At 36.8% G+C, this 288,358-nt stretch overlaps 4 protein-coding genes and 1 long non-coding RNA gene across 6 annotated transcripts in view; 1 reads left to right on the forward strand and 4 right to left on the reverse strand.

Annotated features, from left to right (window-relative positions):
- The first annotated feature begins 14,550 nt into the window (after nucleotides 1–14,550).
- Nucleotides 14,551–166,200, forward strand: LIN7A (lin-7 homolog A, crumbs cell polarity complex component). Of its 2 annotated transcripts, none has more exons than XM_033221158.1 (6): nucleotides 14,551–15,130; nucleotides 67,509–67,627; nucleotides 109,500–109,571; nucleotides 111,882–112,091; nucleotides 147,861–148,079; nucleotides 160,964–166,200. In XM_033221158.1, exons 1-5 carry the CDS (start codon nucleotides 15,049–15,051, stop codon nucleotides 148,077–148,079), a joined length of 702 nt encoding a protein of 233 aa, XP_033077049.1. In that variant the 5' UTR covers nucleotides 14,551–15,048; the 3' UTR covers nucleotides 160,964–166,200. The 2 variants fall into 2 exon arrangements, with proteins under 2 accessions (XP_033077049.1, XP_033077050.1); XM_033221159.1 differs by lacking the exon at nucleotides 14,551–15,130 and adding an exon at nucleotides 108,194–108,261 and having other exon boundaries at nucleotides 67,610–67,627.
- Nucleotides 166,201–183,967: 17,767 nt separating this feature from the next.
- On the reverse strand, nucleotides 183,968–197,633 carry LOC117091008. The gene is made up of 3 exons (XR_004440207.1): nucleotides 197,590–197,633; nucleotides 194,043–194,113; nucleotides 183,968–185,071 (listed from the first exon to the last, which is right to left on the reverse strand). It is a non-coding gene; the product is annotated as an uncharacterized LOC117091008 (long non-coding RNA).
- A 44,476-nt stretch (nucleotides 197,634–242,109) lies between these two features.
- MYF5 (myogenic factor 5) lies at nucleotides 242,110–244,875 on the reverse strand. The gene is made up of 3 exons (XM_033223521.1): nucleotides 244,216–244,875; nucleotides 243,346–243,421; nucleotides 242,110–242,932 (listed from the first exon to the last, which is right to left on the reverse strand). Exons 1-3 carry the CDS (start codon nucleotides 244,714–244,716, stop codon nucleotides 242,742–242,744), a joined length of 768 nt encoding a protein of 255 aa, XP_033079412.1. The 5' UTR covers nucleotides 244,717–244,875; the 3' UTR covers nucleotides 242,110–242,741.
- A 7,437-nt stretch (nucleotides 244,876–252,312) lies between these two features.
- Nucleotides 252,313–254,312, reverse strand: MYF6 (myogenic factor 6). The gene is made up of 3 exons (XM_033221160.1): nucleotides 253,578–254,312; nucleotides 253,189–253,279; nucleotides 252,313–252,954 (listed from the first exon to the last, which is right to left on the reverse strand). The coding sequence occupies exons 1-3, from the start codon at nucleotides 254,094–254,096 to the stop codon at nucleotides 252,836–252,838; spliced, it is 729 nt and encodes a 242-aa protein (XP_033077051.1). The 5' UTR covers nucleotides 254,097–254,312; the 3' UTR covers nucleotides 252,313–252,835.
- Nucleotides 254,313–281,772: 27,460 nt separating this feature from the next.
- PTPRQ (protein tyrosine phosphatase receptor type Q) overlaps nucleotides 281,773–288,358 on the reverse strand; it is a 218,733-nt gene continuing 212,147 nt past the window's right edge. Inside the window, exons 44-45 of the mRNA XM_033221161.1 lie at nucleotides 283,315–283,438; nucleotides 281,773–283,054 (exon numbers count right to left, since the gene is read on the reverse strand). Coding sequence (XP_033077052.1) covers nucleotides 283,017–283,054; nucleotides 283,315–283,438 — 162 coding nt within the window. The 3' untranslated portion in view covers nucleotides 281,773–283,016. The remainder of the gene's footprint in view (nucleotides 283,055–283,314; nucleotides 283,439–288,358) is intronic.

Genomic DNA, 288,358 nt, shown 5'->3' on the forward strand with positions numbered 1-288,358 from the left:
TCTCCATAGAACATAGAAGATAAAACATCTTGTACAAAGTGAGCAGTTAATGACTGTAGTTGAACTAATTTTCCATTGTAAAATGTATTTTAAATGAAAATTATTTGCTAGGCAGTATGGTTCTTTTACTCATTATTTTATTTATGTATTTATTTATTTTTTGAGACAGGATCTTGCTCTATTGCCCAGACTGGAGTATAGTGGTGTGATCATGGCTCACTGCAGTCTTGACCTCCTGGGGTTCAAGCGATCCTTCTGCCTCATACCCCACCTGAAGGTGCTGGGACTACAGGCCATACCACCATGCCGAGCTAATTTTTGTATTTTCTGTAGAGTCAGGGTTTCACCATGTTGTCCAGGCTAGTCTTGAACTCCTGGGCTCAAATGATCCACCTGCTTCGGTCTCCCAAAGTGCTGGGATTACAGGCGTGAGTCACTGTGCTGGCCTTCTAATTCTTTTATTCATAAATATTTATTAGGCATCAGTTAAATGCCAAGCAATGAATATGCAGTGGCAACCAAAACATTGTCCCTCTACTTGTGGAATTTACAATCTAGTGTAATAGCACAGTGTAATATAAAGGGTACTGGACTGGTTGAAACTTGGGTTCCAATCTGAGCCCTGTTCCTCACCAGCTAGGAATAGTGGGGCAGTTGATATAATTTCTCTGGGTCTCATCTCATTTTCCACTGTTGGTTAAATTTGATACGAGTATCAAATTCCATTATGACTCAAAAAATGTTTTCATATTTTATCTTGACTCTGGAGAAACATGTTCAGATGGATGCAACTCGTTCAATGATATATATGTCAATATCAGGACTGTCATTTTTGTTCTTTTGTTTTGAGTTGCTTTTTCTCTGTGTGCACCAAAGACAGAATCAGCATATGTGGGTGCATAGTAAGTAACATCAAATAGAAATGAAGTAAAAATCAGCTTCAAATATTTTAGTAGGCCTAGAATCACGTACTAAACATTAATCATAAAAAAAAAAATAGGGCCGGGCACGGTGGTTCACGCCTGTAATCCCAGCACTTTGGGAGGCCGAGGCAGGTGGATCAAGAGGTCAGGAGAGCGATACCATCCAGGCTAACATGGTGAAACCCCGTCTCTACTAAAAATACAAAAAATTAGCCAGGCGTGGTGGTGGGGGCCTGTAATCTCAGCTACTTGGGAGGCTGAGGCAGGAGAATGGCATGAATCCGGGAGGAGGACATTGCAGTGAGCCAAGATCACGTCACTGCACTCCAACCTGGGCAACAGAGCGAGACTCCGTCTCAAAAAATAGTAATATATATATATATATATATATATGATTAGCAGTGTACTGTTTTAGAAAAATGATGGCCATGTTGGAAAATCCTGACTAGGAAGTTACCCAGAGTCATGAGGGTTTCCTCCATCCATGGTTATTCAGTCAGGCAGTCATGATGGGAAAGATCATCTGCTCCAAATCAGTTCAGTGCTCTATGGAGAAATTGAAGCCACTAAGCAGTAGCCGAACTATAGAGTGTTACACTTTACTTTGAGGAATATTAAAATAAATAATTCACAAAGCTACTCGTAGAGTCCATATTTTGGCATTTAAGAGGATTGGGAGTGGAAGAACCTATATGGCCAAGGCAGTATCAATCAACTCAGGTGAAGCAGATCCTTCAAAAACTGATTAAACCTGGACCTCGATCCACTTTTTATTAACTCTATGCAATATATATATATACTTAAAAAAAGAAAAACAAAAAATACCTCTATGCAATATTTATTTCAATACTCTGTACTCTACTCAGACCTAGTTTGGTCTCAGTACATGGCTTTGCTTCTTATATCACTAAATCCAGTGGTCTTTGTTCAGGTTGGCTCTTATTCTCTCAGAAGCGCTTGTGACACACTGCCCATTTCTTTTGTATTCCCTTGCTGTATATGCTATCAATCTCTCTTAGTTTTCCTTCTACCTCTTGTTTCTCCCTTCCTGGATCCTTTTCCTTTATATGAACTTTAAATATAGGCTTTCCTAAGGGTTTAGTGTGAGACACTCCCCATTCAGTAGTCTTTCTTTGTGTGGTTTCCTCACATCTCAAAGGTGTCAAACTTTGGTGTCAAACTTCATAAGTTGAAAACTAACTTTTCTTCCCAATTTTTCCTTCAATATTTCCTACCACCATTTATCCACTCATTCATGTCAGAAGTCCAGGAGGCACTTTTCAAATATCTTGTCTCCTTTACCACTTGCATACAATCTTACCGAAGGCTGTGGGTGTTATCCCTCAAACATTTCTGGGATCCATCCACTTCATTGAGTTTCGATTCCATCTTTCTAGTCCAAACCACTGTACTTTCTTACCTGGATTGCTGAATAGCCTCTTTAATGGTCACTGCTAATTTATACCTACTCCCTGCACCCTGATCACTCTTCACATTGCATTCAGATATTAAAGAAAATACAAATCTCTTTATTTCACTTATTCTGCTGTTTAAGACTACTCCCATGACTTCCCATTTCTCTTGGGATGAAATCCAAAATCCCTCATGTGACTTTCAAGACCTGTTATTTTTACCTTAGCTTGACAGATTCCTTGGTTCTGTTTCCTTAAGCCACATTGACCTTTCTTTCTGCTTTTTGAAAGGGCCAAGTGCTTTTATGCCTAAGGTACCCCATAGGATACCTGATCTTGGAATGCTCTCTACAACCTTCACCTTTGGTTGGTTAACATCTAATACTCATTCTTCACATTATGCCATAAATGTTATTGCTCTGGAGATATCCTTTCTGAATCCCCAGATTGGTTTATGTACCAGTTATAGGCTTTCTCATTGCACGATGTACTTTCCTCAATCGCATTTATATTATTGAGGAATAATTCCTACAAATACCAATAATTCCAGTCAGGTATTCGTGGTTTTGAAAACTGCTCAATGTTTAGTGCTTAGCACAGTATGTGCCACTAAGTATCAACTAGACATGAAATTATAGAATAAATGAAGAATGTCTCTCTTTCTCCTGAAGCAAATGTCTTTCATAACCATTCCAAAATGTTTTCCTAAGCTTTAAAAAAGCACCAGTAAGATTTTTGGAGTCTTTAGAAGATGGTGCAGGAAGTAAGGAGCGTTGGAGGAAAGAAAGGAAGGAGCTCATGATGGTGGTCACTGTCCACCATGATTTCCTAAATATACAGCCCCACCCATTCTGCTCCTGGGAGGCCTCCACTTGTTTTCTCCAAAGACAATAAAAGCAAGCATTGTAGCTGCTACTGATTTATGTAAGGCATAATGTTTTCAGTTCGGTTATTGTTCCACATCCATCTTTTTTGTATTTTCTCTTTATTACATGATTATTTGTGGTGATGTATGCCAGCAACTTATTTGCAGAATGCACAACTGACTTCAGTATAGACGTTCAAGAATGAATATTTATGCATGCACATACATATACACACACATCCCTAAAGGAGAAAACCAAAAGAAATTAAAATTAAAATACTATCAGTCTTTGGAGACAGAAGTTTATTATAATGGTTCCTATATAACTACAAATTCGACAGTGATTGTAGTTGTAATAAAGATAAGGCCAGTAGAGAGCACTATATGCACTAGCTTTTAAAATAGTCTTTGCATTACTAACTACTAATAAAATTTAATGGAAGAATAGTATTTATTGTTTTTAGTTGTACTTAGCTTTTTAATTCAGTTGATGAACCAACATGTCATTTTATTTGAAAATGAAAGTACTTAAACATCTCTTTAATATGTTAATTAGCTAGACATAAGTCATTCCTTGATGCATATACTTAAACACATCATATTGTACGTGATAAATACATACAATTTTTATTATTATTATTTTTTTTTAGACGGAGTCTCACTCTGTCACCAGGCTGGAGTGCAGTGGCACGATCTCGGCTCGCTGCCATCTCCAACTCCCCTGTTCAAGCGATTCTCCTGCCTTGGCCTCCTGAGTAGCTGAGATTTCAGGTGTGCACCACCAGGCCCATCTAATTTTAAAATTTTTAGTAGAGACAGGGTTTCACCATGTTGGCTAGGATGGTCTGTATCTCCTACCTCATGATCCACCCGCCTCAGCCTCCCAAAATACTGGGATTACAGGCGTGAGCCACTGCAAAAAGTGGTACTTTTAGGCTTTTAATTTTTATCTTCCTTCGGATATATATACCATTTGTTTCTTAGTAGAAAATCATTGTCATCCTCTTTTGACTTACTGAATAGTCATCTGGATAGTGTACGATACCACATATTTCAAATGGAAAAACAGTCATCAGTCTACGGTGACTAGTTTTTTGCTTTTAATAATTTTAGGTTTTATGAATTCAATTAAATATGACATTTTTATAGATAACTGGTAACAAATGACATGATAGAAGGCACACAATGAAGCAGGAATAAATGCATCGCAGGTATTATAATCTGGAAGCGCAAAATTGAAAATGGCCACAGTAGCACTGGATTATTCAAAACGACAAGGCCATAACTGAGTAGAATTCATGTTTATAAGGATGCTATAAACAAGACTGATTTTCTTTCATAGCCCTGTTTGAGATAGCAAAAACCTAGAAACAACCTGAGAGTACACCTATGAGAGACTATTTTGATGAAATTTTATGAAGTAGTTAAGAAGAATTATGCAGATCTATATGTATTGATATGAAAATATCACTAAAATAAAATAAAGAGGCAAAATATAGTGTATAGAATTCTACTTAGAATTTTAAAAAGATATATGCACATATAACATACATTATATACATTTCATGTTATATATATGGCATTAAATATACCCCAGAAAAAATCCTTCTTAACATTGATGACTTGTGATTGAGTGGGTTTAAGCAATACTTTTTGAATTGTTTGACACGTGCATTGTCTTACGTTAAAAATTCCAAAACAAAAACTCTTGTTAGAGAAAGAATATATAAGATTTATAAAAGACTTAATAGTTTGTTTGCTTATCTTACCTTGATAAAGATGGCAGAGATTTGCTTGCTGTCTCCACTTTTTGGGGATTTCTTTGATTTGGGGTCTAGATAAAAATATTTATTCAGGTTGGTTTACCACAATTAACCTATGCAATATTCTGGGTGACAGGAGCCTTGAGATATTAATATAGAGTTAAAACCATCTTCAATTGCCTCATTTTCCCCCATTCTAGTTAAATCCTTAAGAGACTACAATAAAGTCACAACTGGATTTATTATGTGAGTATATGCTTTAAGCAAGAAGTAAAACTAAGAAACCTTTAAAAGAGGAAACTTCTCAGAGATACTGCATTTCAAGAAGTGGATCTGCCTTGTGTAATGGCATAGACTCGGGAATAGCATAAGGAGATTACAGGGTCAGAAGCGCCTACCTGAGGGGTAAGAGTGTAAGAGTTCCTCCAGGACCAGACAGGCCAGGAAAACACAGAAACTGAGAGTAAGGAACTGTTTTAGAGGAGCATCATTTGATCCTCCTAATTAGTTTTGAGAAAAGGGCACTTTATGTTTTAGGCTGGGCCCAGAAAGATGATATTTAAATATAAACTAACTAAAATTATAGCAATTTTTGCTTCAAATTAGAGCATTGGAGGATAAAAACTAGAGGGAGTTTGGAATTCTCTACTGAATGTGCTGTCCATGCTAATGGTGCATTTAGCTCTTAAACTTGCTAATTACTGACATGTATGTTTCCCAGCACACTTAGAGTAAATTCTATTACTAGCCCCAATTACTGTACAGTGTAAGAATGTGAAGAATTTGAAGACGGCCTGTTCATCTGTTTCTTCCTCATATCTTTAATTAATTCCATACTACCAAAATTAGGGATACATTTTGCTGGTGGGAGGAATAAGTCAAGCTATATTTAAAAGGATAGAAGTCAGATATTGAGGTGCTCCTCAAGAAAAAGCCATTCTAACCAGGTTTTAAATAAAGTTAGAGTCCCAAACAAACAAGTCCTAGCTATCATTAACGTCCTTTCCAAGTATCAGGTGACAGTGTTGTCCCTTCACCATGGTAAGACTCCTCAGCCACATTGAGACTCTATTATGCCCCTCCTCTTTCTTTAGTTTTCTATGAAATTCCTTAGATTTCTTTTAGTTTATAAAAATAAAAATAAATTAAAACAAACACAGAAATGAAAAAAAAAAAAAAAAAAAGAAGTTCCTGGTCTACTTAGCAATCCTCTGATTCAAAGTTGCAAAGAGTAACTCTCTCTGCTCAAAGGTAAAACATTCTCCTATCTACATGCAAGAAAGTAAATATTTCTAAGTTTCTTCTGGAAGTCAACATAAATTGCCTCCAGAAAGTCATCACAATACACACTTGCCTTTTTTATTTCTGTATCACTTTAACACATACAAATTTATAGTATCATTTATTATTATATATAATTTTGTAATTAATTTTATGCTTTTTTCCCCAATTATTTTTTAAGCTCCATAAAAATATGAATGTCTCCTACTTCTAACTTCATCCCTGGTCCTGTGTCCTAGTCAGTACACACACATCAAGTGCAGTGCAGATTTGATATTTTAAAAAATGTTCTATTAAGTACAATGTGACTTTTTCCCTGACCACTCAAAAGTAGCCTCTTTCCCTGTTGTATATTTCATCACAGCATCCTCTTTTATTTTCATCATATACTTTGTGGTATGCTGCTAAATGTTTAACAAGTGGCTTTCCAGAGGGACAAAAAAAAACTGGTACAGAGTATTTACCAATCCCAATGGTTTAAATACTGCCACGATGGTCAATCAAAAGATACCAATGTGACATAACTGAAAGTGATGTTGAGACAAAATGCACATTATTGGGTCTCACATACAGTGTGAATAGGCTTCAACACATCAGTGTTCGTCATAATCAATATCTAAGATTATCTGATTGATTGGCTAATTTGTATTTTGTCTGTCTCTCTTCATCAAAACTAAGTTCCAGGCACAGAATAGTGCCTAGCATATTGCAAGTGCTTAATTTGTTGGACAAAAGCCTAACTTTTTACTCAATGTTAAATATATTTAAAATGTTTAGATGACAATGGTAATAAAGATGTTTTTTAAATTGTTAAAGTTTGTGAGTTCTAATAGTTTAGAAATATCTCCTGAGCAAATGTGAGAAGAGACTGTTTTACTTTTAAAAATTAGTTTGTCTAATATTTCTTGTATTGTTAGACATTCCTGAGAGATGTAAATATGAGTTTGGGATGCATAAAGAAAAAGAAAAAACTAAGCTTTGAATTTAAATTTCATTATTAAAGGATCAGTCATAACTTCTAAATGTGAAAACAGAGAAGTGTTATTTCTTTTGGAGAAAATAAAAAATAATAATAATTATAATTTACTTTTTTTTTTGAGATAGTTTTGCTTTTTTTTGCCCAGACTGGAGTGCAATGGCGTGATCTCAGATCACCTCAACACCTGCCTGTTGGGTTCAAGCGATTCTGCCTCAGCCTCCCAAGTAACTGGGATTACAAGCATGCACCACCATGCCTGGCTAATTTTGTATTTTTAGTAGAGACGGGGTGTCTCCATGTTGGTCAGGCTCATCTCGAACTCCTGACCTCAGGTGATCCTCCCACTTTGGCCTCCCAAAGTGCTGGGGTTACAGGCGTGAGCCACCATGCCCACCCTTAGAATTTACTTTTAATATTTTAGTTTCATCCTAAAATTTTTTAACAACCAACTCTGAATTAGTAACTCTTCATTCTGATGTTAGCAATTTTTAATGCAGATGCTATGATGCAAATATTTTTCTTAGCATAGATTGCATTTGTACATTTCATTGTATGATTGGCACAAAGAAATTAATGAAAGGTTCATTGTATTTCTGTTCATTAATTATATTACCTTCCACCACCTAACGCTCAATAGCTCTCTTTAGGCTTTTTTTTTAATTATATTCCAAAATGAACTGCCGATTTTACCAAAATACACACTATGCCTGCTCCCTCATCCCTGGCTTTTCTCTCCCGCTCCCTATAAGGCCCTTCTCCCTATCCCTGTCTTTTGTAATTCTGACATTATTCTAGATCTAGTTTAGTCATCAATTTCTTCATTCTTTGCACAACACTTAGTCACTAATTGCTCTCTTTCTTGTTTGTTTATTGAACTTCCCTTCCTTATAGAATATAAAACAAGTGAGAACAGGAACTTTTTCTTGTTCACTGCAATACCCCAATGCCTAGTATAGTGCTTGGCATATAATCAGTATATTAAGTCTTTGTTGAATGAGCAGACAAATAAGTAGTTATCAAAACAAATATAAAGATAAAATAAAGATTAAAAAATGTAAGGTACTCTATGATGGTTTAAAAAAATAAATATTTAAATTTCAAAGTATTGGTTGGCACTTCGTCTTAATCTAGTGCTATGTTGACAAAGCTGTGTGAATTAAGAAAGATAACATGTTATCTTAAATCAGTCAAAAACAATTTCTAATACCCAGGCTGAAATAACTCCAGTTTGAAGGTGCTATTTTCTCATATGAAACTGTGCTCATTATACTTCATTTGTAATCTAACTAAACACATTTCCTTGGTATGCTAACACTCTATGCAAACCTTCTTTTGATTTTGTCATATAATTTTTAAAAATTCAATTAAGTGAAACCAACCTTAACATAGCTTTGAATGATTTTGCTAAGAACAGATTTTATATATCAAATAGGCAGTTGTTCTAATATTAACCTATATGTATACAGAATGGAACCAGTATCATAGTTCTGTTGTCCTTTGACCTAACTTCCCTTCATCCATTCCTCCCTTTGAGTATGTCTCAAGTCAACACACACACAAAATAAAAGAGAGAGAGAAAAGATGTGTGTGTGTATATATATAATATATCATATATGTATTAAATATATTTTACATGTATTATATTTATTAATATATTAAGATATATTTATAATATTATATATTTATGTATCTTAAAAGATACATATCTTGTCTTTGGTTCTGTTTGTATGACAGATTACATTTATTGATTTGCATATGTTAAACCACATGATTATCTCAATAGATGCAGAAAAGGCCTTTGACAAAATTCAACAGTGCTTCATGCTAAAAACACTCAATAAACTAGGCATTGATGGGACGTATCTCAAAATAATAAGAGCTATTTATGACAAATGCACAGCCAATATCATACTGAATGAGCAAAAAAATCATTCCCTTTGAAAACTGGCACAAGACAGGGATGCCCTCTCTCACCACTGCTATTCAACATAGTGTTGGAAGTTCTGGCCAGGGCAATCAGGCAGAAGAAAGAAATAAAGGGTATTTGATTAGGTAAAGAGGAAGTCAAATTGTCCCTGTTTGCAGATGACAGGATTGTATATTTAGAAAACCCCACTGTCTCAGACCCAAATCTCCTGAAGCTGATAAGCAACTTCAGCAAAGTGTCAGGATACAAAATCAATGAGGAAAGCATCACAACCATTTCTACACACCAAAAACAGACAGACAGTCAAATCATGAGTGAACTCCCATTCACAATTGCGTCAGAGAATAAAATACCTAGGAATCCAACTTACAAGGGATGTGAAGGACCTCTTCAAGGAGAACTACAAACCACTGCTCAGCAAAATAAAAGAGGACACAAACAAATGGAAGAACATTCCATGTTCATGGATAGGAAGAATCAATATTGTGAAAATGGCCATACTGCCCAAGGTAATCTATAGATTCAATGCCATCCCCATCAAGCTACCAATGACTTTCTTCACAGAATTGGAAAAAGCTACTTTAAAGTTCATATGGAACCAAAAAAGAGCCCGCATTGCCAAGACAATCCTAAGCCAAAAGAACAAAGCTAGAGATATCATGCTACCTCACTTCAAACTATACTACAAGGCTACAGTAACCAGAACAGCATGGTACTGGTACCAAAACAGAGATATAGACCTATAAAACAGAATAGAGGCCTCGGAAATAATACCACACATCTACAACCAACTGATCTTTGACAAATCTAACAAAAACAAGAAATGGGGAAAGGATTCCCTATTTAATAAATGGTGCTGGGAAAACTGGCTAGCCATATGTAGAAGGATGAAACTGGATCCCTTCTTTACACCTTATACAAAAATTAATTCAAGATGGATTAAAGACTTAAATGTTAGACCTAAAACCATAAAAATCCTAGAAGAAAACCTAGGCAATACCATTCAGGACATAGGCACGGGCAAGGACTTCTTGACTAAAACACCAAAAGCAATGGCAACAAAAGCCAAAATTGACAAATGGGATCTAATTAAACTAAGGAGCTTCTGCACAGCAAAAGAAACTACCATCAGAGTGAACAGGCCACTTACAGAATGGTAGAAAATCTTTGCAATCTACTCATCTGACAAAGGGCTAATATCCAGAATCTACAAATAACTTAAACAAATTTACAAGAAAAAAATCAAACAACCTCATCAAAAAGTGGGCAATGGATATGAACAGACACTTCTTGAAAGAAGACATTTATGCAGCCAACAGACACATGAAAAAATGCTCATCATCACTGGCCATCAGAGAAATGCAAATCAAAACCACAATGAGCTACCATCTCACACCAGTTAGAATGGCGATCATTAAAAAGTCAGAAACAACAGGTGCTGGAGAGGATGTGGAGAAATAGGAACACTTTTATACTGTTGGTGGCACTGTAAACTGGTTCAACCATTGTGGCAGACAGTGTGGTGACTCCTCAAGGATCTAGAACTAGAGATACCATTTGACCCAGGCAATGCATTACTGGACATATACCCAAGGATTATAAATCATACTGCTATAAAGACACATGCACACATGTTTATTGTGGAAGTATTCATGATAGCAAAGACTTGGAACCAACCCAAATGTCCATCAGTGATAGACTAGATTAAATAAATGTGGCACATATACACCAGGGAATACTATGCAGTCATACAAAAGGACGAGTTCATGTTCTTTGTGGGGACATGGATGAAGCTAGAAACCATTATTCTGAGCAAACTATCGCAAGGACGAAAAACCAAACACTGCATGTTCTCACTCAGGTGGAAACTGAACAATGAGAACACTTGCACACAGGGTAGGGAACATCACACACAGGGGACTGTTATGGGGTAGGGGGAGGTGGGAGGGATAGCATTAGGAGAAATACCTAATGTAAATGACAAGTTAATGGGTGAAGCACACTAACATGGAACATGTATACATATGTAACAAACCTGCACATTGTGCACATGTACCCTAGAACTTAAAGTATAATAATAATAAAAAAGATATATATCTTAATAGATATATATTTATATATCTCTTAAAAGATTTTATATATGTATATATACTTATCTGGAACTATGAAATAAAAGGCTGAAATAACTAAATCTTCAACAACATAGAATAAAGTGCGATGAGGCCGGGAGTGGTGGCTCACGCCTGTAATCCCAGCACTTTGGGAGGCTGAGGCATAGGGATCACTTGAGGTCAGGAGTTTGAGACCATCCTGACCAATATGGTGAAACCCTGGCTCCACAAAAAACACAAAAATTAGCCAGGCGTGGTGGTGGGCCCAACTATTCGTGAGGCTGAGTCAGGAGAATTGCTTGAACCCCAGGAGTGGAGATTACAGTGAGCAGAGATCACGCCACAGCCTGTGCGACAGAGTGAGACTCCATCTCAAAACAAAAAACAAAAAACAAAAAACAGAGTGTGATGTTTCTTAGTGGAAATCACAGGAGATCGTGAAGGTGAAGCCAGGTGCTACTATTCTTTTTTTTTTTTTTTTGAGACGGAGTTTCGCTCTGTCGCCCAGGCTGGAGTGCAGTGGCTGGATCTCAGCTCACTGCAAGCTCTGCCTCCCGGGTTCACGCCATTCTCCTGCCTCAGCCTCCCGAGTAGCTGGGACTACAGGCGCCTGCCACCTCACCCGGCTAGTTTTTTGTATTTTTTAGTAGAGACGGGGTTTCACCGTGTTAGCCAGGATGGTCTCGATCTCCTGACCTCGTGATCCGCCCGTCTCGGCCTCCCAAAGTGCTGGGATTACAGGCTTGAGCCACCGCGCCCGGCCAGGTGCTAGCTACTATTCTTAAGCAAGTTGTGTAACCTCTGTGAGCTTCAGTTTACTTATCTCCAAAATGGCATAAAAATACCTACTTTTCTGGGCTGGAAAGAAAGGGCAAGAGAGACCAACCCAGCACCAAGTCTGGCACATATAAGTGCTCACTAAGTATTTATTGAACTAGTTAACTCCATGAAAATATAGTTACCACTGAACTAAATTTCTACGTATCATTTAATGAAAGAGTGTAGTGATTTTGTAATCAAATAGCTAAGATAAAAGCATAATTAACAAATATTTTAACAATTTTCAGGTTAATACACACAGCAAAGCAACTGGCATTTGACTAAGTCAAGTATATCCCTGCATGCCTCAAAAAGAAATTCACAATTATTATTGGAGAGATATTATTTCTTCATAAAAACAAATTCTAATGGATAATGAATTATCATTAATTTTCTATACCTGTGCAGACATAAGCTAAAGGGAATGCACTTTCCACTACTAAAAATAATAACAGATGAATTTATGGTGATTTATGCTTCCTCTTAATTTCTCTTTTAATCTTGATTTAAAAACAGCAACAACAACCCTACAGAGTCAACACAGAGAAAGAATGACAGAGCAAATTTTCAAAGAGGAAGCTCAAGGCATAAGTCCAGAGATACGCTATGAAATGTTTGGTCCTGAGGATGCATCAGGAAACAAAAAGACAAAAAAACTCTACCTTCATTGATACCACAATCAGGGATTTGTGTTGGAATAGGTACAAGTTATGACTTTTGGGCTGATGAATCAAGCTGCTTAAATACATATTCCCTAATAAAGGATGTTGCAAAATAACTACATTAGAAGTCAAGGGATTTGTATGTTCTTTAATCCTCAGTTACTGAGTGAGGTTTAATAATTTTATGCAAAAGCTTAGAACACACTCTGGTATCATTGAGCTCATCTCAACTTCTTTCTGATGCTTAATTCAGGGCATGTGAATAATGGTAACAAACCAAAGTTGCTTTTTCAACCTCTGGCCTCCAAGAGCACCTCCTTTCAATAATGCTTAGAGTACTTTCTGCACAGAAGTTTATGGTTTGCTCACCGTCTCTCAAGCAAGACTGGGCAGAGAGTGGGCTGACTCATTAATCTTTGCATGGTTAGCACCTAGCACAGAGCTTACCACATGGCTCCAGGGGATGTATGCTTGTATGAATAAATTTGTATATTCTTTACTGTTTTCAAAGCACAATCACATGTATGAGTCCATTAGTCCCTCACAAATCTCAGTGAGATTGCAAGGTAGAATTTGTTTCCTCATATGACAGAATCTCTGTGAGGTTGAATGATATTTCCACTGTATGACAGAGGAGGAAACAGGATCAGTGAGAAATTGTGTGACTTCCGAAGAGCACATAACTGAGACTCAAATGTCAAGACCAGCATTCTTCCTTAAATACTAAATAAAAATAAGCATATCGAACTACTATTTTAGGTTTGTTTTTAGGGTCTGTTCAGTCTATATATGGTCAATTATCTTTGGCTTTCCCACATTGGTGAAATGTTGCTTTTTCAAATTCAATTGTAGACTATAAAATGAAAAAGACCTTCAGAAATCATATCAGTAATCAGAAGAAAATGGCATCAGTTATATGCAAATATTTTGCTATAAAACAGTATCTGCCTTTTAGAGTTTATTGCTAGCCCAAACAATTCAGCTCTGTCACAGGGAACAAGATGCAGGCAGCTTTGTCATTTCCAATCCTGCACCCACAGTCACCCCTATTCAGCTTATAGAAGGTTTCTTTATGTCAGGAAATGAATCCCTACTATGACAAGATAGTGAAAGTAGCCTTTTTATTGGGGCAAAGAGGTCACAGTCAGTATTTGAAGGCTCTTGTAATTTAATCCTGATCAACTGACTCTAAAGTCAAGCTTTTAATAACACCATCTCCCACTAGATTACAGGCTACAGGAAGTCAGAGACTAAATTGAACTCCTAAATCGAGGCGTGGCACAAGGCAATGTAACTCTTCTATCTCAATTCCTGGCATATTTGTTAATCAATCAATAAGTGGCATCTCTGATCCACTGGTTAGAAATCAATATGAAAAGTGCTAGGCACCTATTTTTCAAACTAAGTGATAGACAACCAAAATCAGTTTGGACATTAAGAGCAAAGTTTTTGTTGTTGGGTGGCTGGGCGGGAGTGGGACATGTTTACAAGATGTGGTATGTAAAAAATTCGGAGAAAATCTGAACACTCTACTTGTTTCTGAGCTACATTTACTGAATTGGTAATGTATTAACAGTGACTTGAAAAAGAAAAGAAAACTTAGGGATAGAAACTTACCTACATGTTTTTTATTTTGAAGCACTTTTAAGAGGTTTGCTATTTTTTATTCCCCAGGCAATATACTCAGATCCTAAATGAACATCTACTGATGGAACTCTGGCCTTTAGTCAGTTATCTTTATATGCCGTTATAGGTCAACATTCCGAAAAACTTCAACAGAAATTAACCGCAAATGTAATTACATCCCAAACATTTCTGACACTGAAGCATTTTCTCTCTAAAGGGGATGGGATTATTGGATTGGCAATTTCTCTTAATCTGAGAAAACTCATCTCCCACTCCCTCCCCCGTATCCCCTTTCCATCTCTCTTCCCCGACACACACGCACACGCATGTACACACGTATATTCTGACCATTTTATTAGAGTGGAAAGTTGAAAGAAAGCAGTCCGCCAGCTACACCCACCCAGTGCTCCTCGGGGTGGAATAGCAAAGTTCTAGGGCAGAGCCTTCCCTCCCAGAGCCCGGCGATGCAGTCGCTCTCGGATACCTGCTCAGCTCCGCACCGCAACTGAAAGATCTGCCGCCGCGGAACAGTTGCGTCTCCATCTGGCTACCAACCCACCCAAGCTTTCTTCTCCACCACCACCACCTTCCTTCTTCCCCCTCCTCCCCCTCCTTTCCGTCTTCCCTCTCCACCCCCGCCCCCAATCTCCTCCTTTTTTTCTCACTACGAGCGGTTGCTGATGCTGAAGCCGAGCGTCACTTCGGCTCCCACGGCAGACATGGCGACATTGACAGTGGTCCAGCCGCTCACCCTGGACAGAGGTAAGGGAGCGGCTAGCTAGCCAGGCCACCGCGTCCCCTCTCCCCTCCGCCCTTCCCCGCCTGCCAATTCCCACCGGGAAACGGGACGCGCTCGGGCCGGGGGAGAAGGGGAGCGAGGGCGAGCCAGGAAGACGTTCGCGCCTAGAGCAGGACACTTTCTTCCCTTTTCTCTCCCCGCTACATCCCCGCTGCCCCTTCCCACTGTACTCGCCCCGCCGAGGGGACGCCTCCTTCTGGCTCTAGGGTCCCCGCTGCCACTCCCAGTCCCTCGCCGGGTCGTCTCTGGGCCTCTGGCTTTGTTGGAGCTGCTGCTTGGGGACGGCTAGGCGCCAGGGGCTCGGGGTTGGAGAGGGGCAGAGAGCAAGCTCGCCCGGCCAGAGCCCAGAGGAGACCGGCGAGGGAGCCGCTTCTCAGCCTGCTCGGCGCGGGGGCCCGGGAGGAAGGAAGTTTGTCCAGGCGCCGGAGGGCGAGGGTCGGTCCAACTGCTGGAGTCCGGGGGGCCGCTCGGAGGGCGGGCTGGGCGCACCCCGGGGCGGCCGGGCGCACAGTGGCGGGGCTGCAGCAGACAGGGAGCTGCCCTCTGCCGAAAGGGCAAGGCAGAGCTTGGGGAGCCGAGCCCCAGCAGCCGAGCTCGGCTCTCCCCGGCTTCGCGTTCGAAAGCGGCGAGGGTCGCGTCTGCTCCCGCCGCCGCCAGCTCCCAGTCGGTAGCAACTCTCGGCTTCTCCCCCGCCAGCCTCTCTCGTCCTCTCCCAGCTCGGTGCCACCGCGGCGCCCGGGCTGCGGAAGGCGAGGGGACAAAGCGCAGGTCGGGTTAAAATTCAACTTCTGACCTGCGACCCAGTCAGTCCTGCTCTCTGACTGGAATGGGGAAAGTGTTCTCTTCCTCCCCAGGACGCCCCCACCAAGCTCAGGGATGGAGACCTCTGCTGCGATCAGGGCCTCGCTAGTGCACCCGTGCGGGGTTATACCTGTCCCTGAGTGTATGGGTTTCCTTCCTGGCTTCCAATGTCCAGTGATGAAGGCGCTCGAGTCCCACGGCTCTGCAGAGGAGGACACCCGCTAGTCCCTCTCCGCAGCCGCCGGATTTAGGACCCTGGGCGGCCATTTGGAAATGGTGTGCTCAGAAGAAAAATGATTTAGTCCGATGTACCTCTAAAAATTTTCTTTCTAGAGGATTAAACTGAACGGTGGGGCAAGGCAAAAGAGCATCCTGCTGGGAGTACAGTGACAAAGCCAGTGAACTCAGTTTGAGGTTTTTAATTTGAAGAGACTGTGGGTGACTTTAACGCAATCTGTCGGCGCCAGAACAGATGTATTGTGGTGCCCATAGCAACCTTTCTTAGGATAAGAGTTGAAAAATAAAATGTAATTGATTTTCTATTAGAAAATGTTGATTTGCAAGCTGGCAAAATTAATAACAGTAGTTAAAGACCTCAGAAATCCATTGTATAATCCATGATTTTACCCACAATATCATCATCTGCGCTAAGCAGGATAAATCCATTGCCGGTAAGAACTAAACAGATGGCAAGCTATCAGAAACTATGGGCTTCCCAAGTATTTATGTTTTAATGTGATGCGCTCTTATATTGTCCCATTACAAAATCACAGTCATTAAACATCCCAAATCAAGTGACTACATTAGGAGCAAAAACTCCAAGAAGATTGCATACTTGGGGCATTTTATATACTACCACTACTACTACTAATAAAAATACTTCAATGTTTGGTTTTTACCTTAGCCCTTAGATGCCTCAGTCAGTTGTTGAGAGGAGGTGCTAAATCGGACTAAGATTTATTCTTAAAGTTTGTTCTTGTTCACAACCAAACTCTGCTTGTCCTTCTGAGTGTGATTACGTCCATGGAGTAGCTCAGGAGGCAAACAGGGTTTGCCCTGTGGATAGGTCTGAAAAAATTCACCAGCAGCTCATGAAAAATCTATAACCAAGAGATGATGGTTATTGGCATCACCACTGAGCATAAAGCCAATATAAATATTGTTCTCTGTACCTTATTAAAATATGATTGATTACTTTCATTATTAAACTGATGAAAGAAAAGGTTCTAAAAGTTTCCCTGCAAAAAAGGTGCATTTTAAAAGAGGCAGCCCAGTATTACATATCTGGGTCCCAGTTGTAACTCTGATACTCACTCTGCATACATGAGCGTCTTTGGACATCAGATTCTCTCTGTGCCACATCAGGAGTTTGAATTAGATGATTCTAACACTGTGCAGCTTTAGCAGTCTGTAATTCAATTAATTAGAGTTAGGACTCAGTTTTTGGTCACCTACTGGGAGATTTTCCAGATCACCTCTCTCCCAGGCTGCTTTGGTACCCTTTGATGTGCTTTAAATTGACTTGCTGCTTTGGCCCCATTAAAGCATTTATCACACTCTGTTGCGTTTGTCTCCCTATTGGATGGAACTCCTTGAGGGAAGAGACCATTTCTAAATTCATCTTTGAATTCTCAGTGTCTGCCATAGTCCCTGACTCACAGTACAATAAAAAATTAATGTTTAGTTGGTGTAAGTAAACTCAGGATAGCAGTAACTTAAGCAATGTTAAAATATAGTGATTTGCTAGTGAACTGAGGTGCATTTCATAGATTCACAGTATTTTGGCCATGGAAAGGATGATAGTGATAACATAGGCCAGAGATTCTCAACCTAGCCTTCCCCTTATACACTTGATGGATTCCCATCAGTAACAGTAGCTCACCAAAACTGTGATATTTAACCAAGAGAAATTGTGGCAGGTGGGCAAAGGAGAAGAAGGGAAGAAGGTGATTGACAAAGCCTTCCAAGGGCATCCCAGCAAATCTGAATGTATAATCTATAATTTTAGAGCTGCTAGTTATGTTTTGGTATCTTCATTTTACAAATGAAAAAGCATGAAAAAGTGAAGATAAGAGATGTTTTCAAGGTTGCTCTATTTAGTGGAAATTTTATATTAAAATTGAATTACTTTTTGTTTGCTACCCTTTGACATCATACATGGATATAGTCTTCAGGGCAAACGTTTTAAGCAAACAAATCAAAGCTAGGGATCAAAATTAAGATTTACTGCTTTCCAAATTTGAAAGATACATCTGAAAGTAAGAAACTCAGAAGTCTACACCTAGCTTCTTGGGTCTGCTCTGGGAAGTAAGCTTTTTCAAGGTCCAGGCTGGGCCCCAAAAGGATGAACAAGGTGATTTCAGACTTTCATGGCTCTGTGCCTATCCAAAACTCTTTTTGATCTGCCATTAAGACCTGAGATCAACCCTGTAAAGGGCTCTGGGTGGCTATGGTCATTGTAAGTTCTTGTTGACTTTGGTCCTAGTCCTTGATATCCTCCACTTAATGAGTACTTATCATAAGCCAGAACCTATTATGGGATTGGTACACACTGGTGTGATAAAAAGATATAATTCTACTTTTCACTGTAATTAGAACCTACTAGAAGAGGGAGATTAAAATACACACAGAGGCAAATATTAATTCATTCAATATTCATTTATCACCTACTATATGCAAGATGCTAGACGACTACCAGAAACAAAAGTTTCTGCTTTTGTGGTCTTTACGAGTCTAATGGAAGAGATGGATGATAAGTAAGGGCTTAATTAATTAATTTAACAAATAAGTATTGTGCGCCAGACTTATGCCAAACATTGCTTTATACACTGTGCCAGTGCTACTGAACAAAATAAATAAAATCTAATGGCATTTGCATGCTAATGAGAGTCACACAATGAACACATACATATACAACGACAAGTGCCAAGGAGAAGAAATAAAACTGGGTAAATGAGAGTGCTGTAAATGGGGGCTGCTGTTTTAGATGTGTTAGTAAAGGAACACTCTCTTGAGTCAGTGACATTTGAGAAGGGCCCTGTAGAAAGTGAGGAGACAAAGTTGCAGATATCTGGAGAAATGTCCTCAGCAGGGGGAACTCCTGTGCATACTGGGAACATCCAGGAAGGTCAGTGTGAAAAAGTGAGAGAGGGAAGAATATAAAAAATGGGACGCGTGAAGTTGGTAGCTAGGGGTCAGTTGATGTAACTCATAACTAGAATTTCAGATTAGTGGAAAATTTGAAGTGCTCTGAAGAAAATAAACATGTGGCTGGAATAGAGAAAAATGGAGAAGGGCCTGTTTGGTTAGCATTGGTCGAGGAAGGCTCACTGAGAAAGCAAAATTTAAACTGTGTTTTGGTATATTAGATTAATAAGATCCTTAAGATTCTGGAGAGAGTGAAGAGTATACATAAAAGCAGGTCCACAGTCACAACTTGTCTGTCATTCAGTTTATACATTTATAACCAAGAAAATGATCAAAAATTGAAATTACTAAGAAATAATAACACATTAATTATGCATCCTGGGGTAGAAATTTAATTATATACGCCAAGAAAATCTATAGATCAGCTTTTTGCTTCTTTGTATTGCAAGACTAAAACATCATATATTATAATTAGATTTTCAGAAATATACTGAGCACTGTAATTTACATGTCACTATGCATAAATCTACATGTTGAATCCAAGTGGTCATAATAGGAGATATATTCATTTTCAGTCCAATATTTTATGTTAGACAGTGGTATATAGAAAGTAGTATATGCCATTTACCCTTGTAACAAAGAGAAGATACTGATAAAGAGATTAGGGTGGAATTCTTCTCTTCCAGACTTTAAAATGTTCATAGCAACTCTTCTCTACATCAGAGGTTAGTTTGCTCAGATTTTAATCTCTAAAACCAGGAATGACCTTCAGCTAAACTCAAGGGAACAAAGCGGAATGCAATCCTTGATACTTAACACGTGGATATTGAAGAACATAGAAATGCTTCAGAAATTAAAGACCGCATGGATTTAGGGACTTTCTAAAGTATGATAGCTCCCATTCTCCTTCACATTTCATCTCAAGGTCAGAGAAGAAAATACAAAATAACTCTTCAAATTCTACTTTTGCTTACTCTGTTCCCCTAATTTTAAGCCAAATGGCTCTTGAATACTCATGGCTTATGAAGGAATAATACAAAACCAACTCTTGGAGAAAAATGAATAATTAAAACATTTCTAATACTTTCCTTATGACATGATTAGTAGCTTCCAATCTGTATTTAAATGCTTACATAAGATACAAGGTTGGCACTACTATCATCTAACTTTTCTGTGCATTAAATTCATTTTGGACAAGTTGCAAAAATGTAAATGGAAATCTTTATTTCTTGGATTCTAAAATAAGTCATAATTTAAAATATTGATTAAACAAATCCTAGTGTGCTTTTCATTTAAAACAAATCAAACTTTTGTCCTTTAAAAAATCTGCTATAAAACCAAGAGCTTTTATTCTGTGGATTTCAACCTTATAGAAAACAAATATAAGAACAAAAATTGAATGCAAATAACTATCCCATGTGGTGCCATACTTGTCATAGAATTTGTGATACATTACAATTTTTCTCTTTTCCCTTTTCGCTTTTCAAGGCAGGCAGAGGTTATTACTTCATGTATCTTCCAATTCAAGCCCTGGGCAGCCTATAGCTTTTCTAATCAGTTTTATTCACCGGTTTTTATAAAATCTGTATTTGGCAGAAAAGTGCTTTTCCTTACATTCCAGAGGGATTTGCCCCTTCTCTTACTCCAAGTTTGTTTGTTTGTTTGTTTTTAATTTGACATGGAGAAAGACTAAGGAAGAAGGAAAATAAAAATTAGGTTAGTCTTTATGTCGTCTTCAAGATGTATGCCCTGGTGTTTCCATCAGGGGTGGAGAAGAGGAGAGCTGACTATATTTTATGTGTTTTGTCCTAAATCCTTCCCACAGCAGCAGCCACATGTGTTTTACTGTATGAAAAAGTAAGCGCTTCCTTGCTCTCTCATGTTTTCTCTGGGCTTCAGCAAATATATAAAAAAAATTTTTTGAACTGAACTTTTTTATTTCTTTGTAAATCAGTGAGTGTTTCCTTTCACACTATATAGTTACAAAACACCCCTGGAGTTTTGTCTTTTTTTTTTTCTTTGAAACAGAGCCTTGCTCTGTTGCCCAGGCTAGAGTGTGGTGGTGTGATCTTGGCTCACTGCAACCTCTGCCTTTTGGGTTTAAGCGATTCTCTGACCTCAGCCTCCTGAGTAGCTGAGACCACAGGCACACACCACCAGGCCCAGCTGATGTTTTTGTATTTTTCAATAGAGATGGGTTTTTGCCATGTTGGCCAGGCTGGTCTCGAACTCCTGACCTCAGGTGATCCACCTGCCTCAGCCTCCCAAAGTGCTGAAATTACAGGCAAGAGCCACTGCACCCAACCAGTTTTTTATTTGATAATTAAAAGTTACAAAGAGAATGACCCAAATCTCTAAAGCGTTTTGGTTACAAAAATAAAAAGAAATTTGGTGAATCTCTTCTAGTTTGGTGTGTCAGCCACGCGAGCCCTGAGATGTATTTGTTGTACTCCTGTCAGTTATGAAATTAATGCTCTTGCTTATGAGTGTTATATTTCAGGGATCACAACTAAGGCCTAGCTATTAAGTGGAGGAAAGAAAACATCTAGGGAGTACCAGCAAATAGGAAGGTGTCCTGGGTATTAGAGATGGTGTTATATGCACAATGCCAGTATCTCTTAGGGTTCTTTTCTTAAAGTCGTGACATTTGCCTGTGAGGATATACTTTCTGTCAGGTCAGAGACCATGTTGGGTTTCTTTATGTAGAACCCAGCACACTGTGTGGCACATACTTGGCACTCTCTTTGTATTTGTTGTTTGAATGAGTGAATGAATGAATAAAATTGGCCTAGCAAGACTTACTGTCATGGATTATTCTTAATGCAACAAAACAAAACAAAAGCCATCTAACCTAATGTAATGCAAAAGTAGTGGCTACCTTAGGATGTCACTTTGCCTCTCTGTGTGTATGTAGCTGGCTCCTACAAGTGTAGTGCTCTCCAGGGTCAAAAAAGAATGTGAGGTGTTGGTTTTGATAGTCATAGCCCTGATTCGATTGTCTGCATTCACTTTGCTGTTTTAACTTGTGAATTGAATCAGACAAGCTATCGTCCGAATACAACTGAAAAGGTTTTTTAAATGGGTGGAGTTGCTATAGAATTGCCCCCTTCCACACACATACGTATACGCTATGTTTTTAAATTTTTAACCATAAATACATGAATGACAGGACTATGTCCTAATCAACAAATTAAAATTGATTTAACTTGAACTCACTCTGCACTACCAAATGTGAACTTAACCTTAAAAATTATATTAATTTCATCCATACCTTACTTCTAGTTTATTCAGTTGAAATCTTTTTTTTTAAAGATTGAATTTTGCTAAGTAATATACTAACTGAATTCAAACACTTGTCCAATAAAAATAAATATGCCCAAAGACCACTTGAAAAAAATCATGAGGGATTGAAACTTATTTTGTAGTTATATTCAAGTATCTACCTCTCTTGGACAGAAAACTAGGGTATCTGATTTTCATTGATGGTAATTTTCCTTAGAAACAATATAACTAGTCCAAGTCTAACTGTTTGTGCAATTTTTGTTTACTTCCCCAGTGTGGCGATAGTTATATTTCAATATAACATCTTTTGTTTTTAAATTAACCAAAGGATTACCTTTAATAAAAAATGATAGAATAATGGGAGTCACACATGGCTATAAGATTTAAAATAGATGGAGGAAAATAGCATGAAATCACAGCTGGGCCTATTTAACAACAATGAAGAAAAAATGGGGAATATAGTTGAGGGACTGCTGAAAGTCATTTTTGAGGAAAAACAGAGAAGAGCAGTAATTGCTGATGGACACATAACCTGGCTTCCAAAAAAATGACAAAGGTGTTTTGGGAAACTATAGGGCAATCTATTTGTTGTTGCCTCCTGGCCCATATATGTATTTTAAAATATATATAAAATATATATATACATATTTTTTAAAAATAACGAGATATTGGCACTTAGAAAAGAAAGTGCTGATCCCAGAGGCTACACGGAAAATCACTAAGAGTAGACCTTGCCGAAGTTCAGACATATGCCATAGTCTGATTATATATTGATGACCACACAACTCTCAGATGCCTTGTGGAAAATGTGGAAATACATAAAGTAGATGATTGCACTGTTGGATTTCTAGTAGAAAACACTTCTCCTAGGAAGTTTGGTTCATGGTCTTGTTCAGCACTGTTACCAATATTTTGAATGAGCACCATAGAATATATTTTAATAAACTTTACAGGTGACTAAGCTAGGAGAAATAACACATAATTTGGCCAACCACACCAATATTCTAAAACTATTCCTAGCTTGAATGGCAGGTTACAATAAAAGAGAGAAAATTTAGAGGAAATGAATGTAGCCTTCATTTATTAGGTTGAATCAAATTAGAATGTTGATTGCATATTGATTGTACTAGTGTATGACTAGAATAATCTGGTTTAAGAGTAGTTTATTTGGAAAAGACTAAGGACTTTATTTATTAGGTTGGTGCAAAAGCAATTGAGGTTTTTGCCATTGAAGGTAATATCAAAGACTGCAATTACTTTTGCACCAACATAATAATGCACCATGAGCAGTGTGATTACATTATCAAAATATTATAAAAACTCCCTTGAAAATTAAATACAAAACTATTTAATATTAATAATGTAGAAAAACACTAATCACCATACCCTAGCAGGGATTATTTAAAAAATATTAGAATAACTGTATTGGTATATTAATCATGTTAATAATGTTTTAAAACATGATGAAAATTAAACTCAATACAATACAAAAATTAACTAAAGATGGATTAAAGACTTAAATGTAAGACCTAAAATCATTAAAAAATCCTAAAAGAAAACCTAGGCAATACCATTCAGAACATAGGCATGGGCAAAGACTTCATGACTAAAACACCAAAAGCAAACAGCAACAAAAGCCAAAATAGATAAATGGAATCTAATTAAACAAAAGAGCTTCTGCACAGCAAAAGAAACTACCATCACAGTGAACAAGCAACCTAGAGAATGGGAGAAAATTTTGGCAATCTACTCATCTGACAAAAGACTAATATCCAGAATCTACAAAGAAACAAATTTACAGGAAAAAAACAAACAACCACATCAAAAAATGGGCAAAGGATATGAACAGACATTCCTCAAAAGAAGACATTTCTGCAGCCAACAGACACATGAAAAAATGCTCGTCATCACTGGTCATCAGAGAAATGCAAATCAAAACCGCAATGAGATACCATCTCACTCCAGTTAGAATGGCAATCATTAAAAAGTCAGCAAACAACAGATGCTGCAGAGGATGTGGAGAAATAGGAACGCTTTTACACTGTTGGTGGGAGTGTAAACTAGCTCAACCATTGTGGAAGACAGTGTGGTGATCACAAGGATCTAGAACTAGAAATGCCATTTGACCCAGCGATACCATTACTGGGTATATACCCAGAGGATTATAAATCATGCTACTATAAAGACATATGCACATGTATGTTTATTGCAGCTCTATTCACAGTAGCAAAGACTTGGAAGCAACCCAAATATCCATCAATGATAGACTGGATTAAGAAAATGTGGCACAGGCCGGGCAGGGTGGCTCAAGCCTGTAATCCCAGCACTTTGGGAGGCCCAGACAGGCAGATCACGAGGTCAGGAGATCGAGACCATCCCGGCTAACATGGTGAAACCCCATCTCTACTAAGAAATACAAAAAACTAGCTGGGCGAGGTGGCGGGCCCCTGTAGTCCCAGCTACTCCGGAGGCTGAGGCAGAAGAATGGCCTAAACCCAGGAGGCGGAGCTTGCAGTGAGCCAAGATAGCACCACAGGGCCACTGCACTCCAGCCTGGGCAACAGAGTGAGACTCCGTCTCAAAATAAATAAATAAATAAATAAAAAGCAAAAAAGAAAATGTGGCACATATACACAGTGGAATACTATGCAGCCATAAAAAAGGATGGAGTTTATGTCGTTTGCAGGGACGTGGATGAAGCTGGAAAACGTCATTCTCAGCAAATTTATCACAAGGACAGAAAACCAAACGCCGCACACTCTCACTCATAGATGGTAATTGAACAATGAGAACACATGGACACAGGGTGTGGAACATCACACACCGGGGGCTGTCGGGGGGTGGGGGCTGGAGGCTGGGGGAGGGATAGCATTAGGAGAAATACCTAATGTAAATGATGAGTTGATGGGTGCAGCAAACCAGCATGGCACATTGTATACCTATGTAACAAACCTGCACATTGTGCACATTAACCCGAGAACTTAAAGTATAATTTAAAAAAAAATGATGAAAAACAAATTTGCAGTTAGCAGTGTCTCTCAACTGAGACACCATTGGTAGTTAAGGCGCTAAGTTTATTTGTCATATAAAAGGTTTAGTATCCCTAGTTCCCAGGAGCTAAATGCCAGCTTGAATCACACTGTGCTAACTGAAAATACCCAATGAATTTCCACATTCCTTTTTTAAAGGCAGTTCTATCTCGTGTAGCTGAGAACCATCAGTGTCCAAAAAAGTAGGATAGTTCAACATTAGAAAACAATTTACTGTGGCTGGGCGTGGCGGCTCATGCCTGTAATCCCAGCACTTTGGGAGGTCGAGACAGGGGGATCACGAGGTCAGAAGATCGAGACCACGGTGAAACCCTGTCTCTACTAAAAATACAAAAAATTGGCCGCGCGCGGTGGCAGGCGCCTCTAGTCCCAGCTACGCTGGAGGCTGAGGCAGGAGAATGGCGTGAACCCGGGAGGCGGAGCTTGCAGTGAGCAGAGATCATGCCACTGCACTCCAGCCTGGGCAACAGAGGGAGACTCTGTCTCAAAAAAACAAAAAGAAAAAAGAAAATCGTTTACCTAACTCTTTACACTAACAGATTAAAGGAGAAAAAAACATCATTTTAGTATATATTGATAAAGGCGTGTGATGAAAACATTAATATCTGATTAAAAAACAACTTTTAGTAATCTCTAAATAGAGGACTTCCTTAACTTGATAAAGACTAGGCATCAAATGCCGCCAATGTCAATTTTTTCTTTTTCTTTTTTTTGAGACGGAGTCTCGCTCTGTCGCCCAGGCTGGAGTGCAGTGATGCGATCTTGGTTCACTGCAAGCTCCGCCTCCCGGGTTCACCCATTCTACTGCCTCAGCCTCCCGAGTACTGGGACTACAGGCGCCCGCCACCACGCCCGGCGAATTTTTTTTGTATTTTTTTTAGTAGAGACGGGGTTTCACCGTGTTAGCCAGGATGCTCTGGATCTCCTGACCTCGTGATCCGCCTGTCTCGGCCTCCCAAAGTGCTGGGTTTCTCAAATATTATATTTAGAGGCGAAAGAGTGAACATTTCTGTTCATATCAGACACAGCACAAAAATGATTTAACCAATGTTATAAAACAATAAATAACAAAATATTAAATAGAAACTGTCAAAATAATCATTTCCAGATTGATTATCAACTACAAAGCTGTTAGATGATATTAGTGAATTTGCTAAGGTTATACAACCTTTCATATGCCCAAATCAATGGTCCTGTTTCTAAAGAATGTCCAAAAATAAATCAATCCCTTATATTCAAATAATAAGTTAAAAAATTGATGGAAAACTAACTTATAATGAAGGAATTTTAAAAATAGGAATGAAAATAGGAGCAGAACAGCTAAAATTATATTTTTGAATGCCTTCTGTATGTCATGTTTACTCTATATTTAGGGAGGGAGATACAGAAATAAACAAGTTAGATTCTCTGTTAGTGATGGTGCTTATGTTCTAGTTAAATCAACAGATAAAATATTTAAATAAGTAAACAAATAGTATGATTCCAGAGAGCAAAGTGCAGAGAAGAAAAGTAAACAGTGGAATAGGACTGAAAGCTACACCATGAGATTCTGGAAGGGCTCTCCAAGGAGGTGACGTTACAGGAGAAACAACCATGCAGCGATCTGGAAGAAGAACTCTTTGAGAAGAGGAAAGAGCTAGTGCAAAGATGATCATCTTGCAGGGTGCAAGCAACAGCAAGCAGTAACTAGAAGAAAGAAAAGAGGAGAATGGAACAGATGGATACAGGGTGGTAGTCAGGCAGTAATGCCTATGTTACAAGATTGTCATGAGGATTACATGAGATAATGGAAAGCAAAATACTGTGCAAACTGTAAAGTGACATTTTAATACTATTTTCTTAAAGTTTCTATTGCACTCAAAGTCATTTCTCGAGTATTATATTGTTTGGGAAGTCACATCGTTCTGTATTTAAAAACATACACTCCGGAACCCATCCTGCCTAGGTTTGAATCACAGCTTTTCTACTTAATAGCTCTCCAATGTCCCTCAAAGTTACTTGAATAAGTCTCAGTTTTCTTATCTGTAAAACGGAAAATAGTAATAACAGCACTGACCCCATAGAGTTGTTGGTTTTAAATGAGTTAATGTGTATAAAGCACATAGAACAGGTCTGATATATTGTAACTACCCAACAATGATAATTATTTATTTGCTGAGTCCTGGATATCATGTACTTCCACCCTCCTGCCAAGAGGCAAGGACAGAGAATGTTTGCTGCCTTCAGGCTATATGAAGAGGCAAGGGCTCAGTTTATTTTGGTATCTCCAGAGGCACGAAGCACTTGGAGATGCCTAGAGGTCCAAATAAAAATTGTCCTGTGTACTCACCTAATTTGCCATCCTGCTCTTTCCCCAAATCACACACTTCTTGATGCTTCAATTAACACTTTTTAAATAATTCTATTAGAACACTTACCACATGAGGTTGAAATTTTCTTCTATATGGCTGTCACTCTAAAAATATGTGTTTTAATATATATCTTTCTGTACTCATTGCCTATCACAGTGATTGAAAGATATCTGCTCAAACATTTGCTGGGTGAATTAGTGGTTTGTCTTCAAATATTGCATAGTTTTAGAGGGTAAAACTAGGTAAATGAGCGAAGGATATAAACTGACATTTTTTATTCAAGAAAAAATTTCCTACATTTATTCTCTTTAAAATTAGACTCAGGCAGTGCCTTCTGGGAATTAATGAACATCATTTTAGTGGAAATGGACAGGCAAAATAGAATGACAACTTGTAAAAGTTGTTACAGATGACCTTTGAGATTCAGTGATAGTTTAGGACAGGAATTAGAGTTTATGTAGATGTTCAGCTGTCTTATTTTATTTTTCTAATATAAGCTAATCATATACAGAAATCAAATGTGTACTAAATAATTGAATGGGGTAAATATAACCAAGAGTGACTTTTAACTTTTTTTTAGTTCTGTTTAATTGCAGTGCATCACATGATGCTGAGAGAGGCAAAAGTGGCTTTAGGGGTGTGAGCTTTGGATCCAGATGGCTAAGTCCCAGTCCTGTCTATCCCTGCTTCATCCTAGCCATATAACCTTGACCTATTACTGTCCTTTCTGTACTTTAGTTTTCCTCTGTAAAACTGAAAATAATTATAGTCTCTGCCATATAAGGTTACTGTAAATATCAAATGAGAAAACACATGCAAGTACTTAGAACACTTAGACCAGGTCCATAGTAAGTGCTCAATAATTATTTTATTCTCCATCTCTTCTCCCCAGGGGTGGATTTTACCCAATGCAATAAATGAAAAAATGCATGGGCTTCAGATTTAGACACATATGGATTTGAATTGCAGTTCTGCCACTTACCCTCTATGAAAACTTTGAATATTGCTACTCTACTGTACTTCTTTCATCCTTACTATAGGAATCATGACACCAAGTTTGCATGGTGACACATTCCTTTGATTATTCTTTCCTTTGCTTAGTCATTCAGTGTAAAGTAAATGATAGCCTAAAGAGTGCCCAGTACCAAGGCAAGGCTAGGGAAAGAGCTAATATTCTAGGGAAGAAAACAGTTATTATGCAGATAATTTAGGATAACATATTTTGAGTAGGATAACAACAGCTCATATACACTGAATTATTTACTACATGCCAGACATAGTGCTTAGCACTTTTCATGTTTCATTTTAATTAATCTTCACAACAAACTTATAAGGCAACAAGCCTCACAGCAAACTTTCATTTCAATTAATCTTCACAACAAACAAAATACAAAACATTATTTGTATTTTGAAGAATTGAGGCATAAAGAGGCTAAATAAAGAGGAATGGAGCTCAGCCTGGTTGATTCTTGAGAACTTAAGCTTAACTACTAGACTATACTATCAATAACAAGTGCATAGATCGGTAATAGTGTCTATAGCAAGCTCTGAGGAACATGAACTTGTAAGGAACAATTGAGACACAGGTGCTTGCAAAGACTTCAAAGAATAGACAGGTAGAAGGCACACCAGGAGAGTATGTTGTATGATAAAAAAAGGATGGAACTTTGTCCAATGCTTACAAAAGGAACTTACATACCAATTTGGTAAAGCAATTTAAGTAATATAGTTTTAAGGTCCAGCACAATTATTGAAAAATAGCAGATGTTAAATAAATGATTGTGCTTATTAATAGTGGTTATTAATTTCTTAGTACAAAAGGCAAAAATACCCATAGACAGTGTATTAGGCAGGGTTTTTCAGAGACACAGAGCCAGCAAGATATACAGCTATAAGTTTATGAGAAGAGGATCTATTAGAGGAATTGGCTCACACAATTATGGAGGCTGAGAAGACCCACATGCCCCTCAGAACTAGGAAAGCCAGCAGTGTAACTCAGTTTGAGACAGAAAGCCTGAGAACCCCAAGGGTTGCTGGTGTAAATCCCAGAGTCCAGAAACCAGAGAAACTGCAGTTCTGATGTCCAAGGACAAAAGAAGAAAGATTTTCTAGCTCTAGTAGAAAGAGTGCAAGTTCGCCTTTCTTCTGCCTTTTTGTTTTATCTGGGCTAGGGTGCCCGCCCACATTAGGTGAGGGTGGATCTTCTTTACTCAGTTCAGACTCAAATTCCAATCTCTTCCAGAAACAACCCCACAGACATAACAAGAAATAGTGATTTACCAACTACAATAGTGCCCCCCCCCATGCAAGGGGGTATGTGCCAAGACCCCCAGGGGCTGCCTGAAGCCAAGGTTAGTAGTGAACCCTCTGTATACTATGTTTTTCTTACACAGTAATGGGCAGGTAGTGTATACAGGACAAAGGGATGATTCATATCCCAGACAGAGACAGAAGGCAAGGGGTTTCATCGTGCTACTCAGAGCAAATCACAATTTAAAATAGATGAATCACTCATTTCTATAATTTTCCATTTAATATTTTTGGACAGAGATTGACTTCAGGTAACCTAAACCACAGAAATCGAAACTGGGGATAAGGGTGGATTACTGTATCTGGGTATCTTTTAATTCAGTCAAATTGACACTTAAAATTAACTATCTCAGATTACATTATAAGAAGGTAACAGAAATATTCTGATCCTTCTTCCCAAGCTGTGCTAGTGAACCAAGATATTATGACTGTGACATTCAGGTTACCTTTCAGTGACCTAAAATGCACAGGCAAAACTTCTTTATACGGACCTGCAATTTTAACAGGCTCACAAAAAGGAGTGAAAAGTGGTAATAGTACCCCAAGTCTTCTTTCCTGATAGTCTTTTGCCTCCAAGTGAGAGGAGAGAAAAGCATTTGTGAATGTAGCAGGCCCTGAATTTCAGTCATGAAGAGAGAATCGTGACATTTTTCCCTTTAATATTAGTTGTGAATGTCCTGAAAGACATAAACAGACTGTTCTTATCCATCATCATTAAAATACATGCCTTGAGGTTTTAATATGGATTTTAGTGGCCCAAATAATGCCATCTTTTTCTAGCACTCAATCTGATGGAAGAGATGTTCTACCTAAGTAGACTTACAGATAACAGATGCTTACTCCTGTAGGCCAAAACTTTTATTTTTAACCATTTTTAACCTAAACATACGATTTATTTCCTTTCCTGTTTCATTACAGTGTGTGTTTTCCAGCAAATGGGCTTTTTTGTAAAGGGTAGAAGATAAAACAAATAAGGCAGTTGAATTTAATGCACATTACTGAAGGAATGCTGAGATACTTATTTTGTGAACACAAAGGGAAAATTTGCATCCTTCCAGCTTCTCAGACCTATTTTACTTAGCTGAGTTTGACAGATACATGCCTCTGGATGAATGAGATACTCTGTGACCAGGCAGACATTAATTTCTTCTGATGTCACACATTTTTCAAATACTGCCAGTTTGGCATCCACATGGTAACTACCAATAGGAAAATGTTAAGATGGTTCTATGTTATAGGCCGAATGTTTCTATTCCCCCAAAATGCATATGTTGAAGCCCTAACCCCTAATGTGATGGTATTTGAGGTGGGCTTTTAGGAGGTAATTAAGTTTCCATGAAGTCAGAAGGGTGGGGCCCCCACGATGGGATTGTCAGCCTTCTAAGAAGAGAAAGAGACCAGAGCATGCTCCCTCCCGCCGTCTCCGACGCCTTCGTGCTCACTTGCTCTCCCCTCTGGCTCCTGACTTGTGAAGACAGATCCAGAAGGCTGCTGTTTGTAACCAGAAGAAGGCACTCATCAGGCAGAATCTGCTGGCACTCTGATCTTGGAAGTGCCAGCCTCCAAAACTATGAGAAATAAACATCAGTTGCTTAAGCCACTCAGTGTGTGGCATTTTGTTATAGCAGTTTGCCTTAGTCTATCTGGGCTGCTATAACAAAATACAAGTGACTAGGTCACTCATAAATACAAAATATAAGTGACTAGGTCACTTATAAAACAACAGACATATATTTCTTATGGTTCTGGAGTCTGGGAATTCTAAAATCAATGTACCAGCATATTTTATGCCTGTTTTTCCTGGTTCTTAGAGAACACCTTCTTGCTGTGTCCTCACATGGCAGAAGGGGCAAGGCAGCTCTCTGAGGCCTTATCGCCAGAGCCCTCTTGACCTAATTATATCTCAAAGTCCTTACCTTCTAATACCATCACACTGGTGATTAGGTCTCAGCAGAGGAATTCTGGAGGGACACATTCAGACCATACTACAGTTGGAGCTAAGAGAGTATAGCAATCATTACATGATCTTGGCCTCAGCAATCCTCTGTCCTAAGTAGCTGAACAGATTAGCCACAGGCCAGATAGATGTACATGGATATTAGAACTGGATATTATTATATTATTATATTACATATTACATATGGATATTATTACATATTACAACTTAATATTATCCATATTAAGGTGTCCCTGTTTTTTGCTTAGTTATATTTCTTTTTTCTTCTCTGCATTTAGAAATCTCCATCTTTCATGTACTGACAAGTTTTCAAAACTTCTTCTCTTGGATCACTCTCCATTATTTTCAGAGCTTTAAAGAATATAATTTAATTATGTATATTTTTAAAATTTCTCCTAAATATGTTTCAAGATGAGATTTTCTCATCTTTGTAAACTGTAAATTTTCCAAATGTGACAGAGTTCTAATCAATTGTCTTATATTCAAATAATACTTTAATGATCTAATGTTGATGTGAGCCTTTGCCTATTTTGCTCTGTCTTTATTTTATTGTTTGTAATGCTGGCCCTGGGGTTTAGAGTATATATCCTTAATTTAACACAGTCTTCCTTAAAATAATATACTTATAACTGAAAATATACTTCCCAGTGCTCCCTCCCATCTTTGGTGCTATTGTTGTATCTATAAACCCATAATTATTGCTACAAATTTTGCCTTAACCCAGAGGTCACAAACTACAGCCCTGATACCAAATCTATCTTGAGACTTAAAATTGGCTTTTACATATTTAGATAGTTGACAAACATGAAAGAAAAATATTTTGTGACACGTGGAAATCATATTAAATTCAAATTTCAGCATCCATAAGTGAAGCTGATTGGAGCACAGCCCTGCTCATTTACTCACAAATTGTCTACGGGCTGCTTTCCTGCTACAGCTGCAGAGTTGAGTAGTTGGGACAGAGACTGGTCTGTAAACTATTTACTATATGGGCCTAATACTTTTCAACCTCTGTTTATAAAGCATTGAAGAAAAATAAAAGGAGAAGTTGTATTTTATATTGACTTTCGACTTAACCATTTGAGGTGCTCCACTCTCAGCCTTAGGTCTTCACTGTGCACCTGCGTCACAGGGGGATTCTGTCTCTTTGCTCTCTGCCTTTCCCCCGGGGTAGACTGCAGTTGCTTGTGACTTGCTACTGAACAAGCTTGGTGGTGGAGATGAAGGTGTTTCTCTGTTGTCCTGGTCCAGCCTCAGTCTTAGGAAGTCCCTGTGTGTCTGGGTCTCAAGCATAGGGCTTTTTCAGGATCCTGCCTTTCTTTGGTCTGCCAGACTAAATTCAGCCTTCTATCTATGGAAAGTCTTGTGTGGGAGAGTTCCCTGCCCCTTTCCGGTGATAGGAAATCTATAACAATATACCGATACTATCATAGGATTTCAGGACTAGGACTGTTTCCTGCCCTCTCCTTCCCACCCCATTCCTGGGGTAGAAGGTTTTTTGCTTTTATCCTTCTCCCGGTTGTAATGGGTCTTCACCTTTTGTTTTCCACCCTGATCTGCTCTTTCTAGAAGCACCTGGTGGAAGGTTGTGGAAAAAAAATCTGTGAGTGCTTGCCACTCTCAAAGTTATATACTCATGCTTGCTCACAGTTGGCCCTCCACGAATTTGTTAAACATTTTAGCTGGATTTCTCTTACTTATTTGAAATAGCACTCAGTGTCTGTTCTTCCCACGCTCTGCCACAGGTCAGGGAGCCTGTGTTCACTTTCCAACTCCTCTTAGAGGGGTTTTCACCCTTTTACTACTACTGTTTTGCAACGTTAACTCATACAATATAAACCATAAGTTATTCTCACCTAGCAGAGTAAGAAACTGTGTTCCCAGATGGGAAGACAGACTTAGAAAGCACTTTTGCAGCGTGGTTAATTTTGGGTGCTTATTTGTACATCTCAGCAACAACCAGCATGCATTCCTTAACGATGGAAATATATTCTGAGAGGAAAGAAGTATTAGATGATTTTATTGTGGGAATGTTGTAGGGTGTACTTATAAAAACCTAGATAGTACAGCCTACTACACACCTAAGCCGTATGGTATATAGCCTATGCCCCGGGCTACAAACCCGTACAGGCTGTGACTGCACTGAATACTGTAGGCAGTTGTAACACAATGATAAGTGTTTGTGTATCTGAATATAGAAAAGGTACAGTGAAAATGCAGCATCATAATCTTATGGGATCATTATCATATATGCAGCTCCTCCTTGACTGAAATGTTTTTATGTAGTCCATGACTGTATTTGGTTATGCAAACTCTTTTTCTGTTGTTGCTCATATTTCAAATTAAAATCCAAGTTAGAGATGAATTTAAGTGAGTCTGTAATATGGTAGACTGAGCCAACACAGAAACAGAAGATTACAAATATCAAGACGTGCCAGATAAAATTTAACTATTAAAAAACTGTAGCTTAGATTGCAAATGAAGGAGTATAATCTCCAAGTGTCAGAAATTAAAGGGAAAGTGAAAGCTGGAATGGGAGAGGTGAGAGCTGACACTTTAGTAGAAGCAGAGGGAGGGAGATGGAAAGGGAGCAAGGGGTCCCAGACAGCCCCATGCCTGGGGGCAATACAGAACCGGAGGTGAGACGTTAGAGTTGCATTATGCCCATAAGCCAAACTGCATTACCTAGTTTGGGATCTGAATATATGCCACCTACTTGGTTCAGGAAACCACCTTTCATGGTGGCTCACGCCTGTAATCCCAGTACTTTGGGAGGCCAACATGGGTAGGATTGCTTGAGCTCAGGAGTTTGAGACCAGCCTCATCTCTACAAAAATAAACAAACAAACAAACCAACCAACCAACCAACCAGCCAGGCGTGGTGGTACATGCCTGTAGTCCCAGCTACTATGGAGGCTGAGGTGGGAGGATCACTTGAGTCTGGGAGATCAAGGCCGCAGTGAACCGTGATTGTGCCACTGCACTTCAGCGTAGATGACACAGGGAGATGATGTCTCAGAAAAAAAAGAAAAAGAAAAGAAAAAAATAAAAGAAAAAATGTACATAAAATGAGTTGCAGGCCAAGGCATACTGGAGATGGTAAAATGAAAGATAGCACTCTTAAACATTTATTTACACTGGTTTCTCATAGAAGAAACAGTCCCTGCCAAAAGTGTGCTCACAATTAAACATTAAAAACATGTGAGGAGGAGCCAGTATATGGGGTGAATCAGTGCACACAACAAACCGACACGTTAATGAGGCCTGTGTTTCAGGCAGAGGGAACAGAAATCGCCAGGGAAAAGGTTATGTTTGAAGAGTGGAGAGATCTTCATACAAAAGTCAGAAACTATAAAATAAGCATATTTATAATTATTAAAAATATGTATTATAGCCGGGAGCGGTGGCTCAAGCCTGTAATCCCAGCACTTTGGGAGGCCGAGACGGGCGGATCACGAGGTCAGGAGATGGAGACCATCCTGGCGAACACGGTGAAACCCCGTCTCTACTAAAAAATACGAAAAACTAGCCGGGCGAGGTGGCGGGCGCCTGTAGTCCCAGCTACTCGGGAGGCTGAGGCAGGAGAATGGCGTAAACCCGGGAGGCGGAGCTTGCAGTGAGCTGAGATCCAGCCACTGCACTCCAGCCTGGGCGACAGAGCCAGACTCCGTCTCAAAAAAAAAAAAATGTATTGTAAAAGAATAGAAACTATAAAGTAAGAATATAGCACTGAAATAATAATAGATAAATTTGAAAAACAGATTATTTTAAAATATAAGAATACTGAAGAAAGATACTTTTAACAATAAAATGGCATCAAATTTTATATTAAAGTTAAAAAACAAACATTTTTAAATTATAATACCATTTTTATGTACTCACAGAAAAAAATAGCACCATTTTCCTTTAAACTGACGCTATAGCCTTATGTCTGAAATGACTTTTGAACTTAAAAGGAAGCTATTGTGAGTTAGGTATTAAAACAGCCAGTTTATGTTTGCCTTTTATTTCCTGAGACATTAATCTGGTCATCCTTTGCATTCAAATCTTCAGTGGCTTCCCATTGTCTAATATTCTTAATATGGTTGGCCTGCTGGGTTTTGTGGAATTGGGTCCATGGTTTCTTTGCCAGTTTGCCCTCTCACCACTTTGTAAGTATTTTTTAATTTTTCCCATTTATAAGCATACCCTTCTCCTCTTGAATTTGCGTTGCCTTGCCCAGAAATGCTTTCTCCGCAGATAATAACTTACCCTGAGCTTCATTCAGTCTCTTGTTGCTCATATTTCACCTCCCCAGAAGTATTATCCACCATATCTAAATTGTCTTTTCCCTACTCCCATCATTCTTTATTCTCTATCCCAGCTTAATTTGTTTTTATAACATTTTTATTAACTGACCTTATGCCAATATTTATTTGTGTATAGCTTTTCTCCTCTACTTATGATGTCCCAAATGCTAGAACACAGCCTGGTACATTGTAGGTTTTTATCAAATATTTGTTGAATAAATAAGAATAACCTCAGAGTAGTGTTGTGTTGCTCTCTGTGGGAAAGCTCTTCCCTTCTTCTTCTTCTCTTTACCTGGCAAATGCCTACTTGTCTTTTTGGCACTCGGTTTCCAAATCCTCATGAAATCTTTTCCTATTCCTGCAACCTACGTTATTTCCTTCTGCTTTTACTTCCAAAGCACCTATATACCCTTTTGTAAATGCATTCACTTGTCACAACAAATTCTTACTGAGGGCCCAGTATATTTCAGCCTCTGTTTTAGGTTTGGGGTCTGCAGCAGTGAATACAACAAACACAATCTCAACTCTCAGGAAGCTTCTATTCTAGTGAGGTGGGGACAAGGGGCAAACAAGCAGGATAATTGGAGAAGCATGGCCCAGTCAGAGGAAACAGCAAGCGTAAATTCCCTGAGGCAGTAATGATCTAAAGTGTTGGAGGAACAGCAGTGAGCCCAGTAGAGCTGGAGCAGAGGAAACAAGGGAAAGGACAGCAAGAAATGAAGTCAAACAGAGAGAGAGAGAGAGAGAGAGAGAAAGAAAAAGAGAGAAAGCAGGGGGTGCATGAGGCTCAGGGTTACTATTTTAAAGACTTTGGCTTTTACTCTAAAATACTAAGCCACAGGAGGAATTTTGTGGATTACTGACATGATCCAACTTATGTTTGAATAAACTCACTCAGCTATGTTGATCATAGAAAATAAAGACTAGACAGATTAGTAAGAAAGTTATTTAAAGAATTCAGGTCAGAGGTGGTGGTGGTGGTTGGGATCAGGTTAGTAGCAGAAAAGATAATGAGAAGTGGTCAAATTCTGGATACCTTTGGAAGTCTTAGTAAACAGGTTTTCTTCCCCCTCAACTTTTATTTTAGAATCAGGGAGAACATGTGCAGGTTTGTTAGAAAGATATATTACATGATGCTGAGGTTTGGAATATGAATTAATCCATCACCCAGGCAGTGAGCACAGTACCCAATAGGTAGTCTTTCAATTCTTGCCCCTCTCTCTCCCTCTCCTCTCTTGTATTCCTCATTGTCTATTGTTCCCATCTTTGTGTCCATATGTACTCAATGTTTAGCTCTCACTTATAAGTGAGAACATGTGGTATTTGGTTTTCTGTTTCTGCATTAGTTTGCTTAGGATAATAGCTTTCAGCTGCATCCATCCAGTTGCTGCAAAGCACATGATTTTGTTCTTTTTTATGGCCGCATAGTGTTCCATAGTGTCTATGTATACTGTATTTTCTTTATCCAATCCACCATGGATGGGCAACTAGGTTGATTCCATGTATCTGCTATTGTGAATAGTGCTGTGATGAACATAAGAGTTCATGTGTCTTTCTGGTAGAACAAATTATTTTCTCTTGGATATATACCCAGTAATGGGATTTCTGTGTTGAATAGTAACTCAACTCTTAGTTCTTTGAGAAGTCTCCAAACTATCTCCAGAATGGCTGGACTCTTTTACATTTCCACCAACAGTGTATAAATGTTCTCTTTTCTCTGTAGCCTTGCCTTGCCAATATCGTTTTTTTTTTTTTTGTTTGTTTGTTTGTTTGTTTTTTGACTTTTTAACAAAAACCATTCTGACTGGTGTGAGATGGTATCTCATTGTGGTTTTGATTTGCATTTCTCTGATGATTAGTGATGATGAGCATTTTTTCATGTTCATTAGTTCCTTGTATGTCTTATTTTGAGAAGTGTCTGTTTATGTCCTTTACCCAGCTTTTAATGGGGTTGTTTTTTTGCTTGTTGATTTAAGTTCCTTGTAGATTCTGGATATTAGACCTTTGCCAGATATATAGTTTGTGAATATTTTCTCCCATTCTGTCAGTTGTCTGTTTATTCCCTTGATGGTTTCTCTTGCTGTGCAGAAGCTCTTGAGTTTAATTAAGTTCCACTTGTCAATTTTTATTTTTGTTGCAATAGGCTCAAGTGATCCTCCCACCTTAAGCCTCCTGACTAGCTAGGACCACAATCACTCACCACCACACCCAGTGAATTTTTTAAATATTTATTTTTTGTAGAGTCAGAGTCTCACTATGTTGCCTAGGCTGGTCTTAAGCTTCTGAGCTCAAGAGATCCTCATACCTCAGCCTCCCAATATGCTGAGATTACAGGCACGAGTCACTGCGCCTGACCATTAGAAACTATTAATAGAGGTTGCCCACCGTTCTGTGTGAAAAGTTAATTCACTGCCAAGTGATGGTACATATTTATTTGATACGAGTGTAGGCAGTTTTAGTACAATGGATGCTAAGCTTAACATCTGGGCAGCTACCAATATGAAGAAAGTCATGAAAGATAACATGAAACATGTAGGTTGCAGATTAATAAGCTTCCTTTGAAGGGAGTGTTTGATTGAGAGTGTTTGAAAATTCTGAGGAAGGAAGTGAACTAATCTGAGTGGTATATTTATTAACTAATGTGAAAATTGGTTGCAAGATTGAATGTATGGGGAAGATTCATGCTTTATAAACATTACTCTGAGAGATTTTATTGGATGGTCCTTGAACAAAAGTTTCATGGTAAAATAAGTTAGAAAATAATGGGTTTCCCAAACACTGGATTAAACATACTTGAAGGTGTTTCTTTACAGTAGGCTACAATATGCTTTGTGAATCTCCAAGTGTAATATGCAGACTATGAAACTCTGTTCATAGAACCCGATCATTCTTTGGAAGAGTTTGAGGATATTGGATTCTATTATTATAGTAATCTGGATGATCTGACCTTAACTTGAGGAGGAGTAATGGGAATGAAAGGAAGAAAGAGATCTTGATGGCATGCTTTATTGACTAATATGAGGTGAAAATGAGAAAAAGGAAAAAGTCCAAGAGGAAACATGTTGGTCCATGAAGTTGATGAGTTTAGCTCAGCACTTAATGAGCTTTAAGATGCGGGGGAAACAACCAAGGATAAATTGGGACTCTGATATATGAAAAGTGTTCTAAGTTAGAGGCAAGTTTCAGAAGCACAGATGCCAAATAATATATAATGATAGAGAATAATCTCAAAGGAAGTAGAGCATGAATTAGCAACATTACAGAAGTAATAGCTATAGATTGTTTTCGAAAAAAAAATGCAGGATAGAACAAAAGACTACTTGAAGAAAAGCTGTGGTAACAAATAGTTGAAAGTAAGGATGTTTTGCTTGACTAGCATCATTGTCAGTGTTCAGACTGAGACATGAAAACCTAATAAACTCAGCATATTTATTCGCTATGGCAGTAAAGTGTGATGCTTCCTTCTGAAATCCTGGCATACTCGGGCTACTTGAGCAGTCGGTGATTTTTGACAAGCCAGGAATTCCTCACTGTTTTAGCTTTCTCTTTTCTCAGGCGGGTATTGTCTCATAATTCATTGTGAACACATCAAGATCACAATCCCAGGATCCCATTTCCTCTTCTCCACATTCTCAGACATCTAACTTTTTTCTACACCTTGTAAACCACCCTCCTAGAAGCAGCATTTGTTTCTTAGAACTGTGCTTGTCTGCACTTGCAGGCGTATCATGCAAAGTGTAGGAATTTATAGAATGGCTAAAAGGCTGAAAAGCGTCATCACCAGAAACAAAACCTTAAGAAAAAAAAAAAGGAAACTGAGATTACATAAAAGGCAACACAATATGTCCTTTGTTGTATTATATCCTTTGCATAATTAGATCTATTTAATATCTATATTTATGTTTAGAAGGAAATGCATGTAGCAAAATATGTAGATGCATTTTCAAGGTCAGAATATGGAGTCTGGAAGAGAAATAAGGAACAGACGGTAAGCTCATAGGAAAATTAAGTCAGCCAGCTTTCCCCAGATGGTCACCTTTATACTGTTTTTTGTAGCTTGTGAATTAGGCACCTGTGTTTTCTTCAATTCACTCTCTGCCATGTGAATTCTTGCATTTGGCATTTTAATGGCAAATTAAAACAATAAATCCTGAACATTTTTAATAAGAAACATGAGTGCTAAATTCTTATTTTTAATTTGAATGAAATTAATGTTTTAAATGCGTATGCAGGTATAGTGGTGAGCTCACATACAGGATTTCTTTTTGCATTTTTCTGGAGACTGGCGTGGGTAACCTTTAAGAGCTTCTCCATTTTAACATATGTATAACATGTATTTTCTATAAAGTGTTTTCTTTTTCTTTTCTTTCTTTTCTTTTTTTTTCAGACAAGTCTCACTCTGTCAGCTAGGCTGGAGTGCAGTGATGCCATCTCGGGTCACTGCAACCTCTGCCTCTGGGATACAAGGGATTCTCCTGCTTCAGCCTCCTGAGTAGCTGGGATTACAAGTGTTAGCCAACATACCCAGATCATTTTTGTATGTTTTGTAGAGACAGGGTTTCACCATGTTGGCCAGGCTGGTCTCAAACACCCTACCTCAGGTGATCCGTCTGCTTCAGCCTCCCAAAGTGTTGGGATTACAGGCATGAGCCACCATGCCCAGCCTAGAGTGTATTTTTAAAAGGAGATCTATGATTAATGATAAGAATAGCCACACTGATTTTATAACTAATTCAGTTATGGATGTTTCTTGAATGTGATCATTAAATTAGGTATTATATATCCCCCCCACCAACTCCCATACATGAGAAGAACATAATGCCTTTTATATAACCAATGATTTTCAGGTAAACAATGTGTTTTTCTCAGTCACTGCTTTCAAACTTCTTTGGCATTTGAATTTGCATTCCATTATGGAAATGTCAGATAAAGATAGTAAGGCTGCCCTGAATCGGTGCTTGATAAACCAGCATAATAATTTCCTGTTTCATTTGCATTGTGTGTATGCATTAGTAAGTGTTGACACGGAGATGCACATAGAAGAGAAGGAATTCCTAAGGCTTATTAATTTTTTTCTTATCTGTTAATAAATATAACAGAAAAATAAATACGTTTAAAGCATTAATAAAATGTGATGAAGTACTTGCACCTGAGTTAAGGTATTCAATGTATGTATTATTAAAGATAAGATAAAAATACTCAGTAAATTATGACAGGAATAGTTCATGTTAATACCACTTGAAAAACAGTGCCTTCCAAATAAACTTGTTTATGTATGAGTAATTTGTCTTGCATTTAAAAAAATGTGAATTAAGTACCAGGATCTTACTTATCTTGTTCAAAAGATAAAACAAAGCTAAGCTTATTTAATCTTCTCTCAAATGGAACAAAACCAAGCTATTTACTATAAATTCAAAACCTTGTTGAACAAGCCATTTCAAGTTTATTGCATTTGCCTGTTTATTTTGAGTCAATTAGATCCTAATGACTCACCAACTAGAAAAGGTACAAGGATAATTTTCAGGAAATCTAGTGGTCTGCGATTAAATTTGTTTTCATTTGGCAAGGAAACATTATGTTATTTGATCAAATATTAAGGTGCTATATCTCTTTCCATATAATTAAATGTCTTGTCTATAAATTTTAAAATTAATCCCTTATGCTTAGAGTCTACAACCCAACCTCCAAGCTTGCATTTCCAAGCTAGGCCCAGTGGCAAGCTTGCATTTCCAAGCTAGGCCCAGCTACCAGAAGCCTGAAGTGGAAGGATCTCTTTAGCCTGGGAGCTCATGTCCAGCGAGACCTCGTCTTCTCCCCACCAAAAAAAAAAAAAAAAAAATAGACAAACTTCCATCTTGTTGAACCTTGTTAAAATCACATTTGAAATTTTTCTGACACATTTTCCTGTATGTAAAGATTGAATTTTGATTATAGAGTCAGTGAACATGTGTACTGAATAGCATTGAGCAAGGCAAACTTTCCCCCAAATATTTCCTCCATCTTCTGGACAGGTGTTTTAACTCGACAAACGAATAAATAGAATCTGTTTTTAAAAATTAATTTGTACTTAAAAATATTTGCACAGAGAATAATTCCTGCTTTGATGGTTTCATTGGTGAATTCTGCCAAGCATATAAGAAAGAAATAGTATCAGTTCAACACAAACTTTTCCAGAAAATACTAGAAAGGGATCACTTTTCTCATTTTAGTTGTACAAAATTACCCTAACAAATACCCAAACCAGACAAACACAATATAGGAAAATAAATCTATGATAAATATTTCTCATGGATATGAATGTACAAATGGCTAACACAATTTTAACATCTCAAATTCAGCAGAAGATACACAAAAAGGATACACATACAAAAGTTAATGTATTCTGATCATGTGGAGTTTATTCCCAGAAGGTAAGTATGGTTTAACATATTTTAAAATCAATCCAAATAATTTACCATTAGAAAAATCATATCATCATCTCAATAGGTGTAGAAAAAGCATTTGAATAATTCCATATCTATTCATGATTTTAAAACACCTAGCAAAGTAAAAATAAAAGAAAGCTCTCTCAACAAAGGGTTTCTGCAAGAAACCTATAGTAGATGTCATACTTAATGGTAAAAGGTTGAATTCTTTACTCTTAAGATTGAGAACAAGGCAAAGATGTATGCCCTCATCACTTCTACTTAGCATTTTATGAGATGTCCTAGTCAGTACAATAAGGTAAACAAAAGAAATACGTAATATAGATTTGAATGGAAGGAGTAAACTGTCTTTATTCACCGACAATATGATTGTCTATGGAGAAAATCCTGTAGGATCTGCCAATAAAGCTACTAAAACTAGTAGGTGACTTTAGTAATGGAAGAAAATATAAGGTTATCTTAAAAATATCAGTTGTATTTCTGTATAATAGCAATAAACAATTGGAGACTAAATTTAAAAGGTAATATTTACAATATCATCAAAACAGGAAAGTACTGAGTCAGATTTAACACAATATGTGCAAAAATTGTTTACTAAAAGTACAAAACATTGTTGAGAGAAATTAAAGACTTGAACAAATGAAATAATATACCATTGTTCAAGGGATTGGAAAACTGAATATTGTAGAGATGTCAATTTTTCCCAAATTATTATTAAAAGTAATGGCAAAAACTGCTATTACTTTCACAGTAACCTAATACATAGATGTAAGACAGTCTTAATTAAAATGCCAACAGGTGCTTTTTTGTTTCTTATTTTGTTTTGTTTTTTTGGTAAAAATTGACATTAGGTGTAAAATTTACAAAAATGCAGATGACACAGAATAACAGAATTGAAAAGCAAGAACAAAGTTGGAAGGTGTTATGATAAAAATATTTGTGTTTACTCAAAATTCGTACGTTAAAATAATAACTTCCAAGGCCATAGTATTAGGAGGTGGGGCCTTTGGGGATGTGATTAAGTTATGAGGGTGGGGCCCTCAGGAATGGGATTAATGCCCTTATAAAAAAGGTCCCCGGTAGCTTCATTGCCCCTTCTGCCACGCAAGGACACAGTAAAAGGTGCCATCTGTGAGAAAGTGGACCCTCACCAGACACTGAATCTCCTGGCACCTTAATCTCTGACATCCCAACCTCCAGAACTGAGAGAAATAATTTTATGATTTACAAATTACCCAGTCTATGGTATTTTTAATAGCAGCCTCAATGGACTAAGACAGAGAAGGTTCATACTACTACTTCATTTCAAAAACTATTGAGATACAGTAATTAAGATATAGTGTGATTTTTGGTATAAGTATTGATATATAGGATCAATGAAATAGAATACAGTCCAGAAACAGGCCCACAAATATGTGCTTAATTGATATTCGACAACTGTACCAGGGAACCTCACTGGGGAAAGGCTAATTGGTACTATAAAAATTGGGTAACCAAATGCAAAAAAAAGGAATCTCAATCCTTTACACTATAATCAAAAATTAACTGGAAATGGGCCAAAAATGTAAATGTAAGACCTAAACCAACATTATTTTAAATAGAGAGTATAAGAGAAAATCTTTGAGGCCTTGAGTTAGTCCAAAACTCCCTAGGTTAAATATAAAAAGCATGTATCATAATAGAAAAGGATGATAAATTAAAAATTATTAGTCTTCAAAAGATAACATTAAGAAAGTTAAAAGAAAAGGAGAAGATTAGGAGAAAATATTTGCAAAACATTTCTGATAAAGGATTTGTATTCAAAATATATAAATAACTTAAAACTCAATAATAAAATAAAATAACCTATTTTTTTTAAAAAATGAAAGATTTGTATAGATACTTCACAGGTGGCAAATAAACATATGAAAAGATAGTCAACATCATTAGTATTTAGAGAAAAAAAGCAAATTGAAACCACAGAGATAATTCTATTAGAATGTTGTTTTGAAAAATATCACCTTTTGTGTATGAGCTTTAAAAAGGTAAACTTTATTCTCTATCATTATTGTCTCATGTACAGAAAAGTATAGAAATAGATCTTCTTGCCTCAGTAAGCTCTCTTATTAGTCTAAATACCTTAAGTCGCCTCTCTCCAATAATTATTTTTTACTTGATAATAAGCTTTCATAGATGTGTATAGATATTTAACTCGGATAAAACATACTTCCCATATCATTAGATATGTTAAAATATAGCATTTATTTAGGTCATTTTCATGACTCTTTCCCCTGGGTCAAATTTTATTACAACTCTTATTACTTATACATATGAATTTCATAACCATTTAACATCGATATAGTAGATATGTGAGTATTGATTTAGAAAATGTTGGAATCATTCTTATGGTTAGTACACGTTTGTGTATATAGCAATCTATTTTTAATACTAAATCTAAATCTATATTTCTTAAATCTTAACTAAACTTAAATCTATATTTAAGGCTAATTGACAAAAGCAAGTCTGGAAATTTTTAATTAAATATTGAGTAGTACAGTGGCAAAAGATCTGTCCTGGGATTCAGAGTATCTTTGTCCTGGTTTTAACTTCATCACTGATATCTCAGGCTAAGTACTTAGAAATGCTCAACTTTTAGATCATGGGCAATTACTTTATCTTACTTGATTTTGGTTTGCTCACCTATAAATTTATGAGTACTGATTTGATTATCACTGGAGTAGCTTCAATTTGAATTGTCTATTCTATACAGATTGATTAATTTCAGGCACATAGAAGAATTAAAATTTGGCTGTATGTCTAGGACACTTTTAAAGAATTATTTTTCTTTTACCTTCTTATATTTATTACTAGTTTACCTTGAAACAGGGATCCTCTTTATTTCTTCCTACTCTTTAAGCATTTTCATTTTCCATTTTCCTCTAAAAAGCCAGGTTGGTGTAATACTATATTGAATCCATTCTCCCTAGAACCCACATTGCCTTCCATCACTTGTTTTCATAGCCTTTTTTGTTGTTGTTCTATTAATTTAATAGCACTCTTGATAAAGGAACCATCCTTTTAGGCAGAGCATTTATTCTTTAGAGCCAGAAAGGATAAACTTGTCCAAACACTCATTTTATAGATAAAGATGCTGAAGCTGAGATAAATTAAACAAATTTCAAAAATTTCAGTTACAGTTTTGGGACTAGAAACAAGGACTGTTGACTTACAAGTCCATTGTTCTTTCCATAATGTTATAATGCATTTTCCAAGTAAGTGAATGACAATGAAAGGAGGATTTGAATCAAGACAGTGGGTTAAGCACATATGTCCTTATTGCCTTCCATTCCAAACATCATAGCTGCCAAAAAGACATAAAGCAAATAGTAAATGTTAAAAGGCGCTGGAGATAAAAAGGATTTTACTGAACACAAAACATTTTGAAGAATTTCTGAAAGATAGCACACAATAAAATCAGACTGATGAGTGAAAATAATGGTAATAATCACCCACAGTAAAATTTACTAAGCATTTACTGTGTGCCAGGCACAATGCTAAGTATTTTCATGTATTCTCTTATTTAATCCTCAAACACACACACACACACACACACACACACACACACACGGAGCACACACTCTGAGGTATGTTCTATTATGATCATTGTTTCACTGAAAATAAAACTTAGGTTGGTTGAATTATCTGAAAAGACACAGTTTGCAAATACTGAATTGAGATTGGAGCCAGGAAGTCTGAGCTTTGAGACGCCTTCCTGATTATTTGTCCTGAAAACTTAGCTTCCCCACCTTTCTAGTTCCTAGCTCCTTTCTTTTTTATTTTGTTTTGTTTTTCCAATTTTAATTTCGGGTTCAAGGGATGCATACGTAGGTTTGTTACATGGCTACATTGTGTGTCGTTGGGGTTTCATTTACAGATAATTTTGTCACCCATGTAATCAGCATAGTATCCTACAGGTGGTTTTCCAATCCTCACCTCCTCCCACCCTGCACCCTCAGGAAGGCCTTGATGTCTACTGTTCCCTTCTTTGTGTCTGGTTCTTAGAAAAAGGAACCCAGAAGCATGAACCTGAGAAAGGAAGTGCAAGGCAACCCCCTCCAACCCCTCATGAAAGCAAGAAAAACCATAAACTCAAAGACAACAGGTGAAAGAGAGTCCTGGATTGAACACTTGATAACTGAATTGGAATCACTAGGTGGATCCACTCTGTCTTCTCTCATTTCTCTACACTGAGAAACAGCAGCACTTGTTGCTAGTTAAAGCACCAGCTTTTTCTCTGAAGTATGACATGCAAATAGTAGAGTGAGAGCTGAGACAGGAAAAGAGGCATAGCAATATCCTCAGACACTTTTCAAAGGCCCGGAGTGACTGGGCTGCCACACCCAGTGACAAACCGTCTCTTCATTTTTCCTTGCAGAACACTCCATTCTTTAGCCACTTGCACACCTAGTCCTAGAAACAGGCTCTTATTATTAGAAACTGTATATACTGACAAGAGTGAAAATACCAATTTTATTATGGAGGTATACAATTTAATCTAAATCTTTAAGTACAAATATTAAATAAAAAAATACTAGCTCTTTGAGGACTTCCATCTTTATGAAATAACTTATCTAAAATAAATTATCCCCAGAATATAAAATGAATGGAATGATTTGATTATATGCTTTAGAAAATAAATACCAGAGACAACCAAGAAAATAATAAGCTGCTATGAAAAAGAGACAATCATAAAAAGAAAGTTTGAAAATAAAGAAATAGAAAATGAAATACTAGGAAAAAGTTAACACAAAAATACAGCAATGCAATATTAAAATATCAGTCAAAATATAATTCAAGCCAAAATTAAATGTGAAAGAGTGATATTTAACTTAGAGAAATGTTACCAAGATGCCATTAGCATCCTAAACCTAGAGCCAACTATGTACCTAGCCCCATAGCTTTGAAATACATGTGTATGAGGCAAAAACTGTTAGCGGGAAAAATTAGCAATTCAACCAATTTCTCAAAGATTGCCAGCTCAAGGAGATAAAATAAAATAAGGCTATTTGAGATTTCAATAAATCATTTAACAAGCTTTAGCATACATATTATATATGTTTGTGTCTGTATTATCTATTATTTTTAAACATCTGTGGATGATTTACCATATGTAACTCCAAAAATGCTATTAAAATCCAAAATGAGAAATAACACTGGTAATTTTCTCTGACCAATATATAACAAAATTAAAATACAAAGTGCAAAAGTATAATCTTCTTAAAACCATATCTTTGGGAGGCTGAGACAGGAGAATTGTTTGAACGCAGGAGGCAGAGGTTGCATGAGCTGAGATCCAGCCACTGCATTCCAGCATGTGTGACAGAGCCACACTCCATCTCAAAAAAAAAAAAAAAAATCCTTGGAAATTTTAAAATTATAAATAACATTTACTTTAAAGAAGATATCAAAATTAAATGGTAGAAAGAAATGATCTCCTCTATATGAAAAGAAGCAATATGTCACTAGATTGGAATTCTGAAGAAATGTAGGATCATTAAAACACACACACACTCATACACACACAATCTCTCAGCTAGTCAAACTATAAAGAAAAAATGCAGATAAAAAGCAAGTAATAATAAGTAAATGATCATGAAGCAAAAGATGTTTCAAAAAACTAATTGCTGAATCTTTGAAAAAAAATGTGAATAAAAATTTCCACAACTGATCTCATGTACACAAGCTTTGTTTTATGCACAAAATTATTTAAAATGTTGCATAAAATTACCTTCAGCTACATATATAGGTATATATGAAGTATAAAAAGTTTCATGATTAAAATTGGGTCCCATCCCCAAGACATCTCATTATGTATATGTAAATATTTCAAAATCAAAAATATCCAAAATCTGAAACACTTCTAGTCACAAGAATTTTGGATTAGGGATATTCAACCTGTATTCAATTGTGTATGTATACCACATTCTCATGTATTATTCAGTTTTGAAAAATAAGGAAATCCTGTCACCTGCAACAACATGATGGATCTGAAAGACATGATGTTAAGGGAAATAAGCCAGACACAGGAAAACAAATACTGCATGATCTCACTTATGTGTAGAATAAAACAAATTCATCTCATAGTAACAGGGACTATCATGATAGTTACTAGGAGGTGGGGGCTAGGGAGATTTTGGTCAAAGGATACAACATTTCAGATAGAAAAATAAGTTTAAGAAATTTATCATTAAACATGGTGACTTTAATTAGTAACATTGTATTGTGTTCTTGAAAATCACTAGGAGAGTAGATTTTAAGTGTTCTCACCACAAAAACATGACTAGTATGTGAGGTGATACATATGTTGATTGGCTTAGTTTGGCCATTCCATAGTACGTGTATGTTTCATAACATCACGTTGTATACAATGTTTGTGCAATTTTTATTTGTTGATTAAAAATAAGTAAATTTTACAAATATATACTCTTATTTAAGCTAAAATTATTAATTGTTATATTATTTTCAGTTATTTTCATAAGTTTTCATTTTAATTTTAAAATAAAAAGCTTAGTGATGGTCTTGCCCACATAGGAAAAAGTGTAGAAAAATATCTAAAGTCTAGGACTAGGATTTATACTTACTCTATAAAATCCCAAAATGCTCAAAATCACTAATTGTCAGATAAATACATATTAAAGCCACAGTAAGATATATCATACATCAGTCAGAATGGCTATTATTAAAAAATCAATAAACATAGCAGGTGTTGATGAGGCTGCAGAGAAAACAGTTTATACACTGTCGATGGGACTGTAACTTATTACAGCTTCTATGGAAAACAGTATAGTAATTCCTCAAACAACCGAAAATAGAACTACTATTTGGTCCAGCAATCCCACTACTGGTTATCGACAAAAAGGAAAAAAAAAATCTTTATAAAAAGAAGATACCTGCAATTGTATGTTGATCACACAATAGCAAAGATCAACCTAAATGGCAATCAATGAATAATTGGGTAAATATAATGGGGTGTATATACACTGTGCAATACTATTCAGTCATAAAAAATAATGAAATTATGTCTTTTGCAGCAACATGGTTGGAACTGGAGGCCATTAAGTGATACAACTGAGAAACGAAGTCATTACCACATGTTCTCACTTATAAGTGGGAGTTAAAATAATGTGTATCCATGGACATAGAATGTGGAATAATAGACATTGGAGACTTGAAAGGATAGGAGGGTAGGTGATGAAAAATTACTTAATGGGTACAACATACATTAATCAGACAATAATAGCTACACTAAAACCCCAGATATCACCACTATTCAATATATCCATGTAATAAAATTGCACTTGTACCCCTTACATTTATTTTTTTATCTCTCAGTTGTTATTTTATTATTATAAAGTACTCCACTTGGTTTTTAATATTTTAATGTTTTGATAATGTTTAAATATTAAAGCAGAACATTTCTTTGATGCCTAGTCTGTTTGTCATAGATAACTTTTGTTATTTTGAGGTATGTTTCTTCAACATCTAGTTAACAAACATTGAAGAAACAAACGTACCTCAGAATAATAAAAGCTATTTATGACAAACCCACAAACAACATCATACTGAATGGGTAAGAGGTCAAACCATTCTTGAGAACTGGAACAAGATAAAAACACCCACTCTCACTCCTCCTACTCAACATAGTACTGGAAGTCCCAGCCAGAGCAATCAGGGAAAAGAAAGAAATAAAAGGGATCCAAATAGCAAAAGAAGAAGTCAGACTATGTATCTTCACTGACAATATGATTCTATACCTAGAAAATCCTAAAGACTCTGCCAAAAGTCTCCTAGAACTCATAAATGACTTAAGTAAAGTTTCAGGGTACAAAATCAGTGTACAAAAACCAGTAGCCTTTCTATACACCAACAATGTCCAGATCGAGAGTGAAATCAAAAACACAATCTCACTTACAATAGCCACAAAAAAATGAAATACCTAGGAATACAGCTAACCAAGGAAGCAAACGATCTCAATAAGGAGAACTACAAACCACTGCGGAAAGAAATCAGAGATAACACTAATAAATGGAAAAACATTCCATACTTGTAGATTGGAAGAATCAATATCATAAAAATAGCCATAGTGTCCAAAGCAATTAACACATTCATTTCTATTTGTCTGAAATTACTAATGATATTCTTCACAAAATTAGAAAAAAAACTATTCTAAACTTCAAATGGAACCAAAAAAGAGCCCAAATAGCCAAAGCAATCCTAAGCAAAAAGAACAAAGCTAGAGGCATCACACTACCTGACTTTGAGCTATACCATAAAGCCACATTAACGAAAACGTTTTAGTACTGGTACAAAAAAAAGAAAAAAAATAATAATGACACATAGACCAATGGAATGGAATAGAAAACTCAGAAGTCAAGCCACACACCTACAATCATCTGATCTTCAAAAAGCCTGGCAAAAACAAGCACTGGGAGAAAGACACTCTCTTCAATAAATGTTCTTGGGTGTAACTGGGTAGCCACATGCAGAAGATTGAAGCTGGACCTCTGCCTTTCACTATATACAAAAATTAACTATAAATAATCTCTTATACTGCCCTGTAGTAATAATGTTCTCGACAAAATAGATGTACTATTCACCATAACAACTTCTGCAAACATCAAGCTTTACTTTGCCCTCTAATTACCCCTTAAAGATGTAGATAGCACCACACTGACCTCATCATACAACTCTCAAAGTAAAGAAGAAAATGGATGACAGTATGATATTGCAGTGATAAGATAAAAGAGGAAACATTATTAAGGAGCTTTAAAGCAGAATTATATATCAAAGTGTCAGTTTAGATAAAAATATTCATCCATTTGCTAGTATAGGATGTATTTGAGGACAGGAAAAGTTAAATTTGTAGTTTCTTTATAACAAACGCTCCGAAAACACCCAGAAAACTTGATGGGGTGTCTTTTCAGCAATTTCCTGATAGGTTTTCTCTTCCAATTCCCTGAATGCTATAAAAGGGAACTGGGATTTACTGATAATAATTACAGGGAAAAAATCTCTCAATTTTTACAATGCGCACAGATGGAACACTACCAATATAAAAGGTAGTTTGTTTCTTCTGTACTAAGCTAGGGAAATGTTACAACTGGTATATTTTTGTGCCTTGCATTTTAACATGCCAGCAATATTTATTTAACTCTTATTGACAGATCATTAGACAGATAAGAAATTAGGGAAGAAAAGGTAAAATACATATAGTTCAAATTAAGTTAAACTTGAAGCTCTGTGAAAGGTGTTCTGTTTTTTCACCTAGCTGAATCTGAAATCAATTGAGGTCATAGACGGAATGTAAATAAGGAACAGTGTGTATGGACAGGATGGGAAGCGAGCAGTGCACTGTTGAGTTTTATCATATTGCTAATCTGTTACATAGTGGTTTTATTTTATTCCTACCGCTGTACTTCTACTGTACTTAATTAGGTAGTGCATAAGTGCTCATCATATTCATTTTCTAAAAAAGGTTGTCTGCATGTAAACTGTTGTAGTTTGGATAAGGTACTTTAAAAATCTTCCCCAGAGAGCTTAAAAAATGACTTCCCTAAAAATTTTCCTGAGTGCTAATAAAATGAATTCCAATCTATTTTCAGGTCATACCCTTCTGTTCTTTTCTGCTTCACTTAGACAACTATATTTAATCATTATAAAAAGATGGAGTCCAGTTCCTTAAATCCTCATCTTCTTAGAATTCATATTTATAAGAATTCTGAATGTTGTCAAATAGAGTTTGACATAACATCATTGTTAACTAGTGAATACAAATACTTATATAAATAGAATATGAAAATGTGATTTAATACAATCAATTCTACTCAACAAACAGTCTTGCCAGACATAACACATACTCTAAAATCAACTACACAATCGGCCATAAAAGAATCCTCAGCAAATCCAAAAAAACCAACATCATATCAACCACACTCTCAGACCACAGAACAATAAAAATAGAAATAAATATTAAGAAAATTGTTCAAAATCATACAGTTACATGGAAATGAACCCACTCCTAAATGACTTTTGGATAAACAATGAAATTAAGGCAGAAATCAAGAAATTATTTGAAACTGATGAGAACAAAGATATAATATACCAGAATCTCTAGGACACAGCTAAAGCAGTGTTAAGAGGGAATTTTATAGTGCTAAATGCCCACATCAAAAAGTTAGAAAGATCTCAAATTAACAGCCTAACATCACACCTAGAGTAACTAGAGAAACCAGAACAAACCAACCCCAAAACTAGCAGAAGACAAAGTAACCAAAATCAGAGCTGAACTGAAGGAAATTTAGACATGAAAAACCAGACAAAAGATCAACAAATTCAGGGACTTGTTTTTTGAAAGAATAAGATAGATAGCATGCTACCTAGACCAATAAATAAAAAAAGAAGATCCAAGTAAGCACAATTAGAAATGACAAAGGGGGTGTTACCACCATCTCCACAGGCAAACAAAAACCCCTCAGAGAGTACTATGAACACCTCTATGCACAAAAACTAGAAAACCTAGAGAAAATGGATAAATTCCTAGAAATATACAATCTCCCAAGATTGATCCTGGAAGAAATTGAATCCTGAACAGACCAATAGGAAGTTCTGAAACTGAATCAGTAATACACAGCATACCAACCAGAAAAAGCCCAAGATCAGATGGATTCATGACCAAATTTGCCCAGATATGTAAAGAAGAACTGGTACCATTCCTACTGAAACTATTCCAAAAAAATGGAAAAGGAGGGACTCCTCCCTAACTCATTCTATGAGGCCAGCATCATCTGATACCAAAACCTGGCAGAAAGACAACAAAAAAGAAAACTTCAAGCCAACACCCTTTATACACATAGATGCAAAATCCTCAACAAAATGTAAACAAACTAAATCCAGCATCACATCAAAAAGCTAATCCATCACGATCAAAAAGGCTTTATCCCTGGGATGCAACATTGGTTCAAATGTACACAAATCAATAATTGTGATTCACCACATAAACAGAACTAAAAACAAAAACTATATGATAATCTCAATAGATGTAGACAAGGCTTTTGATAAAATTAAACATCACTTCATGTTAAAAAAAAATCTCCAACAAACTGGGCATTGAGGAAATGTACTTCAAAATAATAAGAGCCATCTATGAAAAACCCACATCCAACATCATACTGAATGGGCAAAAGCTGGAAGCATTCCCCTTGAAAATGAGAAAAAGACAAGGATGCCGTATCACCACTCCTATTCAACATAGTACTGGATCAGCCAGAGAAATGAGGAAAGAGAAAGAAAGAAAAGGCATCCAAATTAGGAAGAGAGGAAGTCAAACTATCCCTGTTTACAGACTATATAGATCTATACCTAGAAAACCCCATAGTCTGTGTGCAAAAGCTCTTTGATAACTTCAGCAAAGTTTCAGGATACAAAATCAATGCACAAAAATCAGTGGCATTTCCATACACCAACAACGTTCAAGTTGAGAGCCAAATCAAGAATGCAATCTCATTCACAACTGCCACAAAAAGAATAAAATACCTAAGAATACAGCTAACTAGGGAGGCAAAAAGATCTTAACAATCAGAATAACAAAACACTTCTCAAAGAAATCAGAGATGACACAAACAAATGGAAAAACATCCTCTGCTCTTGGATAGGAAGAATTAATATTATTAAAATGGACATACTGCCCAAAGCCATTTACAGATTCAGTATTATTATTATCAAACTACAATTCTTGAAATTCACATGGAACCACAAAAGAGCCCAAATAGCCAAAGCAATACTAAGCAATGCAAAAAACAAAAAAGCCACAAAGCTGGAGGCATCACAGTACGTAACTTCAAACTAAACTATAAGGCTATAGAAACCAAAACAGCGTGATACTGGTACAAAGACAGACACAGAGACCAATGGAACAGAACAGAGAGCCCAGAAATAATGTTGCACACCAACAACCATCTGATCTTCAACAAAGTTGACAAAAACAAGCAATGGAGATAGGGCTTTCTATTCAATAAATGGTGCTGTTATAACTGGCTAGCCATTATGCAGAAGATTGCAACTGGACCCCTTCCTTACACCACATACAAAAATCAACTCAAGATGGACTAAAGACTTAGATACAAATGTTAAAATAAAAAAAAAAAACCCTGAAAGATAATCTAGGAAATAAAAATGAAAGCTGAAACAGAAAGGAAGGTAAAAGACATAGGTTTAGCAAAGACTTCATAATAAAGATATCAAAAGCAATTGCAACAAAACCAAAACCTGACAAATGGGACCTAATTAACTTAAAAAAACTTCAGCACAGCCAAAGAAACTACCAACACAGTAAACAAACAACTTACAGAATCAGAGAAAATATTTGCAATATTTTGGTTTTGCAAATAATAAATCAGTATTTAATATTTGATTTAATGCAATCAATTCTATTCAAGAAACAATTTTTTTTTTTTTTTTGACTAGGCTCACTGCAACCTCCACCTCCCAGGTTCAGGCGATTCTTCCTCCTCAGTCTCCCGAGTAGCTGGAATTACAGGCGCCCGCCACCATGCTGGCTAATTTTTTTATTTTTAGTAGAGACAGAGTTTTGTCATGTTGGCCAGGCTGGTCTCAAACTCCTGGGCTCAAGTGATCCACCCACCTCAGCCTCTCAAAGTGCTGGGATTACAGGATTACGCATCCAGCCCCAACAAACAATTTTTAGGTGTCTACAATGGTCACGATTGATTCTATACTGGACACCAAAATTGGTAGGAAACAGGTGTTCTAGTATTTAGCATAACGAGGGCAGGCAGTAGATTGTTCAACTTCCTTCAGACATGCAAAAACAGATTACATTTTTGGGAACAAGAAAATATGAAATAAGCTAATTTCACTGGGATTAGGAATAAGGCTATAGTTGGCTGTAAGGATATAAAAAATATGTACAAAATTAAATACAAAAGTGAGGTAAAAATACAGAAAAAAGGAAAGACATCAAATATAATAAAGAGGAAAAAAATGAAAGCTGAAACAGAAAGGAAGGTAAAACTTTTGATTTCATGATGTCTCAGGTAGTGGTAGGCAAATCAAACTTCAGTTTTAGCTACTTAGGAAAGAAAATAAGAAGAATTTTTAAAAAATAAAAAAAAGGGAAAGAAGAAAAAGAACAAAATGCTAAATATAGTTTGTAGGAAAACTGGGAATGCATTATTGACTTTAACCACATAACAGCAATTGTTTAACAAAGAAGGCTGTATCTTAAGCTTTGTATATCTAAAGATATATGTTTATTGCGTAGGTAATCAATTTCAAATGAAATAAGTACCTCCAGAGAATCTCTTAAGAACTACAGTTTTTCATTTTGTATCACATATTGTTCCCTTCATTGCAGTAGGTCTGACAAACACTTTGAGCAGTCAATGCCAGGATTTTGTCATTATATAAATTCATGACTCTAGTATTGTAAGACATTTTTTGTGATACACTTCAGTGTTGTCCCAAATCCCATGATCATTTAGTTTTTGATAACAAATATAAAGTTGAGTATTTTCAACAGAATCCTGAGTCAATTTTCAAAATTTAAACACATTTAACTTGAACCAGTTCTTCCTTGGCTTTGCCAGTTAGTCTGCATTTGAGGAACACGGCAAGTTGTTGGCAGATTAAAGTAGAGATGAGGCTCAGATGAGTAGGACATATCGATTGTCATGTCTCAGTAACTTCTAAATTGACAGTTTCCTTTCATATCACAGTGACAGAATTACAAAGCATTACTTACCATTTATTTTTTGTTGGTACACATGCACTGTTGTATTAGATTTTTAAACTGAGCATTATTTGGTAAAATGTTTAGTCACCTCAAAAAGCTAGTAATAAGTCAGTATTTCATGAGTGTTTTCAAAAATACACCCTTAATGGGGACTTCTGCAATACTGTGCAGGAAATACTGACCTATGGCTAGATATAGTTGTTTACAGCTGTTCTACCTAAACTTTGGTTCCTCAAGTATACATCTTTCAAAGGAGGACATGTAGGCCGGGCGCGATGGCTCAAGCCTGTAATCCCAGCGCTCAGCGCTTTGGGAGGCCGAGACGGGCAGATCACAAGGTCAGAAGATCGAGACCATCCTGGCTAACATGGTAAAATCCCATCTCTACTAAAAAATATCAAAAAAAACTAGCCGGGCTTGGTGGCGGGCCCCTATAGTCCCAGCTACTGGGGAGGCTGAGCCAGGAGAATGGCGTAAACCTGGGAGGCGGAGCTTGCAGTGAGCTGAGATCTGGCCACTGCACTCCAGCCTGGGCGACAGAGAAAGACTCCATCTCAAAAAAAAAAAAAGGAGGACACGTAGTACCTTATGAAAGGAAATTTGAGTTACAAAATTTATTTCCTGAAATTTTACATTTCTTCTTCTAACATTGCCACTGACAGAACAGGAAGTGAGGACTCACAGGAGTAAAGGTTTAGGAAAAGACACAGATCTCATAAATGTGGCATATGGGAGGCACAATATATCAAAATCTCATACTTATATTTTCATTTAGACCTCATAATAACTGTATAAAGCTGATATTACCACCTTTTATAGTTTCCACATCTCTCCAACTTTCAGGTCTTTACTCATATTCTCCACCCACTTGGTGCAGTGATGAAACATTTTACATAATCCCTTATTGACCCAAATTTAGGGATCACATACAGAAAGGAAGAGAATAATGGGAGAAAATGCCACCCTCTTATTGTTTTCTTTAAAAATAATTTTGTCTTCAGGATTCTTCTACCTCGTTATTCTGGGTACCTATTCAATTTCTTGACACTGTTTGCTTATAGATAAGGCAATAGCCACAACTAATTATGAAGCACTGCTAAGACACATGACTCTATTCACTAATACATCATTTTTCTGCCTAACATTCATTCTGTGGACACCGTCGTCATATAGCTGTGCACGACGTTACACTACTGATTCTTCTTCCACCCAACTGTGCTTTAAAACTGTCCATGTGTCATCATTCCCACTGCCACCATTCTAGTGTAAGCTTCCACCATCTTTTGCCAAGGCCATTATAATAGCCTATTTTCTAACTAGTTTCCTATGTACACCATTGGTCCATGATAATTAGTATTCCAAACAATGTTCATAGGGATGCTTATAAAATGTGAATCACTCACATCATTCTTCTGCTGAATACTCTCCAATGGCTTTGTCTGGCAATTCTACAGAAATCTAATCCTCTAATAAAATCTTTGTCCAAAATCTGACTCCCATGTATTTGTCAAACTTTGTCTCCTCTCCCGCAGTGTGCTGGCATTGGTGTTTTCTGGCTTGTGAGAGCTGAATATTCAAGGGTTTTTCAAGCCACTGATATCATATTGGTAACTTGACACTGGCTGTGGTAGGAATATGTACACCACAGATATCAGTAACTGCTGCAAATCAGAACCCTTTTTTGGTCTTTGTTGATTCATTTTGGAGAGCTAGTGTTATTTATTTACCAGCACATCACTGTTACTATTGCTTGTTGCCTTGATTACAGTGTTCCATCGACACTGGTTTTGTCTGACCTTCCACATGTAGGCTTACTCCCTCACTTTAGCATCTCTGCCCTTTCTGTTCTCCTGTCTGGATGCTCCTCCCTTGGATCTTTACATGGCTGACATTTCCAGTCTCAATCCAAAGGTCATTTCCCAGAGTGGCTTCCATGACGATCTTAATCAAAAGACCACTGTAGGTTACTCCAGTGTCTCTATAGCATCAATCCTTTCCCTGAAACCTAGTAAAGCACCTTTAAAGTCACCTGCTTCCCTGGCAGCTAGATTGTATTTGGTTGAAAGCCACAGAAAACCAAACAGTGAAGCATATATTTTTTCTCACAGACAAGAATCATGGGGTTGGACATTAGGCCTGTGTCCTTTCCTTCTTCCTACTCCACCATCCTTAGCACTTGGCAGTTATCTTCATGAATACAAAATGGGAATTTTACCTCCAAGGCACTTCAAGGCATTATAACTGTGAAAAGAAAGGGGAAAGAGGAAGGGCACAAAGACGAAAATATTGAAGGCTTGTGCCAGCAGTTTGTCCATTTCAAAGGCCTTCCTGGAAGCCATACCCGGTGACTTTATACTTAAAACAACTTGGCAAAATTGTAGTAGAGTCTGGAAAAAGAAGTGCATTCTCTTTTCAGTTTCTGTAGTTAAAGATGGCAAGGGATTTGAGGGTTGTGGATGGCTTTGGGATAGATAATTCATATTGTTAGCTTGAGTGCTCAACACATTTTGTGGAATTAGTGAACAGTAACTTTAAATGACCCAGCTGCATCATTATCCACGTTCCAGCTTTGGATGTGTCATAAGTCAAATTCCACAGTCTAAATGTCAATGGGGTTAATGAAAACTCATCATTAAAGAATGAAAAGAGAATTGAACTCCTCTAGATCATTGTAAGCTCATCTCTTTTAAATTCTAATATTTTTAAGTTCCAATATTTTGTTCTTGTTTTTGTTTTGTTTATAACGTTCCAGCTATTTCGGAGGAAGTCTTTTGACAATGTGGAACTTTACTATCAGGCAATTGATGATGTTGTGATCATCTTTCAATGATCCACTGTTATCACTATAAACACATTGGTAATACTGTAATGTAATATGAGGCTTTTAGCAGTGTTATAGCTGTTTACCCAAGCTCACAATGGTCCATGTTGCTGTATCTAAAAAAAAACTTGCCATATCTTTATTGTTTTATTTTGAATCCCTTTTCTGTGGCAGGGTAGAGGAATAAACAAGAGCGCAGGCACTGGAGTCAAACACAGCTGGTTTTGGATTCTGGCCTCTCCATTGTTAGCTTTATAGCTTTGGGCCAGATGATTCATCTTTCTGAGCCTTAGTTGTTTTTATCTTTCTTTAACTGTGTAGTATAAATAAGAGTAATCTCTCGATATAATAGTAAGGATTTTACATGGTGATCTAAATAAGACAAGTAAGCACTGAATAAATGATGGCCATTAACTCACTTCGTTCTGGACTATGTATTAAACTCAGTGACCTGTAGAGTGCATTTGTGAACCACTTCCTGCATCAGAATCATCTGAGATGAGTACTAAAAGAACAGATTTTAAGGCTCCACTTCTGCCTCTCTTTTTTTACGTCTCAGTTTTTAATATCCCCTTATATGTAGTTTTGCTTTCTGCAGTTTCACTTTCCAAAATTTCAGTTACCCTCAGTCAATCGCAATCCAAAATTATTAAATTGAAAATTCCAGAAATAAGCAATGCATAAATTTTAAATTGTGCACCATTCTAATCTGGCACCATCACAGTCCATCCTGCCCACATCTTCCCTTTGTCCAGGATATCCGTACACTACCTACCTGTTAGTCACTTAGAAGCCATCTCAGTTATCAGCTCAACTGTCACAGTATCACAGTGCTTATGTTCAAGCAACTCTTATTTTACTAATCATGGCCACAAAGTGCAAGAACAGTGATGCCGACAATTTGGATATGGCAAAGAGAACCCATAAAGTGCTTCCTTTAAGTAAAAAGGTGAAACAGATCAACTTAATAGGGAAAGAAAAAAAAAAAGTCAGATGCTGAGGTCACTAAGATCTGCTGTAATAATGAATCTTCTATCCATGAAATTGTGAAGAAGGAAAAAGAAATTCATGCCGGTGAAGCACCTTAAACTGCAAGTTATGGCCACAGTGCACAGGTGCTTAGTTACAATGGAAAAGGCATTAAATTTGTGAGTAGAAGACATGAACGCAATCATGTTTTGATAGACAACATTTGAGTTTAGTACTAGCTGTGCTTTTAGGAATCCATTGGGGATCTTGGAATGTACTCCCCGAGAATAAGTGAAAACACCTCTAATGGTCCACGGGTAAATTTGTATGTTAACTAAAATTTAAGAACCTCAAGCAAGGACTTGTTGATCAGATTAACTTAGAGAAGGAGAAGTTCCTGGAATGATTTTAAGTGTTTGGATTCCTAAGCCACATCTCCAATGGAGCCCAGATTCTAGAGCCGTATTGCCTAGACTCAAATCCTAGTTCTACTACTTACGAGTTATTTCCTTGGAGAAGCAATTTTAACTCTATGGATCTGAGTTTCCTCCTCCACAAAACAGGGATAATAATAATACCTACCTCCAAGTGCTGTTAAGAGAAGTAAAATGTTTAGAACAAGGACATAATCAACACTATATGTGACAGTAATGAGTATTAGAAGTAACATTGTTATTAGGATTCCCAGTGTGTACCTCAGGGCATCAGTGATTCACAACGTGACTATAGATTATACTCACTGGTGCCTGAAAATCCTGATTCCCAGGCCATGCTCCAGACTGAGGAAGTCAGAAATACAGGTATATATGAGGAGGCAGGATCCAGACATCTGTGTTTTTAGGGCTCCCAGGTAATTCCACTGGGCAGTGAAGGCTATCACGTAAAACTCTCCAGGTGACTCTGATGATCATTGAATACTACTTGTCATAGGTATACTGATAAATAGAATAAAGGTGAATCTTTATTGAGGCGAGAAAGATTAAGAACTCAGCCTCTGACCAAGAAAGCCTACAGCGTACAGAGCTATGGTAAAACTACTGAATGTCAAAGAAGAAGCTTCTAAAAGTAAAGCCATGATTGAAAATAATAATAATAATAATAGGCACAGGGTTTAGAATCACTCAGATCTAGATTCGAAATCCAGATTTCCTACTTGTTAGTGAATTATTTAAACTCTCAATATTTTCCTTGGCATTATAAGGATTGTTATAAGGATAAAAATGGGTTAAAAATGCAAAGCTCTTAGCATACAATGACCTCCATATCATAGATGTTCAGTAAAAGTTTACTACGGTTATTATTGCTTTTAGGAGTAAGGATTAACGGAATGGGAAGTGTGAGGGAGAGCAAAGGGGCAAGTGTAATATGCAAGTATTTGCCTTATGCATTGAGAGAGTGGTATTCATGAGAGGTGGTAGACAATAAGAGTAGGTTCTAGGAAAATAATCCTTCTTGCTTTTGTTGTGCTTACCTGGCAGCCTCTCCAGTTCTTATGTATTATTCCTCTTGATCTGAGTTATACTAGTAAACCCAAACTTCTCTGTTACTAATCAAATGTGATAGAAGTGTTTCATAAAACAAGCATCAGGTAGCCGGGCGAGGTGGCAGGCGCCTGTAGTCCCAGCTACTCGGGAGGCTGAGGCAGGAGAATGGCGTAAACCCAGGAGGCGGAGCTTGCAGTGAGCTGAGATCCGGCCACTGCGCTCCAGCCTGGGCGGCAGAGCGAGACTTAGTCTCAAAAAAAAAAAAAAAAAAACAAGCATCAGGAGGTTCTGAACAAGAACCTAAGGGAACTGTTATAAATAAACCACACACACTTTATTCCAATAGATTTAGGAATAAAAGTATGTTGCTGACTTGAAGCCTTCTTTTGCTTCCTTCTGGAACCTGGCCTTGCAGGTTTCTGATATTCTTACAGAACTTAAGGGAATCAGAATGCTGTTTAACATTCCAGCCTCAAATCCGTTTATCACTCCCACCTATTTGTTTCCAAAACGGCTAGGTTTGGCTGGAGGAACTTGATCTCTCCCACTTCAGGTTTTCAGACTTCCGTTGGCTTTTACCACTCGCTGTGTATCCCTGATATTATACTGCAAGACTCCCTTGGAGGGGCACCCAGTAGATGGCTTAAGGGGTACCCCAAGATGGTATAGGCTCCAATGGGCACTGCTTTTCAGCTGTCTCCCTCTGCTCAGACAGAGAGGGCAAGCAGGTCACCAAGTTCATTGCCTGTGCCACCAGGAAAGAGATGCTAGTCTCCCTTCTTTCAGGCACACCCAGTAGCTACAATTGTTTCTGTCAGAGCCTTCCTTACTTAGTTATTGGAAGAGAAGCAAAAGACCCAGTACTGTGTCAAATTAATGATTTAACAATTCTTTAATTTTCTATTATCTCCCAATGACCTCTTATGAGGACTGGGAAAGGCCTGTGGTGTAATAGAAAAGAGTTGGCTCAGCTTTCATGAGTCTTAATGGAGACATGTCTGGTTTCCTTGATGGCTCTTTTTTGAACAATATTTTTCTCAGCTTTCAATGGTCTTAGAAATTATCTGGAAACTGAAAAGCAAAAATTAAAAAACCAACAACTCGTTTAGTAGATTCCACTCCTAGAGATTTTGGTTTAATTGGTCTGTGGTAGTAGAGCAGGTAAAAAAAAAAAAAAAAAAAAAAAAAAAACAACTTAACGGGTGATTCCAATCAGCAGCCTTTGCTAACGGCCGCCTTAACACTAATTGCTGTCATCTGTGGGCTTTTACGAACCTCCTCAAAGAATCCCATTCAGTACCATGTTACAGACTGTATTAAAGAATACTAGAGGCCGGGCGCGGTGGCTCAAGCCTGTAATCCCAGCACTTTGGGAGGCCGAGACGGGTGGATCACGAGGTCAGGAGATCGAGACCATCCTGGTCTACACAGTGAAACCCCGTCTCAACTAAAAAAAAAAATACAAAAAACTAGCCGGGCGAGATGGCGGGCGCCTGTAGTCCCAGCTACTCGGGAGGCTGAGGCAGGAGAATGGCGTAAACCCGGGAGGCGGAGCTTGCAGTGAGCAGAGATCGCGCCACTGCACTCCAGCCTGGGCAACAGAGCGAGACTCCGTCTCAAAAAAAAAAAAAAGAATACTAGAGAATACAACGGTTTCTGGAATTCTGGAATGAAAGAAACCTAAAAAAAATCATTTTGTTCACTTTTCTCTCTCTGGGATCTGTAAACTAACAACTACAGAATCACTTTGAGCATGTACTTAAAAGGCATATTCTGGGGACTTATCCTTACACCTTCTGAATCAACATTTCTCAAATGGGGTGAGGATTAGGCATCTGCATTTCAATGAGCTCTTCTGGGTGATTCTTAAACACATTCGTGTTAAGAACCAATAATCCGTAGCAGAGGTTCTCAACCCTGGCTGCACTTTAGCATCACCTGAAGGGCTTTAAAAAGCCCCATGCCCAGCCCCCCACTCTGTGCCAATCACATCAGAAACTATCCAGGTGGGACCAACCTAGGCATTTGTGTTTTTGAAAGCCTCTCTGGTTGATTTTAATATGCAGTTAAGGCTGAAAACCACTGTTCTGGAGATTCTGGTTTAATTTGTTTGGCATAGGTCTAAGGCATTAGTAACTTCTAAATGCACCCTAGATAATTTCAATGCACAGCCCGGGTTGAGAACTACTAAAAATATTCAGGTTAGTATCATTTTCAATTTTGTTGGACTTCACCCAGTGTAGTCTCTAATACTCTTCAGCCTGCACATTTAGGCTTGCCTTTCTCTTCTAGTCCAGATCCAAGCAAAGCTGATAATAATCTAGAGTTGTCGATTCACGAGAAGTTACAGGTTCATGCAGACACAGACCTCTAACACCTGCCTTCCTGAGCCAGTCACATCAATCCATCATTCATTCAACAAATGTGCATTAGACACTTGATATTTGTTAGGTATATCCTAAAATGTGTGGTACATCCTAGATGTTAGGTACATCCTAGGATGATATGTGCTAAGACACAGAGATGTGGAATTCTGTGGATGCAATGAATAAGATATTTTGTTTCTGATGTCCGAAGAAGTGTATACATTCACAGAGATCAAGGAGGGAGATGTACCTGCAAACAGAGGGTAGTAATTATTGTAACAGATGAGTGAACAAAGAGCTGTAGAAATGCAGACATGATAGCAACTAAAGCTGCTTCAGAGAGGCAGGGAAGATGTTGTTGAGGAGATGGTTTTTAAGCCAAGTCTGCCCTTACATGGCCTTAAACACTCACCATGATGTGATTTCTGTCTACCTCATCTCTCGCCACTCATCCCTTGCTACTCTCATCCTGTTTTCAGCTTTAGCTATAATAAACGCCTTTTATTTCTTTGAATATCCCACACTCTCTTAACAAGCCTTTGATCTGCATTTATTCCCTTTGTCTGGAACGTTCTTCCCTCTTTCTCCACTTACACCTCCTACCTAGGACTCTGCTTAGCAGTTATTTCCACAAATAGATCCTCCTTGACTTTTTGATGATGATAAATGTCTTTGTTATACATCCATGGACAAGCCTGTAGTGCTTCATTTATAGAACACACCCACTTTATTGCATGTCTATGACTCCTCCCCTTCAACCCTGTGAGTTCCATGAAAGCAAGAGAAAGGAGCTATCTCCTTCACTGCTGTCTCCTGTGCACAGCCCAGGGCTAGCACTACTGAATGAACGAATGAATTGAATTTCAGGAATGGGGAATGCTATGTGCAAGGCATAGGGGTGGAATTCTGTGGCATGTCCTAGCAACAGCAAAAAATTGGGATCGCCCCACTGTAGGATGGACAGGAGGAGATGTTCTGAGATGAGCAAGAAGTCAGCTGTTAAGGGCCTTATATGTAACCCTAAGTGTTCTGAACTTTACTCTGTAGGGAGTGGGAAGCCAGGGAAGGTTTTATGTGCAGGAGAATAATAATTAGGTTTACCCCTGTAATCCCAGCACTTTGGGAGGCCGAGACGGGCGGATCACGAGGTCAGGAGATCGAGACCATCCTGGCGAACACTGTGAAACCCCGTCTCTACTAAAAAATACAAAAAAAAAAAACTAGCCGGGCGAGATGGCGGGCGTCTGTAGTCCCAGCTACTCGGGAGGCTGAGGCAGGAGAATGGCGTGAACCCGGGAGGCGGAGCTTGCAGTGAGCTGAGATCCGGCCACTGTACTCCAGCCCCGGCGACAGAGCAAGACTCCGTCTCAAAAAAAAATAATAATAATAATAATTAGGTTTACCATTCAGGATAATTACTATGGAAGCAATGTGGCAGATGGGCTGAAAAAAGAAGAGTAATTTAAAGGAGATCAGTTAGGAGATGTTCCAGTACTGCACGTGAGAAATGATGAAGACTTCCCTGAGAGTGATGGGGCTCTTTACAAAAGGCAATTCCGAGATAGAATCTACTGCACTTGACGACTATCTGCATGCAAGGGGAGTGTGAAAGACACCATAGTTTTGCTTGAGAAGGTGACTTGTTTGGGGGAAGAAATTTTTGGAAATATGGAACAAAGGAAAAGAAGAGCGAGTTTTAGGGGAAAAAAAAATGAGCTCAGAGAGTTCCATGCATCCATGGGCATCTAGGTAGAATTTTTGTTACTGTTGTTTTAGAGATAGGGTCTCACGCTGTCTCCTAGGCTGGAGTCCAGTGGTGCAATCATGGCTTACTGCAGCCTAGGTAGAGTATTTTTTGCAGTTAGAAATGCATAAAATCTCAGCTTATTGATTGTGGAAGTATCTGGTTTTGTCCAATGGACTATGTAGACTTCCCGTTTATGTACTAAAAGGTAGACTTTAGAAACTGGCAGTGTCACATTGATTCAATGATTTGTGCTACTTTGGCCCACGATTGGCAATCAGAATGACTACTTCAAAGAGAGTCTCCATCAAAGTCACTTTTTGTTGTTTTATTCAGTTAGATACATACACCTATGCTAACCCCACCCAGATTCTGAGGTGCTAACAATTTTATTATAGGTGGCTGTGCTATTATATTTCTTTCTCATTAGATTGTGAGCTTTGAAAGGGGGTATCATATTCTTGTTAAGCTGGCACCAAGCATTAATAACAGAAACCCAAATTACTGGATGGATGGGTGAATGGATAAATTTATGAGCTGATGGCAGGGATGAAGGATGCTTTCTGGAGCTAGGCACTTAGGAATCGAAAACCTCATATCCTATAACATAAATGCCTAAGTGGTTTTTCAGTGAGTTATTTACTGCAGCCACAAGGATAGAAGAGCTCACCCAAAAGTATTTTTAAATGGCCCTTTATTGAAATATTTTCTCTTGGCAATAGGAAATAATCCAGGGAATTTTAAAGTTTATGGCTATAAAAGACTACATGTTTCTTGATACATGAACCTTTGATATTGTTAAATGAAAGAGAAGCATTTAAAATAACTGTTATTGAAAACTCTTGCTTAGTACTGTTCTAAAGGCTGGTAGATGGGCACATGATCAGACTTTTGTTTTAGGAAAATAACTTTGTGGACCATTTGAAGAGGCTGTAGGAGAAGAAATAATTCCAATTGGACAGAGGAGAGATGATGAGGGTCTGGAATAATCCAATGGCAGTGAAACGGGAAAAGTACATTAATTTTATTCACTATGATATACCATACCCTGAGGATACAATGGTAACCAAACCAGACAAGTTCCCACCCTCAAGAAGTTTATAGACAAACTGCAGAGATGCACAGCAATCCATTCATTATAGTAATACATGTAACGTTGTAGCTATGACAAACTGAAATAGGAGAGGAAAAGTTGAACTGAAAGGAAGCATCTCAGAGGTAAAACTGACAGAATTAGTTTTGTTATTGCAGTGTCAGAATAAATAATAGACATGTGTCCAGCTCTTCTTTACTGACATAATATTCAAACTCATTTGTATGACACAAATTACATGAAATCCCATCAAAGAAAATGTATGAAGTGACAAATGTGTGGAACAAGTTAAAATGACCTTTAACCAAACGATGACACCAATAAGCTATGAATATAAATTCTGATTATGTAATTTAATTCCACTTGCTTTTCAATGTCATCATGCAATTGGAATAATAGTACTATAAGCTGATGAGATACAATTTATTCTAGGTTTCTCTATTTTGGTTTTTTTTTCATTCAGATGTTGCAAGAGCAATTGAATTACTGGAAAAACTACAGGAATCTGGAGAAGTACCAGTGCACAAGCTACAATCCCTCAAAAAAGTGCTTCAGAGTGAGTTTTGTACAGCTATTCGAGAGGTATGGCACTAAGATTTTAGTAACTAAATTCAACCATATGTCTTCTTCATAGAAAACATGTCTTTTCTACACAAACAGTTGAAATTGTTAAGATTGGAACTACATTTTAATTTTTTGTTTTTAGCTCCTTGGACAGATGATAAAATATAATTTAGCCTGCTAAATTAGATCCAGCCAGGATTTATACATTCATATAACCAAATGTTGATCTTCTGGTACCAATGAAGGGACTGCCTAGCAGGTGACTGTTGCATGTAGTCTGTGCTATTTAGTGGTCACATGAAGCCAACTAGAAATTCAGGTAGAAATAGTTATCATTAATAGGGGTTGAGGTTGTCTAAAAAGAACATACAATTAATTCTTTCCCAGGTAAATCTGAAGTAGTAACCTCCTACTGACTAAATGTTACTGTCTAAGGCAATGATGGAACATATACAGTTAGGCTGGTATGTCTTTATAACAAATCTACATTGTAATCCTTTCTTCACTAATGGTTTCAAGAAGACTAAGGTGAAATAAGTATGTTGAAATGACTGTTTGAATTTTGTATTGACCTTGAGTGGGATTGACCATTCAACTAAAGAATTTAATTGGTTACAAGATAAGTCACTTGAGATCTATAAACTATATTGTTTTACTTGGTAACCTATTACTCCTTCCCCAACAGGAACCAAGTAATAATTCATTAGTTAGAACCTAAAGTCCATAAATCCATTTGCCCTCCCAAAAGTCCTCAGTGTTGAATTACCTACTGTTGTTCTCTCCAAAGTCTGTTGAAACCAATGACTATCTAGAGAGTTTATTGTAGCATAGGGCAGGCACCTCTCGTGAATGCTTGTGTCACTCCACCTTTCTCTTTACAACTCTTCTTGTGGCTAACGTATATTCTTTTACCTCAACAATACTAGTTTAGTCACTAGGCAGGAAAGATCAAGGTAAAGACATACAAAACTTCTCACTACAGATTTAAACTGGTGCCTATGCAATGCATGTAAAATTTGACCTTTGTTGGAATTTGTTGACTTATGCTGTGCTTGTGCTAAATATTTATCAGGTGAAGTGTTCACTATTTAATTTTTGTTAATATTGAACACAGCTTAAGTATATAACCATAATAACATCTCTAAGTTTTAACCTATGAATTTGATTGAAGGCTGTAAGGAAATTTCTCAGCATACGGATTCTTTGCCATTAGCTTCCCCTCAGTGGGAAAGGTATAAAATATCTCAAAACTGCATAAGCGTCTTCTTGATTACAGTTGTCACTCCTGTGCTCACTCTGTAGACCAAGGCCAAATTTCCTATACTCTGTTTTCTTCCTTCACAGAGTGCCATTGCCCCAAAATTTGGTGACCGTTTTTTCTTCCATTTTAGAGATTCTACCATCTCTTTTATGTCTTAGCATTCTGCTTTCCACAGAAGTAACCAAAGGATAGGATACATCAAATATATACCTCTGCTCATTGAGTACGTGGCTTATGATGAATTCAGAGTGTCTACCACCATGGAACTCACAGTCTAATGGGACAAGACTATGATAAATAAATGTACAATGCAATATCAGAGTGACAAGACTGGAGAGAAATAAGCAGGATTAGAGAGGTCTGATTGAAGCTCTATTATTTAATGTGGTCAGGAACAAAAGCAAATTAATGAAAAAAAGAAAGCAAAAAAGTAATGGAACAGTCACACAAATATCAGGGCTCATAGTATTCCAGGCAGAAGAAATCACAAGTTCAAAAACCGAAAGCTAATATGTGTGCAATAGAGTTAGCAAGGTAGGCTCTCTAGAGGTAGCTGGAGAGGAGAACACATAGGTACAGCAGGCCATATAGTAAGAACATTGTGTTTCTTTCTAAGTATGATAGGAAGCCCCTGGAGAGTTCTGACCTGATTTTATTTGCTTTTGGAAAATGTGTGTCTGGATGCTGTGATGAGACTATAAGTGTAAGTACAAAAGTAGAAACAAAGAGAGACTAGTGATTAAGTAGTGAGTAGATTGAGTGAGAGATGAGATGATAGCAAACTTGGACAAAGGTGGCAGCACTGCAAAATGGGAAGTTGTCTGATTCCAGATATATTTTTTTAGAGCAAAGTCAACAGAAATTATTAATGAACTGGATGGCGATATGGGATGTGAAAGAAAGAAGACCCTATTGAATCTTAGGTTTGGGCTTGAACAATTGAATGAATGATGTTATAATAAAGTGGACTAGTTTTGCAGAAGACTATACAGGAACTCCATTATGGACCTAGTAAGTTGATGATGCTTTTGAGATATCCAAGCAGAGATGTCTAACAGGCATCTAAATCTGAAGGTTGGGGGAGAAGTTGGGTCTGGAAATATAAATGTGGTATGGATATCTGTTCAAATAAACACACCAGCCTTTTTTTCTTTCTTTTTTTTTAGAGTTTGCTAAGGAAAATGAGAATGAAATTAAAATGGAAAGTAAATATGGGGGCTTTGTTTAGGCATTATAAATCCATCTAACAAACTCTTCCCATGGTAAAGTGTGTGTGTCATTGGTAGTCCATAGAAGTCTATAACTGATCTATAGACAGTTTGGCATTTTCACAGGGAAAGCAGATGATGTAATTTATCTACCTTACATTTTATAAATTTGAACTATTAAGATTAATTTTATATTCACAGTAAACTCCTTAGTAATAATTTTGTTCTTAAAGGCAATGCACGTTATACAGGAATTGTAAAAGATTACTTCATCTTGGCTAACATTTTATGCCATTCATATGATATTGTTTATATTTGCTAAGTTTGGAATTTTCTTTATTATTCTTATTGTGTTGATTTACATTTGCTGTGGGAAATAATAATAGTAGCAATATATAAACAATGATTCTGAATAATATTACGAATCTTTCTAGTGAAAAGTTATTCAATTAAAATATAAAATATGAATGCATGTTGCCAGGTAGGTGAAACCAAATGCCAGTAAAGAAAAGTGCAGTTATAAAGTATGATAATAAATGTCTCAAAGTTACCTTTAGTGAGCCTAGAATACTTCCTCTCTTGGTGTCTTGGGTACTGATTGTAATACTGGCCAAAAAAAAAAAAAAAACTTCGAAGTTTTGGTTTTTTATTCAAATAAAGCTCAGAATCTTTGTGGTTATCTGAGTTTTTCGGAAATATTTGCTAGTTAATACTTTCCCTTGTGAAAGTTATTAAATGTTGTCATGCAAAACAGAGAAAAGAACAAAAATGACAGTGGCATCATTCTTAGTTGCACTCAGCAGAGCAAAAAGAGATGCAGGTCACACTTTTGCCAACAAGATTGTAAAACACAAATTATGCTCAAAAAAGAAAGCAGGACAAGCTTTTGCCAAAAATATTTGTATTGCCTTACATAACAGTAGTTAGTATTATTATGTGTTGACATAATTCCATATTTTGCTTTACTTTTGGATGAAACCACTGAATCAGCTCCTGGCATATGTGCAGCACCTATATGAAAAGAATAGTTTGGTAAAATTTTAATTTTTTAACTAGAAATAGATGGCCTTAAAAGAGATTCGAAGCTCCCTTAACTATATTTTTCTATAACCTGTAAGAAAGCATGGAAGTATATGCTAAGGTCAGTACTGAAGGAAGACCATCTACATGTACAACTAAGAAAGGCATTCCTCTGTCAAGAAGTAACTTACACTTGAATGCAAATCCTCACATATCTTTATTCACAGAATACAGACAGTGGTAAGCAACGCTTTTCTTAGTCATGTTTTATTGCTGAAGGATCTCTAAAGACCCCTGATCAATATTTAAATTGCATCTAATCTGTGCAAGTGATTTTAAAGAACATGGCAGAGAAATGGGCTGACACATGATACTACTTTTCTATAATGAGATGTGCTGGCTGATAAGAGCACATTTACACAAGTTTTTGAATGAGAGATGAAATAAATATTTTATGGTACCGATATTCTCAGTAAAGATCATTTCTGTGATTTCAAGTGACTTCAAGCTTTAGCTTCACACTGTATTAATTAGTTGAATTAGCCTAAACATATAAATAGGGTTGAAATATTATGATTATGAAATATTGATTTTTGAATAAAAGAATTCCCTAAGAGAACTGAATTGCAGTGCAAATAGCTTAATTGTCAAGAGTTAGACTTTGCCCCAAAACTTCATGTTCTTTGTGCCTCAGAGAAAGAAATCAATAAATGTATAAGAGATCATATTTTAGGAAGACATCTAATACAAAGAATACAAAGAATACAGAGTACAAAGGAATTATTGTGGCAACCAAAGTAATAAAAAAAATAACAATCTGTGTACTATCATCATCTTCCAAGTTGTAAAATGAATTATTCATGCTCCTGCTTTTCAGGATGACATGCTCATTGACCTGGAGGGTGACATACTGCTAACAGTGGTCTGTTGTAAGGACTTACTTGCACATTTATAACTGCTATATGCAGGTTTGAAGCAAAAATGCAGAACAAAATGTCATAATCACCAAAAACTGCCTTTTTTGGCTAATCAGCAAATTGAATGCTAGTATTTTCTAAAGTAGTAGAACTATAGAATAAGAAAATAAATCAACCCTATATGGAATGACTGTCATTTTGTGATAGTAGGATTTCAAAATTGGCCTGGTTCTCTACTTCTTTGTGCATGCTACAGTTGAATTTCTCCATTCTCTCTAAAGCTATCTATGGTGATAACTGCTTTAGCTAATCACATGTGAGTGGAAGAAGCTATATGTTTCACTTCTTCATAGGAGCCTATGAGTAAGTAAATGATTTGCCATGTTCTCTTCCCTTTGCTAGGCAATGAGTAAGTTTTATATGATAAACTATCAATCAGTCTGGGTTTAAGAATGAGAAAATAAAAAATATAGACTCTAGCTAACCTTTTATGAACATATAATCTGAGCAAGAAATAAACCTTTGTTACTCTAAATCTCCAAGGTTTAGAGATTATTGTACCTCAGCATTACCCAGGCTGTCCTGACTAATGATACACAATGATCAAACCAGATTTATTTTGGCAAAAGGTTATAAGCAGCATCAGTCCTTTAATTGCTGTAAAACAAAATCAATGTTTTAAAACTATGTTGTATAAACTGATACATCTTCGAAAACTTATATGAAATTTGTAACCAATATAAGTACCTATGGCCATTAGGCGAGTCACAATTGTTACAATTTTAAGAAAGTTGGGTCACAAATTTTATTTGCTTCTTGATTGTCTCTCATTTTCTCCTACTTTCATTATTATTTTTATGAAGGTTTTTTTTGGTCTTATGAAATTAAAGATATAATCAAGATAGGAGAAATATTTGGAGTTTATCCATCTACTGTTCAAGTGCTCCTGGTCCCCAATGAGAATTAGTTTTTGAAGAGAATGGGAATTTTCACCACAATGCCTCCCAAGAAGGCTATGTGGGAAAGGTCACTGTGAGACATTCTGTCAGATCAGAGACAGAAGCAAAGTCCTTAGAGTAGTGTTGTGGTCAAATTGACCAAAGTTTGAATCTCAACTTGGCTACCTATTTTTGCCTTCTCTAAAATTGTACTTTTTAGTTTAAAATAATGGACTAATACCACCAGTCTTGCACTGATCCTGCTAATTAAATATCATGTATGTACAGCTACCTAATACAGTGTGTGGTAGCCAATAATTACACAATCAATGGATTTTATCATTATTAAAGAGTAGGATCCCACATTATCTCTAAGTATGGTATTTTGGCAAGTTACGGAATGAATAACAGATAGAAAGAGACATGGTAGTTTCCGTGAGCTGAATCTAAGAAAACACACAAGACTAGTATATTTATATTCATTACCCCACTATCAATAATTAAAATAAATTGAGCTATTGCACCCTAATTCCATAACCATGTGAGAAGTAGCATTACGACACAAGCTTTTGTTCTTGATGCTCTTCAAATTAATGTCTATTAATGTCTTAATCTACTGTGTGGATGAAAACACAGAAGGAAAACTTAATCAGCTTTATAAGACAGCCAGTCTTAGCTGGGTGATACAACCTAGATTCAGAATTACCCTAAGAAAATACATACTTGGCTAATTAGTGACAGTATGAGATAAAATAAGGATAATAGGAGAAAGAGGAATTGGAGGAAGAAAGAATGGGAGAGAGTGAAGGATGAGAAGGAGAGAGGGAGGGAAGAAAAAGGGAAGAAGGAAAAAGAAGAGAAAAACAGGGAGAGAGGGAGAGAGAGAAGAAAGAAGGAATGAAGGAAGGAGGAAAGGAGGGAAGTAAAGCTGACACTGAATCATAGCTTATTGTAATATAATGGAAAAGTGCAGAAAGAATATTGGCAATGGATTGTGACAAATCTGGATTCACATCCTTGCTTGACCACATCATTTTGTAATCTAGTGCCAAGTTACTTAATTTCTGTGCTCTTGGTTTTGCTTATTCTCTTTTTTAAGGTAAAATAAGACAATTATAACTTCATAGAATTGTCAGAAAGATTAAATAAAATGAGATAGTACATTACATACCTTGACTAATACAGTGCCTACCTTAAAGAGTTGACAATTAAGAAATGGTAACTATTGTGGTAAAAATCTTGATGGATTTAGTGATAAAAAGCTAAAATTAGAAATATTAGTTAAGAATCGCCATTGTCATTCACTATTTTTCTGAATGGCCTAGCCACTAAAATAAGTCAAGTAAAACATAAAATAGGTGTAAATATTAGAATACAAGAAAAATGAAAATGTTATTCACAGATGATATGATCATATATGTATAAAATCCAAAAGAACCTATAGAGAAACAATTAGTATTGCATTTCTTTACATAATTTCACTCCTAGATACTCAATAAAATATGTACATATGTATGCCAAAAAAGAAATATTAGTTAAGAATGAGAAGAACAATGGTACTGTAGTTCTTGATCATTCAAAAAATGCAAAATTTTTAAATAGATGGCTCCAAACTTTCAGATAGATGTTAACACATTGTAGTGGTTGTAGAAAAAGGCAACCAGCATGAAAAGAGATCTGGATACCTTGTTAGATGACAAGAAGTTACAAACTTGGTGACATTTAGCCACATAAAGAGAAAAGTAATGTGTAACATAAGGTTTACCACCCAATAGTTGATGGGATAAAGGGCAAGAGAATTAACCATGCCAGAACACTGGATGAAAAATGGAAGAATCCAGATAACCAAGGATGACTAGAAATACACAGCTATTACAAATGGGCTCATTTGTAATACAGAAAACTTTCTATATAACAACAGCAGAGATTAGATGATACATTTCAGATCACTTTAGAAAAGGGGTATTTTAGTTAAAGATCATATACAGACTTTATGTTGTAGGTTAAGTAACAGCAAATATATATATATATGATATATATATATAACTTAGCTTTATTATTTTTACTTTTCGTGCAAAAAATTGTTTATGGTAAAATATGTTTTTTGTTTTTTAATATATTTAATCTTTTAATATTTTTATTGTTTTAAAATATTTTGATGTTTTCCTTTAAACATGGACAGAGTAGCATGTACTTTTTCACATAAAGTTACTATCCTTGTACAATGACATCTGGAATGGCATTGCTTTCATCAGAATTAATGAAAATGCATCTGATATTATGTTTGTGCATATCTCTTTCTGTTCACATTAAACTTAGCTTAAGTTGGCAAGTGTCAGAGAAAAGAAAGCTGATGGCTCCTACATTTCCTTTGATTTTATTTGCATTGCTAAATGTGATGGGACACAAAAGCCAGACTGTTTCTTGTGTGATAAGTTTCCTGCCAATGATAGAATGAAGTCAAGAAAGCTTATTTCTGAGCATCCTGAAAATAAATCACACAATATAGATTTTTTTTCCCCCTAGAGAAGAAGTTCAATTTTAAAAGGATGGAAATTTACCAAAACTTATATTTTCCCTAACATGAAACTTTTGACATGTTTCCAATCAAAAGAAACCATAAATAACTGGAGAAAGCTTTATCATTTCAAGTACTCTAGAAATGCTTGAGCTGGTGGGTTGCTTAGAATAAAAAACATTAATGGCACCTCTGTTCATTTGCTAGAACCTACTCTTGAACTCTGGTATTTTGCCAATATTTCAAAGCCAGTTATTATGGTGAAAATAACAGCTGTGTCATTCCCATTTGGCATGCAGCTGGGTGAAAACTATGATTGTTTCAGTAAAACTCTGATTTTTATCTCTCACCTGAATGTTGGGGCGTGTGTGTGTGTGTGTGTGTGTGTGTGTGTTGCTTCCTCCCAACAGAGTTTCTTATCAAGCAAAACTCCTATTGGAACAAAAATCTTGATACTACAAGTACATATGGGGTACATATGGAGTTTCTTGATGCAAGATCCAGCGTAATGAATCTGGTGAAGACAGAGGTTCCACTTTTCATAGAGACATATTGCCCTCACCATCAGCATGCATTCGTGTGAAAGACACTGATAATTATCCTAAAAAGATGCTTTGCCTGCTCTGTTAAAAGCAACCTAATAATTTCACAGCCATAGCCAGAAATCTAGAGTTTCAAAAGTTTTTATTTAGAAATGAAGCAAAATGTATTCTTTTTACTGTCAGAAGTTTTTGGCTTTCCATTGGATAAGTGTTAATGCGCTTGGCTGAACTTGGGTCAGAAATTTAATTTTATTTATTTTTTAAGTAAAGGAGAGCTGAATCTTAAAACAATTTGACAAGAGAGGTTTATCTACATCTACAAGGAAGATGTTAGGCCAAAAAAAAATGAGGCTAGTCTTTCAATTTCAGATTTTCTGGTCTAGTAGGATGACTCTGGAAAGAACTGTCATTTTGGAGGAAGAAATTAGAGGTAAAATCTTGTGACCTTTCCATTGACATGAAAGTGCTGAAAGAAAGACTTTAGTGAGGGCAAAGGAGTTGAAAATGAGAAGGACATGTAAGTTTGTCCATGGAGAAGACCTACAAACATCTGTAAAGACTACAAAACTCTTTTAAAGGTTATTTCTACTTAGACTACATAAAACTGAAAGAATTCAAACATCTTCCCTTGCTGACAAAGGCTGCATTGTTGACACTAAGCTTTCCAAAAATAATTACATTTGACTTGAGGACAAAGGGTTTCACAGAACCTGAATTCACCTTGAAGTATCTTGGAGAAAGCTCAGGTGTCTTGACAAAAGTCTACTCTGCTCTGACTGATAGGGAATTTAATTCTGTTTGATACTGAAAGCTATGTGAGCTGCAACTTTGAGCACACACTGCTATTAAAACAGATGAAAAATTGTTTGGATACTAAAAATAACACCAATATTTTCATATAAAGGAAGGATCACTCTAAATGTTAACTTATTCCTTTTTTTTTGTCTTTTTTGGCTGCTCCATAGACACAGCAGAGCTATCCCAAAGGCAAAGGGTCCCAGAGTAGCCTAAATTTTAACTTCTTATTAAGCCAAATAAAACAGCCTTCTAATTGAAAACTATTTTAAGCAGAAACTATGTTTTCTTTTTTATATATGATTTGGTTAGTAATTTGCATTTATTATTGTTTTATTTAGAAAGAGGTCATCAATTTTTACAAGAAAAATGAGTCACTTTTTTTTGTAATATGTGAAATAACTCAATGTCAAATGCAAACAAATAAATAAATGACATGAACATTTACACGTATGAGTGTATTTTTCTTGGGATAACTTCACAAACTTCATTAGATTTTCTAAAGTGTCCATGATATCTCCTCTCTCTCCCACCCCTCTCCTACTCCCCAATAAAGACTAATTAATAAGGGACTATAATATCAGTTGAAAAATACTGCTCCACTAGGTAATCGATCCCCTGTAGTCCTTCCAGTTCTGTGAATCTATAGTTACATAGCAAGCAATCTATGCTTTTCTTCACATAGATTGCTTCTACATGAAAAGGTGAGCATGTATGGATACTTGGAATATGTAACTATACAAGACTGCGTTAATGGGGTAAGAAAGACAGGTACTATGAAGATTTTTTAACCGATAAAAATAGTACTACAGAATAAATGTACTTGTGAGAGGTGAAGCCAGCTGGACTTCTGGGTCGGGTGGTGACTTGGAGAACTTTTCTGTCTTACAAGAGGATTGTAAAATGCACCAATCAGCGCTCTGTAGCTAGGATTGTAAAACACACCAATCAGCACTGGGTGGCTAGCTAGAGGTTTGTAAAATGCGTCTATCAGCACTCTGTAAAAACACACCAATCAGTTGTCTGTGGCTAGCTAGAGGTTTGTAAAATGGAGCAATCAGTGCTCTGTAAAATGGACCAATCAGCAGGACATAGGTGGGGACAAATAAGGAAATAAAATTTGGCCACCCTAGCCAGCAGCAGCAATCTGCTTGGGTCACCTTCCATGCTGTGGAAGCTTTGTTCTTTCCCTCTTCACAATAAATCTTGCTGCTGCTCACCCCTGGCGTCTGTGCCACCTTTAAGAGCTGTAACACTCACCGCAAAGGTCCATGACTTCATTCTTGAAGTCAGCAAGACCACAAACCCACCAGAAGGAACAAACTCTAGACACATTTGTTTTATTCAATTTTCTGAGAATATAATTTATCATTTTATCAGAGGAATTACAAAAAGAGAATGACTACATCAGCCATTGGGAACAGAATTTTAAAGTATAGTGATAGTTCTATTTCTGCAGCTTTCTCTGAGTAAAGACACATTTTTAATGATGTGTACAGAGTGCAACATCAACATGTCACTTTCTGGTAGCAAGTACAGGGCCATCTTAGACTATAATTGCACTAATGGGTCATTGATCTTAAGGATATCTAAACAGACCCTTACAAATCATCTATAATGACTCTGAAGGCTGTTAGTGTCATTGTTGGGTAAATACTCAGCCCAAGCCTTTCTATTTGCTATTGTAAATGATAAAATAAACAGTGCATATTTCCAGAAGCTTATAATTACATGTACTTACACAGTAGTTCAAAATAATAGAGTCCTTGGAGAAGTCGTATTTTATATCAGTCAGATAGAGTGAACATTCTGTCTTCTGTTGAGATCACAGGACTGGAAATCAGAACTTCTATTTTTGGCACCACGGATGACAACTGTTTTTTTGGTTTTGCTTTGTTTTTCCCTCCCAGTGAACAAGTCATTTAACCTTTTCTTGCTTCAGTGTTGCCAACATAAATGGAGAGAAAGAAGTTCATTTGTATAAGCCATCTAAAATGAATGTTAAGTTACATATGGACATTTTTAAGCCAGTTTGCTGTTATCCTTGGTCATAATTTGCATGTAAAAAGAAATGAACTTAGTATCATTCATAATTCAAATATATGCAAGGCGATTACTAGCTTACTCCTTCCCTTTCTTCTTCCCTCTCTTCCTTCCTTTCTTCCTTTTTTTTCTCTCAAAGGGAAATATAGATTTAGGGTTGAAAACTGATCCCAGCTTTTTTCATTATTTCCTTGCTTTTCTTTGCATATAGTCTGATTGCAGTATTTTTTCCTAAAATATATTTAAATTTTATTTATTTAAAATATTATAAAGAGATAACCATACTGTTGAAATATCCAGGGAATGTTCTCTTTCACTTACTATAATACTGCTAAGATTCCATAATTTTGGTGTTGTTGTGGTTCATTCACTTTGGCTGCTGTGTGATATTTCATTGTGTGAAGATATCACAGTTTATAAAATCACTGTCTCTTATTGATGGACATTTGAGTTGTTTCCAGATTTTCACTATTGTGATTGATACTACTATTAACATACATGTGTCTCTGGTTAGATGACCAAGGCTTCTCTGGGGTATTTGTGTGCATGTGGAATTTCTGGGTCATAAAGTATAAGAATATTCAATTTTTTTTTTTTTTTTTTTGAGACTGAGTTTCTTTCTGTCAGCCAGGCTGGAGTGCAGTGACAGGATCTCGGCTCACTGCAACCTCTGCCTCCCGGGCTCAAGCAATTCTCCTGCCTTAGCCTCCCAAGTAGCTGAGATTACAGGCATGTGCCCGCATGCCCAACTAGTTTTTGTATTTTTAGTAGAGACAGGGTTTCACCACGTTGGCCAGGGTGGTCTCAAACTCCTGACCTCAGGAAATCCTCCTGCCTCAGCCTCCCAAAGTGCTGGGATTACAGGCGTTAGACACCGTGCCCGGCCAAGAATATTCAACTTTAAGACACAATGCCAAACAGTTTTCAAACCTGATTACTCCAATTTATACACTGACAAACAATGTATAATTGTGGATCCATATTACCTCCAACAGTTGTATATGAGACATTTAAATTTTCATCAATGGAATGTACAATGCAATGGGGTCTCATTGCAGTTATCATTGGTGTTTACATGATCAATTGTTGAATATATCCTCTTAGCCACATGTGTTTCTTTTTCTGTGAAACATCCGTTCATGTGTTTTTCTACTAACTTGGGCTTTTACATATTCTTATATATTCTTCTTAGTAGCTTTTTTGGGGGTGGTTTATATAGTGAATATATTCTCTTCCTTTGTAAGTTGCCTTCAAGGTATCTTTCATGAATAAAGTTCTTAATTTTAAGTGCTCACATTGCTCTTGTTTAGGATATGCTTTTTGGGTATCTCACTTCAGAAATCTTTCCCTACCCCAGTGTCTAAAAGATATTTAGAGTTTTCCTAGTCTGTCACCTTACTATCCATCATCGTCTCCACGTAGGAATCTGTTTCTGGGTTCTCATCCCTTCGTTACTATTTAACTCATGGAGAGCCAAGGGAATGAGTTTGGGGAAAAGGGGTGCCACATAGTTTTGATCCTAGCTACTTGTGATCCCAGCTTTTGTCTCAGTGGGAGATTTCAATTTGTATCTGTCTCTCTCTGTCTCTTTGTCTCTCTCTCTCTTTCTTTCTCTCTCTCTCTCTCTGGGTGTGTGTGTGTGTGTGTATAAAAGTAAATTAATAAAACCAAGGCACTCATGAATCAATGTATAGTGATGAGTGTGTGCCATAAACTAAAGGTCATGGTGATTCCAATTCTGTTCTTTGCACCTGAGATCCAAAGGGGGCAAAAAAGTAATAGAATACAGCCTACTGCTCTCAAAAAAAAGTTAGAACAGTTTCAAATCCATAATTTGTGGATCTCCATCTATTTTTCTTATTAAAATTAATTTAAGTTTTAAGTAATAGTCATCTTCCTTATTAGACTGAAGGTAGAAAATGTCTATTTTAATCAAACAAAATTAGTACCTAGCATGATATCAGCCAAATAATAAGCATTTCATAAATATTTGTTGGGTGCATGGAAGAATTCCTTAAGATGATTCATTTTTATTAGTAGACAAGCATATCTTTGATTTTCATAAATCTTGAATTATCAAATGGGACTCTGAGCTCATAGAAATCGCAGACAAAACATGCTAACATTTCTAGTTCAGAATAACATCTTACATTAAAATGGCTTCCACCCTTGAAAAGTGATCTGTCATTAGAGCCAAATTTTCAGGGTTCTTTATGTATTTGCATAAATATGTATGTTCTTATGAATGTGCAAATATGTAACACATGAGTTTTCATGTAGTAAATGTATAAAAGTTGGTAATGTATACAGGGTTAAAAGGAACCATAGAAACACCCAGTGCTGCATTTTCTTTGCCTTTGGGAAATCATGAACTTCTTTGTGAATCAGGTAAAATTATGGGCTTTTTCTCCTAGAAAAAAATGTACATGTGCAAATATTTTTATTAAAAATTCAAGGGGTTGGTAAATCTGAGACTGATCCACTTGGCACCTTGTCCTACTGTAAATGTAATTTTATGGATGAGAAAATAAGATACAGAAAGTTTAAGTGGTCTTTCAACCTAGTGAGTGCCTAAGTTAGCACCAGAACCAAAGTATCGCAGGTCCCAGTCTAGTTCTAGTTTTACTTGTTATGGATAATAGCTAAAACGGAACATTCTGGAATGTGGGAATAATGAAACATTATTTTAAAGCTTGTCAGTAATGAGTTAAAATAGGAAAATTGCACCATGATTCCCATTTCCACAATCCCTATTCATAAACGTTCCATTTGTACCAACAACAATTTTTAAAATTTATCCCGTTTTGTTCTTTGCCTCAGTTAACACAAGACAATATATTGTCTTTTGGTATTCTGTTTTCTCATATATTTGTTATTCAAGTTTTCAAGAAACAATGTAAAAAATTTAGTTACTAATCATTGTACAATTGGCATTATTTAATCAAACCAGTTATGACATTTTCAGAAAATTTAAGCCCTTTCTGAAATAATTTAGTATTTTAAGCCCAAACTTTAGCAAATGTATTTCTGGTTCTACCACAAATATGCATGTCTATTTAAATGTGCCCATAGTTCTTTTCTTAGTAGATTAGCACTAAAGGCAGAAAAACCATTTTCAACCAATAGCCACAGAGTTAGGAAGAAAGCCTGTTTTCTTAAACAGAAAAGAAATGTGTGATATGTAATCTTGTTATCTCAAACTACCTTGTTTTTCCCATGTCAACCTGTTCACCATATAATAAGTGATTCCCAGGCTCGATTAAGCCTGATACTTGGAAACTGTGGAACTACATTTTCTATTTCCCATAGATCAACATGTCAGACATATCCTACTGCCTAAAGTCCAGCCCAAGAGTACTTTGCTGCCTATTCCCTATTTGCTAGCACCTAGAAATGCAGCTACAGAACCCAGCCCTACCAGTTGTTGGGCAAAATAGCAGAAAAAAAAAATCAGATAAACAAGTAACCAACCAAACAACAAAAAAGATATAAGAAACCATGTACCTTAGAACAGTCCAGATGAGAGATTAGGGACTCCCCGTAATATACCTCTTCCTCTTTTCAACCTTGCTGCTGGAAAGATGGGCCAGTGACCAGTGACATTAATGACAGGTAAATCATTGAGGTCTAGACAGCTAACAAAAGCAAAACCTTGTTGACAATGCACAGGTATACATTTTCCATGTCAAATGCAAAGATATTCCTCTCTTATTTCAAATCAGAATGTTTTATTTTCACTTTCATTTTTTTTAGAGACAGGGTCTCACTCTATTGCCCAGACTGGAGTGCAGTGGTGTGATCATAAGTCACTGCAGCCTTGAACTTCTGGGCTCAAGCCATCCTCCTACCTCAGCCTCCTGAGTAGCTAGAACTACAGGCTTGTGCCACCATGCCCTGCCTAATTTTTAAAAATTGTTTCTGGAGACAAGGTCTCGCTATGTTGCCCAGGCTGATCTTGAACTCCTGGGCTCAAGTGACCCACCCGCCTCTACCTCCCAAAGTACTGGGATTGCAGGTGTGAGCCACTGTGCTTGACCTGTTCCTCTGTTTTAAGGTCAGGAAAGGAGGGGGGAATTGGCCTTTCTGGAACACCAAATAGATTAGGTTATTTCCCTTTCACTGATTTCCCTAAACACATCTTCCTACACAATTTTCAGGTCTTACCAACCTGGGGCTATCAACAGGCACAACAGCCATAAAAAGAGAACAACACCACACACATCTTTCTAAAGAATACTCAGGGCTAACTGCTCTGAGGAATGTAAACCCATATGGAGACAATATGGAAAAGTTTACTTACAGTCAACAAAATTAAAGAATTCTACCTTACAGTGCATCTGATCAAAAGGATATTCTGTTAATTTTCCTTTATGACCACCTGCTTAGCTGTCAGTTATTGTTGACTCCCTATTTTAGAAAGTGAATTGCAACTAGATTCTATAAAAATTTCTTTGAAAATCATTTGATCTCTTCATATATGGGAGGGTAATTATTTTGTCTCCAGGATAGAGCCAACTACCGCCACATGTTGATAGAATTGAGAATGCTAGACATTGACTGAGTAAATCAGACTTTCCTAAACAAGCTATAAAATATGTCCTTCCGGCCTGCGCGCGGTGTCTCACGCCTGTAATCCCAGCACTTTGGGAGGCCGAGGCACGTGGATCACGAGGTCAGGAGATCGAGACCGTCCTGGCTAACACGGTGAAACCCAGTCTCTACTAAAAATACAAAAAATTAGCCGGGCGTGGCGGCGGGCGCCTGTAGTCCCAGCTACTCGGGAGGCTGAGGCAGGAGAATGGCGTGAACCCGGGAGGCAGAGCTTGCAGTGACCCGAGATTGCGCCACTGCACTCCAGCCTGGGCAACAGGAAAAAAAAAAAAAAAAGTCCTTCCTCCAAATGTGACAAAGATTTTTGTCAAGTATATTTCAATGAAAACTAAAAATTAAATAGACAAATGACAAGGTTGGAAGAAATTTAAGGTCTTAGAAAATTACGAATACACTATAATAGCTTAACAGAACTTCTCAATAATAAATGTTTTAAATTTTGAAGACAGTCCCATGAGAGGGCAGTAATTTATTAATTACTATGGTTGAGGAGTTTGTAATTATGAGCTTGATTCAAATCACATTGTTGATATTTCATGAAAAATATCTTGTCAAGCATAAGCAATTATTCAAACAATAGTTAACAGGAAGAGATTCATTTAGAATATTCATTTGCTTTAATTAATTTTGGCTCATCATTATAGCTGAGGGAGGAATTTTTCAAGATCTCCATGACTTAAGGACTGTAAGTAATAGAATTGCTGAATTATGCTTTGTATTCAAATTTTCATCTTAGAAATGATAAACTTGGGTAATAAAGAGTTGACTTAAAATGTTGATTTAATCACAATGGCATAAAAATAAATGAAATTGATTGTTGTTCCAATTATGGCTTTATAATACTCTCATTGCCAGGTACAAAGAAAAAAATTGAAGTGTCCAGTATTTGAACATACAACTATACAAACATATTTTCTTCAACTTGAATTTATATATAATGAAAATTGGACTCTGTTAAGCTACTGCTTTAAATAACTGTCAAAACAGTTATGCTATATTTAGTTAGCTAAATAGGCATAATGATCTAACAGTGAGAAAAATATTTTAAATATCAACTAATATTCTTATATTTTATAAAATATTTCTATTTTGTAGAAGTTTAAAAAATGTTTTCCTCATTGAATTCCTAGTGATAAAAAGGTTTACATTTGTCTATTACAAGATTCTAGAAATATTTTTACTATCAATACCTATGTTTAGTTGTGAAAGTTGCTTTACAATAAATTCCTAATTCAAAACGACTTTACAAACAAAATATTTATAAATTAGTCTCTATCTAACTGTTTTGTTTATTCAATACCCAATGTTCTGATGCTTAAAAGTATTGGTTTTCTTTTGATAAAGCAATATTTATAATGGTTAGAAAAACATGCTTATTGAAGTATATTTCAGTGTGTTTGGGATTGATATACATAATGACAACTAAAAAAAAGTAAGATGATTAGGTTTCCTCAATGCAATAGCTAATTTAAATATATAAAACTATTTAATTGGGTTTAAAAGCAGTTGCAATGCAATTAAGCTTGTTGACTTGCTTTCCTAATAGAGAAATACCTTTTACAGATACTATTTCAGACACTGCAATTCAATATACATAATCTTATTTTAATGTAACAAGTTATTTAGGAAATACACTCATTATATGTTGTGTGTTAACTCCAAGGGACATTTCCTATTACCCATTCTTTTCCATTACCTCCCCTTTGACTTGGTCTTTTAAAACAAAATAACTGCTGATATATTCTCTTTCCCACTTCTCATCCCATTCTTTATCCTCTAATGTGGCAGGAAGAGGGAAAAAAGCTGAATTAGATGAGTATATTTCCCGCACAATTTTCAGTCTGAGATGTCTTAATTTTGTCTAATACTGTCTCCTTCAAAAATGTAGCAGTTACTACTTTTATGACCTTGGGGCTTAGATCATTTATATATGAATGCTTTTTACATTTACAGCAGAATTTTGCATTGACCTTTCCCTGAGGTAAACAAATAATTTCTTAGCATCTTTGCTGTTAAAATAATATGAACATATTACATTTAAAGTTTTCATATACAAAGGTAAATTTGGCCCACAATTTGTGGATGTGAATGTACCTACCAGAGTACAACAAAATATCTTTCCCTATGCAAAGAAATATTTACTTTCAACTTGCAGCTAGCACTTGAAGGAGCACTTTGATGTTCTTGACTCTACTATATATAGTCTGGCCATAGTCTTGGCTCAACAGTTTTCTCCTGTTCATAATTTCTGATTACAAGAGACTTTGTCTACCCCTTTGTGGTCTCCCAGTAATCCATAGATGAGGGTACCAACCATATAGTAGGTATTTGTGATGGCAGTTATGATTTAGTGTATCTTTGGAACATTTCTTCAGTCCTCCATATTGTTATAAGAAGAACAGAGGTGATGAGACCTCTATGCTCCCCACTTCTGTTCATCTTACGACTTCTTGTTCTCCATGCTTTGCCCAAAACCTGCCCAGTATTTGTATGTCCATCAGTTCTAATCATGTGGACTGACACAATTCACCTTTCTTCTTATTGAAAGAAAGAGTATACTTACATTAGTAATAACTCTGCAAATTCTCAAGGATACCAAGTAATATTATTTAATGCACACTTTATGGGAGTCATTCATTTTGTATTCATCCAAGATTTAAATATTTATTATTAAATTCCCTGGCAAATGGCAGTGTTTTAAGGAAGGACCAGCTTTTTATAATATGCATGGATGCACTAATTGTGATAATTATGGAACAAGATTTCCCCTAACATATTCTTTGTCATGTTGTGCCTTTATCACAGGGAGGGCATACCATGTGCATTGAGATCCTAGGAGAGGCCCCAGCACTATTAGGAATTAGGGAAGTTTCCAGAGCCTTGCAACCAGCAAGTTTTTTCTCCTTAAGTTAAATATCCCATATCTTTCTTTCAACTTTCGTCATGTGTCATGGTTTCCAGTCCTTTAAAACATCTGGCTAGCTTTCTCTCCATGATCTCCAAAATTCATGAGAAATTCTTCTTGGAAGTATCTAACTCTGTAATTTCATATTTTGTATGATAGGTTTCCATGTAACACTGTTAGGGTAAGTCATGTTCAATTACCCAATTGTTGAGCCAGAGTTGACAGCATTCAAGTATTGCCTTCTCTTAAACTAAAAAGAAGACTATTTGCAACAAAAGAAAAGAAAAAAAAAAAAAACAAAAACCATAGGCATAATGTGGTTGAGTTATGCTCTTAGTAGTTATATAGACATTTAAATCTCTGACAATACCTATACTATTTTTGGCCATCTATTTCTTAGAATCCTCAAAAATAAATGATTCTCAACAGTTTTTAAATTAAGTATATGTCTATTCTGAGGTCTCCTGAGGTGTGATAAAAAGAAGTCAGAGGGTGCCAATGGACGTGGTTTTCTGCCCACACCTCTTCAGATCTTTGCCAAGCCTCTCCTGTGGTGCTCAGATGGAGTGCAATGCCTTCTGCCTGAAGATGAATCCACCCCCAGCCAACCAAGCGATCCAACTAGGCAGTTTGAGTTAGTTAGAACTGTGATAGAACATGTTCATAGGTCCACAGAACTCCCCCCACTGCAGGATCTTCTCATGTCAGATCAAAGTGCTGTATTTTTTTGTGACCAGGAAACATATGCATCTTAAACTATCAACATGAGTTCCCACAAATCGTTCACTTGAGCTGCCTAGAATTCTGCTCATTTGTCTCATGAACTACACCACACAACCTTTAAATAAATAAATAAATATATATATATAGTAGATTAGATACTTTGGTTTAAAGTGCTACATGCCAATGCCTTTTCTCCACTTAGCCAAAACTTAGGTCACCTTAGCTTCACCTTCTACTTCACTTTGCAACTTCTTGCTGGCAATCGTGTCATGGTTTAGATTAAATCGCCTTCTTATCCATCTTTCTTAAGTGTCAAGTATAGAGCAGTTGAGATGCAGTGGGTCTAGCTTTTAACACTGGAAAAGTCTCGGCTCTAGGATTTCTGTGAGGGTGATCCTGTTTTGCAACCTGAGAGTAGGCATATCTGATAGGGGCCCCTCCTGAAACCAGCCCAGAGGCAAGTACTGGTTTTTAGTGATCTTATCTGCTACATAGTTTATCTTCAGTTAATTAAAGCTTAGCAATGGGCTCTGCTGAGCAACTGGGCAGGTAACATTCCTGGTTTCTGAATTAATTACTTCCTGAAAACTTTGACCTGAATTACATCAAAAGACACATAACACATGGCTATGAAGAAAAGAGTTAAGTCCTACAGTTTCTTTCCTGTTTTTGTTGTTGTTGTTTGTTGTTTGTTTGTTTGTTTGATTTTTTGAGACAGAGTTTTGCTCTTGTTGCCCAGGCTGGAGTACAATGGCATGATCTCAGCTCACGGCAACCTCCGCTTCCCAGGTTCAAACAATTCTCCCTGTTCAGCTTCCCGAGTAGCTGGGACCACAGACATGTGCCATCACACCTGGCTAATTTTATATTTTTAGTAGAGATGGGGTTTCTCCATGTTGATCAGGCTGGTCTCGAACTCCCCACCTCAGGTGATCCGCCCTCCTCGGCCTCCCAAAGTGCTAGGATTACAGGGGTGAGCCACCGTTTCCGGCCAGTTTATTTCCTCTTTTACCAGCAGGACAGATGTCTCTTTATCCTTGGGTATGCAAACACTGACACGCTGGAAGAACTTTGTGAATGATTACCTTGGTACTAGGCAGATGGCCTCTCATAATGATTATTACACTCTTGTGGGAGGCAACTTAAACATCGTCAGAGAAAAGAAGTGGTACCAAGGTGCAGTCAAGTTGCTAATCATCCATTATTTCACTATAGGAAGCTGAAATAGCTGCTTCCAGCTTTCACTTTGCTTTGCTGTCAATGTAGTAACATTTCAGGGATAAGTATTTTTATGTGGACTCTAAACCTTAACTATACTTAAATGAAAATTGAAATACTACTGTGTTAAACTGACGAGATATAATAAATGCAGCAGATTTTTTTTACACATTTCTGTGTATTAAGGTGATGGGTTGAAGTACTACTAGCAAGGCACAAATTAAAAATACTCGATGTTTAGCCCCAATAAATTTTTTTAAGAAGGAAAAACATTTTTTATTTTTTTATTTTTATTTTTATTTTTTTTTTTGAGACGGAGTCTCGCTCTGTCGCCCAGGCTGGAGTGCTGTGGCCGGATCTCGGCTCACTGCAAGCTCCGCCTCCCGGGTTCCCGCCATTCTCCTGCCTCAGCCTCCCGAGCAGCTGGGACTACAGGCGCCCACCACCTCGCCCGGCTAGTTTTTTGTATTTTTTAGTAGAGACGGGGTTTCACCGTGTTAGCCAGGATGGTCTCGATCTCCTGACCTCGTGATCCACCCGACTCGGCCTCCCAAAGTGCTGGGATTACAGGCTTGAGCCACCGCGCCCGGCCGGAAAAACATTTTTTAAAGTAAACAATTGAAATTTACTATAAGACATTACATCCTACTCTAGGAATGGGGTTATTTACAGTTGGTATTTCTCTGAACCCTGTCATCTTCATAATGTCTCATTATTATGGAACATAGTGTTCATACAGAAAGCGTATCAAAAGAAAACTCATAGAAGTCTTGTGTAAGAGAAAACTTGTCCAAGAAGATTGAAAGCTATCTGTTAGAACATGGAAAAAAAGGAATACAGCAGATACTCCAGAGCTGCTACAACAGTCTCCTTCACTTCTCTCTAATTGGCGGAATGATTTTGTTCAGGTTTATACCCCCACCTCTTAGCGCCTGTCTGACTCAGGGAAGGGGTGACTCTGTCCTCGGCTAGGTGGGTCAATCTGACTGGTTTAATCTAAGGCAGGAGTCCCCTTGTCAGGAGGAAGGATGTGATGCTGATCCAGTCAATGGGGCATGACGGGAAGTCCAAGGGTGAGTTTCTGACAAAGATATGATGGCTATTAAAAGAGACGTGGGACTAGGCACCGTGGCTCTCATCTATAATCCCAACAGTTTGGGAGGCTGAGGTGGCAGGATCGCTTGAGGCCAGGAGTTCATGACTGGTCAACATGGCAAGACCCTGTCTCTACAAAGAATGTAACACTTAGCTGGGCACAGTGGTACATGCCTGTGACCCCAGCTACTTGGGGGGCTGAGGCAGGAGGATGCCTTGAGCCCAGGATTTAGAAGCTGCAGTGAGCTATGACAGCATCACTGCACTCCAGCCTGGGTGACAGAACGAAACTGTGTCTCTAAAATAAAAATTTTTTAAAAAGAGACAGGGGAACCAGTAATGCCCTCTTTTCCACTGGGTGTTGCCTTGTCTGCATGTGATTTTTGGAACTGCGGCAGCCTTTGGAGGATGGTGAGGAGAACAAGCCTCCAAAGCCACAGCTGGCATTCTAAAAATTCCAGAGGTGTAAAAACCTGGATGTCCTTGATGAAAAAATGGGTTCTGAACTAATTCCTTAGATTTTCTTTACCTTGAAGTTTCATGTTATTAGTTTTTCTTGGTGTTTGAACCAGTGGTTCCCAAACTGTGCTGCATTTAGAAATCACGTGGAGTGCTTTTGAAAGTCTCAGTGCCCAGCTCTCAGCCCATTGCAATTTGATCAGAATGTTGGGGTGGGAGCCAGACATCACTATGTTTTCAGAATCCCCAGGTGATTCCATTGTGCAGCAACATTTCGAAACCACGTGGTTTGAGCAATTTTGAATTATATCTTTCATTTCTATCTGAATTTTTCATAACTGAAACATCGAAACCTAAACTAAAAAAGAAAATCCAGACTGAAAACATTATTTGTGCATTTAGGTACACTGGATAATAAGACAGAAAAAAAATTTAAGAAGAGTATAATAGAGTCAACAACGTGCTTTCATAGTTTTCAAAAGGAACTCCAAGTCAATTACTTAGCAATCAGTTTGAACCATATTCAAATGTAATCAAGTAGCTACTACTTTTGATAGAGTAGTCTCACCGATTATTTTCTTTGATAAAGCTTTGTATCCATTAAATAATCTGTAGTATAATTTATGTAAAATAATTAAAAGTGAGAGACTCCTTTAATCTTTATTAAATTTAGTCTTTGAAGACTATGTCTACATAACAGAAACAAATATTGGATTCTATTACATTTAATTTCAAGAGAGGAAGACTAGTTATCTTTGTCACTTATTACAAATCCCCGTGCCTACACACAACACATGCACACCCTTTTTAAAACACTACTGCTGAATCCTTGATTAAGGCCCTTTATAATACCTTACCTCTTCTCTGACCCATGAATTATAATTTAGGAAACTATCTAAGAAATGGCCCATAGTGATTTAAACTCCACATGGGAGACATAGGCCACAAACCTGACAGCTTATTGTGAATCCTGGCAACAATTCTTTGACTTAGCCAATTTACAGAAGAAACATTTTCCATCCTCTGAAAGGCTGTATGTGCACTTATTTTGAGGAGGGGAACTTACCATCATCTACCTCTCCAGATCACACAGCGATGTCTTAAATCCTTTCCCTTATCTGAGATACAGAGGGAAGCTGTCTGTCCTTTCTCACATAAAACCCTATGTACTGGATCCAGTATCTTGCAGAGAATCTGTGTCACCTTTCAGCCCTAAAGTGGACATTTCGGCACTGTCACTCCTGATCATGTTTGTGATCACACTACATTGTGATCTAATATGACAGCTGCTAAACTGCCAGTTTCAAGGAAAACCTCCTTGATTTCTCACAGTTATTGTTAATCTCATCCGTCTCCATTGCTCAGTTCTTAGACTTAGGCTTCGATTTCTTGCTTCACCTTTAAGTAAGATTATAAAAACTGGACAGATATTATATAAGCAGGCATCCTTATTCTTATCCAAGAGCAGGATAGGCCACTCAGTTTAAAAAACAAACCTGTTTTTTAAAATGACAGATGAATGGGCTTTGCATTTCATAGGTCATATCAGTGTAGAATTTCTTTAATTTTGTAATACACAGAGATAACTTGCTTAACAGATGAGAAATATGACTACACAATCTTATTCTTTAAGTGAAAGAGTTTTTAAAATATGCATTTAGATAGGCAGTAAGAACATAAAGAAGACACCATAAACTTTGAAACAGGCATAGAATCAGAAGGTTGTTTTTCTTTAATGCTGAGCTATGCTGACAATTATCTCCAATAAAAATGAATGAGCAATGTGAGAGGAATAATCAGTGTCTGAGAGATTCTTTGCATTTACATGAATTGATAGCATTTACCAGATTGAGGGTAAGTACTAATGAAGCACTTCAACCTAATTAAAACTTTCTGAGCTTTCCTTTTCCCCCTTTAACAAAGTTAGATATTTATAGGATTTAATTTGAAGGTGATGGAAATACAAAGGCAGATTTTTGTCATCCCCAAAGACAGGTTAATAATGCATTCAAATTCACATCTTTTTTCACTTTGATAAAACTGACCTACTTTCCCTTTTAGAGAGAAAATGTCTTATGAAATATTTTTCACATAAAAAAAAATGTTGCATTTTGATGCCTTTCTTTTTCCATACTATAATTGAACCTGGCATATCACTTCCAAAAGTTAAATGAAGTTTAGTTCATTTTCAGGTCTGGGCTTTTTAATGAGTTAGCATCTCTGTTACTTGAGACAAGCCGCATTCAGTGCTTTGCGTGCCTGGGAATTTTTCTGACAGTAGTGATAATGATGCAGATGTTTCTCTTTGCAGGGATTTTCCAACAATGTTCCTAATGAAAACACATGCCTGCTTCCTGGCAAATAAAAAAAAAATCATTTTTCAAAACAAAAAATTCAAATGCTTTCATCCTAAAATGGCAAATGTAAACAGCCATTATTTTCTCCACATCATTTTTGCTGTTTTTTTTTTTCAGCAATGAAGTGATTATTATTTTTTTCTCATCTTGATATGGAAACAACTTTAACAAAATCTTACGCAGATCCCAAGTGAAGTGGAGATGTTTAGAGCAGTGGGGTCAAGCCTTGCGAATTGAGTCTTGGAATTGATTTGCTATGTCATCTTAAGCCTCATGTCTGGGTCAGCTGATTTCGTTTCAACACAGAAATAATCACAGTTGCTACAAGTATTATGCTCTTAAACTTATGAGTGTAACTTTGTCTTTTGAGTCTTCTATAGATATAAATAATGAAAAAATATCTATATAAATCATGTTTTAACAAATCTTTTTTATTTTAAAAAAATACATGAAATTTCACTCAATTCAGTGAGGTTTCTGTAAAAACAAAATTCCAGATACATTTTGAGGGTTAAGGGAATATTTGCTGCTGCCTTTTCTTTTAAATGTTCATTAAAAGGAACATTTTAATATTGAAAAAAAAAAAAGCCTTTCATCATTCATCAGTTAGCTGTTAAAAAAGAGTTTCCAGCCTATATGCAAAAGAAATGTCCTTACCCTATTGTTAAGCATGGTAACCCATACCACCAGATGGGGTATAGGACAGGGCAAGGACCAGAGATGTCTGTTGTATCTATAACTTGGTCATTAAGAAATGCTTTAATGTTATTTTTCTATGTTAAGAGGACTATGTCAAAATGCCACATCATAAAGACTACATCAAGATTTTTTTCACATGTTACTATCAATGACGTCATTATGAGTCTTCTTTACCTCCTTGGGTGAGGGTGCTATTATGGTCATTAAGATATATAATTAAACACTCATCAGAATAGAAGGTCAAAGGGCCTGGGAAATCTGGATAACTCAAGCCAAATAAAGTCAATGGTTAATTGCATCTTGGCTAAGTTTATCTGCACCTTTGGATAGGTGATTATGTGCTCTCTTTCTCCCTTCTTTAAGCTGACACATTGACTGCCTTTTTGTAGATCAAACCTTAGAACTTGATTTAGACTCTGCCTCTGTAAACAAAGTGTGTTTAATTATGCATATTTTCTGCCTCTATATCAATTACCTGGTTTAATCTACAAGAAAACGGAGAACTAAATCATTATTTGTGAGAGTCTATTTAGTCCTTGAAATAATGAACTTGAAATAGAACTCTAATGGAAGTCAGCCTTAAGTCAGCATCCTTAAAATCCTCTTCCTTTCCTTCCTCTTTCTTTCTATCAAAGCTGTACATGCGTAAGAGCTAGAGCCCATCTTAGGCTACAAATCAGAACCTAGTGATTGTTTTATAGTCTTGACATCCATCTTGTGAAAGTAATTATACAGAGCCAAGCGTAGTGCATTGACCATAACTCGAATGTAACAGAACACGTGAGAAAAGACATAATGGAAAACTCCTCTCTGTGAAGAGTATAGTCTGGCATTTTGGTAACAGTGAGTAAGAATGGTGTTAGTAAAGGTAAGCCCAATCTGGAATCTTTAATTTTGTACCTTCTTTTTCTGTAGAAAAATTTGAGTCATCTAATGCATGCACTCAAGTTCCCTAGCTGAGGAACAAGGCAATACTCTGTCTTCCTGTTACAACAATTTGTAATGAATTGGGCTTTTTGTCATCTATTTAGTGCCCTATTCATCACATTGTTGTGCCTTTTCTTGGTGATTTTGCTGTTTAAAATTAGACCCTCATCATAGTGCTGAGGTGCTGTCTACTGTTTGTCAGTACACGAATTTGGTGATGTGCCTTAGAGAGAAAATATGTGTTAGATAAGCTTCGTTCAGACATGCATTACAGCGCTATTGGCCTTGAGTTCAATGTTAATGAATCAACTATATGTATTAAATAAGATGTCTTTAAACAAAAAACATTCACTAAATAGTTATGAATTGATTGTTGCTGAAAATGTGACCAGAGATTCAGAGAAACCTAACCATGTATTTTCTCTAGAAATACTGGTTTAGAATTTGCTAATTTAGTCTTTGCAGGGACATTATACAACATTACTACAAATAAGAAGAATCAATGGTAGTCCTTATTTTTAGTATAATCAATTCAAGAAAAGAGGTCAGGCCTAGGTATACAGTCGTATCACATGAAAGGTTAAGATCCATAATTTTAAAGGATTCCTGGAAATTTGAAATATTATGAAACTCTTTTTGGAGCCTTTACAGATTACCAAATTGTGCCTCACTCTCCGTCGTGTTAGTATAAGCTGAAGGATGTGGTGACAGTTGAGAGAGTTATAAACTCAACCACCTGGTAACTTCTTTGGAAAATAACCAAATCATCTATTTCTCTATTTTGAGATCTATTTTGAATGTCACACAACTATTATCTTAAAAGTCTTTGAATGATTCTGATACCATCACATTGATGGTGGCTCCTTTAAAATAATGTAAAAGAATATTTAATTAGTGGGGAAAGTGTTCACAATATTTTAAGTGAAAAATCAGGTTATATACAATCTGGTGCAAGACTGACTTCAGAGACAACTCTCAAAGACCTGCCTCACAGAGCTGCCTGCTCCAGCAACTAGAGTCATCTTTAAGTCATGTCTGTTTTCTGACCAAGATAATTGCTTAGATTGGTTTTATATCCTCTGGACTGCCAAGGGCAGCTAGTTGCCCAGCTAATGTGAGATTGTCTGCAGGTTATGAGCAGAGCTCCTCTGGGCACCTCGCTCTGCAACCAAGATTCAGTGGTCCCATGGGACATCAGTGCTGACTAAGACAAGGAGACAGTCAGGACAGTAAAGACAGTGGTATCTCAGGGTGTATCTGCTTCTCGCTGCAGAGTATCTGTAGAACTAAACCTTCCTGAAGAAAACTCACTTTAGTCCACACCTTCATTCATGGCCCAGTGGCAGTTGTAGCAGCCTTGGACTTCAGGCAGAAGCCAACTGCCCTATCTGTCGGGATTACATGAGTGATACTATCACCATCAAATGTGGACAAAACTTCTGTCACTCCTCCATCCAGCAGCACTGAGTGAATTTATAGGACAGCTTCCCTTGCCTGTCTGGTGTCACCAGTGCCAAGAAGAGCACTGCAGGAGCAACACCCTGCTGGGAAGGACGACTGAAACTGCCAGGATACTCCACATCACTGGGAACAAAACAAAGAGGCAGGCACCAACATGTTGTGCAAGAAGCACCATCAGATCCTGACCCTTTTCTGTGAGCAAGACCTAGAGGTGTGACGTCTCCTGTGTACTCAGCCCCCTGACCACCAGGGTCAGTCACCACTTGAGGCCCAGAGAGAAAGGTGCCTCTCATCACCAGAAGAGGCTCAGCAGTTGCATTAAGTCTCTGCAAAGGAAAGTTGTAGACATTCCAAAATTAGTAGCCACTCAAGATAGAAAACCTTTACAATTGAGAAATAGGGTGAAAAACCAGATACAGACATCCTTCTCTAAATGTGAGCACTTGAACCTATTTTGTGGATCATGAGCAAGAGGCAATTCTCTCAAGGTTAGCTGACGAAGAGAACATTCAAAAGAAACTTAATGCAAGCATAGCATTTTCAGACTACGTTTCCACAATCAAAGATCTACTAAAGTAGGTGGCCGAAAAGAGTGTGAGGTCAGAAATGAAAGTGCTGCTGGGCATCAAGAGTATCTGCAACAGACATGAAAGCCTGAAAACTTCAGCTCTCTATTCACTCCTTTACAGCTTATCCAGTTGCTCTGGCTTCCAGAATGATGTGCAGTTTATCCAGTTGTTCTGGGTTCTGAAGGCTTTGATTCCTGACGGCATTACTGAGAGGGTGAAGTGGTCCATTCACCATCCTGAATTAACCGTCAGGGTTGTAAAGACTCCCTCTTCAGGAAAGGAAAGTGATCTCTAGCAGAACAGACAGATGCTGGACAACGGAGCTACAGAATGGTAACTCTGTTGCTTGAGGCACTATTTTAGTCATCCTTCTGCTATAGGAAAAGGCCAGAGTAGTTGGCATCTATCTGGGCTATGAGTTTGGCAATATTTTGTGTTACAATTTGAATGACTTGTCTCACATCCAGTCTTTCATTGGTGTTAATTTTTCTGAAATACTAAGCTTTATTTCAGTATTGAACATGATTCTAAACCTCTTGCAATCTGTGTGGTAACAGATTATGAAGGATGAACTTGACATTGCTTTATTTTCTGCCTGTAATTTGTGGACAGTAGGTAGAATATTGTACAACTCTCCGTGAACCTAGCACTAAAATTTTTAAAAATCTTCCTATGACTTAAACACACATATAAAATTATGTAATGTAGGCTCTTTCTTGTCTGGTTTAACTCAAAAGAATTATTTTGAGATTATCTATGTTGTTGCATGAGTCAATAGATCATTTGTTTTTATTGCTGAGTAGTAGTCCATTATATAAATATACCACAGTTTGCTTATTCATTCACCCACTAATGGGCATTTGGGCCACATATTGTCTCTCCACAGGGGATGTAGATTGCTTCTTCGCTCATCTCTTGCCCTTATTATTGGCACACACTGGGCTGCCAAAACTCTACCACAGGGGCACTATACCAATAACTATCAATGTTGGAAATGCATATACTTTTGACTCAGTAATCTACTTCAGTGAATTTATCGTAAAGATAGGTTCTCACACTTATAAAACACAGATATTCAAGGTTATTTCTTGCAGTATAGATTGTAAGAAAAAAAGCACCTCATTAGAGGTGATTTTTTCAATTAGATTTTTCTCAAAATCATTAGAGAATTGATTAAATGAATTGTGATTCATCCAAATTGGAGTAATATGAGGCTTTAAGTAGAATGAGCATTAATATGTACTCAAATGTCATAATTTCCAAATAGTGTAAAAAATAAAGAAAGCAAAACAAAATATTAGATTATAAAATGTATGTAATGATTGGCTTGATTTAAAAAACTAACAAACAGATTAAAATTAAGTATGATAGATTGTTAATAGTCATTGTCCTTTGGCATGGAATTATAAATCATTTTAATTTCTTGCTTATATATATCTATATTGTACATATTTTCTATAGTGTATAGGAATTACTTTTACTTTAAAATCACTTCTTAAAAATTTGGGGTTTTATTGTGTTTATTTTCCCCTAAATATTATCCATTTAAAAAGGAGTACATGTGAGTTATTTAATTTTTTTAAAAAGATGCCTTGGCTCAATAGGTTCAGTATGACTAAGGCTGGGCTTATAAATTACATAAATAGATGTTGGAGCCCCTCAAAATTCCCTCATTTTCTCATTCTCAATTTCTCCTAGAGGGTAAAGTATACACAAAGGCTTCTTCTGACAAAGAAATAACTCACAAATTATATTTTATAGCCTACATTTTCCCTCTGAGCTTTAGACCTGCATATTCAGCTGTCTACTGAACATCTCCTCCTAGAGTTCACAAGATGATTCACACAACATTGTCTGAAATCAAGCTTCTTAACCCACATCTTTTACCATGCCATCAAACTGGACCTCTTCCTATCTTTTGTAACCTGAGCCTACCATCATCAAATTACATTGTTTGCTCCCTAATTATACTCACTGTTGTTAACATCTCTCACCTCCCAAACCATAAGTCTTGTTTTTAACCTTAATTCATTTATGATGCAGTATTAGTTGTGTGTCAAATATTATATGGAACACACTTAAGCTAGAAATTTATTCATTGTTTATCTGAAATTCTAATTTAATTGGGCATCCTGTATTTTTATTGCTACATCTGGCAACCTTATTATTAGCTATAAAAATTTTAATTCAATCAACTGAATAATCAGGTTGGCTCTTATTCACTGAGTTAAATTTTTTCCTCAGTGTTCATTTGATTAGCTGATATGACTCCTATGACAATGACAATGTATCCCTAATTGTTCCTAGATAATATATTCACCTGATAAAGACTTATATTAAAAAGTAAACCTTATTTTACAACCCTTGCAAACTTTTAAGTACACTAGTAAATTTCAAGTCTGCTGAGCCAATATCTAAGCACTTCGCAATCCTTCTTAAATTTTCACATCAACATAATCCAAACAGTAAAAATTAAGGCATATTTGAATCCCCAAACCTTGTTTGAATTTTACCCAAAATAAGCAAATAATGATCATTTAGTCACTTTGAATGGTGCTATGCTAATTGAAAATGACGTCTTCCCAAAATTTTGCTCAGGCATTTCCTGTCACAGAGGATTCTGGCTGTGTAACAAGGACAAGACAGGGAACAGCTGCCTTAAGGGAATTCTTATTTGAACAACTTAAAAAAAAAAAAGAAAGAAAGAAATTTCTTCTTGGTGGCTTGGCCACCTGCCATCTACAGTAGAAACACCCTGTTATTTGTGATCTTGTTTTTCCCTTGAAGTTATTAAATGATTTGTACAAGTTATTTAATGTGAACTACTTTATTAAAGTTATATAGATTAGGAGCCACCAGGAAATATAAACCAATTATAAAAATAAGTAGGGAAATTAAAAGTTAATAGCATAGCTTTAAAATTATAGTCATTCTTTGGTTTCGTAGTTTCACAACTAATTATTCTGCTTTTATATAATAGAATAATTAGTTCTGAAACTATAAATTTGAGCAAAGTATATTCTATTTACTTTGGAAAATTAAGTGTGTGGCATAGTCATTTTAATTCACCTAAAACAAGTGATATAAATAGCTTCTGGACATTTGAAAATTGGTAGAGACTTTTGAGGACTGTGCTATACTATGTACCTGTAGTCCTGATGCCTCCCTACTGAGCTCCCACAAAACCAGAATCAAATAAAAAGATGTACTATTTACTGTCAGGAACAAGGAGACATTTAATCCTCTCTGTTAAGTGTTTCTAGAATACCATCCTAGAGGGTCTCCCCATCCTTTACTCATCATTTAAGAGGTAGACTGTTGGAGTCGTTTCTCATGTGTCCTTCTCATTAAACTTAATCTATAAACATCATTTCAGAAAAAGGCCCAGTTTCTTTGTAACTTGACTAGGCAGATGGTTAGATATTTAAGGCCATCACTGTGTCCAGAATCCTTCTCATCTTCATCTAATCTGAGCATTGGAGATGACTTGCAACTGGAGACTACATTTTTCTTCAATCTGGTAATACCATTTTCACAGAAATTGGTTTTAAGACATGAGATTGGTCATAAATTATGAATAATGTCAATTTGACTTTTCTGTATCTGCAGTCTAGTTAATGTCCTTTAAAGCAAATCACAAATGGCATGTATCACATTGAAGCAAAATGTCTGAGTCATGTAGCTGAGCTCAGAAATATGCTTGTGGGCTGTAAGAAGTAGACACGAGGTTTCAGTGCTATTAAGATTGTATTCTATCCAGGCGCCCAGTAGTGCTCAAATCCTCTTTTGCATTCCATCCTTCCTTCTCAGGGATTACTACCAAAGGAAGCCAGGTACAAGGGCCATAACCAAATGAGAAACAAAGTACCACTTTGTTATCAGCATGGAAAGCACCCAGATCTTCTCTAGTGAAGCTTTTTCTGATAAAATATAGATTGGAGAATGAAGACTGGGCCCAGATGCCTAAGTAAACCATATCTTTTACTCCACCTTGAATCTAAGATACCTGGCTTGGCCTAGAAGGTGGAATATAAAATGAGAAGACTAACTATATCGGCTCCAAGCAGGTACCCCCACCTAAGTTCTTGTGACATGGATACAGAAAGAGAAGAAGGTGTATCTCACAGCAGCCAACCTTTGAGAGACACTATCAATAACACTAGTAAAGCCATGACCTTGTACAGTTCCTGCATGCTGATCAGTCACATGTGCAGATCTTCCTTCCATAAGGATATTGGGGCAACTAATAAGCAGATGTGCAGAGGCTAAAATGTGTGCCAGTGGGCAAGAAATGTTTAATCCCAAAGTATCACCTTTGCATCACATTTGTTTTCAATCGTCAGATTCAGTGGAGTTTTTGTTTTGTTTTAGTTTATTTTAGTTATAAGTAATGCCATCCTATTAATAACTTGGCTGTCAGACACATCTTGTCAGGATACAGATGTATCTTGACTGAAGTAGTAGGTTCTAGAGGTAGTAGTAGGCTCTAGAGTAGGCTCTAGAGGTAGGCTGATTTTGTTTCTCGAAGACAATAGTGATATATTAATGAGTGTTAACTGAAGTTTCTTCTTCGGTGCCAAAAGGAAGCACTTTGTAGCCAAAGGCACTTAACATTGCAAAAGCATGGTTTAAAATACCAATGAAAGTAATGGAATTAACAGCCTAAATGAAAGTATTATTGTCCTTTGTGACTAAAAACTGGAGAGTTCATTTGTTTTTCTTCCTTGTTTGAGGACTTACGGAGTATTTCACATGGCACAATTACCACTGAACCTAGGAGGAATGCTTCCTCTCCAAGACCTTGACCTATTCCTAGAGTTTGTCAACTGGTAAAACCAGTTTGCCACATTTATTTTACCAGTAATACTATCAAATGTCTGCTTTAGTGGTGGAGCCCTCTTTTATAACTCATTTCGGCCTGATAAAGATGTTGTCCTTTGCTTCTTTATACCTGTCAGTATTTTTTCTTGTCTGAGGAGTGATATGTTTTCATCAAAGTTGATGGCTGCAGAGAAATGTAGAAAGATAGTATTCTGGAAATTCTGTCCTTCTTGGATTTTCACTGGATCGATTTGAGCCTTGATGATCTTACTGTAGTAGACATGACTTGTAAACAGTCTGTACCATTGCCATTTCTTTTTTCTTTTTTCTTTGTTTTGCAAAAAATGACTGTCTCCAGGCAGTGAATTCCATACCCTAAATTTTTTAGTTTATAGGAATTCTAACACTACAGTTTTCAACAATATTTTTCACAGTTACAAAAGCATATAGAAAAGATATATGAAAGCTATAGGGACAGCTATAGCTTTAAATATATAAAACTTATATGTGACTGCCAGATTTTCAAAATGAAAGGAGAAAAGACAATAATTAGATATTTTTAAAACATCTCTTCCTTAGTAGATGAATCAGTTATTTTCACAAAACTTCCTAAAATACGCAGACCAAGTTGTTGGTGACTTAAACTCTATTTCTATTTTATTCTAGTCATATCAAGTACAGCATGCACATTTACATCAGGGCACTTAATTTTGCAGGCATGGACTCCATTCCACTGAATGCAATTAATCAAATGATCCACAAATTCATTTTAGATACCTCCCTTGGCCTAAAATCTGCTTTCAAGAAGCCTGCAGTATTATTATATTATGATAAATATATTATGGCTTAATATTATGAATGTTGTCCAACTACCCAGGTAGCCTATAATTGTAAAAGAATGTGGGGAGCTAAATTTTTATTTTTAATGTAATGAAAATTTTAAAATATTTTAAAGTCAGATAACACACCAAATAATTTTTCTTTATTCAGCTCTTATCTGAGATTCCCAATTGGAAAAATCAAGAAATCCATAAAAAAACTATAGATAGTTATAGATATTAATCTTAATTTTTACATTTTTTTCTTATTGAAAAAACATTCTTACTTGCTTTTTAAGAAAAGCCATACACTTAACAAGGCTTAATGCACACTCCAATGTGCTAAGATTTAGACCTCATCATTTTCCCATGTGGCCTTTCATTTGCTCTGATAATACCTATTAGATGTCTTTTCACTTTTTTCCCTCTTGAGATAACTTAGTCTAATGTCATTTTGTTGTTGAAGCAATTACTTTTTTTTTCCAGTCACTGATAGAGAGGGATTTCTATGATGCTAATTGTAATTCTAGACATTTTAGTATCCAACCCATCTATAATGAGGCACTACAAAATCTCTGGAGCATCCTATGTTTTAAAGAGATGTTCTTATCCATTAAATATATCTACTGTTTTCCATGCTTATCAACTTTGTGGAATGAGGATGAATGTCATGTTTTTATTATAGGAAATACATTCTTAGATATATATGTCTTTATGTTTCAACCCCCTACTTTTAGCTTCTGAAATCATGATTAAGTTTCTGAATATTTTCATCTCTTTAAAATATTTCCTGCTTTCCTATGTCTTAAAAAATATTTTTTGCTTTTTAAAAAGTCAGTCTTTCAAAGTATAATTTACAGACAGTAATAGTTTTACTTTTTAGTGTGTTGTTCTAAGAGCTGTAATAATCACATATGATCATGTAGTCATTACATGATCATGAATATATAGAACAGTTCCAACATTCCCAAAAATTTCATCATACTTGGTAATCTGTTGGTCCTCACCCTTAACCTCTGGCAGCCTTTGATCTGCTTTCTGTCCCTATTGTTTTGTCTTTTTCACAGTGTCACATAAAATCACTATAATATCTGGCTTTTTTTTTTTTTTTTTTTTTTTGCTTAGCAACATGCATTTGAGATTCATCTACACTGCTGTATATACGAGTAGTTGTTCCTTTTTAAATAAATTTTGTAGAGATGGGGTCTCACTATGCTGCCAAGGCTTGTCTAGAACACCTGGGCTCAAGTGATCCTCCTGCCTCAGGCTCCCAAGATGCTAAGATTACAGGTGTGAGCCACTGTGCCCAGTCAGTTGTTCCTTTTTAATGCCAAGTAGTCCACTGTATGGCTATATCGCCAGTTAATTATTCATTCACACCTGAAGGTTATTTGGGTTGTTTCCAGTTTGTGCCAATTATGAGTAAAGTTGCTATAAGTATTTCCATATTTGTTTTGTATTGTTTTGTATGCAAGATAAATAACTTTTTATTTATCTTGGATAAATAGCTAGAAGCAGATGAGTGGATCTTACAGTAAATGTGGGTTAAATCTAGCAGGAAACTGTTACTCTATTTTCTCAAATGACTGTATCATTTTGTATTTCCACTGGCAATGTTCAAGAGTTCTAGTTCTTCAGCAGGGCACAGTGGCTCATGCCTGTAATCCTAGAACTTTGGGAAGCCAAGGCAGTCAGATCACTTGAGATAAGGAGTTCGAGATGAACCTGAACAATATGTTGAAACCCCATCTCTATTAAAAATACAAAAAAAAAAAAATTACCTGGGTGTGGTGGTGGATGGCTGTAAGCTACTCAGGAGGCTGAGGCAGCAGAATTGCTTGAATCTGGGAGGCAGAAATTGCAGTGAGTTGAGATAGTGCCACTGCACTCTAGCCTGGGTGACAAAGTGAGACTCCGTCCCAAAAAAAGAAAAAAAATTCTAGTTCTTCAACATTCTCACCTACACTAGATATTGTCAGTATGTTTTTTTAACCTACACATTCTAATAAGTGTGTATGTGTGTCTAAGTATGGTTTCAATTTGAATTTTCCCAAGTGATTAATGATGTATCTTTTCATATTTGCTACCCATATATCTTCCATGATAATGTACCTGTTCAAATATTTGACCCATTTTTAATTGTGTTGTTTACTTTTTGGCTTTTGACAGTTCATTTTTTTATTTATTTATTTATTTATTTTTTTGAGATGGAGTCTCGCTCTGTCGCCCAGGCTGGAGTGCAGTGGCCGGATCTCAGCTCACTGCAAGCTCTGCCTCCCGGGTTTACGCCATTCTCCTGCCTCAGTCTCCCGAGTAGCTGGGACTACAGTCACCCGCCACCTCGCCCAGCTAGTTTTTTGTATTTTTTTAGTAGAGACGGGGTTTCACCATGTTAGCCAGGATGGTCTCGATCTCCTGACCTCGTGATCCGCCCGTCTCGGCCTCCCAAAGTGCTAGGATTACAGGCTTGAGCCACCACGCCTGGCCTGACAGTTCTTTATAGATTCTGGATATGAGGCCTTTCATCAGATACATGTTTTGTGAACATTTTCTGCCAGTTGGCTTGTCTTTTCATTTTTTTAACGGTGTTTTTCAAAGTTTCTTTTTTTTTTTTTTTTTTTTTACTATGATGTTAGTCTATCTTCTTGGTTTGTAGGCCCTCATATTAACAAATTTGCACTAATTTCTGATTGGCAAAGTTATAAGTTTCAGAATTGGAAGGAACAGAAGAAAAGAGACCCTAAAGATAGCATAGTTCTATGTAACATTTACTTGAGGAATATAACAATCAGGAACTTTTTTGGCAGAAAGTCCAACTGTAGTGGCTTAAACAAGAATGCTTTTCTTCGTTATAAGAAATTCAGAGATAGGCAGGTGTTTGCATGCATTTAGAAGTTCCATGTAATCAGAACTGACATCCCTACACTTCCTTGGTCCTTCTCTCTGAAGTTGAAGTTTGCCACTACAGCTGATAATATCCACACACAAGACAAGAAGTAGAAGACAGAGAAAAGACAGCACTTTCACCATGAGAGCAACATTTTCCTAGCAGCTTCTCACCTGCTTCCGATTGAATTGTCATTGGACAGAAGTGTGTCATATGATCAGACAATACTTGGAGAAGGGGATTGAAAATGGGGATTGTGTGAGATGAGTCCGTCCAGTGTCTGCCTCAGCAGAAAGTTTTAAATAACATCAAAATACAAAAGGCAATAAACCTCTACTATAAAAGTAAAAGAAAGAACAATCAAAATCTAGCTTTAAATTCAAGGTTTTTTAAAACTTGCTGCTGGCTAAACAACTAAATTCTAATGGCACTTTTCCAATTGCATCTTGTGTATGTATATAATAGTAATAATAGAAATAATAGCAGCTATTAGAATGAAAGCATAATAAGAATAATGGGTTGTGGTTTATGAAGTCACATACTTTATCTTCATTGATTGCCTCTTTGAATATAGTCTTTTACATAATAGACAACTAAGGTACACAGATAGTAGGTTACTTAAAGTCACACAGAAAAGAGATCCAGAATGAGGAACTCACAATAAAGGCTGTCATCCCTAACCTACCTTTCTGTACCAATTAGGGTTTTCAAGATCAAGAAGAACTATACAATATAAAGTTTATATTGTGATAATGTTTGCATGACCTGTGTATGTAAACTTGGTAAATAAATTAAAGTGAAGCTTGGACTTCATTTATACTTGTTATTCTCTCAGGGATAAAATTTCCATCCAGAAAAAGTATTCTATTTTCATTTAAATATAAAGAAAAATAAAATGGAAATGTTTCACTTTAAAAACTGAAAACAGCCCTTCTGTAGTGAAAATTAATATTGTTTCAAACATTAATTAAAAACAACCATTATTTTTTACTTTCATAATTTAGCCTAGGTGCCTAACACATTGACTAGAATTGCTCCTAAATGAATGTTAGCTGAACAAATGAATAAATAAACTTTCTGAACCAACTCACTATAATTTTATTGCTTTTTTTAAGTTAATATATTTTGTTCAATTTTCAGTAGCTTGGAATAAGTTCTAAACATGCAAAATGCTATTGAATCTGTGCAGTTTATTCAAGGTTAGGAAATTACTAATGCTGAAATATAAAGTAAAACCCCTATGAGTTTCTATCAGTTATTTGGCTTACACTAGGAACTAAACCCATTTTACCAATGAAATGTGCTTACAAATGCTGTAGCTGAAATTTATGATACATTCTGGGACCCAAAGGATTCAGGAGTCTATAAGTCCCACTAATAAGCCCCTCATTAAAGGACATATAACTATTTTCTCTTTTCCCTTTAAGAACTCTCTCAGGGTATCTGGTAAAATACTTCGGCTTTCCATGACAACTTTCTTCAAAATTTTACAAATACTTTAAAAATTGTCCTTGAAAAGTAAGATAGGCGTGGATATATTTTGTGCCTTAGGAAATGAGAGGCTAAGGAAGTTCATAAGGTGACACAGCTAATGGAAATAGAATTAAGATCTCCAGGATTTGATCTGACTGTACAACCAGATCATGTCCTCTTCAGCTCACTTTTGAAAACCAGCTAATCAGAATCTATTGTGTTTTGTAGGAAAAAAAAAAAGACTGGCAATTATATTGGATTCATTCCATTAAATCTTCATATATTATCATCATAAAGGAAGATTAAAATGATATTTCACTCTGGACTAATGAATTTATTGGTTTCAGAATTGTTGCATTGTATATTTGCAGCCATCACTCGTTTAATTGTATCCACTATATAAAACCTAGATTTCTTTATTCAAAATACAAAGAAATGCTTGTAACACCTGCAAGTTTTTGTTCACACTGATGCTGCCAAAACTGTAGCGATCGGATGCTGTTTTAATGTAAGAAAGTCTGACGTGGTTGAAAGAGGACAGATTTTGAAGGGAGATAGAGATGAGGTGCGGTCCCAAATCTGCAACAAATTAGCTGTGTGGTCATCGGCATGTTCCTCCCTCTGTGATTTAGTGTCTTTGTGTGTAGAGGCCCCAAATCCTAAGTTAGGAGAATTAATTGAGCTCATAGATATAAAATGCTTAGTATTACATTTGGTCCATGGTGATTTCTCATGAAATATGTACCAGAATTATGGTAATTTACTCCAACAAATATTTATTGAATGTTTTACAATTGCCTTTACTCAGTGCTCTCCAAGTGTGTTTTTACAGCTTACTAATCATTACATATAAGAAGAAAAGGTATAGCTTAATTCCTTAGATCAGGATTTATCAATCTCAGCACTATTGATGTTTTGGCAGATAATTCTTTGTTGAGTGATGCTTCACTGTGCACTGTAGGAATTTAGCAGCATCCCTGGACACCACGTGCTAGATGCAGTAGCATCCCACCCCTGCCCACTTATGATAACCAAAAATGCCTCCAGACACTGCCAAATGTCTCCTGGAGGGCAACATTTTCCTCAGTTAAGAACTACAGCCCTTGATCAATTATATTTAAAGAGTGTTCACGAACTGCTCATCCTAGGAGATTTTCCCCAAAAGATCCATGGTCAAATAAGATGAGAAACATCAAATGCCAACAACACCGTAACAATGATAGCTAATTTTCGGAAACACACTACACATGGCAAACTGTTCTTATCTTATTTATTCCTCATAACAGACCTAGAGGTTACTTCATATTTTAAGGTACATTTTTAAAATGAGTAAATTGAGGATCAGAGAAAGTAAGTAACTGACAAACATCATACAATTTAATTGCTCAGCTAGGGTTTGCTTCCAAGCCATCTCCAGAGTCTGTGAAATTATCCACTACACAGTATTGACCCTTGAATATCCCACTTTTTAATTCAAAATCAATTTGGGATCTTAAGGCTAATTATTCTTAATTTGTGATATTTATTAGGTTACAGGTATTTACTTTATCTCCAGCACTTACAAAATTACCTTTTGTTTTAATCAATTGATGACAGTATTCCAATTATTTGCTAAACGATTGTCTTCATAAACATCCTTGGATGCAGGCAAAGTCACTTTCTCTGGCAATGTTAACCAAAATAACTTCAAACAAATTCAGATGGCCAGGAGCTATGGAAGGAGAGACTCACTCTGCTTGAGGGAGGCAGAAAACATTTAATAGAGGAGACAATATTTGAATTTGACCTTTTATCATCATATTAAATTTGGACGAATAAGAGTCTGCCAGGTGGAAGGGCATTCCTAGCAGAGTAAACGGCATTTGCAGAGACCTGGGTAACTTGGAGAGTTCAGTATGTCTGAGGAATGGTGGGGGTGGAGAAAAGAAAACAGGAGCCGGGCGCGGTGGCTCAAGCCTGTAATCCCAGCACTTTGGGAGGCCGAGACGGGCGGATCACGAGGTCAGGAGATCGAGACCATCCTGGCTAACACGGTGAAACCCCGTCTCTACTAAAAAAATACAAAAACTAGCCGGGCGAGATGGCAGGCGCCTGTAGTCCCAGCTACTCGGGAGGCTGAGGCAGGAGAATGGCGTAAACCCGGGAGGCGGAGCTTGCAGTGAGCTGAGATCCGGCCACTGCACTCCAGTCCGGGCAACAGAGCGAGACTCCGCCTCAAAAAAAAAAAAAAAAAAAAAAAAAAAAAGAAAAGAAAACAGGAAAATAGAACTAGAGAGAAGACTGAGTTCTGCATTATTGTCTGTGGCTTGACTCCTGTAGGTATTTGCCCTAATCACCTTTGCAGTAAGGGCAGCAGACAGCCAAGAGCACAGCAGAGACATGGTCGGGTAGGTACTTGATGATCACCAAAGTGTGTATTGTTTGATGGCAGGGAGACCCAATTAAGACACTAATGCAATGCTTTCAGCGAGAGGTAATGAGCTAGGGTGGAATGAAGGGTCAGATTTGAGAGAGTTTATTACAAGAGAAGCAGGGCAGGGAAAATCCTCCTCTGAAATGGGCTATTAGAGCAACTAAGTAGAATTTATTTTTGGAAAGGCTGTCTCTATGAAATAAAATAATGCATTTCCAAGGAAATAACCTGGAAGTATGTTTAGCAGCTGTTCAGGTAACCTGGAGAATTTGCAGTAACATATCTCAGATTCCACAAATGATCTTCTGGAAACTTGTTCCTGTCCCCATTCAGATTTCCCATAGAAACTGAACGCCTCATAATTGTTAGGTGGAGATTCTGAGCTAAAAGTTAGATTCTGAATTGCGCTGTTCCCTTTTTAGTACAGACTACTTTGTCAATTTCCTTCTAACCATGTCACCTGGGAAACATGAGTCAGCCTTAGTGGAGCTTCAACCAAGTGTATCTGAGAAATTATGAGCCAGTCAAAAATGTAGGAAAGAGATTAGTCCTAGACCCTCAATAAATAGTTGCTGAATGGGTGAATTAATCAAATATTGAATTCACTTATTTCATTTTTGACTTAACCATGTAAAATAAGATTAATAAAAAGGAAGAAAAAAAAAACTTTAAACCTTCAATTGCAGTTTTTCCCTTACCTTTTTTACTGAAATAGCTAACGGATCACTCCCCAGAAATACTCTAGCCTAGTACCGAATGGACTTTTATTGCTATGCATTATGGAATAAATTTTTATGTTTACTATTTAAATCTAAAATGAACATATAGTCCAACACATTTAACCTTGTTACTTTTTTCCAAACATTTTCCTCAAGGTATCCTTTAAGGTTTTTTTCTGTACTTTGTTTAAGATTAAGCAATTTATTTTTACCATGGATATAAAGATTTTATAATCCCATCCCTGGCATTTTAGAGGAAACAATTTTTTTCTACTACATTTTAATGATTTCTGTAATTGTATCTAAAATCACAATGGGTAATAATATCTTCTGTTTAAGGAGTGCTATTAGGTACATTCCTAATCATCAGACCTATTTTATTTTGTGATAGAGAAGTTTTTTCCTACAATGAAAATGTAATTTTCTTTCTGCAATAAAAGAATTATTATTCTTAATGTTCTTACACATTCTTCTTTTTATGTGAACATTTTAGGTGTATCAATATATGCATGAAACGATAACTGTTAATGGCTGTCCCGAATTCCGTGCGAGGGCAACAGCAAAGGTAAGGCTTGAGTAACTTTAAAAATATACTTGACTCCAGTTATCTAGTAATTGACTGTGCGCGTGTGTGTTTCAGGTATTCTCGTGTGTACACTGTAAGAGAATTTAGACATCAGTGGCAGCCCAGAGTCTAGAACCAGTACTACTTCTCAGGTAAAAATCCTAATGGAAAATTGAACGTTTCTGCTGCTTCTGTAGCTTAAGAAAGGAGAATGATTTCATTAAACTCACTTAATGTCCATTTGGCACAAGCAAATCTACTGGTTCATTGTGGGAAATACTATATGATTTTCTGACACATTCTTCTGGTCTGAAAGAACCTGTATCATATTCAGTGCATGAAGATTTATTTGCACCGGTCTAAAGATTTGATTTCAATTAGACAGGAAAAGAATACACCTGACATCCACTGATCTAGGATACTTCTATGTATTCAGCTGAGCAGTGGGTAACTTGCTGAAAGGGTGTGGCATTGAACTATAGAAGAGGCCTGTCACCTTTTGTGGTAGTGAACACATCTGCCCTTTAAAAACTCAAATCCAGAGATTGTACTAATGGAAATATTATACCAAGAGGATGGTGAAATTATCAGGAAAATAGGCCATTAGGAAATACCAATTTTAAACTAAAATCACTGATGCAGCTCTTCTTTTACAAACACACAAATGTTATAATAGAAACATGACTTGCTTTTAAAAATACTTTATTTTTCTAATAATGTATAAGAAATAACCATTGAAAATGATTAGAATTTTCCATTTAATTCCTTTGTGCTACATCAACGCTTGTTTAGTTTCTCTCTTGAGTTTTTAGTTTTTACTCTGTAACTGAACACTGTAGATTTGTAAGGTTTTTTGTTTTGTTTTGTTTTCTTTTGTTTAAACTCAGGGGGAGAAAAGGGTGTTATTATCATTATGTCATGCTTTGCTTGTACTGAAGTGGAACACACACAGAAAAATGATCCCTATGTGGTTTAATTAAGGGGAAAGTGAATTGTGTAGTGTTTTACCATTCTCATTTCTTATTCATGTAGAACAGCAGGATAGCAGCATAATGTTGCAATAGCACAATATTTTCTGGTTGTTTCTGGGCTGTCTGCATTGCATCCATGTCAGCCATTAAAATCTATGCATGACAACGAGGTTTGCATGAGCAAATGCATGTAGCTAAAAACAAGCCATTGTTTTCATGTCATTCACTACGTTTCACTAAATGCAGACAGTAGCGTAATGCTAAATTGATGTGATAATGCTGTGTGTGGAAAAGAATGTACAGTTGTTGGGAATAAATATTTTCACAGTGTTGAGTAAGTCACTTTATAGTAGGCATCTAATCAACTGTGGTCAAGGTGAATTAATAAAAGTGAAAAATAAGCAGGCAGGGAATCATTTCTTGATAGAAACTACCTAAATGCTGTTATTTTATTTCTATGGGGTTAGAGGTAACTAATGGTAAGTTGTTTTCTTGAACTCATTTAATGAAATCAGTACATGAATTTTAAAACATATTATGTCCATATTAAATGGTGTTTTGTATATCTAGGCATAAAACCATTGACTATTCATATTGCCTATTTTATTATAATAATTGAAATATTAATGTATACTATAGGAAGCAAAATCCTGTTCCCGATAAGATTTCTCAGTATGGAATGATAATAAGGAACATTGGCATAAACTAACAATAATCTGTTTGAATCTCTTATTTTATTTTAGTTTTCATTCTCTTTAAGGCATCCTTAAATTTTTTAAAAAGTTAAATTTGCTAAGCTTTTCGGTTGGCAATAGCAAGATTACATATGTATTCAAAAGTATGTATACATATAAGTGCTCTTCAATTTATTAAAAAAAAAACTTACGAACTTTTATGTACAAGCACCAGATTAGACTGTGTGTCATACAAAAGAGTGCAAGACACCATCTCTGCTCTTAAGGTGCTCATAGTCAACATATGTATAAAACAATTATCTAGTAGATAATACATATAACAAAGTTATTTGGACTCCAGGACTAGGAAGAATTGCATCTAACCAAGGTAACTGGAAAAGATTTTTATGAAGACAGGAAAATTTTGTCATACCAGATAAGCCTTAGGAAGCTGAAAATAGATGAGTGGGACTTTACCAAAGAAAGAAATCCTAGATGGCATCTAAATGAAGAAAGGCCTCTGCTTTTTGTGTTCTTTCTTTCACAGGAGAATACTATAAAAATATGAGAAGTTGTCTGAGCTACCCACTGCAAAGCATATGATTAGCCTTATTTCCCTCATTTTATTACCAAAAGACCGTCTTTTTTTTTTTTTTTTTTTTCAGGCAACAGTTGCAGCTTTTGCAGCTAGCGAAGGCCACTCCCACCCTCGAGTAGTTGAACTGCCAAAGACTGATGAAGGCCTTGGTTTTAACGTGATGGGAGGAAAGGAGCAAAATTCCCCCATTTATATCTCTCGCATCATTCCTGGAGGGGTCGCTGAAAGACACGGAGGCCTCAAAAGAGGAGACCAGCTGCTATCAGTGAACGGAGTGGTATGTTTATAAAATAACCAGAGATTTTCTCTTTAAGCACATTCTTTTTTTTTTTTTCCTCTGCTATTACTGAAGTCAACGTTGAAACCCTAGAACAAATATTAATTTTATGTCTAACCAGCTTTCTAAACATTGATGTATATTAAACCTATAAAAGCTGTAATATAATTTTTATGTCTCATTTCATTATGTTCAGTTATGATAAATATCAACGAGTCGAAAAAACATCCCAGGAAATTAATCCAACTAGCAAACTTTCTTCCCATAATACTCCAAGTAACATTTACAAGAACAGAGTAATTTCGAGATACTTTTTATCCTAAGTTACTATAAGCATATACATACATTTTAAGAATAAAGACATAACTCCTTACTTTGTAATGTGTGTGGGTTTTTCATCTTAATTACAGAGGAAGTGTAATTTTAATGTTTATATAATAATAACACATATGAAAAAGGCTAATGCACTCAAAATTCTTTTTTTTTTTTTTTTTTTTTTTTTTTTTTGAGACGGAGTCTCGCTCTGTCACCCAGGCTGGAGAGCAGTGGCACCATGTCAGCTCACTGCAAGCTCCGCCTCCCGGATTCACGCCATTCTTCTGCCTCAGCCTCCCAAGTAGCTGGGACTACAGGTGCCCGCCACCATACCCAGCTAATACTTGTATTTTTAGTAGAGATGGAGTTTCACCATGTTAGCCAGGATGGTCTCAATCTCCTGATCTCGTGATCCGCCCGCCTCGGCCTCCCAAAGTACTGGGATTACTGGCGTGAGCAACCATTCCTGGCCCCAAAATTATTAAAGCCAGATCTACAGCTATAGTATAATAAAAACATATTAGCCTTTCTGCAAAAAAGAGTTTGATTAAATTACCTATTCATAATATATGCTTTCGTTTTTAAATGAAATCAGAGTAAATTAAAATATGTAACATTTTAAAGTAAAAGTATGAATATACATTTTCTCATAACTTATATTCTCTGGATGCCACCACTTCCACTTGTAATAAGGGGTTGCTAAAGAAATCGCTTCCTATGAAACGAACAATTTTCTCCCTATAACTTCCACTTATATTAAACATAAATTACCTAAAAGCATACGTTTCAGAAATATAAACAGAAACTTATCAATGTTACCTTTCTATTAACCTAAGATCTTTTTTCTAAGAACTTAAAGATTTTAATATATAAACTAGATTTCAGTTATTTGTGACCAGATTGATTTGTGCTTGGAACACAATACCCAAAATCAAATGCAATTGGAACATGATATTTTATTGGTAACTATGTAATTAAATTCTTTTGTATTCATATATTGAATTTTATTCCTTTGTTTTCTATTTTTGGACTGACTAGTAGTTTCATGGAACCCAAAACTATTCGTTCAACTCTGCTGTCCTCTAATGTATATCAAAATTCTCAACCCATGAATATTTTATATCACTTCAGCATTCCAATAACTATTTAGTTTTTTCTATGTAATAATGCTTTGAGATAAGCTTTTTATTGACCTTTAGATAACTGTGACTTTTTCAAATCATGTTTCAAGTGATAATTTCAGAGTCTAACTTTCTGGTAGAAGACTCTAGAACTAGGTCACACAATTGTGTCACACAGAGGCTTATGCCCCAGAGTATGACTTGCAATTTCTCTGAATATATTATATAAATCAAATAAGGTATAGATTTAAAAACAGTATAAAAAGTTTAAAAACTCAAAATATATTAACAGTAATTATAACTGTAAAGTAACAATAAATATATATATATAATAAATTTAATATGTGATTGACTTTGAACTTTCTTATAAGGGAGCTAAACAGACTTTGTTTAACATAAACATTTGCAGGGAACACACTGTAGGCATGTCATAATTACTTACCCATTCCTTGCAATGATGTTTTGATATACCTGGGAGGTGGCACTTACCTTATCTGGAATCAAACACATAAGGTTCTACCACTCAATATTCATATGGTTATGGATTAGTATCCCGTAAACTTGAATTCCCTTATATGAAAAAAGGGAATAGTAACTAATTTGAAAGGGCTCTGATGAAGAATAAAATGAGGCAAGATGTCTGTTGAGAGCTATCCTGTGTTAATTTGGTCATACAAATCTTTGACAGGTAAATGTGGCTACTGGTGAAGGTTGAGGTTGGTGAGGATTAACAACCTCCCAGTGATACTGCATTTGCTAATTAGGTTAAAAGTAAGTCTTAACGGCAAATTCTGCTACATATATAGGTATATGTTAGCAAACATTTATTAGCAAGAAGGCAGTGTTTGACTCACAACCCCTTCCATAAATTTGAGAAAACCCCAGGTCTCTGTCCATTTAGGTGTTCTAATCATAACCTTAGAAATGAGAGACAACTTTGTTACCCTTATATTCAGCATCAGACAATCAGAAATCCTATTAGACTGACAGCTGAAAATAGGGTAGTTTAGTGATCAAACTTTGGTCATTAATCCTATGGTATAGGCCATGGGCCTCCCTAAGATTTTTATATACTCTTCATGCAAAGGTGAGGAATGTCTCCAAGATTGTAATATCCCACATATATTTAAATCTCTCATTTTACCAATTAAGTTCCATTTATAACATTTACCTTGCTTAGTTAATGGGCCACTAATTTCACCAAAGAAAATATATTTCTGACATATTCTTGCTAATAAGTAAAGCATCATTTTTTCATTGAAGTAGGTGCAATAGCTACTCGTATAGTGGCCACCTCTAGAGTATTACTTTTCCAATATAATGCTGGCTAACTACCCTAGACTGGTTTAATAAGCTCCTAAATTTGAAGGTTAAAGTATTATACATTCATATAGTCAAACTATATATTATAAACTATTTTATACTGTTTAAAAGTAAGTTATATGCTCTTTAACAATGCCTAATATTGACCAGGTGTTCATCAAAAAGCAATTTTCTGTAAATTGACTTCATGACTCAGTGACTTGTTCATAGTCACACAAATAATAGTTAATCCAATTCTAGAACTCTAGGCTTCTAACAGACACTGAGCCCAGAGGTTTTATCAGTGTAAATCATTCTAACAATATTTAATGAAAAAAAAATACTCTGTAATGGAAAGGCCAAAAAGAAGAAAAGATTAGCAAATGATTCAATGATTTGTATTTCTGCCTTTAAATAAGGTGCCATTTCAGGAAATTAAATATGGAAGATTTTCAGAACATGCCATTCTAAAGTGAGAAATTTTGAAAGGAAGTGCTTTGGAGGGCTAAAGCAAACCTTAACTACTTTAGTATAAGTTCCCTGAAAAAAATTTCTGCCTTATTTAAAAAGTAAAGAAATTATTCCATGGACATTTAAACATCTGAAAAGACATCTGATGTGATGTCCTGCTTATCTTTGATTGTTTGTCTAATTTTATATTTTGCCTGCATTTAGAAAAAGGATATGTCATGGGTCTGCTTAAATATATATATAATTATATACATATATATGTATATAATTTTATATATATATATATACACACACACAGAGCTATTAACATGGAATGTTAGGTTATAAAGTGTGATGGAAAGGGGGGAAATCAATAAATAAAAATAAAGACAAAATACGGCAATTGGACAATTGATTTTTTCCTCCTAGCTTCTTAGAAGTCAAAACAGATGGAAACTCATGTCAGCTCAGCAATCACTGGGAGAGAAAATTTTTTCTATCCCTAGGCACCAAGAGAAATTTCCCATGGGAATGTTACAAATGAGACATTGAATCACATAATACAATTCCATAGAAAACACAGAGGCCTTTGGTATATGGCTACTTCTTATGTCAGTCCTCAGTGAAACCTTACAGCTGAATGCTGAATTAAAATTTACCATTAATAGGAGGTCAAAATGTTACAGTAAGAATTTATACCTTTCTAATGATCTCCTTTTCACCCTTTTATGCTCAGGAGACTTCATGACCTTGAGCATAAATAAGAGACTTCATGACCCAGTGACTTGTTCATAGTCACACAAATAATAGTTAATCCAATTCTAGAACTCTGGGCTTTTCTCTGCAATTTTAAGAGAGGACTCAAGGACTATTTATAAGGGTTGCAGCCAACAACCCTTGGAGCCAGTGGCAACAGTAAATATATTTAATGATAGAGTCAGGATATAAAAAGTCTCAATAGAATGGTACAATAGGCCTATTTTAATAAGAATCTTCATGAAGTCTGGCTCCTGTGCCCCAAAAAACTAGCTACATATATGCAGAAACAGGGAGGAATAGCTAAATATCAAAGCCTGGGGAAAAAAATATTAGGGGATTTCAATGTTGATTTCAAGAAGAATATAAAGCAAGTTGAGGGAGGGGGGCAAAAAATAATGTGATTATAGGGACTATGATATAAATATCTTATATAGAACACAGAAAGAGATTGGTCCAGCTCTTGAGAGTGCTGTTTCTTCCTCTTTCTTTCTTTTTCTTTCTTTCTTTTCTTTCTTCCTTCCTTCCTTCCTTCCTTCCTTTCTTTCTTTTCTTCCTTCCTTCCTTCCTTCCTTCCTTCCTTCCTTCCTTCCTTCCTTCCTTCCTTCCTTCCTCTCTCTCTCTCTTTCTCTGTCTCTCTCTCTCTCTCTTTCTTTCACATGGTCTCACTCTGTAGCCCAGGCTGGAGTGTGGTGGTGTGATCTCAGCTCTCTGCAACCTCTGCCTCCTGGGCTTAAGCTCATACCCTATTGTGCTCTGATCCTCATTCCATCTTTGCAAAGAAAAATAAGCTCATCCAGAGATGAGCAACCTTGTATATGAGGAACATGTTAAAGAAGGACTTGAGTTTTTTAGGGTGGAGAAGAGAATATTTAGGGAAATGATGACTGTCTTCAGCTGTCATCCATTGTATGGGGTACCAGATGGCAGAACCAAGACCAGTGTTTAAAGTCATGGGGAAGTCATCTTATTATAATAAAGAGCTTTTAAACACTTAGAGCTCTCTAAATGGAGAAAGACTGAATCATAAGGCAGAATGTGCCCATCATTTGAAGTTTTAATCAGAGATTAGGAGACCACCTGACAAGAATATTTCAAAATATGAGTACCATGTAGAGAGTTGGAACGACTGGCCCCAAAGTCCCTTCTAAGTCTGTGACTATGTGATTCTGTCTTCCAATAGAATTTTGCTGAGCGTACCATATAACCCTCCCCTGAACAACACACACATGCTGCCTTACACTCTGAGGTAGATGAATAGGCTCTACCTATGCTCTGTGTACTCTATTCATAAGACATTTTTTCTGAATGGAAAGATGAGAAATCTAACACAATATATGTTTTATTTAGTACTTTATAGGTTTTTATAATGGTATTTACATTATGTTCTCTCATTTGTTCCTCAGAAACACAGCCTCATGAAAGAGTAGGGCCAGGAGTGTTTCGTCCCTCTCTTTCTCTGTCCCTCTGTCACACACACAACTCAATGGATACACACAAAAGCACACATGAACTCACATCCAAATACACACACACACACGTGCGCATGCACACATGAGAAAGTGGATTTCAACCTTTACTGCAATCATAACTGATGCTTACCAAACGTAGTAACTGGTTATGTTAAAAACAAATCCCATTGAAATCTGAGTAAGCTCTCTGAATTGTACCAATTTCAATTTGTTGGTTTAATATGGTTTTGTATGATGTTAATATTGGGGAAAGCTGGGTAAAGGATGTCCCTGTACATTATTTTTCAACTTCCCTTAAATCTATAATTATTTAATTTGTTTATAAAGAAAGAAAGTCTAAAAGATTATATTCTACTGTTACTGATAGGAGAGAGGCAGGAGAGGAACAGGAAAGAAAAGGACAGAAAGATAAAATATAAGCATGAGGACTTAAAAAAATATGTCATACTGAAAAGAAGCCCTCATTTGCTTCTGAAATGCAAACATTATCTTAGAGCACCATTGGTGGGAAAATTGCGGCTGAATTTACCTAGCTCTACAGTTAAAACTAAATAAAATTGTCTTTACAGTGTATACAGATTGCTAATTGATTTTTAAGCATAGCAGATGAGTGAATAAAAGTTTAGGGATAGGACAGAATAAATTGTTTTCCTGCCGTCTGGCTTTTTTTACATTTTATAAATACCTATGCCAAGTTGAAGGTAAGTACTCACAGCCCAAATTACTTATGCAGAATGGCTGTCAGGTGTAGGATGAAGATGAAATAAAAATTAGAACTGTAGATTCGAGCTCCGTGAAGCTACAGCATCCCAGAGGGAAAATCTGTATTAAGATCTTATTTATCTGTTGTCGGAACAAAGAGAAAACATAAACAAAAAGTTTTTTTAATTGCTATGAACTACACTGCAAGATTTAAGTTCCACAATAAAATGCACATTCCAATGATGGCAGTAATTTGTATTCATTGCCTTATTCCCATTCTTAGAACAGTCCATGTTTATAGTCAAAGCTCTATAAATATTTGTTAAATGCCAGCGAATGCTGTAAGCACTTTACATAATGAATTCATTATTTACCCATAATGATCCTCAGTGGTAGTTGTCATTATTATCAGTCCCATTTTACAAATGAAGAAACTGAGGAAGAGAGAGATCAAGCAACTTGCCCAAACTCCTACAGCTATTAAATGGCAGAACTGGAGATTCCAACTCAGGCAGTCTGCCCTTATTAATCATAATTTAAAGGTAAATAAATATCTTAGCCATTAATACATCAGTACTTTCATGTACAATGTAGAAAAGGTCAAGGTTTCTTGGCCTTTATGGGTTTGCATAAGTAAATTTTTGGTGGAGAGAGATCAGTTGTTTTTCCTAACTACTCATAAGAGACTTCGACCTTTAAAAAGTTAAAAACCACTTCTAAAGATAGTAATGTTTTGAAAAGGAATTTACTGTGATTCAAATGGCTCAGTACTCTAATTCACCACTGCACATGTGTGAAGAGTTAGGTTTGAATGTGTTTGAATTGTTCCATACCTGCATCATTCCACTTTGCACTAGGCACTTTGCATTCCCAGCTACCTGGTCCACAATCACTCTCTAAAAGCCACTTGGCCCTTAGAGGGGAGCAGATGCTTGCATGAAGAGGGGAAAGACAGAACCTCAGTCTTCAGTTCCCCTATAGGCCTGGCGCACAGATCCCCAGCTTAATTCCAGCTAAGAGGCCTCAAGTAAAGCTATTCTCACAATCTCTCTCTTCCTAGAAGTCATTAGCAGATGCTTTACCTTTCTCAGAAGCTGAGTGGGGGACTATTTGGGTTATAATTAAATATGAGTGCAAGCTGAAATTTCAGTTAAGTGATGAAAATGTTTATTCTCGGCATGACATCTTGTGACACTGCACTCACATTTGTGAAGAAGCCAAGAGCAGTACAGTTATGTTGTTTTAGCCCAGTCACTTTCAGAAGAGCACAAACAATGCAGCATGATCTGGTATATTTTGCAACACTGAGCAGGCAGTATTCTACTCCCGTTCATTCTGAGTTGGCTCACAATAAGAGATCTTTTAATTTAAAAAGCAGAACAGGGAAATATCGTGCTATCCCAGTGGCATAGGTAACTATAATTCACAGGTTAGAACAGCTACATTCCCACCTGGTGATTTCAGCCTATAAGAATGGGCACCAGGTCTCTCATTCCTTCATAGACCAACTTGAGCTTTGAGCATACATGAGATTGTGCTAATAGCGTATTGGGTGCCAGAACACACTCAGTTAGTTGTTGCAAAAGAACAAGTCTCTAAGTGAGGGAAGCATTCCTACACATGGGATCAGAGTGACCTAAATCCCTATTTAGATTGCTGGTAATGGGTATTTGACTATTCAGTTTAGTTACTGGTGCAGTCTTTCTCATAGTTATTTTTAACATTTTTTGTTTGTGTTTTCCTTCTGTTTATGCTGTTATTTTAGCAATGCTTTTCTTTTATTCAATAATTATTTGTAGAGCAATTGTTATGTGCCAGTTACTGAGCTAAGTCCTGGATATGGAGTAGTAAACAAAACAGAAAGGGTTATAATCTGGTAGAGAGTAAGAACATCATGATGATGATGATGATGATGATGATGATGATGATGATGATAAATACATACATATAAATGTAACATATCCATCAGTTATCCCAGCCTAAGGGAAATGCTCCCAGTCATTTTGTTCAGGTTCACATTGGTAACAGTAACAGGATTTTTAACTCCAGTACGTGTGTATTAGTTTCCTATGGCCGCTATAACAAATTACCACACACGGTGGTTTTTAAACAACAGAAATGTGTTATCTCACAGCCCTGGAAGCCAAAAATCCCAAATCAGTTTCACTGGCTCCAAATCAAGGCATCAACAGGGCTGTGCTCCCTCTAGAGGTGCTATTGGGGAATCTGTTCCTTGCTCCCTCCAGCTTCTGGTGACTGCAGCATTCTTTGATTTGTGGCCACCTCATTCCAATCTCTATCTCCATGGTAACGTTATCACCTTCTTCTCTGCGCCAAATCTCCCAGCTCCATCTATAAGGATACTTGTGAGTTCTTAGGGTCCACTGAGATAATACAGGGAAATCACCTCATCTCAAGATCCTTAACCTAATTGTAACTGAAAAAAACCCTTTTTCTATAAAAGGTAACATTTACAGGTTCTGGGGAATAGGACCTGATATTAATATCTTTGGGAAATTATCCAGCCCTCTACAATGTGTAAATATCATAAATCTATAGTGCTTACAAGTGTACAGGGCTATGGAATGGGACCTGTTGTCCACAGACCACGGGCACGTTGGTTTTCTAGTCTCAAAACAGCACACACTGAATATTTTCACTCTACCCCTGGTTCTGACAATGCAAGTTCTTTCTTCCCTTTACACTTTCATACTTTTCTCCTATTTCTGCCTATCCAGTCAATAAAGCCATTCAGACTCCTCTTCCTTCTTTCCCCACCCCATATCTTGCCTGGTCTTTGATGAGAAAAAAAAAAAAAAAAAAGTACGTGATAAACATGCAGCCAAAACACTCTCCTGCATAGCAAAGACTTTCAGATATTTTTTAGTCCTTTTTTGCTCCTAAGGTGCGTGCTGAAGGAAGCAGAATGGGAGGGGAAATACACAAAGAACATGAATTAATACTTCAGAATAAAACACTGCCTCATAATTAAACACTGTGACAAGTGTTACAGAGGGGAAAGAAGAAAACAAGGAGTCATGTAATGGAATAAGAGAAGCTACTTTTAAAATATTGATTGATTGATTGATTGAGACAGGGTCTCATTCTGTGGCCCAGGCTGGAGTGCAGTGGCGTGATCTTGGCTCACTGCAACCTCTGCCTCCCAGACTCAAGCGATCCTCCCACCTCAGCCTCCCGAGTGGCTGGGACCACAAGCACATGCCACCATGCCCGCTAGTTGTTGTATTTTTTATATAAACAGGCTTTCACTATGTTGCCCAAACTGGTCTCAAACTCCTGAGCTCGAGTAATTCACCAGCCTTGGCCTTGCAAACTGCTGGGATTACAGACATTGAGCCACCATGCCAGGAGCTACTTTTAATAGTGTTAGAAATGGCCTCTTTGAAGGGTGACATTTAAACTGAGCTTAAGGAGAAGAGTCTGTTATCATAAGAAAGAACTTGTGTGAAGGTCTTGAGATAAGGAAGTCCATGACTTGCCATGTAGGAGTGGCTGAAAGAACAAAGTGACTAAATTATAAACAGTGAGATAAGATGAGGCTGAAGAACTGATTGGGAGCCAACCAATGGAGTTTTAAGGTTGGTACCCAAAAGTTTTCATTTTACTCTAAGTGCATTAGGAATCTGAAATCAGTTCGGAAATCTGATGATATGCCAAGAGTTTCTAATACATCCTGAGGCTGTTCACTGTGAAATGAAATGTATTCTACTTTTTTTCTCTTAACTTATTATTTTTTGTATTGAAATTTTCTTTCTATACCCTTGAATCACTTGACTAGGATATTACATATGAAAACAACTTCAGAGCAATTTTCCTTTTTTTCTGTCATCATGTTTAATGAAAATTACAAACTTTTACTTTATTGTCAATTGATATTTTCAACATTTCAAAAGGGACTCATTCAATCTCAAGTTCTTACAGTTTCTCAGGAGTTAAGGTTATTCTAACCATAATATGTTTATTTACTCTTTGAGACTCTATTTTGTCATATGTAAAGCAAAAAATAGCAGTATCTTTCTCACAGGTTTAATCCAAAGATTAAATAAGAGAAAGTATGTAACATTGTCCGCCATTATGCTGGATACCTTTTAAATACCCAATAACTATAAATTTTTTCCTTTAAATCAGATAATAGTCTTTTCTTTCTTATAATTTTATCTCTCTATAGAGTTAGACTCTCTGCCCAGTTTAAATCATTCCCTCTGCTTTTTGTTTATCTTCAAGAGACAATAAAAGTCCCCCATTAAATACTCTAATTTCAGAGGCAATTGGATCCTTGTCATTGGTGGGTTGATTATGGACAAGTCACTGGAATTTTTGATGTCTTTATATCTGCAGGACTGATGTAACAACACCTGTCCTATTTACCTTTCCTAATAGTAATTAGGATAAAAAAAGAGAAATGATAAATACAGCATTAAAAGATAAGACTTAGGCTTCCACAATTACATGGCATTGTTGCTATATACTATTATTAAACAGCCTTTCACCATACTTCCAGATGCATCTCTCCATGTTTCCCTTTGCAATATTTTGCCTTAATATACAAAAGCAGAATATGTAAACCAAGCAATGATCTGTCTTCTGTTCTAGCTGAGAAATGTGTAATTTTTCTCAAATGAATAGAGTGTTTGTCTTGAAATCCTGTGCTGGTCCAAAAAAGCATCATTTATGTTTTGTGGCACTCACCAAGCCCAATTACCAGTTATTGCTTTAAACATTAGCGAAAAGCCAATGATTCAATTTAAGCCTAACTTGGGAGGAACATTCTTCTAACTTTTTTATGCTGGTCTGCAGACTGTTGGCACTAGCCTAAAGCAAGGTTGGAATGTTAATATGCCACAGCTACCTGAGTATACCTGGGGAAATGCAAGCCAAGTGCAAGTCTAAAGGGTTTATACAATTTTCCATAATGGATTTTTATCTTGTTCTGTTTTTAATTATATTCTCAAAAAAAGAAGACACTGATACAGATGGCAATCAGATGACATGTCATAAGCCACATGTGATTACTGACAGGTTCATGTGAGATAACCAAACTTTAACTCAAATGTTGGTTGCTGAGTCTCAGATATGGGAAATGGGTCTCGGCAATTGTGGTATTAGAACCACATCTTTCTAAGTTCAGCCAGGTGGCATGGGCTGTTTCAATAAATTTGCAAATGCATCACATTTGATCATAGGCCTTTCCTCCTTGGGTTTCTTTCTCTACTCTCATAGATACAAAATCATTAGTTACTAATTTTGTCACAGCCAACCTTACTCTGAAATGTAAGTTAATGAACTTGCCCTTCAGTGACACCAAATCACTTCTCAAGAGAAGTCATGTTTTCTATTTATAGAGGTGCCTATTATCAACAACAACCGTGTAAATATATAGCATGTCTTAAGCTTTAAGAATATAAATTTGAATAAGAACCAAAGCATGAGACTTGAGATCCTGAAGTCAAAATCTGTACATGTAGTGCACAAGATTTGATCTAGCATCAGCCTGAACCTATCTTAACACCCAGCACTAGTATTTCAACGTAGTTTTTTCATTCTGAACTAATCACTGCATATGTGGTAGTCCTTACATATCAAAAATTGAGTAAAATGTGACATCAGAAAAGTTGAGGATTCTGGGCAGTCTCTGAGCTTCTACCTCTGAAAGTCAAAGGAACATGACACTGTACTAGATTTGGTTTACAAATCTCAAAACTCTCTTACAAATTTACAAAGACTTTCTAGGAAGTAGGAGTGGTTAAATTTGACTATTTTAGGGTCCAGGAGGAGATTAGATAAGTGAGCAGAGATGATCAAGAGGGAACATGGCAATCTAGAGGAGAAATGCCCCTTTACAATTCTAGCCGGTTATTGCCATTTGGTACTGTGGACAATATAGTGATAATTCAGAATTTAAAAATAAGCAAACAACACCTTCTGCCTTTGTAGAGGAAATGGTATATAAGAAGAAGCATTTTAAAGGATAAATAGTAGTTATCTATGGAATGTTAGAATGAATAGGTTGATGAAGGGCATTCTAGGCAGAGGGACAACATCTACAGAAACATATAAGAAACGAGTTTATAGCCGAAGAGTAGGGTTGAAGGGATGGGCTGGAGTCATGTCGTGGAAGACACCATAAGCCATCACAAGGAGCCTGGACTTAACATTTGAAGGTGGTAGGAAATTGCCAAAATGACATGAATTTATATAGGTTATTCTGGCAATTGCCAACACGTTGGCATAGGGTGTGTGAAGGCATGGAGGAAAAGCTGGAAGTGGAAGATCAACGAGGACACTCTTAGGAGTTCTGGAGGGACATGGTGGAGGTCTTAACTGGAAGAGGCGCAATTTGGAGAGAAAGGAAAAGATTTGAAAATGACTTTGGATGTAACGGGACTATAAACAAGAACTGGTGATTGATTGGATATGCGAGGTGAAGAATAGGGAGTTACCAAGAACTCTCAGGTTTCTGACAAGGATCTTGCCTCTTGTTGACACAGCAGAAAAGATGGTTCAGGTGAGAGGGTGAGCAGTGGAGTACTCGGCAGGTTGTGTTGTCTGTGGCTCAGCCATGTGAATGTATACAAGGACATAGGTTTTAATTTAGTTTTGCCTTTGCAAGATGTAAATTTAAAGTTAATTAACTGAGTTCTATCAAACTGACAGCATTTCAAAGTAGAACACTTAAAAATTATATAAACTTTTCACTCAATTACATTTGTCAACCAGGATTCCTCACCTTTGGAATTGCTGATATTTTGAATGGGATAATTCTTTCTTGGGGAGGCCATTCTGTGCATTGTAGAATGTTTATCCTGGCCAGTAACACCCTCCCCATCCAGTCACGATGATAAAAGATGTCCCCAGACCTTGCCAACTGTCCCCTAACAAGCAAAATCATCCTTGGTTGAGAATCACTATCTTAAATTAAATTAGTTCATTTTCATGAAAATAGTTCCAAACCATATAGTAGCTACAATATTAAAATCTGAAAAATGCACACATTGTTCACTGTACCATAAATATGAATAGAATGGACTTCTACCAAATCATAGTATCAACAAGTTTGTAGCTAAAGAGTAGAGTTGAAGGGATGGACTGGAGCCATGTCACAGAAGCTACCATAAGCCATCATAAGGAGCCTGGACTTACCATATGAAGGTGGTAGGAAATGGGAAGTCTAAGCTCCTTCTGATTTAATAAATGAGGAACATTCTGGAAAAGAGATTTCATCCAAGGCTTGCTCTCAATCGAATGTTCTGTGTGAAGGAGCACCAGAGGTGATCCTAATTGCCATGGATGACAAAGGCAAAGCAATTGACAGCTTGCCATTATTAAATTTGTTATTGAATCTGTCTCTACAGGCAAACATTATTGTAAGAATATCACTTTAAAGTCTTCAGTCAGACTGCCAATAAGGTTTATTAACCATGGTACCATGCCTGGCACTGGGAAAGGAACAGTTTAAAGAAAACATGGATCATACCCTAAGGGAGCTTACTTTGATATAATTATCCAGAAACACCAAGTTAAGTTTTTCATAAGTAGAAATGGATGCACTACTCATAATTGCCTTAGCTTTAGCTTTGAGTGATTTGTAGAAATACTGTGCCAATATGTCATGAACAGACATATGCCAAAGCCTCACCACTCTTCTTTTTCACCTAAATCTAGAAGGCACAGTATCTATTTGACCACTCAGTAAAGTCTGTAACCAAAACCTGCAGGGTAACTGAATGCTGTCTATCTCTCTGTTTTACAATGAATCTAAAATAAGGCTGGCCACCAGGCTAGAGTGCACAGCCACTCATTCTGAAATTCCCCTTATTTTTATGTCCATGATCTGTTTACATTTTGAAAATCTAAATTACATGATAATTACTATTTTGCTATGCACTCTTAGGCAATGTAAGAGCAACTTCAAATATCATTGGCCATGTTATAGCAATTTAGACACAGCTAATTACCACAGGAACCCAGGGCACACACCATTTCACATGAGTCCTGTTTTATTAGATGAAATTGTCAGGAGGGATAATGCAAAGCTGTATGATGTTGGTTATCAGACCACATACCATGTTACGGGACAGGATTTGTAATCGCTTAAAATATATTTTTCTTCAGTTGTATTGGACATAATTTTGCACATATTGGCAGTGTTTCACAAAGAAGCCCAATCACTTTCAGTCTGCTTGGTCTCTAATAAATTTGTTTACTTTTCTAGAAAAGAGTTAATAATTATTTGCAACTTTTAGTGTGTCCATTTTGTAAATAAAACAAATCAAATATATTCATTAAAATTCCCCTGATGCACTCTCAATTCTTTATAGGAATATGAGACCTTGGTTCAGACTTTTAACTTTAGCTGTCTTTGTTGTGTTACTCTGCCTAGATCCAAGCATATTCATCTGTTTTCAGTAATAGATTAACTGCTCAATTACTCCACCAAAGCCTTAGTTTGAGAGAGGTTATATAGGGCAATAAATTGACAAAATATACATGAACTTGTATCTAAAGCACCTGTGTAGCGAAACAAGGCTATATAACATTGCTTGGCCAGTCTCAAAAGTCATTTGCTCGGTCACTGAATAAGCATTTTATTAAGCATCTACACTGTACAATTTGAAGCAGTCAGGATTCTTCAATGAAAAAAAAAAAAAAGAGAGAGAGAGAAGTCCTTACCTTTGTGGAGTTCACATTCTAGTATGACAGATAAGCAATAAGCAAAATAAATACGGAAAGCCACATAGTGTTAGAAATGGCAAGCGCTAAGAAAATTAATCAGTACAGTGTAAGGAGGCTAGAGGATGCCATGGCAGGGAGAGTGTGGTGCCGGTCAGAGTAGACTCAGTTAGGGGGTGATATTCAAGGTGGAGATCAAAGGAGATAAGGGAGTGAGCCACACCTAGGGAATAACATTCAGGTCATGCTCCTGTGACCATCACAGGAAAGCATCAACATCAAATCTTTAAGGTTTGAAGGGCACTGACATTCCAGAGAAGCAACAAAAAGCCAGTGAAACTGGAGTGGATTGGAGTAGAGGGGAGGAGGAGATGAGTTCAGTGTTAGTAGTTCATTTTCCTTTTAAATTTTTAATTTTTTTCTAATTAAAAAAAATCAACTTTTTAAAAATATATCTTCTACTCAATTATATGTGCCATTGTGTTAAAATGGTAATTTTTAAATTCCCAGAAATTAAGTTTAAAAATAAAGCAAGCACCCCCAGGTGTAGTAACAACATTGGTAACAAAAGCAACTGAAAAGACTTCCTTCCAGGGCTTCTAAGCCAGGCATTTGCAGAGAACTCTAAGTGCATTGGGCCCTTAGTTCTCAGTAAATCCCTGTATGGCACAAACTCAATTTAAGTGGTGGAGTTTGGTGAATAATTTGCTAACTTACCTGAACCTTAGTTTTCTCATTGCTAAAAGATGATAATATAAGAAGTTACTTAGTTTTTCTATTTTAGTGTTTAAATGGCATAACACAGTTCCTGAACATGTAGTAAGTACTAAATAAATGTTAGTGCTTATAATCATTGCTAGTTTATGATCAAGGCAGCAAGCCATTGATTTAAGCAAGCAAGTGAACGGAGGCAGTGAGGAAGGTGAAAGGGCCATCTCAAGGAAGGGCCCAGACACAAGAGAAAATTGCATGTTCTCCTGTTTGGACCTTCATGGATTAGCAAATGAGGGTGAAAATATACACAGGGGCCAGATCATAAAGGGTGAAGTACACTAGGCTGAAGACTTTGGCCTGTATCTGCAATTTAAATATAAAATTATGAGTTTTTTATGAAGTATGGCAACATATTTAAGTTAAAAAAATTGATTAATGAACATTAAACATCAAAAAGCTTAAGTATTTAATCATTAATTCATTTGGCAAAATGTTATTGGGCCTAGCATTGCCTTACTCACTGGCAAAATAAAAAATAGATACAATATCTTCTATTTCACGTATAGGTATGGGAAAGAAATAAGGAGGGAAGCAGATCATCTTTGTGATATAGGTTATTTTCTAAATAATGATAAGTATGGGGCTCCATGGGATACCACAGAGGTAGCATCTTACCCAAACAGGGGTATGGAGAGGGGTTGAGCAGAGACAGTTCTCCCATAGGCAAGTAGGTATTAGGCAGGTGAACGGAGGCAGTGAGGAAGGTGAAAGAGTCATCACAAGGAAGGGCCCAGACACAAGAGAAAAATTGTGTATTCTCCTGTTTGGACCTTCATGGATTAGCAAATGAGGGTGAAAATATACGCAGGGGTCAGATCACAAAGGATGAGGTACACCAGGCTGAAAGACTTCGGCCTGTATCTGCAATACGGGGACATGTAATTATTTTAAGCACGAGAGTTATACGACAAAATTTGCATTTTGGAATGATTACTATGATTGCAATGTGAACAGTGGTTTAGAAGTGGCCAGATGCAACCAGATGTGGATGTAAGTTAATATTTAGTGAGAGAAACACAGATCTCATTATGATCTATCTAATTATGATCTATTATGTAGAGAATATTGATGATTCTTTGTTATGACACATTATTATTTGAGGAGCGGGGAGAAGATCGATAATTGTACCAAAGAAGAAAGACAAAGCCAACACATTTCATTTTCAGAAAAATTCCTAAGTCAACTGATTACTCTCTGTGGAATCTCACATCTATCAAGATTGAGATCACTGCAAGTTTCTTTGTTTTTAATCTCAGGAGCCATTAGATGAAAAGCAAAATTTTAAACATGAAGTATTTCATAATCCTTCCTCATGATTTTTCCATTGAACATTATTCCTTGAAAACATGGATTTATAGCCTATATATTGAACCATGAATGATCTGCCATGCCGTATTACTGATATGCTGATCCTGACAAATAAACAACTGAGAGGAAATATAGGAAAGGAAAACTTAGATTTCAGCAAATGAACAATGTCGGGAGAAAAACCATTCAGTCATGATTGTTCAAACAGAATCTCGTTGGCATTACATTGTGATTGAGGTTTTGAGGCTCCTGCAGACTATACTTCCACATCTGTAATTTTTGAGGTAATTTTGCTAAAATCCCTTCATTTCACCTGAATTACCCAGGCAATTAAAGAATTACAGTTGTAGGGATTTTTGCTTTTGTTTGGGGGGACTTATTTTGCCCAAATTACTTGAAAGCTCTGCCTGAAAGAACTATTTAAACAAAATTATCCTTCTTCCCACCTTCTTCAGTTTGTTCTAGAATGACCTTTCCTCCCATGTTTCTCATGGGATGATACTGGGTTATTGTATTTAAAAATATACAATAAATATGTAAATGCATTCTTAGCAAATTTTTAAATAATTCAGTATGGAAAGACTAAAGTCAGATTTTTTTAAAGAGTCCCCTTAACCGTTTTACTCAATCCGTTCCAGCCCCTTTCTCTCCCCACGTGTAGAAACACCACCATAGTGAGCATACATCTAAACGTTTCTCTTTGTATTCAAGCACACACATACATCACACACACACACACACACACCACATTTACTTATTTATTTATTTTTAAATACAAACGTATGAGACAATGCAGGGCTATGACTAAGAGGTCAGCCTCCAGACAATGATTTGTTACCCATTAATGGTGTGGCCATGGGAACTTACTTAATCTTTCTGTGTCTCAGTTTCCTCATTTATGAAATTGGGATGATGACATTATGTAACTTGCAGTGTTGTTATGAAAAGTCACTATTTTGCTACATTTAAAGCCCTTGAGACAGTACCTGATAGTAAATATTCAATTAATATAAGCTACTATTATTATTATAAGTGATTTTCTTAAATGCACTGTTATTTTTACATATACTTATTATCTGTGACTTGCTTCCTTGGTTAAAAATGTCTTGGAGATTTTGCCTCATCAGTACATAGACCTTTTTAAATCTCCTGTATAATAAATATTCTATATATGGTTCATTTAACCATTCCCCTGTTGATGGACATTTAGTTTGTTAACCAAATGGTTTTTTGTTTAATTTTGTTTTGCTATTTTGAGCACTGCTTGAATGAAAATCTTTATGTATATGAGTAACTATTTTTCTCAGGTAGATACTAATATGTGCAAGCCAGGATAGGAAGATATAGATATACTTTATTTTAATAGATATTGCCAAATTGACTTTCAAGAAGCCTATATCAATTTATACTTCTATGTTTTATGAGGATATAAATTTCACCAAATCCTTGGCGATACATTCTTTTTTTAAACACGTGAATGATTTTCATCTCATTTTAGATGTAATCTGCATCTCCCTAACTGATAGTAGACTTGAGCATCTTGTAGCTGAGACCTTTATGGGAAGAAGGTAGTCATACATAATTCTGGCAGGAATGAATTAGGTATAAGCAAGAACAAAAAAACACCCAGAGTGATTTGAATAGGAATGATGGAGACAGTGTTAGACATAAGGTTATAGAGGCCAGCTGGGAGTGAAAAGTGAAGGTCCTTGTAAGCCATCGTAAAGTATTTGCTATTAATTTTGAGCAAGGAAGTGACATAATAGAGAATAAGTACTGCTTGGGATGGGCTTTGAATGATGGGTGTGGGTTTATTCAAATAGAGTGGAGGAAGGACATTCTACACTGAGGGAATAAAACTGAGAGATTATGGAAACATGAAAACACATGCTGAAATCAAAAGCATAGTGTTGCTTCTATGTTGAAGATTAATATTAGGAAATAGCATTGGACCTACCTGCCTGTACATGGGAAGTGCTTTGCATGATACAAGATGTTTTCATTTTCATTGCTAGAAAATTGAAAAATATGTAAGGGGTAATGCATTTATTGGATACATTCTGAGCCAGGTTTAGTACTTGGCACTTTACACGGGCAGTCCATATAAACCTAAATAACTTCTATGAAGGAGATGTTTTGTTGGTTTGTTTGTTTGTCTCACTCTGTCACCCAGGGTGGAGTGCAGTGGCAGGATCTCAGCTCAATGCAAGCTTCGCCTCCCGGGTTCACACCATTCTTCTGCCTCGGCCTCCCGAGTAGCTGGGACTACAGGCACCCACCACCACGCCCAGCTAATTTTTTGTATTTTTAGTAGAGACAGAGTTTCACTGTGTTAGCCCAAACGGTCTTGATCTCCAGACCTTGTGATCTGCCCGCCTTGGCCTCTCAAAGTACTGAGATTACAGGTGTGAGCCACCGTGCCCGGCCCTGAAGGAGATGTTATTAATGCCATTTTGCATATATGGGAACTGAGGCTCAGGGAAATGAAATAACCTTCTTACAGCGGTAACCTTTGACCTAAGCTTTAAAGTCAGCCCTCTTCAGATTAGCTAAACAAACATTGGATGAGTTCTGTGCACTGTGCTAGGTATCAGGGATAAACCATCAATGTAGCAAGGTCCCTGCCCTCAAGGACAGTGTCAATCATAGCTGTGCTCTTTCTACTCATCAATAGATTTTAAGCAAGGGCATGCAAAAACCAGGCAACTCAGCCAGGGGTGGTGGCTCACACCTGTAATCCCAGCACTTTGGGAGACTGAGACAGGAGGATCACCTGAGGTCAGGCGTTCGAGACCAGCCAGACTAACATGGTGAAACCCCATCTCTACTAAAAATACAAAAATTAGCCAGGCATCATGGCACATGCCTAAAGTCCCAGCTACTTGGGAGGCTGAGGCAGGAGAATAGATTGAACTCAGGAGGGGGAGGCTGCAGTGAGCCAAGACCATGCCACCACACTCCAGCCTGAGCAACAGAGCAAGACTCCATTTAAAAAAAAAAGCAAAGCAACTCTGGCTGGAATAGGTAGAAGCATTTAGACAAGAGAGAAGCTGGAGGAAATCCAGGCAAGAAATCATAAGAAATAAGAGGGAGGAGAGGATGAGATGCAATTGTGGTAATTGACGCATTAATATCAACCAGTATTGGTGGTTAATTGGATGTAGGTTGAGGGAAGATGTCCCCAGGAGGGCCCAACTTGGGTGGCTGCATGACTAGTGATAGCAGGAACTAGAAAAGAGGGCTGAAAATAATCTTTGGAGGTTAGAGCCAGTTAGAGCATTTAAAATAAGCAAAAATCTTAGTATAAATCAATGGTGACAAAAGCAAAGAATATTCTGTGGGTGTACATTTAATTGGAAAAGACATTTATATGCACAGCTACAGAGATATTGGACAGTAAACCTGAAATAGGCTTTAAATTTTGACTTCTCCTGCAAGAAAGCATCTGCAATGTTGAATCTCTGCAATTAAATTAAATGTTATAGCTATTATTAATGTTTTATTATTCATGGTACACATCAACATAAATGTCCATGCCATTTTACACTTTATAGGAAACACATTTGACAGTGCCAGACTCAGACAACTTCTGCCCAGATTTGCTGTATTTCCCCCTGATGTTTTATATTAAATTGCCTGGACTTCTAGGATTATAAAACCGGCTAGATATTTGAAGTGTATCTTTTGAAGGGTTTGGTTGAATAATTTCAGCAATCTATTGTTGTCTTATGACACCACTTGAAAAACTGGGATATCTGTGAGCTCGCTAGAGTAAGATACTTACAGAAAAAAAAACTATTCTGATTGACTGGAATTCTAGGAGATGTCATTGCCCATAATACTTGCTGTCATCTTGGAAGAGGAGATAGGATGCTGTACTCCTTGCTTAGGGGAGTAAGATTTCTCAAAAACGTCCTATAGGCTAAGCCTTTTTCTAGGTTGCAGAATCTTTTATAGAACCCCCTAACTTAAGCCCTGTTTCCATCACTGTAACAGCCCACCTGTCATAAAAGTCAGGGAAAATGATTTGAAGGGTGGGCCTTGTTATTTATTCTGAGGGATCTCAGTCAGTATCCCAGTACATAACACTGCTTCATAAACATTTTAAAGTCCTCATCTGATTCTGGCTACTCTTTCTAAGCTAGTTTCACATTTAAAACCAGGCTGAATCATCCCTGGGATTCTGCGGTGGCAGAAGGAGATAATGCCCCATGGCACTAGGTCTGCCCTCAGGGTCTTGGCAGAATTGTAGAGTGGGCAAAAATGACTTAACTACACTCAAACCTAACTGTTTCAAATCTTTCTTATCACTCAGATCTCTCCTTCCTTTCCCCTTCTTCATGCTGGCAATGATGCATTCTCTGATAAAACCCCTTCCCTTCCTGGCTATTGATTTTTTTGAAAAAATTATTAAATAACATTTAGGGTTTATAGGTATACAATCATATTATCAGCAAATAGTGGCAGTTTGAGTTCCTCTTGACCGATTTGGATGCCCATTCTTTCTCGTTTGATTGCTCTGGTGAGGACTTCCAGTGCTATGTTGAACAGAAGTGGTGAAAGTGGGCATCCTTGTCTTGTTCCAGTTCTCAGAGGAAATGCTTTCTACTTGTCCCCATTCAGTATAATGTTGGCTGGTGGTTTGTTGTAGATGGCTTTTATTACCTTGAGGTATGTCTCTTCTATGCCAATTTTGCTGAGGGTTTTAATCATAAAGTGATGCTGGATTTTGTCAAAAGCTTTTTCTGCATCTATTGAGATGATCATGTGATTTTCATTTTTGATTCTGTTTCTGTGGTGTAGCATATTTATTGACTTATGTATCTTAAACCATCCCTGCATCCCTGATAAGAAACCCACTTGATCATGGTGGATTATCTTTTTGATATGTTGTTGGATTTGGTTAGCTAGTATTTTGTTAAGCATTTCTGCATCTATGTTCATCAAGGATATTGGTCTGTAGTTTTATTTTTTTGTTATGTGCTTTCCTGGTTTTGGTATTAAGGTGATACTGGCTTCGTAGAATGATTTAGAGAGGATTCCCTCTTTCTCTATCTTGTGGAACAGTGTTAGTAAGATTGGTACCAATTCTTCTTTGAATGTCTGATAGAATTCAGCTGTGAATCCATCTGGTCCTGGACTTTTTTTTGTTGGCAATGTTTTTTATTACCATTTCTGTCTCACTGCTTGTTATTGGTCTGTTCAGATATTCTATATCTTCCTGGTTTAATCTAGGAAAGTTGTACATTTCCAGGAGTTTATCATCTCCTCTAGGTTTTCTAGTCTGTGTGTGTAAGGGTGTTCATAGTAGCCTTTTGTATGTCTTTTGTATTTCTGTGGTATCAGTTGTAATATCTCCTGTTTCATTTCCAATTAAGCTTATTTGGATCTCCTCTCTTTTTGGTTAATCTCACTAATTGACTATCAATTTTATTTGTCTTTTCAAAGAACCAGATTCTTGTTTCATTTATCTTTTGTATTTTTTGTTTCATTTCATTTAGTTCTGCCCTGATCTTAGTTGTTTCTTTTCTTCTGCTGGGTTTGTGTTTGGATTGTCTTTGTTTCTCCAGTTCTGTGAGGTCTGACCTTAGATTGTCTATTTGTGCTCTTTCAGACTTTTTGATACAGGCATTTAATGCTATGAACTTTCTTCTCAGCATCACTTTTGCTGTATCCCAGAGGTTTTGATAGGTTGTGTCATTATTATTATTAAGTTCAAAGATTTGTAAATTTCCATCTTGATTTCATTGTTGACCCAACGATCATTCAGGAGCAGATTATTTAATTTCCATGTGTCACAGAATCCTTGCGGTGTCACTTTTCTGGCTGGAAACCTCTGTGTCCAGTGATGCCTTTGCCGAAATATTGCTCAGGCCTGCTGGGCTCATTCCACACATTCAGCCCGGCAGGTTGTGCTCAGCTTGTGCTACCCACTTGGATCCCATGCCTATCAGGGGCAAGCCAGGTGCAGAGTGGTGAGGAGTGTGTGAGCAAGTGAGCATGGAGTCCAGCCACTGCACAGAGCCAGGCATGTTGGCTGCAGCAGGGTGGGCAGCTCTAGGCGCAGCCACAGGGACCGGCTCCCTAGAAGGCTGTGGCTGGACCAGGTGTACCACAAACAGTGTCCATGCCTGGCACCAGGGACTGCAATGGTGCCTGGAAGCTTGGAGTAGCCAGGAACTGCAAAGCCCCAAAGAGGGTGTCACAACCCCAGCTCAGGGAGCTCTTAGGTCTGGGATCCCCAAAGGGTCATAGCTCTTCTCTCCTTCTCTCTTCTCTCCTTCTCATCACCCACAACGTTATGAGCAAGAGGCATATTTGAGCCCTGTTGTGTTACAGCTCTTTCAGCCCTGCCATTTGGCAGGTCCCAAGTTCTTGTCCTATCTCCAGGAATAATGAGGTATGTAGACAAGTGGAGAGTGAGCAAGGTGAAGAGGTACTTTATGAGCAACAGAACAGCTCAGAAGAGACCCACGGTGGGTAGCTCCTCTCTGCAGGCAGGTTGTCCCATCTTTTGCTCAGCTCTCAGCAGAGAAGAGACCCACAGTGGGTAGCTCCTCTCTGCAGATAGGTCAACCCATCATCTGTGTGAGTCTGACTGAGTCTGGGGTTTTTATGGGCTTCAGAGGGGAGTAAGTGCGTGCTGATTAGTCCATAGGCAGGCCAAGAGAAAGCACCGTAAGTTCTCACTCCAGTCTGCCAAACAGGCAGCCCAGCCCCTGGGCTTCAGGCTGTCCCTGGCTTGAAGATGGGGCTTCACCAGGAATCCACCCCTTTCCACCCAGGAGTCTGCCTGCCTCCTGCCACCATTAACCTGCCATCCTTGATGCCCATGATGCCCTGGCCCTTTGTGCTGAGAGACACCTGCAGTCCTGTGCTGAGCGACCCTTAGGCCCCCTCGACTTTCCTTCCTGATGTGGTTTGTCTGTTCCCCACCCAAATCTCATCTTGAATTGTAGCTCCCATAATGCCCATGTGTTGTGGGAGGGACCCAGTGGGAGATAATTAAATCATTGGGGCAGTTACCCCTTTTATTTTATTTTTATTTGTGTGTGTGTGTGTGTGTGTGATAGAGTTTCACTCTTTCGCCCAGGCTGGAGTGAAGTGGCACAATCTTGGCTCACTGCAACCTCCACCCCCTGGGTTCAAGCAATTTTCCTGCCTCAGCCTCCTGAGTAGCTGGGATTCCAGGTGCCTGCCACCACACTCAGCTAATTTTTGTATTTTTAGTAGAAACAGGGTTTCACCATGTTGGCCAGTCTGGTCTCAAACTCCTGACCTCAGGTGATCCACCCACCTCAGCCTCCCAAACTGCTAGGATTACAGGCATGAGCCACTGCACACAGCGCCCCCATATTGTTCTTGTGGTAGTGAATAGGTCTCACAAGATCTGATGGTTTTATAAGCGGTTTCCCATTTCACTTGGCTCTCATTCTCTCTTTGCCTGCTGCCATGTAGCTTTGCACTTCCTTGCTTTCTGCCATGATTGTGAGGCCTCCCCAGTCATGTGGAACTGTGAGCCAATTAAACCTCTTTCCTTTATAAACTACCCAGTCTCAAGTATCTCTTTATTGGCAGTGTGAAAGCGAACTAATACTTTGGGCTCATCAGTGCCCAAAGTCCACGGGGGGCTGAGGTGTCAGGGGGTTGGCTTGACAGTGCTCCGCTGAGTGCACACATCCCCAGCCTGATTGCAATAGTGCCTGCACTTGGTATCAACTTTGCTCTGAAATATGAGCAGGCACAGGGAGCTGGGAGAGGCCAGGCAACAGGAGCAGGAACTTCTGAGCCTGCAAGGGGAGAGTGGCTTCCTGGGTCCCTGAGAATGCAGAGATGCCTGGGTCTGCACCTGCAGCTGGGCAACTGCAACTGAGCACAAGAGGGTGGGGCTCTCTCCAATTTGGAAGGAGTGGGGCTTCCACATGTTGCTGACTCCCACTGGCTCCCTAAAGCCCACAGCCCTGCAGCATCTCCCCCACTATAGCTGGTGTTTTTGCAGTGTCCACTCCAGACTGGCTGCAGCTGCCATCACATGTATTTGCATTGCTGTCTTATTTTAAGAAATTGCCACAGCCACCCCAATCTTTAGCAACCACTACTGTGATCAGTCAGCAGTCATCCACATAAAGACAAAACCCTCTATCAGCAAAAAGATTATGATTTACTGAAGGCTCAGATGATCGTTAGCATTTTTAACAATAAAGTATTTTTAATTAAAAAATAAAATTTACTAGGCACTACTATGCCCTGTGCGCATGTGCAACATCTTATGTCTTGGGTGACTTATTATCTTGATTTGCCCAGGTCTGATGCATTTCCTGGGACTTTCAGTGCTAAAACTGGAACAGTCTCTATCTGAGAGGGGAGAAGTCATTTCCAGAGGTCACACTGTTAATAAGCAACTTGTCTAAGATTCAAATCCAGATCCTCCTGACCCCAATCCCTGGCCTTTCTACCCTGGCACTCTGGCTCTGCTAAGACTTTTGTGGTTTAAGAAGTCACAGTAAATTTTAGTGACTAAGATGTATTTACATTTTGTAAGTGGAGCTGTAGTGGGGTGAGTATGGGGTAGGTAGTTCTTTGTGGATATGCAGGGGAAGGTGATGATCACCACTTCCACAACCCCTCCCCTATCCTAATGCAGACCTGAAGGCAAATAATGAGAACTGGCAGTCACAACACTCTGCTTAGGAATATTTACATTTCTAAGCCTTTGCTCATTGTGGGTGTAGTGTCACAGAGTGTCAGGGGTTGGGAGAGCATGGGGGTGCACAGCCTGCATCTCAGAGACAAAACAGTGTGAATCACAGTTGGGAAGGGTTCTCTATTATCCCTGCTTCCTGGGTGAAACCCACCACTCAAGAATTAGCAGACTGATTTAAAGGTATCATTTTCGAGAAATATTTTCTCAGGCAGCTTTGTTCAGTGTTTCAGACCTCTAAAGCTCATGTTTGTACTCCTGAAGATGGGTATATGTGAGTGTGTGTGTGTGTGTGTGTGTGTTTAATCTTCATGCCAACAACCATCAGGACTTTTCCCCCCTTTTGGTGCAGACGTCAAGGATCGAGCATTACCACCAGGATGTAGTAGCTGCATTTATTTCCAATTTTAGTCTCCAGATCTGAAAGGTGGGCTGAGATCAACCGAATGGTAGGTTTGTGAATATCTGATTGCTAGAAGGCACTGATCTTTTTCTAAAGCTTTTTTGCTGGTTTTCAGTTTTCTGCCCCCAGGCTTACTGATAATGCTCTGCATTCTCCACTTTCATGATTCAAAAATTCTTCTACTTCTAACTGCTTTCACAGGAGAAGAATATGTATAATTATATACACTTTTTTTCCATTAACCTCCTTGCTCTTTTGTGGTGTTTAGTTATTTGATGATTTTCCCCTCTCAAGTTCCCTTACATTATGCATGCTCCTATCAGGTAAATCTCCTGCACGTTCCTTCTTTACCTAACAGAGCATGACATTGTTGAGGGACTGAGAGGAACAGTTTTCATGAATAACTAATGATCATTTGTAATTAGCATATCAATTGTATGAATGGAAATGATGCCACTAAATTACTTGAGGATGATTAACGGCAGTGGCTTCACCTAAGTAGTTTTAAACATTCTTCCAACCAGCCCCATACACTATTAATTTACTTGGTAAACTTTTGCTTCCCAAATAATATAAAGAAAACTTCTACCTACACCAAAGGCAAAATCATATTTTGTTGCTGTTGTTATCTGTGAACATCTGAAGCCCTAAGCAATACTATCACCAAGAAAATAGTTCAACAAAGAACTGACATTTGTTGGACGTTTTGTAAATTCCAGGCACTGTTTCAAGTGCTTAGTGTATGTTAAATGTAATGCTCATAATAATCCTATAAACTAAGTACACTATGATGCACAATTTACAGGCAAGGAAAGTGAAGCTTTGAAATATTAAGCAGCTTGTCTGTGTTCACAGAGCTGGTAAGGAAAGCTCAGATTCAAACCCAGGCAATACTGGTTCCTTAGCCTATGAGACTTTATATTTTATATTGATGTTATATTCATTGACTAAGTATTTATTGAGTTCATAATAAATGCTGGACATAGAGATAAATAAATTAGACTCATCCTCCTCTTGGACAGTCTAGTGGCAACAGAATGATGGTGAACTGATAAATTATAGTGCAGTTGTGATAGATATTAGCATAAAGCAAGAACAAAATACTATGGGAGGTCATTAGCACATTTTTCCAAGAGATAAATGTGATACTTTTAATACTTTTTCCACTTCTCTTAAACAATAAAGACTATATTTAGAACAGGAAAATTAACATATTTGAAACAAGGGAAAGATAAAACATCATAAAATTCTTTTCTGAATAATGTATACTATATTTTTTCCTTTACTGTACATACATATTTAGGATGGTTTAGTTTATAAATGAGGCACAGTAAGAGATTAACAACAACAATACTAGAACAATTATAACAATGTACTACAATCAAAGTTATGTGAATGTGATGTCTCATTCTCTCTCTCAAAATATCCCATTGTGCTGTACTCACCTATTTTTGGACATTGATTGACCATGGGTAACTGAAACTGTGCATAAGGAGGCATTACTGTATATCATGTAGCTAATTCAAAGATATTTCTTTCTTAATTAAATGCCCAATCAACATTGCTTTTATTTAATGATCAAGAATGCCAACTGTAGAGCTACATCAAGGCAAAATCATAAGATTTCCCTCATCTAACCAACACTTTTTTCTGTAGTAAGGTTGTAGAGAAACCCTTAAGATGACATTTACTATTTTGGTTAGTTCTATTTGGGTTCAGAGTAGTATGTCCAAACACAAATCTACATGTCAGAGACTGGATGGTTGGATCAGAGTTTTGTATTTATATATTCCTAGGTCATATTGCTACAGATCTTAATATGGCAAGGCTGGGAACAGCTTAGGTCTCTATATTTAAAAACTTCTTCAGTTGACTTCTATGTACATCAAAGGTTTAAGAGTGACTGGCCTAAACATCTCTATGAGTAAGGAAAACTGCCAATATGATACTTACTTTTTTTAATTATTTTATTTAAGATTAAGGTTTGGTAGGTAAGAGCCTAGACTCTAGAAACAGATAAGCTCATTGCAGGTTGATCTGTTCCACTTACTACCTGGTGACCTAGGACATATTTCTTAACCTTTTCACTACCTTTTTAACAGATATATTGCAAGGATTAGATAGAATGCACAGAAAACAGCCTTTTACTTAATAAATGGTCAATAAAAACTACAGTATACATATACACACATGCATGTTTACACACATTTATATGTATGAACACACACGCTTAAAATAAAATGACAGTAAAAGACCTTCATGGAACAAAAGTAAAACTATCATAAGAAAAATATAATCACTGTTATATTTGTGGGAAAGGAATAGGTCTTTGCTTGATTATGCTGGGCCTTTTCAAAGTTGAGAATCAGGCCGGGTGCAGTGGCTCATGCCTGTAATCCCAGCACTTTGGGAGTCCGAGGCGGGCAGATCAGGAGGTCAGGAAATCGAGACCATCCCGGTTAACACGGTGAAACCCCGTCTCTACTAAAAATACAAAAAAATTAGCCTGGCGTGGTGAGGGGCACCTGTCGTCCCAACTACTTGGGAGGCTGAGGCAGGAGAAATGGCTTGAACCCGGGAGGCGGAGCTTGAAGTGACCCGAGATTGCGCCACGGTACTCCAGCCTGGGCGACAGAGCAAGACTCTGTCTCAAAAGAAAAAAAAAAAAAAAACAAAGTTGAGAATCATAACCCCCCACTAATCCTAATAGTAGTGAGCCCTTCAAGTAGCCCCATGCCGCTCCTTCACTCCAGCTCACACCTTTGAGCTAGGAGTTGACAGATGTTTTCCTTGCCATTAGTTCCTATCCTTTGACATCACACAAAAATGACGCACACAAAAAAATCCAGTATTTCATTTCTGGATTAGTTAAGCTAGAAAATTAGCATAGGGTTGTTGAAAGAGCAGTCATCAAGAAAAATGAGTTCTAATCCAGACCTACAACTACAGACATATAAAATGGAGTAAGTTATAGCCAGTCTTGGGGTCTGTTTCCTTATGTATTAAGATATAAGGACATAAATGAGATTGTTTCTAAAGGTCTTTTTAGGTAAAATGTTCTGTGTTTCTGAGCTATCTAATTCACTAAGGTAAAATTACCTAATACCCTTGATGTCCTTTACTCCAGATGATGATAACATCATTTGGCCTTTAATCTAAAGGAATGACTGATGTTATTTAGGAGTCTATGCATAAACCTGGCTGTAAATATTCCTTGAATAACCACAAGGTCTAGCCAACTCTTGTTGTCCAATAAAGTATTTAAGTAACGTAACATCAGAAAACTGGATCAGGATGATGTCTATGTAATTCCCACAGAGAAAAACCTGCCTAAAAACTTGGCCAGTTGATGACTGACGGTACACAGATAGCATGATTGCTTCCCTGGGCAGGCATTGCTTCCATCTGAGATCTAGCCAGGGTCAAAATTTAACCCTCTATGGAAGTGGGAGAGAGAGAGCACATGTCATGAGCAAATTCATGTATGTAGTGCAATTCAAATTCTCCCATATAAGGGATGATCCTTAATCAACCAGGAAATTGAGCATACCAGAAATAAGCTGCCATTTTGATATCTCACAGTGTATACGAATAGAAAAACTGTTGAATGATCAGAATGCAGCCATGTTTAAAACTTGGTTGAGTCTGGGCGCAGTGGCTCATTCCTGTAAACCCAGTGCTTTGCGAGGCTGAGGCAGGCGGATTACTTGAGCCCAGGAGTTCGAGATCAGCCTAGTCATTGTGGCAAACCCTGTCTTTACTAAAAATACAAAAAGTAGCTGCGCATGGTGGTGGGCACCTGCAGTCCCAGCTACTCGAAAGGCTGAGGCACAAGAATTGCTTGAACCTGGGAGATGGAGGTTGCAGTAAGTCAAGATCGTGCCATTGCACTCCAGTCTGGGTGACAGAGCAAGACGTCATCTCAAAACAAAACAAAGAAAATAAAACCTTGGTTCATTTACCAGACATTGATTTGCTAAACTTCAATCAAATTAGCTAACTTGAAAGCTGCCTAGAGCTTACTGCTGTATGAGATTGCTGATGAAACATGTATGCCTTTGGTTATTTACTGAGCTACTTTTTCCCCAGCTTCCTAAATGAAAATATATTTCTTTGTATATCAATATTATAGCAAATCCAGTTCGTATGGTTTTTCTATCAGTTTAGTATTTTATTAGTTTGTATATATCGTAATACAACTATTTGAGGCTCTCTCTCTCTCTCTCTATATATATATATAGATAGATAGATGAGAAGGAGCCTTCAAATAGCTGTATATGATAATATACAACTATTATATATAACAAATGTATATAATTGTGTGTGTATGTGTGTGTGTATATATATACTTTTTTTTTTTTTTTTTTTGAGACAGAGTCTCACTCTGTGTTGCCCAGGCTACAGTGCAGTGACACAAACACGGCTTCCTGCAGCCTCGACTTCCTGGGTTCAAGCCACTCTCTTGGTTCAGCATCCCAAGTAATTGGGACCACAGGCACATGTCACTCTCCCCAGCTATTAAAAAAAAAAAAATTTTTTTTTTAGAGATGGGGTTTTGCCATGTTGCTCAGGTTGGTCTTGAACTCCTGGGCTCAGACAATCCTCCTGCCTCAACCTCCCAAGTGGCTGGGATTACAGGCATGAGCCACTGTGCCTGACCTCATATTATTTTGTATGTTTATTGTTAAAAGACTTATCAGCTGAAGATAGAAGCATTTTCAGGATGGGAATGTTCAGTCTTCATAGTGCATTTTAATTCATTTCATGTATGCTCATGGCCAGCCTAGGCAAAATTGTAGGGTAGGTAACGTTTCTTTTTAGGGGTTTTTCTGTTTTAGGCTATACTCCTCTTTGGTCAAAATATTTCCTGGGAACCTACTATACCCTCAAGCTGTTCTCATCACTCCTCACCTTCTTAATAAAATCCAATTTTACCAGATGTCCATTGCAAGACCTTGTTAAATTAATTTATGCTAACGCAATAGGTACAACAAAACTCTTAAAGCAAGGGAATAAAACTTAAAAATATAGAATTTCAGGTTTTAAATGGAGGAGGGGGTTTCACTTTAAAATAAGAAGTTTTTTTTTTGTTTTTTTTTTGAGACAGAGTCTCCCTCTGTCGCCCAGGCTGGAGTGCAGTGGCACGACCTCAGCTCACTGCAAGCTCCGCCTCCAGGGTTCACGCCATTCTCCTGCCTCAGCCTCCCGAGTAGCTGGAACTACAGGCGCCCGCCACCTCGCCCGGCTAGTTTTTTTGTACTTTTTAGTAGAGATGGGGTTTCACCTTGTCTGCCAGGATGGTCTCGATCTCCTGACCTCGTGATCCGCCCGTCTCGGCCTCCCAAAGTGCTGGGATTACAGGCTTGAGCCACCGCGCCCAGCCTAAAATAAGAAGTAATTTTAGAGCTCCTAAAGTCATATAAGAACCACCTTCTCAGCCTATGCAGAAAGCTGGTGCTACAAGTTTTCAGTGATTGCTCAAACTTACACTGGTTGTTATAAAAGATACCTCCGAATCAGGAGTGCTTGTATATACAGCTTCGATAAAAACAGCTTAACTCTTTATAAATAATCTATCACATTTCAAAATATGCCTTAAATATTTAGCTAGAAATGATGCATACTTTCATTAAGAGTGAGACATACACTAAATCAAAAGCAAGAATAGATGCTAAACCTTCAGGGCTCAAGGAATACTGTGAAGGGCTTGCACATCAACATTTATACACTAGCTGAGTAGATCTTTTGACTTCTTTTTATTCATGCAACAAGACTTCTGTAACAAACAAGATGGTTTGATTTCTTGTTTTTACCTTAAAAAGGAAAGAAGGAAGAAGAGAAAATTGCCTTACTCTTCTTACAAAGTTATACCGAGGGACTGAAAGCACTCCAGAGATAAATAATTAGTTAAGGAGACAAGCATATGCATTCAAAAGTATTTACAAAGTAGGCAAAGCTAGTGGAGGAAAAAAGGCCACAAAAATAATCCTTAAGACAAGAATTAAGATATCCTTCTGAAAACAACTAAAAAGCAAAGTTGAGGAGTGTTTGAAATAAAAATTTTTCAAGCATGCTTATATTTCTTAATGTCTTTCTAAAACTCACTTCTTAGCTGCTTAATGATATAATTTGTGGGATGTTAGTAAAGCGTATCAATAGTACAAGTAAGGAACTGTGACACTGCCCAGATCTCTCACAGTGACTCTGTCCTGGTGGGAAAGACAGTAGAGCCAAACCAAGAGACCTGTTGACTCTGCTGAGCCTTAAAGAGAATCTGAGTCCTTGTCTAAACTGAAGATAAAGCATGAAGGCAAAATTTCTGGAATTGACAACTGTGGGGCCCGCTTTTGATACATTGTTAACTGTGTGGGAGAGGGCAGAGCAGGGACTGGAAGAGGATAACCTTGATGGTTTCGCAGGGCCTGGTATGTGGTGCACCAGCCAGCCATGTTTCTCTCAACTCTTCACCACCACAGTGAGAGCCTAATGGCCCACACACATTAGTACCACTGCTCTCCTGTGGCAACTGAATTGCAGACACAGTGCCAAAACAGAGATAATGGGCCTCTAAAGGTCTGGCCTAGAATCTCAACCCTATTAAATAAAAGCAAATAGAACAGAAGCCACAAAGAAGTCTACAGACTGATGATCTGGCCTAGAAAATGGGTGAACCATTATTATTAAAACATAAAAACATGTAAGTTTTAATATTAAAAAAGAAATTAGAGAAGAGTAGATAGACGACCAAATCACCAAGTTTTCCTTTCAAAGGAAAATTCTATGCATTTACAAATCATCGTGGGACCGGTTATAAAGAAATTACAAACATACGGAAAATAGTGTTTATATTGCACGATGCTGTCAAAGTTTCCCTTTCTTTCATGTTTTCTCAAGAAATGTAGTAGACTATAATTCATAGAATAAATGCTTAATAAACATATTAGTTGAGTGACTAAGCCAATGATCAAATGATCCCTTAAGTCTCCCAATCTGCATTAGAAATTACGAATCTGAAGGTATAACTCAAGGGTGCTTAAGATTTCACTTCCTTTATTTTTCCGTAACTCAATTTAGTGTCCATTTTGAGTTTCCCTTCTGCTTGGATTGTGAAAATGTAATGTCAAGCAATTGAGGGTGGCCCTCTCTGCCTCTTCAGTGTGACTCTTAGGTGTTCTGACACTCTTTAAGCTTATCTCAGTCTCCATCCATCACACTGCACTGTGATTTTTTTTTCTCTGTACTTTACCCAAGAAGCAAGGCAAAAAGGCCTTGGCAGTTCAATCCTGTAAATTAAGGGTTCTGTCATTTGCCCTGGTGATCAGCTCAGAGGCACAGGAGCCAGGGTCTCCTTATTTAGGGTCCTATAAAGTCTAATTATGACTTTCTTCTTTTTGCTTCTCCATCATCCCAACCTGGAGACTCTTCAGAAGACTGGGAAAAAAGCAGCTTTGTGTTTACTTAGAGGAATCATAGTTTCTCCAAGTATTGTCTATGCCATGATGTTCAAAAGACTGTTTTGAAATTCAAAAGCCAAGAATTGATTTTTTGTTTTCTATCATATCTATCTTATAAGTATGTGTGCATATTTGATTATATCCTGAATAGATTTTTCTGAATATAAAATTATTCACTTATAATAAGGGGTTATTCAATGCATAACAATAGTGCCCTCCAGAAAAATTTCACCAGTTTTATGTTATTAGCAGTCTGAGTCCAATTTTCCTACATCCTTGTCTGTGCACCAAATTTAAAAATACATATTTATTATTTTTAAGTTAAAAATGAAATATTGGCCAGGCGCAGTGACTCACGCCTGTAATCCCAGCACTTTGGGAGGCCGAGGCAGGCGGATCACAAGGTCAGGAGATTGAGACCATCCTGACTAACACTGTGAAACCCCGTCTCTACTAAAAATGGATAAAATTAGATGCACATGGTGGCAGGCACCTGTAGTTCCAGCTATTTGGGAGGTTGAGGCAGGAGAATGGCGTGAAACCAGGAGGTGGAGCTTGCAGTGAGCCGAGATCGTGCCACTGCACTCCAGCCTGGGTGACAGAGCGAGACTCCATCCCAAAAAAAAAAAAAAAAAAAAGAAATATTTTATGTTGGTCTATACTTCTTTGATTACTAGGGAGTCTGAACATCTTTTCTGAGGTCTATCGGCCATTTTTATTTTTTATTTTTTGTCCATGCATATCACTGCTCATTCTGCTTAGATCTTTATTGATTTGTTAGAAGAATGAAGGGCAGGCTGGGCACCGTGGCTCATGCCTGTCTCCCAGCAGCTTGAGAGGCTGAGGGAGGTGGATCACTTGAGGTCAGGAGTTCAAGACCAGCCTGGCCAACATGGTGAAACTCCATCTCTACTAAAAATGTAAAATTAGCCAGGCGTGGTGTTGCACACCTTTAATCCCAGCTACTCGGGAGGCTGAGGCAGGAGAATCGCTTGAACCCAGGAGGTGGAGGTGGCCGTGAGCCCAGATTGGGCCATTGCACTCCAGCCTGGCCAACAAGAGTGAAACTCTGTCTCAAAAAAATAAAAAAAACGGGCAAATAAACCAGAAAAAAATCCCTTTTGGACTAAGTATATGACAGTCATATACTGAAAGTGTTTTTCTGGTTTATTTGCCCTTTTTTTTTTTACAGTGTTTGAGACATAGAAACTTACACTGTGTACATCTGATTTTGTGGTTATGTTTCCCTGGGCATCTTAAATTAAGAATTCCCTTTCTATTGAAAAATGATTAATGTTTACCTTTCTTTTATTTTAGTTATTTTATGTTTTTATTTCACATTTAAATTCTAATTAATCTGTTATATTTAGCATAGTGTATGAAATTGGGTCTCTCTTTTTTTTTTTTTTTTGAGATGGCTGTAAACCTTACAATCTTACATAGGCTATCAATTTTCTTTTTTTTTTTTTGAGATGGAGTCTCGCTCTGTCACCCAGGCTGGAGCGCAACGGCTCTATCTCGGCTCACTGCATGCTCCGCCTCCTGGGTTCACGCCATTTTCCTGCCTCAGCCTCCTGAGTAGCTGGGACTACAGGCTCCCACCACCACGCCAGGCTAATTTTTTGTATTTTTAGTAGAGACGGGGTTTCACTGTGTTAGCCAGGATGGCCTCCATCTCTTGACCTTGTGATCCACCCACCTTGGCCTCCCAAAGTGCTGGGATTACAGGCGTGAGCCACCACGCCTGGCTGGGTCTCCATTATTTTGTATTATTTAATTTAGTTAATAGCCCTTTTCTCCTTTGGTCTAAAGTCCACATTTATAATAAATAATACTTTCCATGTGATGACTCTCCTTCTGGACTCTGTGCTGTGTTCTGCTATCTCTTTTATACACACAGTAAGATACCACTTTAATCATTGTAGATTCTTAATAAATGTTAATACCTGATAGAGAAATTTCCTCTTTGTTACTATGTTTTAATTTTTTTCAAAATTTTGTTGACTAGTGCATTTACTCTTCCAGATGCAATTTGGAAATTTCATTCCTAATGTTAGCATTATAACTTAGGTCTTCATTGCTTTTCACCCGCATAACCTGAATCCCCACGCAGTCCATTCTGTGACCCCGTGCAGCCTAACCTGCTTATAGTTTAATCACAATGTAATACATAATAATGATGATGGTAAGATAACTCATTTGCCATACTTTCTTAAAAATTTAAATTTTGGGTTCTTAATATGATACTAATTTCAGATTTGTCTCTCAGGGAAAAGAACATTGAACCTCCTCCCTTTAAGAAGTGTCATTGTCTTTTCAGAGTGTGGAAGGAGAACACCATGAGAAAGCTGTGGAATTACTCAAGGCTGCTAAAGACAGCGTCAAGCTGGTGGTGCGATACACCCCAAAAGTTCTGGAAGAAATGGAGGCTCGCTTTGAAAAGCTACGAACAGCCAGGCGTCGGCAGCAGCAGCAATTGCTAATTCAGCAGCAACAACAGCAGCAGCAGCAACAAACACAACAAAATCACATGTCATAGGTGAGAAGTGACTTATTTGATACAAGGAGTGTGTGTTTGTGTGTGTGTGTATATATATATATATATATATATATAAAATGTTCTAAAATATATTTTCTTAGCTGAAACAAAACCATTTGATTTAAATAATCCAAACAAAATCAATCAAACAAAAGACAGTGATCTAAAAATATATAAACAAGATAGTTTATGTGCCATTCAGCTATATGCTCCACAAATGCAAGATAATTTGGAAAATGATGTACTTTGAAAGGGGCAAGTATGGGCTGTAGGATGCTTTTAGACAAATTAAGAAAATTCAGCCTCGTGCAAACCCGGATCCTAAGGAGAAGAGTGTGAGGTGGATTCCAGGCCTCACTCACCCTGTTAGCCAGTTACCTCTACACAGTGTATTAACTGCACAACCTTATAATGCTGACCATGGAAAGATCTCCTTTAGAATACTGAGATACAATTTATTGGAAAAGTACCCCACTGAAAAGAATGAAGCTGAGACCTGCCACTGTCCATGCTCTAAGAGATTCTGAAATTCTCATGCTCCTTTAAAGTGTGTCTAATATACAAATGGCCAACAGCTATATGAAAAAATGCTCAACATCTCTAATCATCAGGGAAAAGCAAATTAAAACCACAATGAGATGTCACCTCATACCTTTTAAATTGGCTATTATCAAAACGATGAAAGATAGCAAGTGCTAGTGAGGATGTGGAGAAGAGGGAACCCTTGCACACTTTTGGTGGGAATATAAATTGCTACAGCCAATTTGACAGACAATACGGATTCTCTCAAAAAGTTCAAATAGAATACCCTATGATCCAACAATTCTGCTTCTGGGGAGATACTCAAAGGAATTGAAATCAATACGCCAAAGAGATGTTTGCACTCCCATGTTCAATACAACATTATTACAACAGCCAAGATATGAAAACAACTGAAGTGCTAGCAATGAATACGTTTCTTTAAATGTAATAAGTATGTGATAGATATCTGTACCTACCTACATACACACATACACACACACACACACGAATACCATTTAATATTTAGCCTTTAATTAGCAGGAAATGTCATTTTTGTCAGTGTGGATGGGCCTAGAGAACATCATGGTAAGTGAAATAAGCCAGGTATGGACAGACAAATACCACATGATCTCACCTATGTGTGGAATCTGAAAAACTTTAATTCATAGAAGTAGAGAGTTGAATGTGGTTTCCAGAGGCTGGGAGGTTGGGGGAGGAGGGTAGACAGAGAAAAGGGAAAAGGTCTTAGCCAAAGGGTACAAGTTTCAGTTAGGTAGAAGGGGAATAAGTTAAGATGATCTGTTATACAACTTCGTAACTATGGTTAATAATATTGTATTGCATATTTCAAAATAGCTAAGAGAATGGACTGTAAATATTCTCACCACAAAGAAACAATAAGTATTTGTGGTGACAACTTTGGTAGCCTGATTTGATCATTCCACACTGTATACATGTATTGAAACATCACATTATAATCCATAAATACATAAAATTATTACTTGTCAATTAAAAATAAAACTTTAAGAGTTTTGAAAAAGTTGTAAAGTAGAAATAAAATGTGTCTAAGATTCTCCTGCCTTTTTCTAAATTCCACTTTGTGAGAAAGAATACTAAATCAGGTTTTGCTATATATTATCAAGAAAATAGAAGAAAAAATGTTAAGAGACCCCATCTTTGAAGTCCCTACTATGCCCTATGCCCTTATCACGTTTTTTCCCTAATCCTCAGAAAAAATCCCTTCAAGGCAAGTATCAATAAAAAGTTTTTTAGATGAAAATATGAAGCTAAAATAGCTTCAGTGGATCTCCCATGACTACATTTACAAGAAACGTAGAATTCTTTTCCTTTTTACTCTACCAGGTTTTCATCTGCCAACATCAGATATTCTGGAGTTATATAAATTTTCCTTGCTATCCTTTAGAGAAGACAGTTCATATTGTTAGATACCTTTACACTATGATGTCTGTGAATGTGTATTTGAAGTGAGCTTCAAATATTCTTGGAAAAATGATTGTGGGTAATAGTGGTTTTAGGTCATTCAACATCAAATTACTATTTGCACAAAGAGAAACATTGGATATAACATGAGGCTTTCAGTTGTTGGTGACACTTGTGAAAAGAAGAAGCTACATGGAAAAGGGGGTAAAAGGTATGGGATTTGTCCTCCAACAATCCTGGGAATTCAACAATCTATCTTTCATAGGCTGCTATTTTTTATTATATATACCATGTTTTAGTATCTTTATCTAAAATTGCATTCTATCCTAAAAATACATTTATTGAACATTAAGTATTTATTTGGCACTGTTTAATGAACTGCAAAAATGGCGTGAATAATGCAAAGTTTTTGCCCTCATCCCTACATTCTGGTTGCAGGAGATAGTTAATAAACAAATAAATAAGTAAATAAAAATATTCTATTCGCACCAGTAGTTTGCAGAGTACAAAGCGGGGGTTAAATAGAGAATTGCTCGGTGGTAACTTGACTGTGTGATCAGGGAAGATCTCTCAAAGGAGGTAACATTTCAGATGAGACTAAATCACAGGAAGCCAGGAAAAAAGACTAAAAAGAGAAAGAAATAGCCAATGCAATAGCTCTGTGACAGGCATATTTGAGGAACAGAAAGAAAGCCTGAGTAGTTAGAGAATAGTGAGTCAGAAGAACAGTGGTGGTGGCTATGGGGTCAATGGGATAGCTGGGGACCAGGTCACAGAGAGCTTTGTGAGCCACTGAGGGAAGTTAGATTTTATTGCACTGGAAGCCACTAAAGGTTTTTAAGCACAGGAGTGACATGGTCTGATTTATTTAAAGATTACTCTGGCTGCTGTGTGAATAGATTATTGAAGACTGAGAATGGAAGCAGAGATCAATTAGGAGGCTAATGTATAGTAGTCCAGGCAGGAAATATGGTGACTTGGTCTAGGATGTTGTAGTTGAGACAGAGGTCTATAGACAGACAAGGACAAGTCATTTTGTCCACATTGTTCTCTGTTATCCATTCCAAATGTAAAGCCACTTTACATTTGTACTTTTAGAGCTCTTAAAGATCTCTTTTGTGGTAATGACAATGCATTATTCCTTAGTTCAACGTTTACACTCTTTTTACTAACTCATTTTTCTCTCATCCTTGATAATATAGACGTATACCAATTCTCCTAATTGATTTGCCACATTGGTCCATAGTAAAATTGTGCAAGTATTTTGAAACAAATATGTTCCCATTCAGACTTCTGAGGTCTTACTAAAGGCTTCCAATATTATGCTCATTCAATCATCTTTAAAAGTATACAACTTGGCCAGAATTATTTGCTGGGCCATATTACTCAATTCCATTTCTCCATTCCATCCATCTTCATTAAATTTCCTATGGTTTCACCACCACAGACTAGTTAGTATTTTTAGTAAAAAGCCTTTATTATGCAAACTGTGTTTTTTCTGGCATGAGATATAATAGAGTTCTGTTTAAGTGAACATGAAATTTATGTTTGTGCACTTGCAATACACACAAGCATGGTCCCTTGAGATAAAACTGTAGTGACCATTTCAGGTACAAATAAAATATAACCAAGTCATGTCATTCATGGATTTTTATGGTGACTTCAGTCAAAGAGACCTACATTAGCTCCTAATTACATTTTAATTAATTTGATTTCTAAGGACTAAATGGGATTTGTCATACTTGTTAATTCTTACTACGGTTGCTTCTGAAAAAAGTGTGAAGCTAATTTGAACTATTAGACTTTAAGCATCTCAGATTTTTTAAAAATTTAACCAGTCAAGCAAAAGCCAATTAAAATCAAAATACTTGTCTAATATTATCTTATTGTTTATCAAATGAAATACAATCTCTACTCTGAAATTAGAAATATTGTGTTTTTTTATCTGAGATGGTAAAACTTATAAAGCATCTAGCAATGATAAATAGTGAATACAAACGGAAAACAGATTTAATGCAAGTACTGTGCAGGGAATTTGTGTCTTATGCTTATTTTTAATTGTAAACTCTCTTAAAGTAAAAATCAATTGTCTTTTCCCCTACCTTCTGTATTTGACAATATTGAACGATATAGATTACATTTTCTAAAATGTAAAAAGTATTATTGCTGTACAATAATATGCTAGAAATGTAAACAGAGAATATGAATAAGGCTTTTATTAGTGCTATACCCACTTTTTTTGAGAAAGAGTTGCATTAGTTCATTTTCACACTGCTGATAAAGACATACTCGAAACCAGGAACAAAAAGAGGCCTAATTGGACTTACAGTTTCACATGGCTGGGGAGGCCTCAGAATCATGACTGGAGGGGAAACGCACTTTTTTTTTCTTTTAATGCGGATTCTCTCTCTGTCACCCAGGTTACAGTGCAGTGACGCGATCTCGGCTCACTGCAACCTCCGCCTCCTGGGTTCAAGTGATTCTCCCACCTCATCCTCCCAAGTAGCTGGGATTACAGGTGCCTGCCACCACAGCTGGCTAATTTTTGTATTTTTAGTAGAGACGGAGTTTCACCATATTGGTCAGGCTGGTGTTGAACTCCTGACCTCAAGTGATCCACCCACCTCGGCCTCCCAAAGTGCTGGGATTACAGACATGAGCCACCATGCCCAGCCCAAAAGGCACGTCTTACATGGTCACGGCAAGAGAAAAATGAGGAAGAAACACAAGGAGAAACCCCTGATAAACCCATCAGATCTCGTGAGACTTATTCACTATCACAAGAACAGCACGGAAAAGACCAGCCACCATGATTCAGTCACTTCCCACTGTGTCCCTTCCACAACGTGGGAATTCTGGGAGATACAATTCAAGTTGAGATTTGGGTATGGCCACAGTCAAACCATATCAGAGTGTTATATTTACTCAGCTTTAAGCACCTCAGGTTTTTATTGTGACTCCATGTATATCATATTTCACCCAGATTCCCAAAAAATAAAAGTAAGAAGAAAGAGGAATATCTGTGGAGAGATCAACATTCTGAGGACGTCAAGACCAAAATCTTGTCCCTGACCTCCATGACTGGATCTAGGGTGGAGAATTCATTCCAGTCAAAACCAGCCTGTATCTTATTAAATTTACAAAGTTGCTAGCATTTGCCAGTAGCCTCCCCAAATCTCTTTTTCCCCTACTCTGAAGACCCCCCATTTTCCTTATTTTTCCTACCTTTAAAAGCTTCTCTACCTTCTTCTAGCATTACCACATACATGATCCCGATGATCTAATCCAGGGAATTACTACCAAAACTATCGGCCCAGTCACTGAGAAAACCAAGTTCCAGGGGATGACTCCAATAAAATTGAATGCAAGGAACCCAGAGTTTCCAAGCAGAACACTGGACAGAAATAATCATAAAGCTGACTAACACCTATTAAACAATTAGTATGTGCCAAGAACTCTTTTAAGTGCTTCATATATATTAAATTACTTAATCTTTTCAATAGCCTTATGAAGAGTAAGTACTATGTTTAATCTTGTTTTAAAGTAGCAAACTAATTAGTACAACCACTATGGAGAACAGTTTGGAGGTTCTTACTGCAAATATCTGCACTCCCATGTTTGCTGCAGCTCTGTTCACATTAGCCAAGATTTAGAAGCAACCTAAGTGTCCATCAACAGATGAATGGATAAAGAAAATGTGGTATTTATACACAATGGAGCACTATTCAGCCATAAAAGAGAATGAGATTTATGCCAGGCACGGTGGCTCACACCTGTAATCGCAATACTTTGGAAGGCCAAAGCAGCTGGATCACTTGAGGCCGGGAGTTTGAGACCAGCCTGGCCAACATGGCAAAAACCCATCTCTAGTAAAAATACAAAAAAAAAAAAAAAAGTTAGCCGGAGCTGGTGACACACACCTATAATCCCAGCTACTTCGGAGGCTGAGGCACAAGAATCGTTTGAAAACAGGAGGTGGAGGTTGCAGTGAGCCAAGTTCATGCCACTGCATTCCAGCCTGGATGGCAGATCAAGACTCTGTCTCAGAAAAAAAAAAAAAAAATCAGTAATTTGCAACAGCATGGAGATCATTACGTTAAGTGAAATAAGCCAAGCACAGAAAGACAAACATCACATATTCTCACTTATTTGTGGGAACTAAAAATGAAAGCTATTGAGCCCATGGAGCTAGAGGGTAAAAGGATGGTCACCAGAGGCTGGGAGGGATAGTGGAGGAGTGGAGAGGGAGGTGGGGATGATTGACGGGTACAGAAACACAATGAATGCATAAGGCCTAGTATTTGACAGCACAACAGGGTGACTATAGTCAATAACAATTTAGCTGTACACTTAAAAATAACTAAATGAGTATAACTGGATTGTTTGTAACGCAAAGGAAAAATACTTAAGAAAATGCACACCCCATTTTCCATGCTGTGATTATTACAAATTGCATGCCTGTATCAAAACATCTCATGTACCCCATAAATATATACATCATGTACCCACAAAAATTAAAAATTAAAAAAATTAAAAATAAAGTAGGAAACTGAAGCATATAGGAGTTTTTTAAATGTGCGTAACATTTCACATCTACTGTAACAAGTAATAGGGCCATGATTCAAACCCAGGAACATGGGCTTTAAAGCCTCTTGCTCTTACTCATATTGCCACACTGCCTCTTTGTTCAGTGGGACCTGCCCTTACTTTTCCTGACCCCACTTCACAGACAAATTTGTGAACTGTCTGGGGATTCAGTCTCATGCAGTTGTCCAAATCACCCTTATCAATTACCTTTAAAATAGTACCCCATACTTCAAAGTACTTCATCCTCAAAGATGCATTAGCTTTCCATGGCTACCATAAAAATTACCGCAAATATAGTAGCTTAAAATAACACAAATTTATTGTCTCCTGTAATGCTGTAGAATTCAATGCTCTTACTATCAAAATTCCAACGTCATTTTTCACAGAAGTAGGAAAAAAAATCCCAAAATTTGTATGGAACCACAGAAGACATCAAATAGCCAAATTAACTTTGAGCATAAAGAACCAGACTGAAGCCTTCATACTACCTGAACTTGGGGTCTATTACAAAGCTATGGTAATCAAAACAGCATGCCACTGACATAAAGAGAGACACATAGACCAATGGAACAAGCTAGAGAACCCAGAAATAAATCCACATATTTACCGTCAATTGATTTTTGACAAAGGTACCAAAAACATGTAATGGATAAAGGACAATCTCTTCAATCAATGGTGTTGGGAAAACTGTATATCCAAAGCAGAAGAATGAAATTGAACCCTTATCTCACCCCATAACAAAACCAACTTAAAAGGATTGGAAACTTAACTGTAAGACTTGAAACTATGAAACTACTAGACGAAAATAGAAGAAATGCTCCACAATATTGACATGGGCAAAGATTTCTTGGATACATTCCCAAAATCACAGGCAACAAAAGTAAAAATAGACGAACAGGATTCTACCCAACTAAATAGCTTCTTCACAGCAAAGGAAACAATTAACAGACTGAAGAAATAACCCATGGATTAGAAGAAAATATTTGCAAACCATACATCTGATAAAGGACTAATATCTAAAATATGTATGAAACTTAAAAAACTCAATAGCAAGAAAACAACCCAATCAAAAATGGGGAAATGACTTAATAGACATTTCTCAAAAGAAGCCTAAGGAATAGCCAATAGATGCATGAAAAATGCTCATTGTCACTAATAATCAGGGAAATGCAAATTAAAACCACAGTGAGATCTCACCTCACACCTCTTAGAATGGCTATTATCAAAAAAAAAGACAAAGCTAGATGTGTAGCAAGCACCTGTAGTCCCAGCTACATAGGAGGAGGAGGGTGAGGCAGGAGGATTGCTTGAGTCCAGGAATTTGAGTCCACCCTGAACAACGTAGTGAGACCCCCATCTCTTAAAAAAAAAAGTAAAATTTTAAATTTTAAAAAAGAAAAAAATATATAACAAGTGTTTGCAAAGGTGTGGAGTAAGAGAAATCCTTATGCAACAGTGGTGGGAATGTAAATTAATACAGACATTTTGGGAAAAAATATAGGGGACAGTCCTCAAAAACTAAAATGAGAACCACCATATGATCCAACAATCTCACTTCTGGGGATATATCCAAATGAATCAAAATTAGCATGTTAAAAGGATACCTGCAGTACATGTAGATTGCAGCATTGTTCACACTAGCTAAGATAAGGGAGCAACATAGGTGTCCAGCATCAGTTAAATGAATATACATAACAGAATACTATTCAGCCTCAAAAGGGAGGGAAATCCTGTCATTTGCAACAACATGGATGAACCTGGAAGACATTGTGCTAAGTGAAATAAGCCAGGCACAGACGAACAAATATCACATTTCTCACCTATAAGTGGAATCTAAAAAAGTTAGACTGCTTCGGGTGTGGTGGCTCACACCTGTAATCCCAGCACTTTGGGAGGCTGAAGCTGATGGATCACGAGGTCAGGAGTTTGAGACTAACCTGGCCAATATGGTGAAACACTGTTTCTACTAAAAATACAAAAATTAGCCAGGCGTGGTGGTGCACCTGTAATCCCAGCTACTCAGGAAGCTGAGGCAGAAGAATCGCTTGAACCCGGGAGGTGGAGGTTGCAGTGAGCCGAGATCGCACTACTGCACTCCAGCTTGGGCGATGGAGGGAGACTCTGTCTCAAAAAAAAAGAAAAAAAAGGGGCCGGGCGCGGTGGCTCAAGCCTGTAATCCAGCACTTTGGGAGGCCGAGACGGGCGGATCACGAGGTCAGGAGATCGAGACCATCCTGGCTAACACGGTGAAACCCCGTCTCTACTAAAAATACAAAAATTAGCCGGGCGAGATGGCGGGCGCCTGTAGTCCCAGCTACTCGGGAGGCTGAGGCGAGAGAATGGCGTAAACCCGGGAGGCGGAGCTTGGCAGTGAGCTGAGATCCGGCCACTGCACTCCAGCCGGGCGACAGAGCGAGACTCCGTCTCAAAAAAAAAAAAAAAAAAAAAGAAAAAAAAGTTAGACTCATAGAAGTAGAGAGTAGAATGGTGATTATCAGAGGTTGTAGGAGAAGGGTGAACAGGAAAAGAAAGGGTACAAAGTTTTAGTTAGACAGGAGGAATAAGCTTTAGTGATCTATTGCACAGAATGATGAGTTAAATAATAATATCTATTTCAAAATTGTTAAAAGGATAGATTTTAAATATTTCCACCACAAAAAATAAGTATGTGTGGTGATAAAATGTGTTAATTATTTTTTCTGGTTTAATCATTTCACATTGTAAACATATCAAAACATCAATTCAATATATTTGTACATCACAAATGTATTTGTACATCACAAATTTATACATCACAAACATATACAATTATTATTTGCCAATTGAATATCAAATTTTAAAAATATATCTTGTAATTCTGTAGGATAGAAGTCCAACACAGTTTTACTGGGCTTTAGGGGGCTCTGGGGAAAAATTCATTGCTTCCTGGGCCCTTCCTCCATCTTCGAAACCAGTAGCGGTGGTGGAGTCCTTCTCACATTGCATTTCTCTGACCTCTGCCTTCATCACAACGCTCTTTTCTGTCCCCCTCTTTCATTTGTGTTGTTGTCTTGGTGCTTGTAAAACTGTTTAATTTATTTCTACTGTTTACATTTGATGTTTATTGTATATGAAAGTGACACTTTTTCATTGCAAAATTTTTAGACAGTAGAGAAGTATAAAGAATAAATTAACCTTTCAGCTATGATCTCACTTCATTTTAGTACATGTTGTTTTTTTCTCCAGACATGTTATTTCTATATATGTATGTTTATATGTGTGTGTTTATATATATATATATATATATATGCTTATTTTCACCATATTTTACATACTAAATTATAGCCTGATTTTTTAAAATTAAACAATATGGTTAACATTAGTAGACTTAGGTCTACATTTTAAATATCTGTGTAAAGTCTTACTGTCTAGGTATACAATAATCAATCTCTTATGAATGGACATTAAGGTCATTAACGTTTTTATATGTTGTTGGATTTGATTTGCTAACTTTTGTTGAGGATTTTTAAATTTATTTTCATGAGAGACATTGGTGTGTAGTTAGGTTTTTTTTCCTTCTAGTGTCTTTGTCTGGCTTTGGTATTAATGTAATGCTGGCCATATAGAATGAGTTAGGAAGTATTCTGTCTGCTCCTGTCTGATATGCTGAAAGCAATTATAGACAATTGGTACAACTTATTTCTTAAATTTAGGTAGAATTCTCCGGTGAACCTATCAGGGTATGGTGCTTCCTGCTTTGGAATGTTACTAATTATTGATTCCACTTCTTTTCTCAATATAGACCTATTCAAATTGTCTATTTCTTCTTATGTGAGTTTTGGCAGATTGTGTCTTTCAAGGAATTGGTCCATTTCATCACGGTTATCAAAATGGTGGATATAAAGTTGTTCATAGTATTTTTTTTTTTTTTTACTATCCTTTTAATGTCCATGGTATTTGTAGTGATGTGACTGCTTTCATTTCTAATATTGGTAATAATTTGTGTCCTCTCTTCCTTTTTGTTAGCCTAGCTAGAAGTTTATTGATTTTATCAGTCTTTTTATTTTATTTTATTCGAGATGGGGGGTCTTGCTATGTTGCCTAGGCTGGACTTAAATTCCTGGACTCACACAATCCTTCCATCTCAGTCTCCTGAGTAGCTGGGACTACATGCATGTACCACAGTGCTTGGTTTTTATTGATCATTTTAAAGAATCAGCTTTTGATTTCATTGATTTTCTCTATTAATTTCCTATTTTCAATTTCATTGATTTCTTCCACATTAATTTTTATTAATGAAAAATTAATCTGCATTAATTTTTATTACTTGTTTTCTTCTGCTTACTTTGGATTTAATTTGCCCTTTTTCTAGTTTCCTAGGGAAGAGGTATAGATGATTCAGTTTTTGGTTCCCACAACTTATCAAAACATTTTTTTTTTTTTTTTTTTTTTTGAGATGGAGTCTCGCTCTGCCGCCTGGGCTGGAGTGCAGTGGCCGGATCTCAGCTCACTGCAAGCTCCGCCTCCCGGGTTCACGCCATTCTCCTGCCTCAGCCTCCCGAGTAGCTGGGACTACAGGCGCCCGCCACCACGCCCGGCTAGTTTTTTTTTTTTTTTTTTTTTTTTTTTGTATTTTTTAGTAGAGACGGGGTTTCACCGTGTTAGCCAGGATAGTCTCGATCTCCTGACCTCGTGATCCACCCGTCTCGGCCTCCCAAAGTGCTGGGATTACAGGCTTGAGCCACCGCGCCCGGCCAAAACATTTTTATTTTTTATTTTTACTTGGTTCAAAATATTCTTTAAATTTCTCTTGTGATTTTTTTCCTTTGACCCATCCCTCTTCCACTTTTAATTACATTGGGTTGAACTAAATAATCCAGAATAATTTTCTTATTTTAATGTAGGCTGATTAGCAACCTTAATTTCATTTACAACCTTAATTTCCCTTTGTCATGTAATCTACCATATTCATAGGTTCTGGAGATTAGGATGTGGACTTAACATATAGTGGATGAGGAGGCACTATTCTCCTACCACAATGGCTCTTTTAAGAGTTAGTAAGGCAATTTGATCAACAAGATTCACACTAATATGGAAAGAAGCTTTTGTGAAAAATGAATTGTTAATCAGTTAAATCTCTACCAGACTGGCTCACATGGGGAAACCCCATCTCTACTACAAATACAAAAATTAGCTGGGGGTGGTAGCACACGCCTATAGTCCCAGCTACTCGGGAGGCTGAGGCAGGAGAATCGCTTGAGCCCGGGAAGCAAAGATTTACTTCATCAAAAAAAAAAAAAAAAAGAACTCAGTCTAGATCTCTGGTCACTGTAGAGCTAAATGACCTTTAGGAAGTTATTCAATCTAAGATTTCAGTAAAATGGTCTGTTGTGGAGATTAAATATGAAAAAAGGTGAAACTCTTAACAAAATGTATGACACTTAGTGAGCACTCCATAAATTTTCATTAGTCATAGGAGTAGTAGTCGGAGTGGTGATGTTGTAATATTTAAAATGTTAACGCTCATGCGTTGTTATATAATATCTTGGTGACTCCTGCGGAAACACAATGGCTTTATGCACCGTGTTCAATCCACTCAGTAGGCCCCAGGGGAGGTTGGGTACATCTCTTTAAAGCACGGCAGCTGGAGAGTGTTGATGTAAAGTAAACAGAACAATTTTGTTAAAATCTGTTTTCAGTATGGTGCTTGGCATTCACTGAAATAAAAATATCTGCAGCTTAGAGAACAAAGATGTAAAAATCACTGTTCTTTCTGAAAGAAATGACCCCCTAATAGTGGAAGAGTGGCAGGTATGGGGGAAAGTGTCTGGCAAGACTGCTCCCCAAAATCTGACCATAGAGGCAATTGCCTACTCTGTTCCACGTGGTGTCAGGCTGACCTTATGGAGAGAGACAGATTTAATGTCTGCGTCAGAGAAGGAATATTGGTGCTTCCAGCCTAGCAGAGAGAGGTTTTGCTGGCTTTCACTTCAACAAAAGCACTACAAAAAGCCCTAAGAGTCATAACATAAATGTTGGTTATTCTTTGCCTTCATGAGGAAAAATAGAATCATCTGGAAATGGAAGAAAGAAATGTTTTACATTTGAAATGTTTCCAAACTGGTGTTATTTCATTTTAGGGAACAACTGTGGCTTTTCCATCTTCATTTGATAATTACTTCCTTTGCAAACATCAAACGAATTTTTTCATATGTGGAAGATGGTGCATGAATGATAGCACCCAAAATAATCCTTGCTGTTCTCACATAGCATATGCTCTTTTGATATTTTTAGCATATTGTAGTTGACAAATGAATACTAATCACTGATTTCTCTTCACTCTTTTTCCCTTTCAGGCCCTTGAGGGAAAGCTACTTGATCAAACATCCGATAGTCACAAATTTGAAATCGTGCTTCAGAATCCCAGCACATAGTAAAAGACAACACTGATAATTATACCTGTCAAGAAGCTGTGAACACATGGTGTATAAATTCTTTACCAAGGCAACTCGACACCTTCTTTCTCTGGGCTTGAACCGCCACTGCTCACGTGGGCTTTACATACATTGACCTTCCATTCACAGCAGTGGGAATTCTCAGTGTGCAGAGGGAGAGGTTTTCTAGTCTGCAAACTGAAACAGTGTAAGAAGAATAAAGTCTGTGACTTTTAAATAAATCACCAGGGCCAAGATTAAGTGAATCTTGGGTCCATAGCTTTTCCAGATATTAGCAAACCCCTCATTAGGCTATAATTCAAACTGCATCAGTTCAAAGGGTGTTGCCACATAACAGAAACCTACACATTGCCCCTTACCCTGACCTGCTCCACAATCCATAGTGCTGAGTTGTCTGAATTGGAATTCCAGTTAATTGCAAGTTCAACCTCTGTTTTCCTCTTGAATCACAAGGTATCATAGTATATTTATATTTTCTTCAGGTTCTAGAAGCAGTCGGCTTTTAATTTTGTTTCCACGAATTTTATTATGCATTAATAGAATGGACCAGTTTTAGCTCAGCTTTCAGTTTGTTAGAAGCAAGGGTAGCAACTCTAGCACTGTAGTTTTTGATCTAATTATTGCTTGTATCTATTATTATTAATTCCAACAGAATATAATGTATATTTATTCTACAAAATATATATTATCAGAGTGCATTCGTTATAACTTAGGTTCTTTTCTTACCAAGTGTTAAGAATCTAGTAAGAGAATACTAGCAAAGGACCTAGCCCCGTGAACAGATTCTCATATGTTATATACATAACCCCACTCTCAATATTTTTTGTTGCATTTTATACTTTTTGATTGATAAACATTGAAGAAATCTAAACTCTACTGACACTGATGTGCTGTCATAGAAGCCTATTTTGTATTTTAAAACTTAGCAAAACTAAATTATATGTGCATATATATTCAAATATTTATGTCACACAAAGTTTAGGTCAATTTCCCCAAATATAAACTAGATATTTTTGGGACTCTAACATAAACAAATATTATTTCTCTTATAATTGGGCAGATGGAAACCAGTGGTATCAATATTGTGAATGGCAGATGTTGCTTCCTCTAGAGAAAAAAAAAATAAAACCACCTACTTTGTTAATATATTCCCATAGGTAAATAGACAGTGAGATATCATCTTTCAGAAAATATCATTCACTGGAAAATAATCTGTTAGAACTACTTTTACAGGTCATAATTTTTGGTTTATGGTAAATCTAGGCACCGAAGTCTGATCTTCATGAAATAAATAGGAAGCAATAATTATTTGGGCATTTGAATACCTTAAGCACAGAAATGTATCTGAGAAAAGGATAATTGCTTAGTTGAAGTATTAAAAATAGATCAGGAAACCAGAGGCAAATATTTGAATATTCCTTATTCTCAAATACAGAAATTGATTCCCCAAGATACAATACAATTGATATTGTATCCTCAAATAATCCCCCAAAATAGAAATGTATGAAGCTCAGTTTAGACTGTCTTCTTGCAAATAAAACAAAACCAATCAAAACTACCCAGCACATTTTATTATGCCCTGTTGGGTGATAGTATTGTCAATACCAGGTTCTCCCTACTCTTCACAATGCATCCCTCACCAGAGGAAAAACAGCAAGGAAACTAGGACGTTCGCTAATTTCAACAATGCCCGGCTGTGGTAACAGATTCCCATCCTTGAATACATACCATTTTTTACTAGAGACAACGGGGGTGGTGGGGTGGGGTCAGTGAGGACCCTGAATGTTATGTAAAATAGATTTACAAAATAGACAAGCATGATAAAAGGGAATGAATGGAGACGATGTATTATTCAGTTTGAAAGAGATAGTTCACATTTTTATAAGAAGAATTTAATAAAACATATATTTTAGTTATCATTTAACAAAGATATATTAAAGCTATTCAGGCAATGCCACAGGATTCTCATAAAGGGAAATCATTGAACCCTTGCCATGAGAAAATGGTCATTTCAACACATTTCAATACATTGTATAAATTTGGAGCTTAAGGTGAGTGAGTATGTTTTCACTTAGTCATAAGTGTTTGTTCAATATTAAAGTTATCATATGATTTCACATCAATACAAATATTGTCACAGTGTTACAGAAACAACTATCAAGTGGTAAGATAGCTTACATTTGTGTTTTCTAGAAGCCTTTGTATTTATGCTTCATTTGCTTAATGCTAAGTGTTGATAAAGGTATGCCAGATTGTTTGTCAAAGTAAAGAGGCAATCCATCACACCTAGGACATCTAAGGACGGATTATACTTCAGAGTGGTCTCATATACAAATGACCATTTTCCTTCAGTAAAATCTTGTTGGTTGAAATGTAAGCCTTTTCCTAAAGCTTTAATCAGAAGTAGCGATCACTAAGACTGAAGCCACTTGTGGTTCTCCTAAGTTTCACTGAAACCAGAAGAAGAGGGAAAAAATTACCACAACTTGTATTATACTAATTATCTTCATTATTAATGATCATATTAGAGCCACTGACATGTCCCAGATTATATTAAACTAAAAACCTGCATTGCTCTGACATGAAGCTCAATTCAATGTAATAAACAAATTAGGTATTAAAAGTCAAAATTTAAAAAAACTGCTACGATATCACCAGAAATCCTGGTGAAATTTAATTTTTTCCCTTTTTTAGGTCAGTGGTCAGTGGGATAGATTTTTCTAAACTTTTTCCTGCTATGATTTTGAAGACAAATACATGGAGTATAGTTCAGTAAAAGAGAGCTTTCAAGCCTTTTCACTGGAGCATTTGCATTTTGATTCTGTTGTCATTTGAAACAGAACATCTGCAGGGAGATAATGAGCTTAAGTTACAATTGACTTTGGAAAGAATAACAGACTTGTGTTTCCTCAATCATGTAGTCAATAGGGAATTCTCCAGTTATGTGAACAATCACAATCTTTTAAGACAATACTTAGATCTAAATGCAAAATCTAGCATGCATAGGCTTTTTAAGGATTTTAGGCTGTCTCCAAAGAACTTGGCTCGAGATGGATTACACAATTTACAAATGCAGTTTTCAACTGTGACATCAAACTGATCTTATCTCATTTCCTGTTACTCAACTGTGCCTGTAGGACTCCAAGAGGTGGAATATTTTGTCTACATTATTTTAAACATCTATAGATATGTGTGGATGTGTGAATAATGCCAGAATTTCTCATCTTTTAGCTAGTTTGTTTTTATCATACAGACACAGCCTGTTCATAAGACCAGCTTTAGACAACATAGAACTCAATGCTCTGAAGATTCAGGGAGGCCAACACGGAAAAGATCTTCCAAAATACGGGGTGATCTGACCCATCTCATCCCTCTCTAGCTGGAAACCTCTATAGAGAAAGGGCTGTGACTGCCTTGACCTCTGTCTGGCACAACGTAGGTACTCAGTATTTGTTGGATGAATAAATGACTGAATCAATGAATAGACAAAAAAATGGATTTTACCTTCTGAAAATCTCACAGATTTTACCAGCTTATATTATACTGATTGTCACTATGATTTCTAAATTTCATGGTTGGAACTATAATTAAGTCTTTATAAAAACTTTTTAGATGTGTGAATTTGGAATTTCATTAATTAAAGACTTCAAAGATTTGAGGACATTTGAACTGTGGATAAGGAACAATGTTTGGGGATACAGAGTTTTTACGCTGAGTTGAACCCAACCTTTCTAGTTCTTTATACAAGCTTTCTGAATTATCTGGCAGGAATGATTCAAACATAAAGCCCCATTTTTAAATTTTATAAAAGATGTTGTCATTTTCATATAAAAAGATCATTACGCATATTATCCCTTTGATATTTATTAACAACCGTTCTCTAAGAAATTAATAATAATTGGAGACACCATCCCTAAATCTCTTCCTACTTTCAAAAGATCACTTATCCTTTCATATTTGATTCCTAGAATATACTAAGCTGAAGTTTAACCACACACTTATTCAGATGTTTCCATATGTTTATTCATTTAACAAATATGTATTGTGTACCTAGTGCATGCTAGGTTCTGGAAATGCAACAGCAAACAAGACAGACACAATCCCTTGTGGAGTTTACTGTGAGAAACTCTCCCACATTTACCCTAGCAATAACTAGAGAGTTTACTGTCCACTGGGTCCTCTTCACACCTGATAGAGAAAATAAAATTCCTCACCCCATGGAAATCATGAAAAACTCCCTGCACGGATTTATGTGTGCTTGCTTTTATAAAAACACTGCTTAAAAATGCTGCTTAGTTTATCTATAAACCACAGTTACACCCCAGTGAGGTAGATAAGTAATTTATTCATAACTAACATTTATGCAGCTCTATTTTCTAGCTACTGTGCTGAGTGCTTTTATGGACTATCTCATTAAATCCCTTCAACAACTCCATTCAGTAGGTTCCATTTTATAGATAAAAAAACTGAAGCACAGATATATTATGTGACTTGTCCAAGGCCACACAGCTAGCAGGTGGAACCGGGATTTGAACCCACGCAGTCTGACACAAGAGCTCATGTGTCTAATCATTATCTGTGGTTTGGGGGGACACCATTACACTGAAATGAATGAGTCACTAAGTGAGTCACTGTATATAAAATACTTGGAAATTGTAAAGTAGTATACAAAAGATATTAACGAAGTATTATTCATGGTAAACAAATCACATCAGTAGCAGATACAGGGTGAGAACTCAATCTTATGTTATAGTTTACTCTTTAGAAAAATATGTGAAGCCAGGAACATGGTTAAAGGTATAGATCAGAAAATTTCTGACATGTGATAAATATTTCAGTGACTTTTCAGATTTATTTCTTGTTAGCCACTGTGTCTATTTGGTGCTACAAAAACTGAAAGAAACAAAATCCCTGATATAAGGGCTTATAATAAATACACAGTTTGGAGATGAACTAAGGATATTTTACATTTATGGGGAAGGATTGGACAATAGTATCGTTTTCTCACCACTTGCATGTACATCATGTCTTTCCAATTGTTTTCATTATTTTTCTGAAAGAGCTGCAAAATTGTGCAGTGGTTCAATCTGACCAAAGTGGTATTATGCTGCTGGGAAGTAAAAGTATTAGACACCAAACTGGAAGTATTGTTTTCATTATCAAATGACTTTAAGTTCTTTTAAAGCATGGACGTAAAAGAATTTTTACATACTGAAGACACCTGAATATTGAGATGCTAAATTTTCTTGGGTTTCTCCATTCCTGACCACACAGTGGTGTCATTCTATTGAGGGCTTAGATTCTGTAAAGGAAAAGACAATTTTTTTTTTTTTTTTTTTTTTTTTTTTTTGCTTTCTAGTCTCATACTCAATATAGAACATTTCTGTGACCAAATGTAAAGGTTTCCCCACCCACTCCCACCCCAACAATTTTCCAAGCAGGTACCAACTGGATATCCTATAATTCAATTCAATTCTGAAACTATTTACTTGAAGATGGTGAAGATTCCACAGATTAAGGGCTCAGTCTCACAACACTTAGCTTACTTAAGATGCCAATTGCAAGTAGTAGGTTGTCACCTGTCCTTTGATTGGCTGGAGACTGAGGTTCCCACAAGCCCTTCCTTGGGTTCAGCTGGGACAGCTCACAAAACTGAGGAAAATACCTACTTAGTTTACTGGTTTATTATAAAAGATATCATAAAGGGAATTTTTACTCCGTTCAGATTATATGGTCATATAGTTACCAGGAACCTATATTCAGGAATGCTTATTCGTATCCTTTCTATCCTTTAATGAACCTCCTTGAAGACACAAGATTCTAGGATTTTGCTTGCTTGTGAAGTTTTCAGAAACTGCATCAGAATTAAGCAATTAACTGTGGAAATGACTTAAGATAGGCATAAGGACACAATCCACAAGGAAATTTGGTTATTTCTATAGTCTACAATAATTTAATATATTAACCATAGTTATGAGTGATAGTCTATACCCAGCTATGTCAGAATTTTAGGAGTGCCATACAATTTTGGAACATATATTAATAACATATTTATGAAATACAACTCAAAGAAGATTAAACATCATTTCTTATTTGATAAGGCTTCCCATGTAATTTAACTCATCAAATAATTCTATTTCTCTCACCTTTGGATGCTGCAGGGACCTTCTCTAGCATCCTAACTTTAGGGGTCAAAAAAAAGAAGACTTAATTATGAAGATGAAATTTGATTTTAGGAAACCTGTCAAATATGTGTTTTAAAACACTTAACCAAAATAGAATCACAGGTCACTGTAAAATAATGATCATTCATGTAGCCAAAATAATAATTTAAAGATTTTCAAAAAAAAGCAAAAACTTCTATACTTTGAAAGAAGACCCGGTTTTCCAAACAATCAGAATACCTGAGAGATACAGCATGAGATGGAATATGTCTCTCTCTCTTATCATTGTTTCTTATTTTTTGCTTTTTACTCAAAAGGTGAACAAAAACATTTTACTGACATGTTAACACTACATTAAATTTTTGTTCAAAACAAAAAACCAAATTTTACTTTTGGATTACTGTATTAGCAACACTAAAGCTAATTGTAATAAAACCTTTTAAATCTATCAGATCTGTCATCTTTTAGCCACACAAGATTTTCATACACCCTTTTTTGTTTTACATTTTCTTGCTCTTCCAAACTCTATATTCATTTAGTTTTACCTATTTTGTATTCAATTTGAAAGTTTTAAGAAACTTCTACACTAGACAAAATTATTTTTATGTCAACACACATTTTTATGCCTTTACAACTTTCCTCACCAAAAGCATATCTTGCTTTTGTTTATACATCCTGTATAAATAATTGTTTTTTCATATCTAGTAGTTTTAATTACATACATTAAGTACAATTTTAACTCTCAGTAACCTAATTTCTAGTGAAAATATTAGGAAGAGAGGGGCAGTTCCAACATGGCCGAATAGGAACAGCTCCAGTCTACAGCTCCCAGCATGAGTAACGCAGAAGATGGGTGATTTCTGCATTTCCAACTGAGGTACCAGGTTCATCTCACTGGGACCTGTCGGAGAGTGGGTGCAGGACAGTGGGTGCAGCCCACCACGTGTGAGTCAAAGCAGGGCGAGGCATCACCTCACCAGGGAAGCCTAAGGGATCAGGGAATTCCCTTTCCTAGCCAAGGGAAGCTGTGCCAGACGGCACCTAGAAAATCAGGTCACTCCCACCCTAATACTGTGCTTTTCCAACAGTCTTAGCAAACGGCACACCAGGAGATTATATCCTGTGCCTGGCTTGGAGGGTCCCACGCCCACAGAGCCTCACTCACTGCTAGCACAACAGTCTTGAGAATTGCAAGGTGGCAGCGAGGCTAGGGGAGGGACATCCGCCATTGGTGAGGCTTGAGTAGTTGAACAAAATGGCCAGGAAGCTCGAACTGGGTGGAACCCACCACAGCTCAAGGAGGCCTGCCTGCTTCTGTAGACTCCACCTCTGTGGGGGAGGGCATAGCTGAACAAAAGGCAGCAGAAACTTTTGCAGACTTAAATGTCCCTGTCTGACAGCTTTGAAGAGAGTGGTGGTTCTCCCAGCATGGAATTTGAGATCTGAGAACGGACACACTGCCTCCTCAAGTGGGTCCCTGACCCCCAAGTAGCCTAACTGGGAGGCACCCCCCAGTAGGGGCAGACTGACACCTCACATGGCCGGGTACCCCTCTGAGACAAAGCTTCCAGAGGAATGATCAGGCAGCAACATTTGCTGTTCAGCAATATTCGCTGTGGCTGCTGATACCCAGGCAAACAGGGTCTGGAGTCGACCTCCAGCAAAGTCCAACAGACCTGCAGCTGAGGGTCTTGACTATTAGAAGGAAAACTAACAAACAGAAAGGACATCCACACCAAAACCCCATCTGTACGTCACCATCATCAAAGACCAAAGGCAGATAAAACCACAAAGATGGTGAAAAAACAGAGCAGGGAGGCTGAAAATTCTAAAAATCAGAGTGCCTCTCCCCCTCCAAAGGAACACAGCTCCTCACCAGCAATGGAACAAAGCTGGATGGAGAATGACTTTGACGGGTTGAGAGAAGAAGGCTTCAGATGATCAAACATTTCTGAGCTAAAGGAGGAAGTTTGAACCCATCGCAAAGAAGCTAAAAACCTTGAAAAAAGATTAGATGAATGGCTAACTAGAATAACCAGTGTAGAGAAGTCCTTAAATGACCTGATGGAACCGAAAACCATGGCACAAGAACTATGTGATGAATGCACAGGCTTCAGTAGCCGATTCAATCAAATGGAAGAAAAGCTATCAGTGATTGAAGATCAAATGAATGAAATGAAGTGAGAAGAGAAGTTTAGAGAAAAAGAGTAAAAAGAAATGAAAATATTAGGAAGAAATTTTGAACTGATTTATATCAGTATTTATGGATAAAAACAAGCTTATAATTTTTAGAAAGACATTTTCCTAAATTATTGTTAACAGATCTAAATATATTTAGCTTTTCTATACCATATAAAAATAATATATCAAGGTATATGGACTTAAACTTATGCCTGATAACTAATATTTCAGGATTTTACCTTGTTTAAAAATGACTCAGGCATTTTATGACTATTAATTTAACAAAAGTCGACTTTAAAATTTCAAATTACTGAAAATAGTTTTGAAACTATGGCATAAATACCCTACCTAATTTCTTTCCCAGTCACCCTGGGTTCCAAATAGCCACGTGGCACCCAAGAGGACTATGAAAAGCAGGGCCTGAGTCCTGTATTTATATACCAGGTATTGAAGTCAGGGTAAAAGACACAGCCAGGAAGAAAATGCTTGGAGGATGGAATCCCTCGCAGAATAGCCAGGAGGCAAAACTGAGACAAGGAAGAAGGGTCCATATTGGGCCTGCCTCTGTCTTGTAGCTGCTGGTCTAGGTACTGAGAACGTGTTGCCATGCCTCACCATGGCCACCTACCCAGATTCTCAAATCCAGAGGTTCAACCAAAAACATAAACTTGCAGTCAAATCAAGCAAGTACTGAATTATATTTAACTGATAATTTTGAAGCCATTCCTATTTTACCAACAATTTTTAAAACTAGTTTTTTTCCCTAAATATTATCATATACACATAATGTATATGGACATACACAGACAGAAGCAGATCTTACAGATTTTATAAAGGATTCTCATTTGCCAGACTCTAAGTGGATTTCCCCCCTTCAGCCTATCAATCTTCCAATTACTTGTTTCATTGTTCTAAGCAATTGTTAAGTAGGCAACAAATTGGTATGTCTAAAGGCACAATTCTTACATGAAACAAGATTTTTATTTCAAAAGCACAGAGCTAAAACTTTAGGCCTACATATTGTATCATTTGCTCAAACCAAGGAAAAACTGGTATAAGTAAAAGTTCAGTTGAGTCAAGATGTGAGAAAAGCACCTTAAACAAAGGTATGACTTGTCATACCTAAAACAATGTTTAAGAGTTTCTGATGTACATAGACAGAGCTCTTACAAATGGAGATTTCCTTTACAGATGTAAATTGCTTTTACAAACGTCTTTCAAGACAGCTGGTTAAGTGCCAGGTAGGTGTATTTTAGGTTGATAGATGGTCTTTTTAATTTAGCTACTCTTTCTTAGCTAAAATTACTGAGTTCAGGGTGGAGTACATTAAGGAACAGGACAAAGAAAGCATTCTCTATACCTGAACTCAGTATAGATAGATCTGAGAAAGAAGCAAACCTACTTTACTGAGTATCTTCCTTTTGTAAAGACTTTATCTAGGATAGCTTTCTTTTCACCTTTGGGATGGAATAGTAACTGCATTAGTCAGGGTTCTCCAGAGGGACAGAACTAACAGAATACGTGTGTGTGTGCGTGTGTGTGTGTGTCTGTGTGTATGAGTGTGTATGAAAGTTTATTAAGTAGTAATTCACATGATTACAAGGTCCCATAATAGGCCGCCTGCAAGCTGAGGAGCAAGGAGAGTCAGTTTGAGTCCCCAAAACTGAAGAACTTGTAGTCCAATGTTCAAGGGCAGGAAGGGTCCAGCATGGGAGAAAGATGTAGGCTGCGAGGCTAGGCCAGTCTAGTCCTTTCACTTTTTTTGTTTGTTTGTTTGTTGTTTTTTGTTTCTGCCTGCATTATATTCTAGCCATTCTGGCAGCTGATTAGATGGTGCCCACCCAGATTAAGGGTGGGTCTGCCTTTCCCAGACCACTAACTCAAATGTTAATTTTCTTTGGCAACACCCTCACAGACAGACCCAGGATCAGTCTAATCAAGTATTAACCATCTCAGTGTTAACTATCACCGTAACTAAGCCAAAATGTTAGCAGTTTCCATTTTTCTTATCAATTAGTTGCTTGAGGTTTTTATTTGCATTTAAGCAAATGTCTTTTTTTGTTTTTGTTTTGTTTTAAAAAACATCCTCCATGGATGAGACTAATTAGGGGGCCCTCACTTTCAAATGCACTTCTTAAAGTGCAATGTTGTTCACTTGGAATGTTCCACTCTAATTTTAAACTATCTTTAGTAAGATTTTGCCATTTCTATAACCATTTGCTGCTTCTGGGGCCTAATACTTTTTACATGTAAATGTAGGCATAGCTAGAAGGTCGACTACTCAGATCTTAAGAAATTAAGGATCCCATTTTTACTCTGAATCTTGGCTTTGACTCTCAGATCTCCTTGATCAATTTAACCAATAATTTTTCCATACCCAAATGCCCAGGAAAAATAAACAAAAATCTCTGTAAATTTATGAAAGCTGAAGTTTGCATCCCCTGTAGTATAACCATTTAATCCTAGTTTCTCTCTGACCCAGTCAGACACCTAAGGCCTCTAACTAGATCCAATTCAGTTAATTAAAAGAGCTAATCTGATTCTGGGCCCAGCCCAATTTATGTTGCAACTTCCAACCCAGTTTGGATCAGAAATTTACTTAAACACAGAAAGCCTCAAAACACAAATCTGTGGGGCTTCAGAATTCAAGGGAGAACTAACCAGTAATCCCCAGTTTCTACAAGAAAACAATGGACACAATGGGCCCAGCAGGTACCTTGCTTGGTCACTCAGTGCTCCTGGGGGTCACTGGAAGCTTTTCTTTGGATCCCACTTCTGACACCATCTGTAAAAAGAAAGAAACCTTAGACAAATCAAATTTGATAGAGTTTAATCGAACAAAGAATACTTCAGGAATTGAGCAGCCTCACAAGCAAGAGTAGGCTTAGAGAGACTCCAGCGCAACTGTGTGATAGAAGAAGATTTAGGGGCAGAACAAGAAAAATGACATACAGAAAATGGAAGTGAGGTGCAGGAACAGCCAGATTGTATACAGTTCAGCATTTACCCTATTTGAACATGGTTTTAATAGATGGAATTTGATGACTGCCGTAAGAGTAGGTTGCAGTCTGTTTACATGTCGATTTAGGTTAGGTTACAGTTCACTGTGTATGCAGAAATCTTTAGGCTGAATTTTAAATATATAAGGAGGCAGCTTTAGGCTAAACTTAACAACTAGCACAGCTCTGTGGTACAAGATATCTACCATGACTACATCAGATTATGACCCACCAATTTCAAAGTATTTGCTTAGAATGTTGCGTGTGTGTGTGTGTGTGTGTGTGTGTGTGTATGATGAGGGGATGAGGGACTGGGCAAAGTTCAGTGATAGGCTAACATGATAACTAACATTAGGGAGTAGTATGGTTTGAAATGTGTATTTCCCTACTAAATGCCACTGCTTTTCTAGCCTTATTAATCTTGCAGTCCAAATTGACCACTACCTATTCCTGTAAACTGTCCCAAACTCTCTTCCTTCTTAAATTTTCATCATTCCTGAAATGGCTCTTTGATTCCTCAGAAAAAAATCCCCAACATAAAAGGCCCATTTCAAATAGCTTCTCTTCTAAGGAGATTTTTCTAATTTTTTTCAAACCTGACGTTATCTATTCCGTCATCAAACCCCACTTGTGATATTTGTTATTTGTAACCCCTCTTTAGCATTTTCTTAGATTGTCTTGTAGTGGACCCATTTGTGTCTTTGTCAGTCATTTTAATTTCTTCTGTAGTAATTACCTACCAAGTGGGTGCTTAATATTACTTAAAAGGAATTTTCTTTCACCTATCAACTTTATAGAATGGCTGCTGGATTATTTTGGGTCTATCTCAGTTCTCTATAGCTCACTCACAAAGTTCATCTGGGTTGAGAACTCAACACCACACACTTTTTAAAAAGAAAAGAGCCTTTATTATTATTATTATTTTTTTTTTTACAAAGAGGAGATAAAGAATGTAAAGATAAAAGTGGTCATCCTTATCTCTCATTCCCTGGTGGTTCTGATCTTATTCTTATCCTCAGGATGAATGTAGAGGTTAATGTAAATATTAACCATATTAATATTAAATACTCAATCCCCCCACCAAATGACTTTACTATAGATACATGTTTGATTGCTTATTCCATGGGAGAATTCCATGGTGTAAAGTGAGTTTTAAATTGCAAGGTAGGCACAATAATACTACTTCCATATGCCTGAGTCTGTATTAATGGTCCTGCCTATTGCCCTGCCCATCACAACACAAGCCCCACTTACACTACATTAGTTCTCCTCTGTCCCTAAGCCATCATATCAGGGACAGGAGATTGTGAGACTAATTACTATTGTCTCAGCTACAGCCTATCAAGGAAGATAAAAGGTGATCATCGAAATCAAAACATTTCTTCGGCTTTAGCCCACATTGCATTCATCTGTGTTGCTAACACAAAGTTTTATCTGAGTTTTAACCTTTATGTACCATACATATTCAACAACTAACTTAAACATTATATTAATTTGTTCCTTCTCCCACCTCCCCCACACCAAGGATAGAAAACATAGTATCTTGAAGGAAAATTCTCATACATGAGAACCAATATCTAATTTTTTCATCCTTTAAGTTATAGTGATTACAATCACAAATTCAAGAACTATCCCACACAAACAACATAATTCCTAAGACTTTAATTGCTACCTGTTCCATAAATCTTTTCTTCCTGTGAATTTTTGTTTATTAGCTGTATTTTTGTACATGATAGGGTTGTAAGAGTGAGAGGCTGACTGGCTACTACAGAGAAGGGGACCCATAGAAGGTCTAGACCTGGATTTTTGTAACACAACAATACAGCGTCTAGTTCTCAGCTTTGCAGATCCAGCTTTTCTGATTTTTTTTCTGGGAAACCCAAAGAGACAGTCTCATTTAGCACTAGGTTTTTCAGAATAATTATTACTAGCACCCCATTTTGCTCTCAGAAGTGTCCCAATATAGACAACACATTATGTGGTCAATATATCTATAGGTGATCTAGCACTGGACAATCATTCATATTAGCCTGCCTCAGTTCACAAGATGCTTAGGATTATTTTCTTTTTGCAGTTAACCAAAACACAACTCACTTGAGCTTGAGAAGAAAAAAAAAAAAAAAAGAAGAGAGAATCAATTACTTCCAAAGCAGGACAGATCCAGGTCTCAGTTTCTCAGTGTTGACAGAATTCTCACCTCTTCCTACCCCTCTGTCTTCCTCAGTGTTGCTTGTCTCTCCTCTTTTTGATTGTAGCTCTTGTTCTCTCCCACTGCAGTCATTTTCTCTCCTTTGGATGTTCCTCTCCTAGTCTCCATTCCATTCTTATAGTTCTTCATCTAAAAGAAAAACCAGACTCTTTCCCTCAGTGCCTATATCTTACAGGTAGTCTCTGAATGACTTGGGTCTGGTGCTCACTTCTTAAGGCGATTATTACAGGAAATGGTAGCATGACTGGCCAGGTCTGGGATATATCCTTGTACCTCCTGGATGTCTACTTACTAGCTGTAGGAAAAGCAAGATGAGTAGGACACTAACACCTCTAATAGAAAACAAGTTAAGAAAAAAAAAACTAAAAAGGGACACAAATATCAAAATGGGATTCAATTATAGGGGAGATAACGCATCACTTGAGGAAATTAGAAAAATCTTGGAAGAGATGCCAATTGAAATAGATGCTAAAAGTTGAGTGAGATTTGACAGTACGAAAGGAGTCTGAAATAGCACTGAGATAGACGTTGACAAGAGGAAGATTGCTCTCCAAAATTTTGGCTTAAAATAAGAATCATTTATTTTGTTATTCATCCTGAAAGTCACGAAATTAGGCTGAGATCAGCTGGGCTGTTCTGGGCTTGACTGGCTGGGCTTCCCCATGTGATTGTAATCAATTACCCATCAGCTGAGCAGCTCTGTTTCTGGGGTTGGCTGACTTCCAATTGAAGTGACTCAGCTTTCTTTCCCATGGTCTATTACCCTCAGTAGGCTAGTTTGGGCTTGTTCTCATAACAGAGGAAAAAATCTCAAGAGAGACCAAAAGTCCACAAGACCTTCTGAGAGTTAGGCTCAGACTGGTAAAATGTCATTTTATCACATTCTATTGGCTAAACCAAGTCACAAGTCCAGCCCAGAGTCAGCAATTGGGGGAAAAGTCTCTACCTCTTGATCATTGTGAAAGGTATTTATACACAGAAGAACAGAAAATTGGGCCACTTTTGCAGTCTACAGCAGTGTTTTACTGAAATAAGATAATTAGAAAAGTATTTTAGGTAGACAAAGCTATACTTAACAGCTAACATTTATTGAGTTGTTGTATTTTTTTTTCTCTAATTTTATTTTTATCCTGGCCTTTATCTTTTGTCAGAATACTTCTTTATTTTGTCTTACAGCCTAATGCTAAAGTGTCTGACCCATGACCAGGTGTTCTTCTCACAGGAAACTTGTTTATACTGGCAGATGCCCTTGTGACTCTCACACCTGTGAATAGTTTATTCCTACCAAGATAGCCACTCTGTAGGAGAGCCCTGACTGAAAAAAAGTTAGGTTCGGGTGTTTTGGCCATGTGAGATGCAGAAGAGGCACCACAACAAAACACATGGTATATTAGTCCGTTTTCAAACTGCTAATAAAGACATACCCGAGACTGGGTAACTTATACAGGATAGATGTTTAATGGACTCACAGTTCCACGCTAATGGGAGCCCTCACAATCATGGTGGAAGGCAAGGAGGAACAAGTCACACCTTACATGGATGGCAGCAGGCAAAGAGAGAGCTTGTGCACGGAAACTCCCCTTTTAAAAAACCATCAGATCTCGTAAGACTTATTCACTATCACGAGAACAGCACAGGAAAGATCTACCCCCAAGATTCAATCAATTACCTCCCACTGGGTCCCTCCCACAACATGTGGGAATTGTGGGAGCTACAAGTCAAGATGAAATTTGGGTAGGGACACAGCCAAACCATATCACATGGAATAATAGAAGCAGTTTTGTTACTTACATATACCTTAGAGAGAAGAGAGCAGCACACTTTTCAGGACCAACAGGAAGGAGAGAGTCCAGGACACACACACTCAACTGTCAAGTGGGGAGCAAGAGAGAGAGAGAGTGAGAGACTTGAGAGTCAAAGCCTTTATTGGGGTCCAGGTCATTTCCTACGTGGATTTCCCGTGGGGAGTTATAACTAGCAGGTTTAAGAGCAAGTGGGCAAGAGTTCGATGCAGACCTGCAGTGACTGAGAAGTGGCCTCTGTGGCCTATCTACAAAGTATATGCTGCATGTGGGAGTGGGTGGAGCAAGTAAAGTAGGTTGAATGTAACTAACTCATAGGGAAGTAGTCACCAGGAGGCAGTTAATGAGACAGATATCTGAATGAAACACCTTGAAAAACTGGGAAGAGGTGGAGAACTGAAAACTCTGTCAAGGGTGACTAAGCTCTGCCTCTTGTATGAGAAAGCCAAACCTATTGACTCATTGAATATGGAAAGTTAAACCATTTATATTCAAAATGGATGTTGAAGCAACATACAGTGATAAGAATTCAGTATATTTGTACTTACTATGTGTCAAGTACTGTTCTAAGAACTTCACATATATTAACAGATTTTAATTATTGTGATATCCTTTATTTCAGAGAAACAGACTACCTGCATATGAAAGTCTAGGCAGGGTTTACTAATAGTAAAGGAAACCTAACTGGGTACAAAGTTAGGAATGCCCTGCATCCTGGGCTGTTGCTTCTCATTAGAAGTTAAGCTACCCAGCATAGTCACTGCTTGGGTTCCCAGCTGCCTATGTAGAATGTGACAACTAATAGGATAGTTTTGACTTCTTTCTTTCAATCCAAATGCAATCTACTGAGGCAAATATGATATTATATGTTATAAGATCTCATGTTCACATATGAGAGTAATATATTTTTATTGGGCCAGAATTATAGCTAAGATTCAAAGACAAAATAGAAATTAACCATATATTCCCATACTCTAAAGAAAGCCATTGTATTAGTCCATTCTCACTCTGCTAGGAAGAAATACTTGAGACTGGGTAATTGCCAAACAGAAGAGGTTTAGTTGATTCATAATTACACATTGCTGGGGAGGCCTCAGGAAACTTACAATCATGGCAGAAGGCAAAGGAGAAGCAGGCACCTTCTTCACAGGGCAGCAGGGCAGAATGAGTATGTGCAGGGGAAATGCCAGATGCTTATAAAACCATCAGATCTCACAAGAACTCACTCACTATCATGAGAACAGCATGGGAGAAACTACCCCCATGATCCAATTACCTCCACCTGGACCTGTCCTTGACAAGTAGGGATTATGGGGATTACAATTTGAGGTAAGATTTTGGTGGAGACACAGAGTCAAGTCATATAATCCCTATACTATCTGAAAATAATAGCATTGGGCCCATTCAATTCAAAACACCATCCCTCTTCCATATATCAGATCAACAGAGAAATAAATGTGTAAGAAATGATGTTTTTGGGAGAGGTTTTTTCTATCTCCACCTTCACTCTTGTCCAGCCCAAGTCATGTGAAGGAGAGGAGCTTAAAGATAAACTATCAGAAAAATTTAGTGGAGTTAAAACTGGATCACCCAGATTCATAAACTAAATATTACTAGCTTTAAAGAGAGAGAGAGAGAGACTGGAATATAATTAGAGTGGGGAAACTACAGTACATCACTCTCAGCATTAGCATTAGCATCTAGACAGAAAATCAACAAATAAACATTGGATTTAAACTGAACTTCAGACCAAATGGACCTAACAGATGTTTATAGAACATTCTATCCAACAACTGAAGAATATACATTCTTTTCTTCGGCATATGGAGCGTTCTCCAGGATAGACCATATGTTAGGCTACAAAATCAGTCTCAACAAATTTTAAAAATTAAAATCATGTCAAGTAACTTCGCAGACTACAATGGAATAAAACCAGAAATCAATACTAAGAGGAACTCTGGAAAGTATACACATACATGAAAATTAAGCAACATACTTTTGAATGACAATTGGGTCAATAAAGAAATTAAGATAGAAATCAAAAAATTTCTTGAGACAAATAAAAATGGAAACACAACATACCAGAATCTGTGTGATACAGTAAAAGAGGTGCTAGGAGGAAAGTTTATAACAACAAATGCCTACATCAAAAAAGCAGAAAGATTACAAATTAACAATCTAACAATGCACCTCAAGGAGTTAGAAACAGAAGATATAACCAGGCCGGGCACAGTGGCTCACACCTGTAATCCTAGAACTTTGGGAGGCCAAGGTGGGTAGACCATGAGGTCAGGAGTTCAAGACCCAGCCTGGCCAACATACTGAAACCCTGTCTCTACTAAGAATACAAAAAATTAGCTGGGTGTGGTGGCAGGCCCCTGTAATCCCAGCTATTCAGGAGGCTGAGGCAGGAGAATCACATGAACCTGGGAGGCAGAGGTTGCAGTTAGCCAAGATGGCACCACTGCACTCCAGCCTGAGCAACAGTGTGAGACTCTGTCTCAAGAAAAAAAAAAAAAAAGAAAGAAAGAAAAGAACTGACCAAACCCCAAATTATCAGAAGAAAGGAAGTAACACAGATCAGAACAGACATAAGTGAAATATAGGCTTAAAAAATGCAAAGGATCAGTGGAATGAAAAGTTAGTTCATTGAAAAGATTAACAAAACTGAAAAACTGCTAGTCAAACTAAATAAGTAAAGAAGAGAAAACACCCAAATAAACAAATCAGAAATGGAAAAGGAGGCATTACAACAGATACCACAGATACGTGAGAGGTCATCAGAGAGTATTATGAATAACTATATTCTGACAAACTAGAAAACATATGGGAAATGGATAAGTTTCTGGAAACATACAACCCACCAAGACTGAATCAGAAAGGAAAAGAAAACCCAAACAGATGAATAACAAGTACTGAGACTGAATCAATAATAAAAAGTCTCCCAATAAAGAAATGCCCATGTCCAGTTGGATTCACAGCTGAATTCTACCCAACCTACAAAGACAAACTAATATCAATTCTCTTGAAACTATTACAAAAAAATCGAAGAGAAGGAAATTCTCCCTAACTTGTTCTTTGAGGCCAGCAATACCCTGATCCCCAAATCAGACAAGAACACAACCAAAAAAAAAAAAAAAAAGGAAACTACAGGCTACTATCCCTGATGAACATAAAGTCAAAAATTCTCAACAAAGTACTAGCAAACCAAACCCAACAGCACATCAAAAATATAATATACCACAATTAATTGGGATTTATAACAGGATGGTATAAAATATGCAAATAAGTAAATATGATGCATCATATGATCATCTCAATAGTGCAGAAAAAACGTTTTATAAAATTTAATGTTTCTTCATGATAAAAGTTCTCACCAGTTGTCACACCTGTTCTCAGCCTCCCAAAGTACTGTGATTCTACTTTTAGTTTTTAAATTTCTTTAAAACTTCAGTTTTAAATTTCTTTAAAAATTCTATTTTTAATTTTTAAATTTATTTAAAACTTCAGTTTTAAATTGCTTTAAGAATTAAAAGTAGAATCCCAGCACTTTGGGAGGCTGAGAAAGGTAGATTGTTTAAACCGAGAAGTTCAAGACAAGTTCAAGAAACCCCATTCCTAAAAAAGTACAAAAAAAAAAAAAATAGCTTGTTATGGCAGTGCATGCCTATAGTTCCAGCTACTCAGGAGGCTGAGGTGGGAGGATTGCTTGAGCTCAGAGAGATAGAGGTTGCAGTGAGTTGTGATCACATCACCACACTCCAGCCTGGTTGACAAAATTAGACCCTGTCAAAACAAAAACAAAAACCAACCAACCAAAAACCTCTCACAAACTATACGTAGAAGGAACGTACCTCAAATAATAAAGGTTATATAGAACATCTCATCCTACCAACTGGAGAAGCATTGAAATCCTTTTCTCTAAGAACTGCTACAAGATAAGGGTGTCCACTTTCACCACTCCTGTTCAACAAAGTACTGGAAGGCCTAACCAGAACTATCAGGCAAGAGGAAGAAATAGAAGGCATCTAAATTGTAAAAAAAGAAATCTAAATGTCCCTCTCCAATTTTATATCTAGGAAAACTTTTATAGACCCCACCAAAATGTCTTAGATTTAATAAATGAGTTCAATAATGTTGCAGGACACAAAACCAGTAGTGTTTCTATATACCAATAATGATCTAGCCAAGAAAGAAATCAAGAAGGCAATCCCATTTACAATAGCTACCAAAAATAAAAAAGTACCCAGAAATAAATTTAACCAAGGAGATGAAATATCTCTACAGGAAAAACTACAAAATACTGAAGAAAAAAAAAATAAAGATGACACGAACAAATGGAAAAACATCCAATGCTCATAGATCAGAAGAATTAATATTGTTAAAATGACCATATTGCCAAAGCAATCTACAGATTCAGTGCAATCCCTATCAAAATAACAAGGTCATTCTTCACAGAATTAGAAAACACAATTCTAAAATTCACTTGAAACCAAGAAAGAGCCTGAATAGTAAAGACAATCCTGGGTAAAAACAACAAAGCTGGAGGCATCACACATTACCTGACTTCAAAATATATTACAAGTCTAGAGTAACAAAAACAGTATGATGCTGGTGTAACAATAGACACATTGACCAATGGAACAGAACAGATAACCCAGAAATAAAGCCACATATTTACAGCCAATTGATCTTTGACAAAGATGACCAGAACTTATTTTTGGGTAAAGGCACCCTCTTCAATATATTCTGCTGGGAAAATTGGCAGAAGAATGAAAATTGACCCCATCTCTTACCATATAAAAAATTCAACTTGGCCATGCGCAGTAGCTCACACCTGTAATCCCAGCACTTTGGGAGGCTGAGATGGGTGGATCATGAGGTCAGGAGTTCGAGACCAGCCTGGCCAGCAGGCTGAAACCCTGTCTGTAGTGAAAATACAAAAAAATAGCCAGGCATGGTGGCGCACACCTGTAGTCACAGCTACTTAGGAGGCTGAGGTGAAAGAATCACTTGAACCCAGGAGGCGTAGGCTGCAGTAAGCTGAGATTGCACCATTGCACTCCACCCTGGGTAAGAGAGCAAAACTTTGTCAAAAAAAAAAAAAAAAGTCGACTCAAAATGTTCTAATGATTTATGTGTAAGACCTGAAACTATAAAATACTAGAAGAAAATCTAGGAAGAACTCATAGACAAGGCAACAAAAGGAAAATAAGTAAATGGGACTTAATCAAACTAAAAAGATTCTGCACAGCAAAAGAAATAATCAACACAGTGAAGAGACACTCTGTTGAATGGAAGAAAAATTTGCAAATTGTTCATCTGATAGGGAATAATATCCAGAATATAAAAGGAACTCAAACAACTCACGACAAAAACAACAAACAATCCCATTAAAAAGTGGGCAAAGTACATGAATAGATATCTATCCATAGAAGACATACATACAGCCAACGTGTACATGAAAAAACAATCAAGATGGCAATCCCATTTTCAATAGCTAGGAATAATTTACAAGATTAATCATCAGAGAATTGTACATCAGCATCACAATGAGATATAATCTTACACCAGTCAGAATGGCTTTATTAAAAAGACAAAAATAACAGATGTTGGCAAGGATGAGTAGAAAAGATAACTTTTACATGCTGTTGGTGAGAATATAAACTAGTAGAGCCACTATGGAAAACAGTATGGAAATTTCTTTAAAAACTAAAAGTAGAGTAACTTTTTTTTTTTGAGACAGAGTCTCACTCTGTTGCCCAGGCTGGACTGCAGTGACACAATCTCAACTCACTGCAACCTCCACCTCCTAAGTTCAAGTGATTTTCCCACCTCAGTCTCCTGAGTAGCTGGGATTACAGGCCTGCACCACAATGCCCAGCTATTTTTTTCTGTTGTTTTGTTTTAGTAGAAACAGGGTTTCACCATGTTGGCCAGGCTGGTCTCCAACTCCTGAACTCAAATGATCCACCCTCCTCGGCCTCCAAAAGCAATGGGATTATAGACATGAGCCACTGTGCCAGGCCTAGAATTACCATTTGACCCAGCAATTCCACTACTGGGTGGCTACCGAAATGGAAATAAATCAATATATCAAAGGGATACCTCCACTTGCATGTTTATTGCAGCACTACTCACAATAGCAAAGATATTGAATCAACCATCAGCAAATAAATGGATAAAGAAAATGTGATGTGTATAATAAATGGAATACTATTCAGCCATAAAAAATGTGGTAACATGGATGAGCTTTGAGAACATTATATTAAGTAAAATAAGCCAGACACACAAACACAAAAATTGTATGTTCTCACTTATATGTGGGAGCTAAATAATTTGAACACATGGAGAGAGAGAGTAGAAAAATAGATAACAGAGACTAGGAAGGGTTGGGGTGGGTGGGGGTAGGATGAAGAGATGTAGGTTGAATGGTACAAAAATATGGTAAGATGAAATAAATTCAATGTGTGATAGCACAGTAGAATGATCATACTAACCAAAAATGTATTGTACTCAGGTGATGGGCACCCTGAATGCCCTGACTTGATCAGTATTCATTAGATACATGTAACAAATTTCTCATGTACCTCATAAAACTATGAAAAAAAAAAGAAAAATATATATATGTGATTTTAAAAAATGTAGGGGTGCTATGGTTTGAATATTTGTCTCCTCCGAAACTCATGTTGAAACTTAATCCCTAATGTAACAGTATTAAGAGGCAAGGCCTTTAAGAGATGATTGGGTCGTGGACTCTGCTTTTGCAAATGGGTTAATCCATTCATGAATTAATAAATGAGTGGGTCAATGGATTAATGGTTTGTCATGTAGCTGAGTCTATTATCAAAGCCGCTTTGCTTCTCCCTCATATGCTCATCACCATATGATGCCCTACATTGAAGACCCGGAGACTCTAAAGGGAGTCCCCATCAGCAATAAGGCCCTCACCAGATGTAGCAGGTGTTCACTCACTTATAGCAACAAAAATAAACCAGGACAAGAGGTGATTATAAGGAAACATCTCTGGAAACTGACTCCCCAGGTAGATGAAGCTGAGTGGCAGTAATCTTGAGTTCTTCAAAGGTGCTATTGTTTCTGTAGCTGAATGTCATGAGGGCTTTTCAGAGAGCTTTGAGATCTGCACTTCGAGGTGTGAGGGCACATATGAGCAATACACTATGTTAGGGAAGACTTCTGCAGGTTCTGTACCAACAGCTTGAAGGAAATGTGGTGCTTGAGAAGATGATGGGAACGAATCTCCACTACATCCCAATTTCCTGTGATTATCAGGATGTATGGAAGAGAGCCTCAGCAGTGCCACTGGGTCCATGTGATAGGGCCTCGGAGTTTAAGAAAGTGCTTATATGGGATTGGATGTTACATAAAAGTCAAATTAATATACATATATCTAAATACTTAATTTGCCTCTGACCACTAGCAAATCATTCATAGACCAAAAACATTCTATGGGCAACACTGAGCAGGACTGACTAAGTATGTTAGGGGTAAGAAGAACTTTAGATCAAATATAAAAACGTTGCAGTGTTAAAAAATGGAACTGGTTTTAATTTTGATAATCATAAGCAACCAGAAAATTGTAGATGATATTGTTTAAAAGGCTTGCAAGGAGAAATGCAAGAAAACACTGCTGAAAATGATGGGAGAAAAACAAATAAACAAAAAAACCCCAAAACATTGTTTATTCCCCAAGGTGTAGAGACTCTTCAGTACACCCATTACATGTAATCATTCTACTATATCCTCACTTTATGTCATCCTTGTGCAAGTGCTTATATGTGAATAAAGTCCAATCATAACAATGGACCTGCTTTAAAACTGAACAATTTGAGTAACAGGTCCCAATTGTTTTCTTCTCTGGCGGGTAGACAATGGAATGTCACACACACACAAAATTTCCTACAAGGCATAGTCAGTTTTTCTATTAGCAAATTTACTAGACTTTCTTTGTTCATAATTTTTATTCAAAAATCTGTTCAGTAGACTTCAGAGTCTTGCCAAAATTGCTGATAAACCCACACTGTTAGGTTTCCTCTAGAAAAGCCATCGAAAAGAAAAAAAAAATTAAGAAATAATAACACAATAATTCCTGTGAGAAGAAAGGCTATCTTAGACTGGCATGTGGAGGTGAAAGGAGAAGAAAAGGCTAGCCTAGGGCAAAACACACTGGGCTGTGAAAGGATACATTAGAGAAAAGCAGTTTAATTCTGCTCTTTCTTGCTGCTTTCACACTTAATAATACTTAAGGGCAGCCTCCTCTGCAGAGATCTACAAGAATGCTCAGGCCCCTAGTGCAGGTATTCACAGGAGTGAGATTAAGATGAGCTGGAGCCCTGCTCAGCCAATCCTCAAGCACTGAGACCTCCAACCTTTCCCTTCTAAATCCCCAGGGCTGGTGGATTATCATGGATGATAGGTACTTCCTCCTAATACTAACTCACCCTGGGAGTTGAAAGTAAATCAGAATAGGGAAGTTGTTTGGTGGGAAGTTTCAAATGGCAGTGACTGTAGCTGTGGTTTAATAGGGCCTGGCGCTCTTCCCTTTTCCTCTTCCTTGATATCTTGGAATCTAACCGAATAAAGTCTGGCTTTCAGTCTTTCTGAAATGGGAATTATGAATGCAACATTTTAACCTAGGTAAAGAGGAAAAGAAGAATTTATAATTGGGACACAGGGGTATGTATCAGACCCCAAAGGCCTTCAGAAGAGCAGAGGGTCATCTCCACCCTATGTAGCTCCTCTCCACCCTTCTCTCTGTCTGCTTCATTCTTTCTTTGCCTATACTGGGTTTTTTAATGTTGCATGTTGTGCATGGAAGCTGCCCACACTGCGTCACCTCTAAGGAGGATTATAGTTTCTTTTAGTGACAATCGCAAATTGCCTGGAAGTAATTCTGATTGGCCCAACTTAGATCCGGTGTCCAATCCACTGTGACCAAGAATTTGTGGTCACGTGGTACACTATAGTTGCCAGGGTGGGAAGTGGTGGTGCGAGAGATGTAATAATAAAATTAATGACTTCATTGTGAGCCTGGCAGATACTGCCCTCCAACATCAAAAAAAGAGTCCAGTGTAATACTTTATTCAAGAATCAGAAAAATCCGATGAACTCTCTAAAATCAATTCTATAATTATGCAGATCATACTTTTTTCACAAATGCATCCAGCCAAGAGGGGAAACGAGAGGCTGGTTTGTTAGGCTTGGGTTGTTTATCATTTTAAAAGAGTGTTTTGTTTTTTAGATTTTCATTGTTTATTTACCCAAAGAGATGCCTTTTGTCTTTCGTAATTCATCTGCCTAGAGAGTTTTTTTTTGTTTTGTTTTTCTTTCTTTTTTTTTTAAATTATACTTTAAGTTCTAGGGTACATGTGCATAACATGCAGGTTTGTTACATATGTATACTTGTGCCATGTTGGTGTGCTGCACCCATCAACTCGTCAGCACCCATCAATTCATCATTTATATCAGATGTAACTCCCAATGCAATCCCTCCCCCTTCCCCCTCCCCATGATAGGCCCCGATGTGTGATGTTCCCCTTCCTGAGTCCAAGTGATGTCATTGTTCAGTTCCCACCTGTGAGTGAGAACATGCGGGTGTTTGGTTTTCTGTTCTTGTGATAAAAGATCACAAGAATCTAAGAATGACAGTTTCCAGCTGCATCCATGTCCCTACAAAGGACACAAACTCATCCTTTTTTATGGCTGCATAATATTCCATGGTGTATATGTGCCACATTTTCTTAATCCAGTCTGTCACAGATGGACATTTGGGTTGATTCCAAGTCTTTGCTATTGTGAATAGTGCCGCAATAAACATACATGTGCAAGTGTCTTTATAGCAGCATGATTTATAATCCTTTGGGTATATACCCAGTAGTGGGATGGCTGGGTCATATGGTACATCTAGTTCTAGATCCTTGAGGAATCGCCATACTGTTTTCCATAATGGTTGAACTAGTTTACAATCCCACCAACAGTGTAAAAGTGTTCCTATTTCTCCACATCCTCTCCAGCACCTGTTGTTTCCTGACTTTTTAATGATTGCCATTCTAACTGGTGTGAGATGGTATCTCATTGTGGTTTTGATTTGCATCTCTCTGATGGCCAGTGATGAGCATTTTTTCATGTGTCTGTTGGCTGTATGAATGTCTTCTTTTGAGAAATGTCTGTTCATATCCTTTGCCCACTTTTTGATGGGATTGTTTGTTTTTTTCTTGTAAATTTGTTGAGTTCTTTGTAGATTCTGGATATTAGCCCTTTGTCAGATGAGTAGATTTCAAAAATTTTCTCCCATTCTGTAGGTTGCCTCTTCACTCATATGGTAGTTTCTTTTGCTGTGCAGAAGCTCTTTAGTTTAATTAGATCCCATTTGTCAATTTTGGTTTTTGCTGCCGTTGCTTTTGGTGTTTTAGACATGAAGTCCTTGCCCATGCCTATGTCCTGAATGGTACTACCTAGGTTTTCTTCTAGGGTTTTTATGGTATTAGGTCTAACATTTAAGTCTCTAATCCATCTTGAATTAATTTTCATATAAGGAGTAAGGAAAGGATCCAGTTTCAGCTTTCTACTTATGGCTAGCCAATTTTCCCAGCACCATTTATTAAATAGGGAATCCTTTCCCCATTTCTTGTTTCTCTCAGGTTTGTCAGAGATCAGATGGCTGTAGATGTGTGGTATTATTTCTGAGGACTCTGTTCTGTTCCATTGGTCTACATCTCTGTTTTTGTACCAGTACCATGCTGTTTTGGTTACTGTAGCCTTGTAGTATAGTTTGAAGTCAGGTAGCGTGATGCCTCCAGCTTTGTTCTTATGACTTAGGATTGTCTTGGCAATGCGGGCTCTTTTTTGGTTCCATATGAACTTTAAAGCCATTTTTTCCAATTCTGTGAAGAAACTCATTGGTAGCTTGATGGGGATGGCATTGAATCTATAAATAACCTTGGGCAGTATGGCCATTTTCACAATATTGATTCTTCCTATCCATGAGCATGGTATGTTCTTCCATTTGTTTGTGTCCTCTTTGATTTCACTGAGCAGTGGTTTGTAGTTCTCCTTGAAGAGGTCCTTCACATCCCTTGTAAGTTGGATTCCTAGGTATTTTATTCTCTTTGAAGCAATTGTGAATGGAAGTTCATTCCTGATTTGGCTCTCTGTTTGTCTGTTACTGGTGTATAAGAATGCTTGTGATTTTTGCACATTAATTTTGTATCCTGAGACTTTGCTGAAGTTGCTTATCAGCTTAAGGAGATTTTGGGCTGAGACAATGGGGTTTTCTAAATATACAATCATGTCATCTGCAAACAGGGACAATTTGACTTCTTCTTTTCCTAACTGAATACCCTTTATTTATTTCTCTTGCCTGATTGCCCTAGCCAGAACTTCCAAGACTATGTTGAATAGGAGTGGTGAGAGAGGGCATCCCTGTCTTGTGCCAGTTTTCAAAGGGAATTTTTCCAGTTTTTGCCCATTCAGTATCATATTGGCTGTGGGTATGTCATAAATAGCTCTTATTATTTTGAGGTACGTTCCCTCAATACCGAATTTATTGAGCATTTTTAGCATGAAGGGCTGTTGAATTTTGTCAAAAGCCTTTTCTGCATCTATTGAGATAATCATGTGGTTCTTGTCTTTGGTTCTGTTTATATGCTGGATTACGTTTATTGATTTGCGAATATTGAACCAGCCTTGAAGCCCAGTTGATCATGGTGGATAAGCCTTTTGATGTGCTGCTGAATCCAGTTTGCCAGTATTTTATTGAGGATTTTTGTATCGATGTTCATCAGGGATATTGGTCTAAAATTTTCTTTTTTTGTTGTGTCTCTGCCAGGCTTTGGTATCAGGATGATGTTGGCCTCATAAAATGAGTTAGGGAGGATTCCCTCTTTTTCTATTGATTGGAATAGTTTCAGAAGGAATGGTACCAGCTCCTCCTTGTACCTCTGGTAGAATTCAGCTGTGAATCCATCTGGTCCTGGACTTTTTTTGGTTGGTAGGCTATTAATTATTGCCTCAATTTCAGAGCCTGCTATTGGGCTATTTAGGGATTCAACTTCTTCCTGGTTTAGTCTTGGAAGAGTGTACGTGTCCAGGAAATTATCCATTTCTCTAGATTTTCTAGTTGATTTGCGTAGAGATGTTTATAGTATTCTCTGATGGTAGTTTGTATTTCTGTGGGGTCCGTGGTGATATCCCCTTTATCATTTTTTATTGCGTCTATTTGATTCTTCTCTCTTTTCTTCTTTATTAGTCTTGCTAGCGGTCTGTCAATTTTGTTGATTTTTTCAAAAAACCAACTCCTGGATTCATTGATTTTTTGGAGGGTTTTTGTGTCTCTATCTCCTTCAGTTCTGCTCTGATCTTAGTTATTTCTTGCCTTCTGCTAGCTTTTGAATGTGTTTGCTCTTGCTTCTCCAGTTCTTTTAATTGTGATGTTAGAGTGTCAATTTTAGATCTTTCCAGCTTTCTCTTGTGGGCATTTAGTGCTATAAATTTCCCTCTACACACTGCTTTAAATGTGTCCCAGAGATTCTGGTATGTTGTATCTTTGTTCTCATTGGTTTCAAAGAACATCTTTATTTCTGCCTTCATTTCATTATGTACCCAGTAGTCATTCAGGAGCAGGTTGTTCAGTTTCCATGTAGTTGAGTGGTTTTGATTGAGTTTCTTAGTCCTGAGTTCTAGTTTGATTGCACTGTGGTCTGAGAGACAGTTTGTTATAATTTCTGTTCTTGTACATTTGCTGAGGAGTGCTTTACTTCCAATTATGTGGTCAATTTTGGAATAAGTGCGATGTGGTGCTGAGAAGAATGTATATTCTGTTGATTTGGGGTGGAGAGTTCTATAGATGTCTATTAGGTCCGCTTGGTGCAGAGATGAGTTCAATTCCTGGATATCCTTGTTAACTTTCTGTCTCGTTGATCTGTCTACTGTTGACAGTGGAGTGTTGAAATCTCCCATTATTATTGTATGGGAGTCTAAGTCTCTTTGTAAGTCTCTAAGGACTTGCTTCATGAATTTGAGTGCTCCTGTATTGGGTGCATATATATTTAGGAGAGTTAGCTCTTCCTGTTGAATTGATCCCTTTACCATTAAGTAATGGCCTTCTTTGTCTCTTTTGATCTTTGATGGTTTAAAGTTTATTTTATCAGAGACTAGGATTGCAACCCCTGTTTTTTTTTGTTCTCCATTTGCTTGGTAGATCTTCCTCCATCCCTTTATTTTGAGCCTATGTATGTCTCTGCATGTGAGATGGGTCTCCTGAATACAGTAGACTGATGGGTCTTGACTCTTTATCCAATTTGCCAGTCTGTGTCTTTTAATTGGAGCATTTAGTCCATTAACATTTAAGGTTAATATTGTTATGTGTGAACTCGACCCTGTCATTATGATATTAACTGGTTATTTTGCTCGTTAGTTGATGCAGTTTCTTCCTAGCCTCGATGGTCTTTACATTTTGGCATGTTTTTGCAATGGCTGGTACCGGTTGTTCCTTTCCATGTTTAGGGCTTCCTTCAGGGTCTCTTGTAAGGCAGGCCTGGTGGTGACAAAATCTCTAAGCATTTGCTTATCTGTAAAGGATTTTCTTTCTCCTTCACTTATGAAACTTAGTTTGGCTGGATATGAAATTCTGGGTTTAAAATTCTTTTCTTTAAGAATGTTGAATATTGGCCCCCACTCTCTTCTGGCTTGTAGAGTTTCTGCCGAGAGGTCTGCTGTTAGTCTGATGGGCTTCCCTTTGTGGGTAACCGACCTTTCTCTCTGGCCGCCCTTAAGATTTTTTCCTCATTTCAACTTTGGTAAATCTGGCAATTATGTGTCTTGGAGTTGCTCTTCTCGAGGAGTATCTTTGTGGTGTTTCTGTATTTCCTGAATTTGAATGTTGGCCTGCCCTACTAGGTTGGGGAAGTTCTCCTGGATGATATCCTGAAGAGTGTTTTCCAACTTGGTTCCATTTTCCCCCTCACTTTCAGGCATCCCAATCAGATGTAGATTTGGTCTTTTTACATAATCCCATACTTCTTGCAGGCTTTGTTCATTTCTTTTTCTTCTTTTTTCTTTTGGTTTCTCTTCTCGCTTCATTTCATTCATTTGATCCTCAATCGCTGATACTCTTTCTTCCAGTTGATCGAGTCGGTTACTGAAGCTTGTGGATTTGTCACGTATTTCTCGTGTCATGGTGTTCATCTCTGTCATTTCATTTATGACCTTCTCTGCATTAATTATTCTAGCTATCAATTCTTCCACTCTTTTTTCAAAACTTTTAGTTTCTTTGCGCTGAGTACGTAATTCCTCCTTTAGCTCTGAGAAGTTTGATGGACTGAAGCCTTCTTCTCTCATTTCGTCAAAGTCATTCTCTGACCAGCTTTGATCCATTGCTGGCGATGAGCTGCACTCCTTTGCAGGGGGAGATGCGCTGTTATTTCTTGAATTTCCAGCTTTTCTGCCATGCTTCTTCCCCATCTTCGTGGTTTTATCTGCCTCTGGTCTTTGATGATGGTGACATACTGATGGGGTTTTGGTATAGGTGTTCTTCTTGTTTGATAGTTTTCCTTCTAATAGTCAGGACCCTCAGCTGTAGGTCTGTTGGAGATTGCTTGAGGTCCACTCCAGACCCTGTTTGCCTGGGTATCAGCAGCAGAGGTTGCAGAAGATAGAATATTGCTGAACAGCGAGTGTACCTGTCTGATTCTTACTTTGGAAGCTTCCTCTCAGGGGTGTACTCCACCCTGTGAGGTGTGGGGTGTCAGACTGCCCCTAGTGGGGGATGTCTCCCAGTTAGGCTACTCAGGGGTCAGGGACCCACTTGAGCAGGCAGTCTGTCCATTCTCAGATCTCAACCTCCGTGTTGGGAGATCCACTGCTCTCTTCAAAGCTGTCAGACAGAGTCATTCGTGTCTGCACAGGCCTCTGTTGCTTCCCTTTTTGTTGTTTAGCTGTGCCCTGTCCCCAGAGGTGGAGTCTACAGAGACAGGCAGGTTTCCTTGAGCTGCTGTGAGCTCCACCCAGTTCGAGCTTCCCAGCGGCTTTGTTTACCTACTTAAGCCTCAGCAATGACGGGTCCCCCTCCCCCAGCCTCGCTGCTGCCTTGCGGTTAGATCACAGACTGCTGTGCTAGCAATGAGGGAGGCTCCCTGGGCGTGGGACCCTCCCGGCCAGGTGTGGGTATAATCTCCTGCTGTGCCCGTTTGCTTAAAGCACAGTATTGGGGTGGGAATTACCCGATTTTCCAGGTGTTGTGTGTCTCGGTTCCCCTGGCTAGGAAAAGGGATTCCCTTCCCCCTTGCGCTTCCCAGGTGAGGCAATGCCTCACCCTGCTTCAGCTCTCGCTGCTCGGGCTGCAGCAGCTGACCAGCACCAATTGTCCGGCACTCCCCAGTGAGATGACCCCAGTACCTCAGTTGAAAATGCAGAAATCACCGGTCTTCTGTGTTGCTCGCGCTGGGAGTTGGAGACTGGAGCTGTTCCTATTCGGCCATCTTGCTCCGCCCTCTTGTTTTGTTTTTCAATCCTTCTGCCTGGAGGCATCTTTTTACAATTCAAACAAATATGACATTGATGACCTAGTCATTTTTACTAAATTAATCTCTAGTTTCTAAAATATTAAGAGCTCTGAATGAACGGTTCTCTCCTACAGTGTTAGAAACACAAAGTCTTAAATTCTACATTTCTTTGGTTTATGTGGAGAAAGAGAATCTCTATATCTCTCCACTCTACCATTCCCACAGTGTAGTCATTAGGGGGCCAATAAACTGATTCATGTTAAGTCACATGCAGTCAGGAGTCTTGACAAATACAGAATTTCCAAGATTGCTTTCTGTAGCATGTATATAATTCTTAGTGCATTATTAATGAAGTCTTAATTCTTAGAGCATGATTTAGGACAAATCACTTAATCTTGCTAGTTAGCCAAAAGAGCAAATGATCAAAGACTGAGCTCACAAGTAAACTACAATCGATTCATGATAAATCAGCAGTGCTTGAATGCTATGTATAAAATCCATACGCACAAGAATCTGAAATATTTCTTCGTTTAATTATTCATCCATATCCTAGACTAAAGAAGAAAGCCATGGGACAATTAGAAGATGGGAACAAAGGATTACATAGAAAATCCAATTCTCAAAGTAGTTCTCCTAATAATGCTGTCCTTTCAAAAATTTAAATTTTGCTCTTCTGCAACAGCAGTATCAAATATTTGGTCATTAGTATATATCTCCTTCATTAAAAATTGATTAAGCCAATATGCTAATCCTTCTCATTGCCTATACAAAGAAAAACTAGTCAATAATATGGTTCATTGCCAGTATCAACACAAGCCACCAACTGCAGGACATCCAGCACATTGAAGTGCTTGCAGTGTTTCCTAGGTCTAAAACTAAACCAAGCCCCCTTAATACTCTTCTTTACCTTCTGAATTACAAATGCGAATTCTATACTATTTAGATAAATACCTAATTCAGGACCAAGAGGAGCATACAAAACTCTAAGGGAAAGATTTACTTTTTCCAACCTTCTAAAAAAACTGGACAGGCCAAGAAATAGAGGTCCGTCATATTTATAGATTCCAATAAAATTTGCCTATTGTACTTAAACAAGCTTTTGGATTTACAATTCTCGTTTCAAATATACTTTTAAGGACAGGATAATACTCAACATGGCATTAACAGAATTTTATTTCCTGTTTCATATTGGATAGACTACTCTAGCTGTAATAGGCTCATTGCCTGATGCATACAGCAAGTCAATACACCAAGACACTGAGTTGTAGCAGAGAAAGAGATTTAATTGCAGGGTCACTGCAATTATTTCTGGATTTTTTTATTTGCCAACACTGAACAAGGAGATGGTAGGGAGCCTCAAATCCATCTCCCTGAAGAGTTTGAGGATAACATTTTTAAGGGTTTTGGAGTGAACTGAAGTGTGGAGATTGTTGATTGGTTCCAGAGTGCACAGTGAAGTCATGGGACAGGGAGATGAATGAGGTGTATTCTTCTGCTGATCTCATTCTTCTGTGGGGGTCTTCAAACTGGTTGCTGGAATTCGGGGTCTGAAAAACAATCTTGAGTGAAGCAGAAGTAAAGTCTTAAAGAAAGATTGCAAAGATATAAATTATTTAGAATAAGAATAGAAATCACAAGAAATGAGAAATTTTACAAAATTTAACAAAAGTCTTAAACAAAAGCCTTATGACTCTAGTGACAGAGATCCTGTCTGTAGGAACAATGGGGATGCAAATTATTTCTTAAACAGCCTATGACCCTCATGTCAGACATCCTCCCTATGGGGACAGTGGGCATGCAAATCAATTCTTAAACAGCCAATGACCCTAATGTCAGAAATTCTACCTATGGAACAATGAGCATGCAAATGGCCAATATATAGTGTTACACGACTTTTAACAACAAGGAAGTGGGCCAGAGTGCAGCCTGATTAATGCTTAATTATAAGTATATTTCTGTCCAGAGCTCGACATGCAATTCTTGTCAACTCCGTGGAGATAGTTTCAACATCACAGTATGAAAGATGTCATTATCATACATATTCCCATTAGAAATTTCTGGGCACAGAAAATAATACAGGCTACCTTTGTCACAAAATACAAACCTGCTATGTAGAAATCAGAGAGCAGTGGCTTGCTTATCTTTCTTGTCCAGTGTCCCTGGTACTAACAGCACCTGGATGATGATGATGATGATGATGATGATGATGATGATGATGATTTTTAACAAGAAATACTTACATCTTGAGAAATACTAACATCTCATTTCAGTGCAGCCCAGGAAGCACTGTAAATTGAATGAAAACTGGGGAGAGGTGTCTTAGATGAAACTGAGGCTATTAGGTTGTTCAGATTTTGTTTTTTGGTGGTTTTTTTCCCCCTTTCCAGAATGGTTGTGGGAAAGACTTGAAGAGTAGCAAGTTTAAAAGGTGTAAGCAGGTCTCTTACATTAGAGATACAGACATTAATTCACCCTGGAGATGGAATGTTAAGAGAGTGGCCTTTTAGTTAATCAAATGCAAAACCATTACGCAGGCTTTATTCTTAGATGAGATTGAATCACACCTGACAGTGTGTGTGTGTGTGAATGTGTATGTCTGTGACCACGCTTTGTAAGTATTGAGAAGGGACTCACAATTGCTAAGAGTTACAGTGGAGGCGTGTATAGGAATAGATTTTGGTTTTGGGGAGCATGAAGCTTATTTGGAGAGAGGCAGAAAATAAGTTTTTTAAGAAAAATTATGAAGATGTAAATATATTTATTTAGAATGAGAAGAGAAATCACAAGAAATTTGAAATGTTCAGAAGTTGACAAATAAAAAAATCCAGAAATACTGCACAATGGCACTTATTAACGACCTTAAAAACGCCATAATACTTTTTTCTAACATATGCATTTTTGCTGTATACTCTGAATTGCCTCTTGATATGACATTGATTTTATAATATTTTCCATAGAGAGAACAGAAAGATAATTCAGTCTTTCCTCTAGATTGATCAAAAATTTTTTTAATTTGGTAGCTTAGAATAATTTATTATAATTTCATTACTTATTGTTTGGGGTATCAAATTAAATTTTTAGGATTGTGGTTAATTTGGGAAACTCTCTGCCAAGTTTTTTGTTTGTTTTTGAGACAGAATCCTGCTCTGTTGCCCGGCTGGAGTGCAGTGGCATGACAACAGCTCAGGGCAGCCTTGACCTCCCAAGCTCAAGCGTTGCTCACACCTCAGGCCCTCACCCCAAGTAGCTGGGACTACAGGCATGCACTACAATGCCCCACTAATTTTTGTATTTTTTGTAGAAACAGAGTTTTACCGTGTTGTCCAGGCTGGTCTCGAACTCCTGGGCTCAAAGGATCTGCCTGCCTTGGCATCCCAAAGTGCTGGGATTACAGGTGTGAGCCACCATGCGTGGTATATTAAGTTCTGTTCATATGAGTCATAGGTTCTGAGGGCAATTTTGCACAATATTATCAATTTAATATGAATTCTCTTGGAAATGATGATTTTTTAAACACTTTGTTATTGATGTCCTCACTGTAGTTGGGATGTATTACGAGTTTGTGTGTTTTCTTCAGTCAGTATTTCTTGTGTGTGCAACTCTTCCTTTTGATTGCACTGTCTGTCAATCCAAGAGCCTACTCATTACTTCCATTCAAACTTATCTTTTCCTCTTATGAGTTACTCTTTTGGATATGATCTGATTTCATTGTGGTTGTTACAATGTACTTCTTTTTATCAGAGTAATTTCTATTGATTTTTATCATTTATTCTTGTGATTTTTCTTTTCATATTTCATTAATTTGAATTTGAGTTTTGGTTCTTTAGTAAATACATTTTAAGATGGCAAAAGAATATCCTTCACATGTATCTACATCAAGAATCTATAATTTCTCTATTGTTTTATTGAAATTTTTCAAACTGTTTTTCTAAATTACAATTAAAATGGAAATATCTTCAACACAACTTCTTGTTCCAAAGTCATAATGCCCAAGGCCATTCTAAGGGGAAGTTTGAAGGAAAACCAATCATAGTGGAAAACGGTCTTGACAGATTACATTAAAATGCCTTACCTTTTCCTCCTCAGCTTTTTTAAGGTATAACTGACAGATGAAAATTGTATATATTCATGTACACAACATGATAATTTGAGATACACACACATTGTGTAATAATTACAAATTAATTAATACATCCTTCACCACACAACTACAGCCTCCTGAGTAACTGGGTATATAGGCACAGGCTACCACACCTGGCTAATTTTAAAGTTTTTCTTTGTAGAAACAGGGTCTCACTATGTTGCCCAGGCTTGTCTTGAACTCCTGGACACAGGCAATCATCCTGCCTAGGCCTCACAAAGTACTGGGATATACACATCAGGCCAGGTGTCCATACATTTTTCATGGGCTTGGAGACTTAATTAAAAGGCAGGAGGGGAAAAGTAGAGAGGAGAACTGAAGCAGCAGGTTTCTAGGTAAACTTATCTTTTTCCTTGTGGGGTGTTTGTGTGTGTGTGTGAAGAAAAAAAACAAAGAGGAAGAAGAAAACTTTGATCTTTCCACTCCAGCACATTTGCTCTCACATTTCCAGGAATAATTTTTAATCTTGCTTTCCTCCTTCTTTTTCCCTAACAACTGACCTTCCAGACTACAGCTGAGTACACTAGAAAGTAAGCATATTGAAATTTCCTTGTATACATGTTATAATAAAAGGAACATTTGGAATATCAGTTGGATTAAGGAAACAACAATTTAACTTAATGCAAGATCCATCTGCTGATAAAATGTGAGGTCACACACTTCTGATGCCAATTTGAAAGATAATTTTTTTTAAGGTTGTCTGGTAACACTTGAAGGTGCAATTTTTTATCTGGCCACCAGGGAGCAGACAAATCCCTTGAAAGAAAGGCTCTTCAATCAAACGAAAAAGTCAAAAACCACAAAAGGAAAACAAATGAAGAGCGTTAATTATCACAAATAAAATGAAAAACACATTTTTTTATTTTGAAAATAAAAAATACCAGAAGGCATATGTTAAAACAGAACATTTCAGCCATTTTCCATCTGACTATATTTAAAGGTTTTCTTGTTCCTCTATTACTTGGAGGAGGCAATGTCTCCCCTCTTTGAAGGCAAACAAGTCCTACTTAAGGGAAAGATGTGCCAATTTACTGTCTACTCCCTAGAATTACTTGACACATCTAAAGAAAGTAAAGGTTGCGAGCTATCATGACAATCTATGACACAGGCTTCCTTAAAACTTCTCTTTAGTCACAGCAAAGCAAGCTGAAAAAAACAAGTTGGTTTTCAGTTTAACTTAGTGTGAAAATGCCAGTAAAGACTCAGTTTACTCACTGGCACATTTTAAAGTAAACGCCAGTCTGTCAATTATAAAATCAATACAATCGTTTTATAAAATTCTTGATTATAGACAATTTTAAGCAAATTATTCTTAAAGAACAAGATCAACATGTTATATACTTAATTTCATTTAAAAGAATCACTTCATGCTATAAAAAAACCTTCCTTGGTTTTATTTAAATATGCCTTCCCCAGAGGATAGAGTCTTCAGTAGATTTAAGTTGGAAAATTCATCTTTGAAATCGGCGTGTTAGTAATCTCCGTTCCCCAGTTTTTAACTCTTACACACTTCTATAAACCCACCTTCATCTTCCTGGAGTGCCAAATATATATATACATATACATATACAATTGTGACATAGTGACCAGCTTTCAAAATTGCCCTTCCAAGCACTGACAGCATTTTTATAGGGCTTGAATACTTTAGTGAAAGGGTAAAGGTCTAGTGCAGAACTTTAGGCTCAGAATGCTGGGTTTAAATCTCAGCTTTACTACTTCATTAACAAATCACTTAACCTCTCTATAATTTCTTTACCTCTTTTGTAAAATGGGGAAAATAGTTATGGAACCTAACTCGTAAGGCTGTTGTGACCCTTAAGTGAGAGAGTGTGTCCAGAATGATATGATCTCTTAATGAACGTTAGTTGCATGTCTTCATTACAAGAGAGGTTTGCAATTTTTTCTTTTTTAAAAATAATTATAATTATTATTATTTTTTAAACAGAGTCTCACTCTGTCACCCAGGCTGGAGTAGAGTGGTGCTATCTCGGCTTACTGCAACCTTCACCTCCTGGCTTCAGAAAGTCATTCTCCTGCCTCAGCCTCCCCAGTAACTGGGATTACAGGCGTGAGCTACCACACCTGGCTATTTTTTGTATTTTTAGTAGAGATCGGGTTTCTACTTTTAGCAGAGACCATGTTTAGTAGAGACGGGGTTTGTATTTTTAGTAGAGACCATGTTGTCCACAATGGTCTCAAACTCCTGACCTCAAGTGATCTGCCCACCTTGGCCTCCCAAAGTGCTGAGATTACAGGTGTGAGCCACCATGCACCAGCACAAGGGAGGTTTTTTTTAAAGCCCCTTCTTCAGCGACTGGAATTATTAACCTGGAAGGTTTTCAGTTAAACAGGCCAGAGGATTCTGAACTTGGCTATGATTTAATGCCCAGAAGTACTTCAAAAGAACAACTGTGCATGACAATTGTTATGCTGTGTAGCCCTGTGCAATTCATTGAATTGTTTTTACAAATGAACCTCTTAATTTGTAAGGAAAGAATATTGATCAGGCAGACAAATACCACATTTATATTGATTAGGCAGACAAATACCATATTTACTGTGGTTTCCAAGCTCCTTCTCAACTAAGAAGTAAGAAGGTACAATCTGAGATGATGAATACACATGTCAAACCCGGTGCATTCAAAACTGAACTCCTGACCACCTGCCCCCACATTCAGGGAGCACCCCCATCTTAATTTGTGGCCACTGCAACCCTCTCCTTGTTTAAGCAATACACAGTGGAGTGATTCCCCTACTTCACGCGTTCTCTCACACCCACATCCGGTCTCTTAGGAAATTCTGTTGACTCAACCTTCAAGGTATAAACAGTAGCTGCGCACTTTGCACTGCTTCCATTGCTGTCATTTCAGTCCTTGCCATCATCTCCCACCTGAATCACCATGACAACTTCCTGCTGGTCTTCCTGATTCCAGGTCCCCCCTGCCCCCGCCCCGCCCCAATCTATCCTCAACACAGCAGCCGGTCTCCAAAAGGAGTTGCTGTCTTTAAAGCAACTCCTTTAAAAACATAAGCCAGACTGTGTCACTCCTCTGCTCAGAAAGCTATAATGACCCTTTAGAGTAAAAACAAAGATTCTTTTAAGAGACTTCAAGGCTTTCTGTGATCTATCTCTCTCTTACTCCTCTGCCACATGTCCTACGAGCCCCACTTAGCTCACACCCCTCCAACCACATTGGCCTCTGAGCTGTTTCTCAGGAACATTGGGTATGTCTACTTTAGGACATTTGAGCTAGCCTTCTCTCTGCTTAGGATACTTTCTTCGAGACAACTGCTGGGCTAATTCCTGCAGATCCTTCAGCACTTCGTTTGGATCTTGTTTTCGCAGTATGGCCTACCCTATTTATTTTATTTAATATTTTCCTTTGTCCGTCAGTATTTATTAGCTTCCAACATGAATATCTGTGTCTGGATCCGCCCCCTGAACCAGCCCTTGTCTTTCTCTCTTCTGTGCTCCTTATTTTTCACTGTCTGTTTCCCTCTTCTGAATTATAAATTTCACAAGGGCAGAGATTCTAATCTGTTTTATTCATCGATGTGCCCCCACTTCCTAAAAAAACTCAATAAATATTTGCTGAATAATTAAATAGGTGGGAAGGAGGAAAAAGTAATGTGTAGAGAGGAACTGAGAAACATTTAAGATGATTTATTGAGTACTGTTCTTACTTGTTTTCCCCTTTTATATAAGATTGGCAAAATGCAAGCCTCGGTTCTATCACCATTTCTTGTCTAGAAGTTACTCTTCAAATACCAGGAGTAGATGGTGAAACACAACCATCATATCACCCCTTGTGTGTAACTGGGCCAGAACAATAACAATAAGAAGAATAGGAGACAATAAAAGGTAGAAAAGAAAATAGCAAATTCTCTGAATGTCACTTCAGAGGCAAGTCAGTAGTTTTCCTATGCTTCAGGATTGACAAGATTCAGAAAGCACTACCCCAAAATATACTGCCTTGGCATACTGACGATTTTAAACAGAAGGAATTTGAGAAACAGCAGGTGCAAGAAGGACTCTCTGAGCTTCCCCTTAAGCAGATCATGAGACCCTCATGTGAGAGGTGCACTCCCCGTACCTGGAGGAAAGCATCCTGATCTCTGAAGATGGAGAGTTGCCAAGAGGAATCTGAAAGAACAGACTTTGCTAAATGACCCCCACTTTACAACACTTAGCCCTTTCTCCTATGATATCTCTTTGTGCTATCAAATTTTCCCACGACTCTTCACTCTTCATCACACCTAGCATAAAACCATTCAATATTAACAGTCTCTTCAGGTCTTTATTTCCTTAGGAAGGCTCCTGTGTCATGTGAAACTTATAGTAAATAAATTAGTGTGTTTTTCTCTTGACAATCTGTCTTTTGTCAGTCTAATTGACAAGACTCCATCCAATGAGCCTAAGATGGGTAGGAAAGAAAAGGGTTTTTTCTTGCTCTAACAATCCAGTTCATCAAATATAAGTTCACATTTGTATTAGTTCTCAGGAAAACTGGTTTGGATCCAGCCTATTAAAAAATTGCCTGAGCAGAAGTTAAAATTGATAATTTAAAAGACCAGTAAATTCAGCAAACATACACTGAGTGAGATATAAACAGTGTGTGAGTTGCGAGTGGGAAAAAAAAAGACACTGTCTTTGCCCAGTAAGTGGTTATAATTGGGTAGGAGACACAAAGATGTAACAGCAATAATTACAATCTTCTGTAGAATGTGATAAATGCTATAATAAAGGTACAAAAATGTCTAAAACAACAATAGGAAAGATTAATTGCGATACTTTGAGATATTCATTTTTAAAAATTTTATTTTAAATATGTTTTTATTTCTTGCAAGATGCTTCAACTAAACTGACCTCAGTCAACAACAGAAAATTGCTATGAGTTTTGTTTTGTGTTATCAGACTCCATTCTCTTAGTTTCCCACTACCTCAGTTGTTTAAGCAATTTGCTTTGAAAAGTACGAACTCCTGAACCCTAAAGCTTTAAGGAGTATGTTTAATCTAGTAATTACCCATAATCTAAAGTGCTAACAAGACTCAATTCAATTCATCTTATTATCTGAGGTTGAAATTAAACAGAAACTATAGTGTAGATCCCATAAAATGCAATTCTTGAAGCTACTGAAATATTGACTACTACTATCTGATTGAATTTCGTTTAGATGATCACAGTTATAAATATACAACCAGAACAAAAATGATGATGAAATTCCTACACTAACATTCCCTATTTCAGTGAATAATAACATTAGAATCAGAAACTTGGAAATTATTGTGACACCTTTCTTTTCTTTCTCTCATCCAATAGTCAATCAATCACATAGTCTTTCCAGTAAATCCCTTGGTCTCTTTACTGTTCTCCTAATCCAATCTACTACTCTATCTTTGTTTTTTCCATTGTAAAATTCTATTTTATTTTATTTTCAACTGTCAAATAATAATTGTATATATTTATGGGATACAATGTGATATTTCAAAATACATATACATTGTGGAATGATAAAATCAGTCATTAGCACATATATTTATCATTTTTTGTGGTGAGAGCATTTAACATTCTCTCTTTCAGCTATTTTGAAACATACAATATATTATTAATAACTATAGTCACCTTACTATCCAATAGAATGCCAGAAATTATTCCTTCTATTTAATTGTACCCCCTTACCTGTTGATCAGTGCCTCCCTTATCCCTATTTACTCCCAACCCCCCATGTCTAGTAACCATTGTTCTACTCTTTACTTCTGTGAGTTCAACTTTTTTAGATTCCTTGTGTAAGTGAGATCATGTGGTGTTTGTTTCTCTGTGTTTACATTATTTCATTTAGCTTAATGCCCTCTAGGTTCATCTACATTGTCGCAAATTACAAAATTTTGTGTGTGTTTTTTTAAAAGGCTGAATAGTGGGCCGGGCGCGGTGGCTCAAGCCTGTAATCCCAGCACTTTGGGAGGCCGAGACGGGCGGATCACGAGGTCAGGAGATCGAGACCATCCTGGCTAACACGGTGAAACCCCGTCTCTACTAAAAATACAAAAAAACTAGCCGGGCGAGGTGGCGGCGCCTGTAGTCCCAGCTACTCGGGAGGCTGAGGCAGGAGAATGGCGTAAACCCGGGAGGCAGAGCTTGCAGCAGTGAACTGAGATCCGGCCACTGCACTCCAGTCCGGGCAACAGAGCGAGACTCCGCCTCAAAAAAAAAAAAGGCTGAATAGTATTCTATTGTGTGTATATATATATATTACACATTTTTAATCCATTCATTTGTTGATGGGCATTTAGATTTCTTCCATATCTTGGCTATTGTGAATAGTAGTGAGATTGCTTGGCTGTATGATAATTCTATTTTTCAGATTTTTGAGGAACTTTCATACTATTTTTCAAAATGGCTATATTAATTTACAATACCACCAATAGGGTATAAGGGCTTCCTCTTATCCATGTCCTCACCAAAACTTGTTATCTTTCATCTTCTTTATAGTAGTCAATCTAACAGTCTGAGGTTTTTATCTCATTGTGATTTTATTTTGCAAAATAAAGCCACACTGACTTTGATGACTAGAGATGTAGAGCACTTAAAAATATGTCTGTTGGCCATTTCTGTGTCTTCCCTTGAAAAATGTCTACTCAAGTCCTTTGCCCATTTTTAATTAGGGTTATTTGTTTTCTTGTCAAATGCTTTTTCTTCATCACTTGAGATAATCATGTGGTCTTTTTCCTTTATTCTCATAATGCGGTGAATTGTATTTATTGATTTCTGTATGTTAAACCAACTTTTCATCCCAGGAATAAAACCCACTTGATCATGGTGAATGAATCTTTTAATGTACTGTCAAATATGGTTTGCCAATATTTTGTTGAGGATTTTTCAGCTATGTTCATCAGAGTAATTGTTCTTTAATATTCTCTCTTTCATTGTGAGGTCTTTGGGGTATTAGTGTAATACTAGCCTTGTAAAATGAGTTGGAAAGTAGTCCCTCCTCTTCAATTTTTGGAAGAGTTTGAAAAGGATTGGTATTAGTTCTTCCTTAAATATTTGGTAGAATTCAACTGCAAAGCCATATAGTTGTGGGCTTTTTTTTTTTTTTTTTTTTGAGACGGAGTCTTGCTCTGTCGCCCGGGCTGGAGTGCAGTGGCCGGATCTCAGCTCACTGCAAGCGCCGCCTTCCGGGTTTACGCCATTCTCCTGCCTCAGCCTCCCGAGTAGCTGGGACTACAGGCGCCCGCCACCTCGCCTGGCTAGTTTTTTGTATTTTTAGTAGAGACGGTGTTTCACCATGTTAGCCAGGATGGTCTCGATCTCCTGACCTCGTGATCCGCCCGTCTCGGCCTCCCAAAGTGCTGGGATTACAGGCTTGCGCCACCGCGCCCGGCCGTGGGCTTTTCTTTGATAGAGGATTTTAAATTACTGATTCAATCTCCTTACTCATTACTGATCTATTCACATTTCCAAATTTTTCATGACTCAGTCTTGGTATGTTACAAATTTCTCGGAATGTATCTGTTTATTCAAGTTTGTCCAATTTGATGGCATGTAATTGCCTATAGTAGTTTCTTATGATCCTTTGTATTTCTGTGTTATCATTTATAACATCTCTTCTTTCATTTCTGATTTTTTAAAATTTGAGTCTTCTCTCTTCTTCCCTAATCTAATGAAGAATTTGTTCATTTTGTTTAGCTTTTCTAAAAATCAAGTCTTTGTCTTGTTTATCTTTTCTATTGTTCTAATCTCTATTTCATTTATTTCTGTTCTGATCTTTGTTATTTTCTTCCTTCTGCTAATTTTAAGCTTAGTTTGTTCTTCTTTGTCTACTTCCTTGATGTGTAATGTTAGGTTGTTTATTTGAGATCTTTCTTAATTTTTTTCCTGTATTTTTGATGCAGGCATTTATTGGTATAAACTTCTCTCTTAAAATGGCTGTTACTGCATCTCATAAGTTTTTATATTTTGTGTTTTCATTTTCATTTATCTCAGTATATTTTTAAATTTCCCCTTTACTTGCTTCTTTGACCCAGTAGTTGTTCAGGAGCATGTTGTTTAATTTCCATATACTTGTTAATATTCTGTGATTTCTCCTGTTATTAATTTCTAGGTTCATACCATTGTATCCCCACATATTACTTCAATGATTGCAATAGATTAATATCTGGTCATTCTAGATTGACTTTTGCTCTCCTATAAGTCTCCACATTGCAGCAAGAGTGATTCTTGTTTCAGTGTGTGGTTATTTTGGGACCCTGGGTGTTAAGAGTTGGATTACTCATGTTTCTCAGCTCATGGCACTCTATCTTCATCAGTCCATGCAATGTTTCCCTCTTACTTTGTATTATTTTTTCCCTGCACTGCCCATGAACATTCTTTTCTCCTCTCACTCTGCTTATTTATATAATTAGATGTACTTGCAAGAAATATGATTTTGCTTCAGTATGATGGATTTCAAAATAGAATATATGTTACTATGCAAAGATTATACTCTTTATTTTACTTTATTTCCCTGAACATTGAATCTTAATATTGGCCTATGATGCTGTTTGAATATCTAGTTATTTTACCTGCTGTCTAGTTATTCACTAGGTATTTACTACACTTTTATTCATCATGCCATGAACATGAATTCTTTTGTTCAACATGTATTTATCGAGTACCAACTAATTGTCAGACAATTTTCTAGGCCATGGAGATAATAAGAGAAAATAAAATGGACACAAATTCAAGTCTCTTAGGAACTTACATTTTAGGGGTAGAAACAGATAATCAGATAAATAAGCAAAGTGTAAATTATGTTACATGGTACCAGTTACAGGAAAAAAAATTAAGCAGAAAAAAAATGTAAGAAGTGAGAATGATCAGGGAATACTCTTGTGTTCTAAGAAGGTGACATTTAAGTTAAGACCCAAAGGACATGAGGGTGTGAGCTGTATGAGTATTTGGAGGAAAAACATTTCAAATACAGAAAGGATAAATTAAAAACCTAAGGGAAGAGTGTACACATATGTTCAAGAAACAGCAAGGAGGCGAACATGGTAGAGTGAAGTAAAGAACAGGACAGGTGAGATTAGAGAAGAAATATGGAAAAGCATTTCTAGGGCTTCGTATTAATATATCACTTGAAGAAATTTAGCTTTCAGACTGAATTAGATGAGAAACCACTGAAGTATTTGAGTAGAGGAATAACATGATTAGATATGCATTTCATCAGAATCTTTCATATTACTGTGTTGAAAATAAGCAAGGTAGAAGTAAGGAGACTATTTTAGAGTCTTGCAGCAGTCTTGTGAGAAAATGGTAGCTAAAACCAACATGATAGCAGTGGAGGTGGTAGGAAATTATTTGACTTTTGATGTATTTATTTGAGATATATATTTAGAATGTGGAGACAAGCAATTTTTTTGATAAATCACAACAGTATGAAATAAAGAGAATTTTAAAAGATTCAGAAGTTTTTGTTCTGAGCAACTGAAATAATAAATTGTCATTTACTGATGGGAGGAGACTGCAAAAGAAGTAGTTGTGGAGAAGAAATATAATTCAGGTTTGTCTATATGGTTTGAGATGCCTTTTAAACGTCTAAGTAGAGTGGTTGATCAGATCATTCGTTTTATGAGTCTAGAGTTCAGAGGGAGAAATCTAGGTCAGTGATATAACTTTGGAAGTATTCAACATTTGAAAATATTTAAAGCTATGAAATTGAATTAGTTTACTAAGAGAGTAAGTATATTTAATATAAGAGAAGGCACCAAGAACTGATACCTAAGTCATGCTAACATCTGTAGATCAGGTAGATGAGGAAACACAGTAGAGGAAGTTTCCAAATTTAATTCTCCATCTAGTCTAATAGAGATTTTTTAAAAGCTTAACTGTTTTAGTTTATGGAAATACACATTAGGTAAAAACAAGGACCGAGGTTTGGGGGTTAATGAGTTGGCAATACCAGGAGACATTGTACACATACACAAATTAGTACATAAACACATTTCCCACAATGCCAAGAGAAATTGTACATAGACGCAAGTTGTACGTAAATACATTTCCTGTTTGCCACAAGAATACTCACCAGAGGCCTTGCAGCTGCAACATTTATCTCAAGATAACCCACGGATTATAGTCCTAATCTTACGCTCAAAGTTTGTCCAATTATTAAATACCGATCATTATATACATTTCTGTTATATTAGGATTAGAGACAAGTTCTGTTTAGAAATAACTCCAAGAATGTTTACATTTTATTTTCACATTGAAAATCAGTTAGATTTGCTTCAGCCTCAAAGTGTGTGTTCATGTAAAATTAAGTGAGCACTGGCAGTAGCTGAACTTTTTTTCTTTGTTTTTGAGACACTCTCGTGCTGTCGCCCAGGCTGGGGTGCAGTGGCACGATCTCAGCTCAGCCTTCACCTCCTGGGTCCAGGCAATTCTCTTGCCTCAGCCTCCCTATTAGCTGGGATTACAGGCACCCACCACCACGCCCAGCTAATTTTTGTAGTTTTCGTAGAAATGGGGTTTCACCATGTTGGTCAGGCTGGTCTCCAACTCCTGACCTCAAGTGATCCTCCCACCTGGGCCTCTCAAAGTGTTGGGATTACAGGTGTTAGCCACTGCACCTGGCATACCTTTTTTTTTTTTTTTTCAATAAACATGACATGCGTTAAGTAGCTTTAACTTCTCAATTTCCCCAGCAAGCTGAAGGCTCTGTACTTATTTTGAGGGGACACACACACACACCGAACTAAACCAACAAGCGAAAGGACATCTGTGAGTAAGCAAGAGCCTCAGGTGGGGATGGAAGGCATATGCTACATATCTAGGGATTAACAGTCTCACTAGCTCAGCCACTGCTCACTACTAGTCAGTGCGTCTCATGGTCTTACTTGCAGATGTCTTTGCCAAGGTCTTCATCAAGGGTAGGAGTTGCCTATTGGTCTGCACACGACAATTTGCAACAGCTCTGCACACTGTCAAGGATGCAGGGAATCAATGTGAGTCTATATAATAATTAGGGAAACTGGGTACTCTGGAGTCACCCATTCTACTGGTTTTTAGTCACATCAACTTCAGTCTTACTGTTTAGGCCCAAAGTAACATAAACCATTACATTTGTAATTATATAATGTTTTTATGAGTTATATTACTCTTCATGAATGTATTCCAGAACTCCTTTACTTTTTAAAATATAATTACATCTTTCAGGTACAGCAGGTGTTTATCTTCGCTAAGTTAGGTGCCTCTTGCTTATTCAAAAATGGAGAAAAAATGTTCACAACTTCAACTATTGAGAAATATATGTTTACAAGCCAAAGAACAATTTGGTAGGAAAACTTGTATACCATCTTAGGCACAGTGAACAGATTTTTATTTATTCTTATTAAAATATAAAATGAGGCATCTTTTACAAAAATTTATTTCAAATATGACTTATGCATAACTATATTTCATTCCTCTGCTTCAGATTCTTCAAGGACTTCCTGTTAATATAAAGACCAAAATATCTAAAGTGACCACTTGATTCTTGCAAGGTCTGGCCTCAACCCATCTCTCCAGTTTCTTCTCAGAACAATCCTTCATCCACACTGGTCTTTTTGATTGAACCCATGTTTAGTGCAGGAACTTTGTATGCAATTCTCTCTGCTAGGAACTCTGTTCTCCACCGCTACTCTCCAGCTACCCTCCATCCACCAAATTAATTCCCTTCAATCTCAGATCATTTATTTCTTCCTCAGGGAAGCCGTTCCTGATGCTCCAACTATATCAGGGCATCTGTCATGTGTTTGTAAGACACTTTGTAATCATTGCAACACTTGTCATTTTACTTCTATTTGTATAATTCTTATTTGATTAAAATCTTGCTAAGTAGAGAGTAAATTTCATTGCATCCCAGAAATTTGTGCAATGCCTTATTACATAGTAATACATAGTAATTACATAGTAATTGTGTCATTGAGTGAATCAATACATTGAATAGGATTGAAAGAATTTGTCATTGGATTCTAGTGGGACAGAGTAGATTTCTTTCAGTTCTGATTTTTTCACTTACAAAATCTAATTTAGAAGCAGCAAGTTGTATTAAGAAGTTCTGCATTTAATGGTTAAATTTGCCATGAAACTGGATTTTTGCCTTAATGATGCAGAAGCTATCATAATGGATATTATAATTCATGCTCAGTGATGTTTTACACAACAAATATGACTTGCTGTTAGTCTGAGTAACTAAAACCTATACATTACAATTGGAAGAGCACAGCTTACGAAGCAGTAAATGTAAGTGGAATTTGACTCATTAAGCATCCGTAGTTTTTATAATGAATTTTGGAATTTTATAGAACAGAGTCACAATGCCTATGGGCATGAATTATAAAATGCTTGAATTGAATATGCTCACATTTAATCAAAGAAAAAATTTTGACAACTCTGTTGACACTTCAGTGCTTCCACTAGAAATTTTAAAATTGCAGTGTGTATTCTGGGTTAACTGCTATTCATGTTTCTTGATTATTGGTTATGTAGGCTTGCAGAATTTTGGACTGCCATTCGTCTCAGCCTAGCCAACGATTTATCAAATATCTGTGTAGACAGCATTTGCTCACTATTATGTTTACCATCCAGGAGAAGGACATTTTTGCCTCTGTGTATGCTAATGCCCCCACACCAACAATCCATTCTTTATACACTAAGTCCAAACAAAACATCCCACTTTCTTATTTATTTCCTTAAATACTTATTTGATCATTTGGCTAGGGAGACAAAAAAACACAGGCTGTTTGCTAAGAAATTTGTAGTTTGATTTTAGGCCTAAATGAGTAGAAGGAAGGAGTCTTGTTGAGTGTGGAGTAGAAAAGGGCAGGAAGTTCAAAGTGGGGAGGAGAAGGAACAGCGAAAGACTCAAGATTTTGCCCAATCTGAGCAATGTGCCTTCCACAGGACAGCTTTGAGTAAGTGGAAAGCTGGAGAGCTGATCAGAATCTGTTAATAAAATTTTAAAGAGTTTTGGTTAAGCTAAACCCTGGAGAAGTTGTACCTTTTTTTGCCTTTATTCATAATCTTTCATATAATACTGCTGTATTTTCATCATAGCACTAATCATTACCTAAAATGTAAAATGTATACATACCTTTATGTATGTATGCATGTATATATGTGTTAGTTCATAAGCTCTCTAACCCTACTCTGTAAACTCAGACCTTGTCGGTTTTTTTGTGAACTGTAATGCCGCTACCTAGAAAAGTATGCGGCAGGAACTAGGACTCTCAAGAAGTCTTTACAATCCCAGCAAATATTTTTATTTTCTCTGTAAAGTCTTTCCTCGTTCCTTTAGGCAAGTATGTCACTCCCTCTATATTCCATTCTGGATTTTATACATATATATATGTGTATATATATATGTGTGTATATATATGTACATATGTGTGTGTATATACATATATTTCAGTGAATGTTTATTAGTTCTCAAAACAAATCTAAAACTAGCAAGTGTCTTGATAGCACAGCCTGAAACACATACAGTTCTATCTCTGGAACTAACTGACTTCATCCAAGGGGTTGAACTCTGATTCTAACAAATTTTTAAAAAACTTTTGTGGGTACATGGTAGGTGTCTATATTTATGGGGTGCATGGGCTATTTTGATATAGGCATGCAATGTAAAATAAGCACATCATGGAGAATGAGATATTCATCCCCTCAAACATTTGTCCTGTGTGTTAAAAACAATCCAATTATACTCTTTTGGTTATTTTTAACTGTACAATTAAGTTATTATTGACTAAAGTCACCCTGTTGTGCTATCAAATAGTAGATCTTATTCATTCTTTCTGTTTTTTATGTACCCATTAATCATTCCTACCTCCCCGTCAGCCTCTCATTACCCTTACCAGCCTCTGGTAACCATTCTTCTATTCCCTATATCCATGAGTTAAATTGTTTTGATTTTTAGATCCCACAAATAAGTGAGACCATGCGATGTTTGTCTTTCTGTGCATGGCTTATTTCACTTAACGTAATGACCTCCGTTTCCATCCATGTTGTTGCAAATGACTGGATGCCATTCTTTTTTATGGCTCAATAGTACTCCATGGTGTATATGTACCATGTTTTCTTTATCCATTAATCTGTTGATGGACACTTAGGTTGCTTCCAAGTCTTAGCTGTCATAAACAGTGCTACAACAAACATAGGAGTGCTGGTATATCTTCCACATACTGATTTCCTTTATTTTGGGTATATACCTAGCAGTGGGATTGCTGGGTCAAATGGTAGCTCAAGTTTTAGATTTTTTGAGGAAACTCCAAACTGTTCTTCATAGTGGTTGTACTAATTTCCACCAACAGTGTACAAGGGTTCCTTTTCTCTACATCCTCACCAGCATTTGTTATTGCCTGTATTTTGGATATAAGACATTTTAACTGGGGTGAGACGACATCTCATTGTAGTATTGATTTGCATTTCTCTGAGGATCAGTGATGTTGAGCACCTTTTCATATGCCTGTTTTCCACTTGTATGTCTTCTTTTGAAAACTGTCAATTCAAATCTTTTGCCCATTTTTTTTATTGGATTATTAGACCCTATAGGGTTGTTTGAGCTTCTTATATATTCCAGTTATTAATCCCTTATCAGAAAGGTAGTTTGCAAATATTTTCTCCCATTCTGTGGATTGTCTCTGCACTCTGGATTATATTTTATTCATTCAACCCTCCATTTATAAATTCATTCATTCACTCATTCATGCAACAAACATTCATTGAGTATATGTACTATGCCAAGCACTGTGCAAAACACTGAGGCTATAAAACTGAATACAACTGCACCTTGAGGTTACAGTCTAGATAAAGAGACAGGAAGGCCAGGACAATGATAGAGATGTGCACAGGCTTTTATGAGAGTGCATAGGAAGAGCTCTTAATCCAGACTTGCAGGGTCAGGAAAAGCTTCTTAGGGAAGAAATAATTTAAGCTGAGATCTGAAGAATGAGTAGAAGGTAATCACATTTTAGAAAGAAGAGATAGCACTTATAAGGCTGAGAGGCTAAAATAGAGCATGGCATATGCTGGGAACTACATTACTTACCTGGTGAATCCCAGCAGATGGACAACGCCCAGTATGTTACAAGTACTCAGGACATGTTTATCTCCATGGTTGTATGCTTTCTCCATTGATAAACAGAATCACCATCCATGACAAATTACTCTTTGGTTTTCTTACCTTGATTTAAGACCACTATTATTTCTCTCTCCTGTTGCATTGATAGATTGTTGAAATAGCATTTATTCCTACACATATTGTATTTTTACTACCTTAAAGGATAGAATCCATGTTTCCCATGTGGTTCTACCACTGCACAACACTGCACATTCTAGTGGTGCAGCAACTTTCATTGTGGGAGGTAAAAGGACCCTAGTACCAACCATTTTCCCACCCTGCCCTCAGTCACTCCATGTCTGAAAGGAAATCATCATCTACTTCGGTCTTAGGAAAAAGAAACAGGTGCTTAGAATCTATCAAAAAGTTTTCTCTACTCCTTGGAGAAGACAATGAACTCCATTATTCTTTCAGTATTCTGTGTCTTCTAGTATATTCCATGCTAGTTAATACAAAATAACTTTGGAGGATTTCTTGGCAATCGTAATTCATGGCTGATTTCTCTCTGTTCTTTATGATTTCCAGCCAACTCCCATCTGTTCTGTAGTTTCAATATAAGCCTGTCACAAAAGAGATTCACTGCCTGCCTAAGGTTCAAAGTGATGGCACAAAAGCTGCAGAGATGTTTCACATCTCAATCTGTAAGACAAATGCAAGTGCTAGTACCCAGGGTATTTAGGAAGCCTGTGAGCGTCAGAAAGTGGGCCAGTTATTGAGAAAATGAAAAGACATCCAAAATAGATAGCTCATTAATTAAATCATACTGAAACAAAAGTAAAAACCATCATGGAATGTAACAGGGAGAGGGATTGCCAAGACAAGGTTAGCAATAACCTGCGTAACATTCGACATTCTACCTTGACACTCATCTCAGGCTCAAAGCCTTTCATCACCGTTATACTCTATCCTTTTTCTCTCTTCTATCACCTCTCCCTTTCCCCACAATACATATGCACAATTGGGAAGGTTTAAAAACATGACCACTTTACATATACATTGAGATTCTCAGTTTATCTTGGTAAAAACAATAACAAAAACAAAAACAAACAAACAAACAAAAAACAAAGGAACCTAATTATTTCCTGATGATAATTAGCCAGAGCTGACGTTGCACACTCCTTGGATTTCCTTGTTTGCCCCAAACCTCACTAATTTAAAAAATTGCACACAGCCTCTTTTACTTGTTTATATTACCTGTCTAGTTTCTATAGGAGTTTGAGTTTCATTCCTCTGATTTTATATTTATTTAGTTAGTTACTTTTTGAGATGGAGTCTCACTCTGTCACCCAGGCTGGAGTGTGGTGGTGTGCTCACTGAAATCTCAGTCTCCTGGGTTCAAGTGATTCTCCTGCCTCAGCCTCCCGAGTAGCTGGGTAGCTGGGACTACAGGTGTGTGCCACCATGCTCTGCTAATTTTTGTATTTTTAGTAGATATGGGGTTTCACCATGTTGGCCAGGCTGGTCTCAATCAAACTCCTGACCTCAGGTGATCCACTGACCTCGGCCTCCCAAAGTGCTGGGATTACAGGTATTAGCCATCTTGTCTGGCCCGATTTTATTTTTTAATGCGTGTATTACTTGTCTGTTGTTCTAATTGTCTATACGTAAGTCTTTCCCTTTATTCAAACTATTAGACCGACAAGAGTTCTCTGCTTTATTTTTTAATTTCCCAAGGGCCTGCAATGGATAGTCAATAAATATTTGATGAAAGGATAATGCAATAGATGAGACAATATCAGAGAATGGAAAAGAATTGGTCCAGAAGTCGGGGTATCTGGTTTTTCAATGAACATGCTTTGTGATCTTCACCAAAAATTGTAACTCAATTTTGGGGGTCTCAGTTTCTGTGTTTCTATAAATAGGGAAGTTAATATGGATGATCACAGCTTTCTTTTTACTCTAAAATTTTATTATTCTAGAGTTCTTTGAACTGGATTTTTCTCAATTTCTGTAATTTGTCAGCTGGGTCACAAAATCCTCACTTTTTTCTCCATTGAATATGAGTGGGAAGTTACTCTAATTATGGTTTTGCAAAGACAGGCAAAAAAAGTATGTCAAGGAAAATAATACTTGGCACATTGAGAATGAGGTTTTAAACCAAATATTTTTAGGTTGTGTTCTTTCTTTGATGTGTCGTTATCTAAACCTTCCCTGCAGAACCCCTATTTCAGATGTGATTTAGAGTTAATAATATGGTAAGAGTCAAGCAACTCTGTCTTCCCTTGTTATGCTACACTAAAGAGGAGAATACAGGCACCAGGAAACTTGTGATGAAGAATTTGCAGAGTCATATGCTCGTTTATATTCTGCAAAGCAGTGAGAATTCTACTGTCTCTTGAAAAATAATAATTTAAGAAATTCTTCTTTATTCTCAACAGGGCTGTCAGAATTTGAACAGTACCTTTTTGCAATATTGGCAACCAGGAGACACACATGCTCCCTAATGTCTTTGAGACTCAGAATCATTTCCTATGATACATTCTCTTGCCCTTGACTTGAGTGAAAGTCTCAAGTAAAGAAAGCAATTTACTTTTTAAATGTATCACTATAGAAATATTAATCCTTATTAAAAAGTTAAAATATAAATAGAAAAATGAATATTAGAATCAAAATATCTACAATGTTGCCATGTAAACAGTTACTCTTAACACTTCCAAGTACAGGCACAACACACATAAACATATATTTTGAAGAGGACATTGATCATTTTGTTTTCTAGCACCTTTCCCTTCTTGCTAGCACTCATCCTCATGGAGTATCCTCTCTACCTTCTAGCCTGTAGTTTTGGTGAGATGGTAAATCTAGCTGTTAGAGAGAAACGCTGTTTCCCAACTCTTACACAGTATTTCAGTATGGTGTCATGTTTCTCAGCCTTGCCACTACAGACATATTGGGTCTCATCATTCTTTGCTGCCATTGCTTTCCTGTGCATTGTAGGATGGTTAGTAGCATTCCTGTCTCTTGCCCACTAGATCCAGTAACACCTCTCCAATTTTGACAACCAAAAATTTCTCTAGACATTGCCAAAGGTCTCCTAGGGGGTGAAATTGTCCCTGGTTGAGAACTAGTAGTATAATGTGACAGTCCCAGAATAAAATTCCAGGCCTCTTATAAAGAAGGAGTGACTTACCTCCTCTTCCATAAGAAGGAGGCAAGAACTGAGCATGTGTGGCCCAGCACATACTTTGGGATTGGCTTTACTTTGGGATTGGCTTGCCTTCAGAGAATATATAATGGTCTACTCTTAGGCTTCTGGTAACATATTAACTTGTAATATGTTGGCGTTTTGGTAGCAGCTCATTAATTGAGTTTTTTGTTTCAGAGACGGGATCTCTCTCTGTTGCCCAGGCTGGATGATCATGGCTCACGGTAGCCTCAATCGCCTGGGCTCAAGCAATTCTCCCACTGCAGCCTCCAAAGTAGCTGGACTACAGGAACATGCCACCACTCCTGGCTCACTTCATTATTATGATTACTATTATTTTAGTAGAGACGGGATCTTCCTCTGCTGTCCAGGCTAGTCTTGAACTCGAGCTCAAGCAATCCTCCTGCCTTGGCCTCCTAAAGTTCTGGGATTACATGGGCCATCACACCTGGCCCCAGTGCTCAGTTTTTAAACCTAGGTGATAGTCAAAACTGTACTCCATAGCATTCTTTTAAGGTTGTGAAGTTGACATTAAACTGGCATGATTAAAGAGAGCAGCTTTAGGATTTGGAGTTTTGTGGAGTGCAAAGCTATGAGGGATTTTGACACTCGCATGTCACCACAGCTTAGAGTAGCTTTATCTTCATGCAATTGATTCTATCTCAGCAAAAATGGCCCATAATGCCATAATGGCCTTGGCAGATGTCGGCTGCTTGGGTTCTGCAATGCAAGCTTCTGTAGCTTGACTGTCAGCTGCATTCTGCCTTGGCATTGCAAGTGAGACAGAACAATTGATTCGTTCTTTCTGAACATGGGTAGGAAGAAAAATATTTGCTGCTTATGCTGTGTTTTTCAGCCAGGCTTTCAGATTGGGACTTTGAACTACATAGACTGTTGTGTTTCCAAATGGACTTCACTAGTGAATTTCAAACTTTAAGTTATTAGTGCCAGTCACTGTTTACAGGCAATACCAGATCAACTGCCTGAAATTCCATGCTTCCTTTTGTAGTATTGAGCTGCATTCTTGATAAACGAATAGCTAACATCTTTGACTCATGTGCTTTGTCCTTATGTTCTTACATGTACCCATTGCCTCCAGCCTACTACCACCGCCACATGGTCTCAAAATGGCTATGGCTTTGTTTACTATACAAGTTTTGACTTCAATTTTAGAAGCCTAAACTATGACTTTACTCATGTTAGAATGGTCAATTTTGGTAATTATGAAAAATTATTATATGCTTCCTTGCTAAATAAAGTATGTATCTTCTTATTGGTTGGAGGTAAAGAAACAACTCAATAAGACTTTTACAAAATAAAAGGTCACGGAAGTAATTAAAGACATCTGTCCTGACCTCTGTATGTTTCTTGGAATCACAGTTAACAAGAAACCAAGGAATGGTTTGAAAAAATAGGTTTCAGTCATACATTTAGAAGGGAGCAAGGGAAGAATAAAAATAAATAAAGGAGGGCAATTAATTAAACTTGAAGAAGAAAAAAATTCATAATTTAAAATCATAGAAAACATTCTAGACAGATATATAAGGGACAATGATATTAGATCTTCAAGGTCATGATAAGTGGATATTTTTTCAAAAAGCAAATGAAATGCTTCCATGTCTCCTTTCTTTTAAAGAGATTATATGAAATAGAAGAATTATTTGGGTTTTCACAAAAGGTAGTTAGGGTACAGTAACTTCTAATAGAGGAAGAGAAGCAAGATCTCAAAGAGCAGGTCAAAATTACTGCTTCACAAAGAGCAGGATCCAGGAAATTACTGGCTTTGAACTACGCAGTTAGTGGTTCAAGGAAAGCTGCAGAGTCAAAGTGAGCACACCGGAAAACCCTTTGAAGAGTAGGACAGCTATATCAATCTGTTTTAATATAGAAAATTCGGATCTATTTGAGAAAGAAAAGCCAGGAAGATAAATGCAGAAACTCAAAAATTACTTGGCTGACTTTCAAGGTGAAAGTTACCATTGACAGGCTTGTGGAGATTGCCCATGCCTTGAAAAAACATGTTCCAGGAAGTTTTGATATTCTGAATGCATGGAAAGGCATGGACAAGATATGACATACTAAGGGAAGCTGGGCAGAGCTATAATAGAGCCCTGCCTGATCTGAATGTTTGTCTGATGGAAGATTATCCAACTTGGGGAAATAAAGGTGAAGACTTTTATTTGAATAGTGGAATCTTAAAGCAGTTCCATAAACCTGATGTTTCTGTCTATGATGGATGCAGACAAGACAAACTCTAAAATAATATGTAATAAATATAAAGTCTGAGCCAGAAAGGAAAAGAAAAAACAAGACACTCAAATCCAGCAGATAGTGTTAGTTCTACCTGTATGAAGTAGGAAAGGGAACAACTTAAGAATCAGGTAAAATGTTCAAGTTGGACTGAAGTTTTCTCAAAGGAGTAGGAGCATATCAAAAGTAAATAAACAAAGAATATAACAAATATGAAGCAAGAAAGATTTGGGACATTTAAATCCTTCAGGAAGACAAAGTCTTTGGGACTTGGCAGAGGGATTGGTCTTCACTGGGTCCTGGAGCTCTAGCTTCTGTTTAACAGCAGTGTCAATTCATGAATTTGCCGAAAGTGATTCTGCAGCTGAACAAATGTGAAGAACATTTGAAATTGTTCATCAGCATGCTGGTTTCACAACCATGAAAAATAATACACAAAAATCAGGAACAGCAGCCATTACGCTTGTGCCCAGGAGAAAATGGAGGCTCTGTCAATTAGTGCAGAACGACAGCATCAAGCAGATTCCAGAGGGAGATGAAAATAAAGGCATTTTGAATATGCCGAATAAGAAATAATCAAACCTCATAACTGGGATCCTACATCGCAAATTTTAAACTTTGTAATGGAATAGCAAAATTGCAATGTGTCTAGGTGAGCAGTTGTCAGGCAGTTAAGGAAGGAATATTGTTTCAGAGACAGAATAGTGTCTTCAAGACTAGGAAGGGTGAGACAAATGTTACAACTGAAGGATTGCAATTAGGGATGGAATATGGTAATGCTAAGAGGTGAAGCCAGAGACCAAGATCTTATGTATAAAGAGCTTGACCCATAATAGGTAATAAATATTTGTTAGAAAAGTGTATAAAACCAAACCAAAAGCAAAAAACAAACAAACAAACAAACAAAAAAAACCCAGCTCTATTGATGGAAATACTTAAAGCATCTTCAGAAAAGGAGCAGCTAGTAATATTAGTGACTACTGATAAAACTGGGCTGAGGAGAGAAGGGATGCTACTGAAAGAAATAAATGAACAGCTATATACTGTATCAATCATCTTTTTGCTGCATAGTATTGTGCCCCCAAATGTAGTAGCTCAACACACCAAAATTTAGTAACTTACAACAGTTTTATTGTTTTTCCCAATTCTGTAGGTTAGTGGGCAGCTCTTCTGTTGGTTTCACTTGAACTTCTTTCTGTGGCTGTTTTCTACTGGTTGCCAGCTGGAGCTTGTGCCCAGCTGGGGCAGCTGTGATAGCTGGGCCCTTCTATCCAGGTAATCTTTTATCCTCAAGAAGACTTGGTTGAGATTCTTTACAGCATGATAGTCTCAGGGGTACAAGGAGGAAAAGATAATAGCTGCAAGATTTCTTGAGTACTAGGTTCAGGAACATGTACAACATCACTTATACCACATTTTGTTTGTCAAAGCAAGTCATAACTCCTAATCCAGTGCTCTTTCCAATGTATCAGGGAGAAGAAGAACTAATCTCAAACACCTGAATTAAAATTCAAAGACAAAATCTTTGACTAGAGTCATATGTTCTCACTTACAAGTAGGAGCTAAACTATGAGGACACATGAACATAAAGTTGGAAGTAATAGACACTGGGGACTCCAAAAGGTGGGGAGGCATGGCAAGGGATGAAAAATTACCTATGGGTACAATGCTCACTATTTGGGTAATGTGTACATTAGAAGCCCAAATCCCAGCAGTAGAAAATATACTCACATAACAAACATACACATATACCCCCTTAATCTAAAATGAAGTCAAATTTTAAAAAAGAAAAGCAAATAAAATCTAGCAACTGGCCTATAATGTCAGCCCCGTGCCCGGATTACTCCCAGTTTTTCAGTTCTGTAAGTCCTACTCAGAACATCGATGTAGAATGTGAATTATTCTTCCTTTCGTGCACTTTTTATTTTCCATAGAATTAATTTTTGTTTTGTTTGTTGTGTGGATTTTGTGTTTGTTCATCATTCATTTTTTTCCTAACTCTCACATGTTTACTTAATGTCTTCTCAATACATCTAAAAGCAGAAGGTATTCTTTAGTTTTACCTTCCTGAAGATGTTCTTTGTGCAGAATTTTGTTTTGCTCCAATCAGATTATCCACCTGAACAGCCGTCCCCTTGAAGTCTCCCTTTCCTGTGTTTGATTTAGAAAGGCTTTCCCTGTGTTTGATTTTCTGTTTCATGGATCTTACAACTTGTTCTTTGTAAACCCTTCCTACCAACAAAGCACATCCTCCAGTAACTTTCTAAAAGACAGATTGCACAGACATAAATTTTGAAATTGTACATATCTATTTAAAATGTCCTTATTCCACCTTCACAGTTAATAGAAGAAAATCTAGATGGGAAATATAATTTCCACTCAGAATTCTGAGAGTGTTACTTTGCTGTCTTCTGCCTTTTTGCATTATTCTTGAGATGTCTGTTGTCTTTCTGATGTTGATTAGGTATGAAAAACCTAAGTTATTCTCTCTAGGATATTTTAGAATCTTCTATTTGTCTTTAATTTTCTGAAATTGCATTTTGATGTTATTTTGTTTGGGTCAATATTCATGGGCATTCAATAGATTGATTCAATCTGAAAAGTTCTGTATTTTTATTACTGGGGAATTTTTAAGAATTATTTGGAACTTTTTGAATTATTCCTTTTCTCTGTTTTTTGTTGTTGTTGTTGTTGTTGTTTTTCTTTTTTAGAATTACTATTATGTTTATGTTAAACTGCCTGTCCCAGTCCAATAAAATGTCTGATCTTTTCTCTGCTATTTTCTCTCTTCTATTTTCTTTAAACTTTATTGTTCAACCCTTCTTTTGATTATTTCATTGTTATCATATTTTTAATTCCCATGAGCTCCTTTTTGCTTTCCAAATATCTCTTTATTCATAGGATTTTTTTCTTCTTTTATGATGCAATAATTTCTAAGCATTTCTCTCTTTCACTTAATGGTGAATTCCTAGTGCCTAACACAGAGCAGGTTATCAAATATTTGTTGATTGAATCTGAGAATATTTTTGTGCATTTTTGAAGTTTTTTTCTCTCTGCATAGTTTCTATGTCCTCCAAAATTTTATTTTCTATTTATTATGGCTTTTTTCATTGTACATCTGCTGATTCTTGCTTGTCTGCTCATATTTAGGAGCTTATCTCTAAAAAACTGATGGAAAGCACTGTATACACATGCAGAACTGGTTGACAGTGGATTTCTGACCGTGCATTTAAATTTAACTTTAAATATTGAAATTAAAACTATTCAATCCCAGTTTTTAACACACATTTAGTTAAATTTAACTATGGAGTGTTCTAAATCATGTGTGATACATTTAAATGTCTAATTTTAACACTTTCCCCCATTTTTTCAACTTCCTGAATCTCTTAATCTTTACTATTGTGGTCTACATAGAGTATGGCCACGTCAAATGCTTTCTCTCTTAATTTTACCTTCTAAATATTTTCACATAAATATCCAAAGATCCACATACAAGAATATTCATTGCAGTGTTGGTTGTGAATAAACTATATGTTTGTCACTGTGGGCCAAGTAAAATAAATGATGGTATAGTCATGTGATAAAATGCTATACTATTTTTTAAAACACTTAGAGGCCTATATATGCTTATATGGAAAGATGTCTGCATTTTGTTTTAAACAAGGTGCAGCATATAAAGAAAATGTGTAGTGTCCCACTTCTATAAATGAATAGGCACAGAATTAATTTCTCACTCTTGTACAAATAAATCCTGGGTTATCTGGGAGAGAAACAGATTCTGTCTTCTTTGGCAACTATTTCTAGAGATTAACAGAAACTCAGAATAGTAAAATTATTTTTGTGTCATTCTTAACTAAAACAAATTTTAAGTTATTTACCTATGTATTACTACAATCCAGGTACTCTCTTACATACATACACATACATTTCAGATACATTACATGTAGTAATTGTAATTCTCATAACTAAATATAAAGTAGATACTAAAGTAGATACTGTTATGATACTCATTTTTGCTAGATGAGAATACTTAAAAAGAAAAAATCTGTAATTTGTTCAAGTTTAGTAGCTAAGATTTGAATCTACAAAATCTGTGCTTAATCGCTATGTCATACTTATTTAACCATTATAGGTTGAGTTTTGTTACTTTCAAATAAAAGTATGTCTAGCTGATATGTGATAGGAAGGACCAACTTTTATCACTAAACTTATAGTTGCTGATTCCAAAGAAAATAAGTTTGAGACTTTTTAATTGAACATTATTTTGTTTAATATATACTGTTACTTTTATCCTCCTCTTTATGGCATTTATTTATTTCATTTTTATAACTAATTTTTTAAACTTTTAAGCTCAGGAATACAAGTGAAGATTTGTTATGTAGGTAAACTTGTGTCATGGGGGTTTGTTGTGCAGGTTATTTCATCACCCAGGTATTAAGCCTAGTATCCTTTAGTTATTTTTCCTGATCTTCTCTGTCCTCCTACCCCCTACCCTCCAAAATGCCCTGGTGTGTGTTGTTTCCCTCTATGTGTCAATGTGTTCTATTATCAAGACTTTTCCTGGATGTCTTCCTCTTCTGTAGCTAGAGATAGAGTCAGCACGCTGGCAGAATCATCATGGCATGGTCTCAGTCTTGATTCAAGAAATATATCCTTCCCATACGCTCCCCTTATCATCTGAATTATGCCAAACAGTACCTAATAGCTAATAAAGTACAATTTAATTAAATTACACTTATGTAATATTACTGGCATGCCAAAGTTATTCCATTCCTATACTGGGAAAGAAAATGAAGCAAACTAGAATACTAAAACCCTAAATACTTCAGCTCCAGTTCTAGCTTCACATTTAAAAAAAAATAATTTTATTGAGTGAAAGGGACTGATTTTATTTTTTAAATGTCCTAGGAGCCCCTGGAAATTTTCCTATCAAACTCACTTTACCCTAACTGGCTTTCTATTGCAAAAACATCCTCTTGAGAGAAAACTATTTTAAAGAATAGTGGATGCTGTTGTGTTCTATGCAGTTCCCCTCAGACCCCTTTGATCCTTTCTTTTCTGTGTGCCCATCCCCAGGGTCTGTGTTCCCTGTATCTACGCAGAGAAAACTGACCTTGGCTACAGCCACTTTGTCTACAAGCGCAGAGAACACTTCCGGGAGGTCACTTCTCCCCAGGGGATCCTTTAGCCAGTGATTTTGGCCTGATGCTCAAGCATGAAAACCCAGTTCCTTTGCCCTTGGTTAGGACACATTCTGAAATATACAGTTGATCTTTCAGCAGCACGTGGATTTTTTTTTCAATAAAAGGTACACCGAGTGTGCCTGTCTTTCTTGCCTCCCCTTCCACCTCCTCCACCTTCTGCACCGCCTCCACCTTTGCCGCCGCTGAGACAGTAGGACCAACCCCTCCCCTATCTCTTCCCCTTCAGCCTACTTAATATGAAGATGATGAGAATGAAGACCTTTATGATGATCCCACTCCCACTTAATGAATAGTAAATATATTCTATCTTCTTTATAATTTTCTTAAAAACATTTTCTTTTCTCTAGCTTACTTTATTGTAAGAATAAAGTATACAATACTTATAACATCCAAAATACGTGTCAATCGACTGTTTATGTTATCAATATGGCTTCTGGTCAACAGCAGGCTTTAGTAGTTATGTTGTGGAGGAGTCGAAAGTTATACAAATGTTCAGTTTCATGTGGTGGGAGGATTAGTACCGTATTCCCTACATTGTTCAAGAGTCAACTAAAATTTGCACTCCAGAGATCCCATGGGATCAGCATGACACTGGAGCTTTGTCTGAAATTGCACCCTTGCGCGGCTTCTTCCCCTTCCCTGTTCTGATTTGCTCACTTCCATATTACATTTGTTTGGGAGCACTTCAATAAACCACTTGTATATGAATCCCCACTTTGGACTCTACCTCTAGGGGTGCCAAGTTCGTAATATAAGACGTGAAGGGATAGATTTTTATCAGTTGTTTGTAGCCTGAGTCTCCCCGATTTCAGCCCCAACCCTTCTGTCTCTGCTTTCATATGGGCCAGATCTATTTGCTTTAGCAGGTAGGCATTCTCTCCCCAGCAAGCTAACTCATACTACTGTGGAATTTGCATGTGTTTGTTTCTTTTCTTGGAGTTCATTTTAAAAGTTCAGTGTTCTTCTGGCTATTGAATATGGTGTCTACTGCATAGCTTCCTAAAACTGTATACTTTTCTACTGATTCCTTCTCAGGCATTAAGGTCTGGATTCCCTATTACGTATTTCAAGTTCTTAAATAATTTTATGCGTATATACATATATATTTAATATACATTAAAATGTAGTTTTTGAAGCCAAAGCCTTAGATATTTTCTCCTTCACCCTTACTGCCCCCAGGTAATTGTTTCTCAAAATGTGGATTGCTGCATCAGAGTCACCTGGGTCAAGGTGATTTTTGCTGCTACTTAAATGAAAAACGATTTTTACATCATGATTCAATATGCATACACAGATCCACCCATACTCACACACATAAACACACATGTATATAATAGAAATAACATTTTTAAGAAATAATATTCTTAGTACACATCATATAGCCTGATATTTGTATTTTGATTCCACTCAAAATACCTTAACCTTAGAATATATCCCTTATCTCTTAAACTGTATTTCCATTTGTTTTACCCACATCATCTTATGAGATCGATTTTTATGATTCAACTTCTTCTATTGATCTCACTCTGATAACTACCTACAACGAAAGTACATATAGGCTGGGCGCAGTGGCTCACACCTGTAATCCCAGCGCTTTCGGAGACTGAGATGGTAGGGTCACTTGAGCCCAGGAATTTGAGACCAACCTGGACAACATAGGGAGCCCTCACCTCTGCAAACTAAAAATTAAAAAATCAGCCATTCATAGTGGTGCACACCTGTAGTCCTTTCTACTTGGAAGGCTGAGGCGAGAGCACCACTTGAGCCCAGAAGTTCAAGGCTGCAGTGAGCCATGATCATGCCACTGTACTCCAGCCTGGGCAGCAGAGTAAGATCCTGTCTCTTAAACAAAAAGTACACATGTAATTTAAATTTCAAAAATAAAACTTCCTCTGACTATAAAATACTAAGTGTTAAAAAATTTATTCAGAATTAAGTTATGGTTTTACAGTTAATAGTATAATAAATACAGTATATTCATTATATAATACAGTATATTTATTATATAATATAATATAGTAAATATATAAGTATAATAAATGCTATATTATATACTATATATAGTATAATAAATACAGTAATAGTAAACAACTAATATATTATACATTTTGATAATTCTTAAACCTAGAGAGTAAAATTTATATTGGAAATGCCTCTTAATAAAATACACAGGGTTTTTTAGGGGGGAAAGTGAAGGCCTCCCAGACAATTCATGTATCCAAGGATGACTATTACTTACAGCTAGAATAAGACAGGGTCTAGATCAATTCTAATTTTTTTCCCATAAAAATACGCACTAACAAATCTTTTTCACATTACTAAGTAAATATGAATGGAAGATGATTTTTGGATTAATAACATTCAATTCATTGAACTGTTTCTGAGTTATATGTCAAAATCACTAAGTGATTTATGATAAGACATTTTAATTAACTATTAGCAAATACCTTGATTCAGTTCTCTGTTAAATTAAATAAAAGCAAATTATTAGAAACTTTCTGACATGACAAAGCTAGATAGAAGTTATTCACTTTCCTAATATGAATACACATATATTAATAAAGTTATTCACTTTCCTTATGTATTTACCAACATTTTAAGTTGTTTCATTAGTTGACACCCCAGAGATTTTTACACCTGGGGTTGATGTATTATATAGTAAATTTCAGGATGTGTGAGAAGATGCCTTTGACTTATAAAATAAGAGAAAGATTTTTGGGAGAGGGGAGATGGAAATGAACACATGAAAACCTTCTTCAGGTATGTTATTGTGCACACCAAATTTAGGAAAGCATCTATGTGGAAACTGGAGATCTAAAAATTTATTAATTTAAAACTGTCATTTCATACACTTGGAATGCTTTTGTGTACTTTGAGATATAGGCAACTCAGTCTAAAGATTTCTGCCCAAGGGTTTGTATAATTAGGAATAAAATTGGTTTGTCATAGGCTATGTGCATCATCAAAATTACTAGTTAAAGCCAAATTATTCTCTCAAATGGTTGTGCCAATTCATCTTCCAAATAAGTGTAGAAGAGTTTCCATTAGTTCACATCCTTACCAACACCTGAGGTTGTCAGTTGCTTTTTTTGTATAAATTTATGGGATACAAATGCAATTTTGCTGCATGCATACATTGCATAGTAGTCACAGACTAATTTTTGCCAGTCTAGTATGCATAAAATAATAACCAATTGTAGTTTTGATTTGTAATTTCTTAATTTCAAGTGGGGTTGAGAAACTTTCCTTTTTTTTTCTTTTATTATTATAAAATGTAGTAGATAGAGACAGGGTCTCGCTATGTTGCCCAGGCTGGTCTCAAATTCCTGGGCTCAAGCAATCTGCCCACCTCGGCCTCCCAAAGTGCTGGGATTACAGACTTGAGCCACTGCACCTGGCTACAATTGACTAACTTTCTACATGTTTATTGACCATTTAAGTTTCTTCTTTTGTGATTTTCTGTGTTATATATTTTACCTATTTTTTAAATTTGTTTACTTTCTTATTTTTGATTTGAAAAGACTATATATGTGTAATAAACATATATAAAATACAATCCTTTTTTGGTTATGCATTGTAAATATCTTCTTCTCTTTTCCTTCTTGTCACTGTATTTTCACTTTTAAAAATTACATCTCTTGATGAATGTAACTTAAAGTTTATAATGTGAAAGAATTTATCATTTTTTTCTACTTTATGTCTTATGTAAGAATCTGTTACCATCTGAACATCACAAATATATTCTTCTATATTTTCTTTAAAAAGTTCTGTTTTTCACATTTATATTCTACTTGGAGGTAGAACTTTTCTTGTCTTTTCCTTTCTTCCTCCCTTCCCTTCCCTTCCCTTCCTTTCCATTCCTTTTCCTTCTCCTCCCTTCCCTTTTCCTCCAATAATAAAATATCCTTTCCCTTCTCCTCCCTTACCTTTCCTCCAAAAATAAAACATCAAGGTGTAATTTATTGAAGACCTATAATTTTACCATTGAACTTCAAATGCCATCATTGTAATAAAGTGTCCACATAGAGGTGGTCCTATTTATTTTGAGGTGTTCTATTGTTTTCTTCTGCCCTATTGGTCTATTTGTCACATAACCAATGTCAAACTGTCTATTTACTGTATCTCTTATAGCAACTCTTATAGAACAAGGAAACCCATCTTTTGTCTCTGAATATGATGAACTAATTCTAATATTTCCTATAAACGTTAGAGTTGGTTCATCACATTCCCTAATGAAGTTGTATAGAATTTAGAGAGTAAATGTGATTTAAAAAAGAAAAAAGAGTAAGGACAGGGGTCTTATTCTGTTGCCCAGGCTGGAATGTAATGGCATGATCTTGGTTCACTGCAATATCCGCCTTCCGGATTCAGGTGATTCTCATGCCTCAGCCTCCCAAGTAGCTAGGATTACAGGTGCCCGCCACCATGTCCAGCTAACTTTTGTATTTTTAGTAGAGACAGGGTTTTGCCCTGTTGGTGAGGCTGGTCTCGAACTCCTGATCTCAAGTTATCCACAAGCCTCAGCCTCCTAAAGTGCTGGGATTATAAGTGTGAGCCACTGCGCCCAGCCTCACATTTTTCTATTTATGGATATGGTATAGCTTGATTTTTATTTAGATATTCCTGAATTTCTTTCAATAAAGTTTTATAATTTTCTCCAAAAATGTCAGGAATAATTTTGTTAGTTTTATTCTTAGGTGTTTTTTACTATTTGTTCCTTTTGTAAATGGGAACATTACATTTTTATTGTATGCGTATAGAAATGCAATTAATTTTCAGATACAGATCTGACATTTAACAAGCTGTTTAAACTCTTATTTGTGCTAATAATTTGGTTAATATCTAAGTTTTTTTACACAGCCAATTGTATTTCTGCAAATAAAGGCCATTTTGTTTCTTGTTTTCTAATTCTTATACCATTTCTTTTCCTAACCTGGCTTCTGTGGTTGAACATCAAATACAGCTATGAATAAAAGCAGTGCTGGTAGACAAGCTTCTTTCTTTAATATAAGAAAGAATGCTCCTGAAGATCTACTATCTACTATTAAATATGATGTCTGTTCTTGAGTTTTTTGTAGATATCTTTATCAAGATAAAGAAGGTGTTTTTAATGTCCGCTTTGCTAATTTTCAAATCATTTCTATGCAAAATATTCCTCTCCATCTATTGAAATGATCATTTGATTTTTTTCTACTTTAATCTCTATGTATTAAATTATATTAATAAATTTTTGTAAATGTAAAAAATATTGCTTATTTGAGATAAATCCAACTTGAATTTAGTTTGCTAATATTTGTTTAGGATTTTGTCTCTATGTTCATAAATAAGAATAGCTTGCTGTGATCTTTTTTTTTCCTCTCATACTGCTATTATCTCACAACTGCATAATACAAGTTAAGAATGCCCAACCTTTTGATATTAAGTAAAAGAATATATAGGCCGGGCATGGTGGCTCTCCTCTGTAATCCCAGCAATTTGGGAGGCCGAGGCAGGTGGATCACCCGAAATTAGAAGTTCAAGACCAGCCTGGCCAACATGGCGAAACCCTGTCTCTACTAAAAAATACAAAAATTAGCCAGGCAGGGTGGCAGGTGCCTGTAATCCCAGCTACTCAGGAGGCTGAGGAAGGAGAATCACTTGAACCTGGGAGGCGGAGGTTGCAGTGAGCCTAGATGGCGCCACTGCACTCCAGCCTTGGCGACAGAGCGAGACTCTGTCTCAGCCAAAAAAAAAAAAAAAAGGAATATATAATACTGAAGGTTTAGTAGAATTTGTCCTTAAAACTATCTGGATGTGATACTTTCTGTATTAGGATATTTGTAACTATAGATTTAATTTTGTTAAAGATATAAGACTATTACAGTTTTCTAGTTCTTATCTGTTTTTAAAAGTTACATTGTTTTAGGAAATTATCTATATTGTATATAATTTTATGTTTCATGCTTTTTTGCATATTAATCTCATTTTTAAAACCACAATAACATTCAAAACTGTCAGCTTTCTCATTCCTTAAAATGTTTGTGACCTCTTCCATTTTATCTTGATTAATAAAGGCTTATCTATCCTATATTTTATATTTTACTATTTTTATTCTATTGTAATTTTTATATTTTTGGTAATTTTTTGTTAGTTATTTTTATAATTTCTTAATTTGGACCAATAGTTAATTAAATTTTAGCATTGTTTTCCAGTATGATATTTGGCAGCTTGTATTTCTTTCTTTCTTTTTTTTTTTTTGATAGAGTTTTGCTCTTCTTACCCCGTCTGAAGTGCAATGGCATGATCTTGGCTCATTGCAGCCTCCGCCTCCCAGGTTCAAGTGATTCTCCTGCCTCAGCCTCCAGAGTAGCTGAGATTAAAAGCATGGGCCACCACGCCTGGCTAATTTTGTATTCTTAGTAGAGATGGAGTTTCTCTATGTTGGTCAGGTTGGTCTGGAACTCCCAACCTCAGTTGATCTGCCCTCCTCAGCCTCCCAAAGTGTTGGGATTACAGTCATGAGCCACCTCACCTGGCCGGCAGTTTGTACCTTACAAATTTTAATATACTAAACATTCAGTTCTAAGGTTTTCCAATATCTATTTAAATTTTTGCCTTATCCCCTAAATTACTTATACAGGTAGTTTTAGTTTTAAAATTTAACATATGGATTTTTAAAGTTTCATTTCTTATTCGAAATCTAGAATGATTACAGTGTAGCCAAATGGCATGATCTGTTTGTTACTACTTATTTCAGATTTGTGGTGATTCCCTAATTTATCTGAGCCTTGGTTTCCATAACCTGTAAAACAATGCAGGTCTGGAGATAACTGCAGTGACTATCTCAAGGTATATGCTCAGTAAATACTTGTTATTAACACAAGGCAGTGCATTTAATGTCCTTCTGGCTCTAGGAATATAAATACGTATCAGGAGTTGAGGGGCAACAGTTTTCCACCCCTGCCTTAAACTAATTGAGCACCAGTTAGAATTATTTTATGAGACATCTGCTTCCAGTTGAATGGCTTTTCACATATTCTCGCTGACTTTTTTAAGGAGCAGGACACTTCTTTCAAATTTTTCCTGACTACAAAACCAGAAGATGGGTTATAGAAATAACAGTTTTCTTTTGCTGAACCTAAGATTTTTCACCTGATTGATGCATGCTGAGTTTTAGGGCTATCTCACGCATACTCTGCTAAATTAATCTGGGAAGTTTGAAAATAAGGGAACGTCTAAAAACAGATGAACTACTTTAAAAATTCCTTTCTGTTATGCATAGTAATTGTGGAATCAACATTCCAATTTTGTACTCTTCAAAAGAAATATGTTCAGAATGTATATTTTCATGTTGTTCTGATTTCCTCAAGAACATTTGTTCCCCAGAAAACACCAAACTGTGAATAAACTTCCTTCAAACTTTAGTTAACATCTCAAAATGTGTGAGGAGCCCTAAGTAGCTGATAACTTGAAATTGTTTTCGCTTATTATTTCTTCCTTGATTCTTCAGGGTAGGATTATTTCTCACCCTACAGAAACCTAAGTTCCTCAAGGGCAGTCCTGTTTTGTTGATTGTTATCCTTCACGTAATTCCTAGTAAGTTCTCTACACACTGATGAGTCAATAAAGGCATAAATCGTTATATTTTAGGCCCACTTAGTCTAAGCAGAGGCACAAGAATTGAATTCTGACTAAATTTAGAGTAGCCTTCTAAAGAAGGAACATTTGGGAAATATGTTTGTTAAAAGGCACTCAAGAGTATCTCTTTCTGAAAGGGTACAGGAAAAACCCTGAAGCCAGTTGCATATCAGAAATGGCATCGTTAATCTCTCTGCCAGGCAGCATAAAGTAAAAAGGCATTTGAAAGGAGTTGCCCTTAAGAATGGAGTCATGGTTTAATGCGTTTTGTTTGGAGCACCTTTCTTTTAGAAGCCAGCACCTGCAGCAAACTAAGAGTCGCTGCTTCTGGGAGTGGACTAGGTAATGATACTGATGACATTTATGACCCAACATTTCAAGAATTAATTTGCAATGGAAATGGTTCTTAGTGCAGTGAATACATCATTGCAGTGAAAGATTGACTCCCATTTTATCAGCTATAAACTATGCAGCCTAGCTTAAATTCTTTAGAAGGCAAGCATTACAGGCATTACTCATGGTTATTTGGGATTCAGAATTCTCTGGGAGGATATTTGAAATATGAAGGTATATACCACTGTAATGAAAATAAGAGCAAAAACCTAGAAAACGATTTGGAGGGAGAGGGAAGAGATGGAGAAATGTATTCCAGGTAACCTCTCTGTCTCTTTTTCTCCTCTGGCCAGATTTTCTATGGAAGCCACAAAATCTCCTTCCCAGCAATTTCCTATATTCTAATTTTCTACCTTAGCAGGGTCCCACCAAAACATTTTATTCAATGAGCTTCTGTTTTTGATCTTCTTCTTCTTCTTTCTCTTCTTCCTCTTCTCCTTCTTCTCCTTCCTCTTCTTCCTCTTCTTCTTCTCCTTTTTTTTTTTTGACAGGGTCTTACTTTGTCACTCAGCAGGCTGCAGTGCAGAGGCATGACCTTGGCTCACTCTAGCCTCAACAGTCCAGGCTCAAGTGATCCTCCAGCCTCAGCCTCCTAAGTAGCTGGGACTACAGGTGTGTGCCACCATGCCTGGCTAATTTTTTGTGTTTTTTAGCAGAGATGGGGTTTTGTCATGTTGCCCAGGCTGGTCTCGAACTCCTGGACTCAAGTGATCTGCCTGCTTTGGCTTCCCAAAGTGCTGGGATTACAGACATGAGCTCCCATACCCAGCCTCATCATTTTCATTAGAAAAAATTTTTCTGTAAATCTATTAGAAAAATTCACATGAAGTGTATATCTTTTTTTTGTGAATATTATGAAAATTTACAAGTGATTCATTGCTAGCCTTCAGAAAAGACTAGTATTTTCCTAGAACTTCTGACATGTTCTCCAAATTACTTAAAGTGTCTGTTTATTTTTTCAGGAGGAGATGTCTCTGTTCACCGAAAAAAAAAAAAGACTAGATAATAAGCCCACATTTAAATTTTGACTAGATTTTTGACTATGTAAGTGAGACATTGTTTAATTGCAAAAATTAATACAAATTCTGGAAAGGGGGTTAAGATAAGCTACTATACTCCAGTAAACTACAACTAATAGCTCCACCGGAAGTCTAGTGCAAAGCAGAGTTATTGTCACAATTATCAGTATCTATTCTTGACCTTAAAATAGACTTGGAATAAGTTCTGTGATTTAAATTAATATTTTTCTATCTTTAAATTAGCATGGTCTTTGTCAGGGATTGCCTGAGTATAAGTAGTATCTTTGGGGAAGAACAAATCTATAGGGGGTGGTCTGAGTGATCACGGGGACATTGGGGAAAGAGATACACTCCAATTAGCTTACGCAAAGCTTTTTGCCAGGGTTCTGTATGATCTTAGTGGGATTTTAGTACATCTGGTAAGCATCCCAATGTCCACCCTCTATATCTCTCTCTTCTACCCCAATTTATCTTTCTCTCTTTTGGTCAAATCTAATGAGATTCAATGTACCCATGTGCAAACAACACGTGGAACATTAGGGCTGCTTTCAAAGGTTAACTAACTGAAAAGGAAATTACAGATTGGAAAATGTTCATATAAGGAGAGTTTATATACGTTTCAGTGAAACTGTTTTGTTTCCATTATTAAAATATCCATTTAGAAAACTTGGAAAAAAAATAAAAAATAAAAAACAGTGGGGCAATTATTAATATATCTCTAATTCCCTCATCCAAATGTGTACTGTCTGTCTTTATATGTTGATAACTGTAAATAAATAGTACAAGTGTTACATGATAGAATTTGTAGAATCCTATAGAATGTCATTACTTTTCACTGAACATTTACTGGAAGCAAATACAAAAAATAGTAAAGAAAACTCCATAAAAATAGAAGTCTTTCATATAACTTATCAGCAAGTGATGTGGCTCATTGAGTAAACCTAGAATGGACATGCCGGAGATGCTCAACCCGCTGTCAATGTTTCCAAGTGCCACAGTAAATATAACACATGAAACTTAATAGCCATAATTTTAAGAATTAACCTCCGGAGAGGACTAGACTAACAGTTAGAATCCTACGTATTTTAACTTCAGTGAGTGAGAAGTCTTGATGCAGCACTCTGTTTTGTTGCGTGTTGGTTTTAAAAAGGATGGCTTTGCCTACCACACTGTAGCAAGAATTAAAAATGATCTTGTCACTTATGCTGGAGTAGGCATTTGAACCTAGATGCATTGAGGAATACTGTGATTGTAGAACATTTATACTAGTCGCTAGTACATGATTTCAGAATATAACTTGACTATTTTTCTCTAAGACTCACCAGAAAATACTTTTAGTAATACTTAGGTATTACATGCTCCCATATTTACTAATATTCCAGAGTTAAGTTTTTATTGTGAAAACATTTTAAAATTACAGTCTTCAGTTTATAACTAAAAAAATAAAGACAAGTTCAGAAGGTAGGTGGGATAAAGAGGATATAATCTCTGATGTTCAAATAAAATTTTATTAAAACTTTAAATTAGTCAAAATAAAATGAATAATGATTTTAGGTAATTTATTTAAGTAACTTGTATAATAGAGCAATCTATAAGTTTCCATATGAACATTAATATCTGCTTGGAAATCCTAGTGTTTGTTAAACAGTTTGAAACTATTCATTTTTGAATTTTGATTAAGTATTTATTGCTAGGCAGGAACAAAAAAAAAAAAAAGGAAAATTGGTATGTTTATGTTTTCTCTAGTTCTGCCTGAACAACTTCTGGCTATGGTAGTTAGTCTATCACTATTGCTCAAACATCTTAAATTAAACCAGACTATCAGCTGAGTCAACAGTTTTTTAGATCCCTAGGTTAAGAATGATTTAGTATATGGGAAATATTTCTCACAACTCCTTCCCTCAGCATTTTGTATGAATTCTGCTGTACATTAATAGATTAAAGACAATCAGATCCAAGTATGGTGTGCATTCTCTGTACTAGGGACTGATTTCGGAGCATGGTACATATTATGTATAACTCAGCCTAAAACCATCTTGAGAAGATAGGTATTGAGGACTCTACATACAGGAGGGAAACTAGATTGGTCAATTTATAAAACAGGAACTTGCGACTTGACCAGGGTCACTCTTCAAAGTTTATTCTCTTAGTTATCATATGTATTGCTTTCTAGATTCTTCATATTGGATCAAAAGACCATAAAAAGTCCCCAGTGTGATATTAAAAAACTCTTAAGTTGTCAAATCACATCTTGAATTTGATTGGCAATACTGACATGAATCCTGCAGTCATCAAGGATCCTAAAGACTTTATAACAGTACAGAACAGTTAACCTTTCTGTCCTGGCCAGAAATCTAATTTGAGCAATTTTACTTTGATGCTCTATTTTTGATTAGTTAAGCCATTCATCCTGTTTGACATTGTTGTGTAGTGTTGCTATGCTTATTTTAACCAGCTGTCACATTCCAGCCCAGAGGTGGGTAAAATGATTTTTGTTTATATGTAATTTGAAAAGGGCTTTTAGATGCCCTGAGCTGGCAATATGTCAATGTTAAAGACCATTTATCCTTCCAACTTAGCAAGCCTGAAAGACTTTAAAAATTCCTCATGTAACTTTATTAAAAAATTACTTCTGCCATTCAATTGTTGGCAAACTTTTTAATGCAACTATTTCTAATTCTATTATTAAGCCTGTGATTGTAATTATGCTGTCCTTGCAGAAGATACTCATTTTTTATGTTGAAATGATTCTAAATTTGTATCGGACTACTCATATCATATATCCTGTCTTTCTGAAAGAGATTATAGCATTTAAAACAGGATGGCTTTTCTGATCTACATGTATATATGGAAAGAAATTTAAATTCCTCCTATAGAGATTTTACTCATGTATAAATTGATATGAGAATACAAAAATTTATTCAATAAACATTTATTTTATACCCTTTTTGTGTCTGAATCAAGACAAAGTATTAGGGACTGAGGGACCCGTTCTGCATTCAGGAAATGCATAAACTAATAGAAAAAAAAGCAAACAAATAAAACCACTCTTCATATTCTTAGGCACAAGCTAATTCTCCCTCCAAAATGTGTTATAACTAAAGTCAATGGAGTTTTGGGTTTAGTGGCCCAAGAAATCATCACAGTTCTCCTTGTCGCTTCCCTGTGTAGATAGCTCATCTTCCCAGCTCTGATTATCCCTATTCAGATAATAAAAAAAAACAAACAAATGATTCTAAAGAGTAACTGTAAAAATCAGTAATTTCTTCAAGAAAAAAAAAAATCCAACCCCAAAACAATCAATCTCTTTATCATCATGCATACAAAACAACCAGTTAGTTGTTTTACTTGAACTTTCACTTAACAAGTCAGTTTAGCATCTGGACATACAATTGGTTTGAATAAAAAACATTATCTTCAACGATAAATTAATGATCTTATTTTCAAATTATATATACTTTAATTTGGAGATTCATTTTTCAAAAACAAAGATATTAGCCGGCCATGGTGACATGGTCTTGTGGTCTCAGCTACTCAGGAGGCTGAGGTGGGAGGATCGCTTGAGTGCAGGAGGTGGAGTCTGCAGTGAGCCATGATCATGCCACTACACTCCAGCCTGGGTGACAGGCTGAGACCTCATCTCAATTTAAAAAAAAAAAAATGTATTTATTTTATGTTATCACCATTAGTGGATTATAACATTATGGTTTTATCAAAATTGGGATTCTTAAAACACATTATTCATACAATATAGTTCTTTAGGAGAATCATATTCACTTTCAGTGACCTGAATATGCGATCACAGTTCTTCACTTTTTGTATCACATTTTAACTGAGCACACGAAGTGCTAACAGAAGGAAAGTGTTAACATTTAATTGTCTGTGAAATATTTTCAGAGTTAGCTTTGATGTAAAAAACAATAGTTACATAGAAAAGTGTGATGCTGTAAAGTTGAAACATCCAACCCAATGAAAATTTTTTATCTGTAAAGAAGCCACAAAAAAGAGTCTTTAAAATGCATCTCTGATAAGATGAAGCTTTCACTTTCTTCATTATTTACTTGTTCTTGCTTATTTTCATATTTACCTGTTTGTTATACCACCATTCCTTTTTTAGTGACTCATCAGCATTGCCAACCTGATTAACCATTCCCTAGTTAAAAGAAAAAAAAAAAGTAATTGGTACATGCTCAAGCTGAGTTAACTCAATGCAATTTATCTGAATGAAAAGTGAAAAAGACAGTCAATCAGTTAAAAGTTTCTAAATGTTTGATGGTGACATATCATGTAACCTTAACATCTGGATGACTGGATTTTAATCTTTATATCCAGATGTCTGGCATCAGGCAGACAGAACCTCAGTGGTTCAATCAGTCATCAACTTTCATTGAGCACCCGCCTTGTGTTGTACAACTCAGCGAGGGATGTAGAACATCACCTTATGTATGGGTTCTTAATTAGTCCTTCTTACTCTTAATCCTCTTAATTAGTCTTTCTGACTCTCTTCTCTCCTCGTTCCAAAATACCAGAATACTAAAACATCCATCATAAAATCTTAGCTATTTGCCCAAAATACTTGCCTTGCCTCAGGTTTCCACTGAACTTTGGCGGGCTGCATAGAGCTGTAATAGGAGAGTTGTAAGAACCCCACTTGTAAATTGATCATGTTACACACACTCTGTATGTGTAACCCTTTACTCTGCAATAGCCTGGAGTCACTCATACCCAATTCCTTGAGCTGTTTTTATGCTTGTTTATGTAAAATGCATATCAGACCCAAAAACACTTATAGGTCATAGTAGTCACTCTATGCATGAGGGTAGTTTTCTAATCAACCAGTGATCAACATTAATAATACTTGTCAAACCCAGTTTCCAGTAAAAAAAGAAAATTTTAATAACTGCCTTTATAAATTTATTTTCTTAATACCACATTTCCTTGACTCTAAAATCCCATTAATCATAAGAGGTTCAACTTGAAACAATTTTTTTGCCTAAAAAAGAAGTTCTATTTCATTAAATGTAGGCAAAAACTATAAAACCCAGGCTGATTTTATAAATTTTACAGTGTGAAAAATCATGCTTCCTGAAGAAAAACAGTTTTGTTTCTATTGCTAGTACTACTATTACCTCTACAATTCCTTTTGCCTTATGTTCCCAGCAAACTAAATTAATTGCTTTGAGGAAAGGGAGGAATCTAAAATAATTCCAAAACATTCATCAAATGATGCCATATGATGAAATAAAATGTGTAGAATAAGATGAATTCAGTCTATCCATACTGAGATTGACATCAAGGGGGAAATGTTTAGTTGGCCATTTAAAAATATGAACGGCCCTCTGTAGAGAAACCTGCAGATTAGCATTTGGAAGCTGTTTTAATGTGATTTTTTTAGTTGCAGATCCACTCAAGCTATTTCATATATAGGAGACATAAGGAGTAATAAAAGGAACCACTTGAGCCCATAGCTACTAAAGCTGGAAGATATTTCGAGAATCAAGATAGTTCCAAAGAGTCCCACATGAGAAGTTTGTGAGTCTTTATTCTAAGTATCAACCATTATGTTTTCTTTTTTGAATTACCGTTTGATAAATATTTGTTATGTATTAGTCCCTAGGCTAAGCATTTTATATGTTTTATCTCATGCAATATTCACAATTCCTGTGATTTATACTCTATTATTTTATATTATCCACATTTATAAATAAGAAAAGCTTTTGAGAATTTAAGCAACTTACCTAAGTTCCCTCAGCTATTTAGTGGTAAAGCTTGGATTTAACCTCAGCTTTTACCCAAGGCCTCAGTCGGACAACAGTAGGCACTTAGTAGGGACTATGCATTATTCTGTCTCTGAATATACCTTACACTACTCTCCATTGTCCTCTTCTATTCCCCTGTAATTTCAGCCTGTGTATGACCCATCCTAATCTCTCTAGGCCCATCCATATTGTGACTTTTCAATTTAATTCTCATTGTTAACTGGTGATTTATTTCTCTGTCTGTGAAAAAAAAGAGTCTACTTATCTCAAAGCATATATTTGAATTAAACTATGCAGTTCATAAATATTGCTTAGTCTATATATTTGTTGCCCTCAGATCAGGTGCCTATTCTTCACTGATTAACTGTTATTAAAAAGACCAGTCAGGCCAAACAGAAGCTGCATATGGGGTAGCTTCCTTAAGAAGAGAGTATGAATGAGACAATAGTAGAAACATCTCTACAATAAAAGGCAGAGAGGAGGTGAAGCTATGGGAATTGAAAGGACTACAGCAGACCAAAAAGAGAGGTGTCCACATAACAAACCTAAGAAATAAACATAACAATTAGCCAGAGTAAGAGAAGTCAGTGCAAGAAATTAACATGAAACAGAAAACTAAGAGAATCAGTAGAAAAATAGAAAATGATGTTAAGGAATCCTATGAAGATTTTGAAAAAAGAGAGTACATTCCACCACAACAAATGCTTTAGAAATGTCAATTTATTTATTATATATATATACATACATACATGTGTATATACACACACAATCTATCCTGCTATAGTAGGATAGCATATACATATATGTATTATATATATGCATGCATAACTGTAAATATTTCCTACTATAATCCAGGGGACAACAGGGTTGGGAAAGAACAGGTCTTGTTGCTTTCATAGAGGAGGGAACAAATGCTAATCATCACAAAAATTAATACATAAGTTCAATGATGAGACATAATACAGAGAAAAGATACATAGTACTTTCAGAGCATAGACTAAGAGTACCTGATACTGTATGAGAGTTCAGGGAAAACTTACCTTAGAATTGATGCCTGAGCTGCAGTTTAAAAGATGAGTGGGTATTGACCAGGTGAAGTAGAGGGGAGAAGAGGTTTCAGTCAGAGATAATGGTATAAAACCTCTTTGGCAAAAGGGAGTATGATGACTGATCAAAGTCACTTCTGTGGCTGGAGTGGAGAGAGTAGACACTTGACAAGAAAGAGCTAATGCTAGAGCGGTGGATAGGAGACTGACACACAAAACTTTGAGGGTCATGTTAGAGTCTGCTATTTTGTTTGAGAGGTGGATAGGAGACTGACACACAAAACTTTAAGGGTCATGTTAGAGTTGCTATTTTGTTACCCTGCGTGCAATAAGCTGGGAGGGAAAACGGAATGGTTGACATAATCAGACGAATATTCTGAGACCATTTCTCTAGCTGCAATAGGCAGAAGAGATCAAAGAGTGGTATTATATAAGATTATTTCTGTTTCAGTTAACAAAATTCCCACTCATACTGGTTTAAGAAAAAAGACCATGTGTCGGCTCCTACGTTGTAAAGTGTAGCCAAGAGCAGATATTCAGGCATTTGGGGATCTGGATGCTCAATGATGTTTTCAGGAATATCTGCATCACAGCTCTGCTTTCTACTGTGTTGCTTTATTTTTAGGCAGGATCTACTTTTTTGGGCGTGAGATGACAGCTGGCAGCCTGATACATAAGATAAAAAAAATCTCATATATTATCACCCCAGCAGAAACAGAACCTCCTTTTCTCTGTAGTTCCAACAAATATCCCAGGACTGACAATTACGGAACAACTTGGGTCACACGTGAACCCATGAAACAATAACTATGGTCAAGGAAGAGGATATAGTCATGGTCAGAGAAGAGTGACTTGCTCACTTCCAGAGCCAGGTGGTACTGTGAATCCCACTTGAACAACACGACCTGAAAAGAGGAAAGGAACAGTTTCCACAGAAAAATATGGATGCCATCACCAAAAGTGGAAGATTTAATTATGGAGGGACAGGTTAACAGGATCTTATGATATCCCTGAAATAAGATAGCCATCGTTTGAATTAAGGGTAAAGAGTAAATTCATTGGCTTTTGTAATTAATTGGACAAGAGAGTAAGAGAGATGGAGATATCAGGAATATGTCCTAAATTTCATGTTTAAATAACCGGTAAGGTCATTCACGGAGACAGTCAACACTGTAGGTGAGCCAGGTTTAGAAGTAGGGAGAGAAGGGAAAGATGATGAGTTTAATTTGGAATACGTTGAGTTGGAGGTGCCATTGAGACTTATGAAAGACTTTAAGAAGACAGTTGGATATATAGGACTGAAGATCAGGGAAGATGTCTCGCCTATAGGGATAAGCTTCACCCAGGCCTGGAACAGTCCACTGGTTTGAAGGTTATCAGTGATCATGGACAGTCATAAAGGCAGAAGCCTGATTACAGTCAGTGAAATGGATAAGTGGTGAGGAAATAGAGACAGCAAGTGTATACTAGTCATTGTGGTAGTATTAACTATGTATGCAAATTTACTACTATTTCCTTCCCTGAAAAATAGAGTTTAATTTGCTTCTTTTGTGTTCTGGGCTGGTCTTAGTAACTTGCTTGACCAGAAGAATGTAGTAGGAAAAATGTTCTGTCACTTCCAGTGCTACATCATAAGAAGACTTCTAAGTTCTGCCTGAGCCTCCTGGAACACATGTTGTAAAGAAGCCCAAATAACCAGCTATGTCTTGGGCAAATTATTAAACTCCTTAAACCTTAGTTTTCTTATTTGCGTAATGATAAGCACAGCACTCAATATTTACCAGTTGCTGCTGTATCACTATTTTCTGATTAATCTGTAATGAAGTGAATTTGTAACATAAGTAGAGATAAGATTTTATTTTCCCCTTTACAGAGGATTATTTTTATAATATTTTACCTTACAATAATTTTAGTGTTCACTGTTTATAATTTTTATCATAAACCAACTCACTAGTCAACTAAAATATATACAATTAAAATTCTTAAAGGAAATAAATGTGATATCCTGTGCTTTTTGTGACAATGTAGGAACATTCAGTGGTGATATTTTCAGGAGTACTTTGCCATTCAAGCAGGGTTTTTCTGAAGTTGCAAATAGCCATACTCTAATATCATTTCCAGAAATACCACTTTTGCAAGTCAGAGAATTAAATTACTAGTTTAATCTAGTAACTGTTATAACCCCAAAGAGAGAATTTCAGGAAATACCACTCTCAGATTAAGTATTCCTAAGAATGCCATCTTAAAGGGGAATTTGTGGGTACAATATGGCTAATTTTATCTAACTTGCATCTTTCAAAGGAGAAGAAAATAAGGACAATTAAGACACCACACCTGGATATATATAGCAACTTGCATCCACATAGCACATACAAATTTCCGTAACTTCCCTGGATGCGGTTTTCATTTATAACTCAGGAAACATGTATTTTGCAGCCATGAGAGGAAAGAAGGCTCTTTTGACTCTCACTTCCTGAAAACCTCTTCCCCGTCATGCTTGCAGATGGGGAAGGGAACATTGTCCTAGTTGCTCTTAGAAATCCGACTGTTGGTTTGCTGCATGTTTTCCACTAGCTGAGGTGAAGTGGGCTAATACAAACTCAGAAACCCAACTGTTCACTGCAGGAGATTTACAGATGACAAAATTCCATCCTTACTTCAATCTTTCGTGAGTTCCATTTCTTTTTTCTCCCTACTTTTTAAAAGAAAAGAAGACTTTTCTGGATCTGAACCACTGGAAAACCAATTTCCAAAGGTCCCTTGTCTAAAAAGAAGTATGTATGACTACAAATGCTCTGTTGTGCTAAGCAGACGTCAGTCCTCAATGTTAGTACATTGACAATGAGATTAACTGAGTAACATGGAATGGAGAATATTGTTTTAAATTGTACATTGAGCACCCTTTGTATTACATCCAGACCACCAAAAAGGTTCTAACTACTTTCAATTATTATTATCATATTCATTGAGAATTAGGTATGCTTGCAAAGTTATAAAGCAATTGAAATTTGACATGAAAAAGTTTAATTTTCATTCACTTGAATCAAAAATTTCATATTTCTGCTTAATTATATTAAATGAAACAAAATATGGTAATGTGCTTAAAAATTGAAGTTTAAAAAACTAAATCAATATTTGAATTTTTTTCCTGTCTGATTCTATTAAAAGCAACACATCTCCAATGTCTCCGTAGAAGTAACAAAAGGAGAAAATGTACCTAGCACAGTTTCTAACAAAAGTGAATAACCCAGACTTATGTTGGAAATATACACAAATCTCTATCATGCCCTCTTGAATTCTCTTCATGTAAAATCCTCACACTCTCAAATCATGAGTAAAGACTTATATCTGTGTGCTAAAAGTCAGTGTGCCCTGCCAGGCCATGATGCTAATAGAGTGACAGTGGCCATAATATTTTTTAACTCAGTCCTTATCCTTCCCTTATGGAATGATTCCCACTCCTTTAAGCTTCATGACTGCATAAGCATGAGCAAATCACGTCAGAGAGAAAGAGAAAGCTTCCTGAGAACAGTGGCATTGCCAAGCTCTAGTAAAGAGTCTGTATGCTTTTAAAAAATTAATATATGTAACCACAAATCCTTAGGAATTTTAAACTAACGTACATATAAGAGGATTAAACAATTATCAATATTTGTTCTCTGCGAACAGCTACTTTAGATACTTTAAGGATCTCTTTTTAAAATCTCTCTCAATGATAAACCTGTGAGAATTATCCCAATCATTGTCTCAACCTAATTTTTCACTTAATTGCTCAATTTTTTCATACCAGTTCTTTCTAGAGGAGATTTAGGGTGATGAATACGAGATACGTCTGTTTTGCATACACACATGCACACACACGCATACATGATATGATTAATACAATAAAATTTAAAAGGCTGTAAAAAGGAGGAAGACAACTCAACTCTGTCTCACCTCAGTATAATTTGTGTAAGTTTTCTTATGTTGGCACTCTGGCAATATAAAAATAAATCAGCCCAATAGCTTTAAATATTTTATTGACAATATTAGTATATATTATCAAGATATTTTCAGGCAGATAGAAAAAGTAAATGTGACTTAACTCATGCCTTCTATTGTACTATAGGTATTAAGATGATGTAATGTTGTATAGTCTTTTTTAAAAAAGCATGTGTTATTGTCCTGAATAACCTCTATCTTCCCTTCACACACAAATGACTTGATAGTATATGGTACAGTTCTAAGATAAAGGAAAAGTTTCATTTAGCAGGCTCACTTGAAATATAGTTAAAAGAAAATATGATATTTTCATTTGTGACATCAACAGTACCTAAACCAGGTTAATGAGAATGGTAAATATTCAGATTTATCTGAAAAGCCAACTGTTTATGAATTTTCAGCCCACATGTGAGGATTTCATGTCAATGAATAGTAATTCCATTAGGAGTGTTCTTTTAAAAGGTCATGAGCCAAACTATTTCTTGTAGTAAAAAATTTTATTTATGGTGGAATTTCCAAAATTTCTTATATCTTGAAATTATCCACAAAGTACTATTTTGTGCTTATATTTAAAAGATACATTTCTTACAAGAAAAGATCAAAATATATACATTAGGCAGTATTGTTACATTTTTATTTAATACAATATAACTAAAGGATTAAAGAGAAAAGAAATAGTTAAATATATTTAAAATTCCATTTAACTGATTCTCAGCTGTTTTAATGTTTTAAAGAAAAAAATAAAGCTCTAAACACCAGAGACATTTTGATGAGCAATATTACATATATATATATATACATATACATGTATATATATATAGCATTGCAACAAGCTACCCTCAATGAATTGCCCCCTATCAGAAATACTATTATTGGAACTATGTGTTAATATCTAAAGCAAAGAAGAATAAAGAAGAAGAAAATATTATTTGTAATGATGACTTTTTAGTTAAATACACTTCCTTATAAAGTGGCAAGGTAATCTTTACACATTTACAACTGAAAAGAAATCTTTATATACATGTTGTCTTGGTTTGGGACTTTTTGAAGCCTTCTTCTTTCTGTGTATTAGGCCCTCCTGGAAGAAGTGATATAGACCAGAAAATTAGTTCATAGCACATGATAGATAAGCCTGGAACTAGAAGCCCCTGGAGTTGCAGGCTGTGAATCGGTGCTGGCAACTGGAGAGAGAGAGGTGGGATCCTGGAGAGGCAACCCAGGTTGCTCTGAGGAGGTGATCCGGTCCACTATGTTGGATAAGCAATCCAAGCTGGATAAGGAGTTTTTATCTGTGGCATATACTAAGGATACAAGGAGAAAAGCATTAAAAAATAACTAGCCCAAGATAGACAGACTTGCTTATGTTGCTCCTTAAACTGTGGGTCAGCTCCTCTGACACCCAGAGGTCAGGTGGTCACAGAAACCCTAACATAGAAATTTGCAGCAAATATCTGGCAATTCCTGAGGGGTAGAGGTGCGGAGTGGGGAAGCCCCCTGATAATATTTCAAGTGACAGTGTGTGTGCATGTGTGTGTGCGTGTCTGCTAGGGGGATTTGGAGCAGAAGATGTGTTTATTTTGCTTTGCCAAAGCCTCCCTGTAAGAACTATCACTTCCATTCCCTTCCCTAATACTATCAGGAAGAACAGAATTTTATAGGCTGAATTGTTAGATTGAACCGGTCTTTAAACTTCTGTGAAGTTACCAATTCTTACCATTTGATACATCAGAACAGTAGATGCTGTCAAAAGTGCTGCTCTTTCTGGACCAGACAGGACTGTTACATTCGGGCTATAATATAAGACACACAACAAAGTTTGTTTTCAGGTCTTGGCAAAAGATGTTCTGACCAACGGTGAGGCTGTGCTTGCCCACCAGCTCTGTAACCGAACACTGCCAATCACCTTCACTGCCTTGATTTAGGAAGAGCTAGCCCTCTCCAAATTCCCAGGGCACTGAGGTCAATCTCTGTGCTTGAAGAAGAGGAGAGCAGCAGCAAAGGGAAGAGGGGGTGGAATTCAGCAGCAATGTGCATTGGGTTAACCATGCAAAATGGATTGGAGTAGAAGAAAGCCACACTAATTCAGGGAAAGAACACTTTCCCAGGACAAAAACACATTAAAACCTGGCAGCCTTGGAGCAAACGCCCTCTAAAAAGAATGCATCAACATCTTTCAGCCAGGCCTCATTGGAGCAGGAACTGGGGCCATGTGGGTATTTCTTTCCATTTCCTCATTAAGTGATAAACGGTGTCTTTAGATATTAGTGTAGCGCATGATCCACAGATGGCATATTTTGAAAATAAATTCAGGAATGGAGAAAACATGTGAGTGATCATTCACAGCCACCTATCTCCCATGTCAACCCTCGATTCCAGTGTACACCTAGAACCTGCTAGAAAGTCAAACTAAAATCTTGTTCAGCAGCGGTTTGGGGAGTCTTTCTAAATGTGGACCCCTCTCTTATTTTAAAGCAACTCAGCATCTGCCTCTACCCCACTCTCCCTGCTACACCTGGTTAAATGAGGTGTAAGGACTTCAGAAAAGATTAGGGTAGCCTAAGTAGGTACCAGATCTATTGCTTACCATGCCATCAGAGCAGTTGGAGGTAGGGCTGGTGGGCTCTGAGCAGCTCTGTCCCGGCAGGCTATAGTAGTTCTCCACCTGCTCTCTCAGCAACTCCTGTAGGCTCTCGATGTAGCGGATGGCATTCCTGAGGATCTCCACCTTGGGCAGCCTCTGGTTGGGGTTGGTCGTGGTGCACCTCTTGAGGGTTTCGAAAGCCTGGTTGACCTTCTTCAGGCGCCTCCTCTCGCGCATGGTGGCTGCCTTCCGCCGATCCATGGTGGTGGACTTCCTCTTGCAGGCTTTGCAGGCCCACATGAGGCAGTGACCAGCCTGGTGGTGGCCGGTAGGCGCTCGCACGTGCTCGTCCTCGTCTGAGCCCTGCAGCTCTACTTTGTGCCCTCCGAAGGCAGCCACTCGCGGCACAAACTCGTCCCCAAATTCACCCTCGGGGGACGGGATACAGGAGCCGTCGTAGAAGTACTCGGAAGGTGAGAACTGGCAGCCATCCATCACATCCATCCTGCAGAGACGCAGGCGGTGCACCTGGACCGCAGCGAGAGGGATAGGGAGAAACGGGAGCCTGGTGCCTCTGCCGACCGGGCGAATCTCGAATCCCAGGCGGAGCTCCCTGGTCTCTGGCTCCGGTAATTAACAAGGGCAGACGCCTGTTGGCCTGGGAGGACAAGCTGGGGTTGGGGTTCTTTATATATTCTTTCGGGAGGGAGGCCGGCCCCAGTGGCCAGGCACTATTAGCATATCCCACCGCAACCCCCGCAGGGGCTGTCTGGATAAACCTCCTCCTTTCCTCTAGAGACAATCCGCTGTGTACTGCCCCTTTTGACTCTAATGGTTTTACTGCCTTTCTGCTGGGGCGGGAGTGGGTCCCCAACCTGCTCATTTGCACTCTCTAGATAAGCTAAAACAAGGGATCACTTAAGGAGTGTTCCACACAAAAGTAACGAAGGCCGTCCAACTTTTTACAATTGCACACATATTTTAAAATAGTGATAATAAATAGAAATCCCTTTCACTGGCACCAAGAGCTGACCTGCCCTCCCAGTCCTGGGCATGAGGAATCACATGATTTGGGGGTGTTTGTTTCTCTTTTTCATGAACTTCGATTATCTCGAAAATTTTTTCCAGCCATTGGATTGAATAACGGTTGCTAAAAACTTGAAGTGGTATTTTCAATCTTGGAGTGAATATAGGGTTTGCCTTTTAAAACCTATTTTGTATAGCTTCAGATGAGTAAAATTTTGCTCTGATTGTCATTTATTCTAGGCTCTACCTTATTGAGAGTAGGGAGGGAGGTTTCTTTTCCCATGACGGGGCTTGCTCTGAGTTCTCGCTGTATGTCTGCTCATCTAAAAGGAGGTGGGGCACAGGAGGGCCAGGTGACCAGGAACATTCCTCCCGTCCTTTCTTCCTTCCTTTTCCCCTTCTGCACAGTATTTGTTGAGCACCTTCTCCTTTGTGCCAGGCGCTCCCTAGATCCTGAGCAGGCCAAAGACCTGCATTGAAAGTGTCTCTGAGATTTCCAATAGAAGCCCAGTTTTCCATGGCAAACTCCCTTTCCAGGGGCGAGTCTCCTTTCTCCCTCTCTTTCTGCTCCGCCCTGTCATTTCTACAGACTAAACAGCCAAGCTGGGCTTTGGGGTTGCTAATTTTCTGCTTTCAGGCAAACTAACACCGTTACAGATGCGTCCCAGCTGCTGCCACTGCAATCCTTGACTCGTGTAAAATTTCCAACTCCTCAAACCAGGAGTAACTTCACACACTTCAGTGACAAAAGCCTTCCAGAAAAGCAATCACAGCAGGGTCTTTGGAACTTCGATGGATAGAAGGCAAGAGGGGAGGGTTGTCATTTAAGTGAGAATGAATCTATTACTCAGCTTTTACCAATCCTCCTCCACCCTTAATCCACTTTCAGGTTACTTGGGTTGGGGAGGCGCTGTTTATATTTAGGAAAAGCAATTACTTAAGGTCTACACAATTAGTCTGGGGTTTTGGACTAGGTCTTGTGGCCCAGTTAGAAGAAGCCAGAGTGTTCTCAACTCAACCTAGGGTCACCCAGTTCAATAAATATTGTGGCTCCAAAGTTATTGGGAAGAGGAGGGAGTCTTTCTTCCTAATATTGTTATTATTATTATCATCACTATTTCTTTCAGTGAATGGAACTTTGTACTTTTTTTTTTTTTTCAGAATTATTTTCTTAAAGCAACCTGGTTCATCCAGCATCTTTAGGGGCCAGAGAAGTATCAACCTTTTCAGGGTGAGATCGTCTCTCTAAAGTGAAGACCTTGAAAACCAAAAGTGGGAGAGTGACACTGTCAGTCACTAAGGTTTGCTAGCCACATCGTTGCTGTCTCTTCTCTTCTGTCCTGTCATTTCGAAGACAAGGATCTCTCCTGAAAATCAGGCTCCCTCTCACACCAATAGGCTGCTTAATCATCTGACCAGTGGGAAATCCATCTGTACCTTTTTTAGGGCAATTAACAAGTCTATACCTTTGAAATGAATATGGTATCCGGGGCTACACCAGATAAAAAGAGGCAAGTTCAAGAAGAACCCAGGTGGAATCTAAGATGCCATCCACGCTGGTGGAAACATTCAAATGCACAGCAAATGCAAAGCACGTTGTTACCTCTGAAATACAATAGTGGGTAGATATCCTCCCCCAGGAATTCTCAGCCAAGTCCCACAGTTTCTATCAGCAGCCATATGACCACTGTTTTATTTTTTTGGCTGTGGAGTCCACAAATGAGCTCAGACTTGTGATTTGGACACAAACTTGGTCTTTAAAGTTTGAGTGAAAGTTAGAGGTTACGCTTCTGCTCATCGTTCAGCTAATTTCTGAAAGCACTTAACGTGATTTGTACTCAAGCCCCTCAGCGTGAGATATTTTAAATTAACAATTATTGAGAATTTTCTATTTGCCGCGCACTGTTCTCAACCCTTTCCATAGATTAACCTAACAATTAATACTCCAAACCACCCTGTGGGAGCTATTATTGGACCCATTGTAGAAAGAAAGTAAACCCGAGCTCCAGGTACTAGGTTATTTGCCCCAAGGTCACACAGGATTGGAAACTAGGCATCCTGTCATCACAGCTCCTACTCCTTGAGGTGATTTTGTTCGTTTTCTTCTTCAATTAATTTAGGCTCCGTGCGCTTCCTTAGCGCTCCAGACCATAAACTTGCAAAATCTGGCTACTCAACATCTTTCCCTTGTTCCCGTGCCTGGGAAGACGCTGTCACTCAGGACCCTCTGTCAGTAAGGGCAGTTCTCAGAGGTTAAAACTGTCTTTGGTAAGGTGATCTCAAAACAAAGTTACCGGAGTGCCGCGAGCAACTGGAACTAAAGAAGCCGAGAAAACACAAGCGCCTGGCGGCTTAATGGGACTTGCTAGCAGGAGAACAGGGTCCGGAGTTGAGAGCCCTTGGGACGCAAGTGCTGAAAATAGGATCTCAGAGCACCAAAGTAAAAAGAAATAAGACAAAACTTTTAAAACGCTGTCAGGGGCGAGAGAAGAAAGAGAGAGAGAGAGAGAGAAGCAATATGCTAAGAAGGTAGGCAATCAGCACCACAAAGATGGCCAGGGTGTCCCAATTCAGGAGCGGTCGCCCTGCTCTTTTCCCAGGGGAGACCTGGAAGGGGAAAAATAAAGAACTGGGTGAGCAACATAGAGAAAAACTTTTTTTTTTTTTTAATGCGTTGGCCAAGGAAGCATGGGAAAAGTTTTAAAAATCGCTGTAAAAAGATCTACTCAGGGCACCCTTTTGTACTCAAAATCAGACTAGATTGGCTTTTGCTCCTCACACAAAGAATCAAAATAAGTTTTCCACTATTTCTGCAGAGAAGTGAATTTCTTGCATGCGCAGAAAACGCACATTTATTTCATATGTAAGCAGGTTGTTAGAAATGACACTCCAACACTGTCTGCTAGGAAACTCTAACAGTTGGTAGATGAGGGGAAGAAAACCCAGTCACCTCTGGTGCTATAAATGGATACCCACAAAGGCTCTGGTGAAGTAGATATATATTTTTTTCATTTTATATTCTGAAAAAAATAAATACATTTGATTTTCTTACAATTTAGAATTATAATCAGGTTCTAATGGCAATGACCTTTAAGTAACATCAACTTTTTTTTTTTTTTTAAGTGAAATCTGTGTTAGTTTAAGCATTATGGTAACACGTTAATAGTGCTGGTGTGCCAGCAAAATGATTCTCATACCTTCCTCTTCTAGTAAATTTTGCCCACCCTAGGCTTTCTGCATTATTGAAAATTCTCTATGCTTTTCTTAGAGGGAGAAAACAAATACATATAGAAGGATACATCCGTTCCAATTCACTTCTGCCCCTACCTGCAGATCCTTATCAACTCCTGGACTAAGGGAGTTGTTCTTGATATTTTTTGTATTATAGATGACTTCACAATGTGCTAAACAATTGCAAACTGCTATTAGCTCTGGGAATCAGGCACACCTAAGTAAACACATTAGTACCTGCCAGAGCTGCTGGAAGAATTTGTAAAGACAGCTGAGGAAGACATTGGCCTCTGCTTGAATTAGAGGACTTCCAGGAGAGATCAAAGGCCTAAGTAAGGACATTTAGCAGCCTTGAGAGTACAGAAAGTAGCCAGTTCTTACAGCGTTATCTTTGTTGCAGCACATGGCATAGCCATTCCATCTCAGACTGACTGAACTAGGCTTGCAAAAAAATTGCTTTTTTCAGAATGAAACCATCTGTTATAAGTTTAATAGTTTAAGGGAGTGACTGGAGGGGCCTGTCAGAGAAATAGCTTGGTGGTTTGGCTCTTTGAGAAAATACTATGTTATTGATAATTTATCAGTGCATTGGATTCGGCAATTAGATATTCAAAGTTTAAACAAAAATGTTTAAAAAATCTTCAGCTATGGTGTTGTTGGAGAGCGATTTGAAATGATGAAATGGGATAAAATATTACTAGAAGAAAAACACAACTGGGTAAACTAACTTTAGTAAAAAAAAAAAAAAAACCCAAATGTCTTAATAAGAATAGAGGTCACTTTCAGCATCCCAAGATTTCTCTGCTAGTTTCAGAAATAGTTGTGAACCCTAAATTCCAGCATTCCCTCCACCCCCAAAACATATGCAATAGTTTGGAGAAAAATAAATAAGACTGTTAGACATAAGGGGATTTCCAGTATTCAGGCTTGGAATTCAGTGATCCAGGTATTAAAATTAGTATGAAAGCCAACATTTGATTTTCTGCAAATTATTTCTGTAGTAATATAATAAAGAAAATTGCTCATTATTTTGTACTTGATAGCTTTATACCTGCCTCTGGAAAGAGGCTTGAATTTAATCCCAAATTGCTTATCTTTACCAAGTTATTATGTCTTGATTTTCTGCTTCCACAGCCCTGTTTATTTTGGCTTTGGCCTCAGTAAAGATTATCATCATGAATATCAAACAAAAACATTTTAATTGCAAACACACCAAGGATTTCATTGGAAAGCCTAACATGTCATCTGTAGCAGTGGAGGTCACATGAAGTCTTTGGGAAATATTTGCTCTATCTAATGAAGAGACTTCTATAGGCAAACTTATTCCAAACAATTTCTCAAGTTACCCAGCTAAGAGAGATGGCTTGCAAAGACTGAATAAAATCCATCAACAAGTAAAGTCCATGAATTAATAAAAGCATTCTGCTGTAGAGCCATTTATAACACAGATCTTACTATAAGTATATGCTAAATTATAAATTAAATGAGTTCACTTAATCAGTTACATTATTTTATTTGTGTTGCATAATAAATTTGAATTTTAAAAATAGAAGTGTACATATATACAATTTAGGGAAAAACCCTAGTGATTCTCAGGGAGAAAATGATGGGTATCTAATAAGCATAATTAATGGGCATAGACACTACCCAGACATATTCACATGTTTTAGTTGGATAATTCGAAATGCTTTACCACTTACTTTTTTAACTTACTGCTCTAATTTGGAGTTCACTAGCTAGCTACTCTTGAGAAAGAGCTTTTGGAAAACAAATGTCAAGGAGAGCCATATTTTTCCCCAGACCATAAGATGTTGCTTATTAATTTCCCAAGGCAAGCTGGGCCCAGTGGAATGGGCCTGTAGTCCCAGCTACCTGAAAGGCTGAGGCTGGAGGATCACTTGAACCCAGGAGTTCAAGCCTGGGCAACAGGGGACACATCACCCCTTAAACAGAAAAAAAAAAAAAAAGGAGGAAAGAAATTGCCAATGTGCCAAGGCATCTCTTTCACAGAACATGATGGTTAAGAACACAGGCTTGAATCCATTGATAATTAACTGGCTCTGAATCCTGGCTCTATGCAGTACTTAACCAAGTGCAGGAAACTGTTCCACGGATGTTCTTTAAAGTAAAATAGCAGTACCTCTCTCATCTGTTGTAGGATTATGAGTTAATATTTAAATACTAAGAATGGCTCATTTATGTTGCTTTTGTTCTCATTGTTGTAAATACTTTCCCCAGCCAGAGCAAAGAAAGGCTGAAGAAACTATGGCTTTTGGTGGAAGAAAAGGGTCTTTGAATTGACTAATGAACTCAGAGAGCTGGCATCTAGTGTTTATTTTGTGCCATTTTGGCTAAGCACTTCACATGTGTTATCTCAGTGAATCTTCACAACCTCAGGAGGAAACGGGACTAAGAATGAGCAGCGACTAGTCCTAGACAGTGGCAGCCTGGATTCCATCTAGGTAGTCAACCCCACACAGGCTCAGCAGTTTGCATCCGCTAAATCTCCCACCTGCCTCTCCCAAAACTTTAAAAGAGATTGTATGTCAATGTCAACTTCCACTATGAACCTTTCTGCATTTTAAATGTATATTAGAAGAAATCTGATTTTCCCATATACTCAGACAACAGTGACTCTTATTATCCCCAGGAAGAGGCCTTCCTTTCTGAGAGGAAAAAGGGGCAAGATACAGCTCTGTACCTGCAGGGGGCGCTGTCTGTGGTGCTATCTGCGCAACAAGAAGGTCCAGCCTCTGGAGGGTTAGGAAGGAAACGGTGGGCTGGGAAATACTGAATCCGATTTGATTTTCACATCTGCTAACTGATGACTAGCTGTTCGGGGGGAGGAGGAAAGGTAGAAGTTCAGGGGTAGGGGAAGGGAGTGAAGGTGCCACTTACAGAATTTAAGAGAGAAGTTGCAATTCAAAAGAAATGGCTTCCTCCTCTCCTCTGCCTCACTTCCCACTGTGTTTCTTGGTGGTCGTTTCTTCCTAAGGTTACAGGATAAACAAACCTGGCACACGTTGTAAAATCCGCATGGTGAGGAGCTCCTGGGGCTTCTAGCCTCTCTGGGGCTTTGCTGTTTGGCCCGGCTAAGAGGTTGCATGTGTGTTGTTGTTGTCTTTTGTCCTCAACCATTGAAACCTTCCCTCACTCTAAGCAGCCCTCCCTTCAAAGCAGCCCACCCCACCTCCAGAGACAGATTGCCCATTTCTTTTATCTTTTGTTTGTGGAAAACAAACCCAAGCCAAACGAGGCCTTGAGGATATTCCAGTCTGCTAGGGACCAGTCTAGTTCAAGAAAACTGAGGAGGGGGCCCCGAGAACCCGGCCCTGAGGCCAGTGCAGCCACGGGAACTCCAGAGCCACACTTGAGGACAAGAGCGACCTGGGAAGGATAAGAGGGAAGGCAATTTGGGAGTCAATCCGCTGAAGATCTTTTCGGGAAATGAGCAGTTTTGGTGTGGTAATTTCTTGCAACCATATTTTCCTAGATTGAGAATTCCATTGTTAACTTTGGGTAGGTAAATCTCACTCAGTTATCCAGGTATAGGAGTGTAAAAACAGACGGAAAAAGATGCTGATAAAAGGAAAAATGACATTTTTCTTCCGGGCACTATTCACTTTCAATGACAAGTGTGAGGTCTACCACAGGCAGAAAAGTATCCAGTTTAATTCAGACTAAGGAAAGCCAAATTTCCTCCCTTTCAATTGTCCTGTAAGAAAACACCCAAATAAATGGGCTTGTGTGGTGTCTAAATTAAAATATAGCTCCTCTTTATTTTTGTACACATGCCCCCAAACATATTTTTCCAGTTCCATCAAACCAGGACCAACTTTGTTTATATACAAACTTCTTTTTAATATTACAATACCAGGATCCTCGCACATTTTATATACATCATTCCACATTTAAAATATATTTTAGGTTTACATAAAAAATGAAAGTGCTACACTATTTACAAAAAAACATTACATACCCCTAACATTAAATGCAACGTTCCCACTTTAGACAGGAATGAACTTCTTTTGAACATGGCACAAAAGGATCACCGTAATAAAAGTTAATATATTATAAAACCAACTAAACAAAAACAAAATAAGGAGGCTAGACCTAAGCCACTCGAGGTTCCAAAAAAAATAAAAGCCCAAAACCGAAAGGCTTTTTCATTTGAGCGTGCACAACAGTTTTCGCAATGCAACAGTTTTCGCAATGTTTCTTTATGAATGTGTCTCCTTCTCTTTCACCAACTTTTCGGTCTAGTTTCCTAAATGTTAATATAATGTGACCCAATCTAAAGGATTAGGCCAGGAAGGGTGGGTGGGATCTTCCTGCTGCGTGGAGAAGGTCTCAAGCGCCGGTCCAGTTACTTCTCCACCACCTCCTCCACGCAGGGGAGTTTGCGTTCCTCCGAGGAAATACTGTCCACGATGGAAGAAAGGCATCGAAGGCTACTCGAGGCTGACGAATCAATACTTGCTCCTCCTGAGCGCAAAAAACAAACACACAAACATAGCACCCAAAGAAGGAAAACGAAGCAGCTCCGCGCCCCGCGCGAGGCCGCTTTGGCGGCGCAGAAAGGCCTGGTCCCTGCGCGCAAAGAGCGCCCTTTTCGCAGGGCGCGTCACCTGCTGTCGCTTCGAGCCCTCTCGGCCCGAGCATCCTATCCACCTCCCGGATTTTCTCTGGTGCGGCCCAGAGCCCTTTCTTTTACTTTACCTTCTTTAGCAGTTATCACGAGCCCCCTGGAATGATCGGAAACACTTGGCCACTGGGAGCTGCAGGTGCGCAGGAAATCCGCACCCTCAAGCTGGAGGGAAAACCAAGGCAGCAGAAGATTAGGAAAGAAACATCGGTTCCGGGGGTGGGGTTGGGTGTGGGGTGGGGGGCGGAGGCGGCTCGCCTGCTTCCTCGGGCGGGGTACGCATTTCCTGCCTATTGCAAGCACCCGGTCTTCTTGGGCCACTGGGGGTTCATTAGAGACGGAGCGGGAGGGGCGGGCGAGAAAGGGGGAAGGGAAAAAAGACCAAGCAGCTGGAGGTTAAGGCCCCGAGGAAGGCGTTTAATTAGCCTTTGCATTTCCCTGCCCCGGCAGCATCTAGGCTTACATTTTCTTGCTTGGGTCTGTAGCTGAAGGGGTCCACCCCCAGCTCCTGCATTTTCTCCTGCTGATCCAGCCTGTGCAGAAGGTCCTGCAGCCGCTCAATGTAGCTGATGGCGCTCCGCAGAATCTCCACCTTGGGCAGCCTCTGGTTGGGGTTGGCCACAGTCCGCCGCTTCAGTGCCTCGAAGGCCTCGTTGATTTTCTTTAGCCTCCTCCTTTCGCGCAGGGTGGCGGCCTTTCGCCGGTCTGTGGGGGCAGATTTTCTCTTGCAGGTCTTGCAAGCCCAGATCAGACACTGGCCGGGGCAGTGTGGAGGCTGCAGGCCTGGGGGCGCCAGGACATGTTCCTCTCCGCTGCTGTCGCTCCCCGCTTCCGGGGGCATTTGGTCCTGGCAGGGGGACAGGGTACCATCACTCCCTGGATACAAAGGAGAGCCTTCTGCCACTTCTAACGGCTGCAGAGTAACATTTTCCCCATCCAAGTAGAAAAAATAGGAGCCAGTTTCAAAAAGGTCCATCATCATGTTCTCCTCCTTGGCCTCTGACTCGATCTGAACTGGGTGATGGACTCAAAAACCCAGAGGAACCACCCAGATGGCATTTAATTAGTGCAGTGACATAAGTCGACCCAGCTTTATATATAGTAGCTCCTGAAACTCAATCCAACTTTTAGCTGTCATGGAGCATCAGTCTCCCAATGTGATTGCAGCTAGTGCTCTCTAGAACATCTAGTTTGAAAGAAAACTGAGAAGTGTCACCTCCCAGAGTATTCTGACAATCTATGTGCAGACCAGGTTACACAGAGAGAATCACATAATTTAAACAAAGCATTGAACGCTTCCATTTGGGGCAGTTTAGATACTAACCTGCTTACAGGACAACTTCAAAACAACTGGGGATTAACATTGCCCCATTCCCCTCCCCCTGTTCTCATCTGAATTCTAAGTATAGACCCATGATGAAAGATTTCAAAGGCAATAGCCGTTGCTCCAAAATAGCCGGGTTAATATTTGCAGAGTGTTTCAGCTCCTTTCTCTCTCCTGCCTCTCAAAAAGATTCTATTCCTGTGATTAAAACCATTACAGTCCTTCAAAGGTTATACATGACTTTCAGGCTTCAGCCTCAATAGAAGCAGGTAAATCTCTTTCCTCTCTTTTACTAAGGCTGCAAGATGATTTGGGAAATGGAGGGGGTGGCTGAAGGGTTCTCACATCCCATGATACTGAATGAAATGATTCTCTGGGTCCTTCCATAGAGACTGTCCTTGGCTATCTTTTTTTTTCTTTTTTCATTTGGTGAGAGGGGCAACCAGGATTTGAATTCTGTACCCTTCCATTTGTGGAGCAGTATTACATATGTGGTAGGGAGTGGGATAGAGGATGGGGTTGCAATACATGTAATAAGTCCTCCTTAAAAATAAGTTTAGTGAAAACAAGACTCATACCACAGCTACTTGATATTTCAACATTTACTTGTGGCCCCTTCCAAGGTGCCTCTTTTATGATTCCAGTGCTGCACACTGTGTGCTCACCATTTTTTCTTTTGCATTCTTACTATTCATTGACTCCAAATAAGTTGTTTGATGGGATTTAAGTGAGAAAGGTTAGCAACCAAGGCATGAGCAAGGAAACAGCATTTTTTACATTGCAGCTTGCGCATGGTCCATAAAACATGTATTGTTCTTCGGGAGACAGTACAATACGAAGGTGAAGTGCAGGGGCCCCAGTTTCCAGAGAACTATCAAGTCCTAGCAAGGTTAATTTCTATGTATATATCCATGGGTAAGTATTAGATCCTGGTGTCTTCAAGATGATAGTGGTTTCCTTACGGTGAGGATTGGTGAGGATTCAATCAAATGATACCATGCATATGAAGCACATAGCACATAGCTGCTTGATGAACAGTAGTTATCATTTGTAGTATAAAGCCATGTTAGGGCAAAGACCTGTTTCTGTGGATGAAATAAAGCATAGCTGTTGGAGAGGTTTTTTTTTTTTTTTCTTCCTTCCATCTCTTTTGCTGTTCTTTCGTTTCCTTTCACCTTTCCTCCTAGAGCTCTGGAAGGACTTCCTGGCTATAACCGGCCTTTGGGATGACAGTCAACCTTGGTTTTGGTCTTTATAGTCAGTGCCTGAAAAACTACATGGAAAATAAAATCTTATTGCTCTACCCCAAGCAGTAATGATTATAAGTTGTGTTCTTTATGACTTTATTTTAGAAAATGAATAGAGTGAAGATAATGCAGGAAATCAACAGTCAGGTAATTTAGAAATTATTAATCAAGTGGCCTATTCTAGAAGGTGATTCTTCACACTTTTTATTGAGCCACAGACTGGGATGTTAAGGTTTGATATTTTTGGCTGTTTTTATTCCTTGTCAAGTTTAATAAATATTCTTAGATTTTTGGAATGGTAGGAAGCAGAGAGAAAGTTACAAGAGGCCAATACTTCTTCTGTGACTTTTTTTTTTTCTATTTTCACCAGCTTCTTGGTTGCTCAAGTCAGCAATTAAAACTGCAGATTGAAAGTTTCAGCAACTCAGGGTATAATCTAACATCTATTATAGAAAATTAGCTTGTGCTCTCAACCACACTTTATGTTGTCTTTTGTAAATGTGAAGATAATTTGAAAAGTTAACTAAGATTATTACGATAAAAATCATTAAGATCATTAAGATAAAAATGACTAATTTTTTTTTCAGCATTTATTGGGTACCTACTAGTGCCAGATAGTGTCCTGGGTGCTAAGGATAAAGCATTAAAAAAATTGTCTCTTCTCATGGGGTCTGAATCTAAAGAAGTGAGTTAAATTAACAGACCAAATGGGAGAAATAGCCTTGGAATTGGGATGGGGAAGGCCTAGATTATAGTCTTTTGGGGCCCGTGAGGATTTAATGAACCCTGCTATCTCAAATCCTCAGATGCTTCATTCATAACATTGGTATCATGACAAAGATGTCCATATTCACAGGATGTTATAAAAATTAAGTTTTCAAAAACATGAAACCCACCTCAAAAATGTAGCATCTTCTCTGAAAGTACTTTTATTATTGGAATTAGTATGTTCAGAGAAAAATGAGAGAAGAAAAATATCACTACTAAGCACTTTTGAAGCCTGGGTAAAGAAATAATGTTTAAGACATTACCATTCTTAGACTCGCCACTGATTTTAAGTGGTATCAGATAGATATTAGAGAGCCTGCACATCATGAACCTGCTAAAAAATATGAAAGTTCGCCTTTTTTCTTTTTCTGTTTCTTTCATTCATGTGTCACCACAGGAGAAAGAGCCAGTTTAGAAATGTAGAAAGATAATTACTTTTTTTTTAAAGTACATAAAGCTTTGGGGTGCAGATCAAGAGCAACTTCTTAGGCAAGGTGTAAAGTCAACCTTCACCTGTTGAATTGTTCCTTATTAAATTATAAATCCCCTTTTCCAACATGCTGTAAACCTCAGACCAGCAAAATTAGTGTGAGTGTTCACCTTGGTTTAAACAGATTTTTTCCCCTTTTTTGTTGTTGTTTTGGGGGTTGAGGGCAGGAGGTTGGAGGAGAAAACAAGGAAATGCCAGCTTGGGAAATAACCACCCTTTATTAGATTAGGTCAATGGGAAAATACGCACTGATTGCAAACTTTTAACTAGTGAACTCTTGGAACTCAAACTGTTTACAAAATATGAGATGCCTGTAATTGCAATTATATTACTTCTCAGTAGAACTTGGAGACACAGACCTTGACAAGTGGTCAAGTCAGGTTTATATAAACTGCAATCCTCCAAGCTTTAAATAGTCCAAATATTTTTTAAACTATGGAAAAAGTAAGTGATAATAGGGGAATAATAATATTACCATTAATAAAATCACTCCAAGGGGACTAGACGTCATTCTTCATAAAATCTGAAACTAGGTTAGTGATAGAATGGGAAATTTTCATGTAGTTTACCACCTTGTTGTTCTTACTTCGTGCTTATTCATTTGCAAATTATTTTTTCCCGTCATCTAAAAAAAGAAAAAAAAAAAAAAGGTCTGCCCAATTCTTTTCTGTGGAAAGAAGTGGGAAGGAAAGTATTATGGCTAGTCCACATCAGTGAATTTTAGCTATGAGCCTTTGGAAGGGTTGCGTATATGGTAGAAAAAGAAGAGACCTTTGGGGAAAGACAGAATCTGTGTTCTAGCCATTCTTAAGTATATGTTTCTAGCCACAGTTTTATTAGAGATCAAAAAGCATATACATTACACATATCATAGCTTTCTTCTCACACTAAAGTAAATGATATATGTTGAGCCCAAGGCATGGAATATGCACTCAACAAATATTAATTCTCCTGCTCAATTTGTAAGGCCTCTGATGGAAAGAATCATAGTGAATTCGTTGAAAAAAAAAAACCTAGATTTGTTGAGAAAGATGTTTCTGATAAATTTGGGGATTTATGTTAATCAAAGTGAAAATACTGAAACTAGTCACTCTAGTAACAGAGCTTAATGTATTTATACCTTCATTAAATTTCCAGTTTACTGGGGGACAAAGATACTAATTAAAAGTCACACAAATGAATAACCGAGTTAGGAAAGAAAGGAATGTAGTTCTCTAAGAGTGTGTAACAATAAGTCACTCCTGAACAGGAAGCTTGAGAAAAGGATGGTTTGGGAACAGAAGTTCCTGAGGTATTGTGGTGGTATTTCTAGGGAACAAAGTTCAAGCTTTTTGAAAAGCCTTTGGAAAGTATCAGGATGATGGTGACAGTCAGAAGAAGCTCAAGGACGAAATAGACACAGAGACACAGATGACCGTCAGAGACTAGGGAAGAGATTTGTGTGGGTGATCGCTGGGGGATTTGGCTACATAATCAGATTCAAAGAAAGCAGTTTCAGCCATAGCTGAAAAAGCAGAACTGAGGGCCAGATGGATGATGATTATACTCTTTCAACTATGAAAAGTAGAAGAAGGAAAAGGGGATAGAAGAAAGGAGAGAGAGAAGAGAGACAGGAGAGAAAGAGAGTGAACAGAAGGCAGGCTAGCCCTCAGGGCGAAGGGTCAGCCAGCAAGGGCAGAGAGTAGCCATAAAGAATAGAAGGTAAAGGAGGAGCCCGCTGACTGAAAGGCAAAACTCAGAAGAGGCAGATTAGTGCTTTCAATTTGTGGCAGCTAAATGAGTAACATGAGCTCCTGCACCTGTAATTTACCTAATCGGCAGACAGTTTGTGCCCAGAGATTCCCAAACGCTGTGGTAAAAATAGTTTTGCACTTAGACCTACAGAACATTTGAGTCACTTCTGAGGACCTGGGGGAGGGGCATAAACCAAGCAGAGGAAGAGGAAAGATATTAAAGGCGAATCTTCTGCAATCTCCATTAAGTGGCGGTGAGAAGTTACGCGTAGAAATGGGGCTGGACCTAGATTAGGAAGGGCTTCAGTTTCCAGGCCCACCATGGAGCACCCTTTTAAAAACAGCACGAAGGAAATGAGTCTAGAACAAGCGAAGGGGGAACCAGCGAGGCTGCTCTTTAGATAGTTCAAGAAACACATTGTTGCTCTTTGCTCTCACTCCTGATTCCAAAAATCTGTATTCAGTCATGTACTAGCTGCAAAACGACACTTAAGAAGGCTGCTGTTCATTTCTTAATTCTCAGGCATAATTTCCAGGGAAGGTGACAATGAATGTTTTTCTCCCTGAGAAACACATATTCCTCAGTGCAAAAAGTGAAGCCTTCTTCGTAATTCTGCACCTCCCTCCCCCCTATTTTATTCAGATTTCTGAATTTAAGGTTAAAATTTGGAAACCATTAGAATGTTTTCCAGGTTAAGTATTCCTTCCTGGTGAGGGGCCAACTGGGTTTGCTTAGGACTAAGCGGGTACCCAGGAGGCTAGATTTTCAGTGCTAAAACTGGGGAAATCCTGGTCAAGTCAGAATGAGTTTGTCACTCTGTTTCCCAGAAAAAGTCCATAGAAACTGACCTACATCTATTCATAAATAAGAACTATGTACAGAGTGCAGGATATACAAAGTATAGGTTTTTTATTTAAAAAATTACTGTAATTATAAATATGGGGTTTGATGTTAGACAAAGTTCTAGGCCCAGCTCTACTACTTGCTAATCGTTTGACATTGGACATGTTTTATAACTTTTCCAAGCTTTAATTAATTAGTCTATAAAATGGAAATAACATTTCTTTTTAACATTGTTTTAAGGGTTTAAACAATGTCAATAAAATCCAATATACAATATCTAGCACATAAACAACATTCAATACAAATTAGTATTATTTCAGCTATGATTGAAGGAAAAAAAATCATCCATTCCTTGTTACTTCAATAAGTCAAACCCTCCTTTTTTGTTTTCTATATGAACAAAATTTTACATAAGTCATATCATACAATGTAAATTTTATATTACTTTTTATTTAAATATAAGTACAATATAACATATATATCACCTTTTTAAATGAAAATATTATATAAACATTTTTATGATGCTAATACAATATTTTAAGTGTTCAAAATCCAAAATATATGGAATGATTTTCCTATGATGTTTAATTCTTTTAAAAACGCAATGAATCATGATATTCAGATGACCCCAGTTGTAGTGGTGCTTGGTGTTACCAGCTTGCTAAGATAAACAAATGTCTCTAGTATAGTATGGTTAGCCAAGTATTTTGTTACTGCGCTCCAACTGGCTGGTTATGACATATTGCCCAAAATGTTTGGTGTTTTAAAGCCTGTGTCAGGGTCTACCGTGACAAATAGCCACCACTGTACAAACACATTTATTCCATAAAGTTTCCCTACCAGTTTGGAAGAAAAAAGTTGTTTAATCAGATATACATACACATCTCATGCTTTTTTTGAAAGTCCAGACATTTTTATCTGTGGATAATACATGTTAGTTTTTAGGTTAATGAGTGATCAAAAGTTATAATGTGTTTAAATTGCGTATAATCTGGAGCTTTTAAAAGTATATGCATTACAAGTTCAACATGTCACTGGTCATATAAAATTAATCATATTAAATTTTATCTTCCCTGATTTTATATGATTCGGGCTAAGTGTTGTCATATTAGAAAAGACTGGCTGTGTAATTTTACAATATTAGTATGGTCTTTTTGTTAAACCATTTAAATATATATTTTTTCACTTTCTTGTATTTCAATATAAGCTATTACAAGATTTAAGCTGCTTTTGTAGCTTAAAAATAATTGATGCTTTTAAAAAGAAAAGAATAAAAAGTAGTTATATATATATATTTATTTTGTAAAATTGTAGCCATTATTCAACTCTGAAAAAAATAAGTTGCAGGCCCTTATATGTTGAAGTACTTTAAGTAAATGATCTCATTACATCTTCGCAATATTTTACCAAGTATATAATATAATTGATTTCATTTTAAAAATACGGAAAGCAAAGCAAAGCTAAGTTAATCTGTTTGCCCAATATTGCATGCTATACACTTAAACCTGGTTCATATGGCAGTGATTCATATAATTAAAAAGAAGCTTTTCTTCAGAATCTCCTTACAGTGACCAAAAGAATAGTCTTCTAGGAGCTACCTACCTTAGAGGAGCTTTGAGTGTTTATTTGGGAAACTTCAGGGTAACTTCTGTTTTTTTGTTTCTGTTTTGTTTTGTTTTGTTTTGTTTTGAGTCACATGTCCAAAAGAGGCATGTTGGTAGCTGATGGCTGAGATTTGGACCTACATATTGTTCCATTAGCAAATAATGACACAGTGATATTTTCCATGTACACTACCATGTACAGACAGCCTGTTTCAGAGGTCACAAAATAGATGTTCAATGAAGATACTCAAAACACATGGTCTGATTCATTATTTTAAAACACATAGTGAGAAGCAAAAGGAAAAAGATGGAATAATTTAGTGCACTGTTATAGGGTAAATGTGGAGACACCACATTTTCCAAATGCTAAGTTACACAACGCTCTTATGTCCTGTCCTTCTCTTTTTCCCAATTAGTCTGCTCCACTTATAGTAGTTACAAGGACTAGGGTTGAGAGCAACCAAGGGATCTTAGCAGGTAGAAGGTGACTAGAACCAATATACAGATCCTCTGAACAACTAGCCATATCTAACTCTTATTGATAGGAGAGTCTTTTCCAATTGAACATCACATATTTTGAGGATATTATGCTCACTTGAAATTATTGAGGTGCCTAACTAGTGAGAAGGCTAAATGTAAATGTGGTTGATAGAGATAAAGAGAAAAATGAAAACAAATACTGATCTTATCTATTTCTACATAGGAAGACACAGAAAAAGGCATTTAGGATCTTTTAGAAGAACAATTTTATTTTCTTAGTCTCCTATTAATTAGATATGCTGAAACAAATTACATTTCAATATAATTATTTTTGCTATATTTTGTTTATTAATATAAATTATATTGAAGTTTAACAAATTATTTTATATAAGCCATTTATAAAGAAAGTCTTTATTAAGAAATACCTTTCATATAAAGTATTCCTAAGATAAAGAGAGAATATACTTGAAATTTTCAATTTGTAATTATGCTTTTAGTGAGATTTAATAATCAAAAATTAAAAAAAACTTACTACTACGTATTTATTAGTTGACAGAATAGAGAGAATTTGTTTTAAATGGGATTACTACTGAAAGAGGCTAAAACAAAACATCTTGCTTTGTTAACATATTTTAAACTCACTTAGAAATAAGTTAGCTGCCTGTAATCCCAGCACTTTGGGAGGCCGAGTCGGGCGGATCACGAGGTCAGGAGATCGAGACCATCCTGGCTAACACGGTGAAACCCCGTCTCTACTAAAAATACAAAAACTAGCCGGGCGAGGTGGCGGGCGCCTGTAGTCCCAGCTACTCAGGAGGCTGAGGCAGGAGAATGGCGTGAACCCGGGAGGCGGAGCTTGCAGTGAGCTGGGATCCGGCCACTGCACTCCAGCCTGGGCGACAGAGCAAGACTCCGTCTTAAAAAAAAAAAAAAAAAAAAAAGAAATAAGTTAGCTTAGGCTCAAAAGGGTCTTTTCTTTCTCGAAATGATGGGCACAGTTTGGTCCAAGAATTACCACATAAGCTGAGGGTAGAATTCCTTTCTAAATTTGTTTCCAAGAAAATAGATGATCATATGCTGTTGAAGATCAATAAAACAAGGTACTTCCATGGCCCATAGTAAAGCATTCTTTTCTGTGAAAAACTTTAATGTGAACTGTGACAAGCATGACTCCTATGATGGATATTTGGTGAGGTACGACGTTCTTGTCATGCAAACAGGAGCTTATTAACGTGGTTTCCTCAACTCCACTTCTCACTTCCAAATCCTCTAGGAATGGACACCAACTGTCCATTTTGACACTTATTCATTAATTTTCTTTCAATAGAACTATTCTCTTCGCTCAGCTGTTGTAGCAATTTAAGATTTTACATACTTTTCTGATATGGTTCTTTGTTGGACATTCCTTCTGTGTTCAGAGAACCAAATAACACCAGAGTTCTAATATATGTCACCAAGTCCTTAGTTCAGTTCGCCACTTGTTCCATTACCCAGTCTCATAAAAGGGAACTTCGGCTCGACCTCTTAAGTGAAAAGAGCAAAATCAATTAGTTCTTTCTATCAAGACTTAATGGTCATGACAGCAATAAATCCATGCCAATGCCTCCTTTCCTAACCTGAATCTTTTCACAGACCTGACCTGAGTAAATCCAGTAGATTCCTGGTTATAAGTTGCTTACAGAAAATATTTTTTTTTTTCTATTAGTAGGCGTGCATGCATACGTGTGAGTACACTCATTTCACAGTCATGACTAGAAGCACTAACAGATCACAGGCAACAGATAATGACTATTTATTCCTTTGTGAAATATGTTCAGCTTTACAAATTTTTATTTGTGATCGAAAAGCGCCCTCATTTTGAGGATTAAAGGGCCTAAAACTTAATAATATAAGGAATGGCTGCAGATGTGTCTCGTATTTGTTTTGTAATAAAATAAAGTTGGACCGTGCAGTGGTATGATTTCTCCATGGCACAATACGCTCTTTTCTTGTGTCAATTTTGTTTGGGGTTAGTGAGAAACATCACATCACAAAGAAAGAATGCAAGAATCAAGAGCTGCTTTGCACTTTACCAGTCTGTTGTGCTGTTCCTGGAAACATTTATATTTGAGGCTTGCCAAAAGACAGCAATTGTTTTGCGGTTGCTATGTTTAAAAATGATATGTGTAATAAGTGATGCTTGATTGTTTCGATATTCTTTTACTATTTGTTCAGATTCATTAATGTGCTTTAGTCTTTTAGATTTTGAATTATGTTATGATGCAGTAGCACTAAGAACATATGCTGCTTTTTAAAAAGAAAGAAGTCTTTTCCAGATATTAATTCTTTAATCTTAAGTATATGATTCTAAAATACCTAGACTTCTTATGTTTCCATACTTTATTTTTACTTCTTTGAGGATTTGGTATTCTAAATAGTTTCTAAATCTCTAATAGCAGAAATTTTTCTTTAATCTTATCCATGTCAATTCACCAAAAAGCTTATTTTTTTCCGACTTTGAAGAAAATCCCAGACTTCTCAATGGAATAAGTTATCTTTTGAAGATCAAAGTGATTATTAAAATCAGCTTTTGGATATATGATAATATTGTAATACTATTTTTGGCAGTGGTAAGTTACTTAAAGAGTTTTATAAGTACATCATCATAGCAATAACCTCAGACACAGGGAAAAATGAAGTACGATCTTATAAAATCTTATAAGATTAGCATGAAATTTTTCTGAGGGTGCAGTAATTTAGATGTACCTTCAGAAGTGCAGAGCAAGACCTTTATAAAGCTCTGGGACTTTGAATAGTCTATTAAAGACAAATAATGGAGAAAGATAGAAACAGAATGAGAGAAGAAGAGAAGAGAAGAAAGAAGGAGGAAGAGGGAGAGGGTGTGGGAGAGAGGGAAAAGCTATAAGGGGAAAGTGGGATTGTGAAGCCATTCTGAGTTCAGAATTGACCACTAGACTTCTATCAAAATCAACTCCTTAAAAAAAATCACAGGGTTTTCAAAATAAACGAATACTCTGGAATTATTTAAAATGCTTAAAATACTGGGTTGACACAGAAGGCTTTAGGGTAAAGTACATCTCCTTTTTAATGATTTGCTTCTTTGGGAATAAAATTTGATAGAAAAGTTAGCACATAAGTCACAGAAAGCTTGGACGTTCCTGATGTTTCCTACGTTCTTCTATTTCAAAATTCAGTCTGTAAGGAAATATTCATGAGGAGACTATTTGTGGAGTGTGGATCACCAAACTATATTCACTTTTCATAGCTTGTATTGATTATAGTATCTGATTTTATGCTTACATATATCCTAGCACTTATCACATTGCCTTATAGTGCTTATTGTTCATATCACCGATTACATAGGGCAGAAAATATGCAATACTCAATATAGATTGCAGGAGACTATCTGTTCTAAAATAGACACTATGTAATTTTTTGTGAGTGAATGAGTGAAAGTAATAATTGTCAAAATCTTCCATCATCTATGAGAATGTCTTGAAATGGCATTTTTTATTCTTAGAATTTTACATTTTTATCTCTATTTGGTTATTTGCTTAAATTTTATTGGTGTTTTGCCCAAAAGATGCATATTTAAATCAGTGCAAGTGCAAGACAAAATGCTCATTTACTCTCTTTGAAAGTAGTTCCGCCAAAACTTTTGTTTTGGTAGAAGTTCCTGAAACCTCTATGGGACCAGAAGTTCTCTACTAAAAATACATTTTGTAACAAGACTTTTTTTCTGTAGCTAAAATTGCTAAGCTTTAGACACAAGTCTAGCTGTCACAACCAAATTTTAGTATACCAGTCAGACCTTCATGCTTTGGTTACATAGATGAGGGTGATTATTTATTGACTGTGTATTTTAAAAGCAGTGGTGGGCTACTTGTTCCTAGTCATGTTGCTCCTGAGTACCTGGGCAACTTTAATGTCCTTGGTCTCTGTGTCAATAAGTCATTATTTCATCTAGCTGGCCTCATAAGTGTGAGGGTCTCAAGACATGTGGTTATTTACCTTTACTCACTCTTCAAAACAGTCATCAGAAGCTAATCTGTGTTGCTACCTTGTCACCTCCCAAACCTTGCTGGTTCAGAGTCTGATGGGAACCTGAGGGTAGTCAGAACAGTATGGAATCCCACATGGAAAACTAATCCTTACCTCTTCTTTTTGTGTCCTTCACATTTTTTCTTTACAAAGCCATTGATTTGTGGTAATAAAAATATTTTAGTTTCCCTTAAAATAATTTTGTAAAACCCTTTTTAGTCCAGTACATCTTCATTTTTAAAAAATGGTATCTTAAGTGTTACATACTGGGTAACTCATTTATGACAGGCCTGTGAAATGATCACATTAGCCTATATAGTGTGATTGACATAATCAGGATTTAAACTTTATTAAGTAATAATCCTATGATCAATTGTATCAGAAACCCTAGGGGAACTTGTTAAAATTTGGATTCCCAAGATCCACTGCAGCCCAACCGAGCCAGAATGTTTCTGTAAATGCTAGTAGAGATTCCGATGAGATTAAATGTGTCCAGCCTAATGGTTCTTAAACCTGGATGCACAATAGAATAACCTGGGAAATGGAAAATGATTAAAATTGCAGCCATAGCTGAGAACTTTTGGCCTAGCACAATGCCCAACACCTATTTTATTTTCAGTGATTGACAGATACAGTTAAGTTAGATAAAAGAAAAGCTAGCAAGTGATTAAAAACCCTTCTCTAATTCTAACATATGATGTGAAAGGAAGATTAATGAGATTTCCAATCTAAAATCATTTTTATTTCAAATGGGAATGAATCGTGTCTTTTAGAAGGCATACATTTACCTTCAAATATGCAGTTAAATGATTTTACATTAGTAGAAATAAGTATCATTTAAATTATAAATCACTTTGGCCACTGTATGTAATACAACTCCTTTTCTTTCATAAAGTTCTACTTTGAAACATGGGTTCTAGAATACAGTGTCAAGAAGAAATAAAACTTTAATTCAATTACTGTAAAATCCAAATTCTCTTACGATGATAGAGATGACAAACACCAGTATGTATTGAGTACTAACTGTGAGCCAGTTATTATTTAAAGTTCTTCGTATGTATTGACTCTTTGTTCACAATATCCCTAAGAGAGTTAATATCAGCCCCAAATCTTCATATTGTGCATTTAAAGTGAAAACAAACATACAGAAAAGAAATGCTAGGATAAATCAGTTGGCCTCACATATTGTTGTTTTATAAATAATTCTTTATTGGAATTAAATTCACATAAACATCTCTCAGATTGTAATTTTATTTGCTTTAGAAGTTAACACAGGGACCTTTTCTTGGTGTATAATCATCTACCTTGATACACTATGAGAACTGAAGTACAAAGTATTCTATATCACTATAATGTCTACTGCTAGATAATGTGGCATATTGTTTAAAAATCAAGTAATAAGTTCCTGTTTGGTAGAGTTAGATTGTAGTCAGTATGCATACACTCCATTAAAGTAAGTAGGTAACATATTTCTTTATAGTTTCCCATAACAAATGAAGTACTATTTCAAAAACAAATTAAGGAAATTGAAAAAAAGAGACTGATGCAACATATTTTTAAAAATAGCAATTCATTGTCTTAGAAAAGAACTCATAATCATGAAAAGCTCAGCAAAACAAGCCATTTCTTTCAACTAAGTTAACTTAGCCAATTTTTGAATGGATTCACTTATTTAATTGTTTCTTATAAATTTCATTTAATTCAAGCCCAGACCTTAAAAGCAAAAGGGTCATACTTCTAACCAATGCCATAAATCCCCCAATTATCTTCATGAAATCTTGCATTTCTTTTAGTGACCATGACTAGTAAAAAAAGGATTGGAAACACCACTCCAAATTGTTAATAAGAGTTACCCTTAGGTACTAGAGTTTAATGCAATATAATATCATTTTACTTTTTAGATTTTTCTGTCATTTGTACAAATTGTATAATTTGTATTTTGTAATGATAAAATAAAATAAATATTTGAGACAATAAAATAAAGTCAGTAATGTAGGCACAAGTAGAAGAAGTGCGTCTGGTGAATGAGACTGAATCTGAGTTTCTAGGACTGGGAAACAAGGCATGCACTACATTTACAGCAAGATTCTCTTGATGTTGATCTAAGAATACTGAAGGAATATAATATTTTCCTTGATAAGGACTAAGTTCTTTCCAGAGTGAAGCTGAGCTTTCTGGTTAGACTGAGTTGCTTCTAAAATATAGAGATGAGGATGTTGGAGCAGGAAACCAGGTAACTTGCGCCCAATAATAAGCTTCAATTGCCTGGGAAATTCAGTTAAACAAATAAGGTCTGTTAAAAGATAAAGTGAGACACTATACAAATTTTAGAGTTTATTTGGGCAAACAGTGATACATAAATTGGGGAAACACCAAATTGAAGGACGTCTTGAGCTCTACTGAAGAAATCCAAGTGGAAGGCTTTTACAGCGTGAATGTGGAAGCAAGAAATTGAAAATATTTGAGTAGTTACACTTATATAGTTGCTCTATTTCATCTGTTCCATTGCTGGCAGCTTTTGATTTGTTGAACTTAATGTTTTCTAAATGATTCTGGGATTTACAATAAATGGCCCAACTCGTTTTGCTTATGTTTGCAGTCCAAGCAAGATGAAGGTTACTTTCAAGCCTAACTGGGTTTGTCTGCTTAGAAATTTTTCAAACCTGGTCTTCATTTTATTTTATTTTAATAAGTCCTTCCTAATTATAACATATTATATTATAGGCTACTTTTATTAAATTTGTTGTACCAGGAAGTAAGGCTACTCAAAGTAGTCTATTGACCTAAACTTTAAGTTTAGTTTCTTGATACACTTCTTTGAATTCTTACAAATTGTGGAGAAAAATGTAAATGTCTACCATTGGGGTTGGAGGATTCATTGGACATTAATTATGCTGAGAAGGATGAAATTATTTATGGACTTTAAAGGGAAACAAGGCCTTGGGACATACTAAGATTAATTTTCTCCGTAATCCATTTTGGTTACTGGTGATGAGGTTATATCTTACATGATTCCATTATTTTCCTTGCCTACCATCATTTAGTTCCCTACCATCATCTACTTAATAACTTATGTTTTTTTTCCATTGGTGGGTGATATTTCCTTACTATTAAAATCTTATAACACAGACTGTGTTAGAAATATCTGTATGTTTCACTGAGGTCTTGGTTGCTTCTTATCTCAATAATATAATTTTAACTTGTTCAGATAATAAACCATTTTAATACATGAAAGAGCAGTTCTCTTTTCATCATTTTTATTTTCTGAATTTTGAAACCCATTTCTCATTTATTCTTCCAGATGAACTTAACATGTTTTTTTTTCCAAATTGAAACAATTAAATGCTATTAAGACTTTTAAACTGGCATACTAAACCTATGAAGTAACTGGAGAAGAATGATGTACTTTATAATAGGCCTCTCTTACTTAAAAAAATCATATTTTGCATTTCCTTATTTTATCGTTTTCTTTAGAAATGCACCATAAGTTTAGCCTCTCAATATTTTATAATAGTTTGGACATTGTCAGTGAACTAATTTTTCCCATTTTATCTTTCACTCACGTTAATTGACTGCTTATGATTTTTGTATATTTATTTTGCAGTCACCTGCATTAGAGAATTTCTTATTACTTATATATCTTTTTCAGTCTATGTGTCTGTATCTTCTAGGTATGCAACATTTTTGTATCAAATAATGGGAACTTTGACTTCTGTTATTTTTGTTTACTTTATTACTGCTTTGGTTAGATTAGTGGTAATACATTTTTGGTACCTGATTTTGATGATTCTCTGCCTCTAAAATCTCTTTAGTACCCTAAATTACTTAAAACATTGAAAAATTCATTCATATACTCACTGAGTTTCCATTTATTTAGTACTCTTAGGCACTGTAAATGATATTTATATATATGTGTGTGTGTATGTGTATATATGTGTGTGTGTATGTGTGTGTGTGTGTGTGTGTGTGTGTGTATATTCATATGCAGGATATGAGGGGTCATTGAAACCCATCTGGGTTTCTACTTTACATATCACCCTGAGGAAGCGAGCCACCACTGAGTCTAGCTGGCAAGTAGCATCTTGCTCCCTGCTGGCCTGCTTCCCTGCCACTTGGACCTGCATAGTGCCAGTTCCTGGATTCTCTTTAGCCTTGCTTCACCTGCCTGTTATGATATGCTACCTCTTGCTAGTCTACTCTCATGTGTCCTAGCTGGGTTCACCACCTGTTGCTCATTACTGTACTCTCTGGACCTAGTGTCCGCCTCCATGCATGTGCACGTTGGCAACTGAATCCAGATCTGCCTCTGCATCTCTACCACCTGCTTCAGCCCTGTGGGATATCTTGTTCCAGCTTTCTTCTGAAACTGTCTTACCCTACCTTTTCAGTCTAATAAGTTTTGGTGAGATCTTTTAAAGAATATATCAAACCCATTTCTGTCTCCTTAAACAGTAAACATAATGTAATTGAAAGAGAAAAAAATGTTTTCTTAAAGATGCAGAGGCTGATGTTGTACTATTTATTTTTATTATATCCAGTGGCTATTGATATATGTTGGATTTCAATAAATGGTTCCAAATTTTTAGTTTTTGAAGGTATATGCGTTATTAATTGGTAGGTGTGTGTGTGCGCGCACACGCACAAAATAAGGATATAAGCCATCAATTTTGCTGTTTCTGGATTGCCATGATCTGGAAAACCAAGTTTGTTCAAGTATTTATAATGTAAGAAAAAAAGACTGTCGATGAACTACTTTTTAATAAGTTGCCCAATTATACAGAATTCTTTTTTGTTGGCTTCAGTTGTTTAAAGGCTCTTTACACACTATCGAGTTCCTAGTTACATTCCGGATAACTGATAATCCTGAGCAAATGATACATTAATCACTGTATGCCAGTTTTCCCTGCTCTTTCACCTTCATTTGTCTTTGATCTAGAAGTGTTTGTTTGTTCCCTGACTGCAAAGATATTTTAGCATGCGTGAATTGGTAAGAAAATACACTATCACACGGACATTATTTTACTTCTACTAAGGCAAATTGTCAATTGAACATATTTGTTTGAGTTTCTGTCATGAGTAAGATGTTATCTAAGTGTTACATGGATAAAATTATGAGAATAACTTAGTCCTTGTTCACAAGTAGTTGACAATCTAGTAAATGGAGAATGCCAGTGGATAAGAACCTGCAAAAATGTCTTCAGTTCTAAGAAAGGTATTAGTTATTGAGGGAAATGTAGGAGCCAAAGCATGGCATTTGGGAACATGTAGGATGTGTTTTAGTAAGCAGCAAATATTCTAATTTGGTTTAGTTCTAGAAAAAAAAAGGAATACTTTGGAAAGGTATTTTTAAAACGTGAGTTCAATTCAATAGTCAATGAAGGGCTACTGAACAGATCAGTGAAATGATCAGAGCTGAGTTTGAGATTTGAATCTCAGAGTTTCAGAGCTTTAGATTTAAATCTGGCAACAAAGTGTAGAGCTGGAGCAAACAAGCCATACAATTTGGTTTGGACCAAATGTATATTGGATGAGGTAGTGAATAAGAGAAAGAATATAGTACTAGATACCCAAATAAAAAGGCTGGCACTATCACTGACTATGTGACATGAATAACTTAATTTGCATAAAATAGCTATTATAGATACTATCCAGAAGCTTGTCTTCTTGAGAGAGGGCATAGAGTTAATGTGTATTTCTACGTCCACATAAATAAGATTAGAGATATTATCATATATCTAGTGGTCTCCACGTAACATAGCAGGATATGGTGGCAAACACTACAGGCTCTGAAGCCAGACTTCCTGTGTTCAAGTCTAGGCTCTTTTATTTACTTAATGTATAATCTAGGGCAGTTTATTTAACCTCTTTTTCCTTTGGTTTCCCTATCTGTAAAAGGCAGATAATAGCACCTAGTACTATTATCCAAGAATTGTCACGAGATTAATGAGTTAATATTTGTAAAGTCCTTAGAAGAGTGCCTGGCAAGTGGTAATAATTCAATAAATAAGGTTGTTATTATTAATTACAGTAAATAAAATTATAACAATGTTATGTGTATCACAGTTATTAATATCACAATTTTAAGTATAATCTTTAACACATAAGTAGGTAAAACTTCTGATTTCATAGCCCAGGAGTCAATGCTCATCCTATTACTATTTACCAACTTTCTGAATGTAGCACACTCAGATTGATGAAACTAACTCTGTGTTCCAGTGGCAGAGTCCAGCAAGTGAATTCATCATATTTTTCATGGCAGTTCATGGGGTTATAAATACTAAGTGAATAGGAGCATAATGAATTCTTTGGGAAGAACTTGGAGCATATCAAGTTTTATTTTTAATGTTTAAAAGACTGATTGTTAGTGCTTTGGGAATGGAGAAAGCATACAACAAAAGTAAGTAAATATTTTTCTCAGTGTTGTACTCATTCAAGCAGGAGAGCTTGAATTATTATTGTGAAAATCATCCATAAACACTTTATGTCATTTATTTTAATAAATTATTAAAGTTTAAAATTACCTGTGTTTTTTAATTATAAAATGCATCAAACAAAAATTATAAAGCATAAGATAATAAATATTTTACTCATTACTTAATTTTAGCCAATCTGACAATGTTGACAGATAGGCTTCAAATTTTAAAACAAAAATTTACGAATGCACTGGAAGTCCTCAGGTATACCAATCTGATTCCATCACAATCTCCATACCTGCATCCCTCCCTTGCCAGGGGAAACCAGGATTCTGATGTGAATTTTTACATTCCCATTCATTCCCATGATTTTATGTCTGTACTAACGTGGATGCATCCACAAAAAAATGTACTACCTGTTGTATTTTTAAAACATTATATAAATGGCATATAAATATCTCAAAACTATTTTTCATTATCTTTCTGTTCAGTAAATTGTATTGGTTTATAATATATGTAAAATAAAAAGCAGTCATTATATGTATACAAGTTAAGGCATTTTACACATGAATATGCCTGTGTAAACAGCACTCTATTCAAGATAGAGAACACTTTCATCATTCCCAAAATGTTCCCTTTGATCGATTAAAGTCAATTCCCCACTTATACCATACCCCAAGTAGTCATCATTTATTCAATTTCTATCACTATAGGTCAGTTTGAACTATTCCAGAGCTTCATAGAATGGATTCGTAGAGCAGGTACTCTTTTGTATCTGTTTTCTTTCACTCAGTGTTTGTTTTACAGAATTCTCCCTGCTTTTGTGTGTATTAGCAGTTTATTCCTATTTTATTGCCAATTTGTATTTCATTGCTCAAATAGACCACAACTTGGTTATCCACTCCTGTTGATTGCCATTTGGACCCTCTATTTTTGTCCGTTGTGAATAAAGCTACTAAGAACATTAATACAACTTCTTTTCTGAAAGTATATTTTAATTTCTCTTAGATACATGACTAGGAGTGGTAATGTTGGGTAGTATGGTAATAATGGTAGTATGTTTAACTTTATGAGAAACTGCCAAACTGTTTTCCAAATGGATTGTACCATTTTACACTTCCAGTTCCAGCTCCAAATCCTTACCAAGATGACCTGATATTTTGGTAATTTTAATTTTAATCATCCCATTGGGTGTGTAATGGTGTCTCATGATTTTAATTTGTATTTCCTTGATAACTAATGGTATTGAACATCTTTTATATTCGTGCTAAGTATCATTTGACATATTGTCTATAGGGGTGTGTGTGTGTGTGTGTGTGTTATACTTTGTAAATATACATATATCCTGGATATAAGTACCAGGACTTGTATCCTATTACATGTATTGTGAATATTTCCTCCTATTCTTCCAGTCTGTGGCTTGACTTTTCATTTTATTTATTTATTTATTTATTTATTTAGAGACAGAGTCTCAGTTGTTCAGGCTGGAGTGCAATGGCATGATCACAGTTCACTGTAGCCTTGACCTCCTGGGCTCAAGAAGCAATCCTCCCACCTCAGCCTCCCCAGTAGCTGGGACCACAGGCATGTGCCATCACACCTACTTGATTTTTAAATTTTTGTAGAGATGGGGTTTCCCCGTGTTGCCTATGCTGGTCTCAAATTCCTGGGCTCAATTGACTCTCTCACCTTGGCCTCCCAAAGTGCTGGGATTATAGGCATGAGACACCATACCTGGCCTTATTTTCTTAACAGCGTCTTTTGAAGAGCAAGAAGTTATACTTTGATAAAGGACAATTTATCAAGTTTTTCCTTGATGTTTTATTTTGGTTTATATTCTAAGAAATCTTTGCTTATTGAAAGTTCATGAAGAATTTTTCTTACTCTTATCCCCATAAGTTTTATAGTTTTAGCCTTTACATTTAGGTCTGAGATCCATTTCAATTTAATCTTTGTGTGTATTGGTGTAAAGGTGAAGATTCATGATTTTTCATATAGACATCTAGTTGTTCCAATACTATTTTTGGAAAGACTATATGTTCCCTGCTGAATTATCTTATCATCTTAGTTGAAAACCACTTTACCATCTGTATGCAAGTTTATTTTTGGACATCTTTTTCTCTAAATGAATCTACAGAACTATAGTGTAAATCTTTCAACTTTGTTCTATTTTAAATTGTTTAGTCACTACAGGTCTTTTGCACCACATAAACTATAAAACTAGTTCATCAATTTCTTTAAAAAAGCCCTATGGAATTTTTATTGAGATTTCACCGAATGCATAAATCAATATGAAGAGAATTAACATCTTAACAATATTGAGTTTTGAGTTTATGAAAATGAATTTTAGAGAAATTTATTTTAATCTTAATTCCCGTCATTAATGTTTAGTGGCTTTTAAGTATATTGATTGTGCACATATTTTGTTAAATGTATCTTAAGCTTTTCATTTGGTGGATGCTATTTTTAAAGTTTAATTTAATTTAAAGTTCTGGGATATCCTGAGGACATGCAGGTTTGTAACATAGGTAAGTGTATGCCATGGTGGTTTGCTGCACCAATCAACCCATCACCTAGGTAGTAAGCCCCTCATGCATTAGTTATTTATCCTGATGCTCTCCTTTCCCCCTGGATGCTATTGTTAATGGTATTTTTAACTGTAATATTCCAGTTGTTCCTTACTAGTGTGTAGAAATAGATTTTTGTATTTTGACCTTATATCTTGTGACTCTTTTTTTAAAGTTACTTGTTATATCCAGTAGCTTTTTTTGTAGATTTCTTAAGATTTTTCTCATACATGATATATTTTTCTTTACTCACATAAACAGTTTTATTTCTTCCTTTACACAATATATTCCACTAATTTCTTTTTCTTGCTTTATCGTAATGGCTAGAAACACCAGTAGAATGTTGAATACAAGTTGTGAGAGCACGCATCTTTGCTTTTTTCTTGATGTTAGGGTGAAAACCTTCAATGTTTGAGCATAATATTAGCCCCAGCTTTTTTCATAATTGCTTTTGGTCAGTTTGAGGAAATGCTTTCAACACTTTGAATGTGTCATTCTATTTTCAGTTGGTTTGCACTGTTTCTGAACAGTAGCGAGAATATTTTCTTTTCTGTCATCCCCAGAACAGGTATCTCTTTTCTTGGTTGCCTTTAACATTTTTATCTTTATCACTGACTTGCCTTGATTATGCAAGTAATTGATTATGATATGCCTTGGTATAGTTGTGTGTGTGTGTGTGTGTTATGCAGAAATTATTGTGGGTACAGAAGTGAAAATAATGATAGTGTGTATGCATGCGTGTGCACTTATCTGCTTAGATTTCTTTGAGATTCTTGAATCTATAGATTTATATTTTTAAAATAGAAATATTTGGACATTATTTCTTCAAATATTTTTTCTGCCCTCCTCTGCCCCAGTTCTGTAATTTATTATATACTATGATATGATATGATACACTTATGATATACTATGTGAATTGATCTCACAGGTCACTGAGAATCTTTATTGTTTTATCAGCCTGTTTTGTCTCTATGCTTCAGTTCAGATCATTTCTATTGCCCGTTCTTTAAGTGCTGATTTTTTTCTTCTCCAGTGTCTAATTTGCTCTTAATTGCATCCAGTAGCATTCTGACATCAGCTATTATGGGTTTTAGCTTTAGAAGTTTATTTTAATTGTTTGTAGTTTCCAGTAATATTTATATTTCTTTCCCCATTAACATATTTTAATAGCTATATTAAAAGTTCTTGTCTGCTAATTATATCCATTTGTATTTATATGTGTGTTTCTAATAATGGATCCTTCTCCTGGTTATGGGTTGCTTTTTCCTGCCTAGTAATTTTTAACTGAATACTGTATATTGTGAATATCACATTGTTAAATGTATTTACTTGGTTTAATTTTAGAAGGGCTGGGACTTTTTTTTTTTTTTCCTGTAATGTAGTTTAATTTAATGTTTCAAAACTTTTTTGAAACAGTTTTGTTGGGAGAATCTAGTTTACTGAAGCTTCTGTAGGGTTTCTGTTGAAAGCCTAGGTATTGTTCTCCACTCACATTTCATTGAAGAATTTTCTGAAGTTTTGAATTTAGAAATTGATTCAATCAATTTAGAAATTGAATTGATAGTTTTATAATATAGTCTTGAACCCTACTAATGTGGTCTATTTCTCCATTTAAAAGGGTGTTTCGTTTTGTCCTTCAGTTCCATATTTTCTCCAAAAATGTTTCATGCACATAAGTATCCTCTTTGTCTGTCAGTGGATAACTCACACATAATGTGGTCACAAATGAGATCTCATTATGTCATTAGATTTTCTCTGTTGTACTTTTTCCAGCTTCTCAAGTAAATGCTTACTATGTTTATATTTGAGGATATATATTTTAGACCTCTAAGCTTACCTTTATGTAACTTTATCAAAATTTTATAAAAGGTGCTTTGATGTCATTCAGTTCTGTTATATAATTTTCATTGAGATTCTTCATATTAATCTGTGTGATATTTAGATATGTATTAATTTAGTTTCAAATATAGCTTAAAATTTTTTTGTAAATATTTTACTTAACTGTCTTGTAGTCAGATAAATGACTATGTATGATACTGAGTCTGAAATTATTTTAAACTTTCTTTGTGATATAGGAAGCAGTCATTCTTTGTGACTGATCCATGAGAACATCAAAAGAATATGTGTTCTTTTTTTAGGGTATAAGAATTTCTCTCCCTAGAGAAATATTAATTCATATGTGTAGATTTTCTAATTCATTTACTTTATTTTCATATCATTAATTTATCTTCTTGATCTAAAACTTCTATTATTTTACAGTTATGTCTAATTTGTAATAAATACATTACATTTCTTTGGTATATTTCAGTATTTTGAGGTTATATTTATCATGTATTCAATCATTTATTTTTACTTAAAACTGTAATTATCTTTTTTAACTAAGAGCTATATAGGTTTGAAATTAATATATAGAAAAATAAATGAAATTTTATTTCATTTGAATTTCAAAGTGCTGTACTTCTTTAAAAATATTATGTTTACCTGGAAAAACTTTACTTGAATATTATAAAGATGAAATTTTAGAAAAATTCAGTTTATATAATAAGGAATTAGGTTGGAAATGCCTCAAAGTCAATAATCATATTTACTTTCTTTTCCTTTTTTAAAGTTAAAAGAAAAATGTTGAATGTGAAATTCCACTAAAAACTAAGGAATAATTCCCTCTATTCCCATTAGGCTAATTTGAAGCTAATCATTATGATTATAATTCTGTATTCTATATATTTTTCAAGTGGCTGTGTGAATCAATATGTCATATTTTTGGCATATTTGAATTCTTACAGAAAAAGCATTATAACTGCTATCATTGAGACAAGAGCTAGAAAGAAATTATTTAGGCAGATAAGGAGAGTAAAAGAGTCCGTGGCAAGGTTTCCCTTTTAATAAAAAGCAGCCTCCAAATTATTTCTTTTCTAACGAGGAGCATCCTGAAAAATCAAGCTGCAGACATAGATAAGCAAGCTGGAAGCTTGCGCGGGGGAATGTCAGTATTTGTTCCAATAGATTAAGGCTACCTGGGGGCCAGGTATGTTCAACATGGAGGGTACATCTTCCCTTTTCTTTGTCACCACATGTACAGTAAAAGCAGCAGGCAACATGGCGTCGGCCAGGTAGAGAACTCATCTGCATAATAAAAGATTAGAGTATGGGTGGCCAGATTTTCACGTTCTATGCAAATAGCACACCTGGTCCGACCAATCTTTTGTGCCCTATGTAAATCAAACACCGCCTCCTCAAGCTCATCTATAAAACCTGCACTTCACCGCAGAAGTGGCAACCTGTTTTCTCTGGGGCCCCTCTCTGTAGCAACAGAGCTTTTCTCTTTCTTTCGCCTATTAAACTTCTGCTCTTAACCTCACTCTGCTGTGTCAGCGTCCATATTTCCTTGGTGTGAGACAACGGACCTTGGCTATTACCTCAGACAAATGATGCCACTTCATTATCATTATGTGTATTACAATCTAAACCTCATTGAGTGTTTACTCTGAACTAAGACTGCTCTACAAACATGTGAGGTAGCTTTTATAATTATCTCCATATTAGGAATGAGGAAATTGAGGTACAAACTGGTTATTGCTTTTTGCCGAAAATCACAAAATTAGTAAATATAGATGGATACCCATCCAATCTGGCCACAGATTTTAAAAATACTTGCTTATATAAATTTAATTATAGTGGATGAATTAATAAGGGAAAGAACGAAAAAGAATGAACAATAGAAAGACTAATTAATCTGAAAGTTCATCCAAGTAGGCTGTTTTCACATGTCCAAATTCCCTGCAATCTATGTACATGTTAAAAAGTTTTGAAATGGAAGTGAGCGCAAAATAGGATGAAAAAAACTGTCTTCTTGAGGCCCGTTTATTCCCAGGCTTCTGTGTGCTTCTTTTCAACATAAAATAAGGATGTTCATACCTGTGAAAGGAACTTGAACTCTAGCCAGATAGACCTGGATTTGAATTCCAGACTACCAATTACTCTCTGAGAGAATTTGGGCAATCTTCATCATCCCTCCATGCTTCCATTGCCTACCCTTTTAATGGAGTTGATCTCATAGGTGAAGTTGAAATTAGATAACATGCCAACTCATGTTACGATTCCAGCACAGTGCCAGGCATGCCTTAAAGATGCAAATATTCAATTACAGAATTTTTCTTGTATTTTTCTTTCTTTTATATCTTCTAGTTCTCCTTTTTGTCCTCTTCCTTCTCTCCGTTTCTTACTCTTCCCTCTTCTTTTGATTATTAGTAGGGTAAAGGACTTGATAGTATTTGATTGTATATACATACACACATATTACATATATATATATAAATATATATAGACATGCTATGGAGCTGTTTTGACTTTAACAACCTCCTCTCTTTTTTTAGCTTTATTTTCATAATTCTATAAATCCCAATGTTCTTTTTTCTTTCATTTTTAATATTCTAATATTTTTTACTTTTTAAACTTTTCTTCTTTAATATTACTGTATTCATCAATAATTATTTTTACTCACTTAAATTCGTTCTAAGAGCTTATTTACCTATAAAATTGTCTGTGGTTTCTGTTACTTATTTTCATGTGATTAGCAGAAAATCTCTAACTGGCTAATAGGAAATTGAGACATATGATGATTATGACCTTTCTTTATCATGAGCATTTTATACTATTCAAAGCATGTCATTTGATTAACGGAGAGACTGGCATAACGTTATGGAAAGAGTAATTTTTGGGAGCCACAGAAACTCAGTTTTAACTTCAGCTTCAACTTTTACTAATAACTGTGGTTTCAGGCACAGCAATTAAGCTTTCATTATCTTTCCTGTAATACAGGACCCTGCCGATCTTAAAGGATTTTGTAAGGATTAATAGGGATGATGGATTTAAAAGTACTCTAAAAAGTTTATAATTTACTAAAATGACTTCTCAATCCAATAATACTGTTAGTGAAATTAAAATAATTTAAGGTTGTGACTTTAGAAACATAACCTTGTTAACAGAAAATAATGCTTTTTTTTTTAACCTATTAAATGAGCTTTATTTTCAGAGGACAGTATCACAGATACTGACTTAGAATGTCCAGTTAAATCTTCTGAAATGAAAATTTTCTTTACTTGTTTTCCAAATTATATTTTATATTATTTGTGTACCTGTCTATACATTCATTTTAATCAAAAATTCATTGAACAAGCACTATTTTGCTTAATAAAGTGTCAATAGTCTTACTTACCAGAAGTCAATATATCTGCCATATTTTTTTCCTCACTCTGTGCATGTGAAACAGACATACAAATATGACACTAATATCCACAAAGTACAATATAATCTCAAAATGGGATGTATTATCTTTTTGATAAACATTACACATTGACCAGTCTTGGTAAAAGATTATTCTAAGTTTGTAAAGTTCACTGTAATTTTCAAAACATTTTCCTATATGTAATCTAATCTGTTCCTCAGAACATCTCCATGAGCTGGTGGGTGTACTGTCCTGATTCTACGTGGAAACTCTATCCATATTTATAGAGTCATTTACCATGGAATATTACGTGTCCTAAGAAGACAAGCTGTTTTGCCAAGATTATGCTTTATAAACTTTTTTCATATTTTTACTTTTAAATATAATTCAGTTGAGAATTTCAAATCATTGTGCCTCAAGTTTCTTAAAATTTTTGGCTGAGTTTTCTAAAAGTTGGCTAATGAAAATGGACATGATTATCAGAATAGCGGCTTGATTTATAGAAGATTTTGCTGAACTTAAATTTCATTTTAAAATCTAGTGTTTGCTACAATATGTGGAATGAATCACCATCTCTTTTATGAAGAGGTCAAGGTTTAATTCGTTTTTCTGCAAAAGACTTATTATACCTTTCACCTATAAACTGAAAGAAGAAAACGACGCATTTTAAAGCAGAATGAAAGTAGAGGTGATACCCACAGCTGCTCTTGTCTCTGGCAAACCATTCTGAGAGGCTCCAGTTTCATTTGGTTCATATGAAACACATGTTGCTCATTTATTGTACATGTGCTTCAATGTATTTTGACAAATCGGATCTAAAAATGTTACAGATGTTCTTCATTATATTAATTAGCACTTAGTAGCCACCTATAGAACCTGGGTGTAAATTGGCCCTTTCACAATATTATTAAAAGAAAATTTAGGTATCATTAATGTCTGGATTTCAACTTCATTTTAGTGTCTTGATATAGCTAGCTATGCATATTTTATAAATGCTTTGTTACAATATTTTTATAATGAAGCCAAATCTTTTAAAAACATGTTTTAAGTAATTCTAGGTAGATCTAAAATTGTTCTGATCCTGACTAATATCTTTTAGAGATTCATATATTATTCAACATACATCCTGAAATTAGGCAGCAATATTATAACTCAAGTACTTGCTAGAAATGACTCTCAGGACTATTCTGTTTTTACTGAAGCAGAATCTGCATTTTAACATAATCACCAGGTACTTCATATAAACATAAAGTTTGATAAGAATGGTTAGAGGAGACTTAATATTCAAATTGTGTTTTATGCATACACATATGCATATGTACACGGGTCAAACTCTATCTTCTACATATCTGATTTATGCAGATGTAATAGAAAGTGGACTGGCCTGTAGATTGGACTATGTTTTAAAATCATTTGATACACTAAAAAGTAACCTTTTATGTTACTGTCTTTAATGAATACAAAACCCCATACCGGCTTGCTGTATATTTTCAATAACTGACATGAAGGAAACTAAAGAATGTATAATCTCAACTTGAATCTTTGAGAATTCTCATCATTTTTTATTGTTTTTGCTAACTTTCTATAAACTTATTGGCTGGAACAGTAGTGGATTGTATTTATTTGTACTTCCTTGTTCTGAAAAAAAGGAAGTAAATTTTACATTTTTCTAGAGACTGTGAGACTAAGGGCTTTAATTTCTTGGGTAGTGAATCCCACATTAAAATTACTTATGGATGTCTTAAGAAATAATTGTATCTTAATTATTATTGTATTACATAAATTATGTCATATCATACTTGTATGTATATCTTTATTTTAGATATTGTATATGAGAATTAGTATAATTATTATGTCTTAATAAGATATACAAAATCAAACTTTTATTTACATAGGAACTTCTGAAATTATGCTGCAAGATAATTCATCAAAATTCAATTTTATTGGCCATAACATTTCTTATATGAATATTCCAGTGGAAATAAGCATAAGATATCATTCTTATCATAGAAGAGAATAATTAATACTATTTATTTTTATTACTCTTAATTGAAATCTGTTACAAAATAACTTCATATAATTCAAAACTTACCACATTGCCACTATTTAGTAAGATGGAGGCTGAAATATTTTCTTTAAAGAAACCTCGAATTTGCTACACATGGTTAATTTCTTTGTTTTCAGTTCCACCAAGTATACCGCTCAAAATCAACCTTGGGAAATGAAATGACAGCCATTTAACATAATCCATTTGGAAGTCTCTGTTGGCACCACAGCAGCACATCATTGGTTTACAAGCTTGAAGCACACATAATGTTTTTATTACTCTTTTGATACATTTTTGCTGAAGAAACACTTCAGAATTGTTAATATTAGGTTGACTATATCTAATGGGCAAATACACTGATACATTTAACTATATATTTGAATATACAATACAGGGGTAAAACTTGTATATGAAAGTTTACAAATGTGTGTTGGCTAGAATAGTACTCGGTAACTTCATGTGTTGTACTTTAAATTTTTCTTTTTAGGTTCTCAAACTGAAGATCACAATGCAAATTAAATAGCCCTAACTGTCCCTGAAGAGCTACTGTGTGTTGTATAAAGGCTAAGTAATCCCTGCAGTGTCAGGGGGTTACTGTTCAGCTGTTCGGGATCATGAGATGATATCTCAGCACTCATAAAACAGAGGATTCAAAACAGGGGTGTACATGGAAGTACAGATCATTATGACAGTCCTGGAAATTATCCACAAGAAACGTCAACACCATGTAAGCCAAAACAACACTACTGAATCAACATTTACAACTTTTGTTCAAAATTAAATCCAATACATAGGGAAATTTCACAATGAAACATTAATGCTAATATAATAATAATTTTCTATTTGGCTTATTCCTAAATATGCAGGACTTCAGAAACATATGGGATGTCTTTTCTTAAGCATTTAAAATACATATTTATTCTGTACAAAACAAATAATTATTCTGTATTAGCTATTTTCTAGAACTAGTCTTAAAATGTTCAGTCCATTTAGAAAGGCACAGTGAGGGAAGCATAGATATTTCCTTAAGTTTGCACATTTCAATTCAGAAGAATGAGGGGGTAACTTTGGCCCCTGTGATTTAAAAATCTCTTCCAATTGTATTCTTTGGTCTGAATATTTACATAGTGGTTTCTTCCCATTCAAGCTCAACATCACCTATAACAGAAAGTGACATGTTACAAGAGAGTATTGAAGTTAACAGTTCAAAATTTAAACGTTTCATGATACAAATATAATGTAGATGGAAAGGGTATTATTAGCCCAATTTGCATTAGAGAGAAGTTAAAGAAAAAAAAACTGATCTGTGCACTAATCTAGCTTCTTAAACATTTTTAACGTACGGTTATTCTGAAATTTATGTTCCTACTGTAGGTGGTAAACTAGTAAGTTGGGTACATATTGTTGTTTCTGTTTACCTTCCATAGCATCCAAAGAGTCCATCTTCTGAAGTGCTGAATAGTTAACAAAACAGATGGGCTGATTACTTCCCTTATTCGATAAGAGATCCAGAATGCACTGGTGTAAAAAGATATACTGTGCCTAGACACCAAAGACAGAGTGGTTAAACGAATAGATTGATGAAGAGTTTTATAAAGAGAGTTATATTGTTAAAGCTAAAAGCAGTACTGAATTCATCAAATAAATAGCTAAGTTATAGACACAGAACTTATCATGGTATATATATGATTTTCTACCATTTCAAATATGAGGCTTTCTAAATTCCTGTGGTCTCTTGAAGCTTCAAGTTTTTTTCTGACACTTGTCACTAAACACCAAGTGTTAATATATTCTTTGTTACTGTGATTATAAGAAGTAGAAAATTGTATTACTTAAATTTGTTTATGAGTTTCCTTCTTCCTATTAGATCTAATTGAGTAAATTATCTTACAGTTTTCCTGTTAGAATGACTTTTGGAATATAAATGCTAAATTTACTTTTGAAATCTGTGAGTGAGTATATCAATATACCATCAGCGCATTTAAAATATGTTTAACAAATCTGTTAGTCACCTGGATATGTGGCCTACTTAAGGTCAAGTATTTGGTCCTGCTTTGTAAATACAAGGCAATGGGTCATTGAAATACCCAAACATCCAGGTAGTGGACAAGGACTCCTAACATTGCATTGGAATGTTTGGGCTAAATTCAGTACCATTTGGATCCTTTAAATGTTTTCAATATAATTCAATAACCTACTAGCATCTCTGAGCTTAGACTTTACCAAAAGTAGTTAAAGCTAAAAAAAAATCACCCTCATTTGTACCTAACAAACATATCTGACTTTAAAGGAGTATTACCAAATGTTTAAGACATATAATCAAATTGACAATGATTTAAATAGAACATTCTCAAAAGTGATTGGCCTCACAGGTTATATTAATATCTATTGCTACTATACTTCAAACCCTTTTGGAACTCCTCTATTGAAATTGTCTTCATAAATTGCTAATCGTTATTAGGAATATCTATTTCTTTATGGATTACAAAATGTTTCCATGAACATCTCATTACTGGAACGTCAGTTTTATGGGAGCAGAACTCTGTCATATTCACCGCTATATTCTGATTACCTATAATAGTGTCTGGCACATAGTAGTTGCATAATAAGTGTTTGTTGACTGAGTCTCATTTAATTTTCACAGCTAGGCAATCTTTACCATTTAAGGACAGATGTAATTTAAAGAAAATTCAAATGTCATTAGGTGTCAAGTTTTGTAAATGAGGTGGATGATCAAGTTTATAGAATTCAATTTTGGTAAGAAATGAAGTGTTGTTATAAAGCAATAACATTTCTGTTGAAATTGCTAGTAAGTTACTTCTCAAGGTAATTCCAAGAGTGTGTTTTCAAACATACATGAAACAATGAATTACATTATTGGCAGAAATATGTTGACACAGTATAATCTTTCTGGAAATCATTTAAATTTATGAGTTCTAGTATTAAAAAACACATTTGAATTTGAAGTCACATTTGATATGTGAAACTTCTGACTGTCCTGATTTCATCTTCTCCACTGGAAAGAATGATAGGTGTAAACTTTGCCAGCAGAGCAGGCTGAGCTCTGTGAGACAGTCCTACAGGTTCCAAGGTCCCTCTGCCATTATGTGTTACTGCCAAGAAAGCAGCATACTATTGTGAAAAAAGTTTAATCCCAGTTTCTGCCCTAGAGAGCCATATTACCTTAAGAATTAAACTCTTCTGATGCACAGTTTCCTCTCCTGGGGGTGGGAGTGTGTGTCATGAATCCTGTATTGTAAGACTTAAAGAATTTAACATATGTAAAATGCCCCACAAAAAACTGGACACCCAAAATGCTAACTTTTTTTTCTTCCCCTATACGAGTTTACAACAGTAAATTTCAATTTACTTGAGGCACTAAAAGTATCTTAGGATATTAGTTCACTACAGAGAGTTCTCTCAGAAAGGCTTTTCAAATTTCCTGGGGCCACAATGTATTGTTGTTGGTTTTGTTGTTGTTTGCAACAGAGTCTCGCTCTGTTGCCCAGGTTGGAGTGCAATGACACAATCTTGGCTCACTGCAACCTCTGCCTCCCGGTTTCAAGCTATTCTCCTGTTCTCCTGTCTCAGCCTCCAGAGTAGCTGGGATTACAGGCACGCACCACCACGCCTGGCTGATTTTGTATTTTTAGTGGAGACAGGGTTTCACCATGTTGGTCAGGCTGGTCTCCAACTCTTGACCTCTGGTGATCCACCCACCTCGGCCTCCCAAAGTGCTGGGATTACAGGCATAAACTACCGCGCCCAGTGCCCAGTGCATTGTTTTTTGAGTGAAAGAAATCAAAGCTTTCTCCTGGGTAAGGGCCATGCCCCTCAGTGCCTTTTAGTGGCAGTATATTGCTGAAGTTGCTGCTGTAGTATGTGCTAAGACAGGAACATTCCTCATAGAAACTGCAATCACTCTGGAGTGCAGAAGAAAATAAACTGCTCTTGTGCAAGGCAATGCTGGTTTGTAAGCATTGGTGGTGAGGTGTGGTCATTTTTCTCTTTGTCGTCACAGGAAAAAAACAGTGAAGAGTCTAACTTCTGGGAACTAAGACAGATCAAAGAGGGCTTCCGAGTACCTGATTTTCAGCGAGGAGAGAATCAGAAAAATCTTACTGGACATTTACTGCCTGCTGGGCACCATGTTGGTGATTTACAAACTTTCTCTTATTTAATACTGATAATAAGTTTGTGAAAAATGTAACAGGACTATTTTACAAAAGAGAAATAGTTCAGAGAGGCTAATTAAACAAAGTCACAGAGCCAACAATTAGCAGAGCTGTATTATGAATTTAATTCTCTGACTTCAAAACCCTTCCCTTTCGAATCCCCGCCCCACTCTCAAATCCCCATCCCAAGCTGTGACAATTTGTTATGGCTGGTTAAACAGAATAATGTATGAAGTTTATAACATTTTGAGTACTAACTTGGCTAAAATTATTAATAGACATTCTTGAACATACTCTTTACAGAATTCACTTCTACAAAGTTGTAGAGCATAGAAGTTTTTTCAACTTTTACTGTTTGAAGATTGACTCTAGACTCCAGAAGGAAACCATCAGTTCCATCCTCTATCCTACCCAAGAGAGCGAACGCTTAATTTCATTGAGAGCACTGATCCCAGCGTGTATGTGTATACCTGGGGACATGGGAGGGAAATGTTAGCTTTCTAATTATCTTTATTTTTAACTAAAAAAGAGAAGGAAATTGAATTTTAATAACGATTAATAGTTGGATTGATATTAGAGCCTTCATAAGACCCCTTAAGATGAGCTACCTAATTTGTTAGCCCAACTTGGATTAGAGAGAATGCAACATGTAAAGTTCCATTACAAAATATAAAGTTCCTGTCTCAAAATGTAATTTTAAGATTTTCAAAATAGTGACAGCAAATATTAAACCAATTTCAGGGCCCTTTTGAGTGTGAGGACCTGTGAAACCACCCATGTTGCATACCCATGAAGCTGGCCCTGGTCATGTATAATATTCCATTTCTGAAGTATCCTGCGGGAAGAGTGAATTTAACTCTTTTGGTAACTCAGTATATGAGGGAATGTATATGTATTATATTACCTAGTTTACCTAACTAATTATCACAGAATTGAAGTAGCTAAGGAAGATTCCTACAAAGAGACTGTGGATTAAATATAATATTTATCATGCAAGCCCAAATGGATGTCAAAAAATTGGCAAGGCTGACACATTCATCATACTCCTGGAATACTCCTGTAGCCATACTAGGAGGTAAAAATAACAACAAGGTAATCAGACCTGACAAAAAGCCAGACCGGTTTTTTTAAAAAGCATAAAAACTTAAAATATATACTTAAAACAACTATCAAAAGAGAAATACTTTGTCCTAAGTGTATATTTTATTTATTGAAAATACCTAATGGTAATAAGAAGCCTTAGCAATTAGCAAGGTTTTGAAAATATTGCTTATTCAATATTTATCTCATGCTTTTCAATTTCTCATTTTATTTATGTTTATAATTTACATAATTAAACAATCTACATTTAAAGGTAAATACATCTGTATTAGAGTGGAAGCTCAAACATCTTTCCTAAAAGGGACATTTGTCCAAAAAGTTTGGATATCTCTAGTCTAGAACAGCATCTTCCGAGGAGGATTAATCTTCCATGACATGGTATTACAGGTTTGGATCAAAAAGGGTTGAAGAGTTCTACAATCAAAGTTTAGGAAAAGTTGTCCATACAGCTCCATCTTTGTAATTGTCAGTGAAATTAGCATTAAGGCCCTAAACATTTATGTGTTTAAAAATCAGTTTAATTTCTTTCTCATACTTATTTTAACAGAGAACTCTTTTTCTGAAATCTTTAACTACTTTGATACCACTTCTGTTTTCTAGAATGTAACCTGGAAAATACTGTTACCGCAGGACTGCGTATTTACTGCAAGAAAATCTCTATTTGTGTAGCATACAAATTCCAATCCAAAGCTACAGATAGGAATATTGTGTATATTGTAGTTATACAGACTAGGGTTTGAATTTTGGCTCTGGCACTTTTTGGTAATATTATCTTGGAATATCACTTAACTTCTTGGAATATGTGCTTCCCTGTTTGTAAAGCAGAGCCAGTAATATTTAGTCTGTTGGTTGGTTTTACTGGCCTTGCCTTACAAATGAAGAAATTAATTTAATAAAGATTAAATAAGATAATACATATGAGTGGTCTAGTATAGCACTTGGAACCCAGCAGACACTCAATAGAGGCTTTTTAGCTTCATTACCATAGTACTGTGTGATTTTTTTAAAATAAAAATTGGATATATTTTGTAAATATTTTTGCCTACAAACCAAAACAACAAACAAAAAACTCCCAGTTAATAGTTGATAGCCTGCTACAATAATCATTATTAGTACTGCTATGCAATAGGGATAAATATGGAGAAGTCAAATCTATAGAACTTCATTACAGTCAATATTTTAAACT

The sequence above is a fragment of the Trachypithecus francoisi genome, unplaced genomic scaffold (assembly GCF_009764315.1).
Source record: "Trachypithecus francoisi isolate TF-2019V2 unplaced genomic scaffold, Tfra_2.0 Lachesis_group11, whole genome shotgun sequence".
Lineage (NCBI taxonomy): Eukaryota > Metazoa > Chordata > Mammalia > Primates > Cercopithecidae > Trachypithecus > Trachypithecus francoisi.

Excerpts from the sequence above, each read along its gene's own strand:
- LIN7A (XM_033221158.1), top strand. The coding sequence starts at position 15,049 with ATGCTGAAGCCGAGCGTCACTTCGGCTCCCACGGCAGACATGGCGACA. Across the intron at positions 67,628-109,499 it reads TTTGTACAGCTATTCGAGAG|GTGTATCAATATATGCATGA; the intron begins GTATGGCACTAA and ends TGAACATTTTAG. Across the intron at positions 112,092-147,860 it reads TGCTATCAGTGAACGGAGTG|AGTGTGGAAGGAGAACACCA; the intron begins GTATGTTTATAA and ends TTGTCTTTTCAG.
- MYF5 (XM_033223521.1), bottom strand. The coding sequence starts at position 244,716 with ATGGATGTGATGGATGGCTGCCAGTTCTCACCTTCCGAGTACTTCTAC. Across the intron at positions 243,422-244,215 it reads CCAACTGCTCTGATGGCATG|CCCGAATGTAACAGTCCTGT; the intron begins GTAAGCAATAGA and ends CTTATATTATAG. Across the intron at positions 242,933-243,345 it reads CTGTTCTGATGTATCAAATG|TATATGCCACAGATAAAAAC; the intron begins GTAAGAATTGGT and ends TTGTATCCTTAG.
- MYF6 (XM_033221160.1), bottom strand. The coding sequence starts at position 254,096 with ATGATGATGGACCTTTTTGAAACTGGCTCCTATTTTTTCTACTTGGAT. Across the intron at positions 253,280-253,577 it reads ACAGACCCAAGCAAGAAAAT|CTTGAGGGTGCGGATTTCCT; the intron begins GTAAGCCTAGAT and ends TTTTCCCTCCAG. Across the intron at positions 252,955-253,188 it reads CGTGATAACTGCTAAAGAAG|GAGGAGCAAGTATTGATTCG; the intron begins GTAAAGTAAAAG and ends TTTTGCGCTCAG.